The 271,817-nt window shown below is 39.4% G+C and overlaps 1 protein-coding gene across 6 annotated transcripts; it reads right to left on the minus strand.

The window, feature by feature from the left end:
• Positions 1-12,244: 12,244 nt before the first annotated feature.
• REPS2 (RALBP1 associated Eps domain containing 2) lies at positions 12,245-220,547 on the minus strand. 6 transcript variants are annotated; one of them, XM_031445822.2, is made up of 18 exons: positions 220,212-220,547; positions 166,181-166,304; positions 154,033-154,181; positions 151,368-151,491; positions 144,915-145,012; positions 127,278-127,413; positions 121,463-121,526; positions 119,150-119,292; positions 114,914-115,008; positions 109,418-109,487; positions 107,910-107,963; positions 103,464-103,509; positions 100,152-100,288; positions 75,476-75,537; positions 44,938-45,021; positions 43,735-43,880; positions 31,023-31,128; positions 12,245-17,716 (listed from the first exon to the last, which is right to left on the minus strand). In XM_031445822.2, the coding sequence occupies exons 1-18, from the start codon at positions 220,443-220,445 to the stop codon at positions 17,648-17,650; spliced, it is 1,941 nt and encodes a 646-aa protein (XP_031301682.2). In that variant the 5' UTR covers positions 220,446-220,547; the 3' UTR covers positions 12,245-17,647. The 6 variants fall into 6 exon arrangements, with proteins under 6 accessions (XP_031301682.2, XP_064339440.1, XP_031301681.2 ...); XM_064483370.1 differs by having other exon boundaries at positions 109,418-109,484; positions 151,368-151,494; XM_031445821.2 differs by having other exon boundaries at positions 151,368-151,494.
• Positions 220,548-271,817: the final 51,270 nt, after the last annotated feature.

A 271,817-nucleotide genomic window follows, 5' to 3' on the forward strand; every position in this document is an offset into this window, starting at 1 on the left:
TTTTGGTGAGGATTTATGCATCTATAATTATAATGGATATTGGTCTGTAGTTTTCTTCTCATGTAACGTCTTTGTGTGGTTTCAGTATCAGGGTAATACTGGCCACGTGGAATAAGATGATAAGTATTCCCTCCTCTCTATTTTTTGGAAGAGTTTGTGACAGTTTGGTGTTAATTATTCCTTAAATATTTAGTAGAATTTGCCAGTGAAGTCATCTGGTCATGGGATTTATTTTGTGGGAAGTTTTTTGATTACTGATTCAATCTCTTTAGTTCTATTTAGATTTTCAATTTCTGCTTGAGTCAATTTCAGTACTTCTATCTTTCTAGGAATTTACCCATGTCACCTAGGTTATCCAATCTGTTGGCATATAATTGTTCACATTATTCCCTTCTAATCCCTGTTATTTCCATAAGGTCAGTAGTAATGTCACCACATCTATTACTCACTTTAGATAGAAAATATCTTTTCTTTTTCACTTGCTCCATCTAATTAAAGGTGGTCAATTTTGTTGATTTTTTTTCAGACATCAGCTTTTGGTTTCATTTATATTTCTCTATTGTTTTCCTATTTTCTATTTCATTAATTTCCACTCTAGTCTTTGTCATTTCCTCCCTTCTGTTGCTTTTTAGTCAGCGCTTCTTTTCCTAATTTCTTAAGGTAGAAAGTTAGATTGTTTATTTGAGATCTTTCTTTTTTTTAATATAGGCACTCATACCTACAAATTTCTCTGTAAGCACTGCATGAGCTACATCCCAGAAGTTTTGTCTATTTCTCCCTTCAAACCAGGCAGCTTTTATTTCATGTATTTTGAGACTCTGTTATTATATGCACATATGTTTACAAATGTTCTATCTTCTTGATGAATTGACTCTTATTATTATAAAATATCCTTCTTTGTCTCCAATAACAATGTTTGTCTTTTTAAAATTTTTTTAATTTACTTTTTTTTTAATTTTTGGGAGGGAGGTAATTAGGTTTATTTATTTTAATGGAGGTATTGGGGATTGAACCCAGGACCTCGTGCATGCTAAGCACTCTACCCCTGAGCTATAACCTCCCCACAACAGTATTTGTCTTAAAGTCTATTTTGTCCGATATTAGATATAGACACTCTAGCTCTTTTTAGTCACGTTTTCATGTTATCTTTTTCTTTTACTTTCAACCTATTTGTCATCTTTGAATCTAAAGCGTGCCTCTTGAAATAAAAGCAGAAATAAGCAAAAGGGAACTAATTAAACTTAAAAGCTCTTGCTCAGCAAAGGAAACCATCAACAAAACAAAGACAGCCTACTGAATGGGAGAAAATATTTGCAAATGATATGATCAATAAGAGTCTAACATCCAAAATATATAAACAGCTCATACAACTCAACATCAAAAATCAAACCACCCAATTTAAAAAATGGGCAGAATAGCTGAATAGACATTTTTCCAAAGAAGACATACAGATGGCCATCAGGCACATGAAAAGATGATCAACATCACTGATCCTCAGAGAAATGCAAATTAAAACCATGATGAGATATCACGTCAGACCTGGGAAGCGACAGACGGGATTTCAAAATTGTAGAATATAAAACAAGATTATACTGTATAGCACAGGGAAATATACACAAGATCTTATGGTAGCTCACAGAGAAAAAAATGTGACAATGAAAATATATATGTTCATGTATAACTGAAAAATTGTGCTCTACACTGGAATTTGACACAACATTGTAAAATGATTATAAATCAATAAAAAATGTTAAAAAAAAAAAAGAAAACAAATTACAAATGCTAGCGAGGATTTGGAGAAAAGGGAACCCTCATACACTATTGGTGAGAATGTAAATTGCTATAGCCTCTATGGAAAACAGTACTGAGGTTTCTCAAAAAACTAAAAATAGAATTAGCGTATGACTCCTGGGTATTTATCCAAAAACCAAACACTTCCCATTAATTTGAAAAGATACATGCACCCCAATGTTCATAGTAGCATTATTTACAATTGCCAAAATATGGAAGAAACCTAAGTGTCCATCAAGAGATGAATGGATAAATAAGATGTGATAGACACACACACACACACACACACACACACACTGGAATACTACCTAGCCGTAAAAACAGAATGAAATTTTGCCATTTGCAACAATATTGATGGACTTGGAAGGTATTCCATTAAGTCAGACAAAGAAAGACAAATACTGCATGATATCACTTATATATGGAATCTAAAAAATAAAACAAACTAGTGAATATAGCAAAAAAGAAACAGACTGACAGATACAGAGAACAAATCAATAGTTGCCAGTGGGGAGAGGGGAGGGGGGAGGGGCAAGATGGGGTAGAGGATTAAGAAGAGCAAATTACTATGTATAAAATAAACTACAAGGATACATAGTACAACACAGGCAATACAGCCAATATTTTATAACTATATATGGAATATAGCTTTTAAAAATTGTGAACCAGTATGTTGTATACCTGAAATCAACTATACCTCAATAAAAAAAAAAAATACATATTTGAAATGGAAAACCAAACTTTGTATACTAATAAAGTGATGGGTGGTGATACTAACTGTTGAATCAACTGACAGTTAAGATAAACATGACACACACACAAAAATATATTCTGTTCTAGTTGAAGTCCTGTAGTCTCCACTAAATAGCTGTGATCTTGCACAAGTTACTAAAATTGGGAATAGTAGTGATAGCAACTATAGTCGCAGTAAAATTATTGCTAGTTTTATTAATAATATTAATGTTTCATAAAAATATTCACCTCAAAAAAATTAAGTGCACCTCATGTAAACAGCATATCATGGATCATTTTTCAAATATCCATTCTCCCAATCTCTGCCTTTTGATTATTTAATCCCTTTATATTTAATGATATAGGATCTATATCTGCCATTTTGCTATTTATTTTCTACATGAATTATGTCTGTGCTTCTATATTCCTCCATTACTGCCTTGTCTTGTGTTAAATAGATATATTTGGTGTACCATTTTAATTCTCTTTATTTCTTTTACTATATTTTTTAGCTATTTTCTTAGTGATTGCCCTAGGGATTAAAATTAACAACTAATAACAGTCTAGTTTGGATTAAGACCAACTTAATTTCTATAGCATATAAAAAATTTGCTCCTATATAGCTCCCTGGATTGCTGCAAGCTTCTGGCTAATTTCCGGAGTTCTGGAAAAGTTGATTTTGACCCTTTGACCAGTGTTCTTGTTGCTTTTATGGAGGAGAGGATTTTTGGAGGTCCTTGCTCCAACACCCCCCATGACATTACTCCCAGGCAGTTCACTTTTAAAGAGTGCCTACAGTTTTGGGAAGGAGTGAGATGGAGAAGCAAAAGGTGTGGAAAGAAAGATGGCTGTTGTTGTTTCTCCATATGTATATCACCGTGGAAGATTGCATTTTTGCTTCCAATTATCCACCCCTCCCTCTATCCATGCCCCCTGCCCTGTGACTTTGCAGCGCTTCCATCTAGAGGCAGAGTGTAGTTCCCTGATCAACTGATGATGTTGCTTAGCCATATGGCTTTCTTTGGAGAAGTAGAATGTGGATAAAAGTGAGGGTAATGGTTCTGAGCTTAGATCATAAAGCAGTTGATATTTCTACTCACACCTTTTGTGCTTCTGCCGTCACCACGGGAACAACACACCAGCTAGCCAGCTGGTCCAAGAAGAAAAAGAGATACAGGCAACCAATCTGAACTCAACCTAGAGGTTGGAGCCAACTTCAGCCAAGCTTGATCTGTATCATCCAAATGTTAGCCAACCCACAGGTGTAAACTAGAACAAATCATTTAAGCCACTGAGTTTTGAGCTACTTTATTGTTATGTGGTATTACTGTGGCAATAACTGACCGATATAATACATGTTATTTGATCATACCCTTGTAAGACCTGGACCTCAAATATATCTACCAGGTATTTGTGCCACCACCACTTCCCTTCTCTCCCTCAGCTGTATTTAGGATATAAGTCCTTCATGAGATGTGCACTTTGTAAATATTTTCTCCCAAAGTACAACTTGTCCTTTCATTTTCTCAACAGTGTCTTGAAAAAAAACAAAAATTTTTCATTTTGCTGAAGTTTAGTTTACCATAATTTTCTTTTATTGTTTGTGCTTTTTGTGTCCTATTTAAAAATACTTTGCCTACCCCAAGATGCCAAAGATTCTCTCTTATGTTTCCTTCTAAAATTTTTATAGTTTTAATGTTTACATTTTGATTTATGATATATTTCAAATCACTTTTTATATACGGTACATGGTAAGGGTTGACATTCTTTTTTTTTTTTTTTTTTTGTCATACAGTTATCCAGTTGTTCTAGCACCATTTGTTGAAAGCCTATTCTCTTTCCACATTAAATTACCTTGGCACCATTGTTAAAAATTAATTGACCAAATATGTAGTAGACTATTTCTGGACTCTATATTTTGTTCCACTGATCTATATGTCTATCCTTATGCCAATGCCATACTATCTTGATTACTGTTGGCTTTATAGTAAGTCTTCTAATCAGTTAGTAAGAGTCACCCAACTTTGACCTTTTCATTTTCAAAATTGTTGTGACTATTTTATTTTTTAAAATATTTTCCATATAAATTTTAGAGTCAGACTGTCAGTTTCTACAAAAAACAATTCTAGGATTTTGACTGGGATTTCTATGAATCTGTAGATAATTTGAAAAGCATTGACAACCTAACAATTTTGAGCCTGTGATCCATGAACATGGTATATAAAGATAGAAAAATAAAATCCAATCTTGCTTAAGACACTGTTTTTAGAGTTTGTTGTTACATGCAGTCAAGCCTAATGCTAATCAATACAGAGCCATCCACAAATCCTAATAAATGCATCAGATATGTAATTTAAAAAATAGATGGAGGTGCTAAAGAAGAATGTCAGAAGGACACCAGAATCAACCTAAAAGAGCTTCTAATTGCCAAAGATAAAACAATTTGAACAACAAAAAAAATAATGATAGCATTGAATTATAACCCAAAGAATAAATATCCATGAGTCATAATGAAATAAATGACTGAATAAATAAATGAGGATAAAGAAACAAATATTTCTTATAGATTAATTTCAATTAACATATATAGAAAGAATGAGAGAACTAGAAAATCACCCTTAGAACACCATAGCAATAACTGCTGCAGGCAAGATTCATTGATGTGTCAAATGTTTGGGTACAGCATGGCTTAACTGAGTCTTCTGCTTAGAGCTTCTCAAAAACAAAATGAAGGTTTTGACAGGACTGTATTCCTTTCTGGAGGCTCTGTGGATGAATCTGCTTCCATGCACATTCAAGTTGTTGGCAGAATCAGTTCCTTGTGACTGTAAGGCTGTGGTCTTTGTTTCCTGGTTGGCTGTCAGCTAGAAGTCTCTCTTGGCTCCTTATGGCCACCTGCATCCCTCACCACATTGCCCCCTCCACCTGCAACTCCTTCTCATGCTTCACATCTCTCTGCCTTCCTCTTCTGCTTTTAAGGGCTTATGTGACCATAAGGAGCCTGGTGGATAATCTCCCTACTTTAAAGTCATCTGATAGTAACTGTAATTATATCTGAAAAGTCCCTTTTGCTATGTAACATAATATAACCACAGGAGTGCTGTGTAACAGGCACAGGAGTTGCCATGTAACATAATATAACTATACGAGCAGTACTAGAGGGCTAAGATCCTGGGGGCCAAAATTCTGCTTACCACAATCCACTGTCTGGTGGCCCCCATGATTCCTGTCCATTCCACATGCATCCATTCCTTATGGCCTCCAAGTCAAAATTTCTACTAAGTCTCCTTATGGTATTCAGGCTTTTTCTAAAGTGATTTAGGATTTGTAATTGTCCTTAATCCTTCTGAGCCCTCACCAACAGTCTTTAGCATCCATAATTCTACTAACAGTCTGATCAAGGAAATCTAGGCTTTTCTCTATCATGCTCCCCTACCCTAGGTAAGTTACTTCACTTCTCAGGGTTAAAAACTTCCTCATCTGCATAATAATTCTTGTTTCAAATTTTAGGAGACAGAATACTCCACAGAATGATCTTAATCATCTTCTAAGTGGCTTTGGATTTCACCCATTACCAGGCTCCACAAGAAGAATGTCATCAAACGAGCCAGTGGTCACATTTGTCCAGTTCAAGGAACAGGGGAGCATTCTGGCCAAGCTGTTTGCCTGTCTTGAAAGCAGGGGTGGTCTGGTAAGCTCTGAGATGATCTCTGAGACAGGGGTCCCTGTGTCTTGTACTTTCCAATGCTGGACACAATGCCAAGGCCTGACTGCTACCAACTGCCAATTTTTAATTTAACAAACACACATCTAATGCTCACTAGGCACCATTCTACATGCTTTATATCTGTATTCACATATAGGCACTTATGGATGATGAAGTGATGCACAGAGAAGCATGTAACTTGCCTAAGATCACACAGCTATTGAGAGATGGAGCCAGGATTTGAATTCAGGCAAACTCCAGATCTCAATGCTTTTAACCACTGTGCTATGCTGCCAGAGGGCCATCCGTCAGGCCACCTCTTCTTATCCTAATAGTGGGGTCAGAAGAGATGACAAGAGGAAATTATCCCCTAACCCGATCCCACTGCCTCCAACTGGACTATTGGAGAATTAAGGAAGAGTGGTGCTTGGGAGAAAAATAAGAGGAGGAGACAAAAACCAGGGTCAGGGAAGGAGGAAGAAAGTAAGGAAGCTGGACATTAATGAGCTCAAAATGATTTAAAAAAAAAAAGTTTCAGCTCAATTTCTCTCTGTCTGCTGCCACAGCGAAGCTTGAAGGTGACTTCCAGGGATACTGAGAAATTCTACAGTCAGGGAGCAGAGTGAAAAATGGATCAGGTGTGCTCTTCACAGAGCCCAGCAGGCTGAACACAGTAGGAGCCAATAAAAAAAACCCTGATCAAATAACATTTTAAATAATTTTTAAAATTATTGTGTCTATCAGAAGGAGGGAAGTGCTTCTTAGAAGCTAAATTCACTATACCAGCCATTCTGCCATCTAAGGGAAAATTTCCTATTGTTGACAAAGAGATCTCCACATTGTTCCTTTCCCTTACAGAGGCTGGTAAGGAAAGAATGTGAAGATACGGAAATGTTAAAGCCTCTACCATTCTTCTATGCTGCTAAAGGTGAGGTTGCAAACTGGCAATCCGTGGGCCCGAGCTGGCTCGCAGACATGTTTTGTTTGGCCGGCAGAATGTCAGCCTGCACAGTGGGGTTTTTTTCCCCCTCAGTGTTTTAAATTGGAAATAGTTGCCAACATATTAAACAAACAAGAAAAAAAGCAAGAATCCTTTGACAGATGTATTGCAAATAAGTTCTACTGTTTCGCAGCGTGCCAAAACCCTCTCAGCTGTGAATTTTGATAAACAGAAGTTCTTAATTTTAATGAAATCCAATTTATCAATCTTTTCCTTTATGCTGAGTGCTTTGTATGCCCTGTCTAAAAAAACTCTTTATGAAATTCATGAAGGTATTACCCTATGCTTTCTTCTCGCAGTTTTGTTGTTTTACCTTTCACATCTAGCTGTAGGACCCATATTGAATTAATTTGGGGCTATGGTAGGGATCCAGGTTCATTTTTTTCCATGTGGATATCCAATTGCTCCAGCACCATTTATTGAAAAGATCATTCCACCCACTCCCCTTGCACTGGATTATGATGGTGAGTTTATTGTAAATCAAGGGATCGTATATGTGTGGATGTTTCTGGCCTCTCTATTCTGTACCACTGAGCTATTCGTCCAACATTTGCAACAATGCTACACTCTCAATTACTGTAACTTTACAGTAAGTCTTGAAATCTAGTAGGGGAAGTCTTCTGATTTGCTCTTCAAGATTATCTTGACTATTCATTGGGATGAACACTTAAAATCAGTGCATGTATGTATCTACGCTAAGCCTCAATAAAAGAAGTAAATAATGCAAAAGGGACTTTCTGGGAAGTTAAGGAAGATGAGATATTGAGCCTCTCTCAAGGAATCAGAAATCTAGCAACACAGGAGACTGCATGTCAATAGTCCAGGGTTGCCAAACAGCCACAGGCCCTTCCTCTCCATGCCTTCCACTGAGGCAGATGGGCCAATGCCACCTCTCATCCTACTCTTGACTAGCTTCACTCATTTACATAGCTGCTTGGACCCGGGAGGTATCTGAACTAAGGGACTAGTTTAGCAGAGTCTGTAGCTCCAGCCGTAAGTCTGGATAATGGAAGGAGATGGAGGGACGCCCAAGGGGCTCCTCTAGAGCAGGTTTGTCAACAGGGGCACTCCTGACATTTGGGGCCAGGTCATCTTGGTGGTGGGGGCTGGCCTGGACACTGTAGGATGGTTAGCAACACCCCTGGATCTCACTAGATACCCTCCCAAACTGTGGCAGCCAAAACCATTTCTAGACATTGTCAAATGTTCCCCGGGGGGAAGAGACAGAATTGCACCCAGTTGAGAACTCCTGGCCTAGACCTAGAGCAGGAACAGAAAGGAAGAAGAGAGATCTGTAGGGGGTATGGGCACGAGGTTAGGACCACTGCCAGGACCCCCCCAGTTCCCACCTACCCACCTTCCCTCAGCCAGCAGAACAAGAGATCTATAAAGAGGAAGAGGAAGACTCTGACAGAGAAAGAGTGGACGGTGCAGCAGGGAGCTGTGAACAGGACTACTGCGTCACAAACTCCTAGGGGCATCTTTCACATAGACTACAACGTGAACAGTGTCCCCTAGAGTTGTACGATGTGATGACCCTAGATGTAAACTATTTAAAAACTCTCATCTCTCTAAATATTCTATAAATTCTGCCCTTTTCCCATTTCACCCCATTCTCCTTACAGACACACACACACGCCTCTTATAATGATGTTTGGGGGAGAATTGAACGATCCTTCTATCAAGCTAATTCCTAGGAAGGATATCAGAGCCAGAAGTGACTCAGATAAAAACCTCAGTTTCTCCACCATTACTTCTGCCTCTCAGAATCCCCAGAAAGATCAAGATGCAGGCTCTCACCACACATGGGTTGAGGTTCAAGCCAATTTCATTTGCATTTCAAAGGTCCTGCATCACAGTTCTCTGTATCTGTATTTAATTTGCTTTGCTTTCCCTTTATTTCATTCCCCAAGCATTATCTTTCTTCCCCTTGGCTTTCCCTTCAGCCTCATAGCTTTGATTAAGTCAAACGCAAGGGTGGAGGCACATGCTCTACTCCGCAGTGATGCACAAGGATGGAGTGGTCCACCGCAGGTACAACAAGGGGTGCATTCTCTGTAGAAAATTTTAAAATAATGAAACCGACTAAAAGTCAGTCTGCTTTTATTATCAGCACGCACCAGCATTCCAAAATTGTTTAAACATTCATCAAAGAAAAAATGCTCCCCCCCGCCAATATTCTTCTGGTTTACGTTCTAAATGATTACTGTAGTTATTGTCGTTTTTTAAAATAAATACATATTTTCATACATTTATACCATAAGCATAAGCAACATCAACAGAGAACATAAATATTACACACACACATACATATAATATTTGTGTCCTCTGCTGACATTGCTTTTGCCTGTAATGCTACAGAATACTCACAGGTGAACCTTGACAATTTTACACGGTTTCTGTGCCAATTACTTTTTTCTGCCAAATCTTCTAAGAGGATTTCAGGGCAAATAAAAGAAGGTATTACAATCTTACTCCAAAGATCTTTTTTTTCCATCTTTGAAAGAAAAATGCAGTGAGGGGAAAACCACTCAGATACCTGCAAACACTAAATGTTGGCACTTCCAGAATACCTCATATTTACAAAACAATATGGCCAGGCTCTTTGAAGTTGGAGTTTGCCATGGAGATGCTGTGCTTAGAGCATTTCTCCCCCAGGCTCAGGGATTTTTCAGAATTCTTAAGTAAACTTAACTGAGAATTCTTGTTCAAAAGGAATTGGATATTTTGGCTTCATCTCCAAACTCTCCGTTTTTGCACTTTGATGAGCCTTCTTGCCAAAGAAAAAGGAGGGGTGGGGGGTCTTGCGCCTCTCAGTCATCTCAGGCCCCTGATATCCTCCCACTGAAAGAAAGAGTTCAGGGGAGACAAAGTCTCACGTCATCCGATAGGACTCCTGCCTACCAGGCTTTAGGCCCTTGTGTTCTGGGCTTTGGTCCTTTGTCCAAAGACACGCCAGACGTGTAACAAATCAAACTAGGAGACTTGGTTCATGCCAGAAGCACAAGTTCACAGTCTTCCAGGGAAGCATTTCCCTTCCAAGGAGTAGAGAAAAAAAATTGGGAGAACATAAACCACTCCTTGAATATCAGTGAACTGACTTTATTCATTTGTGCTTAAATCTTGAAAGAGGCTGCAACAGCAGGGTGCTTTCTGCCTTCCGGTGACATGCAAGGCCTTCTTACCTGGCCTTGTGCCTGACTCTGGCCACTTCTCCTGCACTCATCCCTTCCACAAGAAAGTCTTTTTCAGTTCCCAGAATACAGCATGCTCTGATCCTGCCTTGCCTTAGCGCACACAGCTCCGTCTGCCCTGAACACCCTCTTCTTCTTGGTTAATGCCTATCCCTCCTTTAAGACTTTTCCGTGAAGACTTCTTGGTTCCCCCCAGTCTGAATTATATGCCCCTCCTGTGTTCTCAAAGCAACCTGGCCTTCTGCCTTCTAGCGGAAACCGTGCTCACTACAACTTTTTCTTCTTGAGCTCACAGCTAGACTACATGTCCCAGCAACCCTTGTAGTTCACTGCTGTCATATGACTGAGTCCCAGGAAATGAAATATTCAGAGAAATTATGTGCATCACTTCTGTGCAGAGAAATTGTACCCTCACTACAGTTGTCTTTTCTCCACACACTAGCTAAGAAAACAGTCTCTAGCCCTGGAGGGAGATGGGAGCACACATGGAAGGGGTCTGGGTCCCCACATAACCACAAAGTAAATGGCACAACTATGAACATCCGCTTGGACTATACAGTGAGTGAGAAATGAAACTTTCATTGGGTGAAGCCACTGAACTCTTGGGGTTCTTTGTTGTAGACAGCAGTTAGCCAACTCTGACTAATACATCACAGCACCCATCCCACACTGCCTTGCAAGTCATTTGTAGGTCTCCATGAGCTCCTTAAGGGAAGGAATTCTATCCTGTAGGTCTCATCTCTAGCTCCTAACAAAGTGTTTGATACACAGTAGGGGCTCAGTAGATAGCTGTGGAAGGAAGGTCAGGAGGGGGAACTAACTCATGAATGGACACTGTAGCACAGCAAAGTCTGCCCTGGGAACATTGTTATCCTTTGCTCAGAATTAGCTGAGACCCTAGATAAATCAGTTTGGCCTGTCTGCACCAGTTTCCTTGACTGTAAAATGTGGTTGGCTAGATCAGTAGTTCAACTTTAGTGAGCAATCACTCTTACCCAGAGGGCTTGTTAACAGGAAGATTGCCGGGCCCACTCCCAGAGTTCCTAATTCAGTGGGTCCAGGGTAGGTCCCAATGATTTGCATTTCTAATCAGTTCCCTGATGATGCCGATACTGCGGGTCTGGGGACCACACTTGGGACCCACTTGCCTAGATGGTCTCCAATCTCTTGTATCTCTAAGGTGAGTGACCCAGTGATCCTCACCAGTGCTTGGAAACAGTCAGGGCCTGCTGGCCTCCAGTGGCCAAGCTTATGAGCCAAATCATAAATGATTTTTCCAGAGTTAGTTTGGCATGTGGAACTACTAGATTGGAAATATCCTATGTGTAGTCCATTTGCATTCACAGTACAGAATAAAAACCTGGTAGGAGACTGGTGCCTCCCAAAATTATTTAAATTTTAAAGATAAGAAACTGCAACTGGAGTGCCAGATTACTTGGTTGGGATTTCAAGCCAAACCTCCCCGATTCCTCCCCTCCACTTGCACTCTCTTATGGGACATTATAATGGGAAATTTTCTGAACACAAAGAACACCAACAAGATGAAGCAAATAACCCGATGGTACTTAAGCCAAGTTTTCAGTTCAGTGGCTCTTTAAAATGCACTGTGCGTTAGCCAAGACATCCCATGACTGCCCAGTGTTTACTGTGTACAGATATTTAAGGACCTAGCTCAGCTCACCAGGAGGTGAAAATAACCAAATCTCCGACTTTGATTTAATGGGGGAAAACCTCCAACACCTTTTCACATCACTTGCATTATATGTACAAGACCAAATGCAGACCACAGTACACAGATTGACACCAAGACTCCATAAAAGCCACACTTAGTTATCACACATTTATTTTGTAACACAGCACCCCAGTTTCACAGCATGTACATTTTTCAAGGTTGGAGATTCTTGACCTACTATGTTCTCCACAGACTTTCCAACAAGTGTGAAAGAGAGGCAGTAAGGTTAGCTTGAGTCTACAAGTCACAATCCAAATATAGGACACCCTATATTTATTTATGTCTAAGATCAATATACATAGAGTTCCCAATGCTTAGCAAATGAATGAGACTCTGGCTGAGTAAATTATCATGAAAAGACAGAAGGCATCAAATATATACTTTGCTGCTACTCATTTTACTGTTCAATGTACCTGTAGTGAAAAAATACACATTTTTACTTTCAAGGTTAAAATAGACCATCAGTCAGCTCATTATCTCTCCGGGCCCACGGCTACGAAGACTAAGATGGTTCCTCCCATCTCTCGCTCACTGGAACGTTGTATTTGTGCTGAAGACAGAGGGAATGGCAGTGCTAAAGAAAAGGGCACACCCGCTTCCCACCCGGCTGCAGTTGAAGCCCTCACTCAAGTTGTCTTAAAACAACAGAAACAACACAACTCAGTGGATCCAATCTCCATACAACTGCATGACCTGTTCCGTTCCCAAGGCCAAGCTCCCTGAAGGAGCTTTCGGACCCAGTCCTGTTGCCCAAAAGACTGCTTCACGATGGAACTGGGACCAGAAGTTTCCCTACTGCAGCCCTCAAGTTCCGATTCAAGCCCTCTTCCGGCAGCCCAGGGTCCTCTGGTCTTCAGGATTATAAACCACTTTCTCCAACCTCCCACGGTCGTGAATTTAGCTTAGAGCAAGACAGGAGAACCCACAAAACAGAAAATAAACACTGCCCAAGTGTTGAAAGCAGAGCAAGGCTTCTGTAACTAGAACAAGTCCTGTCAATCAAGACCCTGTAATGCCTTTTGGAAAGGTTCCTTTATCACCACGTGTTCGTAAGCGTAGAAAATAACTGGACAAGCCTAAAAGCAACCGTGCATCTGGGATGTCTTGTTCACAGTAACGGACTGGCTGTTTCGGGGAACGCTTGGTAAGGCGACCTTTGAAAGCCTACTTTGTAGGGTGGTGGGGGAAGCAGCTAAGAATCTGCTTGTGTTGCTTTTAAAGCCTGGCCCTCCATGACTGCTGTTCTTCCAGTTGCTCTCGGGAGGGTCATCTAGCTGCATTTCTCACCGCAACCAAGCAAAGCTGGGTGGCTCGGAGAGTAAGGCTCACAGAAACTGCCACCAATGGCTGAGCTGTTGACATTGGTGGGCAGTCTCTCTTAGCCTTAGCCAGAGGGGAAGCAAGATACGCCACCTCGGGACTCCCAAAGCCTACAGCCCCACCTCTTACCAGGAACATCACCCACACTGAGTCATGAGGCAAAGAACCAACAAAGCACCCGTAACTAAAGTGTCGATTCAAGTGAGCCTTTGAAATCAGTCTTAAAAGAGGACACTTGAAACAGAGTAAACCAGTTGGAAACAGAAACCAAAGTTACTAGCATTCTATATAAACTAGAAGAGAAAAAGACCTCGCAACTAAAATTCCACTATGTTCACACAGATAATGTTCAAACCACAACAGAGCCCTACTTGTCAGTAATATGGGAAGATCTGGTTGCTATGATACTTCTAATTCTTTTAAAAATATTTAAAAAATCACATCCCCTTGGTGATATCTTGTCAGGAGGTGTGATTCTAATTTGTGTAGAACAAATGTTTTTAGCTCTAAGGTGTTACACTGAAACTGAGATCTTTCCAACTACTACATTTGCAAATGCCTGTCTTAATTGCAAGAAAAACATCCATTCCAGATTATTTTCTTATTGATCTTCTGAGTACACATCTATCATTATCATGGTTGTGAGTTCATTTAAGAAAGAGACAAATCATTTAGAAACAGACTAGAATCAGGTCGCAGATGAAGAGAATGCTTTATGATAGTTCAGACATTACTAGGAAATCAAAGAAAAATTCATGTTTTTGATTACTCACCCTAAACTATGCTGAAATTGAATACCTGCAACCCAAGTAACCCAATATATACTGAAGAAAACTATAACTTACTACATATTGAGATCATTTCAATCACAGTAGTCTATTTTAAAAACAAACTCCCACAAGGAATACAGGAATGGAATCCATTCAAAGCAACAGCTGTCAAAAGTTCTGCCAAGAAACTCAGGGTAATTTATTGCATCATGAAAGGCGAGGTGTTCAGGAGAACGAATAGTTCAATCATACTCTTTCCCTTCAGATTTTATTTTTTTGTCTCAATCCAAGAGAAAGATCTAGCTCTAAAACTCATTAAAACATATTTTCATATTTTAAGACTGATTAATTAAGTAAGTAAAAGTCAACATGGTAAAGAGATGAAACCCTTCTAATCTATTTTTTAGTAATGCTAGAGGCTAGAGAACTCAACTTAGAATCCGAAAAATCCCAACTCTGCCACTAGCTACCTCCTTCTATGGATTCTTGGGCTAGGAACTGTGGTTTCTTAGGACCCTAGTCTCCCCACAAGCAACTGCAGGTATAGGAACAGGTCCTCTCACCAGTGACATCCTATTGTCCAATGATAGTAAAATGGGCATAGCCTGCAGCTACGATGCGTCTTCTCCCAGTGAGACCCAAAGCACTTCTCTAATATTTGTAAAGCAGCCAGATCCTTCCAACTAAGGCAAAGGTCTGCCTTGAATACAACGCACGCCTCCATTCCAGATATCGACCTTTGGGTTTTGCTTCACGTCTGCTGGAGAGGGGGGTAGTGAAGGTAGTATGCCACCCACCAGAGACACCGAGGTGCCCAGTAAACCGGCTATCTACGCCCACTGTGCTTTCATCCTTGGGACTATGGAACTCCCAAGGGGGAAAACCACTTAACATAAGGTTATTAAACCCCCACAGGTGGGGCAACATCAACTTTCTGTCCACAGAATTCTGCCCAATACGCAAGTCTTATTTTTGAGTAGTTTTGTAGAAATGATATAATGGTGATATCAATAACCAGCCTTCTGAGAAATCACATTAAAGACTCACAGAAATATTACCAGGAGTATAATCCTAAATTAAAAGTAAACATCCTAAGAGAACAGAAGTAGATGAGGAGGACTAGTTAGGTAATAATAACCGTGTGTGTGTGTGTGTGTGTGTATTTAATTGGTTTGTTTTAAAATCCACATCTGGGCAACTAAGAACCTGTGGTCACTGTTAAGTCTAGTCAGGAAGGTCGGGTGTGGATATTACTGGTGTGCACTTTAATGCAATCCCTATCTTAAAATATTGGTGAGACTACACAACTCATGAGACTTTGATTGTCCAATGCATGTTTTTTCGTTTAATGAAAACCAAGCCAACTAAACAAAACCCCAGCCTCCTAATTTGGCTCACTCTGGTCGTGACTTGATGGGGAAAAAAACATGTCAATATTTTTTAAATGCATAACACAGACTAACATTCTTTAGTTTATATGTCTGCTTAATGGCTATGAAGTGCTATCTCGAGTGTGTGCATATGTACTGGCAGATCAGGAGATAAAGTGCACATGCTTGTCTTTCTTGGACTGAATGGAACAAAAGGCAAACATGATGTGAAATGTCTGCGACAAGGACACTGCTGATAAAATGTGCTGCAGCCCCCAGATCTCGGAACATGCAAAAAGAGGTTACCTAAAAAATGTGCACTCACCCATTCACAATCTTTGGAAGGGTTTACACTAACTCTGAACCCTTTCCACAGAGATAAAAAAAAAAGGCTGCCAAAAGGGCAGGAAAGAGGGGCTAGAGAAAGAGTTCAAGGTTTGTGATTTTCAAAATCAAAGCAATTCAAAATCCCTTATTAGACCGGAATCAACAACTTGTTTTTCTTTAGAAACACATCATGTTTGAGCCTCTCCTGCCATTAAGCTATTGATAAAGCTTGCCAATGGAATAAGGAAGCATTAAATAAATGCCTACTTTTTCAAAAAGCAGTTGACTTTATTGAAATCAAAGGCTTAATCCTACATACTGCAAAACTACCCTAAACCACTTCAGAGAGGACCCTAGGCACACCCCACCCCTTGATCCTAAGAACGAGTAAATTAGCAAAATGCACGAGAGACAGCATTTCCTGCCATCGGTCTCTTGAAGTGATGTGAAAGCCGGCAGGCCTGATCACTGTGAGGGTCAGGGCTTTCAGGACAAGCAGCACCTATGTAAATTTCTATCGAATACTGGCTTCTGCAATTTGAGCTGACTGCTTTACATCACTTACACTGCAGTCGGCTGGGCTCCCTGGACTGCACATCAACTGATCACTTCCCAAGGGGACCTTCACAGAGAACAAACTAGTCCTACACCCAGTGTGAGGATCGGCTTTCCTTCATTATTTCTTCATATCCAATACACTCACAATCCAGGTTAAAATAACAAAGACAAAAATAACTACCAGAGATTGTTGGATTGCTGGTAACAACCATTTGCCCTTCTTCCCTAGTTTGAATACCTGGGTTCAAACAACAAATATTTATCAGTTCCTTAGCCTTAGCCTTTCATATTTGATGGGTAGTTTCAAATTCATGCATTTACAGATATGTTAACCCATGCAGGACAAAAGTAGAGATCTGGCAACTGTTTATTTAATTTGATCGGGCAAGGCAGTGAGGCCAAATTGCTCTTGCCCAAAATTTTACATGAAAGGGCTGAGTTATCTGGGTTGACGGCCGAGCTGGGCCAAGTTAAATAGATCATGGACAAAACTACTGCTTTACAGAGGTGTAAAGGCTGAATAAGTCTTTGCCATTCAACAGAAAACAATAGTCATGTATTATTTATAGCTAGATATAATATCGAGATGGCACTAGAGAAGCAATTTTTGGCATATAGTGGTGGAGGGCACAGTGCCAGTCTTAATCTGATGCTTTTGTTCTATTCTAGTTTTTGTTTTTATTAACATCATGCCAAAGACTATCCAGTTAGAATCGCAATTATTCAGGAAATCAACCTACTGTATATGACATAAATACAAAAATAAAACACGCATCCTGAAGGTACTGGATTATAAGGTTTTGTACAAATCATAAATTCTTTAAATAAATAATGCTCTAAATTGTTTTGATTTGCTAGAAGATTGGTTTTTGGTGAGGAGTAACATCTAACACCTCGAAGAAGTACTTAAGGATGGGAGATAAATTCCACTGATAATTACAATTTCAAGTGTGATAATCAGCTGTATTTTTTTCCATCAGAGTAAAATGTACACATGAAGTACAAGAGAAAAGGTGATACAGATTATATTCCGCCGCTCACAGGTTTTGACACAGTCTCAGATATCTATGACAAGTAGTTGGGTTGAAATATTCAAAGGAAAGCTCTTGGCAGAAAAGGTCACCCACTGTTACTTGAATCTTGGAGGTCACAACACAGTGACTGGACGAAGTTGTTCCAATTGGTTTTCCAATGCAATCCGTTCTTGATGAACCTCCTGAGTTGTACAAAACAAAGAGAAGAAAGGAGTCATTTCTTGGGTTCATCCGTATTTCATCAGGTATTAAAAAGAAACTCAAGACTGGACACACAAGCATTTAAGTGCACATGACTCAAGGACAAGTGGACTGGAAGGCATCATATTTAAAGCTGATGACCAGACAGAGGAGGCTTCACAATTCAGTCTCTCAGCTCCTTTCTGAAGATGATGAAATGAACCTGAGTGACCAACCCCTCACAAACCTCATGGCTAAATCTCACCCTCCAGTTTAACAGGATCCGTGGCTGCCACCAAATGACGTTAAAAATTAAGACTGATTGGGAGGAAGTGGAAAAGCAAAAGTAGACGCCTCATACGAAGAGGTGAGCCATGAGGACAACACTTTAGTTGCAATCTCTCGTTTCTAATCCAGGGCCATGCTTGATCAGGTCTGAGAGATGAGAAAGTGCACGGGTCATCCTCCCACCAAAGTATCATCCAGGCTCCTGCACAACACATGGCTTCTTGGCTAAAGGCAGAAAAGAGGATCCACAATCTGCTATTTGGGAATTCAAACTTGCAGCCCTAAAATAGATTTGTTGGCAGGGAGAGAGGGGGACACATAAAGGCATTTGCAAGTAGAATCAGTCAAGGTGGGAAAAAATTCTGTACAAAGGCTAAATTCTGAGATGCCCCAGAAGAACCAACATGCTTAACAGTGCAGAACTCAACAAGCGTTTGTTTATCCACTCACCCTTCCACCTCTCCAGCCAATAGTCTTTGAGGATCTACCTACTATGGGCCAGATTCTGCTCTAAAAGTGATGATACCACCAAGGAACAAGACAGATCAAACCAATGCCCTCAGAGGGCTTATACACAAATGGCTAGAGAAAGACAGTAAGTTAAAGAACATGGTAACTTCCAGAAAGAAATAAGATGACATAAGAGAGTAATGGGGAATCTAGAAGAAAGGTGGTCAGGGAAGGGTTCTCAGAAGTGATGCTATGGAACAGAGACTTGAATTAAGTGAGAGGTGAGCCATGTGAAGATATGGGAGAAGGGTATTCAGGGAAACAAAATGGCAACTGCAAAGGCCCCAAAGCAGGGAATGAACTTGGTGTGTCTGATGAACAAAAAGGCCCATGTGACCAGATCAGAGGGAGCAACTGAGACACTGGCAGGAGTAAAAGTCAGAGAGTTAGGTAGGATGTTGTGGGCAGAGTAAGGAGTGTGGATGTCATTCAAAGAGTTGGGGTACAGCAATGAGAGTTCTGAATCAGGAAAGACACACAGTTTAATTCAGAATTCTCACTTTGGCTACTATGTAGACAATGGATTATAGCAGGACAAGAGTAGAAGCAGGGAGCGGCTGGAAGGTTATTGCATGGACCCAGGTGAGAAATGAAAGTGGCTTAGATGAGGGTAGCAGCCATAAAGATACAAGTGGATGGATTCTAGATATATTTTAAATCTAGAACTGATAGGATGTGTTGATGAAGTTGATGTAGGAAAGAAGGAAGGGGATTTTGGATTGAGCAAGTGGGTGGCTGGTAGCGTGGTATTAAATGAGAACAAGAAGACTGGATGAGAAATGGGCATTTCAAGGAGAGGGTTGGCAATTAAGCATCTGAGATATATATTAGATATATTAGGAGAAAAGCAGTTGTAAATGCATGTGTAGAGTTCAGAAGAAAGAGATATAGGACTTGAGACATAAATTTAGGATCACTAGGTCATGGATGGTCTTCAAAGCCACAGGACTGTGTAACATCACCTAGTAAAATAATATACACAGAGGTTACGGGTAAAGATGGAACTGAACATACATATCATACTCATTTCCTACCAGAACTCCACTAAAACAATAAATCAATTTGGAGGATCATAGATACACAAGGACAGGGAAAACAAAAGGGAAGAGGTGATAGCAATAAAATCTGTAAGCTGGAAGGAAAACTGATGAATAGTAAACAATTTAGCAAATCCAAGAAAAATAAATGTGGCGATTCTACCACTTGCTGAGTACATCTCATGGAACTAGGGAAATAACCACAGGGTGAATCTGGGGATAAAATGGACCCACTGTGAGATGGGCATGAGCTACAACTCCACTGATCACCTGACACCATAAGTTCCTACTCTAACTAGTGGATCCCAGTGATGTTTTGGGTCTCCTGGTATTAGTGTCAGTTCAGAGCCCATGTCCAATAGTTCTCCCCCAAATCTGATGACTTCCCTTTCCCCAGTGCACAGTCACACTGGTAAATGAGCACAAGGCCCTCTGGGAAAGGCTGACAGAAAGATTAACAATATAAAAATTTGGCTACATAGTGAGGTCCTTCCTTAAGGTGACCTAGATGTCCCTTTATTGAAGGGTTCTGTATCTGTAAACTGACTTAGTCTGGGAATTGACTGAGAGGCCACGAATAGAGCTCTGTTTGATGATTCTTCAGATTTCTGTTCACTAGACCTAGAATTTTTTCACTTACACAGATCAAGTAAAGAACACTAAATTGCAAGCTAAGCGTGAGGATGAAACAAGAACCAATCTGATGTTACATAGAAGAATTCTGAAAGACTCAAACTGGCAGCACCAGATTATCTATGAAAGTGTGAATGAGAGAGGGGAAGAAGACTGACTTAAATAAATGTTGGCTGAAAGTCAGCTTCAGAAGAAATTAGATCCTCAGCTCCTTCTTGCCACCAGGGCAGAACACTGAAGATTCATTCTTTGAAAAGGGCCTCTGGATTAGCAATACATAGACAGTTAAGGGCAAGGAAGTCAACTGGAAATAGGGGGATTAAATGAATATCTTGAATGCTGAGAACCACAGCCCTTTCCTCCACTGAACCAGGTTTTCCCCTCCACGTAGGAGACCAAAAGAGTCTCCTCTCTGAGGACTCCAACCAGACCAAGAGGAAAGAGCCAATTATACTGTCTTTGGGGGCTCACCAACTCTACAGCCCAGCCAAACTGAGGGACAATGAAGCTCAAAGTTGACAAGCCCCACTTGCTATGAACTTCTAATTGGCATTTTCATCCACCTCCTAAATACAAGTGAAGAAGGACCATCAGATATTGAAGGAAAGCAACCAATGAGAAATACATACAATAATATTAAAAATCAAGTTTCTTCAGGAAGAAGAGAAACTACCATTAAGAAGATATTACACCAATGAAATAAGAAGGATATCATCAAAAAGAAACAGAGAACAAAAAAAGTGAACTCTTGGTTATTAAACAATAGGAGATTTAGAATTTAAAAATAAGTCTTCAGAAATAAACAAAAAGAAAGAAGAGAAAGAAGGACGAGAAAAGAAAGAAAACAGAAAAGAAAATTAGAAAACCAAGCTAAGAGGTCCAATGCCTGAAAAACATCAGGAAGGGAGAACAGGGAAAATTGGGAGGGTGGAGGTGGGCAGGACGGATCAACAAAAATCAAGAAAACTCCCAGAACGGTAGAATATGGGTTTCCAAACAAAAGGGGCCTACCAAGTACAGAGACCAATGAATGACAGTGACCTACACCCAAGCAAAGGAAGGGTGAGGGGGAACAAATGTAAATGTAAAACAAAAACAAGGTCACATACAAAGACTCATAAAACAGAATGAAGTCTGGCATTTTAGAAAATAATTTTATTTTTTATTATCATATGGTAAAATTGATTATTTATTCTTTTAGTGTACAGTTCTACAAATGTTAACAAATGTATAGATTTATGTAACTACCAGCACAAGGAGGGTACATAACAGTTACAACAACCAAAAAGCTCCCTGGTACTACTCACTGATATACAAACCCTCACCTCATGCATAACCCTTGACAACCACTGGTCTGTTTCCCAGCACTATAGTTATGCCTTTTCCAGAATGTCAAATAAAAGGAACCACGTAGTACGTAACCTTTTGACACAAGCTTGTCTCACTCAGCATAATGCCTTTGAGTTTCATTCAAGTTGTTTTGGGTATCATTCCCTTTTACTGCTGAGTAAACTATTTCATTGTACTCAGTTTATTCATTCATCCTTTGAAGGACTTGGGTTGTTCCCAGGTTTGGGCTATCACATAAAATGGCTATAAACATTTGTGTACAGGTTTTTGAGTGAACATAAGTTTTCCTTTCACTAAGGTAGATACCCAGGAGTGGGACTGCTGGGTCACATGGTAGGTGAATATGTAACTTCATAAGAAACTGCCAAATGATTTTTCAGAGTTGGGTACCAATTTTCATTCTCACCACAAATTCATGAGAGTTCCAGGTGCCAGCACAGTCAGAATTTTCTGTTTTAGCCATTCTAATACATGTGAGTGGTAGGTGATCATGGCTTCAATTTGCATTTGCCTAATGGCTAAAGATGCCTAATATCTTCTCATGTTTATTTGTCGTCCTTATGTCCTCTTTGGTGAAGTGTCTGTTCAAGTCCTTTGCCTATTTTTAAGTTGAGTTGTTTTGAGTTTTGAGAATTCTTATCACTGAGTTTTGAGAGTCCTTTATATAATCTAGACACAAGTCCTTTGTCAAATAGCTGGGTTGCAAATATTTTCTCCCGGTCTGTAACTCATCTCTTGATTCTCTTGACAATGTTTGCAGCAGAGTAAAAGTTTTGAATTTTGATAAAGTCTGATTATTTTTTTTTTCTGTTACAGATTGTGGTTTTGGCATCATTTCTGACGCCAGGTCACAAAGAGTCTCTCCTGTTTTCTTCTACAAGTTTTATGGCTTTATGTTTTACTTTTGCATCTATGACCCATTTCAAGTTACTCTTTGTATCAGGAGTGAAGTTTCTGATCAAGGTTCATTTTTTCACATATGGATAACCAATTGTTAAAAAACAATTTGTTGAAAAGACCATCCTTTCCTCAATCAATTGATTTTGCACCTTTGTCAAAGATCAAATGGCTATATTCATGTAGACTATTCTAGTTCCTTGGACTTCACATATAAATTATAGGATTAGCAGGTCTATATCTACAAAAACTCTTGCTGGGATTTTGATTGGTTGCAATGAATCTATAAATAACTTTGGAGAAAAATAACATCACTACTATGTTGAGTCTTCCAATCCACAAACAGCATATGTCTTTCCCTCTGTTTAGGTCTCCTTAGATTTCTTTTAGCAGCACTCTGTAGTTTTCAGTATACAAATCCTGTGTTTTTGGATGAATTTATATTTCAGTATTTCATCAGGGGGAGAGGGCAAGCTACTGTGAATGGTGTTTCTTCTCAAATTTCCGTTCCTTGCTAGTATATAGGAATATGATTGCTTTCTGTGTGACCTTGTATTCTGTGACCTTCATAAACTCATTTAGAAAATAAAAAGTTTAAAAGTAATTCAATTTGCAATAAGGTCACTGAAAAAATTAGGAATAAATTTAACAAAAGACACATAATGCTTACATACTCAGAATTGTTGAGAGGAATTTTTAAAAATCTAAACAACTAGAGAGAGAATCTTGAAAAATTTATACTACCTGATTTCAAGATTTACTATAAAGCAACAGAAATCAAGACTGTGTGGTACCAGTATAAAGATCAACAGATAGGTCAATAGAATAGAATAAGAGCCCATAAATAAATCCACATTTATATAGTCATTAGATTTTTGACAAAGACACCAGAGTAATCCAAGGAGGAAAAGAAATTCTTTTCAACAAATGGTGCTAGATTAATGAGATACCAATATGGGGAAAAAAAGAACTTTGACCCTAATCTCACAGTATACATAAAACCCAATTCAAGATGCATTATAGATATTGGTGCAGCCACTACAAAAATACTATAGAAGTTCATTAAAAAATTAAAACTAGAATTACCTGGAGTGATGTCAGCATCATGGCTGAATAAGACAACCCTCATCCTTGTGCCCTGCCAACAACAACAATCTGGGATCCATCCACAGACAAAATGCCTTGTGGGAGCTATGGGATCCAGCAGAATACACCAACGGACCCAGGAGGAGTCTCGTCCAGCCAAGCATCAGAAAAGAGGCACAGAGACCTCAGTTCTAGCTCTGGACCCAGCAGTGGCCTGTGAATCAGCTCTAACCCATCTCAGGCGCAGTCTGGGAGCACCTGGAAAACACTGTCTTAGTTTCAAGCATAGAAGTTTCATTACAACCCTGACGAAAAACAGTATGAGTCTGGATGCACTGGAGAGGGTAAGAGGAACTTTTTGACTTTACTCACGTTACCCTCACCCTTTCTTGGCCTGTGATTTCTCCCATGTTGGTAGGAAGAGTGAGTAAGTGAGCACCCGCTTTCCCCAGCTGTGTGGGAGACTGCCAAAGAGGCTCATTCCTCTCTCACCCCATCTAGACTACTAAATTGTGAACTACATGACAGGGGGATGGGAAGAGGCTGAGAGAGTGGCAGATCGGACTCTCAAAGGGCATTAAAGGAACATGGATCCTACTAAATGTGTCATGAGACTCCATCTAGAAACCCACTTAGAAGCCTCTGGGGATACTTCAACTGGCCATGGAGAACTCCCAGCACTCCATGGGCCTTACACACACCACCACCCAATGGCCAGCTTCCTGTTCACATTCTTAACGGCAGTGGCAAGAGTAAGTGGGCACAAGCAGAAAGCCTTACTGGCCAAAATCTGTGGGCCAGGAAAGTCCACAAATTTGAGCTGTAGTGCCACCTTCGGGAAAACAAAAGGGAGGCTGTCGGCACTTGGCATGGTGTTTTGCAGGATAGAAATAAGGCATACAAGCTTAAGAATTCTGCCGCAAGAAGGAGCAAGAAATGTTGAGCAGGTGTATCCATAGAGAATCTGAGAAAGTCTCAGAATCTCTAATAGGGGTGATGAAGGTATTTCTCTTCTGAAGGTAGCTAGTAAAGTCTAGAGGAGATGACTGCTACTTCAAATGTGAAGACAGGAATGCAAATCTTCAAGGAAACATGACACCACCAAAGAATCACCATAATCTTCCAGTAACCAATCCCAAACACATGGAGATCTATGATTTACCCAATAAAGAAATTAAAATGGCTATTTTAAGGAAACTCAATGTGCTACAAGGAAACACAGAAAGACAAATCAACTAAACCAGGAAAACTACATTACATGAATAAAATTAGAAGTTTAGCAAAGAGACAGAAATCATTAAAAAAAAAAACAGACAGACATTCTGGAGCTGAAGAATACAATGAATGAAATTAAAAATATAGCAGAGAACATCAACATCAGAATGAATAAAGCAGAAGAAAGAATCTGAGATAGAAGACAAGGATTTTGAAATTACCCTGTCAGAGGAGAACAAAGAAAAAAGAGTTTAAAAAAAATGAAGAAAGGCTACATGATGTAAGCGATACCATCGAAAGAAATAATTTGTGAATTATTAGCGTCCCAGAGGTTGAAGAGAGAGAGAAGAGGGCAGAAAGCTTTTTCAAAAAAAGTAAAGGTTGAGAACTTCCCAAATCTGGGGAGAGAGAGATGGATATCTGAATTCATTAAGTTCACAGGTCAAACAAACTCAACTTAAAGAGAGCCCCTTCAAGACTCATTATAATAAACCTGTCAAAAATCAAAGCCAAAGAGAAAATCTTAAAAGCAGAAAGAGAAAAGCTTGTAACTTAAAAGGGACCTCTCATAAGGCTATGAGTGGATTTCTCAGCAGGTATCTTGTAAACCAGGAGAGAGTGTGATGATAATCCAAAATGCTAAAAGAAAAAAAAAACTGCCAACCAAGAATACTCTATTCAGCAAAGTTACCCTTCAGAAATGAAAGAGAGATAGACTTTCCCAGACAAGCAAAAGCTGAAGGAGTTCATTACTACTAGACCCTCCTTACAAGAAATGTAGAAAAAAGGAGGTTTTCAAGCTGAAATGAAAGAATACTAATTAGTAACATGAAAACATACAGTATACTGGGGTAAAGGTAAGTATACCTTTGAGAATTCAGAATACTCTAATACTGTAATATGATGGTGTGACAACCACTTAAATCTAGTATGAAAGTTAAAGGACAAGAGTATTAAAAATAACTATAGCTACAATAACTTGTTAATTATTCACTCAATTCATTGAGTAAAGGAAGTAAATCATAACATCAAAAACAAAAGAGGGAGTAGAGTTTTTATATGCAATTGAAATTAAGTCACTATCAGCATAAAATAGACTGTTATATCTACAAGATGTTTTATGTAATCCTAACAATAACCATGAAGCAAAAACAAAACCTGTAGTAGCTTCACAAAAGATAAAGAGAAGACAATCAAAGCATACTATTATGGAAAATCAATTCACAAAGGCAGGCAGTAAGAGAGGAAGAAAAGAACAGGGAACTACAAAACAACCAGAAAACAGTAACGTGGTGTTAGTAAATCCTTACCTATCAATATTTACTTTAAATGTAAATGAATTAAATTCTCCAATCCAAAGGCAGAGAGCTGCTGGATGGATTAAAAAAAGAAAAAGACTCAACTATACGCTGCCTACAAGAGACTGAGATTCACTTCAGTTTTACAGTTACATGTAGGAAAGAGTGAAGGGATGAAAAAGATATTCCATGCAAGCAGATACTGAAAGAGAACAGGCGTAGCTATTCTTTAATCAGACAAAACAAACTGTAAGCTAAAAATTATAACAAAAGACAAACAATGTCATTATGTAATGTTAAAGGGGTTAATTCATAAAGAAAATATAACAATCATAAACATATATGCCCCCAACATTGGAGCACCTAAATACATTAAGCAAATACTCAAAGACCTGACGGGAGAGATGGACAACAATATAATAACAGTAGGGGACTTTAATACCTCACTTTCAACAATGGGTGTATCATCCAGACAGAAAGTCAATAAGGAAATGTTGGACTCAAACTATACTTTAGACCAAATGGACCTAAGAGACATATCAAACATTCCATCCAACAGCAGCAAAATATATATACATATTCTCAACTGCACGTGGAATACTCTGCAGGATATATCATATGACAGGTTACAAAACAAGTCTTAACAGATTTAAGGATATCAAAATCATACCAAGTATATTTTCTAACCACAAAGTTATGAAACTAGAAATCAGTTAACAGGAGGAAAGCTGGAAAATTCACAAATATGTGGCAATTAAACAAAACACTCCTGAACAATCAGTGGGTCAAAGAAGAAATGAAAAGGGAAATCAAAAAAAGTCTTGAAACAAACAAAAATGGAAACACAACATTCTAAAACAAATGGCCAACAGCTACATGAAAAGATGCTCAATATCACTTATCATCAGAGAAATGCAAATCAAAACTACAAGGAGATATCACCTCACACCTGTTAGAATGGTTATTATCAAAAAGGTAAGAGATACGTGTTGGCAAGAATGTGGAGAAAGGGGAACCCTTATGCACTGTTGGTTGGAATGTAGACTGACGCAGCCACTATGGAAAACAATATGGAGATTTCTAAAAATTAAAAAAAGAACTATCATATGATTCAGCAATCCCACTTCTGGGTATCCAAAGGAAATAACATCAGAATGTCAAAGGAATTGACACGCCCATGTTCACTGCAGCATTATTTACAACAGCCAAGATATGGAAATAACCTAAGTATCTGCCTACAGATAAATGGATAAAGAAGATGTGGTACATACATGTAACAGAATATTATTCAGTCATAAGAAAGAAGAAAATTCTGCCTTTGGCGACATGGATGGACCTTGTGGGCACTATGCTAAGTGAAATGTCAGACAGAGAAAAGCAAATACCACATGATAGCATTTCTATGTGCAATCTAAAAAAGTCAAATTCATAGAAATAGAGTAGAATGGTGGTTGTCAGGGGCTAGGGAATGCAGGAAATGGGAAGATGCTGAGCAAGAGTACAAACTTCCAGTCATAAGATGAATTAATTCTGGAAATCTAATGTACAGCATGGTGACTATAGTTAACAATACTGTACTACAGATTTAAAAGTTGCTAAGAAAGTAAATCTTAAATGTTCTTAAAAGAAATGAAACTTTCCCATTTGCAACAACATGGATGGATTTGGAGGGCATTATGCAAAGTGAAATAAGTCAGACAGGAGAAGACAAATACTGTATGTTATCATTACACGTGGAATTAAAAAAAAATACAACAAACAAGTGAATATAACCAAAAAAAGCAGATTCACAGATATAGAGAGCAAACTAAAGGTTACCAGTGGGGAGGGGAAAGGGGGAAGAGATACTACAGGGGTAAGGGAATATGAGGTACAAACTATCAGGTATAAAATAAGCTACGAGGATATATTGTATAACACAGGGAATATAGCCAGGATTTTATAGTAACTATAAGTGGAGTATATAACCTTTAAAAATTGTGAATCACTATACTGTACACCTGTAACTTACATAACATTGTACAGCAACTACATTTCAATAAAAAAAGAATGAGAATGAGAGGAAATTTTTAGAGGTGATGAGTAGTTTTATGGCATAAATTGTTGTGATGGTTTCATGGATGTACAATTATCTCCAAACTCATCATGTTGCATACATTAAATATGCACAGGTTTACTGAGGCATCTACAATCATATTTCAATAAACATTTTTTAAAAATGTATCATAGACCTAAATGTACAAGTTTTAACAATAAAGCCTTTAGAAGAAAACACAGGAGAATAGGAGATGTAGGCAAAGTTTCCTTATATAGGAAGAAAGTAATAACCATAAGAGGAAAAATGATAAATCAGACTTTATCAAAATTAAAAACTTCTGTTCATGAAAAGACACAAGTAAGAAAATTAGTAGGCAAAACAAAGAATGGAAGAAAGCATTCATTTCAACAAATGACTGGTAACCAAGATAATATATAAAGCATCTACCTACAACTCCACAAAAAAGACTAAAAATGATTTTTAAACAGCCAAATATTTGGTAAAGACATTTCATAAAATAAAGTATGTGAAAAGCAAACAATCACATAGAAAAGTGCTCAAAATAATTAAGCATCAAGGAGATGCAAAATAAAAACTACAAGACCACAGGACCAGCTAAAAAAACAGTAACACCCAGTGTTGGCAAGGATGTGGAACTACTGGAACTCTCACACAGTAGTGGCGGGAGCACTAAATGCTACAATCACTTTGGGAAAAACTCTAGCAGTTTCTAATAAAACTAATCACACACTCACCACATTACTGACTAATCCTAATCTGAGGAATTTACCCAAGAGAAATGAGAACAAATTTCCACACAAAGACTTACACAAGAATGCAGTTTTACTCAAAACAGCCAAAAACTAGAAACATCTTAGGTGTCTATTAATAGGAGAATCAATAACTAAATGGAGGCAATATTCACTCATGGCATACTACTCAGAAATAAAAAGGAATGGATTACTGAGACACGCAACGATGTAAATGAGTCTCAAAAACATAGTACTAAGTGAAAGAAGCTTTACACAAAAGTGCATGTTAAAGGACACCATTTACCTAAAGTTATAGAATAGGCAACGGTATAGCATAAACAGTTTAGAATAGTGGTGACCTCTATGTGAGTAGGGCAGAAATTAACTGGGAAGGAGCATGAGAGAGCATCCTGGATGTTCTATATCTTGAATGGGATTTGGGTATATGCATTTGTTAAAAACTCAGCAAATATACACTTAAGATTTCTGCATTCATTGTATATAACAAATTCATTGTGATAAAAAAAACCCTCTAAAATATCGAACTCTAGTCAACGGTATGCATGCTAAAATATTTAAGGGATGCATAGAGATGTCTGCAACTTATTGAAAACATGTTAAAAATAAGATGGACTGAGGGCCAGAGAAGAGGGATAGACAAACAGCTAGATATGTGGTAAGACAAGTACAGCAAAATGTGAAATGGGAGAACTGGAGTGGTGGCTATGAAAGCATTTACTGTATGGTTCTTTCAACTTTCTTGTATGCTTAAAAATGTCCATAACAAAATGTCAGGGCAAAGGGGGGAGTAATAAAAGAGAAAATAAAGAAGGAAGAGACAGCAGAGAATGCTAGAGGGGAGTCACCAGTGAAGTAGAAGGACAAGGGAAGTGTGATATCCCAAAAGCCAGTTAGAAAAGACATTTCAAAGGAGAAATGGTCAATGGTGTAGATTTTTATGAAAATTCAAACAGTATTAAAACAGGCCCATTGGATTTTGGCTGTAAGAGGCATGTGAGTAGAGGCAAGTGAAACCACAGTGAGATGGGGGGAGAGAAAACTGCTGGTGAGACAGTAAGTGAAATCAACTCTTGAGAAACCTGGCTGTGAAAGAGACCAGAGAGATTGGGCAGTAGCTGAAGGAGGATGTGCGTTCAAGATAATGGACAACACAGAGCGTGTTTACGTGTGGATGGGAACGATCTAGTAGAGAATCAGGGGGTGTCGTGAGTGGAATTGTGTCCTCTGAAAAGATATGTTCAAGTCCTAACCCCCAGGACCTGTAAATGCCACCTTATATGGAAATAGAGTCTTTGCAGATATAATCTAGTTGAAATGGGATTATGCTGGATTATGGTGGGCCCTAACCCCAATGATTGGCATCCTTATAAGAAGGGGGCACCATAAGAAGAAGAATTTGGACAAAGACACAGAGAGACACAGAGAAAATGCCATGCAACAGCAGAGGTAGAAACTGGAGTAATGCAGCTACGAGCCAAGGAATGCCAAGGATTGGCAGCAACCACCAGAAACCGGGAAGAGGAAAGGAAGAACATCCCTAGAGCCTTCAAAGAGACAACATGGCTCTGCTGACACCTTAATTCAGACTTCTAGCCTCCAGAGCTATGCGAGAATAAACTGCTGTTATTTTAAGCCAACAAGTTTGTAGTACTTTGTTATGGCAGCCCTAGGAAATGAATACAGGGGAGATTAATGGTAAAGACAAACAGGAGAGAAGGACAGAGGTGATGTCTTTGAGAAGATGATACAGAACCATTTCCAAGGTACCAGGGGAGGGGTTAGCCTTTGATAGTATCCGGACCAATCTCTTCCACTGAAATAAGTAAAGCATCATTCACGAAGGATCCAAACAAATTAAGGGCTTACGCGGAAGCTTTGGACAATACAGAATGCTTCAAAGAGTCTTTATAATAGATTCTCCTTCTCTTTAACTGGCACACAATACTTAGTCTACATATTAAAGCTACTAGTCTTCCTCTAAGCATACAAGAACCAACCCATGAAAGTTAAGTACACCAACTCTCTGCCTTCCAAAAGGAGATTAACAACAAAGAGGCAAGTATTACCAACAGGAATAGGACCAGATGCTCAGCCATTGTTTGTCAAAAAAAAAAAAAAAAAAGAAAAAGAAAAAAAACAGCCAGATGAAAATCCTGGTAATCCAAATCCAGGAGGCTCCTTACCTTGAGCTGCTGTTGGAGTTCACTGTTCAAGCGGGCCAGCACTGCATTTGCCTCTTTATTTTTGCGGATAGCAGTTTGAATAGCCTTCTTCTGTTTAGAAGACTGTCTACAAAAAACGTACAAACAGTTCAGTAAAATAGAACTTAGAGGTCTGGACTCCTGTGGGTCAGAACTCTGATTCATGAGAAGCGCTAAACTAACTAGGGGCTAACATCACAGGGCTCCAAAAATAAAATCATATAGTCACACGGGCAGGCAGGCAGGCAGGCAAGCATACACCAAATGAAACAAATTTGTCGGGATGAATTAATTACACCTGAAATAATTCCCATTTTATAACTTGAAGAAAAGCTGTGAGTTGGGAACTTTCAAACACTTTTTTCATTCCATTTATTCAAAGACATTTTAATAAGTATTTCTTCCTGACAAACCATATTAACTGGAATGCCCTTTTTGTGCAATATCAGTGGCATTTAAAAGACCCACAGGTAGCCCCTGTGGACAAGTTTGAAGGAAACGAAGAACATTCTCTTTAGCAAAAATCCTACATTAACTTAGCTAGTCTACATACCTCTCTTTTATTTCTTTATTAGGCATGAATGCCTGAGAGAGAGAGAGAGAGTATGTGTGTGTCTGTGTGTGGGTGTGAGCGAGTGAGTGAGCGCACATGTGCATGTGCATACACCAACATACATCTGTGGCACTTGGGAAAAACAGAGAGATGTCTTAATATCAGTATTCCCAAATTAAGTCAATAGTAAATTCACAGAACAGGTATAACTACGGTGATCGTATGTCCCCCTTTCCCATTACACTTTCTGCTTACACCACTTGTCTGGCCCTAATTATTGTTAGCACACTCTTTCCCATCAAAATTGTCAATGTGGTTGTATAACCTACAACCTTATATCCCACAGCAAGAAATAATGAATTCTCAGAGCAAAAGGGCAATCTAAGTTCCCCAAGAAAAACAAACATATTTGTAATCACTGGGAGATGGGTTCTAGGCCAGAGCAACTGGACAAGAATGCATTATGACCATTGCAGTGATCTAATGTTTACTGAGAATATACACGATGCTAGCCACTCTGCTAATCTTTAGAAGGCATACTCCCTCCCCAACAAGTTTAAAGACTAATTTTTTATCCATAAATACGCAGGGAAGAGGCTTCAAAATCTATTTTTAAAAAGATATAGATCAGATTTCTGGTTTCAGGACAAGATGGAGTAGACACACTTCTCTATTCCTCTCACTAAATACAGTTAAAAACCTGGACACAATATACAGACAGACAATGTAAGATGACTCTGCACAGTGGATTGAAGAAGGCAAACCAGCTAGGGAACTGGGTACCCAGGGAAACACACAGCCATGAATTCCCTGGGTTTTCTTTTTTGCTCCGGGTATCCTGGACTGGATAGTAGAGAAGCCAGCAATCCACACGTGCCAATGAGGGCAGACAATAAAAAGCTCCCCTCCTCTGCCCCAGCAAAATCCTGCTCTCTCTAACCAAAGGACTTGGAAAAAGTCAGCCTAGCAAGACAGAAATTAGACACAATACCCTTCTTGAATACAGATGCAAAATCTTTCAATATGGCAAATGCAATTTAGCAACTTATAAAAAGAATTACACATCATGATCACAAGGAGTTTTCTCCAGGGATGTAAGACTGATTTAATATTCAAAAATCGATGTAATCCACCACCTTAACAGGTGGGAAAAAAAATCACATGATCATGATCAGATCAACCAATGTAGAAAAGGTACCTGAAAAAAACTCAGCACCCATTCATGATAAAAACTCTACCAAAAAACTACAGCTAACATCATACTTGATGAAAAGTGAAATGCTTTTTTGCTTAAGATTAGAAATAATGCAAGAATTCCTAGTCTCATCAATATTTTCAGCACAGTGCTGGAAGTCCTAGCTAGCACAATACTACAGAAAATGAAAATAAAAGATACACATATTGAAAAGAAAGAAATCAAACTGTCTCTGTTTGCTGATTGCATGATGGTCCATGTAGAAAATTCCAAGGAATCTATATATTTAAAAACAGCAGTACTGATTTCAGATAAAATAGACTTTAAAACAAAGGCCATAAAGAAAGATAAAGAAGGACATTTTATAATGATTAAAGGAGTGATACAAGATGAGGATAGTACACTCATTAATACATATGCACCAAATAGAGGAGCACCTAAGTACATAAAATAATTACTAACAGAGATAAAGGGGGATATTGATGGGAATACAATCATAGTTGGAGATTTTAACACTGCATTAACATCACTAGACAGATCTTCCAGACAGAAAATAAACAAGGCAACAGAGAAACTAAATACTACAATAGAAAAATCAGATTTGGTGGATATTTTCAGAGCATTACACCCCCAAAAAATAGGATATACATTCTTTTCAAGTGCACATGGAACATTTTCCAGGATCGATCATGTACTTGGGCACAAAAGAACCTCAACAATTTTAAGAAGATAGAAATTATCTCAAGCATCTTTACTGACCACAATGCCATGAAACTGGAAATCAACAACAGAGAAACAAAGGAGAAAAAAAGGAAAGTATGGAGATTAAACAATATGTTATTGAAAAAACAATGGATCAATGAGGAAATCAAAGCTGAAATTAAAAAATACCTTGAGACAAATGATAATGAAAGCACAACCACTCAAAACCTATGGGACACAGCAAAGGCAGTGCTAAGAGGGAAGTTTATAGCGATACAGGCCTTCCTCAAAAAAGAAGAACAATCTCAAATAAACAATTTAACCCACCACCTGAATGAATTAGAAAAAGAAGAACAAAAAGCCCCAAAAAACAGCAGAAGAAAGGAAATAATAAAGATCAGAGAGGAATTAAATACAATAGAGATTGACAAGACCATAGAAAAAAATCAACCAAACCAAAAGCTGGTTTTTTGAAAAAGTAAATAAAATCGACAAACCTCTGGCCAAACTCACAAAGAAGAAAAAAGAGAGAGCACAAATTAGCAAAATAAAAAAGGAAAATGGAGAAATTACAACAAACAAAATAGAAATACAGAATATCATACGAGAATATTATGAAAAACTATGTGGAACCAAACTGGATAACCTAGAGGAGATGGACAAGTTTCTGGAAACATACTGTCCACCAAAACTGAATCAAGAAGAATCTGAACACTTGAACAATCCGATCACTAGAAAGGAAATAGAAATAGCAATTAAAAACCTCCCTACAAATAAAAGTCCAGGACCGGACGGCTTCACCAGGGAATTCTACCAAACATACAAAGAAGAACTCATACCGGTTTTCTCAAACTCTTCCAGACGATTGAAAAGGAGGGAATACTCCCAAACTCATTCTATGAAGCCACCATCACCCTGATACCAAAACCAGGCAAAGACACTACAAAAAAAGAGAATTATAGGCCAATATCACTGATGAACATAGACGCCAAAATCCTCACCAAAATTTTAGCAAATAGAATCCAACAACACATAAAAAAGATTATACATCATGACCAAGTGGGGTTCATCCCAGGGACACAAGGCTGGTTCAACATACGCAAATCAATCAGTGTAATACATCACATCAACAAGAGAAAGGACAAAAACCACATGATCATCTCAATCGATGCAGAAAAAGCATTTGATAAAATTCAACACCCATTTATGATAAAAACTCTCGCCAAAGTGGGTATAGAGGGAACATATCTCAACATAATAAAAGCTATATATGACAAACCTACAGATAGCATAGTGCTCAACGGTGAAAAACTCAAAAGCTTCCCACTAAAATCTGGGACAAGACAAGGATGCCCACTATCACCACTCCTATTCAACATAGTCCTGGAAGTCCTAGCCACAGCAGTCAGGCAAGAGAAAGAAATAAAAGGGATCCAAATTGGAAAAGAAGAGGTAGAAGTGTCACTATATGCCGATGACATGTTACTATATATAGAAAACCCTAAAAGGTCCACACAAAAGCTACTAGAGCTGATTGAAGAATTCAGCAAGGTAGCAGGTTACAAAATTAACGTTCAAAAATCAGTTGCATTTCTTTACACTAACGATAAATCAACAGAAGAAGAAAGTAAAGAAACAATCCCCTTTAAAATAGCACCCAAAGTAATCAAATATCTGGGAATAAATCTAACCAAGGAGGTGAAAGAATTATACACAGAAAACTATAAACCATTGATGAAGGAAATTAAAGAAGACTTTAAAAAATGGAAAGATATTCCATGCTCTTGGATTGGAAGAATCAATATTGTTAAAATGGTCACACTGCCCAAGACAATCTACAGATTTAATGCAATCCCTATCAAATTACTCAGGACATATTTCACAGAACTAGAACAAATCATAATAAAATTTATATGGAACCATCAAAGACCTAGAATTCCCAAAGCATTACTGAAGAGAAAGAAAGAGGCTGGAGGAATAACTCTCCCAGACTTCAGACAATACTATAGAACTACAGTCATCAAGACAGCATGGTATTGGTACCAAAACAAACATATAGACCAATGGAACAGAACAGAGAGCCCAGAAATGAACCCACAAACTTTTGGTCAACTCATCTTCGACAAAGGAGGCAAGAATATACATTGGAATAAAGACAGTCTCTTCAGCAAATGGTGTTGGGAAAACTGGACAGCAGCATGTAAAACAATGAAGCTAGAACACTCCCTTACACCATATACAAAAATCAACTCAAAATGGATTAAAGACTTAAACATAAGACAAGATACAATAAACCTCCTAGAGGAAAACATAGGCAAAACATTATCTGACATACACTTCAAAAATTTTCTCCTAGAAGAAATAAAAGCAAGAATAAACAAATGGGACCTAATGAAACTTACAAGCTTCTGCACAGCAAAGGAAACCAGAAGTAAAACAAGAAGAAAACCTACGGAATGGGAGAAAATTTTTGCAAGTGAAACCGACAAAGGCTTGATCTCCAGAATATATAAGCAGCTCATACGACTCAATAAGAAAAAAATAAACAACCCAATCCAAAAATGGGCAGAAGACCTAAACAAGCAATTCTCCAAGGAAGACATACAAATGATCAAAAAGCACATGAAAAAATGCTCAATATCACTAATTATCAGAGAAATGCAAATCAAAACTACAATGAGGTATCACCTCACACCAGTCAGAATGGCCATCATTCAAAAATCCGCAAATGACAAATGCTAGAGAGGCTGTGGAGAAAGGGGAACCCTCCTACTCTGCTGGTGGGAATGCAGTCTGGTGCAGCCACTATGGAAAACAGTGTGGAGATTCCTCAAAAGACTAGGAATAGACTTACCATATGACCCAGGAATCCCACTCCTGGGCTTGTATCCAGAAGGAAATCTACTTCAGGATGACACCTGCACCCCAATGTTCATAGCAGCACTATTTACAATAGCCAAAACATGGAAACAGCCTAAATGTCCATCAACAGGTGACTGGATAAAGAAGATGTGGTATATTTATACAATGGAATACTACTCAGCCATAAAAACCAACAACATAATGCCATTTGCAGCAACATGGATGCTCCTGGAGAATGTCATTCTAAGTGAAGTAAGCCAGAAAGAGAAAGAAAAATACCATATGAGATCGCTCATATGTGGAATCTAAAAAACAAAAACAAAAACAAACAAACAAACAAAAACAAAGCATAAATACAGGACAGAAATAGACTCACAGACAGAGAATACAGACTTGTGGTTACCAGGGGGGTGGAGGGTGGGAAGGGATAGACTGGGATTTCAAAATTGTAGAATAGATAAACAAGATTGCACTGTATAGCACAGGGAAATATACACAAAATGTTATGATAACTCACAGAGAAAAAAATGTGACAATGAGTGTGTATATGTCCATGAATGACTGAAAAATTGTGCTGAACACTGGAATTTGACACAACATTGTAAAATGATTATAAATCAATAAAAAATGTTTTAAAAAAAAAAAACCCTCCTAGAACCAAAAAGTGATTTTAGCAAGGATATAAGTAAGTTTTCAAGATAGAAGATTAACACACAAAAATCAACAGTATTTTGATATACTAAGAATGAACACCTGGAAATCAAAATCAAAAATAACATTTACAAATACTCAAACTGAAATTTTTAGATATACAAATTTAAATGCTGAAAACTATACCATACGGATGAAAGAAATAAAATAGGATCTAGATAAATGGAGAAATATATCATGTTCATAGACTGGAAAACTCAACATAGTAAAGATGTCAACTCTCCCTAGACTGATGTAAAGGTTTAACACAGTTCCTATTGAAACCTCAGCAAGATATTTTATAGTTTAAGACAAAATTATTCTAAAATTAAAGAGAAGATTTCTTACATAGCTAGAGTATCAAACAGTAAAGTAATTAAGATAGTGATCAAGACTGTATGGTATTGGCAGAGGGAAAGACATGAAGATCAATGGAACAGAATAAAAAACTTAGAAATAGACTGAACACTAGCACAGCCAATTTATTTTTGAGAGAGGTGCAAAAGCAAGTCAATAGAGAAAGAATAGCCTTTCAACAAACAGTGCTGAAGCGATTCAATATCCATAGGCCAAAAAACAAACCCTGATCCAGATCTCACATCTTATATAAAAATTAACACACAATGGATCACAAACTTAAATATACAGTGTAAAATTATAAAACTTTTGGAAGAAAACGTAAGAGAAAACCTTCAGGACCTAGAGCTTGGCAAAGTGATTTTAGAAGTAACAACAAAGGTACAACGCAGAAAAGTAAAAGAAATCAGTAAGTTGGACTTCATCAAAATTTTTAAATTTTTGCTCAGCAAAAGATTCTATTAAGATGATGAGAAGACAAGACACAGACTGAGAGAAAATATTTGCAAACCACAGATCTAAGAATTGATTTGCACTAGAATATATAAAGAACTCTCAAAACTCAACATTAAAAAACAAGTCAATTAGAAAATGGGCAAAGGAGATGAAGAGGCAATTCATCAAAGAGGATATACGATGGCAAATAGACACATGAAAAAGATGGTCTAGCTATTAGGGAAATGCAAATTAATAGCGCAATGGGACAGCACCACACGCCTATTAGAACAGCTAAATTTTTTAAAATAGTGACAATAGCAAATGCTGGTGAGAATGCAGAGAAGGTGAATCTCTCATACACTGCTGGTGTGAAGATACAATGGTACAGCCATTTGGGAAAACAACTTGGCAGTTTCTTTAAAAATTAAATATACACTTAGCACACAACCCAACAATCACGCTCTTGGACATTTATCTCAGAAAAATGAAAACCTGTGTACACACAAGAGGCTGTACACAATTACTCATAACAGCTTTATTTGTAATACTCAACAACCAGACACAACCAAAATGTCTGTCAACAGGTGAACAGCTAAACAGACTGTGGTACAACCATAGCATAGAATACTGCTTAGCAGTACTGACTGAGATAAACAACTTGGATAGACGTCAAGGATATTATGCCAAGTGAAAAAAAGCCAAACTCAAAAGGTCACATGTTATGTGATTCCACGTATATAACATTTAGAAAATGACAAAGTTATAGACATGGAAAACTGATAAGTGATTACCAGGGGTAAGGAGTGGAGGAGAGGAGGGGGTATCCCGTATCTTGTGTGACTCCCGTATCTTGATTACAGTGATGGTTACAAGACATACACATGTGATAAAATGGCACAAAACTAGACATACACACTGGCCCAATGTCAGTTTACTGGTTTGGATATTGCACTATATAGCTAGGTAAATGTAATCATTGAGAGAAACTAGGTGAAAGATACACAGGACTTCTTTGTACTATTTTTGAGTTTCCTGTGAATCTCTAATAATTACAAAATAAGAAGTTTTATAAAAATACATGTTGATCAGAACAGGATGACTCCTTTTAAACTACTACCATCAAAAGTGTGCCCAGCTTACAGCAGCTCCCCTTTTCTCTGGGAACTGTCTATATCCCTTTCCCCCTCCTGCACAGGGATGGGCCCCAGGCAGACAGTCCTATTTGTCTTAAGAAACCATCACCTGTTTTCACACTTGAATGGATGCTGGCCCATGCTAAGCTGACCAGATTCTCTCTCCCAGGAGTTGGGTCCTGGTTAAGAGTTCAGTTCAGCCTGAGCCCTGCACAGTGAGAACGTAACACCTGGAGCAGAAGGTGGTTGAGAAGTCTTCATAGATAAAAGTGACAGAACACAGAAAAGAATCAGAAGGAGCCCTCACAGGTCTACAGTCCTCTCTCCCAATTCACTCCTGCTGCTGGTTTCCAAGAGTCACCCCTGAACTCTTTATCATAAAGAATATGGATTTGCCAGCTTAAGATGCTTTTTATTATTTGCAAACAAAGGAGCCCTAAATAACACAAAGATGGGGTCTGGCCCCAAAGACCTCTCAAGGGTTCAGCAATGGCATCTAACTTGCCTCACCTCCTAAGAGTTGCTTCTAGAGCTTGTCTCTCCAGATTCTCCTAATCTTGTTACTCACTGATCCAGGCTGGGCTCTAACTGGCCTGGTCTCCAAGGAGGAAGATGAGGGAGTAGCAGGGAAGGAGCATTTATTTTGCCTGCTGCTACTGTGTGTCATGCTATCTACAGACTTAGAACTGCACACTCTGAGGCACTGTCCACGGACTTCTGTGGCAGACTATCCCCAAATCCCCTTCTTGTGCCTTCCTGTTTTCAGTACCATATCCTCCTCAGTTTGAGATAGACACGTGGCCTTCCAACTAGAAACTACATTTCCGTATCTCCCTGGCAAGTAGGTGAGGCCACATGACTAAGTTTGGGCCAAAGGGATCCAAGAGAAGTGACGCAGGCCTCTTCTGAGTCATGCCCTTCAATGTTATCTGTTTTTCTCTCCATTTGTTCCTTTCCCCTTCCTGGGCCCGGGACACAAACATGTCAGAGGTGAGCCATCTTCAACAGTGTGGATAAAGGCAACCTTCAGAGGGACCTCAAACAAGAAGACAGAAGATACCTGGGCTTCTAGACAGTCACCCTACATTTCTGGACCACTCACCAACTCAGACTTTTACATAAGAAAGAAGTCAATTTCTATGTTATTTCAGTGACTGTTACCCGGTTTTTGTTCAAGCAACTGAAGCGATATGAGACGGAATATAAACTGGGGTCTCTAGGTTCACCCTGGACCCTAATTTCTCCCACAGAATTCTGAGTACAGCTTCTAAGAACTGAGTTTGTATTGCCCTTTCTCTTCTTGGAAATGGTAGGTTTTCATTAGAGATGCCAATCATCAACCCCACAGACATTCTAGTGTTGCCAAACACGAGGAAGGAAGAGAAACAGACTCCTTACCTCACTGAGAACGTCATGCAGGCAAGCAGACACTGCCTCACTGGCTCCTGGGAATGCCCTGGGGCAGTCCAGGACACCTCCTGGGGTTATAGAGAAGAGCAAAGGCCACAGAGGCTGGCGCAGGGTCAGTCACAGTACTGCCACACAACATCTTCTATTTCCAAACTATTCACACAATTCTATATACCCAAAGTCCATCCTTAGCAGATGCACAACATACAGGAAAAAACCAATTAAGCCAAATTATTTCTAAGGAAAATCCACTTCTCTCTTTATGGGCAGCTCATTAATGATGACACAACCTGAAAGCTGTTTATTACTTACAACCTAGACTAAGAAGCTCACCTGGAGGGAATATTTTATTACTTTCTTTGCCCCAAACAGATAGACAATGATGATATCTGAAGCATAATTTGTTCCTTATAATAGGTCAGTTCTAATGTTAATTTCCCCAAAAGGTGATGATCATTTTGCAACTTGATTTGTGACTCTTTCCTCAATTTTCCCAAAGATAATATATAGTAACAACCACACGAAATGCATTGGAGAGAGGTTAGCTTACCACATGCAATGGATGTCTAAGGGCATCGGAGCTTAATTCTTTCCCAGAACCCTAGTTGAGAAAGGGCTGTAAAGACTAACCATCATGTGTCTGGCTGGCTCTCTACAGATCTTAAAAAATTATGAATGCTAAGTTGCTTCTTATTACTCCAAAAGAAACTGGTCTGGGACCTGAAATAAGTTATATAAAATTCCCTGACCCCAAAGCTTAGATCCCTGCCATTTATAGCACCATCTGTGTGGTGATCTGGTGGGTACTAGCCTCTCTCAGCCTGACCCCCCCAATCTAATGAGAGAGTATCACAGTGAGGGACAGTGACTGAACAGGCAGATAAAAGGAAATATCTCCTTTCAACAAATGCTGCTGGAACAACTGGATAAATATACGCAAAAAAATGAAGTTGGATCTCTTCCTCATACTACAGACAAAAATGAATTCACAATAGACCTTGGGCTCAATGTAAGAGCTAATACTATAAAACTGTTAGAAGCAAACACCGGAACAAACCTTCATGAACTTTAGTTGGGCAATGATTTCTTAGATATGACACTAAATTTACAAGTGACAAAGGAAAAAATTAGCTAAATTGGACTTGATCAAAATTAAAAATATTGTGCCACAAATAACACCAAAATAAAGTGAAAAGACAACCCACAGAATGGGAGAAAATATTAGCAAATCATGTATCCGACAAGGGACTTGTATCTAGAATATATAAAAACCTCATAACTCAAAAACAAAACAATAATCCAAGTAAAAGTGGGCAAAGAATATGAATAGACATTTCTCCAAAGAAGATATACACATGGCCCATACGCACATGAAAAGATGCTTAACATCATTATTCATCAAGAAAATAAAAATCAAAACCACAATGAGATACCACTTCACATCATCTAAGATGGCTATAATAAAAAAAAATTAAAAATCAAGTAACAAGAGTTGGCAAGGAAGAAGGAAAAATGGAACCCTCATAGTTTACTGGCAGGATTATAAAACTCTATAGCCACTGTGGAAAAGAGTTTGGCGGGTCCTTAAACTGTTAAACATCAAGTTACCATATGACCCAGCAATTCCACTCCAAGACAAATGAAAACATAAGTTTACACAAAAACTTGTACACAAATATTCATAGCATCATTACTCTTAATAGCTGAAAAGTGGAAACAACCCAAATGGCCATCAAGTGATGTGTGGATAAATAAAATGTGGTACATCCATATAATAAAACATTATTCAGCAATTTTAAAAAATTAAGTTCTGACTCTTTGTACAACATGGATGAACCTAAAAAACATGATACTAAGCGAAAGAAGCCAGTCACAAAAGACCACATGTTGTACGATTCCATTTAAATGAAATAGCCAGAATAGGCAAATCTATAGACAGAAAGTAGTAGTGGTTGCCTGAGGGTTAGGGTAGAGGAGAGTGGAAAGCGACTGTTAATGGGCATGGAATTTCTTTCTGGGGTGATGAAAATGTTCAAAAATTAGATTGTTGTGATGGCTGCACAACTTTTTAAATATACTAAAGCTCACTGAATTGTACATTTAAAAGGGTGAATTGTATCTCAATAAAGCTGTTTTTAAAAAAGACAAAGAAAAGAAAAAGAAAAAGATCTCTGTATGAACTCCGTCAGCTGCTCTGCCATCCACTTTGGAGGATGTTGTAACCACCACTGACTGACTAGCAATAATGCAACGCATAGATTAAAGTGGAAAGCTGGGGAGTACGTGGGAGAAAGTTTAGCCATCTGTGTCCCTGACAGACACCCATCCCGTGGGTGGCTAGTAGATGGTCAAAGCACTCGGCGACTATCAAGAACAAAATGTATTTCTTTATGCACTAATACCACCAGGGAACTGTCCATCTGGAAAAAAATAAGAAAACAAAAACCATCTTCTGAATGGGGCTTTGGCTTCAAAGGCATACTGCACCCACAGAACTTGTTGCTTTTCTTTCTGTAACACTGTAAGCAGGAGAAAATCAGCAGCAGCCCCTGAGCTCTGCAAGGCCCCGGAGCAGTGTCATGATGTTAGAGACTAGTCAGGCTCACTTGAAGTCATGCACGGCAGCAGGTTTCTGCCCTCAACACCTTGCTCAATTTCACTACAGGGAAACTGAGGCAAATGATGGCTCTTTCTTAAAGTCAAAGCCTTCTGGAGAAGGATGGTTTGTCCAGATGATTGTCTTTTCAGCTTCTGGCCACGTCCACAGGTGTCCTCACCTTCCATCCAATGCCTATTACAGCTGATCAGACGGATACCTTAGCAGCTCTGCACGTGGCCATCTTGGACAAAAGAACCTCTCTGTGGGGATGAAAATGAAATCACACACCACATCGACTAGAAGTTGGGTCTGAGGGTCTGGAAGCTAGCCATGTGCACCAGGCAGACATGAGACGAGACAAGCGAAGAGAAAGGCTGCCATTTATATCACTGTCTTCGTCCAAGGAGAACACAGGCAAGCACAAGGAAGGGCAGTCAGAAGGAAAGGAAAGGGAGGAAGGAGAGGAAGGAAATTAAACCAAACGAAAACACAACCCCAACCTGGGACTTGTTTGTCCCTTGGGTCAAGTTAAGTCCTGCAGCTTAAAAAGTCTCTTTCTATGTGACCGGGAGCCTGTGATCCCATCACAGAGATGAGTACGGTGAGACTGTAAGCATAAAATCACACCTGCCCCTGGGTGTGAGTGTAAATGTAAACATATTTATATTACACACTCACACACACATACATATATACATACATGCAGATTTAAAACGCAGTTTCCAACCTTGCACTCATTTATCTGTTCTACTTACTTTTGGACTGCTGGATGGGGTTTCACAGTTGCTACAGAAGCTGGCCCGCCCACAGTGGTAGAAGGTTCTTGGCTTTCTGTAGCTTGATTTTCAGGTCGGAATTTCCTGCGGATGGGCTTTGATGGGGGCTGAGAGTATGGTATGTCCTGTGGATTAAAAAAAAAAAAAGAACCCGAAAGTTAAAAAATTAAACGTCCCCCAACATGTCAGTGCTCTATGTTCCTCTAGGCCTGTCCCCAAGGTCAGTTATGTCCTCTATTCAAATTCCATACCCAAGACACAAGGCTCAGCAAGACCTGGAGGGCCCCGGGCATCAGATTCCAGTAGCCTTTCTTTCCTTTTGTTTCTTTTTTTCTTTTTTAATATTTGCAGCCTATTACCTGTTTTTGCCACCTGGAAGGACACAGGAATCAGATTACAGTGGCCTGCCTGCCCTCTCTTCCTCCCTTCCTTCCTTTTTTAAATGCTGTGTGCATCTCCTACCAGGGGGCCTTTCCTAACTAAAGAAAAATTAGCTCTTGCCTCACTTTGGGGCTTTCGAGAATATGCTCTAAGTTTTCAAGTTTGTAAAGGTCTTCGTCATGTACTTGTCCTTCTCCTACCTCCAGTTCCTACATAAAGTCAAGCTAAAGAGCCATTGTGTCTTCTGGAAAGAGACAGCTGGCCTGCTTCCAAGGAGGCCCTGCCCCACCTGCACTCCTGAGCCCAGGCCCACTCTGTGGTGGGAAGGGGGCCTGAGGAAGAGGGTGAGAAGATGAACGAAGAACACGGTGAGTGACTGAGTGGTGAGCACTGAGCAAGTGGCCATGACTCAGTGACACGGGTGAGCATAAGGACAAAGAAAAGGAGACTATCCCGCCCCCAGGGCACTCCTAAAGGCTTAGACGCTTAGTGCAGCTCTGTTAAGGGCATCTGCCCCTCACGCCCCCCACCACAAGCATCTCCTGGTCTTGCCACAAGCAAGGCCGCCATATTTAGCTGGGAGGTGGGAGAGGGAAGAATACACTGTCAGTGACACCAAGGTGGAGCCCAGGAACCATCAGGACTCTAATCTACACAAAGAATACAGATTCTAGGAAATCTGGATCATATACACTCATGTCAGAACATGAAAACCTTAAAACGGCAGATCTGCTAGCAGAGGCCAGAAGCCCAGGGGAGGGGTCACAAGGCCATCATAGCAAACCCTCACACTGGCCTTACCTTCTTTGTTGGACTACTTTCTGCAGCTTGAGAGGGGGCTCTGTTCAGCTGTGAGTGTAACTCGGCCTCAGATGCTGGTTCAGACTGTAGCAAAAAATCACAGAGAGAATAAAAATGTAAAAACATAACCACCTAAATATATAATGAAGAGCACTTAGGAAAATAACTCCAAAGGGGAAACTGACTTCTACCAAGATACAGCCAAAGATGGTCAGGTCTGCTGATCCTCGAGAAAACCTTCCATAGACACCGCCATTCCCTCCCACCCCTCCTCCCAGCACCGTTCAACCTTAGGAAAAGGAGTCACAGGAATGCCTTCTATAACTGGATGTACATATTGCTAAAAACTAATGCTTCAAGAGCTCAAACTAGGGGGAGGTTACATACCTCAAGTGGTAGAGCACAGGCTTATAATGCACGAGGTCCTGGGTGCAATCCCCAGTACCTCCATTAAAACATAATAATAATAATTAAATAAACCTAGTTACGTACCACCGCCAAAAACAAAAATAAATAAATGAAAACAGCAACCAATCACTCATTAAAAAAATAAAAGCTCAAACTAAAAATACCAAGACATTGGAAAAAATAGGGCTGGGAAAGAAGTTAACATTTCAACTCAAGCACTAACAAAAACAATATTCATAACAAAAATACTGGAAAATTTTTTTAAATATTAAATTCCTAAGAAAGAAACACTCTAGCAGACATGATACTTTATCTTAAAAAAAAAAGTGAAGGGGTAAGCATGATGGGAGGAGCAAAGAGAGGGACTCAAGACTGCTGTGTGGTAAGGAGTCCATGAGTAAAAGCACAGAGACAGGTAGGGCCACCCCTAAAGCCCTTCAAGACAGCCAAGCAGAAGAGTCCAGGGAGGAGGGGTGCCCTGTGAGGCTCCTTATCTCCCCTGTTTGCTACACTCAGCGCTGCTAGAGTCCTTGGCTTTCAGCCGGTATTAGCCAGTGATACAAAACATTAACATGCCGAGAAAAAACCCTGCACATGAACCGTGACCTCCACATTATGCTGACACTGGTCCTCTATCACCCACAAACTAATGTGCATCACAGATACATGCACTGCCGCACAGCCCACAGCCTGAGTGCGCCCACCTCCTCCCTAGCCTGGCCCTCTCCAACCTCTTGCACAGCCTGGCCTCTTCCTTCCTCTGACTCCGCTCGGCCGTGAGGGCACTAATGTCCACCCACGTGGCAGGTTCCAGCCGCCCCCTCTAGTCTCCTTGGAGACCCACGGCCGGCGTGGCACCCCTGACTACTACCTGCAAGCTCCTTCCTTGGCATCTGATGAGCCGCAGGCTCCTCCTTGGAATCATTCTCTCTTCCTGTTCTGGTTCCTCTTATCCCTCAGACGTACGCTTTTTCAAGGTTCTGTCTTCACTGCTCCTGCTCCATTTGCCCCTCCCTGTTCATTGTTGTCTGGAGTAAGCCCATGGCACCTACATTTCCACTGCTCTTGCTAGAAACCTTGGTTCCCGACCAACTCCCATCTCTTCTAAACCCATCATGCAGGCATTCAACATGCCTGATTTCTAGTTTCAAGTTTTTCTTATAGCCTTCTCCTTTCCATTAAGGGTAAGTGTATTATTACTGTTATTATTAATAAATGCTTTCTATGAACCACTGAACACTTGCTATGTGTCACAAGTTGCTCTAGGTGTTTTGCACGGATTACTGCATTTCATCATCACAACCCTAGGAAGCAGAGAAGAAATTAAGGATCACAAAGTTAAGGAACTCACCCAAGATCACACAAACAGAAAAGTCCAAACCCAGGCCTCAGGTTCCAAAGCTGGGCTGTGACACTATGATATACAGCCTCCGGAACTCTTGGGCTGAGTGTTATTCACCCAAGAAATATTTACTGAACAGCCACTACAAGCAGGCCTTGTGCCAGCACTGGTACCACAGCCCCAGACCTTACTGACAAGGAGCTTGAAGTCTAGGGGAAAGGCAGAGAAACAGCCAGCAAACATGCTTCAGTGGAAATTAGGACTCTCGTGAGGACGTGCAGGGGCTACAGGAGCAGCTGGCCTTGAAGGGCAGCAAAGACTCGGGCGAAGGTGATGTCCCAGCTGCAAGGTGAGTGATAAGCAGGGTGTGGCTCTACACGGGGACAGGGAGAAAGGAGGCTCTGGGGCCTCCCATGCCCAGACACCCAGAATGGCAGTTCAGGTGGCCCCAAGAACACTGGGGCCAATGCCCGCGACAGGAACCACAGGAGAAGCAGGAGTGAGGGAACCTCACTGTGGGACACACTGAGTTGGAAAACAACCAAGTGAAGCTGTCCAAGAGCCATTCGTTGTCAGGAGTTTAGGGGATGCAAGCACTTGCCCACCTTCCCAGGGGTCGTGACAAACAGCATCACACTCCAAGATGCTCGAGCTCAATGTCAGCTTTATGAACAACTAAGTGAGGACTCAACAAGCCCCTCAATGCAGGCCTTCCCATGACCTGTGCTGAAGAATGTGACTTGCACCTGAGGCCTTCCCCCCCAGATCTACTGTGGGTGATGCGTACGTTCCAGTCCCAGGTCTCCACGTGTAGGGACCCTGCAGGAACCACAGGTGTGTGCCGCCGCACCCCACCAGCCAGGCAGAGAGAAGGGGAGTGACAGACCAGTCACTCTGCCTCTCCATTGGTCAGTTCCCCTCTGTATCATCCAGCAGACAGAGAGAAGTGTCCGCCTTAACACTCCCTTTCCAGGAAGATGACTGAAGTCTGCCCCTTGGGAAAATATTGAGGAAAATGATAAGTTTGACCCTCTTTTCAACAAAAATGAGGATTCTAAGCATAGCAAAAGTAGTGGAGTGTCTTTATCACTGCCTCCCTTTTCTCTTAAACATCTCTAAAAACACAAATAAAAATGAGGTGGGGTTGAGAAGGATGAGGAGCAGTTGTGAGATATGTCTGAAAAATCTTTTCCATTTAAAAATGTACCTTCCTAGGGGGGAAGGTGTAGCTCAAGTGTTAAAGCACATGCTTAGTGTGCAAGAGGTTCTGGGGTCACTCCCCGGTACCTCTTCTAAACATAAATAAATAAATAAACTTAATTACCTCCCCCCCAAATTAAAACAAAAATAAATTTTTAAAAATAAAAATGTACCTTCCTGAAATTATATGCAAGAGTCTGAGGTTTCCAGCTCTATGACTAGTAACAAACAACTCCTCGGTGTTGTTAGGCTAATCTAACCATCAATCTTCTTAGGAGGAAATTCAAGACGTCTCCACCCCTTTCTACTGCTCCATGACTGATTCCAAAAGGGTGCATTTATCAACATTCAAAAAAGCAAATCTCAGGAGGGTCCTGGAACATAAGAATCAGGAAGGTCCCGGAAAGGCAGAGCCTTACTCCAGCCAGAACTTACCCCAGGAAAAGAGATGGGGAAAGAAAGCTAGCTTTGGGGGGGGGGAGGTGACGACACCTAAAGATGAGATTTAGACGTGCAAAAGCCCTTCTTCCCAGTAAACTATCTCACTTTCCTTCATGAAAATACCATGAGGCTTACATTAGACTTAGCAGCTGGCAAGCAGAATAAACTGGGCGATTTCTTTGCTATTTCTCCAGACTTTTCCAAGTTAACAATTTTGAGAGAACGATAAGCCATGAAAATGGGGCGGGGAGTGGGGGGCGGACACTCAGTCACTCCCTTTTTTCTCTGTGTATTAGAGAAATGGGGGGAAAACTTTGCTATCAATATGGACAACATGCCCTTTGTCCAAAAGTTCTGATTGTCTGAAGTGAAATCCAATGCCTGAATCTTATGAAAGAAATAAACACTTGGATTACAATTAATATTACAATGGTGCTCCTTCCCTCACGGCTCCACGTGTAACAACATGTACCTAGCCAGGATGTGGCGAGCCAGGAAAGTGTAATTTTTTAGCCAAGAGCTCACTGAAACTCAACCTAAGGTTCCTTTTAAAAATATATGTCATATATTAATATTAATACTCTCCTATCCACAAGTGGGAAACCTATTTTCATTCTAATTTTGCAACAAAAACCTGGAGAGGTCACATGTACTTAGAAGTTGCTGCCATGCAGGATGTGGAGAACTGTTCTGGGGTTTTGATGGGACACCATGGGCCCTGCTCAGTTGCCTCCCCAGAAATGGACACAGGCCCAGGGAGGCTAAGCATTTGAATTCTCCACCAGAAGAAGGGATCATTCAGTTATTCGACTGTACAGGTATTTATTTTATGCATCTGATGTGTCACTTTCCAAGAATCCTCATCTCAGGTTCTGCTTTTAGGCAACCAGACCTGAGACACCAGGCGAAGTACTCCAAAGAGAGGGGAGTTAAAGCACTATGGTACGTTCCTCCTTAGTCTCTTGAATCACTTGTTCTTGGGGAAGCCAGCTGCCATGCTGTGAGGACACGCAAACAGTCCCAACAAGGGGCCCATGTAGCAAGGAAGGGAGAACAGCCGTGTAGGGAAGCCATCTCAGAAGTGGATCCTTCAGCCCCCACCAAGCCTTCAGATGACTGCAGCCCTGACTGACATCTTGACTGTGGCCTAATGAGAGACTCTGGGCCTGAACCACCCAGACTAGTTGCTCCTGAATCTCTAATTCACAGGAAACTAGAAGATAATACTGTTAGTTGTTTTAGGCCTCTGGGAAAAAAAAATACCCACTCTAGTATGTCTGGAACTGGGGGTCTTGTCGAGAATAAGGGTGCACAGTGGCGAAGAAGCTAGAGAAGGGCCGTGGAGTGGGTCATACGTGGTCCCACAGACTGTCGTCCCAGTCTACCAGCCACTTGGTGCCAGTCCCCATGTCTCTGCCCGTCCCTACCCTGCAGGGTCGGAGACCAGGAACGACATTACAGACTCTCCTTTCAACACAGTTCCTTGCTGCCACTGAGAGTCACTCACATGAAACCAAGGTGGGGAGAGAAAACAAGCCATGCTACTGCCCCGCTGGCAGTGGCGACCGAAGAGCATGCGCTCCAGCCAGCAGAAGGTCCAGCAGCGGCCCCGGGCATTTCCCTGCAAATCACAACTTAGGTGCTGCAGGCAGCCTGAGCATCTCCAGCTGTTTCCTTCCATTCTTGCAATACCTGAACTTTCAGGAAGTTGTGGTAAACCTGAACCTTCACTCACCTTCGCTCCTCTAGCAAATCTAAGTCTTTTTGTAAGTACCTAACTCAGTGAATGAAATCTCTTCCAGTGGGAAACACCCAGAGTGGATTCTGTTTTCCTGACTAGATCTTGGCTGATACATCCATGCTGAGGATTTGGAGCTTAACCTGAGGGCCAGAGTCCACTAAAGGATTCAAGTAGGGAAGTGATCCGACTAGATTCTTATTTTAGAAGGATTATTCTGGATCCAGTGAATAAAACAGATTGGAAGCGACCCATACTGGGGGAAGGGAACTCAATTAGAAGGTTAAAGAAGAAAGCAAGAGACAATGGTCATTTAACCCCGTCTGGTGAGAGTAGGGATAGGGGGATTTGAGAGCTATTTAGACTGGAGACTGGAGACCTTGGAGATTGGTGTAATGTGGTAAGTGAATGACAAGAACAGTGACACCCGGAATCCCGGTTTCCATCTTAGACAAGGGCAAACGGTTAAGAGAGGAAGTCATTTAAAGCAAGAGGAAAGAAACATGGCAGCACAGTAGCTGAATACAATTAAGCAGATTCATCACAATGCAGTGCTAGAACAACCCATCAAGTAAGGGTTCCAAGGGAACATTAATTCCACAAACTTCTTAGAGGAGGGATTGGCGAACTTTTTCTGTAAAGAGCCAGACAGTAAATATTTTCAGTTGTCCAGGTCATTAGGTCTCTGGTTCTCCAGGTCTCTGGTGCAAACTTGCAACTCCATTGTTGAGTACAAAATCAGGTGCAGACATTACAATGCATGCCCATGGCTGCATTCCCATAAACCTGATTTACAAAAACAGGTGGTAGGATGGATTCAGTGTGTGGGTCATAGTTTGCAAGGCCCTGGCCCAGAGGTGAAAAGATTCTACAGATAAGCTTAGGAAACACTGCACAGTCTCTCTCCCTCTTAGAAATTCAGAGAGCACAGAGCACGTCCCAAGCTCTGAAATCCTGTAAGGTAAAGGAAGCCACTGCCTTTGATTAACCCAGCAGTTCCCAGACTTATTCGGCTTCAACTCCTTGTCCCCATGTAATTCGCATTACCATCCAGCAAAACTAACATTCTACAGAACATATTTTGGGCAACACTGACCTATAGCCTGGGTTTTAAAGGAATAAAGGGAAAACATTCCATTGGACTTGAACACCAAATGCCATTCCCGTCAAATGTAGGTCCCTCCCCCTCTCGCCTTGGCTCATAGTAGGAGGCAACGTAAGGATGGGGTTGCTGCCTGGCAAGAGAGGGCTCCCTTCCTTCCTTCCTCCCCGCCCCACCTTCCCTGCAGTAGCAGCTGTTGTTGCTGCTGCCAACTAGTTCTCTGCATGAATTTATTTGCTGGGCTCTTTTAAAACCTCCTGGACACAAACACAATAAAAATCATTCATTATAGTAGTTAAAGCCGATGAACACAGCACTGATAAATTATGGATTTTTAAAAAGCAGCTTAAAAACAACAGGTCTCACGTTTCAGTTCCACCCAGGCAGGTGAGCTTTCCAAAAGCCCCGCAGCTCCCATCAGAGTCCAGGTGCTCACCACACCCCCTAGCTGGGCTGCTGCAGAAACTTCAGTGGGTCTTTGTCCAGCCTTCGGTTTTTCCCCTGGTCCAACCCATCCTGCATACCACTGAGGAACTAATCTCGTAAAGCCCCTTCTCATCAAAACACTTTTGTTCAAAGCCCCTCAATGGGTCCCTAAGGCCTCTGGCGCACAACACAATCGTCAGGCAGTAAAAGATCTTCCATCACCTGGCTCCAATTTACTTCTGCGACGTAACTGTGTCAGCTGGCCCACATGGAACCTGCTCCAGGCACAGAAGTATTATCTGAATCTTCAAACACACCAGAAGCTTCTCCTCTACTTGGTTCTGTTTGTTCTAGAACTTCTAGCCCCATGGTTCCCAAATATAGCTGCACAGGAGAATTATCTGGGGAATTTCTATAAATTACAGACTTTTAGATACTACCCCAGACTTCTCTGATTAGAATCTCCTGGGGTTGGAGCATTAGAACGTCTATTTTAACAAGCTCCCTGGGTGATTTTTATGTAGCCAGCCCAGACCAACTAGGGACCATTGATGGTCCAAACTCTTTAAGAGATGAGAAAACCAAATCTCCTGGGTCCTAGTCTGGAAAAGGCCACAGATGCTCAAGCAAAAACTAACTAGGCTTCTTAATTGTTTTCTTTCCATTTTCCATTGAGGGAAGGGGGGGTGGCATATGTAATGTGGTTTCATAAATACATACATACATACATACATACATACATACATACATACATACATACATACTTGAATCTGGGCAAAAGCTTTAGTAATAAGACTTGTTTAAAAGTCAAGTGTGCAACAACAACAACAACAACAAAAGAATAAAATCTCATTTTTCCAAGGTAAGTAGCCCAACTGCAGAACTAACTGCTAAGGTGTGGGTAATACTCATGCTACTGACAGATTAGAAAAAGAAACTCAAGCTTCATTTATCTCCCAAGAATCCAGGCAGATCCCAAGACTGGGAATCACAAAGGCGAAAGCTAATTTCTAGGCAGATAAGCAGACAATCCTGCTACAGCACCCAGGGGGTCCCCAGCGTCTTACTGGTATTCTCAGTGTCATCTGGTGCTTGACTTTCACCTGACCCCATCTCTGCTAGGTAAGGACACACCAGAAAGCCATGGGGTCAAACCTAGGTATAGCAGATGCAGAACCAACAGCCAGCAGCACACTGGCCACAGCAAACTGCATCATTCCACAATCAATCCAAGAAACTGAATTTTCTTTAAGAACAATTACCAAAATCCATGACCTAAGTCACTTGTGAGAGACAGAAAAGGAGCTGAAGTATAAGCACCTGGAAGGCAGGAGCTGAGTTCTTATTTCCCTATCACTTCCCTGGGGCTGAAGCTGAAGGCCAGCAAATAGCAGGTCCTCTGATCAATGTGTCCTATGAGCTAGTAATGAACCCAACACTGTTTCATATTCCAATGGACAAGTCAAAAAATTCACCCCATGGTAACTGGAGCCACAGAGCACAGCAGGTACAGGGCACGAGCTTTGGAGTCAAATCCACGCTTGATACTTGCTTGGTGTACAACCTGGGCATGGGCTTAACCTCTCTGAGCCACAATTTCACTGTCTGCAAAAGGGAATAATCCACCTAACTCCTAGCACTGTGACACCCGAGAGAATTTCTGTCTAGGGTGCTAAGCACAATAACATAGTAGCTATTCAATAACCACAGCTACTATCATAACTGGGAGTAAAATGACAATTGGTTTCCCAGGCATAGGATTTCCTACTGCAAGGAGAAGCTAACTCAACACAAGGGACTTTTACTCTCTTGCCAAAAGATTAAAACCTCAACTGGGAAACTGCTGACACCAGTTTAGATTATAAGCAGATCCCACAGAGCAGGCTGTCCACTATCCAAGTTTGTGCCACTGGGTATTACTGCTACCAATACTGGAGAAAAGACATTTTTACAAATGAAAGCCCTTTCAGATTTCATGGCTGCCTCAGTACAGACATCTCAGGTAGCTTGCAGTGAGTATCTCCGGAGGCCCTTACAGCAGGCCAATCCAACATCGGAGGCACCCAGGGGAACACTGACACAGGAGCTCAGAGGCAATCTTAACGGATGTGGATAATCAGTAACTACAATGGGCAACTAGTCTTTGGACACAGCCATCACATAGCATAATTCCTTGGGGACTCCTGGAACCCACTGGAATATAGACACATCCATGAAACAGACCTACTGTCACAACTAAAGGACTATGGGCACCGTATCTTGGTGTGAACAACAAATATTTGACCATGACTAGGTTTTTGTCCTTTTATTTCCAATTTCTAGTAATAGAACCAAGTCTGAGTCCCACCCTCTATTCATCACATACCTAAAGCCATACTCTAATGCCATCCACTGAGTCAACCACCTGGGCTTCACAGATAAGGTGATCTATGGTAAGATTCTTTTAAGACTCATGTTTCCCACTGGATGGGGTTCAAGAAAGATGCCATATGCACACCCCTTGCCTCGCCAAACAGACCTTTACTCAAACAGGCACCTGCCACCATCACAACTTGAAAGCATCAGGTTATGAGACCTTTAAAAATCCTTTTTGCTAGTCCCCCACCCCGACATACACACATCTGGCAACAATACCTAATATAAAAATTTCAAAGTGCCTGAAAGTCCTAGCTTCACCCGACGTTTTACCACAATTATAATTTTGAACTCCTCTCCCAGTTCCATTGCTCTGTATTAGTGATGGAGTGTTTCAGTAACATTTTTTCTAACAACTGATAGCTCATACTTAGATTGTGATACAAGTCCCATTCTGGGCTGTCATGGCCCTTCCTGCATGAGCCAGGTCCATCAGAGAAAGGTGGATTTAAAAAAAAATCAGTAAGAAATAGCTGGCAGGAGAGGGAGCTATAAAAATTATGTAAGAGTTAGGAACCAGCCATAAAATAAATTCAGTATTGATGAGGATGTGGAAATGAAATGGGAACACTGTTGATGGAATATAAATCAGTACACTTTATAAAACCGTTTGGCAGTATCCACTAAAGCAGAACATACGCTTACTGTGTGACCCAGAAATTCTACTCCTAGGGATAGTCCCAAGAGAAATGAAAACATACACCCACTCAAAAACTCGTACATAAATATGCATAGTAGTGTTATTTATAACTGCCAAAATTTGAAGACTACCCAAATACCCATCAACAGTGGAAAATAGTGATATATTTGCTCACACAATGGAGTACTATACAGCAATGATCTACAAGTGCATACCATCTGGGTGGATCACACAAACGGCATGTAAGCAAAAAAGGCCAGACACAAGAGTGTGTGTGTGTGTGTGTGTGTGTGTGTGTGTGTGTGTGTGTGTGTGTATACACACATACACATTGCATGGTTCCACTTATATAAGGCAGGAAACAAGTAAAGCAAATCTATACTGTTAGGAGTCAGAATTGTGGGAACCCTAAAAATAAGGGATAGGAACTGAAAAATAGCATAAAGGGGGCTTTCTGGGCCCTAGTAATATTCTGCTTCTTGATTTGAGTGCCGATAATGCATGTGTTTTGAGCTTGTGAGAATTCACTGAATTGCACACTCAATCTTCACTTTTCATATGCACATTCTACTTGAATAAAAAGGTTAAAAATAAATCCAATAAAGCCAATTTCCTGTAATGTCCCTAAAGTGCCACCTAGTGGTATAAGTTAAAAGTAAACGAGGGAAGATGCATTTCTAGTTGACTTCAAAAACATGGCCCCATTCCTAACAGCACATTTTGGGATTGGGCTGAAACAGTGCCTTAGTTTTAAAAAACAAACAAAACACACACACACATACACACACACAAAAAAAAACCCTTTCCCCTGGCCTATGGAATCCTGACACAAAGATTCAGTGGCAAAGTAAAGTTGTCTACAGTGGAGCACCCTAGTACCAATGAGCCAATGATGCTGCACATCCCTTCCCACCTGCACTAGCCATGGTGGGAATGACGTCGGCAATGGCTACAAATTGGGGCTTTTTCTTGTTTCAGAGAGAAGGTTTGCCAGCACACCAGTAAGTGATACCTACGGAACTTGCTGAGCAGAGGAGGGTATTCAGGAGGGAGACTGGAAGAAAGAACTCCTTTATCCTGTTTTCCCAGGACAGGCTTATTTTATTTCCCTTTTCTTCACCTTGAAGACAAGGCCTTAGTCGGTTTCCTTTCATTATGCTTGAGAACACATAGTTGGGAAGGACCACCCACAGCAAGCCTTTGAAGCTGCCAGGTGAATAAAGGATATTTGCTCAAGATTCTGCTAGTAAAGTCTGAAATACAGAGCACCTCGATCAGATAAGGTCCTCAAGGCAGAGCCGTAAACTACACACGCAGGCATCACGAACCTGGAGTTAGGAGATGGTGGGTTAAAAGGCTGGCGGGGTTGTTGTTGATTCCTATCCTTCTCATTTCCAGTATTTCAGAGAGGTGATGATATGGACTTGGCCTATAGATTGTAGTTTGTTGACCCCTGATGTAGGCAGAGGGCCAGCCATGGAAGGTCACAGAAGTGGGAAAGAACACAATTCAAGCCATTCTAGCACTCACTCTGGGCTTGTGACCACTAACTTCTGGCTATCCTGAGTCTGTTCTGATTGCCGACTAGACTCAGCCTCTCGTGATACTTACAAGAGCTAACTGTTGGTGAGAGCTGACCATGCGCCAGGAACCATCCTAAGTGATTTACGGATATTAACTCGCTTAATCATCATAACCCAAGCAGAGCAGACACTGCTATTACCCTCATGTTACAGATATTGGAACTGAGACACAGAGGCTAAGGAAACTTGCCCAAAGACACACAGTCAGTAAGAGGCAGAGAGGATCTGAATCCGGAGCCCATGTTCTTAACCACTCTGGCAGGCGGCCTCCCTGGGCCCCACTTCCAGTTGTCCTCCCCCGTCCTCTCCTAGTAACACCTCAGCACATCTGGGTGTCCTCCCATCCTGCCCTACTTCTGCACTGGCTTCTCCCCCAACACTTAGGAGTGCTTTCTGCTTTCTGCTGCTGTGTGGTAGGGGGATCAGAGAAAAGAAATAAGGATTCCACTGTTTAGGAACCTAGAAATCAGTCTTAACTGACCTTCAGGCAAAAAAACCTGGGCTATCTCGTCAGAAACATGGTGTCCAGCTACTGCCTAACCCTTGACCATAAAGCATGAAAAACTGGGTTTAAACGAGACACGTGGAAAATGACATGGTTACATACACGCACCATGAGTACAGAATGGAGAGTGTCAGGTGTGACTGCTTTCTGTGGGTGAGGAGGGACCAAGGAGCTACAGGATAAGGAGCACATCACAACCTCTGTGCTCCCATAGCGCTCAGCAAAGCATAGGCCTGTGGTAAGCACATTCCATGAACTTAAGGCATCTTCCAGAGGAGTGAAGCTAACAAAGTAAGCTTTACATAATAATATTATGAGCAAAATACTATAATGAAGGAGAAATCTAGGAAAGAAAACAAGCTACCAGTGGTGGGATAAAGCAAATTAATTAAGAGGTTTCAGAACACAAAATGTATTCTGGATAACATGTCAACTGTGTTGCTAAAAAGACAGAGTTTGAGAAAATAATTATGAAACGTGGTTGCGAAGCACAGTATAGTAGAAGTCGGCACTCTGAGGGTAGATAGTCAGGGTCAGAATCGCAGCCTTAACCCTTACTTGCTGTGGGTGACTTCGGGCAAATTCCTAAAGTCCTCTGAGCCTTAGCTCGCTTATTGCAGAGCAAGGATAGCAACAGAACCTTTTACACATGGTCGCTAGGATTAAATGAGTTAATATTTATAAAGCACTTAGAAGAGCATCTGGCATATAAGCACTATACTTAAGATACCTGATAAAATACATAAATAATTGCAATATATAATAATTGCAAATAATAAAATAACTGCAAAGCCTCAATGGTTTGTATTCCTTTAATATAAATTCTGAAATGTGTAAATAATAATTATTTATGATGTAAAACTTCTGCTTTTTTTTCCCCCTTTTAGAAAGCAGGATATAGATTACATGTGGCCTTCTGCTACACCAAATATGGCCCACTGACCACAATGTGAAAACTACTTTGACAAAGATGAATGTAAGTCTGCATCGGGGAAGGCACTTTAAAAATAAACTTTGACTTGCCTCAATGCAAGGAAATACTTCATATTTAGAAAATGAGTACAGAGACTGAAAATTCCTAGTAACTTTTGCTTAGCAGATCTATAGTTAATTTTATGACAAGCAATGAATGGTTTTTTCTCTCTCTAAAGGTTTATCATCAAGTTTCTAGCTCCTCCCCAGAAACCTTTCCCAGCTCTCCTCTTCTACAAGAGGGGCCTCTGTTGCTACTAGCTGTGAGGTTCCAAGTAGCTCACTTCCACTTTCTGTTCCATAAAATGACAGGCAATAACCAAGGAGAGCAGGAGCACTGAAGTGTTAGAATTAAAAAGACTCAGATACACTCAGAAGCAAGATCAAGATCCCTGGGGGAGCCAAATCGCAAAGTGGTAGGCCAGGCTGAGGGTTCAGAAGTAGGCAGAGAGAGCTCAGAGCTCATACCCAGCAGAATAACAGATTTAAATGCCCCACATGAGGCAGGGGACCTGCACCAGGCTCATTCCCTGAAGCCACAGGCTAAGGTGACACTTCACTACCCAGAAACCTGCAAAGCCAAGATGAAGCCTACGAAGGTGCTGAGCACTACCTACTTAGGAAAGGAAGCGGGAGCAGACAACATCGTAGCCTGGTCTTGGGCTCAGCCACCATCTGGCGCCATCTGCACGATCACTGACATCTGTACCAGATGGAAGTGCTGAATCTCAAGTAGAACTGGCCTGAGAGTAGTGGCCCATGGGTGCAGAGCTCTGGGGTATGATTGGCAGAGACACCACTAAACAGCTAGAAAGGGAGAAGCTCAGAGAACTGAGAATGAAATTTGAACTCCAATTTAAAATAAGACTGCTGGGCAAATTTTCAAAAAGCATGGAAGAAAAAGCCCAACACTAAGAACAACCTCCACCCCAAAATATGATGAATTTACTCCTGAAGATAGAACAAGTTGAAAATAACTTTAAAATAATTTTGTTTAGAATCCTCAAAATTAAAAGCAGGGAACGCATCTGAAAAAAGAAAAGACAAATATGAAACAGAAACTGGAAAAAGTGAAACAAGAACAGATTGATATAAAAAACAACAGACTATAAAACCTGGAATCATACAGTTACACAAGAAAAGTTATCAATTGGAAAGCTGAAGATTTCATCCACAGCCAACTCAGAGAGATCATGACATAAAGAGATGAAAGAGCCATTACTAGAAATAAAAGATGGGTTGACAGACATAGAAACATAGCTAATGAGTTTGAGAAGAAAATAGAAGAAATAAGTAGAGGACCAAAACCTGCAGAGATATGACTAAGAGTGTTCTAAAATTAAAGACATGATTTTCCAGCTGGAAAATGCACACCAATCATCTGGAATAAATAAATTTAAACCTATGCCTAAACACATCACAGTGAAATTGAAACAGAACACCAAAAATAAAGTTTTAAGAGTCACCACAGAGAAAATATAGTCACTCCAAAGGAACCAAAAACAGATTCACAGAATACTCAGCAGCAATACTCAGCAACAATAAATGCCCGTAGAGAAGGAAGTAATACATTCAAAATGCTGAGGGAAAATAACTTCAACCTAGAATTCTACATGCAGCAAAACTACCACTTACGAGAAAGGGCATAAAAGTTTACCATCCAGAGAACATTGGTGAAAAAAACTAGATGATGTATTTCAGGAAAGGGTTTATTTGAATCTCACAATTGCTGGAGTTATCCTAACTATATGATTATGCAATATTATGTCTCATCACAAGTTTTGAGAGCATGGTCTCTTAAAAGTAGCTTCCAAAGGCCCTTTTATTCTTACAAAGCTTTAAATGACTTTTTTTTATTCTAGGTATCATAACAGAGAGCATTTTTCCCTTTCTCTCAATCTTTAATTGAAAGAAATCTTTAAAAGAAGAACTGCCCACCAAAACAGCTATTTAAACTTCTACCAAGTATTGATCAGCCTATCTCCAAATGTTTAACAGTAGGCACATGACATTTATGACTGAAACACATATAGACCTTCATGGATACCCCAATTCACACACCTACTACTCACACAGAGTCTCCCCAAAAAAGAGAATGTACTTAAACAAGCTACCATAAGATGAGATAGCTAAATTATACATGAATTACTTAAGTGACCTCTTCAGACCTCTAAAAAGGGTTAGTGGAAATTCACTGAGGTGTTAACTTCAAACACCAACAGGAAGAGAACACTGGCCAATAACACCACAAAGTAATTCAAAATCCAACCACAGCAAAAGGGCCAATCATTATGTTCTCTGGACCTTCAAGATCACTCTGAGAGTAGAACACCTTACTATCAAAGGTCTGCTAAATACTTTCATGTGGCAAAATCAGGAAACATTTCTGTATTCTGATCTTTTCCACTATTTTCCATGTAATCATTCTAACGGATGTCTAATATTCTATTAGGTAGAGATATGTACAATTCTCTTAATCAGAGCCTTCTTTGTGGACATTTGTATAGTCTGTACTTTTTTATTTTTATCGATAATATTAAAATAAATATTCATCACGGAATTTTTCCTTTCTTTTGAACTAGTTCTTGGGGAAAATTCTAGTGGCATTTGTTGATAGCTGGCAAACGTTTGAGTGTTCCTTTTAAAAGGAGGGGATTTATGCTTAATCTTTCCTCCTCTGTTCCAATGCCAGTATTTCATCACTCTCTCTTCTCAAACTTCTCACTGTGGCCATTTCCTTTGCCTTTTGAATTTCTCAACCAGTGCCAATTGTTTGAGAATATTAGTTTTCAAATTCCTTTAATAAATCCTTATAAGAGAACTTGCAGAACTCTCAAAATTCTATCAATAAAGACTGGTCTAAACCACAACTGTTTCTTCAGGCTGGAGCCATGAGTAGAACTTGAGTGATCTATGAAACAATTCCACAACTAGGTACCATAGAGTAAAATGTACTGCCAAAGTCAATACAGGAAAAAAGGCCCTACACAAAGCAGAAAAATCAACTTGAATAGTCAGCCTTGATAAATTCAAGACAATTTTATCTACAGTGAGAAATGTATTTATCAAAATCTAATTTTAATTTAAAACAGAGACTTTTATTTTCACTAGAGGACAACACTAGATTAACTACATTCTTGGTAAGTCTAGCTAAAGGTTTGTCATTTTTGCTGAACTTCTCAAAAAAACAACTTTTGATTTCAATGATTTCTCTATTGTTTTCTGTTTTCTATCTCCATCTATTCTTTATTATTTCTTTCCTTCTGCTAGATTTGAGTTTAGCTTGCTCCTCTTTTTTTTTCTTTTATTGAAATATAGTTGATTTATAATATTATAGTAGCTTAAGTTGTACAGCTTAGTGATTCAGTATTTTTATTGATTATGCTCCATTTAAAGTTATTACAAAATAATGGCTATAACTCCCTGTGCCGTACAATATATCCTTGTTGCTAATCAGCTGCATACAAAGTAGTTTGCATCTCTTAATCCCGTATGCCCATTTTACCCCTCCCCACTCCCTGCTAGTATCCACTACTTTGTTTTCTGTATCTGTGAGTCTATTTCTATTTTGCTAAATACATCAGTTGATTTTTCAGGTTCCACATAGAAGTGATAAAATATGGTATTTGCCTTTGTCTGACTTCTTTCACTAATCATAATATTCTCTAGGTCCATCCACATTGCTATAAATGGCAGAATTTCATTCCTTTTTATGGTTAATATGCCACTGCATATGTGTACCACATCTTCTTTATCTATTCATCTGTTGACGGACACTAAGGTTGCTTCTATATCTTGGCAATTATAAACAACGCTGCTAGGAACACTGGGGTACACATATCTTTTTGAATTAGTGTCTTTGTTTTTTTTTCAGATATATACCCAGGAGTGGAACTGCTGGGTCACATGGTAGTTTTATTTTTAGTTTTTTTAAGAAACCTCCATACTGTTTTCCATAGTGGCTGCACAAATTTATATTCCTACCAAGTGTATGAGGGTTCTATTTTCTCCATACCCTCTCCAACATTTATTCTTTGTAGACTTTTTGATGATAACTATTCTGATAGGTGTGAGGTAATATCTCATTGTGGTTTTGACTTACATTTCTCAAATAATTAGAGATGCTGACAATCTCTTCATGTACCCATTAGCCATCTGCATATCTTCTTCGAAAAAAGTGTCTATTTAGGTCTTCTGCCCATTTTTTAATCAGGTTGCTTTCTTTTGATATTGAGTTGTATGAGCTGTTTGTTTATCTTGGATATTCGACCCTGTCAGTCATATCATTTGCAAATTATTTTCTCCCATTCATTAGGTAGTCTTTTCGTTTTGTTGATTATTTGTTTTGCTATGCAAAAGCTTTTAACTCTAATTAGGCCCCATTTGTGTATTTTGGCTTTTATTTCGTCTTAAGAGACAGATCAAAAAACTACTGCTTGTATTTATGTCAAAGGGTATTCTAGGAGTTTTATGGTTTGAGATCTTACATGTAGGTCTTAAATCTATTTGAGTTTATTTTTTAACATGGTGTGAGATGTTCTAATTTCATTATTTTACATGTAGCTGTCCAGTTTCTCCAGCACCACTTATTAAAGAGATTGTCTTTTCTCCATTGTATATTCTTGCCTCCTTTGTCATAGATTAATTAACCATACGTGTGTGGATTTATTTCTCGACTTTCTGTCCTGTTTCATTGATGGATGTGTCTGTTTTTGTGCCAGTACCATACTGTTTTGATTACTGTAGCTTTATAGTATAAAGTCAGGGAGTGTGATACTGCCAGTTTTGTTTCTTTTTCTCAAGATTGCTTCAGCAATTTGAGGTCTTCTATGGTTCCATATGAATTTTAGGATTACTTCTTCTAGTTCTCTGAAAACTGTCTTGAGTATTTTGATAGGAATTGCATTAAATCTGGACATTGCTTTCGGTAGTATAGACATTTTAGCAATATTAATATTAACAATCCAAGAACATGGGATATCTTTCCATTTCTTTGTATCATCTTCAATTTCCTTCATTAATGTTTTATAGTTTTCAGACTATAGGTCTTTCACACCTCCTTGGTTAAGTTTATTCCTAAGTATTTTGTTCTTTTTGATACGATTGGTTTTTTTTTTTTTTCTTTTGCTTTCACTTTCTGATAGTTCATTATTACTATATAAAAAAGCAACATATTTCTATATATTAATTTTGTATCCTGCAACTCTACTGAATTCATTAGTTCTAATAGTTTTGAGGTAGATACTTTATGGCTTTCAATGCACATTATCATATCATCTGCAAATAGTTTTACTTCTTCCCTTTGAATTTGAATGCTTTTTCTTTCTTTTTCTTGTCTGACTGCTGTGGTTAGGACTTTCAATACTATATAAGATAGATGTCATAAGAGTGGGCATACTTGTCTTATTTCTGATCTTAGAGGAAATGCTTTCAGCTTTTCACTATTAAGCATGATGTTAGCTGTAGGTCTGTCCTTATTATGGCCTACATATGGCCTTTATTATGTTGAGATATGTTCCCTCTATAACAACTTTGATGAGAGTTTTTATCATGAATGGATGCTGAATTTTGTCAAAGGCTTTTTCTGAATATATTGAGATGATCATGTGATCTTGATCCTTCCTTTTGTTAATGTGGTATATCACACTGATTTTTGAATACTGAACCATCATTGCATCCCTTGAATAAATCCTACTTAATCATGGTGTATGATCCTCTTTATATATTGTTGGATTGGGTTTGATAATATTTCGTTGAGAATTTTTGCATCTATATTCATCAGTGATGTTGCTCTCTGATTTTTCTCTTTTTTTTGTAGTGTCTTTGCCTGGTTTTAGTATCAGGATAATGGTGGCCTTGTAGAATGAATTTGGGAATGTTCTGTCCTCTTAAATTTTTTGGAATAGTTTGAGGATAGATAGTTTGAGCTCTTCTTACATGTTTGGTAGAATTTCCCTACGAAGCTGTCTCGTCCCGGGCTTTTGTTTGCTTGGAGGTTTTGTTTTGTTTTGTTTACTACAAGTTCAATTTCACTACTAGCAACAGGTCTGTTGTTCAAATTATCTGTTTCTTCTTGATTCAGTTTTGGCAGATTGTATGTGTCTAGAAATTTGTTCATTTCTTCTAGGTTGTCCAATTTGTTGGCATATAACTGTTCAAAGTATTCTCTCATGATTTTTCGTATCTCTGTGGTATTGGTTGTTATTTTTCCTCTTTCATTTCTTATGTTGTTTATTTGGGTCCTTCTCTTCTTCTTGATGAATCTGGCTAAAGGTTTGTCAATTTTATCTTTTTTAAAAAAACAGCTCTTGGTTTCATCTTTTCTGTTCTTTATATTGTCTCTGTTTCCTCTCTGATCTTTACTATTTTTTTTCCTTCTTCTGACTTTGGGCTTTGTTCTTTTTCTAATTCCTTTGGATGGTAAGTTAGGTTGTTTATTTGAGATTTTTCTTGTTTCTTGAGGCAGGCCTGTATCCCTATAAATTTCTGTCTTAGAACAGCTTTTGCTACATCCCGCAGATTTTAGAAAGTTGTGTTTCTATTTTCACTTGTCAAGGTATATTCTCATTTCCTCTTTGATTTCCTCATTGACCCATTAGATTTTTAGTAGCAAGTTATTTAGTCTCCATGTTTTTGTTCATTTCCCATTTTATATATGATTGTTTTAATCTGCTGACCTCTTAATTTCAAATGCATTTTAACACCCTTGGACTTGTACTCTCCTCCCCTTACGATTACTATTTTTGGTATCATATTTTACATCTAGTTGTTTTGTGGATCCCTTAAGATCCACTGGTTTTTTTAAGAGTATGTTGTCTAATTTCCACGTATTACGGAATTGTCCAATTTTACTTCTGTAATTGATTTCTAGTTTCATTCCAAGATACGATTTCAGTCTTTTTAAACGTACTGAGACTTCTTCTGTGGCCTAACATAGTGTCCATCCTGGATAATGTTCATGTGCTTCTGAGAAAAATGTGTAGCCTGCTGTTGTTGAGTGGAGTGTTCCACAGGTGTCCATTAGGCCTACAGACATTTATTCAACTCCTCTATTTCCTTATGGTCTTCTGTCCAGTTGTCAATCCATTAGTGAAAGTGATATATTAAAGTCTCTATCAGTCTAGAACTGGCTATTATTCCTTTCAATTCTGATGGGTTTATTATATATGTTTGGGGGCTCTGCTGTTAGATGTATGTATGTTTACAATTTTTTATCTTATTAATGGATTGACCTTTTTATCAATACATAATGTTATTCTATGTCTCCTGCAACAATTTTTGTCTTTATTTTGGTCTGATACTAGTATAGCTACCCCAGCTCTCTTTTGGTTACTATTTGCATGTAATATCTTTTTCCATCCTTCCACTTTCAACCTATTTGCATCACTGGATCTAAAATGAAGTCTTTCATATACATTTTAGGATTATTTGTTCTAGTTCTGTAAAAAAATGTCCTAGGTAATTTGATAGCAATCACATTAAGTGTGTAGACTGTTTTGAGTAGTATGGCCATTTTAATAATATTAATTCTTCCAATCCAAGAACATGGGGTATCTTTCCATTTCTTTAAGTCATATTTAATTTCCTTAATCAATGTTTTCTAGTTCTCCACATATGTCTTTCACTTCCTTGGTCGGATTTATTCCTAAGTATTTTATTTTTTTGGATGCAGTTTTAAAAGGGAGATCACAAAAGACCCAGAATTGCCAAAGCAATACTGAAGAAAAGCAATGAGGCTAGAGGAATAACCCTCCCAGACTTCAGACAATACTGCAGAGCTACAGTAATCAATACAGCATGGTGTTGGTACAAAAACAGACATATGGATCAATGGAACAGAATAGAGAGCCCAGAAATAAATCTACAAACGTCTGGTCAATTAATCTTTGACAAAGGAGGCAAAAACATACAATGGAGTAAAGACAGTCTCTTCAGCAAATGGTGTTAGGAAAACTGGACAGCTGCATGTAAGTCAGTGAAGTTAGAACATTCCTTCATACCATACACAAAAATATACTCAAAATACATAAATCTCAGCAATGTTCTCCTAGGGCAGTTTATCCAGACAATAGAAACAAAAGCAGAAACAAACAAATGGGACCTAATTAAACTTACAAGCTTTTGCACAGCAAAGGAAACCATAAGCAAAACAAAAATACAACCTACAGAATGGGAAAAAATATTTGCAAATGATATGACTGACAAAGACTTAATGTCCAGAATATATAAACAGCTCATATAACTTAATAACAAAACAACAAACAACCCAATCCAAAAATGGGCAGAAGATGTAAACAAGCAATTCTCCAGTGAAAACATACAAATGGCCAGTGGGCACATGAAAAAATGCTCAATATCGCTAATTATCAGAGAAATGCAAATCAAAACTACAATAAGGTATCACTTCACACCACTCAGAATGGCCATCATTCAAAAGTCCATGAACAATAAATGCTAGGGAGAGTGTGGAGAAAAGGAAACCCTCCTACACTATTGGTGGGAATGTAGTTTGGTGCAGCCATTATGGAAAACAATATGGAGATTCCTCAAAAAACTAAAAATAGACTTACCATGTGATCCAGCAATCCCACTCCTGGGCATATATCCAGAAGGAACCTTAATTCAAAAATCTACATGCACCCCAATGTTCATAACAGCACTATATACAATAGCCAAGGCATGGAAACAACCTAAATGTCAATCAACAGATGACCGGATAAAGAAGTTGTGATATATTTACACAATGGAATACTACTCAGCCATAAAAAAGAATAAAATAATGCCATTTGCAATAACATAGATGGACATGGAGATCATCATTCTAAGTGAAGTAAGCCAGAAAGAGAAAGAAAAATACCATATGATATCACTTATATGTGGAATCTAAAAATAAAAGATAAACAAACTTATTTACAAAACAGAAACAGACTTACAGACATAGAAAACAAACTTATGGTTACCAGGGGGGAAGGGAGTGAGAAGGGAAAAATTAGGAGTTCAAGATTTGCACATACAAACTAATATATACATAAATATATATAAAATAGATAAACAATAAGTTCATACTGTATAGCACAAGCAGCGGTATGCAGTGTCTTGTCGTAGCTTGTGGTGAGGAGGAATGTGAGAGCGAATATATGTATGTTCATATATGACTAAAGCATTGTGCTGTACACCAGAAACTGACACAACATTGTAAACTGACTATATGTCAATAAAAATACACATACAAAAAATAAAAATAAAATGAAGTCTTCTTGTATATAACACATAGTCAGATATTTTTAATCCATTCTCTCTCTGCCTTTTAATTGCAGATTTTAATCCATTTAATTTAAAGTAAATATTAATAAGGAAAGATTTACTTCAGCCATTTTCTGTTTGTTTTCTATGTCTTATACTTGTTTTAGTCTCAATTCTTCCATCATTGTCTTCTTTTGTGATTAACTGATTGTTTTCTTAGTGTATCATTTTTATTAACTTCTCATTCTTTCTATATATTTTTTTAGTTTTTTCCTTAGTAGTTACCCTAGGAATTACAATTAACATCTTAATATTATAACAAGCTTGAATTAAAACCAACTTAGTGTCAATAGTATACAAAACTCTGCTCCTTTACAGCCCTGCTGCCTCCTTATATTACTACTGTCACAAATTACATCTTTATGGATATATGCCCATTAACACAGATTGATAAGTATTGTTTTAAGCATTTCCCCTTTAAATCATATAGAAAAAAGAAGGAGTTACAAACTAACAATACTACTGGCTTTTATATTTATCTATGTAGCTACCTTGACCTTTCTTCATTTCTTTGTATGGTTTCAAGGTACTGCCTAATATCCTTTCATTTCAGCCTGAAGGATATCCCTTAGCATTTCTTATATGACAAGTCTACTAGTGACAACCTCCTTGAGTTTTTGCTTACCTGGGTATGTTTCAGTCTCCAACGACACTGTCTGTGGGAGTGTAAAGTGCCTCCCCAGGCCATCTGCCGCCATCAGTCGCAGTTAAGAGACTAGATTCCTCTTGTGTACTCTGCTGAAGCCATGTCTGCTGGCTAGGGAAGCACCACCCTGGACTGTTTAAGCTACCAGATGAGGGCCAAGAGACCAGCCTCCCCAGTAGGTCTCTGCTCATATCGGAGGGAAGAGCATGCATGGTGTTTGGGTGGGGTAGAGCAAGTATTCCTTCCCCAGTCCTCTGGATTGAGAGTATACTTTTCTTGGGGCATTTTTCTGTTTGCATCTGTCAGTAGTTCTGAGTTGTAGGCTTCTCCAGTGCCCAGTCCAAGATATACGGAAGATTTTTTAAAACTCAGGGAACTCACTACCACTCTATTCCTCAAGTCCTGAGGCCCTAGCCAGCCTGCTTTCCTCTCTACATCTTTTGAAATCCTCTTTCTTTCATATTAGGCCCAAGGTTTTTAGTTGTACTTAGCAAGGAGGGGGAGCAGGAAGAAATGAGTCTAAGCCATCTTCTCCTCATATGTTTTATGATGTTTCCTCTATGTTTGCAACAAAGTTTTTCTTGGAAAGAGGTGAATGCAACACATAATCAGAAACCTTAAGCACTAGAAGGATCTATCTAGTCTAATCGCATTCTCTAGAAGAGATAGTAGGTTTGTGAGACGAATTTGGTTACTTCCCGCAAAGCCACAGAGCTACACATTAGCAGCACCAAGAATGAGACCACAGACAGACACATTCATGTAATGATGTACAGCTTTCGTATGTTCTTTCATCATTACATATGAAGATAAATCCTGAGCCTAGCTAGATCTTCCCTTAATCACTGAAACACTCATTAGCATACTGTGATTTTCTAATAAACTTCAGCATACACTGTAGGACAGAACAGAGTAACACTTTGGAAGAAAATGAAGATGGCATCTTAGGTAATATATGTTTATATATTCTCTTCAGAATAATTACTGACTTTCTAATACATAAATACAGAGAAGACTAACACTTGACATATACTAAATTTGTGTTTTGATGAGTGAAAATCAGGATATTGTATGTAACTCTGAAAGCTCACAAATCTGCTTCATCTACATAGTCAATATATCAGAGTGATTTGGTAACTAATGTACATTATATGAGATCATCTGAATATATTACAGCAAAAGATCCCATGATATTTGATACATGCCCACTGAATTTTAATTTGATAAAGAAAAAACCCACAGAATTTTAGAAGCAGTGACATTTCTGTTTGTTTACACTTAAAGAATGTTTCTTGCTGTTTTCTTATAGATATTTGAAAGTTGCCAATAACACAATACTTCACTTTACTCTTTTAAAAATGGATTTAGTGAGTTTAAAATGGATTGAGTATGCATATCACACTTTAATCAAATTTACATCTTAAAAATGTATTACATAACCCTATAAGATACTAACACAATCACTAGTAATGCCAAAATGAGAGAAAGCTCTAAAACTCTTCATTTCTCCCAGAAAAATTTATTACTTTGTATCATCAACTATATATTAACTTATGGAAAGAATACTTGAAATGATAAGATATTAATTTACAAGGACAATGTATTTTTTAAAAAAAAACATGGAGTATCAAATATTTCAGAACTTTAGGGTCTACAAACTGCCATTTGAGTTTAAGTGAGCTTCAGACTTCCCTTCCAAATGAAATAAAGAAAGTATTTTACATCAAGTTGTATCTAAGAAATTTGGTTTTGAAGTAGAGGAGCATTCCCAGCACATTCCCATCAGGTTCAGTATTGCCTAGGACCTGATTCTAGCCAGATGACAAGTTAGATGACAAATTAGCTGAATGGACTGTGGTTTCCTTTCAAGGCCATCTCTGTTCATGACTAGTCCTTCACAACAGTACACACAGGACCTGAGGCACACAGTGACTAGACCTTCAAGCAAGACCTTCCCATCATGTCCTCTGACCTTTCTGAAATCAGTCAGCCCCAGAAGCCTGATACCCTCAGGCCATCCATCATGATCTGGGTTCTTGCCCCAAGAGGGTCTGGATATATCCTCTCACCTGACTTTGTGCCTCCCACCCTCCCCAACTTGAGAAAGTTTTCCACTGTGCCCTTTAAGAACTCATGGAGCAGCACTATATACAATAGCCAAGCCGTGGAAGCACCTAAATGTCCATCAACAGATGACTGGATTAAAAAGTTGTAATATATTTATACAATGGACTACTACTCAGCCATAAAAAAGAATAAAATAATGCCATTTGCAGCAACATGGATGGACCTAGAGATCGTAACTGTAAGTGAAGTAAGCCAGAAAGAGACAGAAAAATACCATATGATATCATGCATATGAGGAATCTAAAAAAAAGAAAAAAGAAAAAAGAGGACACTAATGAACTCATCTACAAAACGGAAACATACTCACAGACATATTAAACAATCTTATGGTTATCAGGGGAAAGTGGGTGGGAAGGGATATATTTGGGTGTTTGAGATTTGCAAATATTAGCCACTATATATAAAAACAGATAAAAAACAAATTTCTTCTGTATAGCACAGGGAACTGTATTCAATATCTTATAATAACCTTTAATGAAAAAGAATATGAAAATGAATATATGCATGTATATGCATGACTGGGACATTATGCTGTACACCAGAAACCGACACATTATAATTCACTATACTTCAATTTAAAAATAAAACATAAAATAAAATAAAATCAGCAAATGATGAGAAAAAATGAACACATGGAGAAGCATCAACAAACCCCCTATATTCTCAACTTCTACTTTCAACATCCCTTCCTCTAGCCCTAATTCAGCATCTCTCAATCCTGACTGCACTTCAGAACCACCCGAGGAGCTTCTGTAGACTCCCAATGCCCAAGCCTTATCCCACACCGAAATCTCTGTGTGTGGGACCCTGGCCTTGGTAGGTTAAAGCTCCCGCAGACGATTCAGTGTCTGCCAGGGTGAGCATCACTGGGTTGAGTGACACTGTGTGCTCTCCCCTCAGGGGCTGCTTCCCCAGACAGAACTCTCTCGTCAGAGGCCCTTCCTCTCCCGCAGCTCTGGTGCCACCAGGGCTCAAGTAAGCAAGCCGGTTGCTCTTCACCAGCACCTGCAAACACGAAATCTCTCTCCCCTAAAATCTCTGTCTTTCCAAATTCCTCTTGTATGCCTGTTTCTTTGCATTTGCTTTTCCTCTACAGTAATGCTCTGATCTCCTCAGCCATTTAAAAAGAAAAGTTCTCCTGTTTCTGTAAAACTCATTTAATTGGTCACCTCAGCCCTTCCATGAAGCCCTCTTGGTCTCTCCAAGCTTAAAAGTGTTGAGAAAATGCTTCCTCCATCGTGCTTCCCAACCTACAGCGTTATTTTAGTACACACTGCACTGCTTGTGAAGAGCACCTGCCATGAGAAATCAGTGGTATAAACAGGAAAATTTGGAGCACATTAGTCTACAGGGAGCCCCAACTCATCAAATGTAGCGCTAATAGAACACTGAGATTATCCTTTGTACCAAAAAATATTTTCTTTATTAAAGATAATTACACTGAAGCTGTGGCTCTATCACAATCGCCGTAAAAAATGCGGCATGAGATCAACACTGTTAAAGGGATTTAGCTGTTGAAGTACCACAGACCTTAAGCAAGCAGAAAACTGACCTACAGGACAAGCATCAAGTCTACTGATAGCATTTTACTCAGTTTATATGCACACAAACAATGAGCTAATAAGTTTAACTAACTCTCATTTTGACACTGCTCCATATGAAACAGTTACCTCTAATTGCTTCCGAGTCATTTACGCTATGAATAAGTCTTTTTTTAAAAAAGTGTCACCTCTGGTCTCCAGTCAGCCAAAATACCATGCCCTGGTCTCTGGCCTGTCCACAGGAAAAGGGGAGACTAAAACATTTGATTCTTTATTTGTTCACTTGGTCCTTCTTGATCTTACCTATATAGTATGAAAAATAAGATCAGTTTCTTTGAATGTATTCCTCTTCCTAACTCCAGGGCCCCATCTGCATAATTTAATCCAGATGTTCATATCATGGTGGTGCTCGGTATAAGTAGGGGCCAGCTAGACTGCATTTTATGCTGAAAACCTATACCTCATCTTCCTCACTTGATAAAAGTAGAGAAAGACTTTTGGTGTATGTAGGAATTTATCTATCTATCTATCTATATCTTTGTGCATGTATCTGCAAATGTACAAACTCTCTTACATACTTAAAACCTGTAAGTATATCACTGACTGGCCATATAGTTTTTTAAATAGTTTTCTTATTTATTATAATCAAGTCTTGCCCATTTACCAAGTTAAATAATATGAAAATTTTAAATCTAAAAAATTCAAAAAACTTTTATCTTAATTTCTTCTCAAAGCTACTAATAAATATAGTGATTTTAATTATTCCAGGATTCCTAGCTTCTCTCCCCTAAGTATTACAGTTCAAGCCCCTTAAAAGAAATCTCTGTAGTTAAGTATAAATATATTTTTCCAAAATTATCTTGTCTATATATACACACCAAGGAACATTCAAAAAAATTTTAACAGAGCAAAAAAGTAACTCACAGTATTTAAGTTCTCTGTAATAAAATCTCCTGTGAGGTGCTAAAAAATTACCTCATGAGAGAGTAAAAAGGAATAGAAAAGCAATGAAGAAAACAACAAACCGAAAACATGACAATTTGAAATCCCAAGCTAATGTGCAGTCAACCTTCTTCTTCATTTTCATCTCTTCTAGGGAAAACCATTGGCATAAGATATAAAAATTTAACTTTAATCACATAATATAGAGATGAGATGACAGATGAAAGAAGTTTGGAAATACTCTTACCAATACCTTAAGGCTGGTGTATAATGATGTTTCCTAACCACTAAGCCCTCAGGGTATTAATAGGTATTTTATAAATAAAGGGATGAATGGTCACACAAGCTAGAAAATTGCCAGCTTTAACAAAATTGCCCACGTTTCTTTACTGTACGACTTCAAAGCCTTTAATGGGCTCACATGCACTGTGACTCTCCCAGAGCAGATACAGAGGCGGCAAATCTGTCTCATCAGAGAGCCCTGTAACATCTCCCAGAAGACTGCTTTATCACAAGTAGTTTGAAAAAGACTAGAAAATGTAGGTGCCCCATAAAGGTGGTTATATGAGTTTCTCCTGGGGCCAATATTAGGAATCTGACACGGCACAAAGACTAAACACAATCATATGTTTATTACCCAGGACTTCCTCGGTCAAACGTGTGTGTCCCACTTACATTGGGCAAAAGGGGGAGAGTAGGGAGAGAGAAGTGGTGTAGGGCTTTTCTGCCTGCATTTCTTACACACCCTTTTCTGTAATCTGAAAACTCCAGTTAGGCAGCTGAGGTGGAGGCTTGGGCTGAGCGCTGGGCTCACTGTTTACAATGTGATGGGAAATCCGGTAGACAAAGAAGCAGTCTCTTGCATTCATAGTGACTTGAGAATTTCCAGCCCCCATCAGATCCTCAGTCACCAAGACCCAAAGCAGGCAGGAAGCCCACCTTGAGCAGCTCAGATGAGGACTGCTGATAGCAGCAGCACACTGCACAACCAGGAAGTAACTATTGTCACTTGCACAGCAGGAGAAACATAAGGAGTTTGGTCACAAAAGCCCTTTCAGACAAGTCTTCCACGCAGTCATCCGGGTGGCTCTCAAGCCCTGGTTTGAAACCAGCAGCTGGTAGATAAGCACCTCCAGAATGCCCACTAATTTTGTTGTGACAAAAATAGGGTTGCTGTTAGTGCAAATCAGGAGACTCTTCTCATCTAGGTCCTCTGAGAGGGATGTGGTGAAAGCCTTGAATGCCTGAGTGATGGAGCACTGTCCTCCCGTGTCCACAGACATTCTGACTCTGATGATGGGGGTGGGGTGGCTTTTAGGAGACAGACCTCGGTTTGGGAGCAGGCTCTACTGTTTACTGGTTATGTCACCTTGGGTGACTTGCTTAACCCCTATATGCTTCAATATTATTTGTTTTAAAAATGTTATTATTTGTACCTACTTCATAGGGTTTTTGTGAAAATTAAATAATGCACGGAAAGCACTCAGCACAACGCCTTGTCAACTGAAATAATATACAACCTAAAAGCTGAGAGTTATGTTTTATTCGGAGGACATTCTGAGGACTTCTTGGGAGGCAGCCTCTCAGACTGCTCTAAGGGACTGCTCGCAAGACGTAAGGGAGGAGCCAGGATATATAGCAGTTTTTGCAACAGAGACTGGGTGGTCAGAACATCAAGAGATTACTGTTAATTAAAGAAAACCGGGTATCTCAAGTTAAGGAATTTAGCACTTTTCTATGTAGGGGAATATACAAGAGTCTGGGCTCATTGAAATCATTCCTTTGATGTGCACCTTAGCTCTCTAGGGCCAGTATCCTATGCTTCCCATCCTGAGTCTCCTCAGGATGCACTGTTGGGAGTGGCCGCAGGTTGACAGCTTGATGGTGGGGGCCTCCAGTTTCCATACTGAGTTCACCACCAGGGCTCACCCAGGGCTCACCATCAGGATGGCTGCAATGTGATGGTTTGATGGCTGCAACATCCTTTGTTTACTGATGTGGCAGCAATATTTTTCATTCACAGCCTGCTCTATTGTAGATGCTCAATAAACAGAACTAATAATTTAAATGAGTAGAAATTATAACCAAGGAAAGGCTTATTAGGATGGAACTAAAACTTGGTAGTCAATAAATAGCAGGGACTCAGATACTTGTTGACTGGTTAATCAATCTCTCTTAAAGCTAATGCTGGAATATTGGAAAAGGGTTCTCACTTGTTTTCATGTGGGTCAGGAGGAACAGGGCCTTTAATGACTCTTCAAATTGAAGGAGGAAGCCAATACCTCATGGCATTTGCATCTGGAAGTTGAGTGGACACTAAAGACCACCTAATTCTCTAAAAGAAGGACAAGCAAACAGTAAAAGTAGTTTCAGTGACTCAACAAGTCCTAAAATGCACCATATGAAAAGGTATGCTCTCAACCACCCAGAGCAATGAGGTAGAAACTGAGACTGTTCATAGAGAAATTTTCCAACATTTTCTGTAAAAAGTCAGAGAAGGTCTTTTAAAGATAGAATTTCTTCAGCAGCAATTAAAGGAAGAAGGCTCTGTAGCAACCTTTACCACATACTCCATGGATTTACTGCTTGCTTCTCATTTTCAACTCTACAGAAAGTGCTGATGAATAAGGCCAGAGCAGCGCATGCAAATGAGGCCAAATTCATTCACAGGTGAAACTGATTTTGGTGACACTCTCCCACCCCTGGAGTTTCAGTTTATTGTTCCAAGGGAAAATACCATCCTAAAAAAAGCACTGTCGGCCCAAACCACAGCATTAACCCCATGCTAAAGACCATTTATTTTAGTTTATGCAGAATTAACATAGCTCCTAAAACACTGATCCAATTATAGGCACCCAGACTGCACATATGATACAGAAAAAACCACGTCCCCACCTCCAATTGGAAAGTCGCCCCTTCTGCTCCTTTCTCTTTAAGAAAACCACATGCAACCCTCCACCGCCAAGAGTGAACTGTTTCACACATTTGCTTGGTTGCTTATTGAGGAAATTCTCCCTTCTCCACATGAGGTTGGGGGCTGGCTGGATAGGAAGAAATTCAGCCCCTGTCTGCTCTCCCTGTCCCGTCCAGACATCATCTTGGGAACCTGAGCGTCCAGTTCTGTAGCAATCAATCCTTGCCAGGAAGTGCAGTGGGAGGACAACTCCCTGCTGACAAACAGTTCACAGAAATCAACATGTCTCTTACCTGTGATGGACAAGGTCTTGGAGGGAGTGCAGGTGGTGGAGGTAACAATCCTGACTTAGAAGCTGAAAAGAAAAATACACACTGTTAAGGACCACTGAAAACAAAACAAAGCCCTCTTCACTTGTTAACTGGGAATAGCAATCGCATTTAATATGTTTCAATTTTTAAAAATCTGAGGGCTTGATTTAAAAACAAAAAAGAGTACATGCTATTTCTAATCCCTTTCCCATTTTCATCCTATCCGAAATCCAAATATTTATATAGGCTGTTGTGAATGAGACAGTATAAAAACAGTAAAGAAGTGACACCCTTTAATCAAAAAGACTGGAACCCAGCACGGAAAAGACAGTCAATCCCTCATTATTCTGATGTTAATTATTCAGTTTCATACTCTAGGCCCTTTGGCTCTTCTTCTATTTTTCCCTAGCTCTCAGCCACTGTACTGCTCATTAGCTTAAGTAGGGAGCCAGAATCCCAACAAGGCAGTGCCCTGCCCTGTAAGTGAGTGGATCTGACAGCAGTAGGGGAGGTTGAAAATGATGGACTAAAATGATACTTAGGGACTCTTCAAAGATCTCAATTTCCTTTTTTCCCTCTGATTCTTATTATCAGGAATAACTAAATCTGTTTCTAAAATAATATGGAGCCATTTGAAGGATCTTTTGAAAGAGAGTTTTATTCTAACTTTTTAAATTTTGTGAGATACAATGAAAACTCGAGTTAAGCCAAGAATGTCTGAATTGTAACTTAACAATGAAAATAAACATCTGCTATTGAATTATAAATAAGGCTCATGACCACATACAAGAAATAACTTTATCATCACACATTGGCCAAGTTAAACCACATTCTTTACAAACTCGGAAAAGCACACTGTGCTCTATACAACTACATGCAGTTTATTTGTAAATCTGTGATATGTGTGCTAATATTTGGACAACTTTCTGTGCCTTAAAAATAAATCATAGCAATGTGCCAAAAACATAAAAGCCTTTGCATATCACTTTTGATTTGACCCAGCTAGATCAGACAAGCTAGAAGATGGAGTTCGAGAATTTCCACAAAGGTAACTCAGAGTAATTTCACAGAGATTTTCCTTCTGAGCCAGTGCATGGATATGGTACAAGCATGTGGCCCATCAATGATTTCTCTCAATCTGTCTTTCATTAAAATTTATGAAACACATCAGTGAGTCAAAACTCCAGAGGTAGTGAGACCTTGAACAGCCTCCGGTAACAAAGCATGTAGCAACAGAGAATGACAAAAGCCTCAGGAATTCTCCACCTCAGGGCCCCTACTCTATAGATCCTCATGGATTGGGCCTTTAAATTACCAGTTACTTTAAAAATAAAATGAAAAACCAAACAAAAAACAAAATCTCTGCTTACTTCTAAAGGAAAGGCCTTGCAACAGAATTAAGCGTATGTTAAAACAACCCTTTATTAACAAAAGAAGACTAAGAAATGAAAAGCCATTTAGTTAAATGACTTCTGCTTTCCAGCCAAGAAGGAGTAACAGAGGCCAGATTTAGCCTTACATTTGAAACGGCCAAAAACAAACATATACATGTTTATATAAAACAACAGTTTTGAAGACACTAGGAAACCAAACAACAGAAGACAGTGATCCCTGAGAGACAGGAAACAAACAAGGTAAGCTGTGTGACTCACTGTCCCTATTTACAGCCCTGCGAATTACTAGAAACAGAACTTAATTCAGATTCATGTCTGATTAATTTCCTTTTTACTATTATTTAATTTTTTAAAAACAAATGCCCTATTTTTATAAAAGATGATGTAAGTGTATGGTTCTGAATATACTTTTGGATAAAATTACATCACTTACAAATATTAACAGCAGTTTTTCTTCTTTTCAGTATCTTGATCTATTTTTTGGTTTTGCTCTTATTTACCTGGCTAGAACATCTACTGTAAAATTGAATAATAATGGTGACCTGGGCATTTTTGTCTTCTCTTGATCTTAAAGGTAAGGCTTTCACTATTTCAGCACTGAGTATGGTATTTGCTGCAGGTTTCTTGTAGATACTCTTCAATGGATTACAAAAATTCCTACCTATTTTTACTTTTTTCATAATTTGCTGCTGAATTTTAACCAAAGCCGTATCTCCATCAGTTGAGATGATGGTATGATTTTTCCACTTACGATTTGTTAATATGATGAATTACATTATGAATTTCTTAATAATAAAACACTCTTGCAGACAGGATAACCCCAACTTGGTCAGGTTTTCACATCTGCTAGATTTAGTTGGCTAATATTTTGTTTAGGATATTTGCAACTATATTCATGAGTTAAATTGACAGGTGAGTTTCCTTTCTTATATGGCCCTCTGGTATGCTTGATTCAGCTAGAGGGTGTTCCCCCATCTCTATTCTGGAATAGGGTGTAATGTAAGATCAAAAATTGTTGCTGTTGTTGTTGTTGAATCTCAGGTAACATATGACAGCAGAACCACCTGGGCCTGCAGTTTCCTTTGAAATAAGATTTTTAATGATTTCGCTTCTCTGTTATAGGGTTATTCAGACGTTCTTTAGTCAGTTTTGATAAATGATCTTTGTCTAGACATTTATTCGTTTTGTCTAAGTTTTCACATTTATTGCCATAAAGGTGTTCAAATCCCCCTCATCATCTTAATCTCTGCATATGTAATTTTCTTTTTCCATTCCTAATACTGCTTGTTATCAGTCTAGTTTTTGTTCATCAGTCTCACCTGACATCCATCACGTTTTATTATTCTTTTCAAAAAGCCAACTTTTAACTTTTTTGAGCCTCCATATTATATGCTTGCTTTCTGTTTCATTAATGTCTGCTCATCTCCTTCCATGTACTGTCTTTGGGCTTATACTGTTGTTCTTTTTCTACCTTAAATTGGTTGCTTGGCTCACTAACTTTCAGCTTTTCTTCTTTTCTAGTATAAGCATTTAAGGTTATAAACTTTCTAGCAAGTATCTCTTTAATATAGTCTCATGGGTTTTGATATGTGATACCATTCAGTTTCAAAATTTTCCTGATTTCCATTACAATTTCTTTTATGATGTTACCTTCTGCCTGAAGTTCATCTTTTAGAATTGCCTTAATTGAGAGTCTATTAGTAGTAAGCTTAGTCAATTTAACTTAAAAAGTCTTTATTTTGCCTCATTCTTGAAAGATGATTTTTACTGAGTATAGAATTCTAGATTGACAGCTATTTTCTCCCAGCACATTGAAAATAACATTTCACTATCTTCTGACTTCCATTATTGCAGCTGAGAAGTCAAATGTCAATAGAATCAACGTTTTTTGGTAGGTAGTCTGTCTTCTCTCTGGTTGCTTTTAAGATCTACTCTTTGTTTTTAATATTCTGCAGTACCAAACTTTACCTTGCAACTGCATGTGTATTTTTTCATCCTCTTTTTCTTTCATAAGCTGCTAAGCGTAAACTGGAATTTCTAAACCACGTGGCATCCCATTAACTTTGGGAAATTTTAAGTAATTCTTCAAATTTTGTCTTCCCACCACATCCTCTCATCTCTCCTCCTGAAGCTTTCTAATTGTGCAGTTACTAGTTTCCTCATTAATTAATGAGATAATAAAATCTTTGACAGGATATATTTTTAATTTGTATGAAAGTCATGATTTTATCTTTTTTTTCCCAAAAGAGTACTTTTAAAGGTAAAGACTGTACAGTGACTAAAGGAGGTAAGTACTTAGAGACCAAAAAATGTCAATATTTTTCTTGGTTTTTAAATAAAAGTCAGAAGTATGGGCTGTCCCTCAAAACACCTTACATTTACTCTTCTCAACAACGCTAAGAGAAGAGTACCATAGTTATTTCTGCTTTATAGATGATAAGAGGAAGCAAAATGAGGGGAAGTAACTTATCTGTATTCAAATAGGATTCAAATACTCAGGTACCATTAATGAGGGAACTAGTAAGTGGTTCTAGGTAATTTTCTAAGATCTGTCGTCCAATTAACCAGTTTCCTCTTCAATTGTACTTAATGTCCTGTTAAGCCAATCTCTGAGTTAATTTCAGTGACTAAATTTTTCATTTCTAGGAGTTCTATTTGGTCTTTTTTCAAAGTGGCTTTTTCATTTTTATAATTTATTGGCTTCTTACTCATTTTCTTCATCGCCTTTCTTTCAATATATTAAATATATTTAAGTAACAGTCTGTGTCTAACAATTCCAAAATCTGAGAGTTTGTATTTTCTACTGTTTTGTTACTTCTGCAGGCTCTCTCTGATTGTGTTCCATTTCCTACAGTGTTGGCAACCTTTGACTCCGAACATAAATTCCTTGGAACGTTACCTATAGGGATACTTTGGGGCCTGAGTGGAAAGTGGGTCCCTCCTCTACTACTTCTGTCAGAAACCTAAAGGCACCATCAACCTGGGACCACTTTAAACTAAAATCTTGGCTTGGTATTATGTAGGAATTTCTGCTGTCCTGATATTTTGTTAAATGTACTATGACTTCTGAGGAAACATAGTTTTTTTTTTAATATAGGTGATTCACAATGTTGTGTTTGTTTCTGGTGTACACCAAAGTGATTCAGTTATACATATTAAAGATAGTAGTTTGAAAATTTAATTTCACTCTTACCTCATCAACAGAAAAGTGAAGAGAACTGTTTAAATTTTCTTGTTTAAATTTGGAACTGGGAAAATAGAAGAGTGACTAAGAGCTGAATGAGTAGTAAAGAAAGCACAGAGTAACTAAACTGTACCACAGAAGCCCCCTAGTTCTCAAGAACTGGTGACACTAAACTCAAGAAGTGGGGGTAAAACAAGGAAAGCGATAAAAAATAAAGAAAATTAACTGATAGTGGATCCTATTTTGTACCCTTCAGGAGAAGGGCGTACCTCGACAAGACCTACAAAGATCTGGTTCCAGCTATACCTCATGCTGTTTTTGGCTTCAAAATCCCTGCTACTGTGGTCCCTTCTGCCTGTCAGTGGTCATGTCCTGCCTCTATTCACCTGGATAACTCAGAATATAGTAAGTGACCAACAAATATTTGTTTGAGCTTATGTAAGAAAGAACTATAGAATTATGCTGCATACCCATATTAAAAAAAAATGATTGAAGTACTTTAGGAACAGCTAGATCCTGAGATTTTTCTCACACATTCTGCACAGTTTCAGCATGTCTCCCATTCCAGAAAAAGGCTAGAAATATTTTTTCTTCTCCAGGGAGGACACAAGGTCCAGATGAAGGTATAGGGGCCATACTGAAAACAGGGGGATACAGCAAATGTATATACTCTGGATGCTGAGACACTTTCAGCCCTCTCCCTCTCTGCTCCCAGACTACTGTCTCCACAGATTGGAATACTGTGTTCTAGAGAACTGGACCAGCCTAGATGGAAGACCTAGATATTAACATCAAGAGATCCCCAACAAGATGTTCCAGCCAGATCATTCTACCATGAAGCCCACATATGGCACATCCCATCCATTCATTCATGTCTTCCAATCAGCTTTTTAGCCCCTATTCTTACATATAAGCAGACAATGAAGTACTGCCAGATATCTGCAGAAAATTTTCTAACCTAAGACACAGCAATGAAAATAGAAAAAAATGGCCTCAAAGAAAACAGATTAGATCTACACTAGGAGAAAAAAAATTAATTTATATATTATTAATATCACTAGAATGATCAATTGGCTAATTCCAAAAATATTTAAATATTTACTGTGTGCCAGGCACTACTGTTTGAGGTGCTGGGAAAACATCAGTGGAAAAAAAAATCCAGGAAAAAAAGCCCTACCCTCACAAAGCTTATACTGAGAAGACAGATAATGGGGTAGGAGTGAGGGATGAAATGAATAATAGAGTCATCAGGGAAAGCCTCAAAAGAGATAAGAAATGTTGTTTGCAAAGATGAAATAATGAGGCACTATTGAAAAAAGAACATTCAAAAAACTAAAAAGAGCATTTAGAAATGAAAAACATGACAGCAGAAAGGGAAGGTTTAATAGAAAGGTTCAAATATAACCCAAGAAAATCTTTTAAAAAGTAGGGTAATATCCAAATAAAAGTTCCACAAAAAGAAATAGAGAAAATAGCAATAAAGCAATTAACTAGTTCAAGAAAATTTCCCAGAAATGAAGAATGTGAATTTCTAAATTGAAAAAACCCACTGAGTACCCAGGATAGTGGAAGAAAACAGACTCATGGTAAGGCACATCAACATGAAATTTCAAAAAATTGGAGTTAGAAGATTTTACAAGTTTCCAGCAGTGGGTGGGAAAGGAAGGCAAGTCACATACAAAAGAGTCCAAATAGTTTTATATTTCTTAAAATATCACTGGAAACTAGAATTCATTGGAGTGATACCATCAAAATTCTGAAGAAATCTTATTTACAACTGATGACCATATGCCTGAACTAGCAGCCTGAATGATGGCTCAATTAAAGATACTTTTAGACATGAGTGTCTCAAATTGAGCACCATATACCCTTTCCAAGAAAGCTACTCAAGGATGTGGTCTACCAAAACAAGAAATTAAACCAAGAAAGAGTAAGACATAAAATACAGGATATAGGAGATTCAACATGGGAAAAAGAGGAATGGAATCCCTAGATGACAGTATAGGGAGATGCCACGATGAAAACTATGTATCAGGCATAGAAGACAATCATTTTTGATTTCTTCAAAAAGAAGAAACTAATATCTGATGTTTCAGAATTTTTTAAGAGTAACTTCAGAAAACTGAGGGAGTCTATAGTTGATTTAGGGGCAAGTACACTAAAAAGAAACAAGTTGATAATTTACTCCAAAGCAAACAAAAATCTGTGCAGCAGGAAAAGTGGAAAATTTACTATATGACTCACATAGCTAAAATAATAATATAAACAGTCTATTAATCTAACCAAAATGATAATATAACTATATTGGGAGAGTGGAAGAGGGGAGAGGTGATAGGGGAGGGAGGCAGTAGATGATGACTAAAACTGAAAAGTCAACAAGAGGTTATAAAATATGTCATGCACAACTGAAAAATTGTGCTCTACAGTAGAATTTGACACAACATTGTAAAATGACTATAACTCAATAAAAAATGAAAATAAATATGAAGAAAATATCAAACACTGGTATATATAACCAATATAATCAACATAAAAATCATACATAAACAATATAAATAATCAACATAAAAAATTATGTCAAGAGTGTATTCTCCCAAATCTTGAGGTATGTCAGTGGCCTTAGAGGAACTTCCTGGGCTTCAGTTTGTCCCTCAGTTCAGCATGGAGCTCTGGGCCTACCCTCTCCACAATATCAGGATATAAAGCTGTGATTCTTTACTTTTCGAACTTCTTCCCTCTGTTTCCACAAGTCAAGTCCACTGAGCTTCAACCAAGAGAAGGGAAAACTACAAGTTCGTATTCATTTCACTTCACTTCAGATTTGGAGAATCAGCAAGAAATGCCACAATTTGCCTCCTCACACACATGGCTTCTGGAAGGAGGCAGGCAGAGCCAAGAGTGCACCCCAAGCCTCAGGTTCTCCCTTAGCTGATGCTCTTTTCCCCCCAAAAAATGGCATTAGCTCACGCATCTTTCCATGTTCGGTTGCTGCTCAGAAATCTCTTCCATGTGTTTATGATTCCGTGTTCACTTCCTTTAATGGGAGGAGATATTAATCTAGCTTCATTCTACCGATTTTATGTCTAATTCAACTTTTTGTCTCCCATAGCACCTAAGCATACTACCTTGTGTTTAATAAGTATGCACACAGTGGGTGAATAACTGGAACTGAATTTAGCGAAAAATCTTTCTTAAAATATTTTCAGCCCATTAAATTAGATTCAAATATTTTATCCAGCATGTTCTAAACAATTCTTTTTAAAGTACACCCTCATGCAAAGTGAAACTGAAAAAATACTTTGGCTGGATAATCTTGTGTACACATGCAAAAGATGAAAACGTACCTGTTAATAGTACCACCTGCTTTCCCAGAAAGGAAGAGAAGGAAAGAAGAAAGGGGAGGAGAACACATTTTCTGCATACATAAAAAACTATCATTCTCATGAAGTAACTGCGAGTTTATTCCTAAAGTCTCACAGTTAATAAGGTAGGATACCAGGTATCAGTAAGGCTTTGTCAAATAAGTCTCCATCAACATATGAATGGATAAAGAAGATGTAAGATATAGATATAGAGATACAGATATAGATATGTACAATGGAATATTACTCAGCCATAAAAGGAATGAAATTTTGTCATTTGCAGCAACATGGATGGACATGGAGGTATTACGTTTAGTGAAGTCAGAGAAAGGCAAGTACAATATGTTTTCACTTCTAAGTGGCATCTAAAAAATACAACAAATGAATTAATATAACAAAACAGAAACAATCACAAATACAGAGAACAAATTAGTGGTTACCATTTGGGGGACAGGTAGGGAAAACATAGGGGAAAGGGATGAAGAGGTATAGACTACTAAGTATAAAATAAGTAAGACATAGAATGCAATAACAGTATAGGGAATACAATCAATATTTTAGAATAACTTTAAATGGAGTATAATCTACAAAAATATCAAATCACTATTATACACCTGAAACTAATGTAACATTGTAAATCAACTATACTTCAATTTTTTTAAATTTTGTAAGTGTAATCAGAGAAAAAAATAATAAATACCCTAGTCTTGAAACACAGATTAAAAATTCATGAAAGAAACTGCCATTTAATCTTAAATTCAGAAAACACAGTATAATTTCCCATGTTTATTAAATATATTGAAAGAAATGCATCTTCTGACACTGATCTGCTCAATCTCAGCTTCTTAGTATCTGCATCCAGAACTCTAACCTCTAAAATTTTTCATCCTCTTACTCATTATACTTAGAAATTTCCCAGCAAAATATTATTCATATATATTACTCTCCATTTACTAATTTCCTTCAGATTTTTACAAAGCCCCAAATCAATGACTAAATGAAAACACGTTCCAATTCACTGAGTGGAAATAAAGCAGCAGATGTGGCAATTGAAAGCTTCAAGGAACAGAAAGCCAATTCTTCAGGGGAATAAAACTTGGAATAATGTCAGCTGTGGAAAAGGGCTCCCATCCCCTAACACTAAGAATATTTTATGAAGAAAATAAAAGCATTCAAATGTCAAAGGGGAAAAAAAAACACTTAACGAATGGAAAATGTTGAAAGAAGCCTGCCAAGAGGACCTACACTTTTAAGTATCAATCAAGTAGAGAGTTGGCCATATGCAAAGCTTCAAGGATTTCATCAGTAAAGACCATTCTTCTTCTTGGCAAGTTCATAAAAATGGCTATTTCTTTGCAAAAGAAATTGTTCTTTCTTTCTCTCCTTCCTAATCACAAAAGCATGTGTGAGCCTATGCCTATCCCCTGATCACCAAATTACACACAGTGATGGGTTCATACATCATATACACCTACACAGATGATAAAATGTTTGCCAAGAGTATCTTTCCAACAATACCTGCCTTCATGCTTGACTTACCCCAAAAAACAAAAGCTCATTAAATACTCTGTGAAGCAGAACAACTTTCACCAGTTAAAAGAGATGAACTTACACATGCCTTGGAATTGTTCAAGAAGGAAAATATTAATGACTGCATTTGGAAAAGTAATGAGATCAAATCCAATAGTTTTACTTTACATATGAGAAAATTAAAGCCTGGGGAAGTAAAATTACATCATTGAGGTCACAAGGCTACCATGAGGCAGCAAGCAGTATCACATTTTGAAGCTATAGGACAAGTAGTGGTAAAGAAAAGAAAAGGGCACTGAGATGGGAAATTCGCAGCTGGACAGGGGTTACTTTATATCCAGAGACTAAGCATGTCAGAAGGCTGCAAAGCAAGAATACTGAAACTTCAAGGGCCTAAAGGATGCTTCTGCATATGCTATACACCACAAACTGAGATAAGTAAGATGTTAAACACTACTTAAAAATGTGCCACTGGAGCAAATATTTAGCCTCCTAAGTCATGTGACTGTCTCTTCACAAGCCTATGTATAACTCCTCCACACTATAAAACATTCAGTGTAGAACTGGCATAAGGACATACAGATCAATGAAACAGAATACAGAGTCCAGAAATAAACCCTTATATTTATAGTGAAGTGATTTTTGACAAAGGTGCCAAGGCAATTCAATAGGAAGAGTATTTTTTCAACAAATAGTGTGGGACAAGTGGATATTAATATAGAAAGAGATGAACTTAGATCCTTACCTCACACCATATGCAAAAATTAAATCAAAATGAATTAGCAATATGAAAGCAAGAGCTAAAATTATAACACTTTTAGAAGAAAACAGGAGAAAAATCTTCAAGACTTTGGGTTGGACAAGTATTTCTTAGCTGTGACACCAAAAGCACAGTCCAAACAGGCAAGAATTCATAAACTGTACTTCATCAAAATTCAAAACTTTTGTGCTTCAAAAGACATCATTAAGAAAATGAAAAGACAAGTCACAAACTGGGGGAAAATGTTTGCAAATCACATATTTGATAAAGGTCTTGTATCCAGAATATACAATGAGCTCCAGCATGTGCAACTCAACAATAAGAAGATAAACACACAATTTTAAAATGAGCAAATGAGTAGATATTTCACCAAAGAAGATACAGGAATCACTAACAAGCACACAAAAAGACACTCAATACCGCTAATCATCAGGGAAATGCAAATAAAAACCACAATGACATACCACCTCATACCTACTAGGATAGCTATAACAAAAAAGACAGTAAGTGTTGGTGAAGATGTGAAAAAAACAGTAAACACTAATGGTGAGAATATAAAATGGTACATTCACTTTAGAAACCAGTTTGGCAGTTTCTTTAAAAGTTATACATAAATTTACCATACACTCAGCAATTTCACTCCTAGGTATTGTGCCAAGAGAAATGAAAACAGATGTTCACACAAAGACTTTCATGTATTCAAGTCTTGGCATGATTATTCATAACAGGTAAAAAGAAAAAACAACTCAGGTGTCCATCAAACTGAAGGATAAACAAAATGTGGTATAATGGAATACTATTGAGTAATAAAAAGAAATGGAATACTGATACATGCTACAACACGAATGAACCTCAAAATATTATTCAAAGTAAAGGAAGCCAGACACAAAGATCCCCATTGTATGATTCTGTTTATATAGAATGTCCATAAAAAGCAAATCTATAGAAACAGAAAGTAGATTAGTAGTTGCCTAGGGCGGGGCATGGGGATTAACTCTAAGGCATATGCAGAAGCATCCTTTAGGCCCTTGAAGTTTCAGTATTCTTGCTTTGCAGCCTTCTGACATGCTTAGTCTCTGGATATAAAGTAACCCCTGTTTTATATATATATATATATATATATATATATATATATATATATATATATATATATATATATATATATTACTGGGGTGCTGAAAATGTTCTAAAACTGGATTATGGTGACAGTAGCAACATTTGATAAATTTACTAGAAATCACTGAGTTGTTCACTTAAAATGGATGAACTTTATGGTCTGCAAATTATACCTCAATAGTTTCTTTTTAAAGGGTAGGGAAAAGTATAATTAATTATATGGTAGAATACAGATGAAACAAGATGGGCCACAGTTGATAATTATTGCAGCTAGGGGTTCAGTATACCCTTCCTTTTCTTTTGTATATACATATTTAAGGTTTTTAATAATAACTTAACTTTTGGATCATTAAAAAAAAAGGAAATAGATATACTCCTAAGATCTCCAAGTATTTATGTAAGCAAAACTTTCTTTCCTGTCTCCTTGAAGTATCTCAGAGAAATCTGTCTAACATTGTAAATTATGTAGAAGGAAACACAGGAAAATTAATATTAGTTTCTTGCTTACAGAGGACACCATATTTATTCTTTTAATAGATTGTTTAACTTTAGACATTAATTAGTGTTATTACCTATAGAAAAATACTGAGGTGTGCCCCCCAAATTAAATTAGTATAGACTGCTTTCTCTGATACCAAATCTGCTGTAACAAAGATCTGAACAAAGATTTTCCATCTTCAAAGGATTCTGATGGAGAACAAAGCAATTATATCCTCTGGATCTCAGTCTCTTTGCCCTTAATATGTGAGTTGGCCAACATGACAAGTTCTTTTTTAGCACTGACATTCCATGATTCTAGAATTTATTTTCTGGTATTTACCAATAATTCCTTCTTCCTGCACCATGGGATATGTGGCAATGGTTAGTTAGGTCTCAAATGGAAACAGTTAAACAATGAAACCAAAAATTTAACTTTGGTGAAAGTCAAGTTTCACTTCTCATATTACATTTATATAATGCATTTCTCCTAATCATTTTACTATTAAACTCCTTAAATCACTAGCTGTGTGTGTGTGTGTGTGTGTGTGTGTGTGTGTGTGTGTGTGTGTGTGTGTGTTTTGGAGGGAAAGATGGCAGGCAGACAAGCAACCTGGAAAAAGATTCTCTTATCTTGAAACTGTCTCTTTTCCATCATGAATTTTTAAAATATGACATATAGTCAAACCAACTTTTAGTCTTTTCTTTTGTATATATTTTTACTGAAGTATATAGTCTTAAACATTTCAAAATGAGTTTGTGGTAACAACTACTTGACATCAAAGTTTCTTAATCACTCCACAGCTTTTTGCAATCTGTATTAACCCTACCACTCCAATAGACTACTGTAAGATTTCCTAGGAGCATAGTTTATGAACTCCTTTTCACTAGTCTCCATTCTTTTTGGTCAGTCAGCCAACTTTAGACTCTCAGTCTCCACTTATTCCTAAAATACACTCCTCCCTGGGCATGCCAGGCCATGGTACTGTGTCCCTTATTGAATTCATGTATTCTAATGGCTTCAGGTCCAGTTGTCAAGACAAAGGAATTTAGTGTTTACCTAGAAGGTCCTGAAGGTTTTTGAGTAGGGAGGTGACAACATAGTTGTGCTCAAGAAAATGAATCCTGTTGTTCTATGAAGGAAAGAACGAAGCAAGCAAACCAGAATGGAAATACTTTAGTAGCCTCCCAGGCAACTGGTAATAAGAAATGAACTAAGGCAAATATCAAAGAAGGATCATCAGAATTTGACTCTCAAAATCATATCCATTCTTCAAAGGTCAGCTAAGCACATCCACAGATCGTCTCATTAGAAACCACCCAGACTCAGCACCCTTCTCACATGTAACTGTAATACTGATTTGGCAGAACATGAGGCCATATTCATATTCCTTTTGAAATTCCCCACAGTACCAAGTACACAGTTAAGTGCTAAGTAAATACTGGTTAAATGATTAAGACACTTACCCTAGTCACCATTACTGAAGTCTACTTCAGTTTTCTTATAATTCTATAAACTAAAATGCATATAAAGAATTTAATGATATACTGAGAATTAAACTATTTTATGGTACTCTTCAGCTCACGAGCTTTATATGGTCATAAGCAGAATGTCCAACAACAGGAAAATGGCTAAATAAACCGTGGTCCAAATTAATAAAGGTAAAAGAAATAAAATAGAGTTACCACCATTTTGCGACTACCAATGAAGTCATAGATGTAAGCAGTGGTTTACTAGAAACAACTTGTATCAACTTGTGAGAGCCAACTGTGCAGATCTGTTCCAACCCCACATCCAGTGACACATCAGTAAGAGTGAAACTGGCCATGGCAGGAATGTCTGTACCACAAAAATTGACAATGGCCAGCTGTTAAACATTTACAAACACACCACTAGATGTAGGCAATGATGAGGAATACCCATTAAATCCTTATTTGAAAGGCTGTTGGGGATCTTTGTCATAATGGATGAATCAGGTGAATACTATGTGAACCCAATGATCAATAAAACATGACAAAAACAAAGACATCAGACATTAGATACATCCTAATGTGACGCAGTAGGAAGTACACATCATCACCAGGAAGTATTCTTGCCAAAAATAGAATCTGATTCTAATCAAGTCTAGATCTACCTACTGTTTATAGGAAATACAGCAGATGGAAGAACAGAGAACAAGCCAAATACAGAACAAGGAAATATCTACAGGATGGATGATTTTCTTATGAATGAGTGAATAGCAAGAGAGGAGTTGAAGATGGACCCTATCAATTAAAAGAAACTTAAAGATGTCAAAACAAGTACACTGTGCATGCAGCCCTTGTTTGGATCCTGATTGAAACAAGACACTATAAAAAGATATTCTTGAGGCAATTCAGGGACCCTAAACACTGACTAGATATTACATAACAGTAAAGGATCACTGCTAATTTTGTTACACATGATAAAGGCTTATTCATTTGTTTTAAAAAGGACTTAACTTTTAGAGATACCTATGAAGTATTTATGTATGAAATTACAGATGAGATTATGCACCAAAGCTCTTAGCAAGTATAATCAAGCATTCAGAGAGCCAAGGGCAGGTGTAAAACTGGATAGTGGATCTAAAAGATGTAATGCGTCCAACAGCAAAATCAGCTGTACCCTCACCTCGGCAAGCCTTTGTAATCCTTCTTCAGGTTTTTCTTCTCTACAGATACAAATTATACACTATGCTACTAGAGAAACTTTCACATAACTTACTAGAAAAGAAGAAACCCCTATAAATAGATAAAGGAATAGGAATAGGCAAAAGGAAGCCAAAGACAGACAATACACTGCAACCACAGCTTCCAAAGGCTGAGATTGGCCTCAATCTGGATGAACACGTGAATACTGGCACAGAAAAACTTGAACTATGCAGACTGTATTTTTACCTCCAAAAATGTTGATCTAGCCCAACAACCCACACACATAAACTTCTCTATGTTTAAATGAACTTCTAGACTTCAAATCTCCTGACAAAGTGACACTATACTGTAGCCAACACCTCTTGTCGATCAACTACTGAGAAGCCCAAAGGGAAACCTCAACACTCTGTCACTATGAGTTCTGAGTGTGTCACTTCTAACGATAGACCCCCTCCACAAACAAGATCAGGCCTAAAAGCAAGAATTCAAGTCTAGAAAATTAGAAGGGATTTCCTGGCCCTTCAAACCAACTGTACTAGCAGCCAACTGCCCAGATGAGTCCAGATCTTCAGCTGGTTGGCGAAACAAGGCGAAGCCTGTGACCAACAGGAATAACAGCATTCTGCCTTCTATCCTGTCTTTAAGAACTCAATCTGCGGCAGAGGCAGCTGAATAGAGACACGCCTAGAAAATATCTGGCCAGGCAGACAACTTGGGAGAGGCAAGTAGGGTAGAGAGAAGAGAAGAAGAGAAATACTTGCCCCTTCTTGAGGCAGCAGAGTGTGGGCTCCAGCACTCGAATGCATGAGTTTAAGCCCTAGCTCACCACCAACTAGCTCCATGACCTTGGTCAAATGAACTTCTGTACCTCAGTTTCCGCACCTCTAAAATAAAGATAAAACAGCATCTACCTCATCAGGATTGTTGTGAGGATAAGAGATAATGCATATAAAGTGCTTTCAATGTGACCTTTGTACAAAGTAAGCCTCGAATTCTTATCAGCCATGATCACTATTACACCAGTGTGAGTTAATGGAGTAGAGAGCCCGGAAACAACTCTTGAAAATATGGCAACTGCTTAGAACACAGTGGACAATGCATATTGATGGGTAAAGAATACACTATTCAATAAATGGGGCTAGATCACTGGGTTTCACATATGAGAGAAAAAGTAAAACTGAATACAAGCATTCAGTAATGATTCTTTCAATGTTTCCTAAACATCAAAAAGTATTTCCTCCTTGATTTGTGGGCAGCTGTAGGATTAGTTAAGCAACGAGAAGTCCAATAATGAGTATGTTCCCTATCTCATTATCTAAGTTAAGGATATGTCCAGACAACTAACAGACAAGTTCAAAAAAGTTATAGGATATAAGATCAATAGGCAAAATCCAATTATATTTCTATCCACTAGCAATGAAGAATTCAAAAATGAAAATAAGAAAACAATTCCCTTTATGCTGGTGGGAATGCAGTTTGGTGCAGCCACTGTGGAAAACAGTATGGAGATTCCTCAAAAGACTAGGAATAGACTTACCATATGACCCAGGAATCCCGCTCCTGGGCATATATCCAGAAGGAACCCTACTTCAAAATGACACCTGCACCCCAATGTTCATAGCAGCACTATTTACAATAGCCAAGACATGGAAACAGCCTAAATGTCCATCAACAGATGACTGGATAAAGAAGTAGTATATTTATACAATGGAATACTGTTCAGCCATAAAAACCGACAACATAACGCCATTTGCAGCAACATGGATGTTCCTGGAGAATGTCATTCTAAGTGAAGTAAGCCAGAAAGAGAAAGAAAAATACCATAAGAGATCACTCATATGCAGAATCTAAAAAAAAAAAAAAAAAAAAAACAGAAACAAGACTCATAGACATAGAATACAAACTAGTGGTTGCCGGGGGACGGTGGGTGCGAAGGGACTGGGATTTCAAAATGTAGAGTAGATAAACAAGATTGTACTGTGTAGCACAGGGAAATATATACAGGATCTTGTGGTGGCTCACAGCAAAAGAGAATGTGACAATGAATGCACGTATGTTCATGCATAACTGAACAATTGTGGTCTACACTGGAATTTGACACAACATTGTAAAATGACTATAACTCAATAAAAAAAGTTTTAAAAAAAGAAAACAATTCCCTTTAGGATAAAATCAAAATAAAATATAGTCATTCCTCAGTATGCATGGGGGATTGGGTCTAGGACTCCCCATGGATACAAAAATCTGAGAATGCTGAAGTCCTTTATATAAAACGATGTAGTATTTGCATATAACCTACACACATCCTCCCATATACTTTAACTCAGCTTTAGATTACTTGTAATACCTCATACAAGGTAAATGATACATGAATAGCTGCTGGCACACAGCAAAGTCAAGTTTTGCTTTCTGGAACTTTGTGGAATTTTTTTCCTCCTAATATTTTCAATTCACAATTGGTTGAATCAGTGGATGCAGAACCTGAGGATACAGGGGGCTATCTATACTTAAGAATTTGAAGAAGTACAAAATTTGTGTGTTAAAAATGACAAAACATTGTTGAATGAAACTAAATACTTAAATAAATGGAAATACATCCTTCCATTAAGACTGGAAGAGTTAATATTGTTAAAATGAAAAATATCATGTTATATACCATAAATATATACAACTTTTATTTGTCAATTAGCCTCAATAAAGTTGGGGGAAAATATTGTTAAGACAGCAACACTATTTTTTAAAAAAAGAGCAATACTAACCAAACCGATTCACAGATTTAATGCAATCCCTAGCAAAATCCCAACTGGCTTTTTTTTTTTAACAGAAATTGATGAGCTGATCCTAAATTTCATATGAAAATACAAGGGACCCAGAAAAACCAAAACAATATTGAAAAAGAAGAATAAAGTAGGTAGACATACACTTTCCAATTTCAAAATTTATGACAGTTCTGCAATAATCAAGACAGTATGGTACTGGCCTAAGGACAGACATAGAGATCAATGAGAAAGAAATGAGAGTCCAGAAATAAACCTTTGTGTTTATGGTCAACTGGAAAATTGAATGGGGAATTAATCATTTTCTTAACAAATGGTACTGGGACAACTGGACTGCCACATTCAAAAAAATTAATTCTGAACCCCTATCTCACACCATATACAAAAATCAACTCAAAATGGATCACAGACCTAAATGTAAGAGCTAAAAAGATAAAACTCTTAAAAGAGGAGTAAATTTTTATGTCCTAGGCAATGCCTTCTTATATATGACACCAAAAATCATTAAGTGACAAAAGAAAAACAGAAAAACTAGCCTTCATTAAAATTAAGAACTTTCGCACTTCAAGGGACACGACTGAAAAGGTTGAAAGGACAACTCACAAAATGAGAGAAAATATTTACAAATCATATATCTGAAGAGAGAGGTATATCCAGAATATAGAAAGAACCCTTACAACTCAACAAAAAAGACAAATAACCCAATTTAAAAATGGGCAAAGATTTTGAATAGACATTTCTCCAAAGATGACATAAATGTGGCCAATAAGCACATGAAAAGATGTTCAACATCATTAGTCATTAGAAAATGCAAATGAAAACCAAGATAAGATACCACTTCATACCTACTAGGATGGCTAAAATAAAAAGGACAGACAATAACAAGCGTTACAAAGATATGAAGAAAATGCAATCCTCATATATAACTAGTGAGATGGTAAACTGGTGCAGCTGCTTTGGACAATAGTTCAGTAATTCATCAAAATGCTCAACAAAGAGTTAACACATAGCTCAGAAATTCCATTCCCACATACATGCCCAAGAAAAAGAAAAACATACGTTTACACAATAATTTGTACATGAATGTTCATAGCTTTATTATTTATAATAGTCAAAAGGTGGAAATAACCAAAATGTCCATCAACTGATAAATGGCTAAATAAATGGCCATATCTGTACAACATAGTATTATTCATCCATAAAAGGAATGACATGCTGATTCATGCTACAACATGGATAAATCTTGCAAACATTATGCTAAGTGAAAGAAGTCTGTCACAAAAGAACATACATTGTATGATTCCATTAATATGAAATGTCCAGAACAGGCAAATTCATAGAAACAGAAAGTAGGTTACTGGTTGCTCAAAGCTGAGGGGAGAGAAAAATGGGATGGAGAATGACTGCTAACAGGTGTGGGGTTTCTTTTGGGGATGATGAAAATGTTGTCAAATTGGATAATGCTGGTGGTTGTACAATACTATGAATATACTTCTGAATCGTATACTTTAAAAGGATGAATTTCATACAATTTGGATTATATCTCAATAAAGCTTTCATTTAAAAAAAAAAACTGCCCAGAATGCCAAACTGAACTCTTGGCTGGCTATGTACTGCAAACCCAAAGTTTGGATATGGGGCAAGAATCCCATAATTCTACACGATTTTACAATCCTGTAAGATTTTAAAAGGGAACAAGTACCTCTCACAGCAATGATACAATAAGGAAATCTGTAAGGTCAAAGGCATCTGTGTGGCCAAATTCATCCTTTAGAAAACTTGAAAGGTAAATTTTGTCTTGAGAACATCTCTTATTCCCAAAGGGCTTAACTTTTCTCATATTGCAGAAAGAAAGATTCATCTGTAGAAAACACAGGACAGGCTGTTCTCACCTCAGCATTGAATAAACATACCCTCCACCGTCGCTGCCTCCCAAGTTAAGACAGAGCCCTCATCACTACCCCTGGGCCATCCTATGTCTCACAATGGAGACTACAAGAAGTCTTCTAAAACTATTCCTCAGTGTTGGAGGAGCACTGAAGAGGAATTCAAAAAACGTATCAGAGTATCATAGTCTGAAAGAATGCTCTGGAGTGCTTCTGTCATCTCAGCTGCATTCTAGGAGGTAGGTGGCAGCAGACTTGTCATAAAAATATCCTGAATACAGAATGGTAGGCAAGTCTGAAACAGAAAAACTTAGCGGGGAAGGCCAGCTCTGGTACTCTCAGTTACCATCTGATCACTGCAGCTATAGGGTGAAAAGTAAATTTTTTGTGCTCGGTAGTATCTGTACATGAGACAAGATTAAAAAGATACAAACGGATATTCAATGAAAAGTAAGTTTCTCTCTTACTCGTGGTCCCTAGTCATCCTACTCTCTTCCCCAGAGGCAATCACTGTCACCACTTTCTTAAGTGTCCTTCCAGAAACTGTCTACACAATTCAGAACATACATACCCTGCACCATGCCTTTTTGACTTATCTGAGATAAGCTCTCCATTTAGTACACATACCTTAATCTTTTTAACAGCTTCAGAAGATTCCATGATATGGATGTACCATAATTTCTTCACCATGGAGTATACTTCTATTATCAGTATGTCTGAAGCAGAGACAGAACACTAGCTACCCATGGGCAGATACCACCCATGGATGTATTTTGTTTGGCCATCACAATGGTTTTAATATGTGGATCTCAAAGTATTTGGCCATATGGGATGTGGTGGAAAGAGCTGTCCACCAACATCCACTCTCCTCTCTTACAGTAAGCGGGGTGTCACTGGGAAATGGCTGGCCTGCCAGAGACTTCAATTCCAGCTACCTGGCAGCAAGCTCTATCCATGGACTAGGTTTCCCCAGTTAGATCTGCGTGGAAATGATGAGGGCTCCTGGTCTGAAGCTTCAAAGGGATGACTATGTCTCCTCCAGACGACCTCTGCCCCTTCAGCCAGGTGATGCTCCACTACTGGAACAGGGCTGTTGGAGCAGAGGCAGACTGCGGTGGCTGGCCAACACTTACGGAGACCTCAGGCTGCAAACCTTAGGCGTGGCTTTGGGGGAGGCAGGACAGTGTCAACAGTGGGAGGAGGAGAGTTCCCACCCCCACACAGTGAAACAGAAGAAACCCTTTTATGAGGGGAGAAAAAAAACCTCATCAAAACAACTGTTTCAGTGAGGAAAAAGAGGTGAGGATGTAAAAAATATCACCTTTACTGTGTGATTTTTCTTACAGGAATTTCAGTAACAAAATATGTTTTGTGGCTCTACGTATAGAGCTATAGAATCTAAACATCACAAGTCCCAGGTTTCACTGCCTCTAGACTTTGTATGCTTGCGTCATCACAACCTTAGACTTCAAACACAGCAGCTGTGTGCAACTGCGAGACAACACGACTTGGCTCAGCAATGACAAAGGCGCTCTCCCTTTTACACACAGCCATCCTATTAGGACAACTTCGCCCTGTGAAAACACACGCTTTAGGTGTAATGCCAGCAACCACTTAGCTAGAGCCCTGAGACAGTCCAGACCCCTCTAAGTCACATGTTCACACCCTCTCTGCAGATAGCAAAGTTAAAGCCAGTTGTCCCACACTGCAAGAGCTGGCCTCAGTCATTTTTTGTAGATTTACATCTTAAATCAGCCCTTTCTTATTCCTCCCCATATCATGTTACCTATCACCATAAATTTGAAGGTATTAATACCACCCACTTCTGAGCTATTCCTTCCTTCCAAAGAGTCCTCTGAATCCTATCAGAATCCCACACCGAGTCTGCGGGCTCTCCTCCCCTCAGTCTCTACAGGTTCTTAGGGTATCTGCTTCTCCCTTTGCGTAAATACCATCACTCCTGTGTAACAACCATGTCACCTTTTTCTTCATTTCCCTCTTTCATCTTGCTTCTTGGCATCTTCTGTCCATCCTATTTCTTCTCTATGCTATCACTCCACTTCAGGTTACTCTGACTCAGTAACTTAGCCTCATTCACTCTGTTTTTCACAATCCTGTGGTCTTCATTTTTAAAAACACTGGCTTCATTTTATCTTTCCCTTTTAACTCAAGTTCTCATCTCGTTTCATCACATATCATCTTCCCCTCTTTTTTTTTAACCTTTCCTTATTCTTCTATTGTTATAAACAGAGTGGCCTCAGTAGAGTCTGTCTGAAGTGATAAAGCTGGCCAAAAGATAGGGTACTAGGGCCTGGAAGAACATGGACCTTGTGAAGGAATAGGTTAGGTTAGCTTCCCCAGGCCACCCTCACATTCCTAAGTGCTTGAGATAAGACAGGTCCAGAATCTCAGAGGAAAAGTGAGGCGGAGACAAGCAGCCCCAGTGGTTAGGCAAAGAGATGCATCAACAGATGCTGGGTGTGCCTCCTCGCGGGCAATTTACAAAAGAAGAAATAGTAATATCCAATAATGATATGAAAGGACAGTTAGGCTCAGTAAGAATCATGGAAATGCAAACATCTGTCTATCAGACAGATACTGATTAAAAAGATGAACGTTAGCCAGTGCTGGTGAGGGCGTGAGGAAACACTCTCAGATGATGCTAGCGGTAGGGTGAGTTGACAGGTACCAGTTTCCTACATTACAGTTTGGCAACATCTGTCCACACTTGAAACACGTATGACCTTTGACTCAGCACCTCTGACCTCTAGGATTCGGTCCAAGAAAATAAGTAGGTGAGGAAACAAAGATACGGATACGAAGTCATTAATAGCCTCTGCCTTGTTTATAACATGAGGACAAAGTGAGCCTGGAGGGGAGCCTGGGAAAGAGAGGTCCAGGCCTGGGGGTGGGAGCAGGGGAGAGAGAGGGGAAAGCGGAGAGGAGGCCAGGAGAAAAGAGCAAGGAGAGCGCGCAGGATGGGAGAGGAGTGGATGAGGAAGGGAGAAGGAGAGGAAGACAGGGAGGCAAGGGACAGGGGTACAGGGAGGCAGGGGAGAGAAAAGCCTCCCATAGGGCATGATCCATCACAGCACATCCAGATCGCTGTGGAGACACGACACAGCCGCTGGAAGACACGACACTGCAAGATGGTTAATTAAGAAGCTCGGGAGACGGCACAGCAAGCACAGAGTGACCCAGCTTACCTAGAGTAACACATAAAGACAAGTGCTGCAGAGGGGTCACCACACGGTCACCATGGTGCTCTCTGGGTGCACTATTCTGATTGGTTTAGACCTGACCTCATGCTTTCCTACTTTGTCAGAATTTCAATAAGTAATCTCTAGCAATATGCAATACACTGAAATTCTACATAATTTAGACAGACCTTTGTACTTTCCTGTGAGAATTAACCCGGCTGGAAACAAATTAAGTAGATGCAATGGTATGACCTGGTTTTCATGCTGCAGAAATGCTCTGTTCTCCATGTGATCAATTTAAACTCTCATTAAAATTTCATTTGTGTACACCTCTCCTGAAGAGACAATGGAATTCAGCTATGAATGCAGATGTCACCCACCCAGCTCTTCTTTGGCATTTATCAAACCAAATTACTTATCCTCTTGAAGTCATATCAAAGTTGGTGACGTAAAAAGAAGCCGTCTTAATTCAGGTTTTCCTGAAAGCAGCCCCTAAGGCAAGGACTTGGGACCAGGCATTTGATTTAGGTGTGGGGACAATACGACCGGGCAGGAGGGAAGCAAGCCAAGAAAGGATGTGTTCATGGAAGGGGGATGACAGGGCCAGCGGCTTGGTCCCTCAGCAAGCCCTCTCAGAATTGTGGGGAACAAATCACAGAATTGTTCCACTGGTGATGAAGGGCGTCAGGGGGCCTTGCTCAGACTCCTTTCCCTCATCAGTCTTCTGTGGGAATGAGTGCCCAGGGGCCAAACATGGTGCTATTTGGATTTCATTATTATCTCATCAACACCCTATAATTGTGGAGTCCTGACCCTGTTTTCCAGATTAGGAATCTGGGATGCAGAAAAGATTAAGCAACTTGCTGAAAATCAAATAGTTAACAGGTAGCTGAGCTGGACTCGAAATCCAGTCTTGTCTCTTCCACTCTATGACACAACGTCATAAAAGCCACAGCATGTCCATTTTCCAGCACAGCTGGCACTCACTCCTCTCAGGGAGAGACACAGCCTGAGAGACGCGTGCACATTTCCAGCCTCTCTCCTAGCAAGGAAACCACATGGAGAGAGTTGCCCAAGATTGTTTTAATCTTCTTCCATCTACAGAAACATCTTCTAGGTCATAATCCACTAGCCATGTGAAATTTTTATCGCATCATCATCCATGGCTACTCCCACTCCAAATACCAGTTACTATGAAATTATGCCAGAACTTGGATCAAAGTATGGGGGGAAATTCAAGAAAAATTTTTATCTGATGAACTCATGGCAGAGAATCAAATTTCAGAGGGAGTTCCAGATTCTAGTATATTAAAAAACAATCTATAACTTTACTGTGAGGAGAGTACTTTATTAGAACAAATAAAACAGACTGAGCTCTGCTGGGACACAGGGGTCATGCTAATGTGTGAGCCAAGGAGAGTCTTTTCTTGCTTTAGTAGAAAAGATAATAATCTGCAAATCACTAGCATCTGAGGTTGGCTTGATTTAAAATGCACCTAGATATAGAAAAAGTTCCAGGAAATCACTGTATTTATAGCTTGCCTGCATTAGTCAGTGGAAAGGCTCTTGCTGCTCCCAAAATAATACTTGGGACGGCTCTGCATCCTCGCACTCTCACTAACATGAAGGCATGGCCCTCACCTGCTGTTCCGCAGGCTCCCCAGGAGGACGTCTCCTCTTCGAGGGGAGCAGACAGGCCCCTCCAGCCTTTCCACCTCCAGCCCAGCTGTGCAGCAGCTGGCTCAACAAAGTCCCAATCCCAGAAGCCCCAGCCTACCTGAAGGAGCCCTTGCCCTAGACACCCACACCAAATACCGAAGCATCAGTCAGATTTCAAAAGCAGAGCCCCTTAGCATTAAGCCCTACAGGACCCTCACTGGAAAGGTAAAATGCAGAAAACTGTGGCCAGGCATTGATCACCAAGATCCTTCACAGAAACGGCATAAGCATCTGAGGAAGTGACAGATGGCAATCTTGTATACAAATTATCATGAGGCAGAGAACAAAACCGCGGCCACACGCTCACTGGGCTGTCTGGGGTTGAAACATTTTCATCCTCTTGGTACAGAACTTCCTAAGTCTTGGTCCACAGCAAGTGTGGGCGAGGCTCCAGACACATGTGATACCTATCTGCCTAGAAATGCCTTCCCTCCCAAGAACACCACAGCACTGTGGAGACCTTCCCAGGACAGGAAATGGCCAGGTCTGCTCGTTCTCTGGACTCACAGAGGCCTCCGTGGCAGACACCCATCCACTGACTCCCACAGGAAAGGGAAGGGCTGGGGTGCAGAGGGCACTTCACCTGGCACACTGGGCTGGAAGACTTTATTCAGATCCAAGGAGGAGGCTCTGGAATGGGTTTTCTGTGGCCGCGGTGGCGGGGTGGGAGGGTCCTCGCCCCTTTTCATGGCCTCTTCTATGGAGGTGCTAGAATAAGATCTGCAGCAAAATAAGGGAAGGTCAGAAGGGAGACAGCAAAGCTTCACTCAGCGAAGTTGGGCTGAAACGGAAAATACCCACAGAAGTCAAAGTGGCTGCAAAGGCCTGGCAAGCGCCCGGAGCAGCCACGCGCTGTACTGGAGCTCAGATGCCACACCACCTGCAGCAAGCACCCAACCCCAACCCAGATCAGAACCTTCTTTAACCTCTTTGCTCTTATTACACCTTAACCAGAGGAAAAGCTTTCTGTAAATTCAAATCTGTTTCCATTGAAACTGTTAACAAGAATAACATGCTAACCCTTCCACTTAGGTCCTTCCATGCTTTAACAGAAGGGCTTCGCGGTATTAGCTGACTGCAGAACTTTTCTCCTGTTTACATGCAAATGTGATAACAGACACATATGGAACTGGGACAGACAGGCTGAAAGTAAGAATCAGATGTTCAACAGAATATGCCACAAATGAAATTCAGAGAAGGAAAATACACATCGAGCGGGTTGAAGGGTCTTGGTTGTCTTACCAAGAGAAACATGGGTTTGGGGAAATTTTCAAAGCTAAAGCCACCTCTTAACCTTCTCCCTCAATCTGTAACAAGGCAGGAGCAATTTCTGAGATTATAACTCCAATTAATGGCATTTAGTGAAAAGGGAACTAGGTCACTTGCTAGAGGTCACATAGCTAGAAAGTTGCTTGAATTTGATCCAAACTCCAGCCTCTCACTGTTTCTAAATTTCATTTTCAAAATGTTCTGATACTATGAGCCAGAGAAGAAAACTTCAGGCAGGAGTAACTAGACTATTTACTAGAGACCTACTTATTCTCTAAATTAATTCAACCCACTACATTAGTCCATTGCTTAGGAACAGGTTTGTGGATGAGTTCCCAATTTGATTTTCTAAGAAGTGGACGTGCATGTCTTACATCTGTTCTATTTAGCCTCTCGGCTAACTTCACGTCATAGAAGAAAATGACCTTTGAATCAGAGATGTATCCTAGAGACAGATTAACCTCAGAAAACCGTTCTTGGTATTTAGCTATTACAGTAGCGCTCATGAAATTAGAATCTATCAACTACTGTTAAGCAACTTCAATTCTTAGTAAAGCTGGTTTTGACGCGGCAAGTTTTTATCTTTCTAAATAAGTTCCTCAAGGTTTCTTTGTGGTAGTCGAGAGTTTTGTTTGTCATGCAAGGTTGCAATCTTTAATAAAGCCACCATAATGGCATGTGACATGCTCTGGGGTGGTCCCTGTAGCATAACTGGCAAGACAGGCAAGGCAAAGGCATGCAGGCGCTAGCAGGAAGAGGGCTCTGGTACTTTCAAGCAGAATAAAAGGGAACTGACAGAAAAGGACAACGGAGGTTTCAAATGCGAACTCTTGATTTAAAAAGGAAATGAGAGACCCTAGCTAGAAATAAAAAGAACTTTCTATGCTAGATATAGCTTTAGTGACATTTTTCACTCAAAAAGGAAAAATAATAACGTGTGTATAAATCATGTGCATGTGATCCTGTGGTGTGTGTATATATACACACATACAGTTGAGTACACTATCTCATACCACATCTTATTCCATTTTATTTCCATATATAACCTGTGTATTTACATTTTCATATGGAAAGTTAAATGAGTATCAAATAAGTAATACTATAAAACTATGACTGCAACCAATTAAAATATAAATGCAGGGAATCAACAAAATGATGAATATAATAGTGTCAGAAGGGTGATTTTCCCTCTTTCTCTTCCATTTCCACAATGCTTTATTATTCTAAAAAGGAAGATAAAAATAATTCAATTTTCTTGGTCTTGGTAAAGGCCCAGTAAGGAAGAGTGAAAATAAAAACATCCAAATTAGACCAAGAGAATAACATATAAAATTTAGCCAGAGATATTAATAATAGAATAAGTGACTGAGATTTTGTCATTTCACTTGCTTTGGGAAGGAAAGTCAGTAGAAGGAAAAACTGTGAGGTTCAATTTACAGTTAACATAGTACACATGAGCAGATTTCTGCTGTTCAGAAAAGGATTTTCCTACTACGAGGGCAGATAAATGTTACTATTCCTACTTTCTAAAGCCAGTACAGACTAATTTGTAAAAGACCCATTCATCCTTTAAAAACAGGATGAGTAAACATGGTGGCCATAGAGAGAAATAATGACTATACCTTTTTTTGGTAACAAAATGAATTGGTACGAATTGGTACTGTATCTATTATTTTTTTTAAATATGAACATATATAGCTGAACCTTCTATAAACAAGGAAACAAAACTCCAATCTGGAGAATCCAGACATAGAAGATAAACTAAGGGGGTAACTCTGTGATTTACAAGGAGACGAGATTTCCTTAAATGGCAGTATTTCAAGCATATAAAATATGGTCAGGTGTAAATTCACTTTCTCAGGAATGCATCTAGTAGCCAAAAAAGGAAAAAATTCACTAAGAGCTAAGGCAAAACTTAGAAAGCACACGCAGCGTCCTGTCTTCCACCGCAGTCTACTGGTGAAGAGTGGTCCCAATTCCATTCCCTTCTTTGAGGTTCTAGTAGGTCCATTAGTGTTTCTGTATTTCTCCTCGCTCCTCCTGCCTGCCGTCTGATGTCAACCACAGCACTGCCTTACTAGCTGTCGCTCTTCAACTAGTCTCTACTGATTTAAAAACTGTGAAGCTGAGAAGAGGCTCTAAGAGGATGCAACAGACATAAGCACTGCTTACCTGAAGCTCTGGGCCTCACTGAAATCGCCAAAGCATTTTCCTTCCCTACTCTAGATTTCACCACCCAGACTTCTTACTTTTTGGCGGTCACCTTGTCACGGTAGGAAATGTCAATGTTAGGTATCTTTTGTCCATATTTCCTTCTTTTCAAAGCTGCTTCCCCCTATTCATTATCAGCCCACAACAGGTAGCTCCTATCATACAGCCACTTCTTCACGTCACGTGACCAGAGAGCAGCAGCCCCATCTTCCCGCACAAAGAAACACAGAAACTAGTCTCCCCACACTGCGTTGTGCTGCAGGCTCCAGCCAGGCCCCTAGGGATGCAAGCACTCACTCAGAGCTTCAAGTCTAAGGGAAAAGGGGATTGTGGGTTGGGCTTTGGGTTGGAAGGTTTATTTCTGGTCAGGGACAGGGCACAAAGGGCATTAAAGCAGAAATTAAACAAATACTACCTGGATCTTGGTCTTGCTTTGAGACTGTTGGAATCCTTAGGAGTGGCTGAAACAAAGATTAGTTGTTGTTTGTTTGGGTTTCATGGCTGCAGTTAAACAGGTGTATAAGCAGCATGTGAGCTAGTACAGAACACATCAGTGGCTAAATCTGAGGTACAGGCATCTTTGTGGAGAACTTGACTGCTTCCACGTTTTCATGATTCTGTAATTTTATTTCTAAAGCTAAAGGCACAATCAACAGGAAAGAAAAAACAATACAGTTTTCCTTTTGTCAGAGCACTAGCTAAGAGGCCAATCTCAAATCTAAGTTGATTAATAAAGAAATTCCAGCCTAAAAAGACAACCCTCTCAAGAGGTTATTTATATAATGGGCTCAGACATGAAGGTTTCTTGGTCTATCGTAAGAGCCCAGTAATAGGTTTTGAACCAGTCTCCCCTAAAGGCTACCAAGAAATCTATTGGGCTACATATTTTAAGATTTTCTTAAAATACATTACCAGAAAAGCACGACCACAAGAAATCAAAGCTCCCACAATTAAGTTGACACGAGCTACGCAGCTTTTCCCATAAGAAAATATTCTTATGTCCCACATTTCTGTGACCAAATCATACAGAGAATATTATGGAGTTAAATCATTAAAACATTTTGTCAACCGTACAACTTTTCCTACTCCAATTTAAATCATAAACTAGCTTGTTCACTACCGACATGCATGGAGCCTGCTTTCCCATCATCGTTGTTGGGAGTAATGGGAAATATTTACAAAAACATTAATCCTCTTTTTATGTTTTCAATCCTCTATGAAAACAACTTTAGAAACCACTGGCTATGCTAAGGTTTTGCAAACATTGCAACTTTTTCATCATAAAATGTTACAAAAATTCATTAAAAAAAAACCTTGCTACTAACTAGGAACAAGAAGAAAATAGTTTGTATATTGTTTGCACAATTTTTTCCAGAAAGAAAATGTCTCGCTGCATTACCCCATCCTCTTTTACATTACTCCAAAGACAAAACCCCTCCTCGGTATGAAGCATGCTGGATTGATGATGAGCATTAAACTCCTGGGGGTAGAAAGCAGGGCAGAATGGGGGGCTGAGATGCTAACAAGGCACAAAGCAAGCCAGCAACACATACTCCCTTAGCTATGGTCAGTGGCACAAGAAAGGCACTTCTCCCAACCGAAGCATTCTGGCTTCTTGTGATGAGAACACAGGCAGCTTCCAACCTCAAACCGCTGAAAGGCCATCAGAGTCCTGGGAAGCACGGGAAGCCTGAGGAGTGCAGCATGAGCCCGGCCTCGCCCATCCTGTGCATTGGCACCTGCCCCTCCTGCAGAGCCCAGGAGGTGAGGAGAGCGGCCCTGGAGAGCCTCTCCCCCAGCCCAGCAGGCTGCCCCGGGGCTGGGCGGACGGTAGGACCCAACTCACCACAGGGCTGAGGGCTGCCCTCTGAGCAGGCCGCCCGCAGCCAGGTCCAGCTTCTCTCTCAGGCCCCACTGCCTTCCAGAAATACGAGGGCAGGAGAAGTCTTGGCCATGTTAAAAGACTATTCCCCGAACCAGACCGTGGTGACCGTTAATTCCTCTGTTCACTGCCATTATCTTTGTCTTCTTGCTGGGGTGGGAGTGGGTGTGGAAAGAGGGGTGAACCCTGCTAGTGAGAGATAGACAGACAGATGGGGTGAGGGGTGTGGCTGAGCAATGGAGACCAGGCCAGGAGTCCTGAGGCCTAGGGGCTCCTCCTGGCCATGACCCTAACTAGCTGTTACCTCTCTGAAACTCAGTTTCCTCACCTACAGAATGAAGAGAAAAATGCGGCTCCTTTCTCACACAGAGAGAGAAGGTGGTGAAGGTCCTTTAAAAAACCATGTTTTTTAGAATTGCAAAATATTACTGCTGAACAGTACTCCTAACTTTTCGAGTTTATAAATCTGGTCTCTAGGACAGCAAAGGAGGTGCAGGTTGGAGCGGGGCAGTGGAAGGAGAGAACTGCTCTACCCCGCCAGACCGCAGGTGGCCGCTGGCAGTGGGGCAACTGGAGAATCAGCACAGCCATCCGAAGACGATGGTGGGAGGGTGAACAGGCCTGACGCCATCTGTGAGACCTCGAGCCATACAGAAAACAATTGCCACCGTGCTGTGTGCCCTGTTGAATTAGGCTGGAATGTGACGTTAGCTAAGAAATCCATTTGATTCCACTAATATATACTGTTTCAGCAATGAAAGGGGTACGGGCATATGAGAAAAATACGTAACAAGGAGTACCTCCAATCCCTGATGACACAGTCCCACCCCACCTGCAACCCACCGCATCCTCTGCATCACCACCACTATCATCATCACCACCACTACCCAGTGCAGAAGGAAGAGCACCACTGGGAGATGCTCCTCCTTCGCCAGCAAAACAAGATCCCAGGCAGAGCTCAGTAAGTCTCCACAGGTTTCAGATGCGAAAAAGCTGGAGAAAACTGTTCTAGTTTAGTCTTCCATTAGCCTCCAAGCCCCTGAGAGTCAGACTCAGCACTTGGGGCATGCGAGTATCTGCAAAAATGGCAAGGACATGTTGTGTTGGAATCCAGGCAGAAGCCAACAGGCGGATCATAGCTTCTCGTTGAGCAGGGGAAGGGGAAGAAGAGTGACAACTTCCTAGAACACTCCAGGCATGCCATCTTTCCGGAAAACAGAAACAGGAGAAGAGGGCGAGCCTCAAGTTTAACTCTCCAGAAGGCAGCAACTCAACTGAGGTGAACTGTCCACATGGCCTGGACAGCCATCAGAATTAGAAACCACTACCTCAAAATTCTAGAGTCTCCTGCTAGGAATGCAAACACTCCCCAGTAAAGGGGATATTAAATACATTTTCCAATGAGGGATTCCCTCAAATCCACTCTAGAAAAAAGAACAGAGGGAAGAATGAAACACAAACCACCCAGCATGCTGCCAGGCAGAATGGAAACTAAGTCAGATAGACTTCACATACTGCAGCACACCCTGATAGGTTCTGGCTGGTGACGCCGCGCCCTATTCAATGAAGGAATGTTCAAAATGACTTCTAAAGCTCATTCTCGAGAACACGTAATGCTCATGGAAAAAATAGGAAGCATTATTAGCCTCAAAGGCTGTTGGAGAAGCACAATTTAACTCTCCAAATTTAAGTAACTAGTAAAATAACACAAACTTTACAAACACTAGGACGCATCCACTTTAGCTCCAGAATTAGAGTTGGAAAGAACTGATCTCAGATGTTTGTCCCACACAAATAAAGCATTTCTCCTATGATGAAGGAACCCGAATCAGTTCCAAAAGCCAAAACTAGGCCTGAGAACTCCTACCACTCTTGGAGTCGTAGTTGATCTATATTCTTAATTTTCTATTTCTTAACATCGCTTTCTAGAGGTAGTGGTTCCCAAAATAGGCTGCACATCAGAATCACCTGGAGGGAGGGGTGCCTAAAAATACAGGTTCTTAGGCCTCATCACTGAAATCAATCATATATTCTCATTCATATTCATTCTCACTCCCTCTGCCTCTCCCTCCCCCTCCTTCTCTCTCCCTTCTTCACTCCCTCTCCCCTAACTCATTCCTCTACCTCTACCACTCTCTTTTAAACCTTTAATGAACCTGGTGTTTGGGAAATATTGTACTATATAGCATATGCCCCAATGTTATATTGACACCTTTATTTCAACTTTAAACAAAGGAAACCTGGATGATAGCTAGTTAACCAAAACAAACATGATTTACTTATTAAATATAAAGAGAAAGAACAATAAAAGAAAATGCAGCAACTCCTTTCATGTTCTCACAACCAGAGCACCAAACAGTAATGCCATCCCTAGCCAGCTTGTTTTGAACCAGGTCCATTTTGGTTCAATGATGACTCCATCAACGAAGCTGAGGACACAGGTCCAGCCATCTCCACAGTTCACAGACGTTCTGATTCTCCAAAAACCTGGGCAAACACAACTTTTATTTTTCTCCTTGGAATCCATTCCATGTATAAGCACACTGACTTGCCTCCCTGGTGGTGAAGTATAACAAAAATATTTGAGATCTTTACTTTGAAAATGGAACACTGCACCTGGGAGCTCCTGGTGATCTACCCCATCAGCTCCTTACCCAGAAACCACAATGGCTTGTTGAAATCTTCCCAACTCCAAACCTTCTTAGTTTTACACTTAGTAACAATGAGACCCTAAATTTAAACTGAGAGATACTTTTGGTGAAATGTAAATTCAGAACTTAAGAAGAAATCACCCTCTTCTCATACGTAAAAAGAAGGAAGGGATAAAAAAGAAACCAAAAGGTTGCCTTACAGTAAAACACAAGACAAATATTTGGAGAGAAACATATTCACAGGTGAATCAGTCTTCTCACTGAGACTATGGGTGTTTTTATATTGGAAATAATTACATAAAAATATATTAAATCAGTTTTCTCCTACCTGAATCCTCAGAAATGTCCTTCGGTAAGGCTTCATCTGTAGCACTTGTCAAAGCTAACAGTGTTTTGTTTTTAAAGAACAAGAGAGAGAAAGAAAAAAGAAAAAAAAAAACTATAAAATTTTACTTCTGAGGCACATTACATTAAAACAAAGAATTCCTAGTCAACACTTACAAAAACAGTGTTACAAATCTCTAAGTTGCTATAGCACCTACTAAAACAATAAAAACCTCCTAAAGTATGATAACAGGTTCTCCTACAGAGAACAAAGCGATGTTTTCAATGTTCCAGAGAGAGTGCCTCTAGTGGCTAGGAGGAATATTACCAGGAAGTATCAAATACACCCTTTCATTCCTTGCATCCATACCAAAGACAACAGGATCTCTCTGGGAGTGAGTCAGGCTTTAGTATTTTTAGAGCTTGCCAGGTTATTTAAATGGGTAGTCAAGGGTAAGTAAGACCCACTATTAAAGAGACTGATCAGAGTACTTGCTGCTACAGACAATGTCCAGTTCTGCCTGTCTCTCCTATGCAAATATTTAAATAGAGAGCATTTAATTATTGTTTCCTAATGGGAAATGTATTTTTCATGTTTAACTCCCAAAGTTGCATCTATGGCAGGCCTCGACAATAAAAACTGAAATAGCCTCACCGACTTTCAGTCCCTTCAGAAAAGCCTTTCATTAATGGGTAGTGAATCAATATCAGATAACAGAAGGAACACTGGCTTGAGAATTAGAATATCTTGATTCTTACCTCTGCTCTTTTCCTTACTATGCAAATGTTTCATTCTCCTGAACTTGAGTTTACTCATCTCTAAATTTTAGGTGATAAAACATACCAGCCTCCATTAATACGGTGTATGAGGAGGGACCTGATAGATTATAAAGCATTGTATATGGGCGTGGAGGTGGGGGGAGCCTCCTCCTGCTCTTCTAGAAATTCCCAGGCCACCTCATCTCTGTGCCCTGTGCTGGCCATAACATGGATACTGTGCTGCACTGCTCTCACCCGCCCAGTAAGATAGGCAAATTGTTGCTGGGCTCCACATCATAGCCCCAGACCAACAAAGTCACAGAAAATAAAGCCTAGGGACAGAAAGTCTCTCCAGAAGATAACTTCCGCAAGGATTAGACCTGTGTAAAAACGTGCATTTATACTGAGGTTCTGGGATCACATCAGCCAACACAAGATGTTATGCTCTCAAATCTTGCAGTTTCCAGTCACTTCATAATTAGCACAACCAGATTCCAATGTCAGGTGTCAGAGTAGCCTGAGGGTCAGCAGTGAGCAAGGGGCCAATGAGGTGAAGAGCTTTGGACACTCAAGCTCTTGTTACCACCTTATGAACTATAGTTCTGTGACAACAATTTGAACTACTTAATCCATCCAAATACGTTCATCTACTGAAAAATGTCCTCATATGCTCTAGAAGCCAGCCATTCTAAAAGAAGTAGATTAAGAAATATAGATAAAATATCCCTAAAGGGAGAAAACTCATTTTCATACCTTGTTTGTCATCACCGGTCACATCTTGGGTAGGGGCAGGAAAGTCAGCCATATCTTTAACAGACAGCTTCTTGGAAAAGAAAAGCAAGTTAATTATATGGGTTGGAATGGAAATTAAGTGATGTGCAGTGTATGATGAAAATGTTTTTAAAAGCTATATATCTTGCCAATATTTCTGTCTTCAATAAACCCTGACATTTAATACTATTTTATTTTTTTAGGTTTCTAGTGAGGAGTAAGTTAATTTGTATTGAAAACTTACATACACAGAGGAAAATAATGTATGAGATTGAGGCATATGTATAAACCACACATTGTATCTGAATCTGTGTGGGATACATCCAGAGCATCATGTAGCATTTGCCCATTCAGTGGAGAACAAACCTGTGTTCTAGTACTTTTTCACAGGCAGAGAGAGGTTCTGACAAGTGACCCCATAATGTGGGTATTTACCAGGATGTGATATGCACAGGGTGTTCACCCTGATTCAAATAGCCTCCTGGCCATAAAATAAGAGAATTTTACTGGTGAGCAGAACAAAATTTTCTGCTAACTCACTTATAGAAGTCTTCACTTATACTAGTAAGATGAATACCCAAATTGGTCAGGTATTGATTAGTTTAAAATTCTGTTTAAAATCTACTAACTATAATTGCTTATAAACTCTCAACTAACATGTACTCTATCCTCTGATAAGATTAAAGGCTAATACATATTCATGTTTGATATATATATATATATATAAACAAATTCCAGAAAGATATATACAAATTGAAGGGTTATTGGGTAGGTAGAGGATACGGATTAAGAGGAGGTGTCACTATTGCTTTTTGATAGTCTTTTTATTTTAAACATATTCAAAAAATCAAATAAAGATAAATTTTAAAACTTAAAGAAGTAGAGTAAATTCCTGGAGCTATCTGGTGCTCCAAAAGGTTAAATGGTTTACCTCTCAGGATCTGAACAGCCCAAGAGAGATAAGCAATACCTCTGCTTTCAAACTGTTTGAAAGAATGGAGTTACAATACTGCTTGGTGGTAACCTGATCTAGGGTTTAACAATGCTCAGGCAAGTCATTCTTGGCATTGCAATGAAGCCTCCAGACGTAATTTAGAACAGAGAATGTATCTTCAACTGTACCTTTCTTTCATTTTCTTGTCCTACCTGGATTATAAACCAGATCCTTAGCAGAATAAAATAATTTAGGAGTAGAAAATATAAATAAAAAGAAATCCAAAAGAACACTATTGAAAGAAATTTTTAAAATCTAAATAAATGGAAAGACATCCCACGCTCATGGGTCAGGAAACTTAATACTGGTAAGATGGTAATACTCCCTAAATTCATCTACATATTTGATGCAATCCTTGCATTTTTGCAGAATTTGACCAGCTGGTCCTAAATTTCATATAAAAATGCAAGGAGCCCAGAATAACAAAAATGTTCTTAAAAAAGAAGAACAAAGTTGAAGGATTCACACTTCCCAAATTCAAAACTTACCAAAAAGTTACAGTAATCAAGGCAGTACAGCACTCACATAATGACAGACATATAGATCAGTTGAAAAGAATTGAGAATCCACAAATAAGTTCTCACATTTACAGTCAACTAATTGTCAACAAGGGTGCAAAACAATTCAGTAGGAGAAAAATTTTTTTTCAGTAAATGATGCTGGAACAACTCAATATTCATATACAAAAGAATGAAGTTGGACCTTTTCTTCACAGCATACACAAAAATTAACTCAAAATGGATCACAGACCTAAATGAAAGGCCTAGAACTATAAAACTCTTAGGAGAAAGCACAGGAATATATCTTCATGATCCTGTATTAGGCAATAGTTTCTTCACTATGACACCAAAAGCACAGGCAACAAAAGAAAAAAGTAGATAAATTAAACTTCATCAAAATACAAAAACATTTGTGTTACAAAGGACACTACCCAAGGAAGGGAAAAAACAAAGAGAAAATACTCTCAAATTATATATCTAATAAGGGATTTATATCCAGAATACATAAAGAACACTTACAACTCAATAATAAACAACCTAGTTTATAAATGAACAAAGGATTTGAATAGATATTTCACCAAAGAAGGTATACAAATGACTAATAAGCACGTAAAAAGATGCTCAGTATCAGTTGTCATTAGGAAATTCAAATCAAAACCACAATGAGATACCACTTCACTCCCACAAGGATGCCTAAAATCAAAAAGACAGATAGTAGCAAGTGTTAACAAGGATGTTAACCCTCATACATGGCTAGTAGGGGAATGTAAAATGGTGCAGGTACTTTGGAAAGTAGTTTGATAGTTTCTCAAAAAGTTAAACACAAGTTACAATATGATGCAACAATTCCACTCCTAGGTATATACTCAAGAGAGCTGAAAACATATGTCTACACAAACACTTGCACATGAACATTCACAGCAGCATTTTTTTCTAGCAGCCCAAAAGTGGAAGCAACCCAAATGTCCATTAGCTGAAGAATGAACAAACAAAATGTGGTATATCAATACAATGGAATGCTATTCAGCAATAAAAAGGAATGAAGCACTGACACCTACTACAAACTGAATGAACTTTAAAACATTATACAAAGTTAGTTCTCATCACAAGGAAAAAAAGTTTTTTCTAATTCTTTAATGTTGTGTCTATGTGAAACGATACATGTTCACTAAACTTATCACAGTAATCACTTCAAGATGTGTATAAGTCAAATCACTTTGCTGAACACCTTAAACTTATACAGTGCTATATGTTAACTGAATCTCAATAAAACTAGAAGAACAAAAAAACAAACATTATACTAAGTAAAAGAAGCCTGTCATAAAAGACCACATAGTATGTGATTCTATTTATATGAAATGCCCAGAATAAGTAAATCCAGAGACAGGAAATAGCTTCGTGATTACTAGAAGCCAGGGGAAGAGGGGAATAGTAAATGACTGTTAATGGCTACAGGCTTTCTTTTTGGAGTGAAGATGTTCTAAAATTAGACTATAGTGATGGTTCCACAACCGTTAATATACTAAAAACCACTGAACTACATACTTTAGATGAGTATGGTATGTGAATTACATCTCAATAAGCCTGTTTACAAAAGAAAGATCTACTAATCTAAGAAACACTGCTGAAGAGGAGTATAGGTGAAATTACAATCTTTAATTCTTAATGGAAATAAGTACATGATTAACAGCCCTGCTGTCTTTAGACAAAGATGTACTTCTGAGGAAACTTCTCACGACCTGAATCAGCTACAGCTCCATTCACAACAAACACCTACGCGGAGTCATCCCTCATAGGGCTGGTACCAAGATCTATTTAAATTCCATGCATCCATTCCTGAGAGATTAAAAGACTGGTACAAAGAAGAATGAATTAAACAGTTTAGAAAAACATGAAATATATAATCATTAGCTACTAAAATCTGATCTATACTTTTTGAATGTCCAAACCATCAATTAACCTCATTACTTTGCCCCTGAATTGTGTTTATTATATCATTATCTAAACATACCCCACACCCCAAAAAATAAGTTTTATTGGGAAAGAGTGTTTTGTGTGTTTTTCTTTTGCTTTCTTGTTTGAATGGGTCAAAGCAAAGACTAGGTAGCTTTTAACCCACATCACCACACTCCCAGAGGAGTCAGTTAAAGTACAGGTGTCCCTCAGTATCTGCAGGGGATTGGTTCCACGATCTTCCATAGACACCAAAATCCATGGATGCTTGTGTAAAATGGTGCAGTATTTTCATATAACCTATGCACATCCTCCCACATACTTTAAATCATCTCTAGATTACTTATAATACCTAATACAATGCAAATGCTATGTAAATAGTTGTCAGCATGCAGCAAATTCAAGTTTTGCGTACTGAAACTTTTAGGAACATTTTCCCCCTAATATTTGCCTTCCACGGCTGGTTCAATCTTCAGACTTCATAGCCACTTGTATATTTGCTCCTTTCTTTTTAGACAGATGATAAATGACTACATGGGGGGAAAGCCACATGAGTCAGTAATTAATTTCTCCCCCCCAAAAAATGATGTGACTTCTGTGACTTCTATCATTTGTCTCTGTTGGAATGGCAAAGACCATCGATATCATGGCAAGTTGGAATAAAACATTTAACTAGAAAGAATAAGAATTATGAGATTTTTAATAAAACACCTAAAACATCATAATTTTACACAAGCAAGGGGATCCAAAGCAAAAACAAAACAAAACAAAATAAAGAAACAAACAAACAGAACAAAATAGGGCAACTGCCTAAGAGTTGTACAGATGTCTGTCCTGATCTGACAAACTTCTCTGGACACTGTCAACAACCCGAGTCTACCGAGGGCTATGAAAAATGGCTAATATCTTATCTGCTTCACCATCATACGCACTCTATAGAAAAAGAAACTGAAAACGCCAAAACTCTTCAAATGCACATCTATCACTCCTCCTGAAATCACTTTCTCTCTTTCCCACGAATAGAAATCTGCTGAGGAAAGCAACATGGAGGCTGCAAGCCCAAGAAAGAGAAGCAGGGAGGCCAAGAGAGATGTTACAAGAGGGAGAACTACAGAAGTAGGCATGATTGGCTCGGAGAGGAGCCGAGGATGGCATCCACAACACACGCTATAGGCATGAGAGCCTCATGGGAAAGAATAAACAATCACACAGTTAGTTGCAAGACATTTTTTTAAACTGCCTGTATCCTGCCTTGACTTCTATCATCTTGCAATGGTTAGAGGAGTGTAACAGGAGCCTGTGAATAAACCTCCATTTATTAAACATTTCCAGATTTTTTGCAGGATGGGAAGAGCAGATATCTTAAGTAGACATCACAGGAATCATAACGGTGATGATGATGATGATAGTACTGATATTAACAACAGCTATAATGACCTCCAGGTACTGATGCAGACTTCACACCTAAGGACCACTAAGCACTCAGCTAAGCCCTGCATCTATGACCCAGCATTATGGGAATTTCTCTTGGGGAATCAACCAAATCAATCTTCATTTGGTCCAAAAACTAAAAACCCTGTGAGGAAAGGCAGTTTTGAATGTGATTTCGGGCCCTCACATTTAGTTCTCAAACCTCCTCTCAAAACTATTCTGATTCATTATACCAGGTTAATACTCAGCTACTTAAAATACAACTTTACCATGTTTACTTCAGAACTAAAGCTTGGTTCAAGTAAATAACCTGGCTCACATTTTTCTGGCTTAGTTTGGCTATACACAAATTTCACCTCTAGAAGATCAAGAGACTACTTTACTTATTTCACCAAATCTAGTTTTAGGGGGGAAAGGGTGGGAAAAAGATAACTATAGATGTGCCTGGTATCCAGATTTGAAATGCTGAGCTTCAAAGCAAGTACTAAGTATGAAGAGAAAATGTTATGAAAGCAGATTTTCCAGAGTTTGTAAAGAACAGAGGCTAATGGATTTTATTGTACACATGTCCCTACTTATTAACATCTGAAGATCTTTTACCTCCATCCGATTCAAGTCACGGGGTTGTTGGTTTGCTGGCATTGACTCCGAATAAGAATCAAACAACGTACATTCCCACTTGGGCTTAGGAAAGGCTAAGAAGAAACAAAAAGAATACATAAGAGTACATACTATAGTCAGAGTGGTCATTGTTTCCTATCAGCTTTTCTGTGCCTACTAAATATATCAAGGAAATTAGCCAGCTCCGAAATACTAGTGATGGCACTAATCACGCGGAGGCAGTATTTTAAGTTCTTTACACATACAACCTGGTACTTCACTCATCCCCATTTTACACGTGATGAGACTAAGGAGCAAGGAAGTTAAGCACCTTACTCAAGGTCATAGAGCCAGCAAATAAAGAGCAGGGACATGAACGGCCAGCAGTCCTACAGGCAGGTCCCTGCCTTCAGCCTTTCACGTTTTAACATAGTCGTCATTTTCCACATGAACCATCACTACCACAATACTTCAGTTTTAAGTATGCTACTAGAAAGATTTTTAAACGGCAGCAACTATGGTGATAGTTTTAATACCATATACATTAACTGAGAAAATACTTCATTTTAGCTATTACTATTGGAAATAGACAAGATTCTACATGTATCGAAGAAAACTTTATGAAATACTCATTTCTTTTGGTTAGCAGGAATAACAAAAATAAAAGCACAAGTTCTTGCTGATTTCCAGCAGTGAAATAAGCATTACACTATGGGTTTCTTCCAACACAGTACAGGGACAGGGGCTGTCAGATGGGTGGCTGAATGGATCAGCGTAAGAAAAGCCATGCTACTGAGTAAGCTAACACACTGAGCACTCACACTATTTCCTAAAATCAGATTCTGTTTCATCACTTTTGTCACGAAGTAAGTTTACAAAAAATATCTCAGCAATTAGAAAATTTATCAATATTCCAAACAGGAAAAGCAGTTTGTGGTAGACAATAAACAGCAGCTACAAATCAAATTTGTCAAGACCAACTACTAAGAAATCAAAATTTTAATGCCATGTTTAAAAAATTTTTTGAATCAAGTATTAAAAATAGATCAGCATTGTTTTTAATCTTTTCTCACCCTCTCATCCCCATCAGAGTTTGAAATGCCAACTCCCCTCTGGGTAAAGTACTGGCCACTAAGTAAGAGCAATCACATGCAACAGAGTACAAGTACCTTAAATTGTTCATCTGCTTACTCGGGTCTGAATTTCACTGATAGCAGGTGGGGCAAACCTCGGGCCCTGGTGAGGTGATCTTTCTGAGTATACCTGGTGGTCTCAAGCTTTCCCTGGTAAAAACTCAGCAAAACACTTTTCCAAGCATGCACCGTTCCTCAATTCACCCCAAGAGCAGTTTTAACCAAGAAAAGACTTCTCTTTCTAGTTTACCTATCAGTGATCTGACTAGAATTATATGACTAATGCTTTATCATGAGGGGTTCTTGCTGTGTAGAAAGCTAAGAATTTCAAAAACTACAAATGACATCAATTAACTGCTAAATCTCTCTCCTGCATGTCCCCATCTCTCCACCCCCACCGTCACTTCCCCAGTGCTAGCCTCCCACGGCTCCAGACTGGACTGCTGCCATAACCTGCTCTTCTGGTTTCCACCCTCGACCCTCAAAACCTGCTCGCTGGTCGACAACCAGCATGATCATTTCAAACACCAAATCTGATTGTGTCACTTTCCTGCTTAAAACACATCAACATCACTGCCCGTGATGTGTTTGTTCCCCACCTTGCTCTTTAGCCTCACCCCAGCCCCTCCAGCCACTGCTCCCTGTGAACTTTACATGAGTCCCCAGCTCCCAGTGCCCTCTCAGGGAGGGCCTCTGCAGCGCACCTGCTGTCCCCTCTGCCAGGAGCCTACGCTTCCCCGTTCTTCACTTGCAGCCCTTAGCTCATCCTTCTCGTCTCAGCAAAAACTTTTAAGGAAGTCTCCTCCGTAAAGTGCTGTGTCCTCTGACCACAGCTGGACTTCCGTTCAGAGCACCTCTCTCTGGCTCCAATTACCGGTACAGGACTTTAGCTCAGGTCCTCTAACTGCCGGCAAGTTCCATGATGGTAGGAACGCTCTTTTATACAGCATTCCAACCACAGAGAGTAACACGGGGCCTCTCACACAGTAAGTAACAAATAGATATTTCTAACAAACTATAGGTAAAAATCAATACCAGAATCCACCCAGTCACCTAGATATGAAAATAACAAAAGCCCAGGGGTAAGCCACCAAATTATACAACTTTTCCTTCCAACTCTGCCCTTTAATTTTCACCATTAGGGGAAAATATCAGATACAACAATTCCTGTTTCATTATTTTCTTGAAAATAGGCTTATTTGTGACTGCATGATGGTATCAATCAAATTTATATTCTTCACCAATCCTGTCAAAAATTTGATTATGGCCTCTCGCTTCCTGGCCTTTGGAGACAGTCCACACTCAGTCTATGGAGCATCTACTTTTACTTTAAACTAAGCACCCAACCCCGCACCTTGTGGCCTGTCTCTCGCCTTCTGAAATGGCCTGCATTCTGTCTATGGAGTGTACATCTCTCTGAATAAATCGACTTTTACTCAAAAAAAAACTGGATTAGATTTTTTTAAAGGCTCCATATAGATCACCTAGAAAAATGCTGGAACAAGATAAGAGCTAAACTTCTTAAAAAGCCAAATAGCATACCATAAGAATGAACCCCAAAAATGAACAGGACCACTCATATTTTGCAAAGTCTAAAAGTACAAAGAAGACCTAAATAGCTCTGGCCATTTTCCTGAGCCATATACAAAACAAACAAACAAACAAACAAAACATGCATGATAAAGCATTTAAAAGTTAACTACTAAAACTTGAGGATTTGCCTAAAATATACTGTCACTGAGTTTGATGGGGTCTTATGAGGTCTCTCATGTTTTTGGTTAGAATTGTATAATTGTTATTTAAGATTAATCCCACAAGCTCTAGAAATGATGTGCAATTCTTGTTTAATCGAAGGGGATGTGATGGATCCTTTGGCTGTTTCTATATAAATGCATGCTGACAACCTCCATAAAAGGCCAAGTAGAAAAAAAAAGGCCAAGAAGAAAGAGAGGCTTCATTCCAAATGAAGGGAGATGCCCCCTGACAGAGATTCTATTTTTTAGACTCCCCTCTACTGCATAATCAAGGCAAAAGCAGCCATTTGAGGCAGTAAAGGAATCAATAAGTTACTTCTCTTTTATTAAAACACTTTTTGCTCAGAGTATTCAGATTTTTAAAAAATTTATTAGTGACTTTTGAAATAGTCCATGAAACATCTGAACACCTAGAAAGTGACTTCTCAAACAAGGAGGCATGACACCTGGCATAAGTTCCAAGGCCATAGTGCATCAGAAGAAGAAAACAGAATTAATCAAAATGGAAAGCTAAGTGTGGGAAAAGGAGATAAAGTTACCCAGGACTTTCCCCAGGGCTTGCAAGAGGGAGAGTGAGTGTATTAAATACAACTAAAGAGCCCAGGAGCAGACCTTGGCCCTTTCGTCAGCTGTCCATCTCCATTAGGGAGAGACAAAGCCCCACGTGACCTCGCTCCTAGAAGAGAGGGTTCCTGGACGAGCCTGCACTAACTTGGTTATGGGGTCTTTATGGCTAATGACATTTTCTTTAGACACTGCTCCCTTTTGCCAATAATCAATAGCTAAGCTCTCATGTTTCAGAGACCCTCCCTAAAAAGTGGGGGCTGATACAAATGTTTGACTCACCATGACTCTTTCCTATCCAAAGGATCTGGGGATAACTGTTTTAATAACGAGAAAGACAAAGAGAGTTCTATTCCAACTTTCTGGTGTGCTAGAATGTTCTGTATCTTTATCTGATTGCAGTTACATGGGTATATAAATATGGAAAAAGTCGAGTGTACATTTAAGATTACAACCCTTCACACCTATCAACTGCATGCAATTTTTAAACTTTTTCATTAGGTGTAAGAGTCCTAGTTCATTCCACTGCCCAAGGCCACTTGGGCACACTGGGACATGCGTAAAGTCACCACTTGGCTCTACAGAAAGATCGTCCTCTTCATTTTTTATCAGCTGGGGGTTCAGTAGTTGCCTACTCCACAATTTTCATGAAAGGGTAAGTGACCTTGGTTCTAGTCCATCCAGAGAGTACTAGAAGCATCTGGAAACCATTTTAAGAAACAGAAGTTTCTTATAAGGTCTGTATGGAAAATGCCTAAGGTTTAGGATCTATGATGAGGCCTTACCTGCTTGCAGGTACTCCGGCTGCAGAGTTGGAGGCAGGCCCTCAGGCAGTGGGTAGCCATTCTTCCGGGCCACAATGAGATGAAACGCAGCACAAAACTCAGGCAGGGTCAGGGCTCCATCGCAGTCAGCATCACTAAGTTCCCTAAACATAGCAGATGTCATGAGTTCCTAACACAGTGTTAGAGGAAAACTTACTCAGCCTCAAACATGCAAACACAACTCCCAGGCTCTCTGGTGGGGGCTCTGCAGGGTCCCCAAACCCATATAAAATCTCAGGGGGCCATATGGAGGAAGCAAAATTGACAGCACTGTCGTGAGTAGCACTTTATAAATAAAAAATTTAAATTCTTCAGGTTTTCTCTTAGATCTATATTACAACAGAGTACACAAGACAAAAAAGCATAGCACAAAAACAAAAATGATGCCCAGAATTGCACAGTTAGTTGACACTCATTCGTTGTGTGAAAAGCTCTGGCCTTGGTGCTCAAAACAGTCAGACAAAGGGCTGGCCCTGGCCCCGGCCCTTTTACCGTTGTGCTGGCCAACAGATAATTCAGTTACCCGAGCTCAGATACAAGCGCTTCATTTTTCAGCTGTAAGAAAAAACCTTGAACGTTTCAAGTCACATAAATGTATCAAAAATTTGCGTGAGAATTCCCTCCTGGGAAAATACAAGTAAGCTTAATAAATACTGGTTGAATTATGTTTTCAGATAAAACTAGCAACTAGGGAAGGTTGGAATCAGATAAGATGGAAAGGAAGAAAGGGAGAGCCTTGAAAAGGCTTATCTTCACTTCACCCATTGTTTCCCATGGAAAAGCACAGACCTATTTGCCAACGTAACTAAGACCCCATGAGCTTAGTCTCTTAGGTGCAGAGACAAGTCTACTTGTGTTAGGACAAGTAGAGGAAGGAGACATACACTATCAGAGTAGAAAGGGGTTACTATTTAAAAAAAAAAAAAAACTATGGAAGGTAAGCTCCGTAACTTTCCTTTACACCCTTCACATCCTCCTCCCCCACCATGAATATTTAGAAAGCACCAGCTCCCCAGGGTGAGGAGCCAGGGAACTGTTCCAAACCTGGATGGAGAGAATACTATAGAGCTTACATGGATATGTCTCTACAAAAAGATAGGATCCCTCATGCCAATGTTAAGACTGGAAATTCTGCCAAAATAGATTATATTCTTTACAAAATGAAAATTTCTCTTTTTTTCCTAGCTTTAAAGCCTAATAAGGCTTGTTGTTCAAAAAACTATGCTGGAATATATTGCTGTAGAACCTAAATTCAGCTCAGAATCCCACATACATCGGCATTCACAAATGTCAATGGAATAGATTTCCAGTAAGATGCACAAAACATAACAAGCAATTTTAAAGTCTATTATAATTTTTTTAAATCCTCATGAAAAAAAGTTTTACTTAAATATTCCAATGCTTTAATTATATATATATAGCAGCATGGTCTCATGGTCTCCCATCCAGTCTTGAGGAAGACTAGCCCACACGCAGCCAGGAGTCTACAGACGCCCTGAGCATTTTCATAAATGCAAACAGAGCCATCTGGACCATCCGGCATAGCCCTTCTGGAGCTGGGGACATAGCCAGCACGGCAGCAAGGCGCAGCGCACACCACAGCTGTAAGTCTGAACTAGGGTCCAGCTGATAAACACCAGCCAAATTTACAAAGCTTGGAGGCAGCTAGAATAGTCAAATTTAACTCAATTCCAAAACACTTGTGGACCTGCTGTTCACCTGGCCTCATAAAATATTACAAAGAATAGCTTCTCAAGGTTCTCTGGTTACTGGCATCACATCAAGTAGAAAAATCGGAAAATAAAATACACAAGGTGGGGGAGGGTGTAGCTCAGTGGTAGAGCGCATACTTAGCATGTACAAGGTCCTGGATTCAATCCCCAGCATCTCCATTAAAAGAAATAATTAATAAATAAACCTAATTACCTCCCTAACTGAAAAAAAAAATTAAAAAAAAAAAATACACCGGCTGCAGATTCTCATACATTCACACAACTGCTTAGACTGAAAAGGGATCTAGATGAGAATAATAATTAGGAAATTACCTTTAAAATAAGAGCTAATACAGTGCACGATATGTGCCAGACACTGTTCACTGTGCTTTTCATATAATAACATATTTATACTTCATAGCAACAGAAATCTAAGTTCTATTCATTCTCTTAGTCTGTTTAAAACAATATTCAAAAGATTAGAGTTTTAAAATGCAAAAATAGGAGCTACGGGATGGCTATGTATAACAGTATGATACTATGTGCCATTAATTGTACTTACCATATATAGGAGAGTTCTGGAATGGAAAGCTTTGATTTGGTGAAGAAGTTCTTGGCCACAGAACCTGTAAAGAGCCATTATTTAAATAAATCATTAATTACTTATCTAGAGCAGCTTTTATATTTCTATGAAAATGAATCACCATTTTTTTCATTCAGCAATTCCTACCATATAATCACATATCTAACATTTATTCATCAAAGCAATTACAAATCACATGTCTAAAAACAACATATGAACAGCTTTTTAAAGACTATGTAATTTAGAATAGGGCAAAAGAAGCAATAACATAATAGCTATAATGACATGAAAACTATATAAATTCCTTCTTCGTTTTTCCGAAAATCTGCAAAATTTACTAAAATTTCAAAAGATATAAATCAAAATTATTAAAGTAAAAATCTGTCGAGCACTTTTAATGAAAGGATGCAAAAGTAAGACACAATCATGGGAGAAAGGGGAGCAAAAATAAGAAGACTAACACCATTAAGTTCATCATACTAGAGATAAGACAAACATCTTGGGAAAGAGTTTTGGTGAGATTTAAGAGTTCTTGGTGGCTCTTCAAGAATCACATCCAGGAACCTCTTACTACTTTTTATATTCACTGCAAATTTACCAATATCAATGGAAATCAGATAATCATTCCATTTTACGTGTTACATACCTGCAAGTCCCAAATGCACTTAAAATGTTTAGACTCAATCCTTATTTAGATTGAATTTCCTTTACTTTCAGCTCTCAAAACACCTTCACAATTCAAAAGCCTCAATTCTAACACAAAGAATAGTCAAATCAAAGCCCCAAGGTCTACTCTAAAGTGATAAATTCAAAGGTCTTTCCTTAGTAATCACAGGTCTTCTAACTAGCCATAAAACAATGGATTATAATGGACCCTAAAGCAGGCTTATTTTCCTTTGATAGATTAAGGATCAAAGGCAAAGTGCCCTATAAACCAGTGAGCCTTCTCCCCAAAAGCATCCTAGAAATAATGCTGACATAAGACTGCTGGTCTTTAATGCAGCCACCTTGTCAAATACTTGTCAGAAATTTCTTGAAAGCCTATTTACCAGCTATTTTATAGATATAAAGGCATTCTCCCCTCATTTCATTCTTCTTTCTCCCGGCCGATCTCCTTTCTTCAAAGCACAATAGGCTCAAACCCAGCGCTAGAGATCTGGCCTGGCCTTCACACAGAGAGGTTACGTAGGGCCACCAGGGAAACTGCGGGCCAGGGAAGGGTGCAGGTGAGAAAGCCCAGGGCGCCCCTCATGGCTGCCGACAGAAGAGCAAACCGTGAGCTGGAATCCGAACCCCCGCCCCACCCCCAAGCAAAGACTTGAAGTAATCCCAGCAGAGGATGAGGTGAATTAATGATTGCACATTCACACAGTCGAGGAGTACATTGCTATAAAAGGAAACGAGAAATATTTCCACATATGACTACAGAGTAATTACCAGAATATACTGTTCAGTGAAAAAAGCAAGAAGGAGAAAAGTATAAATAGTATGCTACCATTTATCTAAGAAAATATGGAGATAAGAATACATATGCATATATAGAAATACACATGGACATGTATTTGCTTTTATTTTTAAGAACAGACAAATAAGTCATAAAACAAGATGGTTACCTATAGGAGCAGGGAAGGAACAGGGTACAGGAGACAGATAGAAACTAGACTTTTTTGAATGTAGCTTTAGACTCAACTTTAGAACCATGTAAATATTTTATAGAAGTAAAAAATTAAATTTTAGGAACACAATCTATAAAAATTGAAATCAAAACAAATAAAACTGAAAAGAACAAAGTTGTAGAACACCCACTATCCAATTTCAAAACTTAATATAATAATCAAGACATTGTGGTACTGTCATTAGGCTAGTCATGTAAGTCAGTGAAACAGAATTAACCAAGAAATGAACCTTCATATTTATAGTCAATTGAATGTTGACAGGGATGCTAAAACAATTAAATGGGGGAAAAACGTTTTTTCAACAAATGGTGCTGGAACAACTGGATACTCACATGCAAAAGAATGAATCTGAACTGCAACTTCATACAGTACACAGAAATTAACTGAAACTGTACCAAAGACTTAAGTGTAACAAATAAAACTATAATATATATATATATATTCCTTCTTAAAGAAAAATAAAGATATAAATTTCCATGACCTCACATTAAGCAATGATTTCTTAGATATGACACAAAAAGTACAAGCAACAAAAGAAAGAACAGATAAACTGGACATCAAAATTAAAAACTTTTGTGCTTCATAAGACACCATCAGGAAAATAAAAAGACAAGCCAGAGATTGGGAAAAAATATGTGCAAATCATATGTCTGATAAGGGTCTTGTATCCAGAATACACACAGAACTCTTATCCACTCAACTTTTTTTTAAATAGCAAAGGATCTGAACAGACATTTCTCCAAAGGATATATACAAAAGGCCAATAAAAGCATGAAATGATGCTCAATGTCATTATTCATCCACAAAGAGATACCACTTCATGTTCACTGGGATGGCTATAATCAAAAGATAGTAACAAGTGTTGACAAAGATGTAGAGTAATTAGAACCCTCATACACTGCTGGTGGCAATGTAAAATGGTGCAGTCACTTTGGAAAACAAGTCTGACTGATTCTCAAATGGTTAAATATACTTAACCATATGATCCAGCAATTCCACTCCTAGGTATACACCCAAGAGAAATAAAAACATACATTCCACACAAAAACTTGCACAAAAATGTTCATAGCAGCGTTATTATTAACAGCCAAAAAGTGAAAACAATCCAAAAGCCAATCAACTGGTGAATAGATAAATTAAACGTGGTATAGCCATATGATGAAATTATTCAGCCATAAAAAGGAATGAAAATCTGGCATATACCAAAACCTGGATGAGCCTTAAGAACATTATGCTAAGTGGAAGAGGTCACACACCAAAAACCACATATTATTACAATTTCATTTACATGAAGAGCCCAGAATAGGCAAATCTATATAGAGAGAAAGTAGTTTCATGATTACCTAGGGTTGGGGGGTGGGGAGAGCAGGAATGGGGAATAATTGCTAATAAGTGGTTTATTGGGGGGTGTTCTAAACCTAGGTTGTGTCTATACTAAAAACATTTAATTGAAAACTTCAAATAGGTGACCTTTATGGTATGTAAATTACATCTAAATAAAGATTTTTTTAAAAAGAGACATCACAGTCTATTCAGGCAATAGAAACAGAAGCAAAAGTAAACAAATGAGATCTAATTAAACTCATAAGCTTTTGCATAGCGAAGGAAACCATAAGCAAAATAAAAACAACAACCTACAGAATGGGAGAAAATATTTGCAAATGATGCAACTGACAAAGGCCTAATTTCCAGAATATATAAATAGCTCATACAACTTAATAACAAAAAAAAACCCAATCCAAAAATGGGTAGAAGACCTAAACAAGCAATTCTCCAATAAAGACATACAAATGGCCAATAGGCACATGAAAAAATGCTCAATATAACTAATTATCAGAGAAATGCAAATCAAAGCTACAATGAGGTACACCTCACACCACTCAGAATGACCATCATTCAAAAGTCCATGAACAATAAATGCTGGAGAGGGTGTGGAGAAAAGGGAGCTCCCCCTACACTGCTGGTGGAAATGGAGTTTGGTGCAGCTGTTATGCCAAACAGTATGGAGATTCCTCAAAAGACTAAAAATAGAATTACCACATGATCCAGCAATCCCACTCCTGGGCATATATCCAGAGGGAACCTTAATTCAAAAAGACACATGCACCCCAATGTTCATAGAAGCACTATATACAGTAGCCAAGACATGGAAGCAACCTAAATGTCCATCGACAGATGACTGGATTAAGAAGCTGTGGTATATTTATATAATGGAATACTACTCGGCCATAAAAAAGAATAAAATAATGCCATTTGCAATAACATGGATGGACCTGGAGATTGTCATTTTAAGTGAAGTAAGCCAGAAACAGAAATAAAAATACCGTATGGTATCATGTATACGTGGAATTTTAAAAAATGAAAAAAGAAGACACTAATGAACTCATCTACAAAACAGAGACTCAGACTTAGTAAACGATCTTACGGTTACCGGGGGAAATGGGGTGGGAAAGGATAAATCTGGGAGTCTGAAATTTGCAAATATTAACTACTATATAAAAATGGATAAAAATCAAATTTCTTCTGTATAACACAGGAAATTATATTCAATATCTTATAGTAACCTTTAATGAAAAAGAATATGAAAATGAATATGTGTGTGTGTGTGTGTGTGTATATATATATATATATATACACACACACACACATGACTGGGACATTATGCTGTACACCAGAAACTGACACATTATAGCTGACCGTACTTCAATAAAAAAATAAAATAAAATAAAAAAGAGAAATCAACTAATTGCAGGATATGAACTTCTCTTGGCCTTGACAAACTAAACTTTTTAAAAAGGTATTTGTGAGACAATCAGGGAAATCTGAACAATAAGATGATGATATTAAGTAATTTGTGAGGTTTTTGTGGGGTTTTTTTTCACATGTGCCAATGAATTGTGGTTATGTTTTTAAAAGAGGCCTTATCTTTACAGATACATTCTGAAATATTTTCAAGTGAAATCATCTGGTACTTCCTTCAAAATCAGCTGGGTTGAAAGAGGCTAGAAATAAAACCAAATTGTTAGAACTGAGTGATGGGTACATAGGGGTTTCTTACACTAACCACTCTAGTTGTGTCTATATTTGAAATTCTGTGAAATAAAAAAGTTAAAAGAAAATAAATACATTCCTAACAACAATCTATTTGTATTTGGTTAAATAACTGCATACATTGTGAAGAAACTCACTTAAGCAGTGGGTAAGGTTAGCAAGTACTAATCATATACAATCTGGGTTTCTACTTTTCTTCTAAACCATGTTGTCAAAATTAATTTGTTGTATCTACAATATTCTGCCTTCAAATAAAGCAATGACCACCAATCAGAAAACGTTTGCATTAACACAAGTATATTTCAACTACACACACGCCTTATTTCACGAGAGAAAATTAATCTTAGTCCCCACTTCAGTAGGTCAGGTTACAATTATCAAGGACATATTGTTATTTTTTACAATTGAAGTATAAAACGAAAGTTTTCGACTTTTTCTTCCAGACTCTACTATTCACTGTTTAGTCTTCAGCCGAGTAAAATGTAGGCACACGGGAATTAAATCAATTCCTCTCTGTCTGCGTTTTACATGAGAACTCAATAGGAATATGTATTTCTGAAGATAACCCAGAAGAACTAACATGAGGACATAAAAATGCTGGCCAACGTTCCTCCCATATTTTCTCTCAGAAAAAGCCAGAGGAAAAAGACTTGCACCAAAGCAAATGAGCATGAATTCGAACTCCAAGGTGCAGCTAACACAGAGACAGCAGCTCTCTGCGAGGTGCCCCTGCATCCTCACTCTAACACTGACAGTTAAAGGTGCTGCCCGGTCGCCATGTTCACTTTAGGAACTGCTCCGGCTAATCAGGCGCAGGGTCCAGACCAGGCTTCTCCAAATTCCCGTTCAACCCCTTTGAAAAGGAAACCTCATTTTCCAAATATCACTGCCAAGTGTTTTTCTTCGTGGTTGATAGTTGATAAGAAACTCAACCTCGGAGAAAAACAAACTGAAGTCACAGAAGGTTGTCGTGCTCATTTTGTGTGAACTATTTCTCAGGCAGTGCACTGTTATTTACAGGAGACAACAAGCTGGGACCCACATTCACCCCTGGACGACTTCGTTACCTGAAATGAAGGAACTCGGGTCGGGCTGAAGGGATCGGAACTGGTTGACATAGTACTCGCGCTGCTCTTCTGTTATCCTCCAGGGTTCGTCCGGGTAATTACTGTGGTCCTGCAGTTCTCTCTCCACTGAAAAGGACTGTAAAAATAAATAAATAAGCAATGCTCAGAGAATCTGTCTTTCATGAAACCAAGTAGAAATTTTAAACACCAATAAAAGTTACCAAGCATTATATTTATGTTTTTCTCAAAGGAATAAATTTAAACACCTCACGACTAGAATTTAACTGGAATATAAACTTCTGAAGGGCAGACATCATGTTTCACACTTTTTTGTTGTATTCCCCAAAATTGTTAACAGTACTGAGCATGAAATACTGAACACTTGGTGAGTGACGAAAGTTCTTCCAATGTGATGAAGGAAGAGAAAAAATACAATCATTCTTATCTTCAAATATTCACCACACTGTGATTCTTTCAAATTAGCTGAGTAGATAGTAAAATAATCTAGATTCTTTTTAAACCATTTTTTTTAATCTAGAAGAGTTATAATCACATCATCTTTTTTTCTGAGACATTTCCGTTGCATAAATCTGAGAATCAAAAACTCTGAATCAAGTCCCACATCCCCAGGTCCCACGTGAGTGGTAAGTCAGGACCACCGAACCTCTCATTCCACCTGTGTGAACTGGGGATTCTACTCAGTAGCAGAGCCGAGTGGAGAGATGGGCTGTCATGGTAGTGCAGCAAACAGGGTAACAAGGGGCGCGTCAGACCTACCACTAGGGGGCGAGCAAGCCAAATTTGAGGACTTCAGGATAACAGAGAAGTAATGCGGGAGAAAACAGCTCTGCCAGGCAGTGGGGAAAGAAGCAAACAAGGTGATTCTGGAAGAAGCAGCCCGGGGCTTTGTTCCATCCCTCCCATCCATCCTAAGGCTAAGGTGCTACTTGCCAAGGGCCGCTTTGTGGAATTAAAAGGTGAACACAAGGAGGGTGAACCTTTAAGACAAAAGGACATGAGGAAAGGAAGAGATACTACTAATAAAAAGCCATCAAGTTGCATGCTTCTGAACACAGTATTAAGGCATTAATTATTAGGAGGGCATTCTACTCACTATCCCAAGAAAAGACAGCAGGCCATAGCGGCCCTTCCCCAACCTCCCCAACACACACACACCATTCTGGAAGAAAATCTTCCCAGGAATACTGGGCTCTCCTCTGACACCATTCAGAGAAGAAATGAGTCTCTGAAAGTTTGAGCTGTGATTTAACCTTGAGATGTCATCTTTGAAGTTTTCATACTAGTTGAATTTCCACCAAATGTGAATCAACCATTTTAAAATGCCCTGGAAGTTAGTCCACTAGTTAATACCTTAAATTCAGAGTGCTTTGAAATTTATGAAGCATTTCACACACTCCACCTCATCTGAGCACCTCAAAACATTTGAGAGGTAAACACAGCAGGTGTTATTATCCTTTTCCTAGATGAGGAAACATAGATTCAGAGAGCTTAAGGGACGTGCCCATATCCTTCAGTGAACCCCTGCAGTCAGCAAATAATGGCCCCCTCTTTTTAATCTGTTGCCAAAATCTCCGTGCTGGGCGTTGACTGCTGCATTCCCTGGTGCTGACATGGCAGCTTCTATTCCCCTGGAATATACTCCGCTTCCCGCATGGAACCGAAGCTGCCAGGCCCAGGTGGTGTTGTTAGTGTCAGCCCATGTCTATTATTTCTCCGGTCCCATGACCATGCTCACTCTACTTCCTCTCCTACATAACTTGACTCCTGAGTGGTGTCAGTGGCCTCTTATCAGGTCTTAAGTCTATTCTTACAGCAGGAATGGACAGGAGATCACAGTGATCGATTCCTCTGTTTAAAAGCTTACAGGATGACCTGTTGCCCAATAAAACCAATCCACCTTCTCCACCTGGCCTTTAGCACCCTTAAAATCCAGCCTCCTCCTTGTTCAGTCATAGCAGGCTTCTGATTGCTACACGCCCTCTCCTCATGGGTGAGATTTGTGTCTTCTCCCCAGAACATCCTTCCTCTGATCCCAGCCTGCTCAATCCTATCCATCCTCAAGAACCCTAGCCCCAAAGGGCTCTCTGGTGTACCCACAGCCACTGCCAAGGCGCTGCCTGCCCCCTAACCACCAGCTCTGCTACAAAGATGGGCCTGGCAGCCACGTGTGCACCGCATATCCCACCTCATGCCCTGTCTCACCCAACTGAGTCCCAGTCAGGGTGGGTGGGCACCCAGCCACTGGCCACTAGGGTGCTCTGGCATAGAAAGCTCTTCTCTAGCGAGAACAAGTTGGGCCAGATGCTCATTCTTGAGGATGTGGATGAAGAGCAGAAAGATCAACAAGCAGAGGAAACAGACCCTGAGCAGATGCATCGCAGGGCCATGATGCAAAGTAAGGGCCAGCTGGGACTCAAAGTCATGAGGGAGCCAGAATCGAGCATAGCAGAACCTATAAGGCAGAGAAGTTTCAGAAAGAGTCCAGGGTGAGCGTGGTTGATGGCAGCCAAAAGAGGAGTGGACAGAGAAGTAAACTCAAGGCAACTAGGGGAAAGCCTGTTACTGACAGAACAAATGTGAATAACTAAGAACTCCCACACCTGGGGACCGCTGGGCCACTCCTTGTCTCTCATTTCTTGAATTCCCATAAGAACTCCAACCCCTCCCTCTTTCTCAAGAAAACGTAAGCTGGCAAGGAGAGCTCCTGATCCCTGAAACCAAAATGCCTTACAATAACAAGAGAGGGCATATGAACACTGACAACCCGTACATGCGGTGGCCCTTCTACTGGCTAAACATGCGAACCTACACCTATCTCTTTCCTTTGCCTCTCACTGTATGTTTTTAATTGATTTGAGAAACCAAGTGATTTGAGCATCTTTAAAAAATACGAATCCTTATTATAATTATGGTAAGTATCACACATTTGTACATTTAAAGTGTCCTTAAATATCTTCACTCAGACTTCAACCTAGAGAACTAGAGCCTTGTCATATCACCCTTTATTCCACATACTGTCCCTAGCACGTACAGCACCGACATTAAAAAAGCAGGCAAGGCCCACTTATTGACAGGCCCTAATAACTTCAGGAGTATGTCTTATTTTGAAAGAGTTGCAGAAACACTACTCGATGCTTTGCTTAATGACAGAAAGCCTGTGAGTCCATTTCATATTTTCAAGTTTGAAATCTATCAAAAGAAGTCCCTGTCGGTCCCAGGGTCTGATCTCTGCGGGAAATTCTCAAGTTCCTTATCCATTGAGTGATTTCAGGAACAGAGAAGGGGATATGGAAGGGGTAGATCACATTTCACACTCTTAAGCTGAAATATCCCCAAAATAAGCTGATCTGCTACAAGAATCAAAATGATGTGAACTCTGCTGCAAGAACAGTGACCCGCTCATTCATTCTTTCAGACACTTACTGATCACCAACAATATTGCAGACACTAGTCACTAGGGATACACCAACAGTCAACCAGATTCTTTTTCCCAGGAGTGAGGGAGAAAGACGGGCAATCTCCAACAGTGAAGTGTGCACTGTGGTAAGCCAGGGACCTCCAGAGCACTTGCTGCTCAGGGTGTGGTCCACAAACCACCCGCCTCTTCATCACGTGGGGACTCATCAGAAACATAGACCCCCAGCCCTACCCCACACCTAGTGAGTCATCAAGTCTGGGAGTGAGGCCCAGGAATCTGCAGTTTAACAAGCCTGCTAGATGATGCAAAGTGCTCTCAAGTCTGAGAAGCAATGCTACAGAATGTGCAGGGCAAGACAAGCAAAAGGAACAGCATCTGCAAAGACACCGAAAAGGGACAGAAAATAGCCATCTCTGGAAACGGCTACATACAGATAGAACAGGCCACCAGTGCAGAGTGGATGTGAGTGGATCTGCCTCAAGATGGTCCAGACCATGAAGGCCCAGGTGCACCGGGTTAAGGGGTTCAAATTGTACCCAGAAGACAATCGGGAACCACAAATAAGTATGACACAGGACAATGAAATAATCAGATTTGAGTTGCAGAAAGATCACTTTAGTAAGGAGAGTGGAAGGGAAAGACTAAAGGTCAGACCAGTTAAGGCCAGGTCAGCAACTTCGGCCAGAAGTCAAGGTGGCCCAGTGGAAGGGAGGGCTATGAGAGGAAGAAAAGCGAAAAAAGACACATGGTTCCCATCAGCTGAAGCCCATTCCAGCAGTAGGATGACAGCTCCGGACCTCTCTTGCTACAAGTCCCAGATGCAGGGAACCATCGCCTCCAAATGAACCCAAAGGGCAACCATAAAAATTGAGACAACCCTTCAGACAAAGATCTGAAAGGTCAGTCACCTGAGAGAGAATGTCTATCTGCAAAGACTGAAGGCATTGAGAAAGGGCATGGGGGAGAGATGGAGCCTGGGGCTTCTGAGCAGAAGCCAGAACCAGGAGAAGCTCCACTTCCGCAAGCACCCTAGAGGCCTCCCCTACTTCCACTCCTGCTCTAGTGGTCTGGTTGGCTAGGCAGGGGTTATTTCCTACTTGGTGGCAATTCTGAGCTCTGCAAGAATTTTTAGGAAAATATAAAAGGGGGTTGGGAGAGAGCATCTTCCACATCTGTCTGCTTAAGCCGCATACATATGGTTTATTATACAGTTTCTCTAGACACAGGAGAATTAGATTTGCTTATATTTAAAACATTCAAACCCTTGGTTTTGTTTCAAGTGAAATGCAAATATTCGACACCACAAGTTGTTATCTCTGGGGGAAACAGCCTGTTTATAATGAAAGAGACTTCAAAAGACTCATTAAAAAGTAATACTATTAATAAAATCCCAAAAGGTGACATTTGCCCCTGAAGTATCTTAAAATCAAACATAGCTAAAAAAATATGACTTGCAAGGAGGCATTGTCAGAAAGAACTTAAGAAGGGGGTGTATATTGTTTCAACCACAAAACATATCTGTTTCAAATGTAATCCCACCCTGGAGGCCTCCTGGAAATATTGCCTTAGAGTCTAGCCATTTCACCTGAGGGTGTGATGATCTTTGAACAATGTCCTTTAGGTGCCTTAGTAAACAAACCATCTGAGGGAACAAAAACTCACACCAAGCCCATGGTGAATATGTGAGGACACCTGCCCCGCCAACAATTTCTCAGAAATAAGAATGCCAGTGTGACCATGATCAAAGCACGATCCTATGAGCAAAGATGTGAGAAGACTCAACCACCCTAAAGAGGAAGACATTACCAGGCTGCTAAGATTAGACTACAGTCCAAATGACAATTAATATTTGCCTTAAGAAAGATCACGGGATTGATCTGTCATCAGACAGACATAAGCAAACCACAGCCATGCTTCTATGTGGGATTGTGGTGGCTGTCCTCTGATCACCCACGCCCTACTGTGCCTGGTGTACAGGCCTGACTGAGTGACTGCCCAGCCAGGAATGACATTTTCCAGCCCCTCAAGCAGTTAGCCACAGCCACAGGACTGCATTCTAGCCAATGCAGCCGGAGCATAAGAGACGTGCACCACTTCCAGGCAGGTCCAGGACCCACTGAGAAGGGGTGGGCACAGCCACAGGACAAAAGAAGCCCTGGCACCTGAATCACCATGTGGAAGAAAGCTGCCTGCCAACCTGTGAGATGAGGGAGAAACAGACCTATCATGGGAAGTCATTAAAACACGGGAAATATTTGTTAAAGCAGCCGTCACTCTGACCAATCCATCCTTCAAGCGAGGCCCAAAGGAAAGGCAGACCTGCCTAGTCCCAACGGCACAGCCACTCCCACACCAAAGATGGGAGCATGAAGCCATCTTCACTTTGTAATCCGACCACCTAATGACATGAGACCATTCTGAGCCCAAACCCCTTTATAATTTGCCCATGCAGACTATCTTCAGGGATGGCACGTGAGGCATCTCAGCAGCCGTCTCTCTATGCTTGGTTTACATGAGTTTATCGTTCATGAGTTTGAAGGAGACTCTCGAGGAGGATATACAGAGTAAAGAGAAAAGAGGGTTGCAGTACAACTGCAGGAAAACTGTTAAATGAGGAATGAAGAAAAGGAGCTAGAAAAGGAGACAGGGCTTAGCAATTGTGTCTGTAACATTCAGCCACTCCCAATCATACTCCATAATCTCATTTATATTGTTTCCCATCTCACTCTCACTCTAATATAAGGCCCTTGAGGACAGAAATGTTGTCTATTCTTATCACAGCTGTAGTCCCAGAGCCTGGAAAAGTGCCCATTACGTGGGAAACACTCAATAGATGTTTGATGGATGAGGGAACAAATAAACAAATGGACAAACTGTTAATTCTGACCCAGAGACAGAATGGCTAACCTGAGCTCTCCTATGATCACTGGAGCTTAACTTCATACACACCTACCAACAACTGTCACCCAACAGTGTAAAGGCTGGGCCCTCAGCCTTACCTATGAAATCAGGGGGGAAAAAAATTTTTTTAACTTTTTATTTTGAAATAATTATAGATTCACAGGAAGCTGCAATAAATAACTTCTGGTTTTGCCTTTAGAGAAGTTAGTTAAAATTAAATCCTAGCAGAGCAATGTAAGTTTATCAGTTTCTTCACAGAAATAAACCCACAAAGATGCCTTTAACAAGATATTGCCAAACTCACTGAGGGAGCTAATTTCAACAGCTTAGAAGGTTGATGGCCAAGCTATAGGAATCTCTGAGTCTAATGCGCAATGCACAGTTGCTGCTTATTAAGATAAATTAAATTTTTTAAATGATCACCACAGACATCGGACAATGTTAGATAACATGGACGCATTAATTTGCTAAGTGCCAGACATTTTAAGTACCTAACACATGTGATCTATTTTTATCTTTACAGCAACCTGCAAAGTAGGTTCCATTATTCCCATTTTGCAGAACAGGAAACTGAGGATTAGGGAAGAGACGTGACTCACCAAAATCATACACCTAGTAAATGGTAGAGCCAGAACATGAACGGAGTCCAGAGTGCATACTTTGAATCAGCATGTAGTTCTCCTGGCCTATCCAATCATCCATCCTGTAACAATGTACCATTTCCTTCTAATGAACAACCTCACTGCAATGCCTAAAATATCGCTGCAATTCTGCAGATGGAGGCTCTCAGTTGAGGATATGAACATCCTTTACTTTCACCTCACTCCCCACTATCCAGTTTAGTTATAGATTTGGGCCAGTGAACTATTAAATTATACAGACAGAGCACCATCTTACTTCTTGCATAATTTTTGCTTATAAGCATCTGGCATGTTTTCACATCAGGAAAGAATCCTGCAGAGAGCCACACAATATAGATATTCAATCATCGCCTGTTATTTTAGTATGTGGCACTAACACTACTTTGATTAACCTAAGAAATGTTCATGAGTAATCACTGTCTCCAATTCCTCCATCAGGAACCAAGATCTGCTGCTCAGAAGGGCATTTTTCCTTCATAATGGTCAGGACTTTGCTCTCTGCTCAGCACAGAAGACGAGGAGAAAGCAAGAAATCAGCAGTGAGAGGAGACTTTGATAAGGCTGCAGACTACCGGTACCACTGCACTAACCTGCCAGCCCCATCCTTGCTGATGTGGTCAAGGCTGCCTGTCTCTTCTCCACTGCCCTACCATTAACATTCAAGGCAGCCTGAGGTCAGATGAGAAACAGATGCACCAAGAACTCAGGCTGAATTCAAGGAATGCTTTAGAGAATACGGCTATAGATTTGAGGCACAAAAAGAGTGCAGGTCCTGGAGGCAGACAGATTTGGGTTCAAATCTGGGATGGTCACTTGCTCACCACAAGACATGGGTCAGCTGCTTCACTTCTGAGCCCACAGTTCCCCACCTAAAAGGTGGTGACCCGGCCCCCAGGGCTCTGCCTACCTCCCCACCATCATCTCCCCTACCCTGGGCTCCAGCCACACCAGCCCCCTTTCCGTTCTTCCCGGGCCTCCTCTCCATGCTCCACATACCAGATCGGCTCACTCACCACCCACGTCACTCCCTGCATGGCAGACGATGGCGAGGTAAAAACTACACTGTCTGAACACCTTCGCTGATAGAATTCCACATGGGACTTAGTTGCCACTACACATGCTCAGGAAGACTGATTAAGAACCGAGTCACACGGTGAAAGAGGCAGGGAACAAAGCACTCATGCTGCCAGCCCAGGTCACACATGGTGTGGCGCTGGCGCTGACCCACTAGGCAGCTGCTGCCCCATTCTGCAGCTCTCATAGTGGCATAGGCAGGGCTCCCCCAGCAGTCCGGACCTGCTGTGGGGTCTAGGGGAACTGTTCCTACGATCTCAGAATACAGTCTGAATATTCAGCCCTTCCAAAGATTTGGCAGGTAGCCACACCCCTTATTATAAATCCCTATTTGCTTAAGCTAGTCAGAGTAGATTCTGTTGTCTAAAAACAAGCATGCCCTTTGTCTAGACTTTTCCCGTTGCATGAGACACCCTTTCCTCACCTTCCAGCACAGTCCTTCCTTTGCTTGGTTAACTGTGGGTCCTCCTTCACAGCTCAGTCAAGCATCACTTCTTCAGGGAAACCTTCCCTCACTTTCCAGCACCAGGTCAGATTTCTCTGTCATGTGCTACCCAAGTACTCTCCGGTTTTTAGGGCAATTATCAGTTTTCCATTATACACGCAGAGGTGGGATCATCTTATCATATGCCTCTCCCCTGCTTGACTGCAAGTTCCCTGAGAGCAGGGATCATGTTTGTCATCCTCAGGGTATCCCTGGCACAGTGACTGACCTATATAAGCCACTTACTAAGTATTTCTGAATGGATGAGTAGAGGACTCCACCTTGCAAGCAAGGCTGTTGGGAGGACTGAGGACACATCCAAGTGAAGAGGCCACCATAGCAGCGGAACCAAAGAAGCACTCACTCAGTAGTGACTCTTCTTGGGCTAGGCAATTGGGGCCATGATACTGCCTGCTCTTCTAAGATGGAGGGACCACTGATGCACCTAGCGGCTGAAATGGCGACTCCATCAGGGAGCCTTTCACATTCACACCACAGTATCTACTGATATCCAGGGAATATGCTGGAAACTAACACCACACTCCTTTCCAGCTTTAAAAAGTACTATCTGGGACGAGGAGTTCAATCATATGTTTTCAGCTATATGCAAGGGGCTAAATCAGAGGCACCCCGTCTACCAAATCAGTGTGGGCCAAAGCTACCACCAGGGAAATTCTGGACACGATAAGCCTTTAATGAAATGTTTGCCATTGGTGTGAGAAAGCATCAGTGACCCCACAAATAAAATGTGCTCATATACTTTCATCAGTACTCTAACCAGCCCGTTTGTAAAACCACTATCCGGATGCTAGAACTTGAACATGGACCAGCCCAGCATTCTTACTTTCCCCTCCGCCATTCCCACCACCTGTAAGCATGGATTCTGAAAGGCCTTAAGACAACAACCCCAATCAGTCGTGATATCGCTGAATCAACGTCTTTTTCCTATAAACATCCTTGAATTTCTATCCCAGGCACCCTCTTCTTATATTATATCCTGGAATCCCCTTTCTTTCAGTGATCCAGCACCTCTTTACTATTTTCATCTGGTAACACAACATTTTTGTCTTTCATATATAAGTGCCTTCCAGCAAAAATCCAGGCGACTACCGTCACTTAAATTGTTAAGAAGTGTGGGTACATGGTGAGCACCTGAGGAAGACAACAAGAGACAGCTAAAAAAGATTAAGGCTGAGAAAAGTAAATTGTAGTATCCACTCAAATAAAATGTTTCAAAAATAAGGGCTAGAAAATCTGAAAAAAAAATTCTAAGTAAGAAAAGGAGGCTGGATGCTATGAATCAGAGGACCTTTTGAGGTAATAGTGACCACTGGTCTTAGGTAGACTCAGCAAAATAGATCAACTTTTTACCTCTTAGGAGATGACAAAACTCCAGCTAGGGTATGAAGTCAAATGGGGAATGAATCTGGTAAAACAAGATGTCAAGTCAAGAACTAGTCACATGTGTTCTGATAAAATTTATCAAGCCAGTTCTTCCTGTTAGACACAAAGCAAACACACACATACCTTCTCCCTCCCTGCTACCCGTCTCTCCCTCCTCCTCCCCACCTCTTCCCCCTTCCTCTTCAATTTTAGTCAGAGGAAGAGAACTGAGTTGTCTGAGCAATGCTGAGAGGTCAACACACACACACACACACACAGAGTGTTGACATTTACCATTCCTAAAAGAGAAAAATTTTCCCAGCCCTAATCTCTACCCATAAACTAACTCAACTTTACTGCCATGAAGGTTAACAAAAAGACATCAGTGCCAGCAGGCCTGGGGCTCCAGAACCAAAAAGAAGTGGGGTCCCCAACCTCTGTCAACGGCCTCAGGCCCAGGACCTCCTCTCGACCACACAAGGAATTTCCCACACACACTGCTGCCTCTCATTGACCCAAAGGAAAGGAGACACAGGCTTCTGGTTTCAGACTGGTAGGAATGACAAACCAATAAGGAAACATTGATAATCCAAAAGACAAAAGGGGTAAAGGATACTAAGAAGCAATTTCAGAGAAAAGGAAAAACAGATGACTCCTAAACTTAACATAGTCCATTTCACTAAGAAAGAGAAATGCTAATTAAAACCACACCAAGATATTATGTTTCACCTATTAGACTGGCCAAGATCCCTAAGCGCCTGAACACAATGCATTTCCATGGGTATGAGAAAAATCAGCATTTTCATACATTGTCAGTAAGTGTGTAAATCAGTAGCCTCCAACTTAAAATTCTTTATCAAAAATTAAAAATGTGTATATTCTATATCTTGTAGTAGTGAAAAAGAATATGAAAACGAATATATGAATGTTCCTATGACTGAAGGATTGTGCTGTACACCAGAAATTGACACAACATTGCAAACTGACTATACTTCAATAAAAACTTATGTATATACCAAAAAATTAAGATGTGTAGTCATTTCACGCAATTATTCCACTTCTAGGAACTGACTTTACATTGGTATACATATATATATACACACACACAAACACTGTGACTGCAAGTTGCAGATACTGATCAGAAGGGACTGGTTAAATGCTTTATGGCAGATGCACACAATGAAATACTATGCATTTGAAAAAACCAAAAAGATGTACTGTTAAAGAATGTTATTAAAGCTGATTGTTAAGAAAAAAAATGCAAAGTGCATTAACAGATATATAGTATGCAACCATATATGTAAAAAGGTGGAATTATGTATTTTACATATATTGTATATAATTACATATAAAAATACCTATGTTCACTTGTATATGCATAAAATAATCCTCTAATGAAACAAAAGAAATAGGTGATATCAGGTGCCTCTGGGATGGGGACCTAGACGGCTGGGAGAAGGGGTGGGAAGGACACTTATCACTCTATACTTTTTGTATCTTTTGAATTTTTGACATTTTTTAAAAATTTTTAATTGCTCTGAAGAAACATTTGAAAGCTTGCAACCCACAATGCAAAAAAAAATAACAGTGTGGTGTTTACTGTATAATCTGAAACGAGCAACCAAAACTTCAGAGTGCTTCTGCTGCAGCCTTGTGACAAGGGAGACCACTGCAGGGCAGTGTCAGGTCCAGCCACTCATGAGAACAGCATATGGCTCTCCAGAGCCCCAATGGCCAAGGGACAGACAGCGACGTGAGGAGCAGTGAAGGGGCCGATGCTGAAGGGGTCCGGGGGCATTTCACAGCCGGCACAGTCAGAGCTCTCGGAAAAGCGTCAAGGGGCAAGATTCCAAAATAAGGGGAAAATGCCTGAGGCACTACTGAAAAACAAAAACCAAACCCACAAACAGGCCAAGTGATGCCTTGAGAGAGAATTCCTAGACCCCAAAAGAGCCGACACAGGCCAGCCAGCTTGCCTCCCAGCTCGTCCCCCTCAGGCTGAGTATCAGGTAAGGGAACCAGAGGGGCTGGGGAAGGCCCGAGTATGCCCTACGTGTTTCCTGCTTCTTTATTCTCCAAACTCAGAGCACCAGCTCTCTCATGACTCCACCCTGAGCCACCTCACTCCAGCCCATCCCAATCCTTCAGCCACAATCTCTGCTCTCTATTCTCCTTGTCCTCCCAGCATCCCAGGCCGGTCTACCCATAAAATACCTTCACACCATCAAAAGTTCTCCCAGTGCACTGTCAGCCTCCCAGAAAGACTGTTTCTTCCTGTTCCCGACCAAACTCTTGGAATCAACAATTTACTTGTGCTGACTATTAAGTCTCTGTGGACTTATGCCAATATCACTCCAACAGAGCCTGGGGGGATTCATTTCTTTCATCATCCTTTACATACATCTCTGCTGTTTAGAACCATTCCAAAAGGACCAAAGGAGCAGAGAGAATCTGTCTCTGGCCATAGGGACCTACAGGGTGGGGTGGGAGGCGTGGTGAGTAATTGAGATTGAGTGAGAATGAGGGGGTAAAAGAAGACAACTAAGTTAAATAAATGTTTTTCAAGTTACTGACTTATAGATTAATGTGGTGACTGGCTAGCAATGTCTAACAACCCCTCCCCTACCTGTTCATCAGAAAACTTTCACTGAAAACATAACCAAACTCCAATTAGAATGGTAGGGTGGAAAAGTTCTCTAAATCCTATTTGGCATGATTTTGTCTTTGAGGTAAGAAGAGTAGTGAGTATTGAGAATTTACCCCAGAAGACTGTTAAGTTCATCCCTTCAAAAGGGGGGAAAAATCACGACACTTATGTTTAGGGTTTCAAAAGTGTGTGTGTTTGGTTTAAAATGAAAGATAATTTTTTCTAGTAGGATCTGGCTGGAAGGATACTTCATTTGCCAAACCTCTCTCCCTAGAGTCAGGTAAAGATATACTGCATATATGAGATAGAAGAATACGTGTATTTGCTTACATATACATATACCATTCCTGGGACAACGAATAACAGACAACACTGGTCGTCTTTGGGACGGAAAACCAATAAAGATCAGACGCCCATCCTGCTGGCTGAGCTTCACAGGTAAATGAGCAGACAAGCAACAAACTGCTTTTTAAGAATGAAAAAATGGAAACCTCACATGTACAAGAAATATTTTAAAAATTCTCACACTTCATGTTATCAATGGACAAAGGAAAAAACAACGAAGGTAAAAGCAAGGCTGAAGAGTAAGGTTCCCACGCAGAGAACACTGACTGTGCGGGAAACACTCCCAGCCCCGGACAGGAGGAGAGGCGGTTGCTGTGGCTGCAGAGGTAAGAGGTACACGGGGCCAAACGCCAGGACCCCAAGGGCCACGGCCGGGAACATGGATGCTCTGCTGAGAGCAGTGGGCAGAGAGTGACAGTTTTCCATCAAAGGAGTAGGAGGATCAGATCTGTGTTTTGTTTTGTTTTGTTTTCACAGCAAGGATAATGGATTTGAAGAGGGTGGAAGCAAGAAAAGTTAGAGGCTGACTGAGGGAGCACAGGGGAATGGACAGTTAGGAGAGGTACTGAGAAAGTGAAATGACCAGAACTTGGTAGCTGAGTGGGCCCATGTGGTTAGAAAGGAGTCAGAGACAGGGACCCGCGTGCAGGCCTGAGATGCTGGGTGCGGGGAGCCAGGGACAGAAGGGTGAAAGATGGTTTTGTGAAAAAGACATGTTTAGAGTGACAGTGGGACATTCAAGGGAAGATGTCTGGTGGATGGAGAGATGTGATCATCAGCCTCCATGTAACCAAAGAGTAGCCGACTGAGAACTGGACCTGGGAATCACTCACATGTAAGGTACAGGTGAAGGTGAAGGAAGGGGTATTGGAAAAAAAGATTAGGAAGAGGTAGTCATAAAAGCAGGAGGAAAACCAGAAGATGGCATTGCAGACAACAAATGAGAGCATTTCAAGAAGGCAGTCAGTGTCAAAAGCTGCCAAGGGTCAATGAGACAAGCACTTAAACACAAGGTACTTTCTGGCAACCGTCGCAAAAACGGAGGCAGTGGAGCTTAGGGGGAGTAGGACGACCCATTCTAAATTCTACACCAAAGGACTACACAATCCAGACGGTTAGGATCACTTGTGAAAAGTAAACCACAAAATGACCTATAAACACATCATAACAGAAAAGCAGGAAAGAAGATTTATCATTTCTTTACAAACCACTGTCAACCATCCACATATAGGATGTGCTCAGTATCTGAAATTTCAAGGGGAAAAACATCCAACATCTGAATGAAAAAATCGAAATTTCTAATGAAAACGAATATATGTATGTACATGCAAGAGTGAGACATTGCACTGTACATCAGAAATTGACATTGTAATTGACTGTACTTCAATTTAAAAAATTGAAATTCCTAAAATATTAACCAAAAAGACTATTCATTCCAATGTTTGAGCAGTGAATTTGCATCAGCACCTATGAAATGCTCAGCCCATGAGCTGCAACAGTGCTGACCCAGGGTCCCTAAAAGCCTTCCACAGTTCCCAGAGGCCACCCTTGCCAATCAGGCAGGAAGGACTTGAATACAAGGCCACAGAGGAAGCTAGAAGAGAGCGAGGCTGCCAGCAGCACATTAGCACGGCAACGTGGGGGAATGAGTACCCCAGCCAGGCCTAGCACCATGCCCGATCCATATGGATCCCCTCCCACTGAAACCCTTCACTTCAGACTCTCATCTAGATGACTAATTCAGGTGGGCGTTTTGCTTTCTGGGATGTGGAGTCCAGCCAAACCAAGTTGATAGGCACAAGAAGGAAACCTAAGAACTGAAGAAAGAAAAACACATTAGCCATGAAAACCACAGACTGCTGTCCCAAAAGAGGCCCCTTGCCCTCATCTTAAACAGAAGCCAATGCTCCAAACGGGGTTGGGGGGGGCGCTCCACTGATACCAAACAAACATTAAGGGGATCAGGCTGTTGCAGATTCTTACAACGGACTGTTACATCCATTCCAACTCATGCATGTTACAGAAAAGAGAAGGAACATGCCCAAGGTCACACAGAGTCTGGCTGGACCTGGGTGAGAACCTGTCTGACTTTTCTGCACTATCCCATGAGTCCTTCTAAAGGCCAATCACTGCCAAATACTTCTACCCAGCCTTGGCTCTCCCCAAGGATCTAGTCCCAGATATCCTGCCATCTCTTTGACACCTCCTCTTGGCTACCTCAAAAGTTCAAATTCCAATATCCAACACTGATCTCAGGATCTTTCCCTAATGCTTCCAACACTAGTTTTTCATTCAGGGCTTCTTGACTTGACAGATGACATCACCATCCAGCCAGTTTCTGAGACAAAGACTAAGGAATCATGCCCAGTGTTTGAACTTCAGGCCTAATACTTCCTAGCTGTGACCTTAGGCAAATTAAATAAGCTCTTTAAACCTCAGGTTTTGTCATCTGAAAAATGGGATAACAACAGAAATTATCTCCTAAGATAGCTGTGAGCACTGAAACAGAGGTGTATATAATACTAAGCCTGTAGAAAAGGGCCTGTACATGCAGCTCCCTCTACTTCTTGCTCACTCTCCCCAATTGCACTCCCTCACCTGGTTAACATGGAGGAATCCTTCTCCTCTCAACTCAAATGTTACTTCCCGCTAGAAGCGTTCCTTGATCCCCTGTCTGCCATGGCTAGGTCCTAACTTCCCCCTGCCATTCTTCATCTTCAAAGCATAGGGTAATGTACTTTGTGATGGTTTGATTGATGGCCATCTCCTCCAACAGTCTGTAAGCTCCATGAGGGCAAGGACTGGGAGTGTTATATCTCGTATCTGTATTCTCAACACAGCACCAGGCACTTGATAGGTGTTTAGTAAACCTTAGTTGCTTGAAGTGCCCAAGAAGCATGTTCACCAGTAGAAAAACGGACCTAGAGATTAGAAGTCCCAGGACACCAATCCAAGTGAGAGCCCATGGCCATCCCAGCCAGGGGGACTAAGGAGAAAGGGCCTGGTGAGCCCTGTCTAACCATGGCGAAGTTCAGGATTTACTGCTTCTTTGACCCTCATTCTAACAGTTCAGGATACACTAAAATACACTCTGTAGAAACATGCACAACCACACCTTGCAGATTTTTTGGATGAACCCCAGTCCCTCTGATACCTTTCCTAATGTAACCATCACTCCACAGTAGGTATGATTCTCATGTTTAAAGACACATATTTCTGCACCACAGGACCTCTAAATACAGCCAACTACTACATCTGGGGCTCAGCTGAAGAAACAGCTGTCTGTTCCAACTTGGGGGTTAAACTGAGCTCTAATGGACCTAGGAGAGAATGGCATCTTGGCTCCCCAGTGTGGTACCAATAAGGTATTTTCCAGAATATTTTTTACTACACCCAATGTTCATTTATAGAGCAACTCTAGAATCTGGCCTTCTTGTCCTGTGGGACTCTAATGGATAGCACAGTATTTGAAAGAAGAGGGTTCGACACTTGGCAGGTCTGGGTTCAAATTCTGGCTCCGCCACTTAACTAGTTACAAATGAAACCTCAGACTGTTAGTTGACCTCATTTAGCCACCATTACCTCATCTGTGGAAACAGATATAACAGCATCTAGATCTGACCATTGCAGGAAGCAAGCATTACATACAGATACCCAGCAATGGCTAAATTGTCTACTATCTTTATGAAAATTCTCTGTACACAGAGTACTACCTTAGAAGATAAGTTCTGTGGCAGGCCTAACACAGAGCCCCATGCCCAGTGACTATTCAATGGACACCGCGGTCTTTCTTAGACCGTTCACTCTGTTCCAGACGACCAGCCCACTTCTTTATGGGACTATCTGACATCACCCTTCTATTTGAGAACTACCTGACATAAATGATCCTTCTTCCTAGGTTGGACAACTGTAATGTTATACAAACCACCCTACTTCCTCTTGTCTTTAGAGTCAAACAGCGAACCCAGTTTTCTCATAATTTCTCTCAGGCAGACACACACATGTGTGCACGCACGTGTGCCCACCCTTTTCTGGAACTATGACTTCACTAGCATAGGACTCAGAGGTACCACACAAGATAACAACTGAAGACATGGTAAAAAATAAGAACTCTTTGTTCAGAGGAAGGGAAGCTGAAATTTTCTAAGCTGTGGGTAGCCAGGAGAAACTGAGATAACATTTGTGTTTCTATCGTATTTCTCTTGTATCTATTACATATAGGAAACTGTACTTGCTGCCACTTGTAATTTAACTGTTGTCCAAACAGCATTGGACTGGGCACTGAGGGAAAATACAGGAGAACTACCTCTGCCTTCCAAAGCTTGCAATGTAATTGGAGGCACAAAACAAATGAGCAACAGCTAACTACGCACTGAAGATGTAATAATAAAGAGTAAGGTAGAGATAAGATAGGTTGTTTTGGAAAAAGTAAAGTTATCCTAAATGAGGTGCCTAATGATTAAGCAGGTGAAGGTGGAAGGGCATTTTAGACACACCAAGATCAAGAACCAGCCAGGATTACTCTGGAGACACTGAGAAGGAGTAGAAACAAACACAGTAGAAAAGATTTAGGAAAACATACAAGCAACAGAGTAAGAACTGCAACATTTCAGGGGGCAGAGTTTTAGATCTTTCTTACAAAAAAAAAAAAAAAAAGAGAGAGCCGATCAAAAAGCCATGTCCCCAAAGTCTCCCATTGGCATTACCCCACGACACCACTTACCCGGATAAGGGAAGCCTGATGTCGAGGGGGTTTGGGTCCTGGGCCACCTGACGAGGGTCCCTCAGGCTGGACAAGGGACTGCCTAGCTTCATAAGGAGCTGAAACAGCAGGAGAGAAAGTCAGCATGGTACACAAAGATTCTACCCCAAAATCATGATTTCACACTCAAACTGATACAGTGTCTGCTCTTCAGGGAAGAATTAGCAAAGAAATTAAGAATTTAAACACATAGGGCCACCTAAGACAAACAAACCTTGGTGACCCTGGGTACAATTTAAAGAAACAATCTAAAGACAGTCAACCAATTCATGATAAGGCAGGAAAACAATTACATCAGGTTAATATTAGAATAAATCATAAGAGTGATTGGTGAGACTAAAGTGGGATAGAAAATAATGAGAGTAGTTAGAAAAGTGCCACGTCATAAATGCTTATATTCTAAATCTATGGTAAGTTCTATATATACCCTCCTATTTAAAACTCACCATCCACCCCTCCAAAGAAGTAAGAAAACAAATATGCATTTTGAACATTAAGAATCAACATTATTGTTTATTTTCGAAAAATAAATGGCACTGTCTTCTTTCCCTTGTTGGAAAGAATGCAAGACCAAGTAGAGAAAAATACAGAAAGGAATAAATGTATTTTATATGTACTACTTTATTATTTGATAACCAAACTAAAAATAATTTTGCTACCTTTAAGAAAGCTTTTAAGCCACAAAAATGAATGAATTTTTTTTCCTTCCTTTTATTTCCAGAACACTTACTAACGACCTTGCCAACATGGTAAGAAATCAGTTACACATAACCAGGTACTACTCAGCTCTAACAGAAAGGAGAAATGAGCACCCAAGATGAAACCATTTCTGATCTCTGTGGGTTAACAGTTCAGGTTTTTGGAGTATATAAGTAAGTAAATGCTTTCTTTCTGTAGTTCCTTATAAATAAAATTAGGTAGAGAGAGCAGAGCAGCATGTTATGGCATGACCTTTAGCATAGTTTGATCTTTTTAAAATAAAGAAGGTATAACAACAGCACATCATGAACAGCAAACCACTCATGGACTCACAGCTGCTGTCTGTATTTCCTCCAAGGAACTGGAATACAACATTATAAAACATTAAAACACATTAAAACATCAAAATCATTGCCTGGCAAACCATGAAATGGATTTTCCAACCCTGCTAATGGATTCGAAATACAAAAACTGTAAAAGAAACATACACAGAGAGCACATAGTCCAAATCTTAAAAATAAGTTTCAGCTGGTAGGCAGGAGCTGTCCTCGAAGAAGGATTTTTAAGATCATTCCATTTTGATGGAACATCAAACTAAACTCCTCCTGCTGGAAAGTTTGGACCACAGGAAACTGTACATGGCTGGGACACTAGAGGACACCAGCTTTCCCTAGGAAGCTGATCCCACACGCCTCTGGCTCCCCTCAGAGGGAAGGAGCTTCTACTGCTCAGGACGGACATGTGTCGGGGGAGCCCACCTGGCCCATGGCCCCAGTCTCTCACCTACAAGGGCCTTCCTCCCCTAGGAGGAGACAGACACACCTCAGCAGTAAGGCATGAACTCAGCTGCCTGGTGGGGCATTTCTGGAGAGACTTGATCTTGATGACAGATTTATCTCTTCCTATTCCCATGAGACGCCTGGGGTGGCCACACTTGCCTGAGACTAGAAAGGTGAGTGTCTAAAGCTATCTGGTCACAAATCTTAGACATGTGTTCCAGTCAGTTCTATCGGTACCAGAGCTGGTATTTGAGCCACCATCAGTCTGCCTCCTGTCTCATTCCTTAATTGGAACTGAACTCAGGAGGTAAAAAGGTAAGTGCTAACTCATTGCCTCTACTCTCCTACCTCCCAAATAAAACCCAAAACACACAACTCAGTACAAAATAAATAATTTTTAGCTCCCCTTACAAGAGGTCGTATAAGGAATGGAAGTACCACCTATGAAATGAACCCTTTCACTCTGAGATTCACTGTCAAACTAGAACTGAGACCACAAACCTCAATGCAATGAATGATATCCAGAAGGTGACTTTCAAGAATACTTAAGAGCTTCAAAAGTAAAACGGGCACCAGATTCTAGAAACACAAAAGAAAATATGAGGGAACATTTGAGCAGCTACAATGTGCCAGGAGCTGTGCGAGGAGCAGAGGTCTGTACACATTCCTCATCTCATCCACAGAGCAAGCCTTGGAGGCAGAGATTATTCCATTTCACAGACATGGGAAACTGAGGCTCAGAAAGGTGAAATGCCCATAGTCACACAGGACACAAATGAGAAATGTAGGCCACCAAGTCTATCTTTAGGCCCAGGAGACTGAAATTATAGCCCATACTCTTAAGTTAGTAGATACCTAGAACTGATACATCAGAATAAGATGTATAAGAAAAAGGAGAACAGACACATTGATTTTAAGATAAGACATTAGATATCAGAATAAACAGGTAAAAAGAGTTGAAAGCAGTTGCCTCTGGAGACTAGAAACAGGCTGAGAGGGAAGAAGAAAAGTTGTTTTTACTATAAGCATTTAAGTATTATTTAAATACATACATGTACTACTGTGATTTAAACATTATTTTTTAAATACAGATAGGAGTATCTGCCTCTGAGGGTTGTAGTAGAAGAAAACAATGCACGTAAGTCTCACCCAACAAGCAACAGCTATATAGCTAAGCCAGCAAATGAAACTAGCAGAAGCCCAAGAGAGAAGCTGAAGAGGGGCTCTGAATCACAGACTGGTCTGAAGATGCTCGGTCTGATTTAAAAGCTACACACACACCCCATTAGTCAGGAATCACTGCAGGATCTTGGACAGGGAAATGACCCCAGAAAAACATATTCCTAGAAAATTATCCTAGCTCCAAAACTCCTTTCTGAAAATGCACAACTTAAGAATAACTTGAGAATGCTTAGTACCAAAGCCACTAAGGTTTAATAGGCTTTAGATATGCTACTGTGTAGATCAAAGGAACAATGAAATACAGAAACAGGGAAGAGAATCTTGGGTTTGTCAGATGGGTTGGTGACATTGTGAAGACAACAGAGGAGAGTTAAGAAACATGAAAAAAACATGGAATCTTTAAGAGAAACTGAGTTCTGAATATGTAGGGAGAAAGAAAATGAAAATACATGAGTTTCTCTTACTTCCTGACCTAGAGATAGATGACAGAAAAGGAAGCAGACAAGTGAAAAAAAAATCCTTTGGAAGGAAATCCATGGATGTTACAGAAACAGGAATGACCAAGCTCTGAAGTGAACAGTATCAATTAGAAGCAAAAATCACAAGATGGACTGAAAGTGTATAAAACTCTCCCTCCCTTTGACTTAGACAGATGGAAAAGTCTAAATGGAAATACCTATAAACATTTTACTTCTGAATGACCTCGTTCCCAGCTACAGAGACCTAACAGGCTTCTAATTGATGGACAGAATCAGAAAACTCAACTCCTAGAGAAACAGAAGACTGTTTACTCAGACTCCTCTCTATGGGTATACTGTGCAAAGGAGAACCCTCTGGAAGAGTAGCTCACCAAGTTTAAGGATCATTATAAACACTGAAGAGAGAAACCAACATACCAACTGCAGGCAAGGAGCACTAAATTCTCATGCACTGCCAATGGGAATATACAGCCACTTGGTAAAACTGTGGCAGTTTCTCATACACCTACCCTAAGGTGCAGCAATTCCACTCCTAGGTATCAGGAAAACAACAACATATGTCACAAAACGACTCACACACCAATGTTCATAGCATCCTTATTCATAATAGTCAAAGACTGGAAATAACCTAAATGTCCATCAACAGGACAACAGGTCATCAAATCATGATACATTCATACAATGGAACACTCCTGAGTAATAAAAAGGAACAAACTGCTTAGACACACAACATGGAGAATCTCAACCACTATGTTGAGGGAAAGACACATAAGAGTACAGTCGTTCAATATGATTCCATTTATCTGAAGTTCTAGAAGAGGCAAAACTAATCTAGAGTGATAAAAATCAGAACAGTGCTTGCATTGGAGGGACAGGGAGTGACTGGAAAGGGGCATCTCAGAGGTGAGAGAAATATTGTATTCCTTTTTTAATGAGTATTTTAATTTTTTATTGACATATTTATCTATAATATTATATTAGTTTCAGCACAGTGATTCAATACTTATATAGATTATACCCCATTTAAAGTTATTATAAAATAATGGCTATATTCCCTGCGCCGCACGGTATATCCCTATAGCTTATTTATTTCATACATTGTAGTTTGTACCTCTTAATCCCTGACCACTATCTTGCCCCTCCCCACTGGTAACCACTAGTTTGTTCTCTAATCTGTGAGTCAGTTTCTGTTTTGTTACATTCATTCGTCTGTTTTATTTTTTAGATTCTACATACAAGCGATAACACAGCATTTGTCTTTCTCTTTCTGACTTACTTTACTAAGCATAATGCCCTCCAAGTCCATCCATGTTGCAAATAACAGAATTTCATAATATTTCATTGCATATGTATGTATGTGTATGTGTGTATACATACACACATACACAAATACACACACACACATCTTATTTATCCAGTCATCTGTTGATGGACACTTAGGTTGCTTCCATACCTTGGCAACTGTAAATAATGCTGCTATGAACACTGGGCTGCATATATTTTTTTCAAATTAGGGTTTTCATTTTCTTCGGATATATACTCAGGAGTAGAATTGCTAGACCATATGGTAGGAGAATATTTTATTCTTGATCAAAGAAGTAGATGCATGGGTATATTCATCTCAAACTGAAGATTTTAAATGTGTGCATTTTATCATATATAAATTTTACCTCATTTTAAAATAAAAGGCTAAGAAAGAATGAGAGCACGGACAACACTGCCAAAGACTGCTGAAAGTCAAGAAAGACGGAGAGAAGCAGGTTGTTTCCTTACCACTGGGGGGAATGAAAGCCCAATTTGAATGGAATGAGGAGAAAGTGGAGAGAGTTGGTACAGACAGGTTTTTTAAGGAATATTAAAAAAGACATGGTAGAACCTGGTGATAGGCTGACTCAGTACAATAAAAAAATGACTCACTTGTGAATTAAAAACAAAAAAAACGCACCATGTTAGGCATACAACTCCAACTTTCAAGCCCAAGTGAAATTAGGGGGAAAAACCCATTTCTAAAAATAGGGAAATCCAGCAGGAGAGACTATAAGAGGAAAATGAAGAATTCTCAACCCTGTTGCATTTCAGACACCAATGGGACACTCAAATTTCAGGGGAGTGATTTTTTGTTACTAATCTCTAACAGCATTATTTTGGATTTGCATCAGACTTAGTTTCCAATCACATTTCAGATTTCAGATACTGATTTCCAATCAGTATCAACACAGATACTCCTCGCTTATCCTCACAACACCCCTATAGGGTACTATTATTCCATTTAAAAAAGAGGAGAGGAAATCATGGTTCAGAGCAGTCAGCGGCTCACCCAGGGTCACACAGCTAGTCACATAAAGCCTCACCCCCCTGATTGCAATCAAAAGATTTTTCCATTATGCCACATCTGCTTCTCTCTGCAAGATTACAGCCTCTCTTTAGTCCAGCCTAGCACACATTTTTATATCTGTGTCCCTCCAAAAGTCACCACTATTTTCAACCCAGCAAAAACCTGCAGTAACCGGGTCGTTTTCAGTTACAGCTCCCAAAATAAAAAAGGGGGTTACGGATATCCAATTTCAGAATACCTTTCATTGGTCATATTTTAAACTAGGAGCCCGAGCCCCAGGAGGACAAAGACACTGCGGTGAATTTATGGAGCTTTGAGCACTGCAGCCAAGGAAGCCAACTCTGCAAGTCATCCTCAGAACCAACTAACGTATCTTACCACTAACACGGCCAGCACAGCATAACTGTGAGGGAGCAGGCAACCCCACAACTGGGCACAGCGCAAACCTCAGCACAGTGCCTCCCCTGGCAGTTCCCTTATTCTTATTCCCAAACACAAAGGCTAAATATTTTCATTTATGTGATCAGTCTTTAAAGGTTGAATCAATTCTTCTGCAGTTATATTTTCAAGTACTTTCATAAAAGCAGTTATTATATAAATATGTTTGGTATGTTTGCAGAAAGGAGTAACAATTCCAAAACAACACAAATCCTTCATATGCTATGTTCCTGTGTACACAAATCTGTATATGAAGGATTAAATCATCTAAATAGTTATCTACAAGTTTAAAGATGAGCTAGTTTGTAGGACAGCAAACAAAGCATTACTAACATAGGTTTCATTTTGTATTTTTTTAACCTTGCTTCAGAGTGTAAAATCAAATTGAGCCAGCTTTCCAAGGACAGAGGTAATTAAGTCAGGAGACTCAGCAGCTGGTGGCGATGCTGCCTGACAGACTAAGGAGTCTCTAAGACACTGCCTGGGACAGCTGGCCTCTTACCTGGATGCATCTGTTCCGTGCTGCTCCGCAGTTTGCTGTAGCCATGGCTCAAGGGCACCCTCTGGTAATGAGGCGGGGAAGAAGGAGGGGATGCGAGGGGTGACATCGCGGGAGACTGCGTTTCCTGCTTCAAAGAATCAGGGCAGAGTTCAGAGGCAATCACTCGAGGAGCCTGGTGAGCTGAGCTGCAGTTATGAAGTATAATGCAACTCTACTGCTGATAAGCCGGCTGGTTTAACAAATGGAGGCGATGTTTTCTCAAAAATGCAGCTTGGTTAAAAAGCAGCATCTGAGGATTCAGAAGTCTCCCAGAGAATAGTTTCACCAGAGCTCAGTTACCTAAATTACTAAAACAAGTCTAAAACACTTTCAGATACTCCAATAATATTTTCCTTTGGAAAATGAAAGACTCGTTACATGAAATAACATTCATATTCTCCCATTTTGATCTCTTTGTGAATAGATTCAATTTGTATTCACTAATAAAGGCTCCTATTTCCTGGATTTACACTTACCAAGTCTTCCAACAAATGTGATTATTTTTAAAATATTCTATGCTTAATGCTAAATACTCTTGGAGCTTACTAGCCAAAGTAAAATGCAAAACAATTCATTATGGGTAAACTACTCCAACTAGCCTGCTCCTGAACACTGGGATGGAGACTTAAACTAAATTCAAATCCCAACTCGAAGTGTGAACTTCACATAGGACCCCAGGCAAGATAAGCAACCTTACTCTGCTATTGGGTTTCCTCTTTTTTTTTTTCCCAATGCTACCAATAGTGATTACTTTGGAATACCCAAGTAACAATGAAACAACAGAGACTATCTGGGTCTTAGTTCCCCCCCCCCCAAAAAAAACTGCAATCTGAAACACTAATCAAGTACTCTTTTTCAAGAAAAAGAAAAAGAGTATTTGCTTTGAAGTGTGAGCTCACACCCACAGACTGGGTGGGCCTCACATAAACCCAGACTGAAGTGAAAGGATGTGTCCTCAATCACGCAGCCAGGGGGGTGAGCCTAGAAAGTTCCCAGGGCATTAACCATCCTGGAATAGTGAACCCTCATTCCTCTCCAAGTCCTGGTGGGAAAACATGCCAAAGAGTATTGACTGGAGACTCCTATACAGACATATTCATTTTATTGCACTTGGCAGATGTTACTTTTAAAACAAAAAACAAATTGAAGGTTTATGGCAACCCTGCATCAAGCAAGCCTATCGGTACCATCTTTCTGACAGCATTTGCTCACTTTGTGTCTTTGTCACATTTTGGTAATTCTCACAATATTTCAAACTTTTTCATTATTATTATATTTTAGGGTGATTTGTAATCAGCAATCTTTGATGTTACTGCTAAATGCTGAAGGCCCAGATAATAGCATTTTTTAGCAATACAGTATTTTTTTAATTAAGGTATATATATTGGTTATTTTAGCCAAACTGCTAGCACACACTTAGGACACTATAGTATGATATAAACATTAACTTTTGCATGCGCTAGGAAACCAAAAAGGTCATGTGACTCGCTTTGCTGTGGTGGTCTGGAACCAAACCCACTCTATCGCCAAGGTATGCTGCCTGTCCTCCTATTATATATATATATATATCCCTGAAGAACTAGTTTAAAACATATCTGAATTATGAAAGCAACAGTACATGGAGTTATGTCACAGGACATGCTACATCTCATTTAAGTATGAAACTTCTGCAGCAATACCTCAAGTTTCCAGCATTATCAGGATGAGTCATATAAATCAGTTTTCTGACTTAATCCTTTACAGTCATTGCACTGAAAAAAATTTTGATTTGTCTTCCTAAAACATAACAAATTTCCTTGCCTTGTAGATGATACGTAATGAATATACTTTGACTTTTCTGCACGATCTAGTATCTTCATTCGAAGTATAAGCTGTCCCTTGATGCCCTCAGGGTTTACTCATGTGTAAGACTATTTACCTCTTCATGATAGGCTCACTCTTCTGGAATTTTACACTTTTGTCTCTACCGAATCACCACCTGACTACTGCAATTAGTGGTCTAATTTTAAAAGCCCACCCTCCCTATTCTTGTTCCTAACCTGCTACTCAGGTGATAGCACAAGACCACATTCCAAACATGCTCCCCAAGAAAGGATTCCCTGGTGAAAGAAGTCTAGTAAATGCAGATCTCCAGGAGGTCTCTTTACTGCAGGACTTCTCAGGGCCTTTAATGTGCTAATGTACACTGTGAATCTCTAAGAATGAGTATTTAGCCTTTCCCCCAAGAAGAGGATATGAAGCAGCATTCTCCAAATACATTTCACCAGAGAAATCTTTTCTCTAGATTTTCTGGAGGCAAGGACCTATTAAAAACTCCTAGAGGTTACATTTCAAAGAACCCATCTGGAAATGCTGATTAGAGAAATCAAGTGAGTGTGTTAAATCAGTAGCCTTACTGTAGACACAATTCCACATTAAGACAGGCTCTAAATGGTCCATGGGTGGCTCATGGTAATTTCTATGCATCAGCTTCTTCTTGCTGCAAGGAAACTTTACTGGCTCATTTCCAAGTCTGTAACTATCCCAGATGGTGAGATTCACTGGAAGCTTGCCGGCAGATATGAGACACTGCCACATGAGGTTTCAGGGTCAGAATCAAACGGACATGCCTGATCAGACGGATTACCTGTTTCTCCTCATCGTCCATTCTTTTGAAGGTACTTTTTTCTGTGATTAAATATGGAATCTGAACCTTAGTTCCATGCAGCTCAGCTGGGTTCCCAAATCGTATCTCAGCATCAGTCTTCGACATCATAAAGCGAGGCAGCGGCAACTCTTTAGGACCAGAATTAGAGAAGCTCAAGTGAGACTTATTTTAAAACTGCCAAAAGAGGAACTCCATGGCCAAAAGATGAATCACTTTTGAGGAAAAATTCCAGAGCACTAAATATAGATTAAATTTTATTTCAACACAATGAGGACTCCTATAATAATGTCATGATAGAAAAATGCTACAGTTTAACAAGGTATTTCGGCTCAACATTTTTAAATACTGTCGAATCACTGCAGAATAAATTCAGGTTTTAGACTGACCTCCCACTTCAGCCTTTAGTCCAGCAGCAAGAAAATGGATGTGGCATTTTATAAATCAATATTAAGTGATAAATGATAGCAGACAAAACTTATTTAGTGCTTATTATATGCCAGACACTGTATTAAGATCTGCAAATATTAACTCATTTAATTCTCACAACAACTCGATATGGTAAGATTATCATTAGCCCTCTTTTATGGATATGGAAACAGATAAGAAGGAGCTAAGTGACATCCGCAAGATGACACAGCTCATCTGTGGCAGAGCTGGCCCTTAACCAGCTCCAAAGCCTCTGCACTGCCCTACAGAAAGGTCTGTTCCTCATCCCTAGGGCAAACTTACTGCATAGAACAGCTTCTCACTCTATGTTACTGCTTAAGGAATTTTCACACTCAATCTCCAGCTGTCTTTTTATAATAGAGTAAGGAAAATGGTATCAAGTTAGAGCAATCAGTCCAAGGTTCCGTCACATTCTACTGTCAAAACCATTAGCCACACTCACAATGCCACAAAGAGCTGAAACACAACAGTCTGGTATATTAACTTATCCTTCAAATTTCTGACAAAACTATTCTGAAAACAGAAATACTTTGGCAAACTCCTAGTTCTCAGCACAGCAAATCACACAGAGTCACACAGCACAAAGAACTCCAAAAATGGGTATAATATGGATTATGCATAATGATTGGCATCTGTATCCACTGTTGAGGATAATACTCATCAGTGTGTCTCTGCCGTCTCTCAGCTCTCTATTCCAAAAACACAGCTGCACTTCCAATGATTGATGCTGTGCTAAAGCCAGAAAACATCTTAGCAACAGCAAGTATCCTAGCTCCCCAGGCAAAGAAGGCCCCTGCTTCCCTAATACCCACGTCATGTTTATTTTTAGTTGCTATGTCCACATTTGATTCAAAGAAGTAGGCAATATGACAAATCCCTGCATGATCAATCAGTCAAGGGCCCAAGAGACATAAATAGAATAACCAATCTGGAAAATTAAACCAAGACTTTCCTCTAAAGAGACGATGGCCGCCATTTTTAATGTTTTAATATTTCCTAATTTCGGCAGCTCTCCAGCACTCAAGGCAGGAACGGACTTCAAAAGAAAAAAGGCAACAGAAAAGAAAATATAAATTCTTAGCAAACCAAATATAAGCTAATCCCTATGGTTCTCACCTCAGAAAGGTATTTGTTTCAGTTCAGTCTACAGAAAAGACCTAAAAAGGTGGAACAAGATCAGATAGAATGATCTACACCCTGATCTGCCCACAAGAGGATGACACGACTTCCAAACACCAGTGGAGGGAGAAAAGAAGTAAATGCTCAGCATTTGTAAGCTTCCTCGCCAGCGTTTTACTGGTGTTCCACAGATAACTCCGGGAACAATGGACCACAAACACAGCTGATGAACATCAGCTATGACACCAGGGCTCCCAGATATCCTTTAGGACAGCGTCACTTCACACATTCTCCTTCCTTGGCTATGGAATTTCTCCAGACTGTTCACCCGGGAAAGACAAAACACAGCTGCATTTCCCTCGTACTTTCTTTGCTTATGTGGTTTTAAACAATTCTCTCTCTGATATTCCTATTATTGAAAACTTTAATGAAGGTGCTATTTTCCTTAAGCTGCTACAAGCTTTTATAAAGTGAAAAGTAAAACTCAGGTTTGTAAATTTTCAGTCTAAATGTTTTTTCCTAGTCCTGTGTACACCAAATTTAATAGTGAAACTGTATTATAGAATTAATCAATATACATGCTGGAGAGGGTGTGGGGAAAGAGGACCCCTTCTATACTGCTGGTAGGAATGTAAACTGGTGCAGCCACTATGGAGGACAGTATGGAAACTCCTTAAAAAACTAAAAATAAATTTATACAATCCAGCAGTTCCAATCCTAGGCATATATCCAGAGAAAATTCTAATTTGAAAAGATACTTGCACCCCAATGTTCATGGTGGCACTATTTACAATAGCTAAGACATGGAAGCAACCTAAATGTCCATCAACAAGTAGAATAGAGATGTGGTGTGTGTGTATATTTGTGTGTGTATATATGTGTATACACACACACACACACATACATACACACAATGAAATATTACTCAGCCATAAAAAAGAATGAAATAATGCCATCTGCAGCAAAATGGATGGACCTAGAGATTATCATACTAAGTGAAGTAAGTTAAACAAAGATAAATATCATGATATCATTTATATGTGGACTCTAAAAAAAATGATACAAATGAACTTACAAAACAGAAACAGACTCACAGACATAGAAAACAAACTTATGGCTACCAAAGGAGAAAGAGGGGAGGGATAAATTAGGAGTTTGGGATTAGTAGATACAAACTAATATATAGAAAACTGATAAACAAAAAGGCCCTACTGTATAGCACAGGGAACTATACTCAATAGCTTGTAATAACCTATAATGAAAAACAATATGAAAAAAAAAATATATATATACACATATGTAGAACTGAATCACTATGCTGTACACCAGAAACTAACACAACATTGTAAATCAATCATACTTCAACTTAAAAAAGAAAAGAAAATTAATCAATAAAGTAAGTACCTGCTATCTAGCCAGTGATTTATTTCAAGTAATCACAGGAGATCTATTTGTAATAGTTAGTTAGAATCTTTTCTCCCAAATTGAATTAAATTAACACACAGGAAACAAATTAAATATTTATAGGGGCCAAGGACGGCATAAGCACAGCCACCAAAGACAATCATTTCATAATGGTATTAGATTGCATTCTTTGAACTCAGAAATGCTTTGTATATTAAATCGAAATGACCATTTTTCCCTTTGATGAAGAAAACTATGCTCTCCTTTTTTAAATATGTGACCCTCTAAAAAGTAAGGGGAGAATCCTTTGTTTTGCCATGTTTGATGGAGTCATGAATATAAGAAATACTTGAATTACCTCAAACCATTAGAAAAAAACATAAGCAGCATAAATGCAGTAACAAATGGCAAATTACAACACAGCAAGGTGGGATTAGGCAAAGAGCCCATTTCCCATCTCAAACGGCAGCTGTTATTCACTGTCCTCCAATGCTGTCCACTAGAACTATAACGTCAGCCACACATTACATTACCAAAAAAATTTTTTAAGTAAAGAAGCCAGTGACAAAAAGATAAATACTGTATGATTTCACTTACGTGAGGGATCAAGAGTAAAACTCAGAGAAGGTAGAATGGTGGGTAACAGGGGCTGGGAGGAGGGGGAATGAGGAGCTGCTGAATGGGGACGGAGTTTCCATTTTGCAAGGTGGGGAGACTGGTTGCACAACAATGTGAATATACTTAACACTACTGAACTGTACACTTAAAAATGCTTAAGATGGTAAATTTTATGCTGTGTGTATCTTATCACAATTAAAAATTGTTTTAATTTTTGTTAAAAGATACAGGTGAAATTAATTTAATAAATTTTAATCCAACACTTATCATTACAACATGTAAGTAACATAAAAAATTATTAATGAAATAGTTTATATTCTTTTTTCAGACTAATCCTGCACCCCAGGTCTCAATTCAGACACACCACTTTTCAAGCACTCAGTAGCCAGAGTCTGGCTATGGGCTATCCCAGTGGAACAGCACAGCTTTGGCTGATAGTCAGCATGAAGGAATGTGGACCATTATGGCCAGAAATCTGTATTTTATAGATTTAAATATTATAAAGTAAAATGCCGACAACTAACTGATTTCTTTTTAAATTATGTAAGGAGTATTTTGTGAAGGGATGATTTATATAGATCTTAACTGTACCATTTAAAGAGCTTTGACAAATGTATATATAAGCAGATAACCAACAGCCAAATTACAATACATTTCCATTATAGAGAATTTGCCTTCATATCCCATTCTAGTTAATCCCTCTCCTTGTCCCACGTGGCAACCTGTTCTAATTTCTAAATCCACAGATTGCCTTTGCCATTACAGAACTTCATAAAATGGAATCACACAGTATTTATCTTTGTGACTAGTTTCTTTCCCAACATTTTGTCTGTGATAATCATTCAGTACACTGTATAATCATTTAAAGACAGTTCATTTTTTTTCATTGCTATGCAGTAATCTATTTTTATGAATATATTGAAATTCTTTTAATCCATTTTTCTATGATGAACACTGGGTTATTTCCAGTTTGGGGCCATTATGAATATAGCTGCTGTGAACATTCTTATAAATTTTTTTTGATAGACATGAATTCATTTATCTTGGGGATATACCTATGAACCAAGTTCAACCTGCTGCCTATTTCCATACAGTCCATGAGTTAAGAATGGGTTTTATAATTTTGAATGTTTGAAAAATATCAAAAAAAAAATTTCATGATGTGAAAATTGTGAAAGTCAAACTTCAATGTCCATAAATTCATTGAAACACAGTCGCACTCTTTTGTTTACATATTGTCTGTGTCTGCTTTCACAGTTCAAAGGCAGAGTTGGATATTTGCAACAAAGGCCATATGGCTCACAAAGCCTAAAATATTCACCACCTAGCACTTTTCAGGAAAAGTTTGTTGACCTCTGTATTACACAATGCAATGGTCAGAGTAAAATGTAGTCTTATTAAAACAATAATGCATTTTTTATTCTTCTTTTATTGACATATAGTCAGTTTACAATGTTATGTCAATTTCTGGTGTACAGCATAATGTTTCAGTCATACATATATATACATATATTCCTTTTCATATTCTTTTTCATTATAGGTTACTACAAGATATTGAATATAGTTCCCTGTGCTTCACAGAAGAAACTTCTTGTTTATCTATTTTATATATAGTAGTTAGTATCTGCAAATCTCAAACTCCCAATTTATCCCTTTCCACCTCCTTTCCCCTCTGGTAACCGTCAGTTTGTTTACTATGTCTGTGAGTATATTTCTGGGGTTTTTTTTGGGGGGGGGGGGTTAGGTGTGTTTGTTTATTTTTAACACGTTGATCTGGGTGACAGTTTGTGTTTTCTCAGGGGCCCCATCACCCAGATATGGGTGATCCATTCCTTCATACATTTAGGCAGGTTTCTACAAGTAATTTGCAACAGTTTTCAATTGTAGGAAGAAATAAAACTGTAAAGACATTGAAAAATTGGAAAAAAAATGGTTTTTCAAAACAATTCCAATTATACTGGAAAAACAAACAGATGAATGTAAGCACATATACTGTTAGCGTGTCACACTGCGGTTAAGTGAGAATTCGGGCCCCACAGGAAACACACCCAATCCACAGTGGGTGATCAACCTGTTAATGGAGGTACTGAGGATTGAACCCAAAACCACGTGCATGCTAAGCCCACATTCTGTCCCTGAGCTATACCCCACCTCAACAATAACACATTTAATGGGAAAATGTTTTACATTGCTTGTTTTTATTTAAATTTTAAATAATTTAAAATAAAAATTTACTTCTTCACTCACACTAGCCACATTTCAAATAAAAGTCAGCCACATGTGGCTAGTGACTACCACATGAGATAGCACACTTAAGATGCTTTGGTAAATGTATGAGAAGGGATTACTCAATTTTATGCTCAGGAAAACACTACAAGGCAGCTACTATTGGTATACCCCTTTTCCAGGTGAGCCATTTAAGCTCAAAACTTAAGCTCAACTTGCCTGAGGGTACACAGATGAAAACTGATAGAGCAAAGATTCAAAATTAGGTAGTCTGTTGCTAGGGCTCACACTCTTAGCTACTAGGCCATACTGTTATCCTAAAAATTAAAATATTCTTTCTAATGCAGGTTTGAACATTCAGCCTGAAACCATGGCATTTCAGAGCTGAAAATGGTCCAAAGAAAACCTACTTGGATTATCCACATCTTACAGGTGAGATGCTAAACCCAGGAAGAGGAGGGCAGGCCTCATCTTAGTAATGCAGCAAAAACGGTGGCAGAGGTATGACCATAACAACACTCCCGGCCTCCTGGGGCTCCCTTCTCGTCCTCCCACTACTTTTCGTTGCCTAGGCATTTACACCAGCTACTTACAAGTTAGCAAAAAGTAATGACAATGATGTTCTGTAATTCCCAAGTGAAGCTGCTCCCACACATTTTCCTAAAGTTACTATTGAAAAGCATCAGGTTGGTCTTATCAACCCAAAGCTCAGTTGATCAAAGCCTTATTATAATTGCCTACCTGTACTATCCACCAGTTAATCTGGAAAAACCTCTTGCCAATTTGGAAATGGGAAGCTAGATAGCTAGATTAGCAAGTGGAGGCTGGTGTGGGAAGGGTGATCTCGTAATTTTTTGGAGGGGTGATGATGAATTAAGTTATATTTACCCATTATCAATTTAACAAAAGGAACCCAAAAAAAACTTAGAACTGAACACATTTCATTTTATAAATAACTCACTCTTTTGTCCTAATTCTTTCTCCTTTCACTATAGACCATGCCAGACTAACACCAGCTGAGGTACCAGTTTGATGAACACAGCCCTGGAAGCCACATGAAATCATATTATTGCACTACTGGGGTTCAGAGACTCCCAAAGGGGCTGTGGAAAAAATCAACGGATCTGTCATCTTGGATAAGAAAAAAAACTGCATCTTTATTCTCCCTACCCTAACCAAAAGTAAGCATTTCTTTCGATTATGAATGTAGGCCATGAACTGCTGTATCATCAGCAGTGCTTGTAACTTTCTCACCCACTGAAATCAGATTTTTTTATCACATTACAGTTGTTGTAGACATCCTGAGGTACTGTTTATGCTCATCACTACTTTGAAAGTATGGTAGTTATTTGGATCATAGTTAAATCTTTTATTTAATACATTAATAAAGAAGCACGCATATTGCTACATAACAACTTTTTTAAATATCTTAGTTTTAATTTCAATATACAGTTGACCGTGAACAACGTAGGATTGAAGTGTGTGAGTACATCTACACAGAGACATTTTTGAAGAGTAAATACTACAGCACTGCACGACCTGTGGTTGGTAGAATCCATGGATGCAAAGGAACCGTGGATACGGAGGGCCAACTATAAATTATACACAAATTAACCCCCGAGTTGTTCAAGGGTCAGCTGCAATTGATTTCCTTTATAATATCATGTCTTTGTATGCATTTAAAACATTACTCCAAGAAGGGTCACAGGCATCATACTGCCAAAGGGGCCCATGGCACCAAAAAGCTTCAAAACCCTACTAGACCCTGCCTGCACTTTCCCTCAGTCCTCACACCCTCTCCTGGCCAGACCTCAGAAAGGAGGAAGGTACAGCAGCTCCCAGGGCAAATGTCCGCACGTGGTTTTCTCCTTGGGAGTTCTCTACCAGCCCTCAACCATACCCCCCTTCCTTCCACCCTCCTATGTCAGCTCCCACTAGGGGAGGGGAGGGAGAAAGCTGGTGCCAATGCTGGAGGCAGGTACTCACTCTCAGAGCCCTGGAAAGGCAGAATCAGCACTTGCAGGGCTGGGGAGTGAGCACCTTGTAAAGGTATATGCCTTGGGCACCCCTTGCCTTGCCCCAGTTCAGGGCAGGTGGAACCAAATCTGTACTCAAAAGTTTAGCAAAGCTCTTGAAAATATTCCACTTGCCTTTTATTACAAGTCACTCTTAACCCTGGCTCTACATAAGAATCATCTGGGGAGCTCTAAAAACTCCCATGCTCAGGATACACCCCAGACTGACTAAATGAGAATTTCTAGGGGTGGCCCCAGGCACCTGTTTTTTGGGTTTTTTTGGGTTTTTTGCATTTAAAGTTTTCCAGGTGATTATCAAGTAAAGACAACGCTGGACCAGGGCCTGAGAAAGATACTTCTGTAAGCGTCCCTCAGGAGTTCCAGATGAGTCTGAATTCCAACTGTCTGAGCTTTGGGGGGAGGGTACAGCTCAGTGGTAGAGCACATGGTTAGCATGCATGAGGTCCTGGGTTCAATCCCCAGTACCTCCACTAAATAAATAAACTTCCCCCTGCCCCCAGCCAAAAAAAATAACAAAACTAACTGTCTGAGCTTAAAGAGTGGCAAATGATTAAGACTCACTCCCCATTCATGCCATCCTTCCTTCATTCATTCATTCAACAAACATGCCCTGAGTGTTCACCAGGCCCTACAGTGCAGGGGTTACCAAATTCTCCTCCCTTCCCCTTAGACTTGCAGACTGGTGAGGAAGACAAACAGAAATTAGTCCAATGTGTAAAGGAGTATTTACAAATTCTGATAAAAGTGTTATGAGGGAGCAGACGATGAGAGACAATAAAGTAGGCAAGGGACTATCACACAGAAGCATTATCTAACAGGCCCATCCAAGGATTACCTAACTCCTGAGGGATGTGTACTTTTGTTTTAAGTTACTATTTACTCTCGATTAGGCATTTTACAATTCGGAAAGGGTAGATATGAACTTGTAGAAAACTGTTAGCTAGCAAATACTTCTTGTCTAACAGCAATGCAAATTAATTTTATCTTGAAAAGAATATAATAACCCAGTTACAGTTTTATTGCACTGTAGGGCATTAATCAGTTTTATATGTAATTTAGCAATCTTATTCCAGCATTCTTTCTTTCCATGACTATAAATACTTCTGATTCTCCTATACTTTCTTAAAGCAGCTTTTCTACATGCTGGTTCCTTCGCTGATGAATTAATGTGACAGGACATACTTTAGATCGGATGGTGGGGACAGTCTCGGAATCCTGCAGGAGGACGAGGAGCCACTGCGGGTAGGAGAGGGGGGAGAACCGACCGCTAGCAACCCAAGACCTTGAGATAACATGGTCTTTCCTACAGCAGGAAAGAGGTGACCCACAAATGGCTAGAAGGCCAGAGAGGCTGGAGGACAGACTACAGCAAGGAGGAGAGGTTTGAGATGAAGACAGAGAAGTAGGCAGAGACCACATTATGCAAGGCCTTACAAATCAGTGCAGAGACTTTGAATTTAGTACTATGTACAGCAAGCAACCACTGAAGGGTTTTAAGGAGCTGGATAATATGATCTCATGGGTATTTTGAAAAGACCATGCTTATTGCTATGTGGGGAAAGAGACTGGAGAAGAGAAGAGAGGAGGCCAAGAAACCAAGGACAAACTCACTGTGGTATTCAGATGAGTGGCTGAAGGTAGCCTGGTCTAGAAGGGGCAGAGAGATGGTGGGAGCAGGCAGTGAGACTGGGGCCTCACTGGCCAGATTCTCGATGCGGTATACTGGGGAGTGAGTGAAAAGGGACAATCAAGAATGGCTTCCGGGTTCCTGGCTTAAGCAACTGTATGTGGTGGAGGTATTTAGCAAAATGGGAAAGGCTAGGGGTTAGAGGTTAACACACATACACATGGACACAGGTCACTCATGAAGGAAGGGTGGCCTCACAACTCCCTGGGTGTGATAGGGCTACCATAGTATTTCAGATTAGGCTCTCACAAAGCATTCTCTTTGACCTTCAAGGTTTGTGTCATCAGACATTAAACTAATGGATTTCAAGCAACACATTGGTAAATGCCAAGCAGTAGCTCAAAGTTTGGCCCAATCTTGCCCTCATTCTTACACAACAATTGCTGACTGCAAATAATTATTATTTAATAAATCTTTAAATGAAGGAAGAAAATTCAGAATTAACTCTGAGTCTACAGAAATCCTCGGAGGTAAAAGGCAGCATCAAGATTTATAAAATACAATCGAGAAAGCCTTATTGGGAAAAACGTTAATCCTTTACACAAGTGATAACTTAGGACAATCCGTGCCTCCCTCCCAACTCCAGGAAATTAGGCTGTAGATCTGAGCACAAATCTGGTAAAAGACTTCAATCTAACTGAACATAAGCAACAAATATATCAGAAGTTTATTCTTTCACACAACAAAGCAGCTCTTAACTTCTCAAGAAGATGAAGTTGGAAGGTACCTACAATAAAGTTTAATGATCATTTACAATGGAATGGAAACTACCAGTGCCTACCACAAATCCAAATTCAGTGAGCTATAACTTTAAACTAATCAAAGCAAGTGACTGATAGCAGTGACTGATAGACAACAAACCTGCCACTGAAATAACACTCCATCAAGAAACCTATTTCAAGGAAATTAATTGTGTAATATCAAGGGATGCTTTTGGGGTCAGGTTTTTTTTTTCCATTCAGAAAACATTTCAGGATTACAGATTATAGAGTAGGCACCTTGCTAAACAGAAAGAATAATCAAGAAGCTACTCTGCATAGCAATAAAGAGCATGGGAACTGAAGGCTAAGCTCCTGGCTCCAAACTCTAACCTTACAATCTTAGGCAAGTTACCCAACCCCCTGAACTTCAATTTCCACATCTGTAAGACAGGGAGAATAACAGTACGGGGGCAGAGACTTCCAGTGTTCACCTACAGCCAGTTCTCCTCTCCGGGCAGGCCCAGGAGGGAATTACATCTCCCTCAGTCTGCTCTGCAGTTCAGCAGATCCACGTGACAAGTTCTGGCCAACGCACTGTGAGCAGCAGTAACCTGATACAGGTCAGGCCAATGCATTTAACTGCTAGACTGAGAGATGATTTCTCCATGGTGGCAATTACAGGAACAGGTGCTGTGTTGGAGGTGCCACAGGATAAAGCAGCCAGGATCATGTAGGCCCCACAGCGAGGGCAGCTGCCCTGGAGGATCACCCTGACCCACCGCAAAGCAGGAAGCGAGCCTTTGTTTGGTTATGGCACTGAGATTTCAGTGGTGATTGTTATCACAGCTCATCCTAGGCAGTACAAACTGACATGAGTATCTAATTTAGGTAGATGTTCTGAGGACTAAATGAGACAGTGTCTGGCACATACTAAGCCTTTAATAAAGATTAGCAAGATGATCACGGCCTCTTGAGGGTTTGTGTAAAAGGGCTTCGTTCCCCCTAGTCAAGCTAGCAGAATCTTCTCAGCTATTTGGAATTGTCCTACAAGGTTACTGTGTACTAACCATGAATCCTGAACCCACTCTGAGGCCCACCAGGGACTTCACAGGACAGGCAGAAAGAGGTGAGCAATTTTTATCTCAAAAAGAGAAAGAGGAAAAAGTTCCTACATAGCTGTGTCAACAGAGGAAAGTAATTCATTTCAGACTGACTTAACAGAAAACCTCAGCACATCCAATGAATAATCACCTTCTTCATACAGCTTTGTAAAACGAGTGAGTACTGGAGCAGTACAAATGAAGCTAAGAGTTTACAGTTTTGTTTTTTGTTTAAGTTTGTGGAAAATGCTCAAGTATATGGTGCATTGGGGGCAGGGACAGCAAGGTAAGAAAATGTTAAATCAAAACTTTGACAATATAAATTTATTCTGCCAAAATTTTGGTAGCCCCAAAGTACTTAATAATCATCAGAATAGTGCTTTGGGAATTGGAGGATTATAAGATGATCATATCTGATGTGACTGGCACATAGAACCTTAAAAAACTTTAGATTCCTCAAATGGAAAATTAAACTGAGTGTTATTATTTTGCCACAGGCTCTAGAATTCCTGCCCTGATCTTTTCCTGCTAAAGAACAAAATCTACTTTAACTGCAAGTCAGTTAAAAGGAACTAATCTCAGGTCACTCTCTGAAATTTTTTCCCATTTAAAAAAGAAAAAAAAAACTATAATACCTGATAAATTTTATTTTATTAAAAAAAAGAGTTGGAAGAAGAAAGGAGAAATTCCACAAATGCTTATAGAACAGGCCTTAAACCCACTAAAAATGGTTCTCATAAACAAGAAGCCTGTCATGGATAATAAAATGTATAAATGGGAGATACTTACCACATTTAATACTCTCTATCCTCACAGGGAGGCCAGACTGTGCTGCAGCGATTAATTTCAAGGCAACGTAAAACTGTGTTGGACCAAAATAACCAACCCGCTTGGCACCGCACAGTTCTGTGATCTGCAAACAGACAAGAAAAGGGATGCTGAACACGCCATTCTATAACAGGAAAATGAGACAAAATAGATTATGAAATCTTAAGGATTTCACAGAGTAACTAACCAAAACGTCCCTGGAGAACCTATGTGTACATGCTGGTTGGTGTCTTTTTCCTCCAGTTTACAGGGACATTTTCAATTTGGATAATTCAATTCTACCTACTCATGATGTTTCAGGACTGAGTGATTATTTCTCCTCTTTCAAAGATAAAAATAAAGGTGACAAAGGATGGCTATTAATCTTCTTATAAAGGAGAGCAATTTTTTCAGGGGGTGGATTCTAATGTACAAAGTCTAGAAAGTCACCAGAGTGAAGAGAACAGATTAGTCATTATCACTATTTGTGGATTATCCTAGTTGATTGAAATTAAAAGTGAATTCATTACTTTTAAAGTTTTCAGGCAATATGATTTCTTAAGCATTAAAATTACAACTTGAGTGCTCACTTCAGAGAAACAAAAAAGAAGTACTAGACACACAAATATTATCAAGATGTTGAAATCGTTATTGGTAGTTTAAAAATAACAAATCAAATAGTCAATGACTTTTTTAAAGTTATTTCAAAGTAACAGATATTCAAAAGTTCAAATAATAGTAAGTGGGCTGAAGAACTAAAAAGCACCCCCACTTTCTATGCCCCAGAAGAAAACACTGTATTCTTCTACAAATGTTCTCTGCATATATATAGCACACACCTGTGTTTTTCCTGTTGTTTATTCAAACCTTGTACAAATAGAATACCACATACTCTTTTGCAACTTGTTTTTCATTTAGCATTATCCCTTGAATATTTTTCTCTAACAGCACAGTTCAAATTACTGCATTATTTTAACAACTGTATAATATTCTGCTGTAAAGATACACTGAGGGGTTTTTTATTATTACTATTAGTTGGTTCTTACGGATGGACTTTTAGATTTCCAATAGTTAAATATTAGAAGTACTTTCAGAACAAACTATAAACAGCCACTAAGTAATCTTAATAAAATTTCAACTAAGATGTCAGCAAAAAATGGCACAATAAGGGCCTCCAAAATTTCTCTCCTCCATGAGAGCAATGAGAGACCAACTAAAAATGGACAGAACTCTGGAAATTAACCAAAAACTTGCAGCAATCCAGGAGTGTTTATTCCAGAAAAACAGTAGAATCTCAGGAAGAACAGTGAGCTTTGTGGCATTTTAACTGGTCTTCCTCCCATTCTCCCCGACCCCAATTCTGAGTATTTCCACCGTACTGCAGGCAGGGAGATTGGCAGCCACAGGAGGAGACAGGGCAGGGCTGGGCTTCTTGGAGATGAAGACCAGTGTTTGTCATCAAATTGGGATCGTTTTCAGTCATTATTTCTTCAAATATTTTTCTGTCCCTCTCTCTGTTTCTCCTTCTGGTACTTCTGGTATTTGCAATATCCCACAGTCTCCTCTCCTGGCCCTAGACTAGGAGCTGGGGTCAGGGGAGTGAGTCCTGTTTTCTTGACTATACCCACCAAGAACAGAGCCTCCATCATATGGAACTAGTGGAGGTGGGGAGGGGATGAGGTCATGGCTCAAATGCTGCTGGCTCACTGTTCTTAGGAAGATTTAGTAGATTTTCTCAAATGTTTCTCCGTTTACTGGATGTCTTCAGATCACTTTCCAGAGGCTTTAAATGATTATCCTTTATAATTTTTACCACTTAAAAGGTTGTTTCACTGCGAAGAGGGTCTGCTGAGTTTCTCACACTGCCATTCCAAAAGTCTCAACCCTCCCAGATTCATTCTTTAATGTATATTTTTTTTGAAGTATAGTCTGTTTACAATGTTCTGTCAATTTCTGGTGTACAGCACTTCAGTCATACATGAATATACATATATTCATTTTTCATATTCTCTTTCACCATAAGTTACTACAAGATATTGAATATAGTTCCATGTGCTATATAGTATAAACTTGTTGTTTATCTATTTTTATATATTAATTAGTATCTGCAAATCTCAAAATCCCAACTTATCCCTTCCCATCCCCTTCACCCCAACCGTAACCACAGTTTTGTTTTCTATGTCTGTGAGTCTGTTTCTGTTTTGTAAATAAGTTTGCTTTTTTCTTTTTTTAAGATTCCATAAATAAGTGATATCATATGGTATTTTTCTTTCTCTTTCTGGCTTACTTCCCTTAGAATGACATTCTCCTGGTCCATCCATGTTGCTGCAAATGGCATTATTTTATTATTTTTTTATGCCCAGATTCATTCTTGAGTGGAGAAGCAATAGAATGTTAGGTAAAGAGAACAGCTCTTGGAGTAATGCCTTGGGTGTGAATCCTGGCCCGAGCACTAGTCAGCTGTCTGTCTAACCTAAGGCAAGTTACTCAATTCTTGTGCCTCAGTCTCCCCATTAGTGTAAACAGGTGCTTACTTCATGAAGGCTAAAGTAGCAGTGCCGACAGTAGTGTCCATTCAATAAACACACCACTGTGTAATCTGTTGGTCTACTTGTTTGTTTTGTTCCCATTCCAGGTGTATATTAGAATAACCTGAGAAGCTTTTGAAAAATAGAGGTATCTAGACTCCACCCCTAAAACCTCTGCTTTAACTGGTCAGTGGAGTGGCCCAGGCACTGGTATTGTTGTAAAGCTCTCAAAGTAATTCTAGAGTGCAGCCAAGGTTGAGAATCACTGCTCTGGTAATTTCATTCTCTCTCCAGGCTTCAATGACCATCCAAATGCTAACGATCACAAAATCACTCTCCAAACCTAACATCTCAGACACTGCATGCATTTTTCCAAAATCCTCCTGGGCATCTCAAGGTGGATACCCTAAGCCATCTGAGACATAACATAAACAAACCTAACTCATGTGCCCCTCTCACATATCCTTGAACCTGCTGGTCTTCCAGCAGCCCTCACCTCACTGCTGACATCAACTACTCCACATTCAAGTCAGAAACTTACCTTCAATGCCAACCATATCCAGTTGATTCTACCACAGAATCATCTCCCAAATCAAGGCTATCTTCTCCCTTGCCACTACTTTAATCCTTCCTAATATCTCACCTGGCCACTGTGACACTTGTTTTTTTTAACAGAATTCACACATTTAACCATACAGGGGCAGGTTTCCTTTTTAACTTTTTTTTTAAACTTTATTCCAGTAGTAAGTGTTCTTCTCTCAACAAAAGGGACAGGCACTAAACCTGAGAAAGGGAAAGAACTCCTAAGTTTGACTTTCGGGTAACAGTGTAACAGTTTTCCTCAAGGGTGCAAGTAGGATGGATCAATACTTATTATCAGAATTTGCTTCTAGAAGAAATGTTGCTCTTGAAACTTAAAAAACTTTTTTCTACTAATTATATATTTAGCTATTTATTCATATAGAAAAGCATAATATACAAAGAGAAAAGCATTCTTCCAAATTGTCTAGTGAAATTGTGGTTCATTCATTTTTGTTGTTATTCAGCACTTGTGTAAATACATCACAAATCATTTATCCTTCTGCCAGTGGACATTTGTATGGTTTCCAGTTTGGGTATGAGGATAGGGAGTACTGAAAGTTCCAACCCTCTTATCACCTGGTCGGTTGCCCAGGAACCTGCCTCCAACGCTGTTACCTAGGGGCTCCCCGCCCAAGTTGCCTCATTAACATAACAAAAGGCACCTTTATTGCTCTGACCACAGCAAATTCCAAGGGTTTTTGGAGTTCGGTGCCAGGAACTGGGTTGAAGACCAAATACATACTTCTTATTGTAAGTCACAACATCACAATAGACCATTTGTATGTAACTGATTCTCTACTAGACTAAGCTTCATGAAATAGGGAGATGAATGTCTTGCGCATTGGTTCCTTTCCCTGCCATATTGTTTATGCTTAATAAATAGTGGTTCAATAAATAATTTTCTTGAACCAGTCTCTCCTCAGCTCATCTTCCAATTCCAGTTCATCCTCCATAGTGCCTGCATATCTACCTTTCAAAAGCTGGCAATACTGCTCTCCTGCTTAAAGATATCTCAGTCTGGATTCCTACCACCTTCAGGACAAAACCCTATCTTCTTAGTACAACATTCAAGTTCCTTCACAATCCCGCTCTGAGCAGCTTTTCTATTTCATCTCTGGACACACACACGCACACCATTCTGTAGCTGCATTCAGCTTCTCCTGCTTTCCCAAACACATCTTGCTCTTTTACATTTCTCTACCTAGTGTACATGGTACAGAAGATGGGGAACTAAATAGTCTTAAAGTCAAGGTTAGTCGGGGTGAAATCTAGTTTCCTTGTATGTAAAATATTATCTCTCTCATCAGACTATGAGGGAAAAAATGTACTAAATGAACCCAATATAATGCTTAGCAACGTTCAAGAATTTCTGGGTTCCATCCCATTCACCTAGAATTGGAACACCCTCCCTCCCCACTAGATTAAACTCAAATGTTACTGCTCTGTAGCTCCTTCCCCAGTCCCCACTTATAGTCTATTTTCCTAGTGTATTCTCTGACTACTCAAATGTCTATAAATGTCTATCACATGATACATTATTGCCTTTGATTTGCTTCAAAATAAAAGTGGGGAAGGGAGTAAGTAGAGAGTATGGGTGAAATAAGCATGAAAAAGAGTTGAATATTACTCAAATTCCGTGCTGTGTACTTTTGTTTGAAATTCCTCATGTTCAAGATTTTTAATATCTATTTCAGCACACTGTATATTATAATTATCTGTTTATCTCTGCCTCCCATTAAAACGTCTTCTCTCCAAGGGCAAGGGGTAACTTCCATTCATCTCCCAACATAAGGATAGGCACCCAGGATACAATCTAAAAATTCTCAATCAGAGGGGAGGGGATATAGCTCAGTGGTAGAACTTGTGCTTAGCATACACCAGGTCCTGGGTTCAATTCCAAGTACCTCCATTAAAAATTCTCAATCAAGTGAAGGAAGCAACTCTCACAAATGAAAAGTAACTGGGTTTTACAATACATTCCTTATTGTGAATAAATACATTACGTATCTTCAGGTACAGGCTTGCCTGCACGTGGAAAAAACCAACATCATCAATGTAGTTCCAACATCAATATAGTTATTTTGCAGAATAATTATTAATATTAAGAAAGTGTAATCCTTGCTATGTGAACAATTTAACAACTATATTTCAGGCAGTGTTAATTTATTATCAAGTTAACCTTCAGTTATTCCTTTACCATAACTACCACATAGACCTAGAAAGCTCTTAACTAAAAGGAACTGAACTGCTGCCAAAACATTCTCTATGGTACTTTGAGACTAACACCCGAATCTGACATTAGTAAATTGCCTCATTTACCTTGGAATCTGTCCTTTGGTCCCATATACCAATAGAATCGCTGCTTTGAAGCCAATGTAGAATATACACACATAAGTGAGGTAAGCCCATAGGTCACTTTTCTTGCTCTTTGTTTATCAAACCTCCAGGAGACATACTAAGAACTTTCTGAAATAGTCAAGCTGCAAGGAAGATAAATTATAAGGCTTTGGAACTTACACAAGGAGCTTCGTAAGCCTGAGACTTCTCAATCTAAAAAGCAGGTTAACTCTGTAAGGTTTTTTTTCCTTATTGAGGTTCATAATATTCTGTCTAAATTCTCCATGGAAAAGTTCTAAACTGTGGGTAGAAATATTTTCACTCACTCTAAAGAAAAAATGGTGGGGCTTTATCCCAGATAATTAGCAGGAGATATTTTATATAATTGTTCCTTCAAACAGTCTAAGTTGCCAAGATTTTCTCAAAATAAAGAAAAAACGAAAAGACTCCACTCTTCTTCAGTCTAACCTCCAAACCTGCAACCCTCTCAGCCAGATCCATCTTAGGTTACACATGGTGCAAATTTCTAACACAGGACAATAACCTATGCACTCATGTTTGTTTTCTCAGGTGGAAGGCAAGAGATGAAAAAAAAAGGAATGGATGAAATCAACTTCCTCACAGCCTACAGATGTACATTCAACTGTCGGGGTGCTGGATACACATCAGAAAAATTCACCGACCATTTGGGACAAACCTGGACCAAATTCTGGAAGAAGATGGTAGGCCACTAAAACAGCTTCCCTCCAACCTAATTCTGAAAGATTAAGTGGCTGTGCTGAGTAATCAGTCCCCACCCATTCCAGTTTGCCTGAAATAATACTTTCTTTCTGAGCTGAAACGTAATAAATTTTCAGAACTGTTCAAAGGTTTGAATAAGCATCTCTCTTTCAAGTATTTTTAAAGACTTCCTCAGAGAGATTTAAAAACTTAAAGTCTTGGTGGGAGGGGTTGGAAGAATTCCGAGAGTACTAGTGGACTCTATTTTCTAGTCTCTCTCCGCCACAGTTGGCCAAGTTCAGAGTCTCTGCTCACACATCTACTTCGAGTCCTGTCCCCAGACTCATGCACCCTCACACACCACTATCAGCATTCTCTCCAGGATATCTTATTAAAGCAAGATTCCCCGCCAACTCAAACAGGCTTCCGGGACTCCAAGTGCCCTTTCCTGTAACCCAGGCTCTTCACCATGGTTGCTGAGGCCCTCCCATCTGGCCCAAACTATCTTTCCAACAAGCCCATGTCTGTCTCCTCCCTAGCCTGTACTTAAGGCTTCAGCCACTTCGGATGCCAACCAGTCTCTCAACACAGGAGAGCCATGCAGGCCTCTACACATCTGGTATGTGTCCTGCCTGGAAGCCGGACATTTCCCACTTTTTTACCTACCAGGCTCTTTCTTCAAATCACCTCAAGACCAACCTTGTCTTTAAAACCATTGTCAATTCCATATGGCATGTTTTCTGCATTCCCATAGCCCTTTTCACTGCCTTTCCATCACATCACTAGCCTTGTAACAGCAAAATCAGTATTTCGGTCATTGCCTCCACTGTACCCCATCTCTTTCCCGTACCCTTCAAGTGCTCAGCACAAGGCAAGAGTGGGTCTTTATCATTCGTACCCCCTAGGACTCATACTTTACACTGCTTGCTATATATTCAATTGCTCAATGAATGTTTGTTGAATTAATTAATCTTCACACCCTGCAGTAGCAGAATTTTCTTCTTTCTCTCATCTTGTAATTACTTTTAGAAGTGGCTGCTAAATTGGCTTCAGTCATCTCACACTATACACCCTGAGAGTTCCTGTAGGAATATAACTGAATATTGACTTCTCTGTCCCCTCCCTGCTCAGCTGGGAGGGGCAGGTTAGGGTCAAAGTATGACGATCAGCCTCCAGGGTGCGCTCTCCTGGCCCTCTGCCTCATAGCCGCAACACCTCTGCAGTGCTCCAGCCTCTCAGCACTCCCAAGATGCACCACAGACTTCTTCCTCCAACCCTCCTTCTACTTAGCACACCCCAAGGAGATGTCAGCCTCCCCAGAGTCACCCTCAAAAACAGAAATACAGAGGAGACTCTGAAGTACATGCTTATAAGTTGCACCTCAGCCTCTCAGGAAACAGCTGAAGACTCAGGTCAACTATCCCAGGTCTTCCTTCCCCAGTCATTTATACAGTCTAAAAATCAAGAGGGACTTTCAATCCAGAGGGACGTGGGTGACCACCCAAGAAAGTATGAACCCCATATCCGAGTACCCAATGTTAGGTACCAAAGCATATGCCTAAGCCAAACCACCACCCTGCTAAAGAGAGAACATTCAGTGCTTAGGAGTGATTTCAGAGAGAAGCCTACTAATACCCGAAAGCACCTATTAGTTTCAAGTGTACTGGGCACCTCCCTATCGAGAGCACTGCACCCAGTGCTACGCTAGGAAGTGAGCAATGCTGAACAAAATCACTTATTCTTTTCTCTCTCTCGTCCTCCCCTCACTCCCTTTCCCTTCCCTACCTCCTTCTTCTCCCTCCCCCACCTCTAAATAGCTTATCATTCACATCCCCAAAAACAGGAATATTCTCCTCCAGCATCTCCACATCTAAGGAAGTCAGCATTAATATTATCATACAGCATATGGTACATACTCTCATTTCCTCAATCGTCTTAAAAACAGCCTATAGAAAAATAAATAAATAAATTCTTTAAAATGGCCTATAAAACTGAATTTTCTTCCTCCCATCCAGGATTTAATTAATGTTCACCAACTATATTTTTATTTTATGTCTCCTTAGTCCTTCCCTAACCTAGAACAATCCCCCTCCATTCTTAATAACACTGAATCCTTTCAAGAGTTCAGGCCAGTTGTCCTGCAGAATGTTCCACATTTTGGATCTCTGTTTCCTTGTGACAACATTCAAGTCAAACATTTCTGGAGAACACCACACAAGTGACACTGTGATATATAGTAAAAGGTACATATCAGTGAAGGGTATGTAAATTTCACAATATCCCACCACTGACCGCCAAGACTGGCCATTTGGTTAAGGTGGTGACTGCTAGATCTCTCCATTGCAAAAACATGCTTTCACAAAGTTCTATGAGACCAATTGAATATCCTATCCCCTGACAAATCGGCTTTTGACTCTAATACTAATTCTAAGTAAATTGAGCTAAATTACATCAGCATCTACAGAACTAGAATCCTAACACAAAAATCCTATGCACAAACGCCACATGTTAGAAAGTTAAGTGAGATGTTCAAGGTCACGAGTTCAGAGCCAGTACACAAAGCTACATGTGCCTGGGTCCAAATGCAAAGGTCTTTCCATTACATCAGGGGTTGGAAAAACGAATGTTTATGGACCAAATCTGGCCCACTGCCTGGACTTGTATGGCCCATGAGCTGAGAATGGTTTTTACACATGAACATTTTCAATCAATCTGATGATATGGAACACTGACTTTGAATCCTATGAGGTAAAATGTTATCCCTAAGACAAGAATTCCATAGTTCTTACTAGTAGATCTGTATTACCAAAAAAAAAAAAAAATAGTACTCAATTACTATATTTTGAATGTTGTCAAAAAAAAGTTTGTGGAAGTTTGTTTTCTCTCTTGTTACGTAAGTAACTATATAAGATCCTCAATTGTGCCTCTTGGCCCTCAAAGCCTAAAATATCTACTACCAAGCCCTTTACCAAAAGGGTTACTGACCCATGATAAGACTTTGCCTCTGTAAGCTATACATTACATCCTGAGGATACCCTCAAAGCCATGCAGAAAGGTATTTTTCTAAAATAACCAGCTACACTAAGTAAATGCCAACTTAAAGAGTGAATACTTCGACTAAATGAAAAGAACACACGTGTATCCCCCTCATTTTCCACCCATTTATATACATTTGTTTAAAATTTTTAGGAGTTTTCAAACTAGGGCTTCCTACATTACTATAAACTTCCACAGCAACCAACTGGAGCCATACTTCAGATATGAGCAAAATCTATGCAATAATTCACATGCAAAAAATAAGATTTTGATTTTTGCAGCCTTACTGAGGTAGTATAATTAACAAATAAAATTGTCAAATATTTAAAGTGTACAACATGATGATTTAACATACACATACATTGTGAAAGGATTCCTACCATCAAGTTAATTAACATATTCATCACCTCTCATATTTACCTTTTGTGTATGTGTGAGAATCCGTAAGTTCTACTCTCTAAGCAAATTTCAATTATACAATACCATTATCAACTACAGACACCAAGTTATACATTAGCTCCTCAGATCATATTCATCTTAGAGCTGAAAGTCTGTACTCTTTTACCAGTGACTCTCCTTATTTCCCCCGCCCCACGACCCCTGGCAACTACCATTCCATTCTCTGTTTCCATAAGCTCAACTTTCTTTTCTTTTCTCAATTCCATATATAAGTGATATCATGCGTATTTGTCTTTCTTCATCTGGCTTATTTTACTTATTAGCTTTTTAGTTTTAAAAGGAGAAGGTGGTAAAAATCTTTGTAGCCATTCTTTGAAAACATATTTATGCATTTGTAAACACACAATAATCCAAGATCTCCCAACATGTAAGCTTCTCCAAGTTGCAAATCTATTTTGGAAGCTACATTATCTTTCAGCTCCCCCAGGATGCCATTCAATTTAGGGCCAGAGAGCCTATAATATATTGTAGACCAAATCTAGCTGAGATAATTAATTAATAGACAAACAGATAGATGAAAGGATGAATGAACGAATGGCAGAAGTTTTGGTCCAAATCTCGTTTTTCAGCATTCTTGGCCCAAGGCCAAAACTGACCCCAGTAGTGGGGAAGACCCTACCTGCCACTCTGGTTCAGATGGAATCTCAACAGGGAAAATATTCGGGGCAAAAAATGAGGAACTTGTGTACTGCCAGTGGAAGCACAAAATAGTATAACATTCAGAGACTGTTTGGCAATATCCATAAGGATTACAAACAAACCAAAAAAAATTACGATCAAACTTTTGACCTAGCAATTCCACCTCTAGGAATTGACATTCCATTTTATACAAGCAAAATGACATGTGCACAAGGTCATTCAACATGTATAGTCTAAGATACAGATTTGAAAACACCTAGAGGTCCATCACCTAAAATATTAATCAATTGTGGTTCATCCACACAATAGAATTCTAGGTAGCTCTGGTGGAGATCTGTCATATCTGTGATTGCCCATCATCTTTCAAAAAGCCTCTTCTATTGAGAAATTTCCGGTATTACGAGTCTCACCTCCCAGCTTGAAAGCTGAGAATCGAATTCCTAGGCTCCTTTGCAGCTAAACTGCAAACATATGACCAAGTCTCCACTGATTAGAATATCCACACAAGACTTTGCTTGAGAAGTGAGAAATAAAAGGAAAGAGGCTCTGCTCAGAGCTTCTACTTCTGCAGCTGGGAGGCTGCGGTGGCCGCAAGGTTGCCTTCCTGGCTCAAGATGACAACAGAAGCAACTGCAATCAAGTCCCTGCCACCTGCTGCTCAGTACAGGCAGGGGCACGGGTGGCTTCCACCAATACTAGGACTGCACATGGCTTGGCCTTTGTTTCTGGAAAGCTAGATGCCACCTGTTCCTCCAGCCCTCCAAACGATTCCATGAGTTACCTAAAATCCTAAACCATCTAGAGTGGATTCAGTTGTTTGCCACAAAAACCACCAACTGAAAAAGACTGAGGTAGCTCTCTGTGTACTGACATGGAAAAGATCATCAGGTTAAATGGTTGAAAAGAAAAAAAGCAAGACACACAATAGGGTATAGCAAGTACCATTTTTTTAAGGGATTGAATCTAGACGCACTGACATATATTCATATGCTATCTCTGAAAATTGAAGCTAACAAGCTTAGGTACCAAAGCATATGCCTAAGCCAAACCACCACTGGCTGCAGTTGCCTCCAGGGAAGGGAATGGGTGGGCTAGGGCACAGGGAAGAGTTTACTGAATTTCATTTTGAATCATTTGAAGTTTGAATCATGTGGATGTATGGTCTATTTAAAAAATGAATTTTGAAAAGTTGTAAAGAGTAAGAGATGAAGCCTGACCCCATGTCAGTAAGAACCATTACAGATGTACCCCAAAACCATTCCCCTGCCACCTGCTCTAAGTGCAATTCCAAAACCAAATGCCCAGCTGGACAAAGTTGCAACAGACCTCCCTCACCAAGCTGGGATTTCACACACACGCAGTGTTCTTTCCTCTAAGTTGCCAACACAGAACAAGACAGCAGCTTGCTTTATAAAAACTAGTTCTTGGAGGAAGAGTATAGCTCAGTGGTAGAGTGCCTGCTCAGCATGCACAAGGTCCTGGGTTCAATCCCCAGCACCTCCATTAAAAAAATAAGTAAATAAATAAATAAGCCTAATTACCTCCCAATTCAAAAAATAAATAAAATAAATAAATTTTTAAAAAGAAAAAAAAATTTTTTAACTAGTTCTCTTTGTCAAAAGTAGCTCTGTCTAGCTGGGGAACCGTGCAGAAGGCACCTGACCTCTCTTAGTCTTCAGTGTCATCTACTGGAATGAAGCAGTCAGACTACACAGAAAGCAAAGCTTTTTCTAGATTCAAAACTTCAATGAAAAGGAACTGTAGGGGTGAAAGCTAAAACTATGCTTTGAACCTCTCCCTCTGGCACTGACCACTTCTACTTGTATTGTGGTTCTCTGTGTAACCTATTACATCCCCCTAACAAGGCCATCCTCCCACTCCCCACAGCACACAGCCCATTAATTTCTCGTTAGGAAGGCTATGGAAAAAATTAAGTACACCTACATCACTTTATCCCTTCATTCACTAAGAGAATTCCTATGCATATTACTCTGTACCTATGAATTGTGACTTATGTGAATATATCAACCTATTCCCCCCAATTTTTTTTTAAGTTTTAAAGGATATCAAGAACCTCAGGTGAGCTCAGGTAAGTCATTTTATAATCACCTGATTTAAAGCAAGCAAAGCCAAAGAGAATACAGTTGACCCTTGAACACAGGTTTGAACCGCACAGCTCCACTTATACTGGATTTTTTTTCAATAGTAAGTACTGCACAAGCTGCCGTTGGTTGAACCCGCAGATGCAGAGGGCAGACTCTAAATTCCAAGTTTCAACTTGGGAGGATCAGCACCCCTAATGCCCATGCTGTTCAAGGGTCAACTGCACAACTTATCCTCCCAGGACTTTGAACTTATACAGGTTTTTTTTTTTTTGGGGGGGGGGTCCAGGCAGGAGTGGGGACATTTTTGTATTAAAAAACAAAAATACGTTAAGGAATCAAATATGAGATTAATACGGTTCTTAAAGACAAGAATTCAGAGAAATTCATCACTCAAGCTAGCTTCTTTGGTTTTCACACAATGGATTGGAAGATACAGGTTTAACAAAGTTATCTACAGATTGTTCTTTATCATGCATCTAGACTGTCTTTTGGAATGAGGAAGGGCTATAGGTAATGATGGCGTTTGATGGCAAGGACTTCTTACTATGACTTTTGTAAACTAGGCCTTCTTTGGCAAGCCAGTGCCACAGCTTCTGAAGCTCCCAAGCCAGCTGCACACATGCAGGCACACAGCTCAGGGTCAGGAGTGCCTCGGGGCTGCACCTGCCCAGGGAGAAACTGAGATTCAACAGCTCAAGAGGGATTCAACAGCTCAGCTTGAGGGAGAAAAAGGGACAAGCGTGCTGGGGGTGAACCTCCGAGGTACAAGGAAGCATCCTCCCCACAAGAAGACAGTCGCTGTGATGTTGGGGAACTGTTTAGGGGAAGAGAACAGTAGAATCACCAGTAAGAACTCATGTTCACTGAGGGCCCACTGTGTGCCAGGCACTGACTTAAATGCCAGGAATTGATGAGATGAAGGAAACACACACACACACACACACACAAGCAGTTTTAACACTAGAACTGAATTAAAATGCAATTACAGCTCAGATTACAAAAGAAAAGTCATTTGAGGATTCTGGCCCAGGTTTCTAGGCTCTGTATACCACCGTAGATTGTACAGCTGGAGGCAGCAAAATCTCAGGTGAACATAAACGCACTGCCAGGATCATACAAAGCTTTTACTGGTTTGGCAACTCGGACTTACCTCGGCAGCCAAAGGATTCACTTTTCAACTTGTTTATTGACATTTTTAGTGCTTTTCATAAATAAAGTTACAGGTTGGGGTTACTTAGTATTTTTATTTGTTGATTTTGGTCCATCCTATATTTTATATCTTTTACATACACCCATGCACTCACACACATACACACACTCACATTTCTTTTTTAGAGAAACTAGTGCAAGAGGCAGGGTATATATAGCTCAATGGTAGAGTGTGTGCTTACCATGCATGAGGCCCTGGGTTCAATCCCCAGTACCTCTATTAAATAAACAAACAAACCAACCTAATTACCTCCCTTCCCCCTCTCCAAAAAAGCAGAGAAACTAGTGCAAGGAAGGAAGGAAGGAAGGAAGGAAGGAAGGAAGGAAGGAAGGAAGGAAGGGACTAGTGCCTTAGTGAGAGGACCAGAACACACCAGGACACCTCATGTAAGAGAGCCTCTGTGTATTATACACAGATCCTTGAACCGCTTCAGAGGGAAGAACAAAGGAAAGTTCAGTCTCAGATCACACCAGAGTTCTCACTCTCCAGTCTAAACCCAGACAGACTGGAACCCTCCAGCAGTTAAACTCATACTGGAAACAGCAGTTTTTGGTAGGGCAGGCAATATGATTTCATTAACTGGGTTTCTTTGCCGAGTTCCTAGCGAAGACCTTACCCAATTTTTAAACTAACAAATGCCCCTCTTGCCTCCCCTGACATTCTGGCAGCCTCCCTCTGAAGCGGCTGACCCCCTCAAAATAGGCTACTGCAGGGCACTGAAGCTGGAGACAGCCCCCTCCCTGTTCATGACAGTCTCCTCCCCACAGCAGAGCCTCGGGACAACCGGCACACTCAGTCCCCCTACATCATCATGGCAAGTGCAGACAGCTTTAAGGGGGAATCCAGCCCCAAGCCCATGCTGCTATTGTTCCTACTGTGGCCTAATGGCTACATTATATTGACCAAACTGACCTCTTTCCATTACCAAATCCCCTTTCTATGCCCCAGCGATACAAGTCCATCCTCTTGCCTCTCTAACTTAACAGACACCCATTTTTTAAGGCCTGGCCTTGCTCTCACCTGTCTGTCCTTGTCCTGCACTTCACCCCCAGCTACCCACTGACACTTCCCTGATTCCCAAGCCCCCGAACTCTCTCTACTCTCAGATCTCCTGCCACTGAGCTATGCATGGCAGGTGGGACATCCCTAGGATACATGTGGATCTCCAAGCTCCTCCCCTGAATCACCTGTAGACTCTATTCCACCAGCCCGGACAGACTTTGCATTGCCTGATTCAATAAAATCCACCCATTCTCCCTAACCTGGCACCCCTACAATGGATGAGCTGAGACCCAGGTCCCGATTTTTCCCAAGGCATTCTAACCCAAGTACAGTCCACTCTCACAAGCCATTCCTAGAGATCTGACAACTTAAGAGATATTTGACACGTAAATAAGAGTCCCTGCCCTCAAAGGGTTTATAATCTGTTATGAACTGAATGTCTGTGACCCCTCTCCCAAATTCTTATGTTAAAACCCTACCCCTCAATGTAATGGTATTAGAAGATGAGGCCTCTGGGAGGTGATTAGGAAGAGATGAGGTCATGAGGATGGAGCCCTCATGAATGGAATTTGTGCCCTTATAGAATCACAAGAGAGCTTGCTTCCTCTCTCTGCTCTCCACCATGTGAGGACACAGCAAGAAGTCAGCCGTCTGCAACCCAGAAGAGGGCCCTCCCCAGAACCCAACCATGTCAGCACCCTGATCTCAGACTTCCAGCCTCCAGGACTGTGAAAAAGAAGTTTCTGTTGTTTATAAACCACTCAGTTTATGGTATTTTGTTACAGCAGCCTGAGCTAAGACATAATCTCATTGGGGGTGAGTATCTAAGAAGTCTGAGGAAAGAAGATGAACATTTCTTGAACACCTACTACCCACTCTCCAAGCAGTTTACTTTCCTCTTTTATGTTTCATTTCTAATCTTTAATCCTATACCAATGGTTTTGCAGATAGGTACTTCAAAGTTTAGAAAGGTTATCAGAGAAATTCTGGAAAATGAGAAACCACCTGAATGGAAAGATCTTGCTGCCCAACAATTTATATTATAGATGTCACATAAACCAAATTCACAGAGCCAACCAGCATGCCCTATGTTCACTAAGATACCATTCATTGTGCTCCCTTAGGAGCACACTATGGTGGTGAATGACGCCTCTTTGGGCCCACCAACTGAAAGACACTCTCTCTCTGTACCTTGGCAACCAAAGACACGTGCAAATTAGGCCCCACTATTTCCTGGCCTTCCAAATGGCCATGGGCACACAACTGTGAGAGGGAGCATACATAAAGGGTACAGCCTCAGAACTGAGTATTTTCTCTCAATAGAACCAATGCATGAACCACAAAGCTGGCTCCACCCTAACTGTGCTGTAACCAACTGAGCTCACCAAAGTACAGAACAGAAACTGATGAGCATGTGCCACATTTCTTTTGGCTGCCCAGCATCAGAACCCCTTGCCAATGTTTATGAAATTTTTCACCTGCTCATAGCTCAATAAGTTAAAAATGTTAGATACTTTCATGATTTCTTCTCAATCAGGGTATGGGCCCTACACCTAAGCTTGGCCAGACACAACGCACAGGCGTTTGAATCAGTGATGAGTGATGTGAAACAGCAGAAATATCAGATTATTGTTCTCTGGAAACAGCAGCAACACCAGTTCCCAGGAGTGGCAGGGCACCATGCCCCACACCCGACGACCAGCGCAGGCAAGTGTGGTGTAGCTGGAGGCATCCAATATTCAGTAGCTACAGTTTCAGCTTCCAGCATCCTCGCTGGACCAACTGTGTGGTGGGACATGCCTATAGTTCTGGCAGTGTTGCCCCTCAGTTGTGCATTTTTCAAGACTTTTCTACAGCTTTCCAGAGAAAGTCTGAGCTACCCAATATCCTGCAAATGAACTCCTTTTCTGCTTTAATTACCCACAAGTAATTTCTGTTATTAATGGGATTGTGTTACTAAGACTCCTGGGTGTTAGAGAGGAAAGGTCAAAGGTGAGCCTTGATTGGTCTAGAACATCCAAATTCGGCTGTATCGATTATTTACTGCTGCGTAACAAACCACCCCAAAACTTTGGGTATCTTAAAACAACACTATTTAGTTCATAATTCCAGGGGTCAGTGAAGTGGGCTGAGCTCTGCTGGGTAATTACTGATCTAAGCCAGACTCTGCTGATCTCTGGTCAGGCTCACTCACTTATGCTTCAGCAGTCAGCCCCTAGGTTGACTGGATGCCTTCGTCCTCCTCCACATGGCCTCTGATCCTCCAGCAGGTGAGCCTGGGCTTGTACACACAGTGGAAGAGTTCCCAAAAGAGCAAGAACAGAAGCTGAAATGCTTCTTCTGGCCTAGGCTCACAACTTGCACAAGGTCACTTCTACTGTATTCTATGGTCAAACCAAGTCACAAGGCCAGCCAAGACTCTTAAGGATGGAGATATAGGCTCCACCTCTTGATGCAAGGAGCTGCAAAGTATTGGGGGAATTTCACAATCTACCATACCTGACTTTGATAAACAGCACGGTGGGGAAACTGTCACAACAGAGACAACCCTAGGGACTCCCATTTATTAGAACTGCTTAAATCTAGAATCTGTGCTCTCACCCCGATTTCCATTAATCACCACCAATGCCAGCCTCTGATTCAACAATACCTAACTAGAAGCAATACACACAGTGCTGAGCCTGCCGGCTCTGCAGCCTGTAAACAGTGTTGTTCAGGGCAGGCCTCTGGGATCTCTCTCACTGTAGGACATGCTGAAGATTATGGTCTAGAGTCATGTGGCATCAGACAACCAGCTCTCTGCCTTTGGGCCTTTCTTTCCTTGAACCTCAGCTTTCCTCTCCGCCAAAGCTCAAAATCAACATTTTCTGCATATGAACAAATGGGTAATTTGATCACTTTAGACAAAGGACTAGCTAATATTCCCACAGAAAAACCTAGTATAACTTTAAGGGAATCTAAAAAAGCTCTGCTCTGATTTTGTTTATTAGGATCTTGAAGAGGTTTAACTATATCCCTTTCCAAGAGCCATTCAAACTGGCAGACCCCACAAACTGAAATTAGACGTTTCCCTGACAACTGTTGAACTGCGAAAGGAAGGGCTCCTGCAAGATGTCTCCATGGAAACCACCCAGTCCTTGCATCTACCATTTACCTTATACTTTGGTTGGCTCTCAAGCACATCAAATCAGCAATAAAAATGTAAGGACGTTGGAAGGACTTTGGAGCAATGAAGAATGTCAATGTTTGGCACAGTAAGATTTTCCAGGAAAAAGAAGGCAAATTCAATCCAAACATCTCAGGACTCAGATTAAGAAGCCTATGCATACCCAATCCATTTTTTTAAATGCCCCCCAAAAGAAGTTTTGAAACACAGTGTACTGGTTTCCCTAGGGCTATTGTGGCAAACTACTACAAACTAGGTGGCTTAAAACCACAGAACTTTATTGTCTCCCAATTCTGGAGGCTGGAAGTCCAAAATCAAGGTGTCAGCAGACTTGATTCCTTCCCAGGTTTGCAAGGAAAAAATCTGTTCCCTGCCTCTCTTCTAACTTCCGGTAGCCCCAGGAGTTCCTGGGTTTGTAAACGCATCACTCCAGTCCTCATTTTCACATGGCGTTCTTCCTTGTCAGTTAGGAGTCCCCCCTTCTCCAGTAGGATCTCATCTTAACTTGATTACACCTGCAAAGACCTACTTCTAAATAAGGTCATAATCCAAGGGACTGGGGGTTAGGACCTCAACTATCTTTTTACAGGGACACAATTCAACCCATAACACACAGCTTTTATATAAAGTATTTAACTGTACCTATTCACTAAGTGTTTGTTAAAGCAAACTGACAGCTCCATCTAATTTGTAGCTTAATCAAAATAGAAGGTCTGTACTTGGTCACACAGCCACACTTAGCTACAACGAAATCTGAGCAATGCAACCTTTACTCTGGGCAGCGACATGCCCAGCTCAAAAAAGGAGTTTCTACTACAAAAAAGAAGAAAGGGATAGATATCAGAGAAAAACTAGAAATCTCTATCACATAGGCAAAGAGAAAAGTCACTCAGGAAAAATAAGTCAGTGTCCAGATACTCTGGCACTTAGGTGAGAACCTGCTTCACGAACAAGACCATAAAAGTTAATGGTGCTTGGAAATGACCTTGGAACTGAAATGAAGAAACTAGTTCGTGTCTAAGAGAAAACCAGAGGCAAAAGGCACTCAAAGGGCATACAGTGAATAGCATCTCAAATTAGAAGCACTTGAGGAAAAAAGTCGATCATACACAGATGTACAGGGGTACTCACATGACCCCCCTCCATGGCAACATTTCAGAACAAAACTGGACCAGAACCTTAGAACATCACCAAATACAAAAATGCTACATTATTTAGTGTTTATGATTCCTGTGACTCTGATCCTTTTAAGATCCTTTTTCCCCTTACTTTTTTTATTTAATTAGACTTTTTATTTTGAGATAATTGTAGATTCACATGCAGTTGCAAGAAATGATACAGAGAGATCCTGTGTAACCTTTACCCAGTTTCCCCCAATGGTAACATCTTACAGAACTACAGTGAAAGATCACAACCAGAATACTGACTTTGACACAGTCAAGAGAGAGAACATTTCCATCACAAGGATCCTTCATGCTACCCTTTTACAACCAATCACTTCCCTCCCACTCCTCTCCCCTCAAACCCTCAGAACCACTAATCTGTTCTCCATGTCCATAATTTTGTCATTTATAGAAAGTTAGATAAGTGGAATCACATGGTATGTACCCTTGGGGACTGGCTTTTTTCACTCAGCATAAGTCTCTGGAGATCCATCCAGGTTGTGCATATTGACATTCCTTTTTATTCCTTTTTAGTAGTATTCATGGTACAGATGCACTAGTTTGTTTAACCATTCACTCAATGAAGGATATCTGTATCACTTCCAGTTATGGGCTATTAGGTATAAAGCTGCTATAAACATTCGTGTGCACATTTTTATGTAAACATAAATCTTCATTTCTCTGGGATAAATTCCTAGGCATATAATTACTGGGTGACATATAGTAGTTGAATATTTAGTGTTTTTAAAAAACTGTCAAATTATTTTCCAGAGGGGTTATATGATTGTACATTCTGAGCAGCAAGGAATGAGTGACCCCATTTCTCTGTAGCATTGAGTAATGTCACTATTTTTCATTCTAGCTATTCTGATATATATGTAGTAATATCTCATTTGGCTTTAATTTGCATTTCTCTAATGGCTAGTGATGTTGAACATCTATTCATGTGCTTATTTGTCATGTGTTTATCTTCTTCACTGAAATATCTCCTCATGATTTTTTTGCCCATTTTCTAATTATATTCTTTGGGGGCTTTTTAAATGTTGAATTTTAAGAATTTTTATATGTATTGTGGATAGTCCTTTGTCAGATACATGGTTTGCAAATATTTTCTTCCACTCTGCAGATTGTCTCTTAACAAGATCTTTCTCAGTGTAAAATGGATTTGATGAAGTCAATTTTATCATTTTTTTCCTTTTATGGATCATACTACTGTTAACAAGTCTAAGCCTTCTTTGCCTAGTACTAGGTCTCGAAGATTTTGTATTTATAGTGTTATGTCTTGCATTTAAGTTTGTGATCCATCTTGAGTTATATTTTGTATGAGGTGTGAACTTTAGATCAAGGCTCATTTTTTCTTTTTTGCCTATTGATGTTCACTTGATTCAGCACAATTTGCTGAAAAGGGAATCTTTCCTCCTCCATTTAATTGCTTTCACACTTTTGTCAAATATCAGTTGGGCATATTTCTGTGAGTCTATTTCTAGGTTCTTTGTTCTGTTCCACTGATCTGTCTATCTATCCCACTACCAGAACCACAAAGTCCTGATTACTAGAGTGACATAAGTCTAGAAATCAGGCAGACTGATGCCTCCTACTTAATATTTCTTTTTCAAAATTGTTTTAGCTATTCTGTGTCCTTTGCCTTTCCATATAAATTTTAGAATAATCATATCTATATCTACCAAAAAAATCTTGCTGTGACTTTTTTATACAAATTATGTTAAACCTATATATTAATTTGGAGAGAACTGGTATCTTTACTACATCGAGTCTTCTAATCCATGAACATGGCATGTCTCTCCATTTACTTAGGTCTTCTTTGAGAAGCATTGTGTACTTTTCAGGATACAAGTCTTGTACATGCTTTGTTAATTTCACTTTATTTTTTGAGTGACTGTAAATGTTACTGTAATTTCAACGTCCATGTATTCATTACTAGTATATACAAACACAATTGATCTTCGTATGTTTATCTTGTATCCTGTGACCTCCTTGCTAAACTCACGTATTAGTTCTAGAAGTTATTTTGTAGCTTCCTTAGAAATTATATACAGACAATAACACCATCTGCAAATAGGGGCAGTCTTATTTCTTCCTTTCTGATTTATATGCCTTTTCTTTCTTTTTCTTGCCTTACTGGCAAGAACTTACAGATTAGGACTTCCAGTGCAATGTTGAAAAACAGAGGTGGGAGGAGACATTCTTGCCTTGAAAATGAACCCAGCAGAACCTCAGAGATGTAACAAGAAAGGAAGGAAAAAATAAAGTAGTAAATACATGTATAAATCTAAATCAGGTATTGGCAAACTAAGGTCTGTAAGCCAAATCTGGTTCACTCCCTGTTTCTGTAAATAAAGTTTTATTGGAACATAGGCATGCACAATCATTTACATATTATCTGTTGCTGCTTTGGCACTACAACAGTGGAGTTGAGTAGTTGTAACAGAGACCATATGGCCCTCTATAGAAAAAGTTTGCTGAACTATGACCTAAATAAACAATGCCTGCATAAAATAATAATGTCTTGTAGAGTTTAACATATAATACTAAATAAAGAATTTAAGAATTGAAACCATGAAATTCCTAAAAGAAAACACAGGCAGTACTCTCTTTGACTTTAGGCTTACCACTGTTCTTCTGGATATGTCTCTGCAGGCAAAGGAAGGAAACAAAACCAACAATACACGAATGGGACTACGCCAAACTAAAAAGCATCTGCACAGCAAAAGAAACCATCAACAAAATGAAAAAACCACGTACTGAATGGGGAAAGATGTAAGTCATATATCTGGTAAGGGGTTAATATACAAAATACATTTTAAAAAATTCATATAACTCAATAACAATAAATTAAATAAATAAATAAAGGGCAGAATAACTTAATAGATATTTTTCCAAGGAAGACATACAGATGGCCATCAGGCACATGAAAAAATGTTCAACATCACTATTGGGGAAATGCAAGTCAAAATCACCATGAAGGTAGATATCACCTCACAACTGTTAGAATGGCTATCGTCAAAAAGGCCAGAAATAAGTTGGTGAGGATATGGAGAAAAAGGAACCCTCACTCACTGTTGGTGGGAATGTAAAATGGTATAGTCACTATGGAAAACAATATGGAGGGCCCTCAAAAAATTAAGAGTAGAACTAGCATATGACCCAGCTATCTCACTTTGGGGTATTTATCCAAAGAACACAAAAACACTAATTTGAAAAGATACATGAACCCCTATGTTCATCATGGAATTATTTACAACAGCCAAGATATGGAAACAACCCAAGTGTCCATCAATGGGCGAATGGATAAAGAAGATGTGGTGTATACATATATGAAATGGAATACTACTCAGCCATTAAAAAAGGTGAAATCTTGCCATTTGCAACAATATGGATTGACCTTGAAGGTATTATGCTAAGTGAAATAAGTCAGATGGAGAAAGACAAATATTCTATGATTTCACTCATATGTGGAATGTAAAAAACAAATAAACAAAATAAATGAACAGACCAAACCAAATAAAAATAAACACATAGAGAATACAGTAGTGGTTACTAGAAGGGAAGGCAGGGGATGAAATGGGTAAAAGGGGTCAACTGTATGGTGATGGATGGAAACTAAGTTTTTGGTGTGAGGACACTGTAGTGCATACATAATTAGAAATATCATGTACACATGAAGCTGTTGTACACATGAAGCTTATATGTTATAAACCAATGTTACTTCAATTAAAAAATACACATACAATACAACAATATAAGGTAAAAATAATATAAGTTGGGAGAAGGGATAAATGGAGTTAAAAAGCCTTGAACTGTCCAGGAAAAAAGATAAAGACAAACATTAATACTGATAATTTTTTACCTAAACACACCCTCTTAGGTTGAGAAGACAGAAAAACCTCTATCTGTTCCCATTCCATTGTTTTTCAGTCAAATCAAAGTAGAATAACTCATCTACTAACATCATTTAGCAACAAGATGCTTCATGTCTATAATAAATCCTTCCTTAAAACATCAATAAGGGGTACCTACCAGTTCCAAACCATCTTCCCCATGCTCTTTACTGCTAGGATGACCAGACGGAACTATCCTGATTTGCCTGGGACTGAGAGGGTTCCCAGGATGTAGGATTTTCAGTGCTAAAACTGAGAAAGTCCAAGTTGCTCACCCAACTCCCAGCTCCAGTGGCCCACACTAGTGAAATGGACTGAGTGTGGCAGGACTAGTCCTTCTCTTTGTTATTCACTTCTAGTAACCTAGTGAGCAGGTAACCAAGTGGAACTCAAAGTCAAGCACACTGCCTTACCTACAGGCATCACTTATAATTGCTCCCCAAATGATGCCTCTGAAAGAACACAAATTCCTTGACTCCTTAAAGGTGCAGTGTGTCAACAGTTAACTGAATAAGAAGAACTCATGGATATCTTGTCAGGCTCTGTTTTCTCACTTTCTGGATCCCAGTGTCCTATTAAAGGATACCAGTATGTAGCCCAGAAACAAAATCTATTTTAATCTAAGAGAATTGGGAAACTTCCAAAGAGCACTGACCTGAAAAATCTTGACAGAGCAGAGGAAATTGATTTTCTACCAAAGCCATGCAGAGGATTAGACTCAGATTTAGGCCAATAAAAGATTTACATTCCATCCAAGTCCCAATATAACATGATGCACAGATGAAAACATGCTCGTGAACTCACATAGCTGACATACACTAGAAAGTCCAAAGTAAAAGTCAGCTCTTAAGAATGCTAGCCCCAAAGGTAAAAACACAACATATAAGTTGCATAAAACATCTGTAATGAATCACAGCATAATCGGTCTTTCAAATAGATCTTCATAATTAATTTTTATTCTCATCCTGGCCCCTTTTCAAAACAACTGCCCACAAAACCTGAGGATCAGAAAACATCTGTCTTGCATTTATAATGATCCAAAAATTCTTAAAATTAATAATGGATATCCTAAAATTACAAAAACCTCCAGCTTCCCAACTTTCACATATTAGACAACTACTCCACCCTTCTGCTACCACCCATGCAGACAACTGTGAGACCTCATTTTTATTACAACCTCTATTCATTATACTAAGATCACCTGTGCTACACTTAGAGTCACAAGTAGTACTGGTGACCAGCTTGACCTTGATTGACCTGGGCATCTACACTGGGCAGTGTGCAATGAAAAGGGAGGTCTGCCCATCAGGTGGCCACCTAGACTGGCTACGGTGAAAATTAAAATCAAAGCTGCCTCTCACAATGGTCTTCATTTTTCCAAGTTTTCTTTAAATACTTTTTTTTCAATCTTCCTACATCTATGAAACAAAATATGATGCATAGGATGCAAAGTCAACAGATGACATCAAAAAAAGCTATCACTGTAGATTTCCGGTCAAGATGGCAGAGTGGTAGGACCACAAGCTCGTCTCTCCTCATGACTACAACAAAACCACAAATGAATGCTAAACAACCATCGAAAAAAAGACTGGAACCTAGCAAAAAAGATCTTCTGCAACTAGAAACATAAAGAAGGAACCACAGCAGGATGGTAGGAGGGGCATGCTTGCGATACAATTGGGCCCCATGCTCCCCAGGTGGACAAACCACAAGCTGAAGAATAGTTAAGTAGAAGAGGCCCTCTCACAGGAGTGAGAGCTCTAAGCCCCATGTCAGGCTCCCCAGCTCAGGTTCTCTCATTGGGAGGAGAAGGAGACCCCAGATCATCTGGTTTTGAAGGCCAGCAGGGCTTGGCTCCGGGAGCCCCATGGAACTGGGGAAACAGACTCCATTCGCTTGGGAAGCGTACACGGAAACTCACATGCACCAGGGCCAAGAGCAGAGGCAGTGATTTCATAGGAACCTGTGCCAGACCTGCCTGCTGGATTTGGAGGGTCTCCTGGGAACGTGGGGGACGGCTGCAGCTCACTAAGGGGATAAAAAGCTGGTGGCGGACATTCCGGGAGTGTTCATCTACATGAGCTTTCCTGGAGGCTGACACCTTGATTGGATCATTAGCACCAAGACCCAGCCCCATCCAACAGCCTGTAGGGAAGCCTCAGGTCAAACAACATGCAGGGTGGGAACACAGCCACACCCATCAGCAGACTTCCTGAGCCACAAAGGCCTCTAGACACAGCCCTACCCACCAGAGGTCCAGGACCAAGCTCCACCCAGCAGTGGGCAGGCTCCTCCTGCCAGGAAACCTGCATAAGCCTGTAGTCCAGCCTCATCCACCAGGGGCAGATACCAGAAATAAGAAAACAACAATCCCAAAGCCTGTGGAAGGAATCCACAAACACACAGAAAGATAGACAATATGAGGCGGCAAAGGAGTATCTCCCAGGCCAAGCCACAAGATAAAATCCCAGAAGAAGAAATAAGTGATGAGGAGATAGGCAATTTATCTGAGAAAGAGCTTAAAGTAAAGATGGAAAACATGTTCAGAGAACTCAAAAGGAGTATAAATGCAAAGAGCGAAGTTTTTAGCAAAAAGTTGGAAAATATAAAGAATACCCAAACAGAGTTGAAGAATGAAATCACTGAAATGAACAATGCACTAGAAGGAACCAAGAATAGACTAAATGAGACAGAAGAACAGATCAGTGAGCTAGAAGACAGATTAGTGGAAATCACTACTTCAGAACAGAAAAAATAAAAAAAGAATGAAAATAAATGAGGATAGTTTAAGAGAACTCTGGGAAATATGAAGCGCTCTAATATTCGCAAAATAGGGGTCCCAGAAAGAGAAGAGAGAGAGAAAGGACCTGAGAAAATTTTTGAAGAGATAATCACTGAAAACTTCCCCAGCTTGAGAAAGGAAAGTCACCCGAGTCTAGGAAGCACAGAGTTTTCCATACAGGATCAACCTAAAGAGGAACACACCAAGGCACACAGTCATCAAATTGACAACAATTAAGGATAAGGAGAAAATATTAAAATTAGCAAGAGAAAAGCAACAAATAACATACAGGGGAACTCCCATAAGGTTATCAGCTGAGTTTTCAGCAGAAACTCTACAGGCCAGAAGGGAGTGGCATGGATATATTTAAAGTGATGCAAGGGGAAAACTTACAACCAAGAATACTCTATCCAGCAAGGCTCTCGTTCAGACTTGATGGAGAAATCAAAAGCTTCACAGATAAACAAAAGCTAAAAGATTTCAGCACCACCAAACCAGCTTTACAACAAATGTTAAAGGACCTTCTCTAGTCATCAAACCATAAGAAAAGAGAACAAAAAGAAGAAAGAGGGAAAAAAAGAGAGAGAGAGACCTACAAAAGATTGCTTTGGCTGTTCGGGGTCTTTTGTGGCTCCTTATAAATTTTGGAATTGTTTGTTCTAGCTTTGTGAGGAATGTCATGAGTATTTTGACGGGGGTTGCATTGGATCTGTGGATTGCTTTGGGTAGCATGGCCATTTTGATAGTGTTGATTCTTCCAATCCAAGAGCACAAGAAATATTTCCATTTCTTTGTGTCATTTTGGTTTTCAGGGTATAAGTAACCTCCTTGGTTAGGTTTATTTCTGGATATTTTGTTTTTGATGTAATGGAAATGTTTATGCTGGTTATAAAATTCTGGTTTTTGAAGTGAAAAAAAAAGTGAATGAAGGGCTGCAAATGGCAAAATATCCTTCTTTCTTATGGGTGAGTTGTATTCCATTACATATATATGTGTGCTGCATCTGCATTATCTATTCAACTATTGATGTAAACTTAGGATGCTTCTATATCTTGGCAATTATAAATAACGTTGTTGGTAATAGCAGGGTGTATGTATCTTTTTTAATTAATTCTTATTTTGTGGTTGGCTTTATTCTTTTGATAACTATGTAATTTAAAAAGCTAAAGCCCTAAATGTTCTTAGAAACAATGAACAGTACATATATGTAAATTTAGAAATATACGTGCAGTTAAAAAAAAAAGAAGTGAGCTATCAAGCCATGAAAGACATAGAAGAAACTTAAAAGACATATTACTAAATGAAAGAAGCCAGTCTGAAAAGGCTACAAACTGTACAATTCCAACCCAATGACATTCTAGAAAAGGCACAGCTACAGAAACAATAAAAAGATCATGGTTTCCAGGGGTTTGGGGAGAGGGAGGGTGCAAGGAATGAATAGATGGAGTACAAGGGATTTTTAAGGCAATGAAATTATTCTGTATGATACTATAGTGGTGGCTACGTGTCAATATGCATTTGCCAAACACATAGAATGTACATCAAGAGTGAAGCCTAATGTAAACTATGGACTTTAGTTGATAATAATGTGCCCATGTTGGTTCATTGATTGTACCAAATATGCCACACTGATGAGGGATGTTGGCGACAGGGGAGTATATATGTGTGGGTGAGGAGGGTTATGTGTGAACTCTCTATATTTTCTGCTCAATTCTGCTGTGAACCTGAAAATGCTCTTTAAAAAATTAAGTCTATTTAAAAAAAAAGAAAGCTATCACTGTATAAGTGGAGCATGACATTGGGACAGTAGGAGTCAAGAACGAAAGTCAGTGAGCCAGCCTCCATGTAGAAATGGTCACATCCAACTGAACACAATTTTGAAAAAAAAAAAAAGGGAAATACTCAAAGGAAGCAAAAAGCTCCAAGCCAATGCAATCAACAGTGGTTAAAAGTGATGGGTTGATTCCTGAGGTGGAAACATTTTTTATTTCATGGTTGCACGATTAGACACAGTAAATCCATATAGTTCTATACCCAGTCAAGCCGCTTCTTTTATTCCCAAAGCTCAAACCAAGTGTAATAAACAGAAGTATAGTTAAACTGCTTAGGGAGGACCCATTAACACCCTCAAGTTTCAGGAAAACCTAATTCAATCTTAAAGATATAGAGAAAAATGCATTTCTGAATTTGTTTAAACAAATCCCTTTTCCAAGAGCCACTCGAATTGATGGGCACCACATATTAACTGGAAGGGGATGCTTCCCAGCAATAGCTGGATACAGAAAGGAAAAAGCCTCCACAGAAACCAGTCTTTGCATCTACCATTTATCTTATACTCTGGCTGCCATTCAAGCACATCAAATCAGCAATAAGAACATAAAGATGTTGGAAGGACTCTGGAAAATGAAGAACCGAGTGTTTGGCACAGGGAGATTTTCCAGGAAAAAAAAGAAAGCACCAGCAGTCCACACTGCTAAGGACTCAAGAGGCCTCTGCTAGTTCAGCCCACTGAAACACAAATCCCCCAAATGAAGTATATGCAACATAGCTTTTATATTAAGTACTTGATTTTGCCCATTCACAAAGTTTATAAAAGCAAATTTGTATTTTCATTTACATTGAGAATGATTTGGGTATTCTAAAGTATGAAATTCTGCCTTGAATTTTAGAATATGAAAAGAGAATGCAATTTATAATTTTGCAACTATGAAAAATAAAGGTCTTAGGTATGTGGTAACCAGCCTCCAAGACGGCCCTCAATGATCTCCGCCTCCTAGTATTCATGATGCCCTTGTATAGCCCTTTCCCACATTGTATCAGGGTTGTCTGTGTGACCAACAGAAGTGATGACATGTGACTTCTCTGGTAAGGACATAAAAGATACTATGGCTTCTGTCTTGCCATCTCTCTCAGATCCCTCACTCTAGGGGAAAGCCAGCTGCCATGTCCTGAAGACACTCAAGCAGCCCTAAGGAGAGGCCCATGTGATAAGGAACTGAGGCCTCCTGCCAACAGCTGTGTGAGTGAGGGAACCATCCTGGAAGCAGCTGCTCCATCCCCAATCAGGCCTTCAGATGCCTTCAGCCCTGGATGACAAGTTGACTGCCACCTCAAGAGAGATCCTGAACCAGAACCACCCAGCTTAGCTCCTCCTGGATTCCTGATTCTCAGAAACTGTGTGAGATAATAGATGTTAATTGTTTTAAGGTCCTAACATTTGAGGTAATTTGTTACACAGCAATATATCACTAATACAACACATAATTGTTAATCACTTGGGCACTGTCTTCCTTTCTTTATGTTGAAACCAACGCTAAGGAGGCAGTACAGCAATATGGAAAGAAGTTCTGCAGGCAAACATATTCGGGTCAAATCCTAGGCCCACCACCTACAATCTGTGTGCTCTTGGCCAAATTAATTTACTCCAGTGCCTCAGTTTCCTTGGATAAAACAAAATGGAGATGAGACTATCAATTTCATAGACTATTAATAAAAAATCAAAATACAGTTGCCTCTTGAACAACATGGGTTTGAACAGCACAGGCCCATTTATACATGGATGTTTTTCAATAGTAAATACTACAGTATTACATGATCTGTGGTTGGTTGAATGCATGGATGTAGAACCACATATTCGATTCCACTGTGGGAAAGGTCAGTGCCCCTAACCCCTGCTTTGTTCAAGATCAACTATATATAAAAATAACCCAGTACTAAATAAGCATTTAATGTTACTTCCCTCACCTTTTTAAGGGGTAAATGATTCTGCTAAAATTCAGACCATTTATGAACAGAATTTCAATTAAACTGAACTACTGAACCTTAGGACAGTCGGAAAAGACCCCTTTTCCCCGTGGATGCAAGGGAAGACTTCAGGGCTATTGCCAGGGTCTGCCATGTAATTATAAAAATAAGGGGGCCACCCTGTGAGACAAGTGTTTTATATATAATATTCCATTTAACCTTTTCTCAACATCTCTCCATCAATCAGGGTAAACTCGCTTATACTAAAGCAGGGTTTCTCAGCCTCAGCACTACCGACATCTTGGGTCAGATAATTCTTTGCGGTGGGGGCTGTGCTGTGCACTCTAGGATGCTCAGCAGCATCTATGCACTACATGCCAAAAGCACCTTCCCTAGTTGTGACAACCAAAAAACACCTCCAGACATCACCAAATGTCTCAGGGTGGGGAGTGCAACATCACCTCAGTTTGAGGACCAGTATGCTAAAGTATCAAACAGTGACCACATTTTAATGGCTTAAGCTGATTTTTTTCCCCTCATGCTCATGCTACAAAGTCTGTTTGGTACTGGGGCTCTCTCTACCCAACATTATTTTTATTCTGGTACCCAAGTGATGCAGCTGTGTCTATCTGAAACATCAACAGTCATCATGGCAGAAGGTCAAAGAGACATGGCTTTTTAAACATAGCATTTTTAAGAGACATGCTAGCCCTTAAAGCTTCTGCCTGGATGAAGGGACATATCACCATCCCTCACAGGCCACCAGCCAAAGCAAATCCATGGGCAAAGATGATAAGAGATAAAGAATCTTTGTAAACAGTTATGCAGTCTATCAACCCCTAAAACATCCAGAGGTACTAACATTTTATATACAAAGGAATGTATTCACAGGCAACTTGGCAAAACTTACCACAGTCTACCAAGAGTCAACCCATATCTAACCCATATATTTAAAAAAAAAAACCATCAACATTCTCTCCACTTTAACACTGGTTTTCACACTGTGCTCCATGGAAGTGAACTGTTTCTAAAAGTCCTTCAAAGATTCTGTAACATTTAAGTCATTCTAATTTCATTTTTTTTTAAATATACTTGATTCCACTTGTAAGTATATAACCAAGAGAACTGCAAACAAATGTCCACATAGAAACCCACACATGAATGTTCACAGCAGCATTATTCACAGTAGCCAAAAGTGGGAACAACTCAAATATCCACCAGTGAATGAATGGATAAACCAAATGTGATGTATCTGTAAAGCAGAATATTATTTGACCAGAAAAAGGAGTGAAATACTGATACAGGCTATAATGTGGATGAACCTTTAAAATATTATGCAAAGTAAAAGGAGCCAGACACAAAAGACCACATATTGTGTGATTCCACTTGTGTGAAATGTCTACAGTGGCCAAATCTATAGAGTCAGAAAGTAGATTAGTGGTTGCCTAGGGCTAAAGTGGGAGACTGCTAAAGGGTATGGGTTTTCTTGTTGAGAGTAATGAAAATGATCTGAATTTGACTGTGGTGATGGTAGAACAACCCAGTGCATATAGTAAAAACCACTGACTTGTACACTTTAAATGAGTGACTTGTGTGGTATGTGACACATACGGTAATAAAATTATTACCCCCAAAAAATTTGCCAGAATGGAAATATGTTTGATTTTTTTGTTTTTTTCATTGTTGTCATCTCTTTTTTCCAGATCACTATAAAATAAAAGTGATAAAATTTTTGCCAACAGCTGGGGATAATCAAGGTTCTCAGGTACAGAGCTTGGTCACATTCAGAAAAACTGTTTCCCTACAGGGAGAAGAAAATGTAATCTGAAAACAGAAGGGGGAGGACCCAGATTCACAAACTTGATGGGGGATAAGAATGAATTTGAAATTTCACAAAAAAAAAATATGGTTAGTTGGTTTGTTTACAAGACAGCGCTTGTCACAGAACCAAGTACCAACTACCTACTCCTGTGTGCTCCGGCCACATTCCGCTGGAGAACAGGAAAAGGTTACCAAACTCCTTAAAAGATAAGGGGGCCAGCCAGGACCAAGTAACAGACCAGAATGATGCCTTCACGTCATAGCAAATTCACTGTCACCTTTTGCAAAATAATCTCTTGGGGAAAAGTCAGGTATGCCCCTTTATGTAAACCTCCCTCTGGTCATTTTGCCCATGTTTTCTGCATTTGTAGTCCCAGCCATGAACGGAGATGGCTTCATAGCTAAACCCCTGCTCACTCCCCACCAGAATAAGTCCCTACCACAATCCACAAGAAACTGAATCAGAAACATTAACAGTTTTGTACTGCACTGCAGCCTATTAAAGACCAGAAAACCTTTTCTTCTTAAACTTCGGTACATGGTAATGACTTATCACTTGAAGACAAATTCTCTAATGAAAGTCAACAGTGACGACTGCAAAGTACTTTGTAGGGCCTACACATGAGGCAACAGAAAAGAATTCTCTTTTAACTTTTCATTTATTTTAAAAGATTTTTCAATGAAAGGCACTTAAGTAGGAACCTGCTTTCTTAAATTGGGGTCAGAAAATAAGATATGATAACTCTTATAATCTGCACTCTATGCAGAAAGATGGTCTTTGTTTTTTGTGCCATGGACCTATTGGCAGTCCAATGAAGCCTTTTGGATCCCATTTAGGAATGACGTTTGTTTGTTAATTTTTTTTAATTTTTGAGGGGGAATGTTGTATTTTTTAAATGCAAAAAAATAAAACAGAATTATAAAGGAAACCAATTACATTAAAGTAGTTATTAAAATATTATACTAATTTGTGATACATTAATATATATGTTCTTTTATTATGACTTTAAGTATTAAGAAATAGCAAGAACTCTAATAAGTGCCAAAATTTTGACACAGTGATTAGCATAAATGATACTTCAAGATATCTGCAACAGCTATGATGCAATATGAAACTGATTTATTGACAACAAAGTCACAGCTGGGGCTAACAGTACTGTGATTTGTTGCCTGCATTGATTAACTGATGAAAATACAAAATATCCATTGTTAATCAAAATAAAGACGTACTTTTTTCTCTGTTCAAGGTCAGGGTCCCCTTGAATTCTATCCACAGATCCCTTGGAGATCTGAGAACCCAGGTAAAGAATTCACGTTCAAAACTGAGTATAATAACCTAAGATGTGAATTCTTCCCAGATGGATGCAAATTTTAAGATGTCTGCAAACACCATTTAGAATGTCTTCTTTATAAATGACATAGAAACAAAAGGTTGTGATTTTATCATTTTTTAAATATTGCCAATGCTTTGTTCCCAGCACATAGGAAAGTGAACATTAATAAATAAATAAATAGATAAATAACATCGCCTGGGATAAAAGAAGTAAGCCATGTTCACTTTTATTCTGGACATTCTCTTGACATAAATCCCGTTGTTGGACTTGGATGACTGCCTAGAATTTTATCTGTACTAGCTCTTAACCATAGGAGAGAAAACAAATTTTATACTACTCCCAGAATTTATCCTCCACCCACCTCCTACACTTTCTGAGATTGTTCTCAGATTTCTTAATCAATATTGAAGTAAGTAAAATCTCCTGTGGCTATGAATTTTGGCAGTCTTAATGGTATCCATGGAAACGTCCTAATTGAAAACATTCGGCTCCCATTGGATCTTCTTATCTCATGAAGCATTTAAGAGAATTCATTTAAATCCTCCCACATACTTGACACCCTATAAAGAGTCTGGCAGTTCTGGGTAATACATATACGGTATGGGGGGGGGGGACCTGTCATCTGTGCATTCAAAATAATTCTAGAGAATGGCTTATGGACCCTCAAAACCCCGACTAGGATGTGTCTGCAACTTGGTAAATTTAGCATTTTGTCTGTAATATAAACAGCACTCTGAAGTTAGGCAAAGCTTATCAGAAATTTCTTTTACTACATTAAAAGTTGTCCGTTTATTAACTTACGCCATAGAAGGTAAGGTGTCAGAAACTGGGAGCCACGTGTTTTCTCACCTTTCCTCATAATTTTACCTCACATAGTATTAAATGGCCCCAAGTTTCTACTAAGAATCAACATGGCTTTTCCTACTTTAAAGATCCAGCGCTACAGATAATAAACACAGGGTCATAAGAAGACTCAGCTCTACTAGTTTTCTCTTGTCCAAGGCACATGTGTTTTGTGTTATCAGTCGGCATGGACGTGAAGAGGGTAGAAAATCAGATGCTGCCAGGAAGAAAAGCCCTTTTATCTTTTTATATACCTCATCCTCCTCATGTGTAAAATCGTGGTGAGGACGCCGTGCCCCTCTTCTACCAAAAACTGAGGCGGATTACTGCAGCTGAAGCCAAGCTTATCCTTACCCGCCCTCCATCCGCCTAGTGCTGCAGCGCTCACTCAGCAGGAGTGGCCTGAGAAAGAAAAGGAAACACAAGGGCACACAGAGAGCATGGACACCAGCCAAGGCTGACAGAGTTTCAATAACCTGGGATTAGAAAAGCTGCACAAATATATTTATTATCAAGATGTTTCAACTTGTTATTATTATCAGCTTACTTTTATTGAGTAAAAGGTTGTGTGCTCACGCCAGATGGTCAGGAGAGCATTAGGAAATCATTTCTGAAGGACAGTGCTCAGTAATCCAAAACAAGCCAAAAGTTGAACCTCCTGCTATTCAGACAACCCACCATCCATGGAAAGAGCAGAGGCAATGAAGTGTTCCTTCTTTCCTTCAGGTTTCAGCCCTGACTGGGCTATAATTATGACAAAATAAAATAACTATCACAATCCCAGTACCAAATGTGTTTGCCAATATTTAATCGAATTTAAAATAGAGGCTTTCATTTCATCACCACCCTAAAAGAAGCACCTGTATCCAGGGACCACCATGATGTGAAAAGCCTAAGTCATGTGGAGGGGCTCCAGAGGATGAAAGGTCACATAGAGAGAGATTGGCCATGGACCCCGACAGACCATTCCTAGGAGTGAAGAGGCCATCTTGAGAGTAGGACCTCCAGTCTCAGCGGCCCAACCAACACTACCTAGAGCAGAGATGAATTGCCCAGCTGAGACCTTCCAAAATCCCCAACTGACAAAACTGTGAGAATGGTTATTATTGTAAACCACTAAGTCCTAGGGTAGGTTTTTAGGTAGCAATACAGGACCAAGACAGTCATCACTTCTTGCATAACTTTTGGTACCATCAGAGAAGTAACAGTGAGGCCATCTGACCATTCTTCAGATTAAAAGAAAGTAAACAAGTCAGTCCTTCTAGCTGGCTCAGGACCTCAGAGTCACTTATCCTTAATCCTCAAATAAAAGTTCATTTCAGCAAGTGGGTCACCTGACTTCTGGCCAATTCATCCCAATGGGAATCATTAAGGCTCCAGGGGCATTAACGGTGAGGGGTTACCACATTCAAGCTAAGGCCTCCCAAAAGCAGGAAGCCTGGAGTAGCATGCTCAAGTAATTGCTGACTCTTCAGATAAATGACCTCTTGCCTTTAGGAATCCTGTCTGTGTGAACCCCCAGAGAAACCCTGTACACTGTTTGGCAGCTACCTAACTAATAATGGGTTATGCAACCTATCAATACGCTAATCTCTCAAGAGCAGGACACACAGGCTAGTCCTGGAGTCTCTCGTCCATCTATAGCCCATCTGAACCCCGGAATCTACTAACAGTCTCAAGATCTTGTCAAATTTGCCAAAGAACTGAAATAGACACCGAACACCAAGAGCAAATGACTAGGTGGCTTATGTGGGCAACTTTATTATTTGAGTATTTTTAAATCTATAGTTGTTTCTTCAGTTCCAGCAAACTAGGACATTTGGCTGTGCTATCTGTATTCTATGCTGCTACTGAAATTAGTTCTACAAATATTCCTAATACGGTTAGAAGAATGGTTGGGACTGAATGAGCCCTCAAAGAATACTGAGGACTGTTACTAAGAATAAGGAGGCCTTTACACTCTGCAAAGTGTTTTACAGCTTTGTCCCAAAGCACCCTTTGGAGAGAAGTTAATTTTGATATGTTCACCTTACAGATCAGGGAATAGGGACACACAAAGACTACAGTGGGAAAGTGCCTTTATGAACCCTAGGCCTCTAACACTGCTAGAATTTATTCAAATTTATATTATCTATACCTGTCAAGCGTGTATAAAAGCATGGATGATGTGAATGACTATATCTAATTGGTAGACAGCTAAGACAGAAAACCTAAAAGGCAACTTAAACTCTGATGTGCCACTCTAGACGAGTAATTTCACCTCTCCTTGCCCTTATCCCATCTAAAATACCCAACCCCAGAGGTAAAGATGATCAAACTAATGATTATTTCTGTTAACTTTCAGAATAACACTGCTTCCCTTACCAGGAATTGGAGTTACTATATAGTAGTAACTCACAGCAAAATCCAGAAACTGCCCTGTATTATATGGCAAGTAAATTTTTATCATAGTGCTGATATGAGAGCAAAAGTCGAGAGTGACCTTATCTCAGATAACACAGGAAGCTGGTGTTTACTCTAAAATACTATTGTTATGGCATATAAAACGAGGTTACCAGGAGTTGGGGAAGAGGAGAAATGGAGAATTACTGCTTAGTGAGTACATAGTTTCTGTTTGGGATGATGAAAAAGTTCTGGAAACGAATAGCAGTGATGGTTGCACAACTTTGTCAATGTACTTAATGTCACCGAATTGGACACTTAAAAATGGTTAAAGTGGTAAATTTTATGTATATTTTACTACAATAAAAAATGTTTAAGGAAAAAAAAATGCCTGCATGAGGAAATCAAACAGTCATGAATGGCTAAATAATGCACTAACATTTCAATGGTAGAAAATGACTCAAACAAAAAAAGCTAAAACAGTTTGGATTTCATATTAGGTATACGTCAATCTACATGATTTTGAAAGCCTTTTCAATCTAAACATGTTGTAAGAGACTTCATGGCACTGATCACTCTGGTATTCATACCTAAAAACACTTCTGACTTAGACAATACTTTAACCAATTGATTAAAATTTAAATCACCAATGAGGGGCAATGAGACATCACATGCTCCTGATGTATTCATTAGCTGAGAAGGGCACATCGCTGACACAGTACTCAGGCAAAAATGCACAATCTTCACCTAAGCATGAGAAGCCACCAACCAAAACCAAATCTGGTACATGTTACAAAACAGTGTCATGAAATACCACTGTTCAAAATGTCAATGTCACAAGAGACAAAGAAAAGCTTGCAGGAACTATTCCAGATCAAAGGAGACTAGAGAGCCATGACAAATAAATTCAATGTGTGATCCAGGGCTGGCTCCTATATTAGGAAAGAACAAAAAGATTCTTATGAATAAAATTTTGGGGACAACTAACAAAATTGGAATATAGACTAGTGACAAAAATATTGTATCAATATTAAATTTCCTGAATTGAATAACTGTATGTGCTTGTGTACAGTTTTCAAATTCAATTTCAGTGGAAAACTGGTGAAAACAACTGACTAGATGGTTACTGTAAGGCTAAAGGAAAAAATAACTGTTCTGCTATAATCTAGTCAGTGAACACGTTTCTCACAGGGATATGGGTTAGCAATTCTGAAACTACTTGATGTGTATACCAGAATTAAACAAATAGATAAATATATGAGTTTAAACTATTAAGGCCTAAAAGAGCATGACTATGCAAGCTAATCACAAATGGTTTAGTATATATAGATGATGGATGGGTGGATGGATGGATGGATGGGTGGAGATATAAAATACATATATGGAGCAAGAGGAAAAAAGGTAAATGTAGCAAATGTTAAGCGAATCTGGGTAAGTATGTAAGATTTCCTGGTATTATTTTTACAACTTTTTTGTCAGTTTGAAATTACTTCAGAATAAAAAGCTGAGCCTGGGTCCTTGTCACTATGTGGCAGAGAACCACTTACACAACACCAGAAATGCCCACACTGAGAAGGAAAGCTTCTGTTGCGCTAAGCTCCTGAAACCTGGGGCACACAGATGCTAGTGCTACACTAAGCAATGTGATAGGATTTTAATGTAATTGACTTTGCTTCTTATAGGGCACAGCTCTATTTTCACTTAATCAAATGTTTATCACAAATACTCTAGAAAATGATAAATTAAATGGATATGGATCCACCAAAGAATGCTAAAAATTAATGGGCAAAAGTTTGAGGAGAAACAGGATATTTGCATAGCCTCAAAACATCTCCCCCATGATACTTTAACTACAAGGGGAAAGATACTGTGAAGACACAAATTTAAACAAGGGATCAAGGTAAACATCACCATATAATATGATACAGCAACATTATGAAATCCATGATACAATGCACTGAAAAGAATGCACCATCATTTTTCTAGTAATCTTGCCAAAAATACACAATCTTATTCAAATCATAACATCAAACAAACCAAAACTGAGGGACATTCTAGAAAATAACAGATCAGTACTCTTCAAAAGTGTCATGAAAGACAAGACTAAGAAACCGCTGCAGAACAGATGAGACTAAGGAGAAATAAGAAGTAAATTCAATATGGGATTCTGGAAAGTATCCTGGAATAGAAACAGACGATCAGTGGAAAGACTGATGAAATTTGAATAAAGGTCTATTGTTTAGTTAATAATATTGTAGCAATGTTAACTTCCTACTCTTGATAATTGTACTATGGCTATATAAGATGTTAACATTAAAGGAGCAGGGTGAGGAATAGAGGGAACTCTGTACTATTTTTTTTGCAACTTTTCTAAAAGTCATTTTTCTGTAAGCTCATCTCTTGAGTGATTGAATGAATATTCCTACTGGATTGGACATATATATTAACTTCCACGCCCACTCAAAACTCCATTAGAACAATAATACAAGGCTTTAAAAAAAGGCTTAAATCTACAAGCACGAGAAAAAAGGAATGAAGAATAAAATCATAGTGGCTAGAAAACAGATGGACATACAGTGACTGCAAGAAAGATAAACCATACGACAGACTCTGGGAATGTAAATAGAGCTAGAAGCAGGAAGATAACAGTATTTCAAACCAAAGACACCATTATTTTAGGTAACACTAGGAAAACACAGCCAAATAAGATATGATACAATACTTTACCACTCAGATTTATTAAAGGAATTCTTTTAAGACTTAAAGGTTTTCATTTATCGCTCATATTCATAAAAAGGAAAATAAGCAAAAATAATTGCTCAAGGTTTCCCTAGAACTTTCTCGCCTTCAGAACTGGACTTTTGTCAATCTTTTTGACTAAGAGTGGTCAATGTCCCTATTTTTCCACAGTGTTGTCCTCTGTGCCATCAATAACATTCAGTGATGCAGCATTTATTAAAAGAATCCATAAAAAGAAACTGGAACCATTAGTATTCAGCTTTGAAATTATGTAAAGCTAGACTGTTTTTGATTCCTGCTTTGAGTTCGCTGCTAAATACTGGGGGAGCATCCAATTTACCACCCCTCTCACTACCCCCACCTCCCACCCATCTGATTCCTATGAGTTAACAGTACTCCACTCTAGTATCCTTTCTCAAGCCACTAACACCCAGTCTACAAGCTCTGATGTAATATAAGATACAATCAATTGTGAAATGTCTTAAAATTAAGTGGTGAGGGGAACATGTGCCTCAAAAATAAAACAAATCAAGAAAGTGTAGTATTGGCTTAATGACAGAAATACAGGTCAATGGAATAGAATGGACAGTCCAAACATAAACCCTTATATTTGTGGTAAGTTGATCTTGGACAAGGGTTCCAAAACCACTCACAGGAAAAGAATGATGCTAGGACAATTTTGCAACAAATGATACTAAGACAACCAGATAGCCATATACAAAAGAATGGAGTTGAACTCCTACCTCACACCATACACAAAAATCAACTCAAAAGGGATCAAAGACCTAAACATAAGCACTAAAATTATAAAATTCTTAGAAGAAAACATAGGGGTAGATCTTCATGATCTTGGATTAGGCTATGCTTCCTTAATTATGACACCAAAAACAGCACTAACAAAAGCAAAAATTAACTTCATCAAAATTCTTAAATTTTATGCTTCAAAGGACACCATCAATAAAGTGAAAAGACAATCCACAGAATGGGAGAAAATTTTCACAAGTCACTTATCTGATAGAAGATTCATATCTAGAATATATAAAGAACTCTTACAACTGAATATTTTATAAAGACAGATGACCCAATTTTAAAATGGGCAAAGGATTTAAATAGACATTTCTCTAAAAAAGATAAACAAATAGCCAATAAGCACATGATATGATCAACATCATTAGTTATTAGTGGAATACAAATTAAAACCACAATGAAATACCATTTCTCACCCACCAGGATGGCTATAATCAAAAAGGCAGACAACAACAAACATTGGCAAGCATGTAGAAAAATTGGAATGCTCATGTATTGCTGGTGGGACTGTAAAATGGTGAAGCACTTTGGAAAAGAGTTTTGCAGTCCCTCAAAAGATTGAACAGAGCTATCATGTGACCTAGCAATTCCACTCTTAGGTAATTAACCAAGAGAAATGAAAACATACATCCCCACAAAATGTTCACAGCACACATACATGCACACAAATGTTCACAGCAGCATTATTCATGATGGCCAAAAAGTTGAACCAACCCAAATGTCCATCAAGTGATGAATGCATAAATAAAATTTGGTATGCCCATATAACAGAATACTACTGGGCCATAAAAAAGTACTAGTACATGCTACAACACAGATGAATGTTGAAAACATAATGCCAAGTGAAAAAAGTCAGTCACAAATGACCACTTATTGTACAACTTCATTCAAACAAAATGTCCAGAACAGTCAAATCCACACAGATAGAAATTACAGTTATGGTTGTCGAGGGATAGTGGGATTAGGAGTGACTGCTAATGGGTACCAGGTTTTTGGAGGGTGATGAAAATATTCTGGAAATAGTGAATTTACTAAAAACTGAATTGCACACTTTAAATGGATAAGTTGTATGGTATGTGAATTATATCTCAGTAAAGCTGTTATTTAAAAGGTGAAGAAACAAGAGACAAAGGAGAAAACAAATTTTTAAAAAATAATTGCATGAATGCTCCAAAGTTGATTATGTTGAATATAGTAAATCCAACAGGATAAATGTAGAAAATGAAATCTTTATCATATTCAGGATTTATTAAATTAAAATAGCATAATCAGCACAGGTGGTTTCAGTAGGATTATTAAAGAATCAAATGTTTATATGTTGGCTGAAAGCCCCAAAGTAGAAAGCAATATAGTTAGAAATAACAGAGCTGGGAGGATTACAATTACTGACCTCGCAAAGGAAACCCATTAACTAGTTAAATGGTAAAACTCATTACTCTCCCTCACTTGGGAAGGGCTATGAATATCTGTTATGATAAAAACCAATATGGGCATAGAAAGAGAGCTGAAATCAAATATACTTGAGATACAGCACAGCACGTGAAACTAAACTTGTAAAAACAATAACATTTAACGGAAGAGAGGAAAGTATAATATATACCAAAGAGAGCTTGTACATAAATTCAACCTGCTTTTATTATTCAGTACAATCTCCCACTCAAGGTGTAGAAGAATACAGACTAGGGGTTGGCATACAACTTCTGTAAATACTTTATATCCTATGGACTACAAGCCTCTGTTACAACTGCCCACCACTCCACTCCAGTGCAGCTAGCCACGGACAGCTCATAAACATCCGACTGTGCTGTGTGCCAAGGAAACTTTGTTTATGGAAACTGAAATTTGAATTTCATATAATTTTCATATGTCATGAAGTATTTTTTTTATTTTTTCCCAACCATTTAAAAATATAAAAACCATTCTTAGCTCATAGGCGACACAAAAAAAATAGGCAACAGGACAGATTTGACCAACGGATTGTATTTGGCCATCCCCTGGCAGAAGGATGCTTTCAGTATCAGAAACACCTCAACATACTGGTAAGCAAGAAGGAGCAACCAAGTCTTACACCACACAATACTTGCTCATCAGAAACAGAAAGGCATATTAATAAGTATGCTTCATCTGGAAAATAGTGACAAAAACCATTCAGAATGTTTATGGGAGTTAAGTGAGTTCATACACACAAAAAGAGTTCCAACTGGGTACCCAGCAAGCCACTCAACAACTATTTCTGATATTATTAGCAAAAAGATATTCTTACTGACTCCAAGAGAAAAGACAAAGGCAATGATTCCATTTTTTTTTGTAGGAGTGTAATGCATATCAGAATTAGAATGATCATTTTCAAGTCTAAAACTACAAGTCATGGTATTTTCTCAAGAGAGTCTAAAATTCTCAAAACTAGAGTAAACTTTATTTCAGCACTAGGAAGTTGTTATTTATATATAAGACAAATTTCTAGAAGAAAGGTGAAAACATGACAAAGAGTTACTGCTCTGAGAAATTGCCCCAAGGATTTTTCAAAATAAAAATTAAGATTAGGGTCAAGAGTCCATCCTTGGCTACAGGTGAGGCCAATGCTAAAACCAGCAGGGGAAATTGACTCTTATCAAGAATCTGTTCCCTTTAAGAACCTGCAAGAAGTTAGTATTTGATCAACAGCTCAGAGCTCATCTAGTCCTCCTGACCACTTGCTGCTAGTTTGGGGTTTGTAAGAACAAGGCAGAACCATATGTTACAGAATGACAGAATTATACTACTTACCCCCACTCAATCCTATGTTGCACACCCTGTAGCACCAAAGGAAAGAGCACAGCAGCTATCTGCTTATCACCATAAGAGGTGCCTTCAATCATTGTATTTACCTGACATGCAAAGGAAGGCTTATAACCCACAAATGAACAGAGCACCACTACCCGCCCTCTCCAGATAAAATTGCATTTTGAGAGAGAAAAGCAAAACGATACTCATTTTGACTTCACAACCTTAAACAATGGAATGCTGACAAAGCACCCTGCTATACATTCACCCAACCACCTGTCACCAACATCACCCTGGAACACAAAGGGCTATTTTTATGTAGTACATTACTGAGATAGATAATATCCCATTGCCATGGCAACGAGTTTTCCAGTAGATATGCTAGTCCATGAAGAATGTTAAAGAGAACAAAGCTATTCCTTTGCATTTGAGTCTACTTTGCAGTATGGGAGGCAGATTCTAAGTTTCTTTTACAGCCTCGGTTTGCTAAAAGGGGCATTAGTGAGTTCAAGCAATGTACAAAGAAATCCTGAGTGGACACACACCACACAGAGCTATTTGGGGCTGAGGAAGAATCCCTACAGGAATCCTACCCTTCAGGGAAAGAGAAAAGCCAAACTAACACTAGGCCATGCCCCCAGAGGCTGTCATATGGTTTCTACTCCCCTGAACTAATTCATCTCCGGTCCTAGGGCGACCTCTCCCACCATGTGCAGCTACTCCTAGCAGAATCTCCCAAGAGGGCCACTCCATTGCCATGTTTTTCTGGTGCCCTGAATAAGAACAAACACTGCAACCCATGGAAATGCCCCACTCTGATCAAAAAGCACACACCCTGTATACAAATGCACACAGACAACTCACAGTCCTCAAGGCCTCCCTGGAGAAGTGGAAGAAAAAGTTCAGACGGATCAGTCCCTCCTGCCCAGCCCTCTCGGGCTCTCCCAGAGGTCTGTACACCATGCCCTGCTTCGCACAAATAGTCTCCCTGGCTCCCCACGCCAGCCAGGCCCCATTCTCCCTAGGATCCAGGGCACTGGGTTCCAGTCCAGCTTGTAGCCTGTGCTGGCTTTTCTACCCCAGGTGTCCCCCAGAGCCACTCCCAGCCCTTCTTCCTCCATGCTGCCAGGGAGGCTGGCCTCTGTAAGCTTCAACACGCAGGGTCCCTTGCCTTTGGCTTCCAGCCGGGTAGCCGACAGGAGACACGGTTGGTTACTGTCCCTCAGCCCGCCAACCCCTCCTTGGCCACAGTTCTGGCAATGAAGGTGTTCTTTTAGACTGCTGTCCCTGGAGGGGAACCACCTTTCAAGGCTCCAGCAACAACATTCCTTCCCCGGCCCCTTCAGAACCAGGGATGACAAAGGCTTTCTGCTGCTGCTTGCCTCTCCCCACCTCAACAACATTCCTGTTTTCATAAAACCCTGTGAGCCGGCCATTTCCTGTGGGACTCCGACCACCCCCAATTTCTGATGGCTTCCTTGGCCTCAAAGTTTAACCAGCCTTGACCTTAGACTTCCCATGTTCAGCTTCACCATACCATAGAAGCTCCTTAGAAATGATCCAAGCTCTACTCTGATACACATCCATAGAATCACCTCTTTAAGCAAGAACTCCAACATTTACACAGGATTGCTATGAAAACAATAGCCTCTCCATGGAGAGGTCATCAGGAAATCCCCCTTTCTTTTTTAGTTTGTCTCTTTAACAAAGACTGAATTTCAACCCAAGTAACTTTTTGAAGTATTAAAGTAGTGACTTATCCACATGACCTTGGGCTTAACCTCTGTGCCTGTTTTGTTTTCTTCCAACTGGGGATGATAATATCTACCTTGTGGTTTGGTTGTGAGACTTAAATGAGATGAGCGTTCTACAAGTTACAGGACAAGGTCAAGTATATGGTAATCAGTAAATAAGTGGTAGCTGCTACCATGATTGTACATATGCTACAACCAGAGCAGATTTTGCCCCAGGGACATTTGGCAATGTCTGTTAACATTTTTGGTTATAACTGGGGGAGGGACAGATACTGGCATCTACTGGGTACAAACCAGCGATGCTGCTAGACATCCTACAATGCATAGGACAGTGTCACTGCAAAGAATGATTTGATCCAAAATGTCAACAGTGCTGACGTGGAGAAACTTTGATCTAGAACAAAGAATAAATTAAGGGAATCTAAACCATCCGTATGTTAAATTTCACATGCTTTACTTCCACTGCATCTCTCAGTAAAAGGACTATAAAGGTACCAGAGTGTACACAAAGGAGGGGAGTTAAAATATTTTTAAATAACTTTAAAGAGAGCCTAAAAAAAAAAACTCAAAAAGCAAGCATACCAAACATCTCCAGGGGCAAAAAGCTGTTCGTGTATAATCATCTGTTTTTCAAAAGGCTGACCCTGAATTAAGGGAGAAACAAAGAGATCATTGTATTAAATATGTTCTTTTGAAGGCATCAGGGGCAAACATTACACGTTTAAGAAAGCCTGCTTTTTAAAAAAAAAATTCTTAATTGCTAGCATTTATGGGATTTACTTCAATTAGTCAGGAAATTAACACAGGTGAAATACTTAATTTCCCCCAGGAGGCTGAAAAAAATCTTCTTCTGTAAACCAATGGCAAAGTGTTACAAGTGAATTAAGTCAAAGCAAACATCTATTACTAGCCTAACATTAATAGCCTCTCCTGGTCCTGAATTAAACTATGAGGATAGCCCGAGTTTCTCCCAACCGTACAAATCACTTTTTCCTACAAGTTCATGTTCTAGCCAGTCTCTGAAGTAGAGATAACAGTGGTAAATAAAACAGGCCCAACAGTCAGCTGGCAAGTGCTCCAGAGGGGCTCCCTGGAGTGAAGCAGAGTTGAGAGGGCCAGGTAGAAAGGTCAAGAGCAGAGAGGGTTAGAGCAGAGAGGGACTGCTGCAGGGGCTTGAGGGTGAGCTCCTGGAGGAAGCAGCTGAGCATTCATTCACTCTGGGCTTCCTTCCCCACCCCCACCCCCGAGCCCGGGGGAGGCCGGCAGAGGGGTGGGCGCAGGACGTCGGGACAGCCTTATGGAATCTCATTCGTGAACCACACTTGCCAGCATTGCTGCCACCATTCTGACTTCAGAAATAATGAGCTACAAAGGACTGAAATTTCTAGACACCTTGTAACTCTTCTGAGCAGGGCTTAACTGTTTTTGTGCTGTGGACCCCTTGGGGAACCTGTATGGACCTCTTCTCAGAATAATGTTTTTAAATGCGTAAAAGTAAACACTTAAAATATGCAAGATTATAAACAAAATATATTGAACTACAGCTATCAAAATATTAAAAAAATAAGTCTGCAGTAGAAATACACGTGTTTATTAACACAATGAATAATATCAGCCAGTGCATCTAAACCACTGTAAATTATCACTGAAATACCTGCAACAATTATAATATGATTTTAAAAATCCTATTTCTATTAGTGATCGAGTCACGGGAGCTGCTAATACTACTGTGGTTTGTTGCCCGCACGCATAATAGAAGGAAATGTTCAATTTTAATTAGGGCTTAGTTAAAAAAAAAAAAAGCTGTATTTTTTCCCCCACATCTAAATTCACAGGCCTCTGAGTTAGACTCAGGTTAAAAGGCCTGCTTTAGAGTATTCTGTGCAGGAGTGAACACGCATGGCATTCACATTAGCTTTTCCATTTTTTTTCTGCCTCCTACTAGTTAAGAGGAGAAACAAATTGCCTAAAGACTAAAATTGAAAATAATACCTAAGAAATTTGCCAGTTCTACTCGGCATAAGAAAATGAATTATACATGAAAATGTTTTTTAAAAAGATAAAGAAATTTGAAATGAGTGGCTGAGCAAAAACATATATTCTGGCCCCCCAAAGCTAACCAGAATAATTTTCCCCTTCAGAAAACTCTAGAAGGCAAGTGTGGTGGAAAGATCCCAAGGTGACAACCATCCTCCCTTCATAATTCTCACTTCCTGGTGTCTGTGCTTTTGTATAATCCTTTCCCCCTTGAGAGCAGACAGAACTTGTGACTTGCTTCACATTAAAAGAAAACAGCAAAAGTAATGGGATGTTGCTCATCTAAGCCAACTGGAGAAAGAGAGAATCTCCTGTCAGCCTTAAAGAAGCAAACAGCCATGTTGTGAACTGCCTATGGAGAGGACCATGTGCCAGGGAACTGTGGGTGGCCTCTAGGAGCTGAGGACTTCAGTCCTAAAATAACAAGGAACTGAATTCTAACAACAACCATATAAGCTTGGAGGAGGTCTCTGAGATGGAGAATTGCCACCTGGCCAATGCCTTGATTTCAGCCTTGTGAAACCCCTGAGCTGAGGAGCCAGTTAAGCCATAGAAACAATGAGTAACAAATATATGTTGTATTAAGCTACAATTTAAATTTGTGAAAATTCATTACAGAGCAATAGAAAACTAATGCAGTAACCAACAGACAAGGTGACCAACCATCCCAGTTTGCCTGGGACAGTGTTGGTTTGAAAACTAAAAGTTTCACACCCCAAGAAATACCTCAGTCCTGAACAACCCAGGTTGGATGGTTGCTGCTATGGTCTGAATGTGTGTGTCCCCCCAAAATTCATATGCTGAAATTCTAATGCCCAATGTTACGGTATTAGAAGGTAAGGCCTTTGGGAAGTGCTCAGGACACGAGGGTGGATCCTTCATGAATGGGATTAGTGCTTCATAAAAGAGGCTCCAGAGAGATCCCTAGGCCTTTCTACCATGTGAGGACACAGGGAGAAGGCACCAGCTATGAACCAAGGGGACCCTCACCAGAAGGCGCCATGCTGAAGCCTTGATCTTGGACTTCCAGTATCCAAATCTGTGAGCAATAAATGCTTCTTGTCTATAAGCCATCCGGTCTGTGGTATTTTGTTATAGCAGCCCGAATAGACTAAGACAGTTGCCCACTAATAGACGTGTACTGAAGAATAGAATGATTTGTACAAAATACTAGACACTTGCCTTTCAGAAGCAAATAGAAAGTTTGAAAAAACCTGGGAAGGAAACAGACTCTCTTTAAAAATTTACCAATAATTAGCAAAACACCTCAAGATTTCCTCAACACCAATTTTCTATACTCTTAAAGTAGGGCAGTCCCCAGCTATGAGTATGAAACTAGGACAATGTTCAAATCCATCCTGTATTTCTAGTCTTCACTTTGTTACTTTTTCAATCTCCCTATTGGTTTTCCCAGCTGATTTATTTTAAATCAGTATTCAAACATCATTACCTTACAGACTGCCAATAGCTCAATGGTGTGGAACCACAGGTCACAGGTATTAAACCCCTGTAAGTTCCCATCTCCTCTGACCACCTCCAGGCTCCTTCCTTAAAGATAAACCCTATGAATCACATGATGTCTAAGACTTGCTTCAGGATAACAGAGGGGGCAGCGAACAAAGGTAGGAACGCAGATGGATGAGTTAATGGTTGTTTAGCAGGGGTGGCAAGTGCAGAGGAGTTTAATGTATTAATGTATCTATTTGTTTGAGATTTTCCATTTTTAAAAAAATGAGAAAAAAAGCAAACCTATGAAAGCCTAACCAATTAGCTCAAAGGTCCTCTAACACTGTCAAGAATATCAGTGTGCTTTTTGCTATCTATGAAGGCATTTTTAATGTTCGTACATGTTTACAACAGTCCCCCAATCAAATGACATTCTATATAAAGGAAAATGCCACCTACTTTCTGTAGGCATAAAGGTCTCTACAGCACCATAAAATAATGAGTCATTGTAAGAGTAGGTAATGAAGATTTTTTAAAAGGAAACAAATGAATAGAGCTACATGTGTCAACAAGAATGAATCTCAAAAACATAACAATGAGAGGAAAAGCGAGTTGCAGAAGGTTACAGAGCACTATACTCCTCCATGCAAAACAATTTACCATTTTAGTGACTGTGTCACTATATGATATACACACTACACACACACACACATAATAAAAGCACAAAAAAATTTCAAATCATGCACACCAAAGTCAGGACAGCAGTAACCTCTGGGGTGAGGAGGGAGTGGAATGGGACCAGAAAAGGAGGTCACAGGAAACCTTCACACCTAACTGGGCTGTTCTCCTTCTCATGCTGAGTGGTGGTGGGTACACAGTGATCTGTTGGGTAATCCTCTAGTTTTGCACAACCGAAATTTTTTCTTATAAAAGAGTTAACAAGCTATATTATGCAAATATTCTCCTTTCAACCAGACAATGGTTTGGCTCTGGAACTTCCTATATCTGCTGGCATTCATTCTCTTTTACAAAAAAAGAACACTATTTATCTCAAATAGCACATATTCCAGGTTACTGTTTTGGTAAGCCTCTATCTCTCTAAAGCATATGTTACAAAGGGATATGATATAAAGATGTAAAAATAGACAATTGTTTCATTTGCATTTAAAAAAATAGTCCTGGCTAATAATCCAGCAGCCAGAAAAAGTTCACAAGAATTTTGTCTTTACCTATAGTTTTCTTTAACAATTAAAAAGTTGCTTCAAAGAATTACAAGAAAACCTTTAAATATGACTTCTTCCCAAAGGTGAGGCTGTGCACAAGAATTTTTAAAATATCCCCTACTTCTCACAACTTTGTTTTACTTCTTTACCTCAATCAAAGCCCTCAATCAAACATTACTTTTTGGCTTTTTTCCCATTCAGTGATTTCCCCTGATAATACAGAATCAACAGTGCTTTATAACTACTTCCCTTAAAGTCTAAGAGTTAACTATCAAGTCAGTGAAAGACAAATACCGTATGTATGATCTCACTTTTATGTGGAATCTAAAAACAAACAAACAGAAAACCGGAACTCACAAATACAGAGAACAGATTGGTAGTTGCCAGAGGCGGCAGTGGGCAAAATGGGTGAAGGTGGTCAAAAGGTACAAACTCCCAGTTATAAAATAAATAAGTCCTGGGGATCACATGTACAGCATGGTGACTATAATTGATAATACTCTATCGTATACTTGAAAGCTGCTAAGAGAGTGAATCATAAAAGTTTCATCACAAGAAAAAAATGTGTAACTATATGTGGTGATGGATATCAACTAGACTTATTGTAATGATCATTCCACAATATATACAAATATTGAATCATTATGATATACACCTGAAACTGTTATATGTCAATTATATCTCAATAAAAATGCATTATTTCAAGACAGAGTTAACTATCATAAAAATGAAAACTATAATGACTACTTGAAATATACACAGCATTTTGAAAGACTAAGACACCATCCAAAAAGATAGATATTATAAAGTCTTCGTAGTTCATTAACTCATTACGTCAAACAGAAAACTTGCCAGTTTAAGGTAGATATTTTATTTCTACATGTTATACTTCAAATATTTTCTTACTCAAACTATGAAAAATAAAAACATCTGCATTGGAATGTAAGCTCCGAGAGGGCAGGAATTTGTGTTTGATTCACTGCTGTAACCTCAGCACCTAGAACAGTGCCTGAAGTGCATTAAAAACTCAAACACCTCAAATACATGTTCAAGCCAAGCCTATGCATTCTAGTAAAATGCTGGCTTTTGAGTAGTATATGAAATACTTCAGAACCTGGGAAACTAAGCACTTTAAAGTTTGTACTTCTTTGTCTTGAAGTATTAAACAAAAACTACCTGTTTCTCAGACATTTATATTTACTTTTTCTAATTTAAAAGTGTTTCACTAACATTTTTCTACCTAGTACTAGAATCCAGTTTTAAAATAAAACACCATATGAAGAAGGTCTCTATAAAGAGACCAAAAGGCCTTTTAAAATAGGCTATTATGATGTATTAAAGTATAATTCAAAATAGAAAATAAGTATATGGACATATGCTCAACATCATATGTTATTAGGGAACTGCAAATTAAAGCAACTACTACATACCTATTAGAATGGCCAAAATCTAGAACACTAACAATACCACATGCTGATGAGGACATGGAGCAGAGGAACTCTCATTCATTCCTGGGGAAACTGCAAAATGGTACAGCTACTTCAGAAGACAGTTTATCAGTTTCTTACAAAACTAAACACACTCCTACTGCATGACCCTGCTCCTTGGCATTTACCCAAAGGAGTTGAAAACTTAAATGCATACAGATGTTTATCGCAACTTTATCCATAATTGCCAAAACTTGAAAGCAACCAAGAAGTTTTCCAGGATGTAGGCTGTGGAGAAAAAGGAACCCTCCTACACTGCTGGTGGGAATGCAGTTTGGTGCAACCACGTGGAAAACAGTATGGAGATTCCTCAAAAGACTAGGAATAGCCTTACCATATGACCCAGTCATCCCGCTCCTGGGCATATATCCAGAAGGAACCCTACTTCAAAATGACACCTGCACCCCAATGTTCACAGCAGCACTATTTACATTAGCCAAGACATGGAAACAGCCTAAATGTCCATCAACAGATGACTGGATAAAGAAGAGGTGGTATATTTATACAATGGAATACTATTCAGCCATAAAAACCGACAACATAATGCCATTTGCAGCAACATGGATGTTCCTGGAGAATGTCATTCTAAGTGAAGTAAGCCAGAAAGAGAAAGAAAAATACCATATGAGATTGCTCATATGAGGAATCTAAAAAAAAAAAAAAAAAACAGAAACAGACTTATAGACACAGAATACAAACTTGTGGTTGCCAAGGGGGCGGGGGTTGGGAAGGGATAGACTGGGATTTCAAAATACAGAATAAACAAGATTATACGGTATAGCATAGGGAAATATATACAAGATCTTATGGTAGCTCACAGCAAAAAAAAAATGTGACAATGAATATATGTATGTTCATGTATAACTGAAAAATTGTGCTCTACACTGGAATTTGACACAACATTGTAAAATGACTATAACTCAATAAAAAAAAGTTAAAAAAAAAAAAAAGTCCTCCAGGATGCAAATGAATAAACAGATTGTGGTACATCTAGACAATGGAATACTATTTAGCACTAACAAGAAATGAGCCGTCAAGCTATGAAAACACATAGAGATATCTTAAGTGTATATTACTAGATGAAAGAAGTCAATCTAAAAAGATTACATACTGTGTGATTCTGTCTGGCATTCTGAAAAAGGCAAACCTATGGAGACAGTAAAAAGATCAGGGGTTGGGGTAAGAGCAAGGGATGAATATTTGGGGCACAGAGGATTTTTAGGGCAATAAAACTACTCTGTATGAGCCTACAATGGTGGATACACGTCATTATACATTTGTCCAAAACCAAAGAATGTACATCATCAAGAATGAACCATAATGTAAACTATGGACTCTGTGTGATTATGACGTGCTAATGTAGGTTCATCAGTTGTAAAATATGTACCACTCTGGTGGGGGTGTTGATAATGGGGGAGGCTGGGTATGTGTGGAGCCAGAGGGTATATGGGAACTCTCTGTATCTTCTCAATTTTGCTGTGAATCTAAAGCTGCTCTGAAAAGATAAAGCCTGTTAAGATATATAGAAAATGAATATGAAAATGAATATATGTATGTATATGCATGACTGGGACATTGTGCTGTACACCAGAAACTGACACATCGTAACTGATTATACTTCAATTTAAAAAAATTAAAAAATTAAATATATATATATATTTCAACTGAAAAAAAATTCCTAGTATAACTCATTGCCATAACAAAGTAGCACGTGTAGTGGTTTATTTTTATTCCAAGGAGGAAACAAAATTAAGTATTTTTATAGAACATTTACTTCAGGTAAGAACTTCATCCTTCCTGGAACATTATAGTAATCTTAATTGTATGCTTATTAAAAAGAAAAAAATCTGTTACCATAGAAACTACCAGGGCTAGCTAGTGCCTCCATGATTTGGGCAGTTATACCTGTTGGGCCACTTAATAAAACTTACAGGTTCCTGTTTAACAGGGAAAGGCTAAAAACAGCTACATTTGTTTTAAAGAAAGGCTAACACATTCATGGGGTAGTGCAAATCAAGATAAATGGGGAGCGCATGCGCACGCACACACCCAGACACTCCACACCACACCCCACCAGAGTGGTTGGTAAAAATTAAGTGGCTGCCGGCTGCTGGCTTTATTTGATAATCTCTTCTGATTGTATTTCTCTATCCAAGATGCCTTTGATGTTCATTCTCACCTGTATGAAGAATACTGGATTACTGCACTGTATTAGCTTAACAGGGAAAGATGTATTTTGTTTTGCTGGTCTGAATAAGAGAGCTTTAAGGCTCAGAGAGAGTTACTCCAAGCAATATTCTAGGGATGTCCCCTTTTGCCAGCATCTTTTGCAAGCAGGTTTCGACTAGACATCAAGAGTATAATCTCATTCACACAAAGGCACTGTAGCTTGGGTTCTTTTTAAAGCTTAAATACCTCAAGGGAGCATGGGTTCTAATACCAGGAAAGACCCCTCTCCAACTCCTTAGGGTCAACCAACACAATTCAGATTTAATATGCCCACTATCTCTTACCACACTCCATGTATTACTGACAACAAAATAAGCCTGAACAGGTGCCCAGCTGTCACTTACTTGCTGTGTGGCCTCAGTCACTTATTCCTCTTTCAGTTGAGAAGTAGCAACAGCATTTAACAAATGTATTATGCTTGGGAGTATTCTGAGGGCCTCATGTAACAGCCACGGTCTGTGTTTTAAGATACTGAAGTTTCCTCTACCTGGTCAAGCTCAACTAGTCAACAGCAGAAGCAGAACTGTCTACATAGCAACGACTTCTTAAGGGACAAACAGCCATGTCAAGTTCTGTGGATACTGATTATATTTTCAGAAATCTGGAATTCTAAAGGTGAGAGATTACAGAGTGGCTAAAGTTATGTTCAAAAACAGACAGGCATATGTATGTTACAGCAGTATAAAATCTTCAGTGATTAAAAAAAATCTATAAACACAATGATACTGCAAGTGAACCATAAAACCCTCAGTTACCCCTTTGAAACTAGATTTTAAAATATCACACCCCACTCTAATTATACAATTGATGTTAACTTTCATAGTGACTCCTGCTTTTAAGAAAATCTTCATTTCACATTTGGGGCCTGATATTAAAACTTATCACCATGAAGTGCTAGTAACAGCAAAAGACAGACAAAGTGCTTATCAAGCAGTCTTTCTCCAAGCTCCAAAGAAAGCACAAAACAAAAACAGCATCTACTGTGCATCAACCCCCTTGTCTTTTTCCAGGTATGGAGCAGCCAAAAGGAGGTATGACACACATTACTGCGAAATTCTATTTCAAGTTCAAGTAATGATAAGATGAGAAACTACAGCTGTCCCCCAAGGTGGATATCTGGGGTCCACCTCTAGCCCTAAAAAGGAAGCCTTTGACAGACGTCCTCTTGCAGCCCTCTGTCCCTGCTGTGCAATTTGTCATTAAGGCTTTCCAGTTTAATGTTAATATTCAGAACTATGCTAGTGGGCAAATATATACAGTATATACGTAAATATTACAAGTAGTCTATAGAGCAGACAATATTCAGTCGTGGGCCCCAGACCCTAAAGACACATACACACACACACACACACGCACACACCCTTCAAGTTCAAATCCTGCAAAGCACCCGAGCGCCCACTCACCCAGGGGAGGGAAGGGCAGGAGCCGCGAAGAGAGGTTGAACAAGACACCAGCCAAAACAAAAATCACTTCCAGAAGACGGCAAACTTGGGTCTGGGCGGCTGCAGAGCCCCAAAAACGCCGGGGAGGGGACGGAGTGTCCGTCTGTCTCAGGGGAGAAAGACGGGGAGTGCACCCAGCACCGCTGGGCTGCGGAGGAGGCTGGTGTCTCCCGGGGGACAAGGGCGTCGCCGCCATTCCCGGCTGCGAAGCCCCTCTCCGAGACCTGGCTGAGGCCTCCGGGTGCCCGTGGGCAGTCCGGTTGCCCCACCCCGCCCCCTGTCCCCATCGAAATGGTCCCCACAAACCTACAAGGGCAAGGGCGCGGGGACCTACCTGGTGTAGGGTCTCGGCAGGCAGCTGCGATGCCCGAAACAGGTCTGCCACGGGGCCCGCGGCTGCGGTGGCCGCGCCGGGGGCGGCCCTGGCTGCCTCAGGGGGCCCGGACCCTGGGCCCCCGCCTGCGGCGCCGGCGCAGCGCGCGAAGAGCTCGGAGTAGCACTGCTGCTCGCCCTCGCTCAGCAGCAGCGGCGGTCCGGAGCCGCAGCCCCCACCCGCCGCCGCCTCCATGGGGCCTAAAAGGGGGCCCGGCAGGGCACCGTTCCCGCCTGGGGCACCTCCGCCTTCTCCACAGCCTTCTCCAGCTCAGCCTCGGCCTTAGCCGCCACCGCCCCCACGCCCCGCAGCTGCCGCGCGGCCGCTTCCTCCCGGCGCGCCCCGGCCCCGCCCCCGGACTTGAATGTTGTGCCTCCGCCGCGCGGCACATGGAGACAGGCGCCGCACGAACCAATCTCGGCCGGGGATCGTACCCCGGCCCCGCCCCCGGCACCCGCCCCTCCCCGCCCCGCCCCGCCCGCGCCGCGCCAGGTAACTAACTCCGCGCGCCGCCGGCCCAACAGACCGTCACCTGCTCCGCCCGCGCTGCGAGGTCCAGAGGGAAGAGGCCAGCGTCGTTCTGCGTCCACCTGGAGCGAGAGGAGCGTCTCTGGCTCTCCTCCCTGGTTGGCAAGGGAGACATCTAGACATACCTGGAGAATGGCGCTTTTCAGGGTGCGGGAAGGCTGTGGTGTTTTCTCCCTAGGACGCTGGAGCAAGTGTAGTGCCCACGACAAGCCGGGTCCTTACCAGAAAGGGACGACGCATGAGAAATTAGGTTTCCCTTTTTCAATGACAGTACTGCTGATGTCTTGAAAAGCTGGAGTGAAGAGATCTCCATACGAACAAGGTCCCAGTGACTCCCTATAGTATTCATGGTGGCGATGAGGTTAGGCCGCTTTCTCAGGCAAGGCTCAGACCTGGAGGAATAACATCCGTTAGTATTAAATACTAGAGTAATAGGGGGAAAAAGCCCTGGAAAGAATTGCACTTGTATATGCATTAAGCCTGGCTAGGAAACACTAACCCAAGGGGAAAAAATCGGCCCAGGATTAAGCACTAATAAAAAAAATACGTTTTAGAATTTGCTTTAATACAGGGATATATTTTTTCACCCCCAAGTACTTTTAATTAAAACAAAAAAAAAAACCCACCTCAAGAAATAGCACTGATAACAAATATACTTTGGTATTTTCATCAACTAAAATAAGGACCAAGGACAGGAAGAGAGGAAAAGGAAAAAAAATAGCATAAGGTAAAGACAGTGGAAGGGGGAAAGGTGAAGAGAGATACATAAGATTTATAACAATAAATAAAAGAAACAACAAAAAAAAGAGATACATAAGAAGAAAAAAGAAAAGCAATGTTCCCTTTCTGGAATCTGAAGAAATGAAATAGAGAAAGAGGATCCAAAAAAAATCACTTAAGATTTCCTTGCACCGTATTTTGCTTCAGACTTGCCAGGAGAGAATTAAGACAGCAGTAGGCTTGGAGACAAGAGTACCAAAAGGATAGGTAAGTTAGGAGAGGCAAAGGCTAACTCAGCTGGGAAATTTCCACTTCAAAATCTCACCACCATTGTATTTTCCACAACTGTAATACCTTCTCAGGAAAACTGGAGGCCAAGAGATCATGTTTATTCTTTTGCTACCTTTCGCATTGTACTCAGGCTTCCCTGAGAATGGCCCATCATTCTAACAGACGTTAGAAAGAGACCTACTCTTCGTGATAAACGCCAAATCCTACTTTCCCCTGTGACTCCTGCAAAAAGAAATGTGAGAAAAATAATCCCTAACATTCATAAAGTTCAAACTACGTTATCTATTTAAGCCACATAGTACTCTCTGAAGTAGATTGGGAGAACATTTTTATCCCTAATTTGCAGATGAGAAAATGGATACAGAGATGGTGTGATTTGCCCAACTGAATTCTGGATTCGGAGCTGATCTTTGTTACTCAACTCAGTTCAGTAAATTTGACAGATACTTAAGCACCAGATACTTCAGAGATGGGTAGGAGGTCTTACATCTGTGCCTATCAATCCATCAGTCAGCACTTACTAGTAGAACAGGAAGTATTGACTATGTCCCTAGTGGAGTACTGTGAGAGATTAAAAAATATATATACAAGATGTGTTGCTCTCAAGGAGTCTGCAGCCTCACTGGAAAAGACAAAACTAACACCACAAATAAAAACAAACAATAAAAGACAGTATAAAATTAAGTGCTAAACTGTGTACCCCGGGCTAAGTGCTGTGGGAGTTTAGAGAAGAGAGAAAATCTCTGCGCCAGCGCTCAACCAGGATGGCTTGATGAAGGGGGCCCCCCAAGATGGATGGTGACTATTGGGTGGGGCTCAGGAGGTGATAGGACAGGACCGAGAGGGAGGATCACAGGAGAGGGAGGAGCCCCAGAGACTTGGCACCAGGGAAGTGAGGAGTGAGGGACTGAAGGCTGGGGCAGGAGGGAGGGGCAGCCTCTGATGGGCTGTGGGATGCCAGAAAGAAGATGCTCTATGAAGGACTAGAGGCACAGCAAGAAGTGACCCAACAGCAGCAACGTTTTAACCCGGGACACAGGAGGAAAAAAATGGCATTTTTAAAATGTTTTACTATCTAAGGAATGCCAAGTACTATTCTTTATTTCTACAACACTTTTTTGAATAGAAGAAATAGTTACCAAACTTCAAAATAAACACAGATAAGAATGTAGAAGCTAGAAACACTCATATCCCATTAAGTCTGACAGTAAACAAGAACATTTTAGAGAGAATTTCTTCATCCTTTTTGCAGTTCTAAACTTATACACTGGTTTTGGCTCCATCAAGGACCAGAAAAGTCAGAATGATAATCTATTCATGAATAGCCAAGAGATAGTCTTTAAGTTATGTTTTTTTTTTCCTTTTAAATCCAGCATCAGCACCCTGCATGAAGATGAGAACTTAAACTCAGAACAAGGCTCTGGTGACCTATAGGGAAGAGTTTTCTAAAGCAGAGCTTGGAAAGCTAGGACCACTTATGGCTCACGAGTTAAGAATGGGTTTTACTTTTTTTTTTTTTTTTTTGGATGGTTGAAAAAAATGTGTGCTTTCTGTACACTGAATAATATTTCAGGACATGTGAAAATTATGTGAAATTCACATTTCACTGTCCATGAGCAAAGTTTTATTGGAACACAGCACACTCATTCATTTCTGTGTTGTCTGTGGCTGTTTTGCACTGCAATGGCAGAGTTGAGTCGTCACCTAAAATATTTTCTCTCTGGCCCTTTACAGAAAAAATTTGCTGACTCCTGTTAGGTCTATGAAGACCTAATATTTACTTATACCTACAGCCAATTTACGGTCACCTGGGAGGGGGCAGTATGGAGAATTCTATTTGGCTTCTCTGAGTTTCAGAATTTTCATGAGCGATACTGAGATACTTGAGATTGTATCTCAAAGATTGGTAAACTTTAAAAAGTATTTATTGAGGGACCAACCAATGTAAACATTAAACAATTACTTGTTTGGCTGACTTTAATGTTTTTTTCTAGAAGTGAAGAAAGGTAGATCTTTAACAGTGCGAGAAGGAATCCTATTCCCCTGGCCACATTTTTCTCCTGAGAAAGTTTCCTCTCTACTCCCCAGGAGGAAATATTGAGGAAGTAACATTGGCTCTTCTCCCAGCTCCTCTCGCTTAGTCTTCTCTAAGGAAGAAGTGATTGAAGGGAGAAGAAACTGATCATTCCTGGTTCCAACAGTGTCTCTGTCTCCATCTGTCTTTTTCTGTCTCTGGGTGCGCATCTCGCTCTCTTTCTCTCTCAAGCTCTCTCCACCACTACCACCCCTGAATTCTGCAGCCCTCAGAGGGGACTCCACTCTATCCCTGATTCCACGTGGAAAGTTTGTAGACACTCTCAGAGGTAGGGGAGGAAGCAGGTAGGGAGAGGAAGAAGCCTGATCGTGGCCACAAACCCCATCAGAATCTCCAATCCAACTCCAGCAACAATGAAGCTGAAGTTGGCCATGTGGACCCACCTAATTTTTTCTACACTCCTAGAGAAAGAGAGGGCTTGGAGTACTCAAATCCTCGTATGCCCTACAGGGCACTAGTGACGATGGAATCTTACAAGTTACTGTCTCCCATAAACCCAGTTTTAAATATTGGTGAAATTACATCCTTGTACGCACGCACCTGTGTGTGTGTGTGTGTGTGTGTGTGTGTGTGTGTGTGATAATGTGCCCGATTCCTTCCTATACCAACTCCATCCTTTGAAACAAAAGCTTGACACATTGAGAAGGTGACTGCTCTCAAGCAACAAATGGCTTGTTCTCTGCAGCCCTGCTGGCCTCTTATGTAAGGTATCAGGCAATTCACCTCTCTCCTTCGAGTGAAGCTTTTAGTAGCCCTGGAAATGGCTGAATAGCTGAGCAGAAATGTTAAAAAACTGTGCACTGGGAAAGTCCAAGAGTTATGTCAGACAACCTGGAGCCAACAATTCTCACTACTTGTTAACAATAGCAAGCTGTCTAACCTTCAGAAAGCAGCTTCCTGCTTTGTTTCCCTGAACAGGATTTTGGATAATAATTATCTTAGCCATATATTTTCATGGTGCTTTTTTTTAATTACCCATAATACTCAAAACATTCTGTCAGAGCTTTTTTCTAAGTTTTAAAGGAATAAAAAAAACTCTTACTCTAGTTATTCTGCACATCAGTCTTCACAGATTTGAGCATGGATCATTACTGATAATAAATTGACAGAAATTCTAAAAATCACATTTCACCAGGCAGTGCACCCATCAGTGAGCATGCCTGCTAATGGCTCGCAACTGCTCACTTCTTTGGAGACTTGCCCTCAGCCAACCTGGAGCTGTTTCAGGGCAGTTACATCTCCACAGCCCCCACTGAGCAGCCCCCAGCAAATTGCTGACTGACTTATATAAAAGGCCAGCCCCTTGCCTCAAGGGGAAACCAACTCTGTGGTACAAATCATGCTCCAGAGAGCCCCAAGGGATCAGGTGGGGTTAAGTCTCCAGCTGGGATGGCTTCCTTGCTTAGCCCTTCTCCAGCCCCACCCTGCTTCCTTCACTCCCCTTCTCTCTCAACGAAGCACTCACACGGGAATCCTCACCTCAGTTTCTGCTCCCAAAGAACCCAAACTGAGCCAAGATTTAACATCAGAGAGTAATGCTACTCACATCTCATAGAAAAAGCATGTGCAGCACAAGTTAATCCGTAAATATTTAAGTGGTCTCAGTAGAGTATATATAGTCCTGCACTCAAAAAACAAAGACTGCTTTCCCAGCACTGCAAACAGAATCCTTTTATGGCGAATACAGATTGTGGCCTCATTCTTCATTTTTGTTTCCTGCTCTTTCTACTTCAACCAAGTTGATTGGCCACTGGGCCATCTAGGATCTGAGTCACAGCTTTGCTAGGTCAGGGATGTGTTTATCACATCCTTGAGGGTATCACAACCCATAGGAGAGTGCAGGTACATAAATCGCGATTCCAGTTAACTGACTTACATCCATTGTGATATGTGTTCTGTGAACCGTAAGTTTCATGTACATAGCATTCCCTTTCCGGTGCATAAGTTAAAAAAAAAAAAAAAAGAACTGCTTCTCAAATGCAGAACCATAGGAACAAAGAAACTGAATAAGGGCATTTTTCACAAAAATGTTTCCAAATAGTATCTTGAGGACAAGTAGCATGTCTTAATCATCTCATGCTCAGTAAATAATTGATTTGATTCAAGAGAGGAATCAGAATTACCTGGAAAGTTCTAGAAACACAATGGCAACATTTCCTTTCAAGATTTCCTCTTATAAGAAACTTGTTTGCCTTCACCACTAAATCCCCTCCTAGTTTAAACCAATTTTCAGGACATAATTTCATTCTCAATTTCATGTCTCTTTTTACATTTTTAGTCATTTCTTTAATTCTGTAAGAGTTCCAGCCAGTCACTAAAAACTTACGTTTTAGTTTAGCTGTTTCCTGATGACTTCCGAGCAATTACCGTATATTATTATTATCTCAATAATATCATTATCATATATATCATATCATTATGATATTATTAATATCATTATTATCTCAGTAATAGTTTCCAAAATAACAATGTAGATTTTGAGTCTTGGAAATGTTCGTCTCTACCTTTACTCTCATTTATAGATTATATGACAGAATGGTGGAAAGTACTAATTTTACATTTACACAGCTGTCCAGGCAGCATGATTTCAAAGTGCTTAAGCTATGGAATTGTATTAGTAATCTGTTGCTATATAACAACAAACATTTAATTTTGTGAGATATCACAGTGCTGAGGGTGCAAAATTCGGAAGTGACTTAGCTGAGTCGTTCTGGCTTAGGGTGTCTCAGGAGGTTGCAGCCAAGCTATCAACAAGGGCTGCGGTCATCTGAAAGCTGGACTGGGGCTAGAGGATCCATTCCAAGATGGAGCACTCACACGGCTGTTGACAAGTGGCCTCAATGCTCCCTGATGTGGGCTTCTCCACAAGGCTGTCTGAGTGGCTTCAGGACAAGGCAGCTGGCTTCGCCCAAAGCCAGTGATCTAAGACAGAATGCTTCTGCAGCCACCTTGGCTTTTATGATCTAGTCTCCAAAGAGACACACCACCTCTGCCATATTCCATTTGTCAGAAGTAATCACTAAGTCCAACTCACACTCAAAATGAGGGAACTTAAGCTCCAGCTCTTGAAAGAAATGTCAAAGAATTTATGGACACATTTTAAACCAACACACAACTCTTCACAGAACTGGTTCTGAACTACTGTCTTGTTCTTCAGAGTCTCTATCAAATTTGCAAAGAGCTTTTTAATATGGTTTTGAGTTCAAATTGATGCCAATCTCTTTATAACCTTACAATTAGAACAGACAGGATTTTAAATAGTCATAGGCATTATTTTACTTTATTAACTTTTTTGAGTAATTTAGGGCTCACAGGAAATTGCAAAAATAGTACAAAGAACTCCTGTATACATTTTACCCAGATTCCCCAAATATTACCACATTTGCTGTATTATTCCCCCTCTCTCTCTCTATGTATATTTTTTTCTGAGTCATTTGAGAATAAGTTGTAGACATAATATCCCTCTACCCTGAATACTTTAGTGTACATTTCCTTAAAACAATGATATTCTCTTGTTTAACCACTGTACAATTATCAAAATCAGAAAATTAACTATCATCTAATCTATAAACTTTATTCAATTGGTACCAATTGTCCCACTAATGTCCTTTATAGTAAAAGGGAAAAAAAGCTTTTTTTCCTCATCCAGGATCCAGTCTGGGATCACATGTTGCATTTCATTGTCACATCTCTTTAGTGTCCTTTCATCAAAGCAGTAACTCAGTCTTTCTCTGTCTTTCATGACCTTGATATTCTTGAAGACTACAAGCCATTTATTATCTCAGTTGGGGAGCAAATAATATTCAGTCTGCTTACAAACCTGTATCTTCATTCCTATGTAAGCTTTGTAAATCTTTCGAGAAGCACATAAAAATAAGCACTGCTAAATATTTTTAAAGTCTATCAGTGGCTGGTGAGCCAACTGACGATTCTGAGAGTTGATACAGGGAAAGAATCAAACACTGATCTTGCCTTCCTTGTCAAGCTATAGCACTACAGACCCAAATAGTAGGTGAAGTAGAATCACAGAAAGACTAATGGAATTAAAATATCACCATTTTGCAGCCCCTAATGAATAAATAAATCCAAACACTGATCATCAGTGGCTGCTAACATCACAAAAAGGGTCAGACATTATGTGCTTCTGGCTAGAATACTCAACACCACCTATGAAGTACATCTACCAAAAAAGCAAACCTATGTAATCTTAAATCTTCTAGTTGCCACACTAAAAGCAACTAAAGAGAAATATGTAAAATTAATTTTACTAACACATTTATTTAACCAAATATATCCAAAATATTATCATGTCAACATGAAATGAATAAAAAAAATTATTAATGAAATAGTTTACATTCCATTTTTGCACTAAGTTTTTGAAATCTGGTGTGTATTTTACATTGATAGCACATCTCAATTTGGACTAGTATTAAAGAAAATAATTATTCAGACACTTGTTAAAGATGGTAAGGCAGATTTTATTCAAGAGGGACTATTATAATGGGATTTTTGCAGTAGGGGAAAGAGATTGAGCTCAACTCTGAATATAGCAAGGACAAACGGACATTTATAACGAAGAAGCAGAGTGAAGATCAATGGATGAAAAATTACTAAGAGGAAAACCTTAAGGCTAGGGGGATTCCTGCAAGATGGATGCAACAGGATTCTTGCCAAAGGAGGCCAGAGTAATATGATATTGAGGGTAGGGGATGAGGAATATGATCAGATATCAAGAGTGTGAAAAAAAAAAAGTGGGAGACTTCCACTAAACTGACCTGGCAAGGTTCTTGCTAAAAGTGGACTAAACGGGCCAAGGACAAAGCCCAAGGCTGACACCTAGTCAGAAAGAGGACTCAGAGGAGCACGACTCAAGTTTGGTCAAAGAGAGAGAGTCTTTGTCACTCATCACATCTCAGGTACTCAATAACCACACTGGTCAGTGACCACCATATTGGACAGTGCAGCTCTAGACAGAACCAACAATGAGCAGGAAACACAGAAAACAGTGGAACATGTTAGACATCACCACAGAGAAGCAAGCAGCCCAAACCAGACGGTGGGATTCTCTGACAAGACAATTTGATTTCTTCAACAACTAAATTGCAAGGGTGGAGAAAGAGATGGAGGGGGAATTTCTACATGAAAAGAGATTTAAGATGCATATAATCCAAGTGCAATCTGTCAGTCTTATTTGGATACTGATTCAAACAAACAAACTAAAACAAATATATGGCACTTGGGACACAAATTGAAATTGGAACACTGGCTTGATATTTTGTGATAATAAATAATTACTATCTAATTTTTCAGGTATTATGATAGACTTATGGTTATGTTTAAAGAAACAAGAGTCCTTATCTTTCAAAGATATATACTGAAGTATCTAGGAAAGAAATTGTATGATTTCTTATGAAGTGAAATTTCAGATTCACTACAAAATTATAAGGGGTTGGGGGCAGGGGTATTGCTCAGTGGTAGAGTGCATGCTTAGCATGAGGTCCTGGGTTCAATCCCCAGTATCTCCATTAAAAAATAATAACCAAAATTATTTCATTCTGATCTGTAAGCTCTCACCTGGATTCCTGTATTTAAGTGCTTTTGAATCTTCATATTATACTGACTTGTTAAACAAAATAACAATTTTAGGTCGTGCCTTTCTCTTTGAAAATAGTGAAATATCTGGCAAATGCTCAGATTTCTTTTTGTTGTTTTAGAATGTGACTGCATGAGAAAGTTCAGCACATCTGGCCAATAATGCCTGCCTTCCTTTTGCACTGAAGGAAATAGAAGAGTATGTTCATTTTGAAGAGGATGTTTATTACGAATGCAGTGTATTATCTTCCCAAGACTCCACCCCTTCACTGAAATGGGAGCCAGGAACAGGAGTACCCATTAATAAGCTGGATTTTTTTTTTAAGCTTCAGAACCTCTTGGGGGAATATGTGTTTGCGAACAGTTTCCCTATTACTACACATGCCAACTCATTTACAGTGAAAGTAACAACACTGGATTAAGACAAATAAAAGACTTTATCACCTCTGTAATTATTTCCATTTAGGAACCAGAGTACTGGTCTTTCATTGGTAGAAAAAGGCTTTAATGCTCTATGAGGCTTTAATCTGAGGCCTTGTGCAACAGAAAAATTGAAAACATTTTTGAGTTCATGAAACTCATTCTCAATTTTGACCTAAACCAGCTGTTTCATTTAAGCCAATGGATATTTAAAAAAACAAAACAACAACAAAAAACCTATTCTTTCCTGAGCCAGCTCCCACCTAGCAAAGTTATAACAGACTTGTGATCCTTCAGGAAAGCACCATTAGAAAATTTCTACAAGCCTATTTCAGCCCCAGGGATTGTTCTTAACAATTGGCTTAAAGGATATGTATTTAGCCAAGTGTATGAGTGTTCATCAAACACATAGCATGACCCACTAGGATGGCTATAGTCAAAAAGACAGACAATAACAAGTGTTGGTAAGAATGCAGAGAAACTGGAACCCTAGTACACTACTGGTGGGAACGTCAAATGATGCAGCCAATTTGGGAAGCAGTCTGGCAGCTCCTCAAAAAATTAAACATAGAGTTAGCATATGTACCCAACAATTCCACTCCTAGGTATATACCCAAGAGAAATGAACTCACACATCCACATAAAACTTGTACACACATGTTCATAGTATGATTCATTAGATCCATAAGGTGGAGACAGCCCAAATATTTACCAACTGATGCATGGACAAACAAAATGTGGGGGGGAGGGTATAGCTTAGCATGCACAAGGTCCTGGGTTCAATCCCCAGTATCTCCTTCAAAAATAAATAAATAACTAAACCTAATTACCTCCCCCCCAAAATAAAAAAATAATAAATTAAAATTAAAATAATTTTTAAAAGAATCATTTTAAAAAACAAGAACAAACTAAAAAAGTGGTATCGGCACACAGTGTACTGATACAGGCTACAACATGGATGAACCCAGGAAACATGATGCTAAATGAAAGATGCCAGACCCAAAAGCCACATACTGTATGATTCTATTCCCAGAAAATGTCTAGAATGGGCAAATCTAGAGAGGCAGGAGTGATAGCCTAGGGCTGACTGGGGGCAGATGGGAGGGAAATGGGGAGTGAGTGCTAGTGGGTACAGGTTTCTTTTGGGGATAATAAAAATGTTCTAGAATTAGTAGTGATGTCTGCACAACTTTGTGAATATACTATAACCCACTGAATTATACCCTTTAAAAGGGTGGATTTTACGGCATGTGAATTATGTCTCAGTTTTTAAAAATGTTTTTAAATACATAGCACGTCACTACCACTTCCCTATTACTTCCTTGTAGAAGCAAATGAAGAACTGTGTAGTGGGTAAGATAACAATCTAGTTCCTCTCCTTTGCCTTAGTCATGCTCGGAACTCAACCCCCAGCCTTTACCAATCCACACTGACTCAAACAGGCAGTACTTCACACTGGGTGGTGCCACTCTTTTGCCACTTCATTACATTGTGTAAATGCCATGATCACTTTGGACTATGTCAATCAAAAGCAAACACCAGGAGTCAGGGGTGAAAACAGTGGAATTGAGCCGTCTCAAATGGTGCCCTTTCTAAATCTTGCCTTTCCCTGCCTGGATTAGAGTCCCCAGCAGAAGTCCCCTGTGGGGGAAAGCAGTTTATAACTCAGTCATGTCTCACATGACACAGTGGGTATGTTTCACATATGTTTCTAAAACCGTACAAACCAGATTTTCATAAGGATAAGTGAAATGTGAACAAATTCAGGACAGGCTTAAAATAAATCTTACTATGAATAATCTTATTAAACTACTTCTACTTCCTTGTTGGGTCATCCTTGATTTTCACATATCTAGTTTACTTAAAGTACAGGAGACATATAAAGATGCTGTATTATAGATACATTTATACATGTCTGAATATTTGTTTATATCTATAATTCATTAGAGAAGAGAGCTTCCTGAACCCAGAAAATGGGTAAGTTCACATCTTAAATAGTGAAGTTAATTTACAACTTTCTTTTTAGCAACTTTCAATACCACACATCCAAAACATACTTAGTAAGACTAATTCTAAGTGGGTTTTGTGGTTTCCTTTTTAAAAACTTGTTTTTAATTAAGTGAAAATTCTCTCTCAAATTAATTTATGTAAGAATGAGGCAGAGTATAAATATTTAAAATAAGAACTAAGCTAAAAAAAAAATACAGTCATATCTTGGAGATATTGTCAGTTCAGTTCCAGACCACCACAATAAAGAAAATATTGCAAAAAAGCAAAAGCAAGTCACGTAAATTTGTTGGTTTCCCGGTGCACATAAAATTATGTTTATGCTATACTGTAGTTTATTAAATGTGCAATAGCATGTGTCTAAAAAAACAATGTAGGGGGCGGGGAGTGGGAAGGGACAGACTGGGATTTCAAAATGTAGACTAGATAAACAAGATTGTACTGTGTAGCACAGGGAAATATATACAGGATCTTGTGGTGGCTCACAGCGAAAGAGAATGTGACAATGAATGTATGTATGTTCATGTATAACTGAAAAATTGTGCTCTACACTGGAATTTGACACAACATTGTAAAATGAGTATAACACAATAAAAAATGTTAAAAAAAAACAATGTACATACTTTAATTTTTAAAAATGTATGGCTAAAAAATGCTAATCATCATCTGAGTCTTCACTGTGTCATAGAAGTAACATCAAAGACCACTGAACACAGATCACCATAACAAATATAATAATAATGGTGAAAAAGTTTAAAATACTGACAGAATTACCAGAATGTGACATGGAGATACGAAGTAAGCAAATGCTGTTGGAAAACGGCACCGATAGACTTGCTCCATGCAGGGTTGCCATAAACCTTCAATTTGTGAAAAACACAGTACCTGCAAAGCGCCATCAAGCCAAGCGCAATAAAACTAGGTATGCCTGTAATTACCTTACCTAAATTTCCACCAGCAGATGAATGGATAAACAAAATGTGGTTATATACATATAGTGGAATAGTATTCAGCCTTAAAAAGGAAGGAAATCCTGACATATGCTACCAAATGGATAGACCTTGAGAGCATCCACAAAATAAGTCAGACAGAGAAAGACAAATATTGTATGATCTCACTCGGATGTGGAATCTAAAACCATCAAACTCATAGAAACAGGGAAGCGAATGATGATTGCCAGGGGCTGAGGGGAGGGGGAAATGGGGAGATGTTAAAAGTATAGCTTAGTGGTAGAGCGTGTGCTTAGCATACACGAGGTCCTGGGTTCAATCCCCAGTACCTCCATTAACATAAGTTAATAAATAAACCTAATTACCTCCCCCCTTTAAAAAAAAAGGCATAAATACCAAAATGCAGGATAACTTTGTAAATGCAAACAGTGCATAAGAAGTCATTGTCAATATAGAGCTGACTCTGTATTGCTGGGGCAAGAGAATCTGTAAGTGTGATGGGCAGACAAAAATGAACAGAAAGAAGAAATAGAATAATAATGTGAAAATTAGATTTTGTCTCTAGATCCCTGTGTTTTGCCTGCTCTGAAACTGTCAAATCATGGCAGGAAGCCACCAGAGCCTTGAATACTTTTCATAAACAAAGCACAATGATCTCTCTGGTAAACCAACTGAGATTTCCCAGAATAAGCTAAAAATTGTGCTTTCCAGGATGCTAAAGGTTCAAGCTATACTACTGCCAAGAAGTTTGTAAAACCACTCACAAAGTTAATGGAAATGTTATGCTGGGAATCAAAATGGAATGGTCTGTTGGCCAAATTCTCTGATCAAATGACGGTGCTATACATCCCCTAATATCAATGGCGTTTGTTATCAACAAACACTCATTATGATGTTTATGTGTGTAGATATTTCTCATTACAGCTACAATAAACTTGCTCTGGGTCTATGTAACAAGCATATATGAGTGAGAATTGCTCAGGGTTTTCTTTTGTTTATCTCTGAATACCCATGTTACATGTTACAAAAGCGATTTTTCATTTCGGTGAAAATTACTGTGAAAGCCAGTGCTGGGGTTGTATCAGCTATGCAAGCAGCAAGGCAAGGCTTTGCTAGGTGAGTCAGATGGGTGGCAAGTGACAGAAAAATAACTGAAAGTGCCTTAAGCCAGAGAGCATTTAATGGCTCACCCAAGTTAATTCAGGAACCCAAGCAATATCACCACCAGCTGTTTTGTCTCCATGTCTCCACTCTGACTATGGCTCTGTTAGCTTCATTCTCAAGCTCCACAGAGTGTCTCAAGTTGAAGTCCAGCTTGTCACTCTTCCAATAGCCCCAACTAATGTCAACTTGAATCTCATTTTCTAAGTCTAAGTCACATGCCCATCCATGACTCAGTTTCTTTGGCCAAGGGAATGCAATGCTTTGATTGGCCACATTTGAGTCACCATCCATCCCTGGAACTGGAGATAAATTCGACTCTCACCAAAGCACAGAGTCTGAGATGCAAGAAGGGCTGATCTTCCAAAGGAAAATCAGGGAGTTATACCAGGAAAAGGTTGAATAGATGATTGGGAGGGAGGTGATAATAATGCCAGTTATAGTGTGTGAATAAAACGACAGTTTTTTTCACGCTCCTTCTTTCACTCAGGACAGCCAAACATCAGCAGTATGCTTCCTGATCCAGTGTGAAAGTAATCTGATTAAAATGCCACCACCCCTTGCATGTTTTTTCAGTGTCCTCTGAAAAGTAATAAGCAGCATATATAAGATGACTTTTCCATACTGGAGTGTGCTAACTATCTAGAAAAAGATGTTCATATAAGCATGACACGGATAATGCCAGTAAATATCATTTCTGCATATTCTAGCACTTGCTGCTTTCCAAAGTGCAATTCAGTGATGCATTTAATACATTGGATAGTCTGAAGTTATCGCTCAAGATCCAAAATATTGTGATTTCTTATGTTTGGCATAAAACATTGGACTTTTTAAAGATCAGACTAAGGTAAAAATGTCTCAGTGGCTCAATCACCAGGACTTTCACCTTTGATGAGTTTCTTCATTTGATAGAGAGAGAAATCACTGCTGTATTTTGGGACATATTTTAGAATCACATGCATTTCCAGTTAAACAAGGCAAATTGATCTCATACAGCTTTCTCGGGTCTCTCTTGAAACTCCACCAGAAGACTGAAAGGAAATTTTTTTCTTTTTTGGAGGGGGGACAATTAGGTTTATACATTTATTTTTAATGGAGGTACTGGGGATTGAACCCATGACCTCATGCATGTTAAGCACACAGTCTACCACTAAGCTATATCCTCTCTCCCCTGAAAGCAAAATTTTTTAAGGCACAAACTCAAAAGGAAACACACAGCCCTAACGATGACAACAGATAGGATATGACAACAAAATTTTGAAAGCTGGAAAGTGGATGGCTGGGTGGCACATGACGTAATGAAGGGCAGAAAGCTAAGCACCTGCCAGGTGGGAAACCAATAAAAAGCAAGACTACCCATGTCACCAAACCCCCAGAAAAGTCAAGGAACTAGAGGGAGAGGGTCCTCTCAAAGAGAGATGCAGGGTGGAGCCAAAAACAGAGTTGGTGAAAATTCTTTCAGAGGAACATCAAGGTCCCAGGTCTTCATCCTTTCCCCACACATTCCCAAATATAGAGTGAATATGCATACAAAATTACTTCATTTATTAATGAAGACACCTGCAGCATAGCAAAGCAGGTTCAAAGATCATTTGAGAAACTGCAATGTATATACTCAAGCAGGAAAAATATGCTGACATAAGTTGATTTAGCAAAAAAACTGTTAATATCCAAGAGGACAATAAAACCAGAACCTTTGGGGTTGTCATTTCTCCTGGACATCTCTATAGAACAAAAATCTACAAGTTAACATGTAAGTTCACAGAAGATGAACCCTAATTGATAGTGTGAATGAAAAACATCACCAGCCATATCAGTAAACAATGGATGCTGCGGCCATCAAGTCATCAGCCACTACCACAACCCCTGACAGTGAGTGGAGGGAACTCAGAGTGCAGACAAGCCTGGCCTCTGCTGCGACCCCCAGTGGTGCCCCCTGAGGGGACTCACTATAGGAAAGAACAGGATATTGGCCCTAGAAAGCAGGTGCAAATCAAAGAATGATTTCAATGAGCCCAGACCTGTGCACCTTCCCACACATAGAAAAGCACTGAATTCCTTAACTTGAGATACCTGGTTTTCTTTAGTTAACAGTAATATTTTAATGTTCTGACTGTCTGGTTTCTGTTATAAACACTCATATATATCCTGGATTCTAACTTGCCTGGGAAGAACAGTCTCTTAGAGCGATCTGAGAGGCTGCCCTCCTCGCCCGGGTTCGAGTCCTCAGAAAGTCCACTGAATAAAACATTACTCTCGACTTTTAGGCTGTGCATTTTATTTTAGTTGACAATAGAAAGTAGTATGTCAAACAAAGGAACATTCGGGGGGAGGGTATAGCTCAAGTAGTAGAACACATGCTTAGCATGTACGAGGTCCTGGGTTCAATCCCCGGTACCTCCTCTAAAAATAGATAAACCTAATTACCTCCCCCTCCTGCCAAAATAAAAAATAATTAAGTAATGCAATAATAAATAAATAAAATATTTAAAATATATATATAAACAAGTTTACACTGTATAGCACAGGGAAATATATTCAAGATCTTGCAGTAGTTCACAGTGAAAAAGAATATGAAAATGAATATACATATATTTATATATGACTGAAAAACTGTGCTGTACACCAGAAATTGACACACCATTGTAAACTGACTATAATTCAAATAAATAAATAAATAAATAAATAAATAATTTTTTTAAAAAGGTACATTCTTCTAGAGAGTGTAATTATCTTTGGGTAGGCCTGTTGGACAAGGCTGCAATATGACATTAAAAGGACATTCAGTCATCCTTTTGCCTTGTTTATACGTTTTGGATAATTTTTCTTAGTAAGAGAAATAAACATCTCTTGGAAAAGCCATAATCTGAATACTTACCAGCATTCTCCATGTTACAATAGTAAGAATAATATCATCTCACATGTGATTTTAACCTTTTCAGCCTGCTGTCCTAGCTGTCTCCCCTTGGGACACTAGTTCTTATAACTAAATGTGTAAAACACGCTACTATATATAAAATAGGTAAACAACAAGGACCTACTGTATAGCACAGGGAGCTATATTCAATTTCTTGCAATAACATATGATGGAAAAGAATCTGAAAAGAAAAAAATATATCTGTATGTATATGTATAATTGAATCATTTTGCTATACACCTAAAACTAACATTGTAAATCAACTATACTTCAATTAAAAAAATTTTTTTAATTAAATATGTAAAACATAACCTGGAGTGTTTATTTTTCAGAAAGGCAGATTCAAGTACATCAGAGATTCTGACCATGTTGTGAGAAAAGATGCCTTAGCACATAAATGTAACAGGTGGCCAGTGACAGAGTAGAGATGGGATTTGCCACTGCTTGGACAGGGTCAAGGGACTCAAACAAGACAACTGTGGTTCCCATGAGGCTCCCTGGCTCTGCCTACAATAGCTCTCCAGACTATCTTCTCCCCAAATAACCTCTAGGTCCTCCAAGCCCCACTGGCCTCCTTCTTGCTTCCTTTTTCTCCTTCCTCAATCCTCTCAGCCTACCCATCTCCCAAATAATTCCATCCTTCTATAGGGTCAGTCATTTCTCTCTCCTCTCTCTTTTAAAGAAACTGTTCATGAATAAGCCTTATTCCCCACTTCTTTAAGGCTTTTGCTCTTTGATTTACAAAAATCTTATCTTTTCTCAAAAACCTTGGCTGATGTAAATCAAAAGTGTTGGCTTTTACACTATGTCCAATACAGCTCTCTCAAAAATACCACCAAAATAAATCGTTAATGAGCAAAACTGAGCTTCTTGGTTATTGAAGTCATGGAAATCACTACCTTGACAGTCTTACAGCATCTCTGAGGATGAAGGGAAAATTAGGTTATTTACAAGGTGTTTTGGCAGGTCTGGTTTAAGGCTAGTTTTTTGTTGCAGGGACTGGATTGGGATTAAGGATAAGATTTTGGTATGCTATATGTTAGAGTAGTTTTAGGATTGAAGGACACAATGAGGTATTTCAATCAAGCCTTAGAAAACAAAGAGTTGTTTGATGCTCTTTATTGAGATGTTGATTAGTCCTCAACATCCTTTACTGAACAGAACAATAAAGCTATTTACACTTTATCTTCCTAGGCAAGAGTTTCCTGGGATAGTTAAATCATGCTGATGAAAATATTGGAATAGTAAAGGTATGTTAATATAGGTAGTAAACTGTAAGGGAATAGATGGTTTCATTCTCAACCACAACCTCTGAAATGGGTTTCAGAGCCTATTTTGGTGATTAAAAGCTAGACCTTGACTTTCTCTGTGCATTCCTGTTGTAATAATCTTTAAAATCTTCTAGACAATGGATGCCTCCAGCTTAAGGTGGTAAGGTTCAGTTTTATAATGTACCAACTTGAAAGTACATTGACATATCTCTAGCTTTTATCTTCCTACATAAATATGTTTAAATGTCTTGAATTTTTTAAAACAAATCTCCGGGTAACCTGGGGACTCATGGGGCATTCAACATTTTCTATGATTTCTAATGTGCTTGGCTTCTCATCTTGCTTAAATACCTGCTCCTGGCAGACAGGAAGGGTCCTTGTCATCACTGCATTTCAGCAGCTCTGGAAATAGCTGCGGTGCATGGCAGATGTACACTAACTGCTTGGAGAACTGCATTAATAGACAAGAGAGAGCAAAACGCAAGCAAACAAAACTCCAAACAAAAGCAGCTTTTTGAAATGGAGGCCCAGAGTCACTGTTGCTACTCTCTTTCCTCTGTCCTTTGCAATGTCTTGTCTCCTCCACTCTACTGCTTTTCTTAAAAGTATTGTTAGCTGATAGTAAGACTCTTAAATTAGGAGGCCCACCAAAGTGTGGGTCCTTGCCTGCTGGCTGGAAAGATTCACAGCTGAGGCAGAGGGACAGAGCAAAAACTGCTTTTATTTCTCAAAAGAGGAAAAGGAAAGAAAGTGCTTAAGCAGGGAGCTATCAGCCAAGATGGCCAGTAGAGACAGCTCTGGCCCAGGTACAGCCAAGTGGACTTTAATGGGACGCTTCTGCCATCATGTCCTCTTTACAGGTGTGACGGAGCCAATCAGTCCTTGTTCAGATTTTTCAGTCCTGGTATGGGCTTTTCCGGTTGTTGTTGTGGCAACCATCAACTGTCATGGCACTGGTGGGTAAGTCACTTAGCATGCTAATACATTACAGTAAGTGTATAATGTGGTTCAAGGTCCACTGGAAGTCAAATCCTCCACCATCCTGGACTCTGTCGTTTCTAACCAGTTCTTGTTTCTTCTCTGCAGCTGCCTCCAGAGGCTTAGATAAGAGTAATTGGTTTCTATTTGAGGGAGGGGCAAGGGAATGATCTTGGGGGCAACAGCCTTGTTAACAAAAAGGAGGGTTGCTTTTCATCAGACTCTCTGCAATCTGGTGGACCCAGCAATCCCCTCAAAAACCCATCTCCAAAGATTCTGTTCAGCCATGAAAGTTTTAAAGGGAAATGAAGGATTAATCTCAGTTAATGGTTGAGATAGGTGGTCAGAGTTGTTGCCATCCCCCAGTGCCTGCAGGCTTGTCCTAATCAACTGCTTGAGCTGCTCTTCCATGACTCAGGGAGGCTTGGGAGACTTCAGCTTTTCTACAAACAAGAGGCAGGGGTTGGGGGTGGTGGCCACAGGGTTCTGCTCCCTTTCAGTATGGATGACATCAAAACTACTAACTCAGTGGTCACTTCCTATTCCTTATCTTACTTGATCTCCCTACGCATCTAGGATTGAGAAAGAATTATCAGAAAGGATGAAAGATAATCTAGAAAGCATTGTATCATGGAAGCTTACAAAGGAATCTTAAGGAGGACGTGATGAACATTGTCAAATACTGCAGAGATATAGGACCAGAAATATCATCCCGTGCTTTTTGGCAGGTAGAGGGTGGTTTCTTTGGAGAGAGACTGCATTCAGCTCTTCCTCACTGCGTTCCTTCTATTGCAGTTTCCACAATTTACCCGTGGTTTGGATCAAGTGCAAATACAAGCAGAGGTCTATTTTCAAATCAAGGATGACAGATATTCCTGTTGACTTATTACTAATTTCAAGAAGCTGTTAACCTAAAACAATATAACAGCCAGTTATTTTACTAGCAATAGGTTTATTCTGGAGCAGCAAAGAATTGCAATTTGGGACATGCAAATATGGTGAACCACAAAGAAGCCTGGTAAAGCAAGGAGAGAAAAGGCTTATTGAAGAGAAGGGGAAATTGGGAGGGGCTGCTATAAACAAAAAGTCCATTGAAGGAAACTGGGAGTTCAAAGTATAGTGGCTTTTCATTGGCTAAGTTATGACAGTCTCTCATTGGCTGAGCTGTTGCCAAGCAAGGAGAAAATCTTTCTTCCTCCTGCAAGTGGGTAGTAAAGTAGTATGACTTCTTGCTGGAGATAACAAGATACGTCTCTTCCTGTTGGGATCTGTATTGACATTGACTGGTACATGTGTGAGAGCTCCCTCTTCTGGCCTCTGGACTCCATTTACGTGAGGTTTCCCTTTATTAATGGTTACAAAATCCATACTAAATGAAACCTTCAAGTTGTATTTGAGGATGTTCTTGTTTTGTCTTTTTCTCCCACTCTCCAATTTCTATTGATAAAGGAAATTCGAATAGGGCCCCACATAATGGAGGCTGCCCCATTGGCTTGGTTCACATTACAAATCTAAACCTAAGTTGGCCTGCACTGAAGGGAGACACCTCACTGCCTAGGAAACCTAACATATGCAAATCACAATCCTCCAACTCAGCTTTAGCTAGCTCACCTTACCCTAGAAAACAGGATGTGCTAATCTTACTAGGAAATCCCTAACCTCCTAGCCAACCGTGCCCTGTTTCTGCATTGCTCCTTCTAAGGCTCTATAAAATTCCTTCTTCCCCCAAATCTCTCAGGAACAGTGCTCCCCCAATCCATGGGATGTTTTCCTTTAAATAAAGGATATCAAACTTGCTACTGAATTGTATTATTTTTATCATTTGACACTGTGCAGCAATATGAAGTGTATAGACTTTGTCAAAGTGCCCACAAAGGCCACTAGAGCCACCCTTGATCAGACAAAGCAGGTTGATTAAACTTGCTGAGTAAAGGAGAGCCCCAAGTTCAAAAAGTCTCAGTAGTAACTTAAAAGAAGGAAGTTAGAGAAGCTACATACGTATAAGGCTTGGGGGACTGGGTTCAGATGGTTCTAAGGCTGGTCTGGGCAGGGAATGAACATGTATCAAAGTTTGTAAACCACACAAGTTGCTGAACCTTGGAACACATGGATCTGAATGGGCTGATGTTAAAAACAGTTTGAGCTTAAGCAGTTTTTGTTGCAAGTTTGTGGTTTGCCTTTCTGGGACAGATAGTTATGTTATCCATTATAGGAAATTATGCTGTAAGCAGTGTTCCAATATAACATTGAAAGGACATGCAGCCATCATTTTGCCTATTTATAAGTTCTGCATATTTTTTTCTTAACAAAATTAACAGCTGTGCACTAGAGGTCTGGGGGCAAAATGATATGGTGCAGAGATGACAATCTGTAGATCCAACTCAGCATCATTGGCAGCACAGTGCTGAGTTGAGAAGGATTTTGAGGCCATGCCTGGGGTCTTAAAGAAAGAATCCCATGATCTATTACATTCTTTTAGGATTCTGGAGAATTGGAATGGTCTGTAGAAGTTGGAAAGCTAAAAACTACATTTTCTAGATTCCCCTGAAGCTAGATTTCAGATGTGATTTGGGTTTTGCCAAGCAGATGCCTTCAAGCCAGCAGGGCATGAAGCATCTCTGTGCTGGCATAGATCTTGGCTTCAGAACCCAAGCTTCCCTGGCTGTGCCTTTCTGGAGCATGGCTGTGTATGTCTTCTGTGGACTCCATGACCCAAACCAAGACTCTGCCATCAAAACCCCTTTGTTATTTTTTGGGGGTGGGGGCTGGTAATTAGGTTTATTTATTTAATTTTTATAGAGTTACTGGGAATTGAACCAGGACCTTGTACATGTTAAGCAGGCGTTCTACCACGAAACTATACCCTCCCTCGCTTTGTTATTTACTTGAGCTTCTGTCACTTGCAACCAAGGGTCCTGAGTGATATATCTAATGGTACATAAAATTTTCTTTTCAATTTCAGGGCCTCAGAAAACCCATCCACAAACCCCAGATTAAAAAGCTCTACTATAAGGACTTAATAATTTATCATTTTGCTCTGAGTGTATCTACACAACACTGAAAATCTAGTACAAAGTCTCTGAAATCTCCATCCACATGGCTATAGTCAAGAGATTATAAATAATACTTTTGGAAGTTTCAGAAAAAAATATTGGTCTTTTTCTCTTCTATTGATTCACCATGGTACCTAAAATCCTCTCTTAAGGGCATGTTTCTCCATGTTAAACTATAACACCTTATTTTTTTAAACATTTTTTTATTGAGTTATAGTCATTTTACAATGTTGTGTCAAATTCCAGTGAAGAGCACAATTTTTTAGTTATACATGAACACACATATATTCATTGTCACATTTTTTTTTTTTGCTGTGAGCTACCACAAGATCCTGTATATATTTCCCTGTGCTATACAGTATAATCTTGTTTATCTATTCTACATATGCCTGTCAGTATCTACAAATTTTGAACTCCCAGTTTATCCCTTCCCACCCCCCTCCCCTTTGGCAACCACAAGTTTGTATTCTATGTATGACACCTTATTTATTCTGGTTTTTTTTTTTCAAACAAATAGGTCCTATATCCCTATTACAGTGGACACTATAATACATGAAGGCAATAGACATGATTCATGCTCCCATGGAGATTTAAGACAAGAAGAAGAGAAAGACAAGTAAGCGGAGGGGGTCTCTTATTTAAATGCCCCATGTAATATTTATCATTTATTAGACTAAATTAGAAATTTATTTACAAAATAGTCAATCTGTTTGGCATTATCTACTAAAGTTAAACATACATCATCCCATGACCTAACAATCCCACTGGTAGATTTAGAACCAAGAAAAATGGTGCATAGCTCTACCAAAAGACTTACATGATGTATATGCATGATTGGAACATTGTGCTGTACAGCAGAAATTGACATATTGTAACTGACTATACTTCAATTTAAAATAAAATAAAATAAAATAAAATAAAGACTTATACAAGAATGTATTCATAATAGCCAAAAACTGGAAACAACCCAAATGTCCATCAACAGGACAATAGATAAACAAGTATGATTTATTCATACAAATGGAAAACTATAAAGCTAAAAAAGAAACAAATTCCTGCTAGCCCCAACTATGTGGATGAATCTCGCAGATAATATAAGTGAAAGAAGCCAGACACTGAGGATTACATACTGTTCAATTCCATTTAAATTAAGTTCAAGAATGTGCGAAACTAATTGATGGTGATAGAACTCGGTAGAGTGGTTACCTCTGGACTGGGGAGTGATACTGACTGGGAAAGGGGCATGAGACTAGCTACTACACAACTGTATATGTGTTATATCTCAATTTCAAAAGTTTTATAAAAAGCCCTGTCATTTGGAGAGGCTTTGGACTGGAGCTGGAGCAGGGTTGTATACTGAAAAGGAGACCTCTTGAGGACACCGCCTGTGTTCCATATGGCAGTGTTGAAAAAGAGATTTGGAAGTACCACTGCTCATGTTTGGCTTCTTATGTGGGCTTAACTGTGACCTAGATGTATTCCATTAATAGGGGCCATTCACCTGTCAGCTCAGCCGTGGTAACTGAGGCAGGATAAACAAAGATGGGTTAAAACAAGCACTGGCTGATTTCAGCTGATTTCACCTGTGAGCTCTTATCATGAGATTTTTTTTTTAGTTTAATATAAACAGTAATCTGATCTAATTAAGTAATTACATTGCATCAAATCTGGCAATTAGAAAAGCCAAACACACTATTGTGCTGTCTTAAAAAAAATTAGAGACAAAATAAGACTCAAAAGAAACAAAAATTTTTTAATTTTTTTTAATATATATATTGTGCCTTACCAACAAGTGCTTGTAGTCAAAGGATCAAGGAAAAGCTAAAATAGTAAATAAAAATAAAAATTGAGGAAAGAAGGACAGCCTCTACTGAAATATCAAAGTGAGATTAAACTACAAGATCATCAGGGTCAGATAGGTAATCATTCCACGTGGAGGGACCAAGCTAGAGCTCTGGGGTGGGCTGGTGAAGTACCACCTAGAAAGCCTTAGCCTGAAGGAGAATCTTTTGCACTGTAGGTTGTCTGGGCAGACATTTTCCTGGATGGGATGGGAAGGAGAGGGCCTCTTACTTTTTAAACTGAAGTATAATTGCCATAAAATAAAACATATCAATCTCAAGTATACAGTTCAATGAGTTTTGACAATTACATACCTGTGTAACCACCACTCAAATTAAGACATAGAATATATCCTTCATCCCAGAAAACTTCCCTGTGCCTCATTCCAGTCAATCCCCATTCAATCCCCAATACCCTCCAACCGCTTTCTGATTTTTATCACCCTAGATTAGTTTTGCTGAGAATTTCATCTACATGGAATCCAACAGAATGACTTCTTTCATTCAACATAACATTTTTGAGATTCATCCATGTTGTTGCACATGTCTTACTTACTTATTTCCTTTTTATTACTCAGTAGTATTCCACTGTATAAATATACCATTAGTTAATGACCCATTCCACTGCTGATGGATATTTGAGTTGTTTCCAGTTTGGTGTCTTATAAATAAACTTGCTATGAACATTTTTGTACAAATTTTTGTACAATTTTGAGAAAATACCTAAGACTGGGACTCTTGGGTCCTAGAATAGATGTATGTTTAACTTTACAAGGAACTGACAAAAAGTTCTTCAAAGTTGTCATACCATTTTATACTCCTACTAGCAGTTCAAGAAAATTCCAGTTGCTCCATATCCTTGCCAATAGTTGATGCTGTCAGTCTTTTTTATTTTAGTCACTGTAGTGATATCTCAATTGGGTTTTAATTCCATTTCCATGATGACTAATGATACAGAGCACTTTTTCATGTGCTTACTGGACATTCCTATAACTTCTTTCGTGAAGTGTCTGTTTTTAATGCCTTTGTCTGTCTTTTTTACAGCCTGCTTTATCCTCCTTAAATAAGAAGCAGTTATCCAATTTGCTGCCTGAAAGAGTTCTGTGATGAAACAGATCAATTCAAGTAGTAGATTTAGCCAATATAGCTTTTTATATTGGTCCAATTTCACTGTTAAAAAGCAAATACCCTTGCTAAAATAAATTGGTATAACCTCCCCAAAGTAAAATGCTTACTCTAGTATTTTATTTCCAATTCTGGGGTTTATGTATGTACTCTAAATAAACAGTTTCACCACAAGCATGACAACTGAAGGCTATGGTCTGTTATAAATAAATTATGTTTTTAAAAGCCAACCTATTTGCTTTTAAATGAACTCTGGCTGGGGGAACATTGCAAATCATAAGTGTTCCTATTCCAACAAAATCAACTACACTTACAAAAAAAATGTGAAAAAAAGGCTTTAAAATAGCTGACAGGAAATAAACTGTAAGTTCTCATTAAAGGATGAACAAAAAAACTTTATTTTCACCTACTACAAAGTGTTTCAATAAAGAATCAAAAATCCCTTGGAAGAATCAATATTGTTAAAATGGCCATACTGCCCAAGGCAATCTATAGATTTAATGCAATCCCTAACAAATTACCCAGGACATTTTTCACAGAACTAGAACAATCCCAAAATTTATATGGAATCACAAAAGACTCAGAATTGCCAAAGCAATATTGAAGAAAAAGAACAAAGCTGGAAAAATAACCCTCCCAGACTTCAGACAATACTACAAAGCTACAGTAATCAAAACAGTGTGGTATTGGCATGAAAACAGATCAATGGATCAATGAAACAGAATAGACAGCCCAGAAATAAACCCACAAACCTTGGTCAATTAATCTTTGACAAAGGAGGCAAGAATATACAATGCTGTAAAGATAGTCTCTTCAGCAAATGGTGTTGGGAAAACTGGACAGCTGCATGTAAATCAATGAAATTAGAACATTCCTTCACACCATACACAAAAATAAATTCAAAATGGCTTAAAGACTTAAATAAAAGACAAGACACGATAAATCTCCTAGAATAAAACATAGGCAAAACATTCTCTGACATAAATCTTAGCAATGTTCTCCTAGGACAGTCTACCTCGGCAATAGAAATGAGAGCAAAAACTAACAAATGGGACCTAATTAAACTTATAAACTTTTGCACAGCAAAGGAAACCATAAGCAAAACAAAATGACAATGGAATGGGAGAAAATATTTGCAGATGGTGCAACTGACAAAGGCTTAATTTCCAGAATATATAAACAGTTCATACAACTTAGTAACAAAAAAACAAACAACCCAATGCAAAAATGGGCAGAAGACCTAAACAAGCGATTCTCCAAAGAAAACATACAAATGGCCAACAAGCACATGAAAAAATGCTCAAAATCGTTAATTATCAGAAAAATGCAAATCAAAATGACAATGAGGTATCACCTCACACCAGTCAGAATAGCCATCATTCAAAAGTCCACAAACGATAAATGCTGGAGAGGGTGTGGAGAAAAGGGAACCCTTCTACACTACTGGCGGGAATGTAGTTTGGTACAGCCATTATGGAAAACAGTATGGAGCTTCCTCAAAAAACTAAAAATAGACTTACCATATGATCCAACAATCCCACTTCTGGGTATACACCTGGAGGGACCTCTAATTCAAAAAGATACATGCACCCCAATATTCATAGCAGCACTATATACAGTAGCCAAAACATGGAAGCAACCTAAATGTCCATCAAAAGATGACTGGATAAAGAAGCTGTGGTATATTTATACAAAGGACTACTACTCAGCCATACAAAAGGAATCAAATAATGTCATTTGCAGCAACATTAATGGACCTAGAGATCATCATTCTAAGTAAAGTAAGCCAGAAAGAGAAAGAAAAATATCATATGATATCACTTATATGTGGAATCTAAAAAAAAAGAAGGAAAAAGGACACTATGAACTCATCTACAAAACAGAAAAAGACTCGCAGCCATAGTAAACAATCTTATGGTTATGGGGGAAAGGGGATGGGAAGGGATAAATTTGGGAGTTTGAGATTTACAAATGTTAGCCACTATATATAAAAATAGACTTTTAAAAAGTTTATTCTGTATAGCACAGGGAACTATGTTCAATATCTTATAACAACTTTTAATGAAATAAATATGAAAACAAATATACGTATGTATATGTATAACCAGGATATTGTGCTGTACACCAGAAACTGACACATTGTAACAGACTACTTCAATTAAAAAAAAACTTACAAAAAGGAAGTCTTGGATTTCTGAGGTAGGTTTACACCATTCATCTAACTTCACTGTTAGATATCACTCATTAGCAATATCATATCTGTCTTAAGGATTAATCAGTTCAAATGCTTAATTATTCTGTCTTTGTCAATGGAGGCTTATTAATTGGTACTTTTTTGCACTGTAAGGAACTTAATATAACTAAATGTAATCATAAATGTAACAGTAGGGTGTGGTACAATGGTCATCAGTTATGTCTCATTCCACTCAAACCTGACTGGGAAAATAGTCTCTTTTCTTCCTATCTGTCTATGGCGTTATGCTCACATTACAATATGTCAAAATTTTCTAATTTTTGCCTGCTAATCTTATATTTGGACTTGTCACTTTCTGTGATTATGAGTGCTGAGGCCAATTTGTTCCTGTTTCACAATAGCAACTTGCTTTATCTTAAGTAGTTTTGTCATATTATACTGAGTCACCTAGACCAATGCTTCTCAAACTTAATATGTATAGGAATCACCTGGAGATCTTGCTAAAACGCAGATTCTGACTCAGTAGGTCTGGGGTGGAGCAAATGTTCTGCACAAATGAAACATAGACACCCTCACCTCTCTTTGGGGACTAGAGACTGGAACTCGGAAGGCACAGCCTGGCTGAGTGTCATAGAAGCAAGAAGAAGGTTGTCTTAGCAGTTATCTGTCTGATGAGTCCACAGCATAAAAAATCGGATAAGATTCAAATCAGTACATAAATTCATGTGTCAATAAATCACTCTGTTACAAAAGGATGGTTAAAAAAAGCCATTTTCAGGGGGGAGGGTATAGCTCAAGTGGTAGAGTGCATGCTTAGCATGCATGAGGACCTGGGTTCAATCCCCAGTATCTCCTCTAAGAATAAGTAAATAAACCTAATTACCTCCCCCCACCAAAAAAAAAAAAAGCCATTTTCACATGTTGTGAGAATCTTAGAAAACATTAGGGTAGGTCTAGAAGATAAAAGTAAACAACGAAACAATATAACAAAATAAAACACAACTTCCTATCTAAACATCAGATTACTTTACCTCCTTAGTCCAACTTAAATGACATTTTTTTAAAGTTCTTAAGTGTTCTATGGAACAGGGAAGTTAGTGACCAAATTTTTCTAGTTTGTTTTAAAGGCTGTCACCAAAGAAAATGTTAGCCTTGCAAAGGTGACCGCAAGCTGAAATGCAAAAAGAAATGAGAACTAAGCAATTTAGAGTGTCAAAAATAGAAATTATAACTAGTAATACCATCACCAGTCACTCGGATCACTCCAGCCAACACCAGCACCACTCCAGATATTCAAGTGATGCCATACTAGACCAGTTTTTATTAATATATACTCATTAGGGAAAATCAGAAAGATAGAAAGAAGGAAACACAGCATCCATAGTTGTGCTACCTAAATATAACCATTATAATCCTTTTTAGTATATGTGTTTCCAATCTTTTCCTCTGTGCAGATTTGTTTTGTAAAAGGTTGTAATAATTCTATATGGATAATTTTGCATCCTGTTTTTAAAATTTTATTAAAGAGTATGTTTTTTTTCATTTTTTACCTTTCAAAAATACCATGTTTAATGTCTGGATAGTAGTCCATCCAGTGAATGGACCATAATTTCTTAGCTGTTGTTGGGCAATCAAGTATACGCAGCAAAGGACCTGCAGGTCCTCGGAGATTTTAAGAAACTTGCTCTAGAGTCCCATGAATATACAGACATTAGAGAATGTAAACAGAATATCAGGGCAGGATGGAGGGGGTACCTCAGTTCATAGAATAAAAATCAGATGAAGTAGCAAGAGAGGGGAGGGTATAGCTCAGTGGCAGAGTGCGTTCTTTGTATGCATGAGGTCCTGAGTTCAATCTCTAGTACCTCCATTAAGAATAAATAAATAAATCTAATTACCCCCCAAAAGATTTTTTAAATTTTAAATTTTGAATTAAAAAAATGAAGTAGCAAGAAGGATAACACACCATTACAAGATCTTTCTTGCAAATCTCAAATTCAACCACTTCTCACATCTCTACTGCTGCCGCCCCAGTCCAAACCACAATGACACTTATCGGGACAACCACAGTAGTTGGCTAACTAGTTCCTCCGACCCCACTCCTACCCACCCACAGCCAATGTTCCACTTGTGGCCTAAATATTTTAGCAATCTTCACGTTCCTTTTATTCATTTTGCAGACAAGGAAACTCGCAGAGATAATTCTGGTCAGCCTCCTCTCACAACCCTTTAGTCCAGCCCTCCCCACCCCACCCACCACACAAGGGAAAAAAAAATAACTAAAAGTGTGTGAGCCCAGGCTGCTCCATTTCCCACCTGTAGGCCCTGGGCCTTGCCCACGCCTGGATGGGAGAGGCAGCCTGACCATTGTCTCAGCCACCTTCGACAGTCTCCCTCCCTCTCCTTGCTCAATTCCCAGCCTCCCAGATGGAGAAAAATACCTTCATTTTGGTTTTCATTCCATCCTGAGTATCTGCTATGGAACAGGTGCTATGCTATTCACGAGGGACAGGATGGTGAAACAGACACAGTATTTGGAGCTTGCGTTCTAGGGAGGAAGGCTGACAAACCAAGTCAATAAACAAATACAGAGAAAGTTCACACAGCGGGATGAGCACTAGGAAGAAGGCAGGGTGTTAGATTACAGAATAGTAAGGAGGGGCCGACTTAGATCGGGTGGTTGGCAAAAATCTTCCTGGGAAAATGACATTTAAGCTGAGATCGAAGGCAGGCTGGGGTTGGGGCAGAAAGGCAGAAAGGCAGAAAGAGAACCATAAGTTCAAAGGCCCTGAGGTGGAACAAAAAAATGGGCAAGTTCAGTAAACTGAAGGAAGACCAGAATGTTCTTGGTGCACAGTGAGCATGAAATATGCTTGAGAGATAATCAGGAGTCCAGTTAGGTAATGCCTCAGAGACTATGGTAAGGAGTCTGGATTTTATTCAAGGTACAATAAGACAGTATTGAAGAGTTAAGTAGAGAAGAGCAATAATCAAATATTTATTAATAGTTTGTGGAAAATGGATTGGAACAGTTAACAGTGACAGTAGAAGACCAAGTAGGAGGCTGTGGCTCTGGTCAGGTGAGAGATCATGGTGGTTGGGACTGGGCTGGTGGCCATGAATATGGAAAGAACTGGGGGGATGTTAAGATATATTGTGGAGGAAGAATCAAAGGAAAGTGCTACCAAAAAACCCACTTTTTATCAAATAGCATAGACATTTGTCTTATTAATAATAAAAAATTAAATATCCTTAGATCAAAATGGAAAAAATACAAGTAAAGTGTATTACAGAAAAAAAGATGTTATACTGCCATTCATGATTTAAATTTAAATAAATTATTTTGAAGGACTTAGATTAAATATAGTATTTAAAAAAAAAAACCACATGAACCATTGTATGTATAAGTGCCACCAGATTTGGAAAAACACATGTTAATTCACCTGAAACAGACACAAAAAAGTTAGAGTCAGGCACTTATAATTGGATGACTGATGACTCACCAAATGTTTAATCATTTTAAAACATTCTTTTAAAAGATATTGCCGATGGAATAGATGTAGAAGGGAGAATGAAGAATGGCTGCAAGGTTTCCAGTTGAGCGATCAGTTGGCTGGTATTGACTCTGAATGAGAAAAGGACAACTAAGTAGGGCATGAGATAAAGGCTGTACAAAATAATTAAAAGTTCAGTTCTAGACATGTTAAGTTGGAGACAGACTTAGTCTTCTTGACTCTGGATAAGAAAAACACAAGATGGTTCTTGATGAAAATAAATGTGACCTGTGGAGAGGAAGCATATAGCTCAGTGGTAGAGCCCGGCCTAGCAAGCACGAGGTCCTGGGTTCAATCCCCAGTACCTCCATCAAAAATAAGTAAGTAAATAAAAACTCAATTATCCCCCCAATAAAATAGTAAATTAAAAATTAAAAAAAATAAACATGACCTTAATTGACACAACAACAAATTGTGATATAAAAACAGAGAGGAACAGAGAGGGAAATTTGTATAAGAGTTTCCAAAAATGAAAGCACCCAGAATGGCTGTGTTTCTTAGAGATTTTATTTGAAACTTGAAATTAATAACACCATGAGGTAAGTACAGGAGTACTGCCCTCTTACAGATGAGTGCACAAAAGGAATGGAAACTTAAAAAAAACTCATCCAAACTACACACCTAATAAGGGTAGGAGTTAGGATTATATAAATTGTAATAACTTATGGTAAATGTAGGGAAAGATTATCTTATTATTCTATGACCTTGTGTCAGAGAATACTTCCCCCAGCTCCAAACCCTTCCTATACATATTCTGGCTGATGATGCCACAGGCTTGGGATTCTGTAAATCACTTCTCTACCGCTAGAGGAAGCTAGAGAGAGAGAGTGACTAACTGAAAAAGGAGGAAGTTTGCTATCCCTATCTGCTCCCAACACCTTGGCAGCAGCAGTTTCTTCTCACAGCAGCATCTGAATCCATTTGGCAGCCTTTCCAATATCTGCAGAACCAGCTTCATTGTCCCTACACCTCAATCCCCAAAATAGCAGCCCCAGTTGGCAATGCCCCTCTCCCCTGAGGTCTCCGTCCCGGTCCCCTCCTCTAAGTTTTGAAGTTTTAATAATTCCAGCTTCTTCCTTTTGTTCACTCAGCCATGACACCTCAGAGTTCTCTTTTCACCCTTTCATAGTTAATGATTCTTCATATTACATTCTTTTTTAAAAATTATAACCTATTATAACCTTTTATTTTAGATTGAATGCAAAGTTATAGGGTGTCCCTTTAACAGTGATTTTCCTAGATTGTCTCAAATCACAAGAGATAATTGCAACTTTTCAACAATTATTTTTTGTATAAATTTTTTTCCGAGTTGATACAATGCAACTCAATTTGGATTCCATACATAGGGAACCCTCTTCCAGATGACCTTTTTTTCCTGCAGAACTTATTTACTTTGCAGAACTGAAACTCTGCATCCTTTGACCAACACCTTCCCTCCACCCCGCCCCCAGCCCCTGGAAACCACAGGTCTACTCTCTCTGCTTCTATGTACTTGACTATTTTAGATCCCACATGTAAGTGAGATCATGCAGTATTTGTCTTTTGTTTAAATAACTGGTGTGGTTTTTGTCTCCTAACTGCCCCTGGTTGATACAGGCCTGAGAGATGAAAATTACTAGCCAATGTCTCTTATGAATACAGGTACTACATCCTAAATAAAATTTTAGTAAACTCAGAAACAAAAGGGTTAGAGGCACAACCTGCAGCCATGAAATGGATCATCCAGGTGGAGCAGGCTTCATTAGCTAAACCATTCATTTAATACTTTATTCTTATGAAGCACTGCCTATACATGCAAGGTGCAGTCAAGAACAGGCCACAAGGCTGGAAGAAAACATTTGCAAATCAGGTATCAGATAAGAAATTTGTATCTAGAATATATAAATAACTCTTACAACTCAATAATAAGAAGTCAAATAACCCAATTTAAAAATGGACAGAAGATCTGAATAGATATTTTACCAAAGGTGATAAATGAAAGGCCAATAAGCACATGAGAAGATGTTCAACATCACTAGGGAAACACAAACTAAAATTCCAAGGACATGCCACTTCATACCTGTAAGAATGGTTGTAATTGGAAAGACAGACAACAGCAAGTGTTGACAAGGATATGGCCAGCTGGTTGCCTCATAGATTGCTGGTGGGAATGGAAAATGGTGCAGCTACTGCGGAAAACAGTGTGGCAGTTTATTAAAAGTTAAACATAAATTTACCATATGACCCAGCGATTCCACTCCTAGGTGTATATTCAAAAGAAATTAAAACATGTCTATACCAAGATTTGTATCCAAATGTTCATAGCAGCATTATTCATAATAGGCCCATTTTGGAAATAACCCAAATATCTCCCTAAACTGGTGAATGGAGAGACATAGTGCAGTATTCCAAGGTACAGTTCACTGAAGAAAGCTGGATAAATGATGGGTTCCTTTCCTTTATTCACCAGCCTTAAAAATAATCATTCGATTTTCTAACATTTACCAAAGATGACCAAAAAATTTTCGTGTTATTTTTTCAACTGAATCACAGTGAGCTTATTGATTGAATATTTGGTATGTTTAGTTTCAACTCTTGATAGCTTTCAAATTGATACAGATTCATGTAAAATATAGAAAAGAAGAAAAAGTCATCCCTAATCATTAGCATTCATATGGATATATCAAAATCATTCATAACCACATGAACCGCTGTTGACATTTTGGTTTCCTTCTGGTCTTATTTCTACGCGTATAGTTTTAGTGGATGACAGTGTACTAGATTCCAAATATTTTGGCATTTCTTCAACACAAATGTGAACAATGCCATTGCTAGTGAGCACTAGGGAAAGGCCAGTCTCTGGCCTTTTAAGAGCTCAAGCCAGTGGTCCTGTTATCTTAACTTGCCAACAGTACACAGACATCTTCCCATGAATCTGTGCTCCAGGAGTCTGCAGTTCAGCAGGGGAGAAAATATGAATATAAATAACTATAATTCAAGGTAAAAATATTAAGTGGCATGAAAGGAAAATTCTATGGGAGTCAAGAGGGAAGAGAGAGAATTTCTGCTGATCATGTCGCCTTCCTAGGATGCTGCCTTTCCAAGCTGAGTCACCACTGTTCTGTGGCTTCTCTTAAGATGTTACCATGATTATCTAAAAATGAAAAGAAGGACTCTAGATCAGTTCTCTTTGGCCACATGTTAAAGAGTCATTTGAGGGTGCTTTTAAAGATCTCCAGCTGGACCACAGACCAATTATGTCCAATTTGGGGATGGAGAGACCCGACCATCAGCATTAAAAAAAAATTCCCCAGATGATTCCAATGGGCAGCCAAGGGTGAGAACTGACAAAGGACCACTGTATCCAAAGCCCTATGCTAAATTCTACGCAGTGCTGTAAAAAATATAAAATGCATGTCTGAAGCAGCACTTTGCTCTTTAATAATGGGCTACTCTTACATTAAGTCATTTTTCCTTGTGCATTTCTGTCCATTCAAGCAATTAAACAGGTTAGCCATTTGAACTCATAACTGTTTGTACCTTATTAATTGCTGACTCTAACAGAACAAGTGAACTTAGCATGCAAATGGGAACTGCAAGTTCAAAGCTATCAAAAAGTTAATGATTTAACCTCCTCCCTGTTGTTGCAGAAAGATGACTATTTGATAACACTCGTGTTTATTTTGGAAGCAAAGGAGATGCCTGCTATAAAGAATGATTCCAACCTCCATTCCATTCATCTAAAAGTCTAGAGTTGTAGCTGTCTTTTAAAAAAAACTTTTTACCGTGAAATAGTTTCAAACTTACAAAAAGTTTGCAAAAAAAGTGGAAAGAAATCCCATATATCCCCTTCACCCAAATTCATAAATTGTTAACATTTTACCACACTTGCTTTATCATTTGATGGATAAACAGATAGATAATAGACGGCTGCAGATATAGATAAACTGTTTTGATTTATTTTAGGGGGACAGGTAATTAGGTTTATTCATTTTTTAGAGGAGTTTTTCTAGAGGGTTCAATCCCCAGAACCTGCACTCTGCCACTTGAGCTATACCCTCCCCCATATCCCCTAAATACTTCAGAGTGTATTTCCCGAGACTAAAACCATTCCCTTACATAATCACAGCTCAATCACAAGAATCAGGGAATTTCATGTCCATGTAATAATATCATCCAATCTACAGTTCATATTTAGATTTTTCCCACGGTCTCAATGTCTTTTCTAGCATTCTTTTCCAGTCCAGGACCCAATCCAAGAGTACTACCCATGGCATTTAGTTTTTATGTCTCTCCAGTCTCCTTTCATCTGAAATAGTTCCATGGCCTTCACCCTTGTGGACACTGACAGCTGTGAAGAGTAGAGGCCGCTTGTGTTACAGAAGATCCCTCAGTCTGGGTTTGTATGAGGTTTTCTCATGATAAGATTGAATTCTACGTTTTCAGGTGGGAACATGGAGTAAGAGATCTGGGTCCTTCTCAAAGTACCCCATTAGCAGATTTATGAAGTCAGCTGCTCCCATTGCTGGTGAGGTTAACTTTGATCACTTGGGTAAGGTGGTGTCTGGTATCAGCCAGTTTCCTCCACTGTCAAGTCACTAATTTTCCCCTTGTAGTGTCATTTGGGGGACTTGCAGGGCTGGGACTAAACTAAGCTGAGCAAGGCGCTTAGAGCACAAAATGTTTAGGAGACACTCACTTTAGGGGGAGTGGAAGCACTGATCCAGCGATTCTCCCTTTCAGAAAACACCTTGTCGTGGAAGCAATTCAATCTGCCATCTCTTGTGAGGTTTGGGAGGCAATCTTGCAAACTTAACATTGTGATATTAAATTTGGAAAATAAAATTGAAATCAAACTCCTCTGACATCAAATTTAGTCTAAATGAGACGAGATAGCAGGAAGTGCCATCCAGGTGGACAGGGATTAAAAACAGCAAAAGCAAAGCAAGCGGAAAGAGAGATGCTGAGCAAAACTGTCACCAGTGCTGGGAGCGGAGGGTGTGGCTCAGGATTACTGCACAGGCCTCGTGGCTGGACTCCCTAACTGCGCCTCCGTCCCCCTAAATCCGTCTTAATACAAAAACCTGGTGTGCCTTTAAAAACGCGAGAGGCCATCACGCGGACCCTCGGCTCTGGAAGTGAAAGGTTAATCTCTTCTCCCACCAGCTGCCACAGCTCCCTAGCCGCTCTGCTAGAACAAAGCCATCTCATCCAGCCTCGCCACCGCCTCCGGGACTCTGCGCTAGTTCCAGGGCCTGGGACAGTGTCCCGGATCGTCAGGTGGCTCCTTCCCTCCCCGCTTCGAGATTTCTGCTCAGCCTGGCCGGCCAGGCCTTCCCTGATCACCCCCAAAGTTCCTCCCCCTCACTCCCACTCCCTACCTCCCTTCCCCATTTCACTTTTCCCAGCACTTCTGACCATCTGACTGAAAAACGTGTTTCTTTGTTTAGATGGATTTATTATGAAGCTAATAAAGCTTAAGGAAAGGTGCTAGCCACGGGTTTAGGTGGCCAGATTTGGGGGGGGGGTGGAGGTAATTTGGTTTATTTATTTATTTTTATTTATTTAAAATGGAGATACAGGGGATTGAACCCAGGACCTCATGCATGCTAAGCACACACTATACAATTGAGCTATACTCCCCCCATTGCTATATGTTTAAATTTGCAAAAGTAAAATGCTTAAGCTTCAGTTCATTGAAAACAGTAGCCCTCTCCATCCCAGTGTCCCCCTCCCTCACATTTCCCGTAATGACTTTGTCCTGCATCAGCTTAGCTAAACTGGAACCATGTTCTCTTCCCTGCATGACTCCAGGTTAGCGCTGGCCACTAGAGACATTTTGTGGGAGGCACATGTGAATCAGCAGTCAGATTTTTTAAGCTTCAAAGGTTAGTCCAGGGGCCAGACACTGTGGCAACTTGCACTTGGGGTCTCAGATCTGATCCCCACTTAGATGGCACTAGGCAACACTCCACCGCTAGACCTCCTTCTCCACTAGACCTCCTCCCACACTCAGCTCTCCTTCCCAACTGCCATCTGGCTGACCTGCAGCGACTTTGGGCTCAACAACAGACACAGGGGCAGCAGCCCACACAGACTTGTCTACCAGCTCCCATAGCTGCCAATGATCTGACCCTATACTGAGTCCCTTACTTTATGTCCCTCATGGTAGTTCTGCTTCTCAGATGAATCCTGGCTGATACGCTTCCCATGGTGCTCGGCACTGGCGGGGTCACAGGCATTTGGGAAGGTGAGTTGGAGACCCATTTCGCTAGGATGCAGAGAGGTACACTTACCATGGTTTACAGTCACTTCCATGAATGGCTGGGTCACTGATAGCCACCCCATATAGGAACAACTCCCAGGAATACTCCTATGACCCACTCTCAGAGGATATGTGGCAATCTGATCATGTCTTAGGGCATCCAGCACAGACGTATGTGGGTATTGGACAAGAAAGGAGGTTTAAATGTGTAGAACCATACTATATAAAAAATAAACAGCAACATCCTACTGTATAGCACAGGGAACTATAGTCAATATCTTGTAATAGCCTATAATGAAAAAGAATCTGAAAAGAAATATATATGTACGTATAACTGAATCACTATGCTGTACACCAGAAATTAACACAACATTGGGAACCAACTATACTTCAACAAAAATAAATAAATAAAATGTATTGAGCCAGAAGGAAGTCTGCAGAAAGTTCTTCCAATCATATTATGTGATTTTTTTCAGATTGTGTGATGTTTCTGGTATTCGTCAGCTTTTTAACAGTTGTAATTTGTTGTGATTTCTTTTCTCATTCCCAATGACTTTTGTAGCTAATGTTGTGTAATTAAGTATGCATTGTTGTTCCTAAAGAGGGGCCCAAACTACACAAGCTTCAGGACCCGTGAGACCTGGATCATCCCCTGCTCTTAAATATCAAGCTGATGAAATGGGCTTTCATCCTGGCGGCAGTCAGGAACCATCACAGGACTGAGACCTGTACCGAGTGGTGGCATGCTGGAGCAGGGTCTTATTGGCGCGAGAGAGCTGACATTTTCAGGAATCTTACAAAGTGGCTGACATCATAACAGCAGCTTAAAATCAGCCAACGTGGGAGTATTTATACCACACAAATTGGCAAATGCTACAAATCAGAACTTCCTCCAGCCCTACCTCCAGAGAGTCCATTGTTAAACATATACTGCTGGTACCAAATGATCTTCTTGGTCATAAATCTTCATGAGAAAATATGCCTATAATTAATTTACTCTCAAGTGTAGCTGAGAGAGATGGGGGTTAGAAGAAGAGTAATAAAGAAAAAGAAACTCAAGACAGACAAAACCGCATCCACCTCTTCCCAATCTCACCTAAAATGAATCCTGCTGATGTTCAGTTTTAAGGCAGGGGGCAGGGGGTGGTTGCAGCAGAAAATTTTGAGTTTGTGTGTTGCATGTCATGCCTCGGCCACTTGGGGAAGCACTGATTACAATGTGCAATTTAATATTCAAAACTGCATTTAGAATCACATAGAAGGTCACTGCTTTTGCCTCTGGGAGGATTTCAAAGTGTCTATTAAAATAAATATAAAGCTAAATATTTTCACTGATATTTTATAATTACATAAAATTATTCATGTAGTCTAAGGTGTCATGAGTTTAAGATACACCTATATATATATCACCAAGGAAAAAATGCTACCAACTGTGAAGTGCCATTGACCATTAGTCAATTATGTGAAAAAATGTGAGTCTCAGAATCAGTGAAATATGAAATAGTCCTAGCTTAAAGCATTGTTTAAGAAGTGAGGAAATTCTAGCTTTGGAAGGACAAACCATCTACTTAAGGTCATAGGCCTAGATAGCGACAGAACTGGAAATGGAATCCAGTTATCCCCTTGCCTACATCAGAGCTTACTGTAATAATTTCATACATCAAAGATAGCACTAAGGGTTAGTCTAGAGGCTCCTTCCAACTCTAAGAACATGATATCCAAGAATGCATGAATCATCCTCAGAGAAATCAGAAAATGCTACAGAGGACAGAGTGATAGCATTTAAGAAAAAGGCCCTCATATTAAGCACTGGTTCCTCTTAGAGATTTCCACTGTCTATAATAGTGCCTAGCTGATATATTTATTGGCGCATTGTAGGATCTCAAACAAATATTAAATGGGTATATCTGGCTTGATGACTATCTTGATGACTTTGGGTTAGTTATTTAACTCTCTGGAGTCTGCTTCAGCGTTCATAAAATGGGCATGCTAATACCCCTCTCTTGGGTGCCTAGTGAGGGCCAAGTGAGATGGGTATGTAAGTGTTCCTGGCACAGTAGCTGGCCAATGGCAGGAACACCACTGTTAATTTCTTTTACATCTTAAGTTTCTGTTCTTAGATTCAAAGTTGTTTAAATGTCAACATCATAAAGCCATTCAGAAAAACCAATATTCCTATAGAGTCTAGTCCTCTAGATTTGCGTGGTCTAATAGGGCAGCCACTAGCTACATGTGGGTATTTAAATTTATAATTAAATTAACTAAAATAAAAAAATTCATCTCCTCAGTCACAGCAGACACATTTTAAGAGTTCAATATCCACATGTAGCTAGTGGCTGATCTACTGGAGAGCACAGATGCAAAACACTAACATCATCGCAGAAAGGTCTATCAGACAGTGCTGGCCTACACTAATAACAGGAGTGCAAAACTGCTTTTTTTTCCCCCCTTAACCCAAGTAAGGATAGTCCCAAAACGTTTTATTCCGAACTTCACTTGATTAATGTATTTGTGCGCCCTCCTGTGGCTAGAGGTGGAAAGTAATCTGTGGTTGAGGTGAAGCAGCGCATTTTTTAATTAAAGGGATAGTTTAGAAATCTTTAGTAATTCTGACTGCTAGGAAGAAATGGAACATAGAACAGTGTATGCATTTTGAATTGTCTAGAGACTATTGAGGAAAATCTGTTTAGAAGGTCTGAGCCTTGTGAGATAGACACACCCTGTTTAAACCAAGAATGGATAGTACTATGTAACTGCTTAAAAGTGAGGACAGACCACTGGGATTCTTCAATGAATGATTCCAGGAATTCTCTCAGTGGTAGCAGGCACAAACAAGCTGGATCCTGTCACTCCCCCAGTGTGGACTGGGGGTAGGGGAGCTAAACTGAGATCCAGCTTTCCCTGGATGAAGAGGACTCTTGTTTCTGGGTGCCAGGCACGTGGCACTTCCTGGCACTCTCCTACACCGCTGGCACCTAAACTCATCCTGCTTGGTGTCTGATCCCCAAAATGTATTCCTATTTCTCCACTTGCTATGTCAGGCTGTTAGAACGAGCTTGCACAATAAAAATAGAGCACAGGGGTGGAGGGGTGAGGCCTCTCTGGGAGCAGTTGGTGCCAGAATTCAGCAGCCCGATTGGAGCACACACTCCACCATATGGGGGGCCTGGGCAGCTGCTGACTCTTCTACCCAAGGTCCAGACTTACCACTGACACTCCTGATGTGGGGGAAAAAAAAAAAAGCTAAACTCTTTGGAAAGGTTTATTTTTTTTCTTAAGACAACATTAATACATCATTCTCAACCACCACGACCAAAAAAAAAATCAGAATTTCTGGGTTGGTGAACATGTGGACGTACTGGGATAGTGGTGCCTGGAGAGGGCGTGGAAGCTCCATGCCACTTCCCCAGACCTCGCCCTGTGCATTTCTTCCAACTGGCTGTTCCTGAGGTATATCCTTTTACAATAAATCAGCAATCTACAACAGATTATCCCTATACTACTCAACTAACAAGTTCCAGAGTATAGAAAAGCATGAAAACTCTCTAATTGACTTTATGAGGACAGTACAACCCTGAAATTGAATCTTGAAGAGTTGACAGGCAGACCTTGGAGACACGGCGGCTTCAGTTCTAAACCACAGCAACAAAGGAATATCGCAGTAAAGAGAGTCTCATCAATTTTTTGGTTTCCCAGTGCATATAAAAGTTATGTTTACATTATACTGTAGTCTATTAAATGTGCAACAGCATTATGTCTAAAATATGTACATATCTTAATTTTAAAATACTTTATTGCTAAAAATTGCTAACCATCTGAGCCTTCAGTGAGTCATAAGCTTTTTGTAATAGCAACATCAAAGATCACTGATCACAGATCACCATAACAAATATAATAGTAATGAAAAAGTTTAAAATCTTGCCAGAATTACCAAAATGCAATGCACAAAGTGTAATTAAAAAGAACAATTCTGACTCCATATTAGATCTGTTCCTCTGGCTCTAACCCTGTGCTCTGTTTCTCATGCTGAGTCATGCTGGTTCTGCACCTTTTGTAAAAGAATGTTGCCTAGAGCCTGAAATCTACAGGAGAGCCCATTCTCAAGGCTCTAACCTTTAAGGGTATAAAACTTTCCTATTCATATAAAGATAAAAAGTTGCAGAATAGAAAATAACATTTGTCTTGTGGGAGGTTTGCAAGAACACCAGGACCTGACCTCCCTGGACAGCTGAAAGAACAAAAGGATTCCAACATCAAGAAGTTTGTACCAGCCAAATACACCCCCTCCCCTTTTAAGTATAAAAGAAGCCTTAATTCTGACTTGGGGGAAGATGGTTCTCCAGGACCTTAGTTTGCCATCTTCTCAGTCAGCCGGCTTTCCGAATAAAGTCATTCGTTATTCCTTGCCCCAACATCTCCTGATTTATTGGCCTGTCATGCAGTGAGCGGAATGAGTTTGGACTTGGTAACAAAAGTAACCAAATGTTGTTGGAAAAAGGGCACCAACAGACTTGCTTACCACAGGGTTGTCACAAATCTTCAATTTGTAAAAACAAGTAACATTTGCGAAGCACAATAAAGTGAAGTGCAATAAAAGGAGGTCTGCCTATAGTTTGAAAAAAAAAAAAGACCAAAGTGCTAAATGAAAAACTATAAATAGAATAGCAAACAGAATTCAATACTATAAATAGAATAGCAAACAGAATTCAATAGTCCGTTAGCACCAAGACCAAGTAGGATTTAGTCCAAGATTGCAAAGACTTTTGCTTTTCAGATCGTTTTATTAAAAAAGAAATAAAATCTTATAGATTACCAAAAATTCAGAAAATATATAGAAGTATAAAAAAAAAGATCACCCAAGATTTTGTCACCCAAAAGGAATCACTAATATAGCTAAATAGAAGATTGCACTACGTATTGTGGTACCCACCCGACCCCTGCCCCGTTAGTTTACACAGCTTTTAAAGATACGCAGTAAGCAATGCACATAGCCAAAAAGCAGTTGCCTCCTGGGGTCTGGTCATGTGGTCAGACACAGCTTCTGGGTCCCTTCACTACCCGGAGCATGCTCAGTTGTAAGCACTGGGTTGAACCCCGTGTGGAGTATCAACTCAGGACAGTCACCCCTCAGTTCAGTACCTACAGGTACTCTATGCTTGGTGCCTTGTCTCTGAGAGTAAGTGCCAAATCACATCCCTTCTAGTGCAGCTGCAACTCATCAATCAGGGGTTTCACAATGAATGTTTTTCAAAACCAGATACAAGCTGACCCACTAACATTCCACATTTATCTTAGCTCACTACGTTCTAGGGAGCAAATACTTGTAATGTTGTTTTTACTTTAAAAAATCTTTATTGAGATGTAATTCACATACTGTATAGTTCATCCATTTAAAATGTTCAATTGACTGGGTTTTAGTATATTTACAGGTTTGTGCAACTATTGCCACAATCTAATTTTAAAACATTTTCATCTTCTCTAAAGGAAATCCGGAGCCATTAGCAGTCACTCCCCATTTCCCCCCAAACCCCCCAGCCCTAGGCAATCACTAACCCACTTTGTGTTTACAATGGATTTGATTGTTCTGGACATTTCACATAAACGGATTATACAATATGTGGCTTTTTATGCCTGGCTTCTTTCACTTAGTATAATATTTTGAAGGTTTATCTATGGTGTAGGATGTATCTGTACTTCATTACTTTTTATTGCCAAATAATATTCCAACTTATGAATATATATATATATATATTTTATAAAGCCATTCATCAGTTGATGGACATTTGGGTTGTTCCTTCTTTTTGGCTATTATGAATAATGCTGCTGTCATCTTTTACATACAACTTTTTGTGTGAATATGTTTCCAGTTCTCTTGGGTACATATCTAGGAGTGGAATTGCTGGGTCATATGGTGACTCTATGTTTAATTTTTTGAGGAACTACAAACTGTTTTCCGAAGTGACTGCATTATTTTACATTCCAGCCAGCACAGTAGAAGGGTTTCAGTTTCTCCACATCCTCACCAACAGCTGATATTGTCTTTTTTATTATAGCCATTCCCATGGGTGTGAAGTGGCATCTCATTGTGGTTTTATTTACATTTCCCTCTCAATGTTCTTGTTGGTGACAGGTTCAGGACACACTACCCCAGTTTACTAATCTTAGCTTATACCCTTTTTGTCTTATTGCATTTTCCCACAACTCGCCATGCTTCATCAAACCTAGCATGAAAGTACTCAGGGATTAACCACATCTTCAGGCCTTCATTTTCTTATGAAAGCTCCTGTGTCACATAAAATTTATATTAAATAAATTTGTATGCTTTTCTCTTGTTAATCTATCCTTTGTTACAGGGACCCTAGCTGAGATCTTAGAAGAGTAGAAGAAAAATTCTTTTTCCCTCCTCTCCACTGACCATTTGTATATCTATGTTGGAGAAATGTCAATTCAGAAACTTTGCCCATTTTAAAATTGGGTTATCTTTTATTATTGAGTTGTAAGAGTTCTTTATATAATCTGGATACATTCTCTTACCAGATACATGATTTCCAAAAATTTTCTCCCATTCTGTGGGTTGTCTTTTCACTTTCTTGATGGTATCATTAGCAGCACAGAAATTTTAAATTTTGATGAAGTCCAGTTTATCTTTTTTTTTCAGTCACTTGTACTTTTGGTGTCCTGTCTAAGAAATCATTGCCTAACCCAAAGTCTTGAATATTTACTCCTATACTTTCTTCTGAGAGGTCTATAGTGTGAGTCGTTCAAGATTGTTTTGGCTTTCCCGGGCCCCTTGATCTTCCATATGCATTTGAGGGTCAACTTATCAATTTCTACAAAGAAGTTAGTTGTGATTGTGATAAGGATTGAGATGAATCTGTAGATCACTCACAGTTTTATAACATACTTTTTTTTTCCAGCTAAATACACTGTGGATTGGACATCTTTCCATTTCAATAATTACAGATTGTTATGAGTTTTTATTCTCCTATAATAACTCAACAAACATTTATTCAACAATTACAAGACACAAGGTGGTCTAGTTGCTCGTTATATTGAGATGAATCAGACATGTATCCCATCTGTAAAAAGGAGCTTTCTATCTAGGAATAGAAATAAGACATAAACATAAATAACTGTATTCCAAGTATGAGAGAGCTATAGACAAAATGCTATCAAAGAAAGATTATTTATAGATATGAGGAAGGAGGTAGTTTCCACGCAGATAGTCACTTAGGCTAGGGTTTCTCAACCTTAGGGATCATTCTTTGCTATGGAGACTGTCTTGTGCACTGTAGGATGTTTAGCAGCATCCCTGGCCTCTACTCACTAGCTGCCAGGAGGACTCATCTCCCCCAGTGTGACAACCCAAAATGTCACTGGACATTGCCAAATGTCCCCTGGGAGGCAAAATCATCCCTGATTGAGACCCACTGAGCTAGACATTAAATCATCATTGTTAATGGCTGTGTAGTACCCCATAGATAATCTAAAATTTATGGAACTAATACCTTGTAAATGCACATTCCTCTTATGGCCAATTTTCCACTGTTTTATAAAACATCACTTTTAGAATGTATGGCATGACATTGGCTCCTTAGGATAAATAGCTACATTATGCTAGATTTCCTTTTTACTATAAAAGTTATACATGTTAAAATTAGTCTTTCAAACAATTCGAAAAGTAAAGTTAAAAGGCTTGATCTCACTCCCACAGAAATATAGTCTATGGTATGTCAATTTTAAGTTTTTATATGTATTCAGAAATTAATTAGCAAAACGCTTCTTTCAATGCATTTTTATCATTCCATGTGATACTTTGGTCTACTCACTGCACATTTCACCTGGAGATCTCCAAGCCACATTTTTTTAACTACAGGTCATGACCCATTAGTAAAATGAAATTAGGGGACCACAATCAGTATTTTTTTAATGAAACAGAACAGAATAGAATAGATCAGATCAGAGTGTATTACACACAGTTAGGATAAGGTACTGTATTGTGAGAAATTTGTTTCAGTATCATAAAACATAGATAGAAAGATGAGAGAGAGATGGATAGATGACAGCGTGATAACGTAAAAATGCTGCTGTGGATTGCAGCCAAGAAAAATTTTAAAGCTACAGCTTTAAGCAAACTAAATATATATTTAACATTCCTTTCTATAATTGGAGTGAAGTGGTGAACGATGCAAGCCTATTTTTTCTTGACTAAAAAGAATAATTAAGATAGCATAAACAAAAATACTTAATGTTAACACTTACTCCCTAGAAAAGCAACACTGATTCCCATTCTAGGTAATGGGTCATGTAAATTTCAAGTTAGGGCTCCATCAACTCAAATTACTCTGACTTCTTACGAATTAAATGATTCAGTAAGAATCACCCACAATGCTGTTACATGTTTGCATTTTAAACAGCACTGTGGTATACCTTAAGATGGTTGCTGATGTTTTTCAACCTAGTTCTCTTGTACCTCTTTCTTCACTCATTTGATTCATTAAACATCATTAACAAACATTTATGACTACCCGTCGGAAACATGGGACGTGGTGGCTCATATAAATGTCGTACCTCTCTTTGGAGAGTACAAGTTAGAGTGGCAGTTTATATGGCCACGATGCTCTTGAATGTCTCTATTTCATACCAGGAAAACACAAAGAGGTTCATATGATCAACTGACTTTACATTATTATATAAATCTTTATGTTCATTTAAGACCAAGCTATTATGATATTTAGCAACAAGACAGAATTAACAAAGGATTTCTCTTAAATTGTAGTATAACCAAGTTTCTTCCAAAACTTAAAATATTTACTTCAACTTGAAATGGTTGTCATATTTCCAAGGTCACTGATGCCAAAATTGTAGATAAATGCACAAAATGGCTTTCAAAAAACATGGACAGGAAACATTTGAGAGACACAGAAACAAGTTTTCCCTAACGCTTCATAAAAGTAATGCTAGCTCTGCTGATCTATCAATGCAATCACTAAAAGCCACAAGGTAGAAATAGAAAAATCATAAAGTAAACACATGGGGGAATGTAAGGGGGAAAAAATCATCTCTACTTCTAAGGACAGAATTCTATTCTGTGGGGCAACAGGTATAGATCAGCGGTAAAACGCATGCTTAGCATGCAAGAGGTCCTGGGTTCAACCCCCAATACCTCCATTTAAAAAAAAAAAAGGAGAGGTGGGGGCGTATAGCTCAGTTGGTAGAGCGCATGCTCGAGGTACTTGGTGTTCGATCCCCAGTACGTCCATTTAAAAAAAAAAAAGGAAAAAGAAAACTTATTTTTAAAAAATTTCATTCTGAGATCTAGTCCAACTCCTCACTTCCAAGATGAGGAAACTGAGACTTGGAGAGGATAAGACTTTCTTTAATTAACAGACTTTTTTTGAGCAGTTTCAGGTTAACAGAACAATTGAGGAGGAAGTTCAGAGAGTTCCCATACAGCACCTCACCCCACCAATCCAGTCTCCCATGTTAATTCACACATGTTAATTTTTATTAATTCAATTTTACCCATGTTAACCATGCATTTGTGTGGGACATTCATTACAATTTATGAACCAACAAAGCTATATTACAGTCATTAACTAAAGTGCATAGTTTACAAGGTTTCACTGTTTGGGTTGTACATCCTATGACTTTTGACAAACACATAATGACACGTATCCACCATTACAGAATCACACAAAATAGTTTCACTGCCCTTAAAATTCCTGGTGTTCTATCTATTCTTTCTTCATTCCTCCTGAACTCCTGGCATCCTTTTAACTGCCTCCAGAGTTTTTAGCCATTCTAACAGGTGTGCAGCAGTATCTCACTGTTATTTTAATTTGCAATTCTGTAATGACACATGATATTGAGCACATTTTCCTGTGTTTATTTGCCATCAGTATATCTTTTTGGTGAGATGTCTATTCAGATTGTTTGCCTATGTTTGAATTGAGTTGTTATCTTATTGTTGCATTTTAAGAGGTCTTTACATATTTCGGATACCAGTCTTTTATTAGATATATGTGTTTTGCAAATATTTCTTCCCTGTCTGTGGCTTGTCTTTTCATTCTTTAACAGAACAGAGAAGTTTTAAATTTTAATGAAGTTCAACTTATCAGTTTTTTTTCATGCATTGTGCTTTTGGTGCTATATCTAAGGTAAGAAGTCATCACCAAATCCAAAGTCACCTAGATTTTCTCCTATGTTTTCTTCTTGGAGGTTCTTTTTTCCCCCAGCTTAAAAGGTATAATTGTCAAATAAAATTGTAAGATGAAGTGTACAATGTGATGATTTGATATATGTATAGACTGTGAAAGGATTCTCCCCACTGAGTTAACACATCCATCACCTCACATATTTACCTTCTGTGTGTGAGAGAGAACATTTAAGTTCTCCTCTCTTAGCAAATTTCAATGATAGAATACAGTGTTATCAAGTATAGTCGCCACATAGTACATTTGATCCTCAGACCTTATTCATCTTATAACTGAAAATTTGGACCTTTTTACCAGCTTCTCCCTATTTCTCCCATCCCCAGCCCCTGGAAACCACTTTTCTCCTCTCTTTCTGTGAGCTTGACACGTTTTGTTTTGTTTTGTTTTAGATTTCACATATAAGTGATACCATGTAGTATTTGTCTTTTCTCTGTCTGGCTTATTTCACTTAATCTAAAGCCCTCCAGATTCATCCATGATGTCATAAATGACAGGACTTCTTTTTTAAGGCTGAGTAATATTCCATGGTACACACAAAACACATCTTCTTTATCCCTTCAACCATCAACTAATTTTGAGGTTTTTTCCATACTTTGGCTAATGTGAATAATGCTGCAATGAACATGGGAGTGCAAATATTTCTTCAAGATAATGATTTGGTTTCCTTTCTTATAGAAACCCAGAAGCGGAACTGCTGGATCATATGGTAGTTCTATTTTTAATTTTTTGAGGTACTGCCATACTGTTTTCCATAGTGGTTGCACCAGTCTGCATTTCAACAAGGGTTCCCTGTTCTCCACATCCTCGCCAGCAGATATCTCTTGTCTTTTTGATAACAGCCATTCTAACAGGTATGAGGTGATATCTCAGTGTGGTTTTGATTTGCATTTCGCCAATGATTACTGATGTTGAGCACCTTTTTGTGTATCTGTTGGCCATTTGGATGTCTTCTTTGGGAAAGTGTCTGTTCAGGGACTTTGCCTATTTTTTAATTCTAGGAATTTTATAGTTTCACATCTAGGTCTATGATCCATTTTGAGTTAATTTTTGTCAAAGATGTAAGGTCAGTGTCTAGATTTAACTTTTGGCATGTGGCTATCAGTTCTTACGGCACTATTTGTTGAACAGACTATCCTTGGTGCATTGAATTGTCTTTGCTCCTTTGTCAAAGAAAGGGTAAGACTTTTTAGCAACACACCCAGGTGTTCTTCTCATGTCAGTTCTTTTTGCTGATAAAGTGATTACAGTCACGTTTAAAAGAATTGCTCTGGAGTCAAAGATCTACTTTTTTTTAAAAACAAGCTCCTTCAGTTACAAGCTGTGAGATCATGAGCAAGTTACCTCTCTGAGCCTCAGTCTCCTCAACTATATAATGGGTTTGACAGTACGACTTATAATATTCATAGGGTTCTCATGAGACAAATTACCTAATATATATAAAATAACTGGCACACACTATCTATTCAATAAGTGTTAGTGGTTATTATTATCATATTCTAAATTCAACTTCCTGTCTCAGGGACTCACTATCAAAATGTATCAGACAAGAATAGACACATATTGAACATGTATATTAATTACACAAATATAAGTTAACTATAATGTTAAAGAAACTGGCTATGACTGTTACACTCCTAATACAGTTTCCTTAAGATGCTAGAAATCTATCTTAATGATACTTCTGTTCAGTAAATTTTTTTTAAATCTGCAAAAAAAAGAATAGACATATTTTTCTTCATTCTCTGGATTTGTTTCTAATTTTTATAATATCATACCATTTAGTTTTTTTTTCCAAAACCACATCCTCTGTAAACTCACGTGTAGTGACAGAAAGCAGATCAGTGGTTTTTCTGGGGCCATAGATGGAGGAAGGGGCACAAGGAAACCTCTGGGCATGATTAAAATGTTCTTTCATTTTGGTGGTGCTTTCATGGATGTTTACATCTGTCAGAACTTGTTGAATTGTATACTTTAAATGGGTACAGTTTACGGTACATAAACTATTCCTCCATAAAGCTAAAGCACATACCTTATTATGAGACAAGTTAGGAAATAGAAATGCTATCTGGATATTGATACCAAGGAATTGTTACTTTTTTTTGGTGTGTGAGAATATTGAATTTTTTTCAAAAGGAGCCCTTGGAATCTTCATACACTGTTGGTGGGAATGTAAATTGGCATAGCCACTATGGAAAACAGTGTGGAGGCTCCTCAAAAAATTAATAGAGTTACCATATGATCCAGTGATTCCACTTTTGGCTATTTATTCAAAGAATATGAAAACATTAATTTAAAAAGGTATATGCACCCCTATGTTCATCGCAGCATTATTTATAATTGCCAAGATATGGAAACAACCCAAGTGCCCATCAACAGATGAATGCATAAAAAAGATGTCAGATATATATACATATGTTCACACACACACAATGGAACATTATTCAGCCATAAAAAATGGTGAAATCTTGCCATTGTGACAACATGGATGATCCTGAAGGTGTTATGCTAAGTGAAATAAGTCAGACAGAGATATTAAGGCATATGATTTCACACATAAATGGAATGTAAAAAACACGCACACAAAAAAATCACAATGAACAAACCAAACCAAACAAAATCAAACATGTAGATACAGAGAACAGAGTAGTGGTTACCAGAGGGGATGGGGGGAAAGGCAAAGAGGGTAAAGGGGGTCCAGTGTATGGTGATGGATGGAAACTAAATTTTTGGTCGTGAGCAAGGTGTAATGTGTGCAGAAATAGAAATATAATGTATGTATGAAACTTATATAATGTTATAAACCAATATTAACTTCAATTTAAAAATAATAAAAATGAGCCCTTATATTTTAGACATGCATATAGAAGTATCTACAGATGAAATAATATAAAATGTGATATTTGCATCAAAATAATGAGAGATGGCAGGAGTGGATGGAGGGACAGATGTAACACATGTGACCATGAGCTGATAATTATTGAAGCTGGGTGGGGAAGGCATGGGGGTTCATTTACTATTCTATTTCCTTTTTGTATGTTTGAAACTGTCTATAATTTAAAATTTTAATACCCCATACATGCAGGAACTACTGTCTTTACTTCAGTTAATAAATGGAACAAGACTGAAAGCATCACTAAGGTTTTTTACTTGTTGCTGCACACCTCTTTTAATTTTAATTTTTAAATAAAAATTTGAGATAATTATAGAATCACGTGCAGTTGTAAAGAATATTATAGAGACATCCTTTTTACACTCTGTCAAGTTTCTTCCAAAGGTAACATCTTGCAAAACCATAGTGTGTTATCACAACCAGGACACTGCTGTTGATACAGGTCACTAATTCAGATTTCCTCAGTTTTACTTGTACTCATGTATGTGTATTAAGTGCTATATAATTTTCTTTTTTTTTTCTGTTTGTTTGGTTTTTTTGGCAGGGGGAGAGGTTTATTTATTAATTTATTTTTAATGGAGGTACTGGGGATTGAACCCAGGATCTTGTGCATGCTAAGCACATGCTCTACCACTAAGCTATACCCTTCCTCCCTCCCCCATGCTATACAATTTTATTCCTGTGTAGGTTCATGTATCCACCACCACTGTCAAGATACTGGAGCGTTCCAATACCATCGGCACAAGGAATCCTCATTTTCCCATTTTATAATCACGCTTATATTCCCAAACCCCCACCCCTAATCCCTAATCTCTGACCACTACTAATCTCTCCTCTATTTCTAAAGTTTTGTCATTTTAAAAATGCTGTATGAATGGAATCATAAAGTATGTAACCTCTTGGGGCTGGCTATTTTCACTCAACATAACTCCCTACAGATTCACCCAAGTTATGTGTACCAACAGTTCCTTCCTTTTTATTGCTGAGTACTATTCCATGGTAGAGAGGTAGTGCAGCTTAACTATTCACCAGTGGAAGGACATCTAGGCTGATTTCAGTTCTCGGCGGTTGCAAATAAAGCTGTTATGAACATTCACAGATGCATTTTTCGTCTAACATTTTGTTTTGCTATCAGTATAATAATTTCCCCTTCTATTCATTAATTTTAGAAAATGGGTAATTAAGCAAACTTTCCAAATAAAATTTATTAGCTTAATCTATATATTTGAAGCATGTGTAATTTCCCTTAAGAGAGATTACGAAGGATTTTCTCAATGATATAGTGAATTTCTCTGGCTTTCCTTCTAACATATTTTGAAAAGCAAGTCTCAAAAGGAATTTGTAAATGACCTTATGGTAACAGAACTTTTGATGACTAAGATAGCTTTACATCAATGCTGGTTTCTTCTTTGTTATAATCAAATGGAGCAATCTTCCTGTACCTTTCTGTATCTCATAAATAAATATTAGGAGGCATATTTTCCAATTGATACACTCATATGCCATAACTAAGGGCCCA

The sequence above is a fragment of the Camelus dromedarius genome, chromosome X, assembly GCF_036321535.1.
Source record: "Camelus dromedarius isolate mCamDro1 chromosome X, mCamDro1.pat, whole genome shotgun sequence".
Classification (NCBI taxonomy): Eukaryota; Metazoa; Chordata; class Mammalia; order Artiodactyla; family Camelidae; genus Camelus; species Camelus dromedarius.

Bases quoted from the DNA above. Each gene is read 5' to 3' on its own strand.
- REPS2 (XM_031445821.2), bottom strand. From the start codon at position 220,445: ATGGAGGCGGCGGCGGGTGGGGGCTGCGGCTCCGGACCGCCGCTGCTG. The intron at 166,305-220,211 runs GTAGGTCCCCGC...GTCTGTTTGCAG, and splicing joins CTGCCGAGACCCTACACCAG to ATCACAGAACTGTGCGGTGC. The intron at 43,881-44,937 runs GTAAGGCCAGTG...TTTAATCCACAG, and splicing joins AAAGTAGTCCAACAAAGAAG to GACATACCATACTCTCAGCC.